A 288,358-nucleotide genomic window follows, 5' to 3' on the forward strand; every position below is an offset into this window, starting at 1 on the left:
GGGTAGTACAGGGGATATGGCAGAAGTAAAAGATGCTGTCCTTGCCCCTTTTTTGCTTGAGAATATAAAATGAAGGATCATAAAACCATTAGAGAGCAATCCAAGAGTAGGATAGATCACCAGTTTTGAAAATGCGTGATTCACCAGGGCTTCAGGAATCCCAGACCAGGCATAACATCTCAAAAGACCTTCTAGGGCAGAAAATATCATTCTGATTTCACCTCAGATCCTTTCTCTGGCCAAGAATGTTCCTAGATTAAGCAAGCTATCTTTTGGAGTTCCAAAAAAATGTTGGCACTTTGAGACTTAATTTAATAACATTCAAAGGGAGAAGAGTAGGATTCATTTTTTCTTTCTTTCTTTCTTTTTTTTTTTTTTGGACAGCAAGTAGACTTAATATTTATATAAAAGTGCTGGAGTGGCACAGATGCTCCAATGCTCTCTTGCGAGCGTGGGCCCAGTTTTGAACAGAGCAGGTGAAGAGAAGAGGAATAGATTGGAATTGCTTTAGGAGGCGTTGCCCCATAGGCTGTTTATTCCCCTCTGTAATATCTTGTTTAGTTTTTTCCTGTGACACTGGAATCTCTCCCACGATAAGCATGGTGGTACCACCATCCCTTAGAAGCCAGTCCCTAGATCAGCACAGATCTTTGCTCAACCAGGCTTTGCTAGTTGATAGATGAGAGAAATCTAGGTCATCAACCCTAAGTAAAGTGTATGGAGCATTTTTGTTTGTTATCTGCATTTGTTAAAAATGACTGGAAGTAGATTGAGGAGGCAACACGATTTCTGAAGATCCCTCTGAAGTTGATGGATCTGAGTGTAAAAGAGTTTATCCTGTATCATCACATACATAGCCTGTGTTAATGCAACAGCTAACTCTCTGGATTCTTTAACAATGGAGTGGACTTGGATGAAGGCCATCACAGTTGTACTGTCATGCCTCAGAACTTCCATGTCATTCTTGCATGTGCTATTGCATTTTTTTCTCCTAGCAAGCCTGTAGCAAGGTTGATCTACCAGTGATAGTCTCATTTTACAGATAAGACTTCTGGGGACTTTGCATGGCTCACAGAGAGTCATCATGAAGCTTGGGTTAGATCCTGACCCCTGGCCTCTTGGTTCCTCGCTTATTCCATGCTAAATATCATGGGAACTATTATATGTACAGTAGTGATTGGTGGGCATCAGCAGCTGACATTTGAAGCATCCACAGCCACTCCTAAGCCTGGCTGCTCTTCTAATATTTGGAATCATAAAAGCATACCATAGCCTTACACTGACAGTCAGTATTATGAACACTTACTGTACTGATAAAAATTTCTATTTACTCTGTGCACTTGGCAGTCTCGGCCATGAACACTTCTGTTACAGAGCAGTGCCAAAACACATAAAGTTTAAGGCTTGACCAAGCACTAAAGCAGAAGCTATCACCCTTGAGAGTACTGAATAGGAGAATTAGCTAAACACTTTCATGCTGTATCAAAAGCATCTCTCACCCTGCTAATTAAGATCAAATTGAAATAGTAAACACTTGCACTAGTGTGTCTTCCATAACCGGTAGGTATATTTCAAATCTGAACTTGGTTAATTTCACAGTTCTTAATGACAAAATCCTGCAAAGAACGGGTGTCATTAAAAATCTAATATAGAATTGATATTCAAAAGAATCACATACGTAAATTAAAAGCAGAGAATAAAGAGTTCCACATGTCTGCAGTTTATACGGTACTACATCCTTTACATGTGGCATCTCCTTTAATCCCGGCGAAGTCGATCTTATTATCAGCATTTTCTAGAGGAGAAAACTAAGGTTTAGGGATGTTAAGTAATTTGTGGAAAGTTGAACAAATATTTCTCCAATTCTGATTTCTCCAATTTTGATTACATAAATGATTTTTAAAGTTGCCTAAGAAAACACACACAGCAAAAGTTTGCTCTAAAATACCAACAGACCTGCCAGTGGTCACAAGGAGGGGCCTTGACCTTCAGGACAAAGACAAGGGAATAGGATCCTTAAAATAATGGGAAATCCAGAATTTGGTGGAATGAAGGTAGCAATAGCAAGCAACCAAAGGCAATAAAGTCACTATTTAACAAAAGTAGAAGCATCGGTGAGCAACCAATGAGGTTGAGGAAATCAACATTGAAACAGAGCAGGAAACTATATACTCAGTTGGAAAATTTCACTTGAGTGTATGCGAATGTTGAAACTCATGTTCTGTATCTGTGGTTCTCAGACCCTCAGATTTAACGTTCCCCCTTTACAACAAATATTTTGTAAAATCCCCCATACCACAAAAAAAAAAAAAAGAAATCAGAGATAATATGAGAACTTTAAAAAAAATCAGTATAATGCCCTAGCTATAATAAGAGAACGAAATAAAGAACAATATAGAATTAAAGAGTCCATTTCAATATATAAATACCAGGGATGCCTAGTCTGGAAGACAAATCCCTACGTTTCCAAACCGCCCCTATGGGCAAGCCCCCTGCATCTTCCAGGTTAGATGGGGCCAGTGCATTTGCATGCACTTTCATTAGAACTTGGTCTGAGCTAAAATGGGGAGGGACAGTGTTTAGGGCTTTCTGCCCTGTCCCTTTATTTCCGGGAAGTTACTAATGCAGACATAGGGTTCAGGTGGAAATCAGTGGGAAGTGTTTTGAGGGTGGATTTCTCCAATGGGAAAAGTTCAGAAGTTAAGGGAGAGTGGCTCATTGACTCAAACTTGCCCTCCCCCCCATCTTCAGGGAAACCTGTGAGGTTTTTCTCAGAAGGCCGGAGGAGGAGCTCTCCATGGGGTCCCTTGGCTTCCTTCCCAGCTGAAAGCCACGTATCTGGATTCAGTGGGGAATTCAGTCTCCAGGTGGTGCAAAGGGACATTTGACAGGATCCCTCCCTGAGCCTCACCATGTACCCCCCTCCAAATTGCGCTATGTTTTCCTTCACTGTAAAAAGCAGTTGTGATTCATCCACCTGGAGCTGAGCAGAGTCGAGAGTAAAGTGAAGTGCCCCCCCAACCATTGCACACTTCTGATAAGACGCTAAAACAGGATTTTGTGACTCTTAAATCACCTTCTCTTTGACGGCTCGGGTATATATCTAAGTGAGGCCTGTCAGATTCCTTCCCAAAGCTGGCACCGTGTCAATGACCTCCTGGCAGTGGTCTCCGAGGGGTGAAGTGTTCAATGGAAGGAGGTATTTCCTTTTATTGGTTCTAAATTTACTAGCCTTTAGCTTCATTGAATTAAGTTATGGCACAGGGCGAACATTATAGTTATAACTGACATTTATAAACTGCATTCCGTCCATTAATCCTGAAATGCTATGCAAACTGATTAACAAAATTAACTGTACAGATGTGTGCTCCTTCAGGCTTCCTGCCGACTCTCTGGATACTCACAGGTCTTCTGCACTTGGAGTGGTGCACACATTGCCGGCGTTGCCTCCATTTCCAATCCCCACCTTCCGGCCAGAACCGGTCTTCAGATGCACAGTGTCCTGTGAGCTTCTAATTCTGTCTGGGGCAGAGGGAAGCATTTGGCCCAGAATGGTGTGGCTGGCCAGAGATCCTGTGGGTTTCTGCAATTTTCCACTTCACCTGCACATCCTCTCTTGTTTTTTCCTTTCTTTTCCTTTCCTTTCCTTTCCTTTCCTTTCCTTTCCTTTCCTTTCCTTTCCTTTCCTTTCCTTTCCTTTCCTTTCCTTTTTCTTTTTCTTTTTCTTTTTCTTTTTCTCTCCCTTTTCCTTCCCTTCTCTTCCCTTCCTTCCTTCCTCCCTTCCTCCCTTCCTTCCTTCCTCCCTTCCTCTCTCTCTGAGAGGCAGTGTGTATACAAGAACAGCCAGAGGGACAGTGGAACGACTAGTGTTTCCATCTAGGCTCTGACACCTACCTGAGCTTTAGTTTTATCAGCTGTAAAAAATTTGAGTAGCATGACTTCTGAAGTTCCTCTGGTGAATTTTCAAAGCTCTACGCTACCTCACTTTTTCTCAGATTGGGTGGATTTTATAAAATACGCCTCTCACAAATTAACCCTGGTTTGGCTTTGCTGAGAATAAAATCCTAAACTTAACAATATATGTGTCCCACAACCGGGAAGAATCGAAAATCTTTCCACTTAGTCATCAATCTGTGCATAAGTAGGCAAGCTGCAAAGTTCTACCTGGACTGCATAAACGAGAATGTGGACCAGCTTAGAGGATCCATAGAGGGGTGTCAACCTCTCTACAATACTAAGTTCAAAAATCATGGTATAAAAAAATTGTAGTAGACTTTTTTTTCCACTTTTAGTGAGATGTAATTGACATATAACATTGTGCAATCTTAAGGGATACAGTGTGATTATTTGATGCCCTTATGTATTGCAAAATATGATTTGATACCCTTATATATTACCTTAGCTGATACTTGCATCAGGCTGTATAATTATCATCTTTTTTTTGTGGTGAGAATATTTAAGATCTATTCTCTTGGGGCGCCTGGGTGGCACAGCGGTTAAGCGTCTGCCTTCGGCTCAGGGCGTGATCCCGGCGTTACGGGATCGAGCCCCACGTCAGGCTCCTCCACTATGAGACTGCTTCTTCCTCTCCCACTCCCCCTGCTCGTGTTCCCTCTCTCGCTGGCTGTCTCTATCTCTGTCAAATAAATAAATAAATAAATAAATAAATAAATAAATAAATAGATCTATTCTCTTATCAACTGTCAATTTTATAATACAATATGCTTAATTTTAATCACTATGCTTTACATCATGTCCCCAAACTTACTCATCTTATAGCTGAAAGTTAGTACTCTGACCGACGTCTTGCCTTCCCTCCCCCCAACCCTAGCCCCCGATAAGCGCCATTTTAGTCTTTGTTCTTATGAGTTAGGCTTTTTTAGATTCCACATGTGATACCATGCAGTATTTGTCTTTTCTCTGTCTGGCTTATTTTACTTAGCATAATGTACTCCAGGTTTATACATGTTGTTGCAAATAACAGGATCTCTTTTCTTATGGTTGAATGACATTCCATTTTTATAGCTTTATATCTGTTACCTCTATACATCTTTATGCATTCATCTACTGATGGACACCTAGGTTGTTTCCATATCTTGGCTTTATAAATAATGCTGCAGTGAACATGGGAGTGCAGATATCTCCCTGAGATCCTGCTTTTGTTTCCTCTGGATATATACCCAAAAGCAGGATTGGTGCATCATATAGTAGTTCTATTTTTATTTTTTTGAAGAACTTCCATACTGTTTTCCACCGAGGCTGCACCAATTAACACTCCCACCAACAGCTCACCAGGGCTCCCTTTCCTCCACATCCTCGCCAGCACTTGTTATCCTTGTCTTTTTGATGATAGGCATCTAACTGGTGAGGTGGTATTTCATTATGGCTTCGATTTCCATTCCCTGGTGACTAGTGATGTTGATCAGCCCTTCATGTACCTGCTGGCCATTTGTAGAGCTTCTTCGGAAAATGCCTATTTAGTTCCTCTGCCCATTTTTAAATTAGATTGTTTGGGTTTTTTCGCTATTGAGCTGTATGAGTTCTTTATATGTTTAGATATTAACCCTTTGTCAGAGAAGACTGTTTTTTTTAGATCGGACTCAGGGCTGTCAGTAAGGTAGCAAGTTATTTGATGACTGTCTTGGCAGACGGTCAATGAAAAATAGCCTTTTAAAAAAATTTATTTTCATTTTTTTATTATGTTCAGTTAGCCAGCATATAGTACAGCATTAGTTTTTGATGTAGTGTTCAATGATTCATTAGTTGCCTGTAACATCCAGTGCTCATCACCACACGTGCCCTCCTTAATACCCATCACCCGGTTAGAAACACGAGGGAGGAGGGTGTTCTGTTTACCAGCCAGAGAACACTGCTGGGCCCTGCCACGGCCAATGAGCTAAATGATGAGTTATGCCACGCATCAGACCCCAGGCCCAAATGTCAGCAAGGCAAACACTAGTGGACACAGGGCATTGCCCTGCTGACCAGTGAGGGCACAGGACATCGTGAGTGAAGTCCTTCGTCTCTGTTGTTATAAAATTGGATAAGCTTTGCATAGACTCAGGCTTTGGGAAGGAAAAAGAAGACAGGGGCTATGTGAGAGTTTGCACATGTTTACATGAAAGACTGATGTCTAAAATGACTATTTAAATAATTGGATCTGATCAGACTTTAAACCATATTTGACTTTTTTTTTTTTTTCTGCTAACCAATGTGTGGGAGTTTGGGATGGGGGTGGTGGTAATTGGCAGAGGACTAGATTAAATTTAGACAGAATTGAAAGTACTCTCCTTTTTCTAACAATCCAAATTGTAGAGTGAGTTAAATTTTGTGACTCCATTAAAAAATAAATGGGGAAAGGAAAGGTAATCCTAGTATACAGATCTCATGAAACATTCTCAGATGTCAGGAAAAGAAGAGAAGGAAGACAGAACTTTGGTGGGTGGAAATGTGCAAATACACCATTAATTTTAGTGTAGGCTGAGTCCTAAAATCTAGAATAACAGCAATTATTATTTAAATTAATTCATTCATTTAGTTAATGTAGTTTTTAATGGCTACCATGTGTCAGGCACTATGTTAGGCCCTGGGGATGCAATAATGAGCAAAAAGGCATGGTCCCTGCCTTCATGGAAATTAGAGTTTTGTGGGAGAGGCAGATATTAGCCAACAGTCACACAAATGAATGTAAGATCACCACAGTGATAAAGTGCTCCAAAGGACAATAGCGAGCTCAGCAATAACGAGCTGAGAACGCACAATGAAGGAACTCCTAGGGAAGGAAATGAACTTGGAGAGATGACAGGGCTAAACTCCGAAGGAGAGCCTTTAAGGCGAGGCTGGGGGTGATGAGTCCAGGGGCGTGGCCAGGGCAGAGGAAGCCTTGTATGCAAGGGGCGTGGCCTTGGCAGAAGGGGGCGTGCATAAGGGGTCTGCAGCAGAAGGAGAGCAGCCAGAGAGGAGAGGTGAGAAGGAGGTGAGGGGGAGGTGGGAGGGAGGTGAAAGGGAAGTGGGGGGAGGTGGGAGGGAGGGGAGTCTGGAGTGGGGCCCTCTGCAGGGAACTGGTCTTTATCCTAAGTGGAATACTAAGCCATGAGATATTTTAAAGGAGTATGTGTGTATCTTGAGAAGACAAATGTATCTCTTATGCTTTTAAAACTGACTCCATCCACACACATTTTGGTTTTAGGTGTTAGACAACATTTTTGCAGATAAATTATGTCTAGCTGAAGTTCTGTGGTCATAACTATTAATTACTCAAAAACTGCCATCCAGCGGCCCTGAGAAAGGAAAGCATTTACCAGTTCTCCGAGAATGTATTTGTATTTTGAATGGTGTGCACCTCACATCATGCGATTATTTCTCTTAAAGTTATAATAGTCATACTGGTTTTATTTCAACCGACAGCTTTTCTGTTTAGTAACGGGCTTGGACGAGAGACTGAATCCCCAGTCTAGGGGATTTTGTAGGTTTCCTGGCTATGTCATCCTTATTTAAATGGTATATATTAAGCACTACTCTGTGTGTGTGTCTGTGTGTGTTGGGGCTGTTAGATTAAGAAGGAAACAAAGATCATTGAGCAATAATATAATCTCTTTTCCATCAATCTGAACCACATAGAAAAGCCTCACTTGCATTTTGAAGAGTTCCATTGGCACTAAGCAATATGCATACATTTTATTATGAAAAATATTACTAAGCCTCTTTTAATTATGATTTTTGGGGGGAGGGGGACAGGAAATTAACCCTTAAAGGCAACTTCAGTTCTACCACACTGTGTGTGTGTGGGGGGGGGGTGTAATGTCTTTATTGCTGTATCTAGTCATAAAAGGAATGCATATTTATTAAGTATTCACACATCACATACATGAATAAGCAAAACCCCAAAAGAATGTCCCCTCTAATGATGAGGCCAGGGAAGAAGTAGCGATGGAGCACAGGCTAGGGATACTTGCTGTTCACAGCAGTTGTTCCCTAACAATGGTACTATATTAAGGTACCTTTTTGACACAGATGCATTAAAGTGATTACACCAGAAGAGCCAAATCTAAGTTGCTTTGTCAAAAGGTCTTCCTTTGAGATAATGTGAAAAATAGAGCCCATGGTAAATTCTTTTCCCACTTTCTTCAAAAAAGTTTTTTCCCTTCTGTTATGTTTCCTTATTTTTTTTTTTATGTTTTCTTCGTCATTTTATACTGTTCTTTCTCAAAATAGAAGACTCATAAACCTAAGGTAATTCTGTCTCTGGACCAATAATCTGAATGCTGGTTACTGTATTATAGGGGATGAAGTTTTCTGATTTCTCTACTACCCAACTCAAGAAGTTTGGAGGGTTTGCTATCCCCAAATTGGTTTTTAGTGGGCAAATTCTACTTGTGGTAGCAGAGGAGACTGTAGTCTCTGTGACGTAGACATCTCTCTGCCACCTACTTTACGTGGGCACTATAACCATCACACACACACTGCTAATTTTCTCCAATCGTGGAAAAAAATTATGAACCATTATACATAGTGAACCAAATTTATCTGCTGTTGGTGCCTGTGTCCCTATCAATTATATTTATTTCTTGGGCAACTCATGTGGCTTTGAATAGGAGAAAAAAAAATCTAAAAAATTTCAACAAATGAAAACTAAGCAGGTGTTTCATTTTATTTTGGTGTGATTTTTAAATCTAGCAGACTACGTATGTGGCTATATTGTGAGATTAATTATAACTCTTTTAAAGATACTTATTTACAAATATCAGCATAAATATAAAAGTCTGGTATTTTTGATAGCAAATTAAAAATGGAACAAAGGATAGTATTGTGATCTATAGTAATATTTAGCTTCTTATTGTCCAAGTTAGGCAGGTACTCATGGAAGGCAGTAATCTTAACTTCTTTCAGTGAAATAAATGTAGTTCTCTAATAATTATTTAAAACACTTGTGGAAGAAAAATAAGAGATTTTAAGATAAAAAAAAGTTTTTTAAATCCTGATTTGTGTCTTTAAAGACTTTTTTGAAGGTCATATATTCTTCCTTTCCAGTCTCTGCCTTCCAGGTAAGTTTTCTGACACATAGTAGTGTCTAAGGCAACATGAATAACAAGGTCCCAGCATATCCAGGGCCAACCTGAGACAAACTAGCTACCCCATTTCATCTCCATTTCAGACAGTTCTGATACTGTCTGCCACATTCTGATACTGTCTGATACTCCTGCCACATTCAGATGCCAGCCCCTAACATAGACTTTACCCTTGTCTTCTTTCAGGTTGTGGTAGGGAGAAATTAACCTGGCTGTATCTTGGAGGGGCCATATCTTTTCTATGCCTCCCCCTTCTGCTGGTAAGAGATACTGCTCCCTGGCCTGGAGAGGGAAGCACATGACTCAGGCTGGCCACACTGTCTGCTTCAGTTATCTACCCCTACATATCAAACCACTCTGGAACTTACTGACTTACAGCACAACTGCAAGTTCTGCAGTTTGGTCCGGGGTCAGCTTGTCTCTGCTGCAAGTGGTGTAGATGGAGTTGACTGGGTCACCCACACAGCAGCAGGAAACTGGGAGCTTAATGAAGGATGAAATGTCACAAAATGGCTTTAGTCACATACCTGGTGCCTCAGCCGGGATGGCTGGAGAGGCCAGTGTGCCTTGGTTTTCCTCTAAATACTAGATTTCTCATTACTCGATACTCTCCCAAGCTTCTTTACATGGTAGTGGGCTTCCAAGAAGGCAAAAGCAGAAAGTGCCAAGCCTCTTCAGACCTAGACAAGCAGCTGGCACAGCCTTGTTTCTGCAAGACACAGTGTCAGTGTAGATCCAGGTGGATGGTAAATAGGTATCTCTCCAGATGAGGGGAGTGCCATGCATGCAGAGATGGAAGAGCATGTTGGCAGCCATGTTTGTAAACAATCTGCCACAGTACCTTACCCTAGACAGTTGGCTGCTCTGGTCCTCCTACCCAGGAGGTACATTGACATGAATTAGGCCAAAGTAGCTCCATAGACTTCCAAACTGAAACTGAGATAGAGGAAAAGAGCAAAAAGCAAAAAACAAGAACAAAACTTTTTTCCTCTCAGGTTATTGATCTGGAAGGATATGAGCCCAGTGCTCTAAGTGACCATCTTCTCTGGTGCATAGGAAGGCTCCTCTGTGATAGGAAAGGAAAGAGCTAACCCTGGAGACAGGGGTAGAGAGACAGAGGGAGAGAAGAGGGAGGGAAAGAGAGGGAGAAAGAGAGAGGGAAAAGGAGGGAGGGAGAGTGGAAGGGAGAGAGAGAGAGGGAGAAGAAGGGAGAGAGGGACAGAGAGAGGGAGAGAGAGAAAAGAAGGGAGGGAAATGGAGGGAGAGAGAGAGGAATGAATGGGAATTGAATTCCTGGATCTGGTGCCCCAGACCAGCTTATTTTACTTAAACTGAAATCGTTTTTGTTATTTTCAGTCCAGAGGTTAAAAAAAAAAAAAAAATTCTCAAGACCTAAAGACATCATCTAGAAAAAATCAGGCACAAAGAAAAGTATATATTTTTAGAGAGGTGGGGAGAGGCAAGCAGGAATTAGGGAAAGTTTGAAAAGTATTAGTTCAAGTCAAGCCCTATAGGAAACTCATTCTGTGGCTTTTTCATACTGATTTGACTTTTGTAAGGCAAAGTCCACCACTTTGAATTATATGTGCTTCTTTGCTCTTTAAAACTAATGTGAAAAGACAGAAATGTTTAATGGTGCTCTCATAGACTAGCTTAGGGTTTGGAACTTTTAACTGCATATACTTTGTTTTCAGATGAAGTTATTCTATAAAGTATGCCCCCAAATGGGGTAGAAAAGAAAATCAATATACCAACATTGTATATTTGTCTGGCATTCTAAAATTAAAAGTGTCTCTAGCATTTTATAGAAATATTTTACTTAATAATAGTCTAGCTCTTTTATAGTGAGGTAAATGATGGATGTGCGGTAATAGAGAAAATGTTTATTGGTCTCTGTCCTCGTTCCTGGCACAGAGCCTCTAAAACTTTTGGAATTTCCTAAGTGATAAGAGTCCTAGGAGCATCTTTTGTAAGATATGGTCTTTGACTTGGGTTCCTGGCACAGAGTTCCTATATCCCATGGAATGTCCTGGGTGATGAGAGCATCTTTTGTTCAAGGTGACTCTGGGCAGGCTCCTGGATGGGGGTTGGTCACCAGAAAGACCAAGTCATGATTAAAAGATTGGAATTTTCAGGGGCGCCTGGGTGGCACAGCGGTTAAGCGTCTGCCTTCAGCTCAGGGCGTGATCCGGGCGTCATGGGATCGAGCCCCACATCAGGCTCCTCTGCTATGAGCCTGCTTCTTCCTCTCCCACTCCTCCTGCTTGTGTTCCCTCTCTTGCTGGCTGTCTCTATAAAAAAAAAAAAAAAGATTGGAATTTTCAGCCCCACCCCCCCATTCTCTGGAGAGTGGATGGGGCTGGAAACGGCATTAAAGATTGATTATACCTACATGATGAAGCCTCTATAGAAATCCCAAAGGTCTAGTGTCCAGGGAGCTTTGAGTTGGTAAACCCCCGGAGGCTCTAGGAGCGTGGTGCTCTGGGAGAGGGTATGCAAGCTTCAGGCCCCTTCCCATATACCTTACCCTATGCGTCTCTTCCATCCGGATGTTCATCCATCTCCTTTATCACATTCTTTTATACTCAGTCAGTAAACAGCAGGAGGAGTTTGCAGCAACCTCTGGTTTATAACTGGTGGGTCAGAAACATAGGTAATAACCTTGGACTTGTGACCAGCATCCAAGGGCAGGCTTGTAGGACTTATCCCTTTGTTCGTGGGATCTGATACTATCTCCAGTGTCAGTGAGTTAAGCTCTAGGACAGCCAGCTGGTATCCCAGAATTGCTTGGTGTGTGAAAAACCCCAACACATCTGGTGACCAGAAATATCAGAAGTGAAGTGTTCTCTGTGAGTGGTAGAGGAGAGACACTGCAGGAGAAATGAGGTTTTCTTTACAGTGGGTTGAATTTTATATAACTATTGATGGATTTTCAAGTTGTATAACTAATACTGTGTAAAATATGTGATAACAACAGCTATAATTTATTCAGTAGATCTTGTGGGCTAGGCGCAAGGAAAATTGCCATATATGTGTGACAGAACATAAGTGAGATTTTTTTCCTCTCGTACCAGAAATGTGAGTTAGAACAAATGGGGTTAAATACCTTCACATCCATATATACTCCTTGAAGGGAGGGACTTTTCTTGCTACCAGACCATTCCAATCTATGCATATGGCAAAACAAACAAACAAAAAAACCTCATCGTAGTGACTTACTAGACATGGGCTTATTTTTAAATAAAAGAAGAAGTCCAATAGTAATAAGTCAAGATTGGTGAAGCTACCCCGGAATGTCATGAAGGAACCAGGTCATCCATAGTATATAGCATTTATCTTCATGCTTGCAGGATGGTTCTTCTCTTCTAATACTGGGTTTGCGCTCCATACAAGAAGAAAGGGAAAGAGGGAAAACATCTAAGATCATTATAATAATGGCCCTCAATGAGCCACACTGTGCTTTTCCCATGCCCTTTCGAGTATGACATCACTCTTCCCATAAAGAGGTGAGAGTCCCTTTCCCCATTCCCTTGAGTCTGGGCTGGACTTGTGATTTGCTTTCACCATGAGAATGTGGAAGAAGTGACAGTATATGAGTTCTAGAGCATAGGGCTTGAGAGACTTTTAGCCTCTTGTTCTAATCCTTTCTCTTAGAAAATCATGCTGTAAAAAATCCAATAAAGCCTACTTAAGGATAACAGGCCTCATGGAGATCTCAGGGCCTCACCCAAAGAAGCCAGACCCAAATACCAGATGTGTAAGTGAAGCCAGCTTGGACCCTCCAGGCTAGCCTTGCTCGCAGATGACTGCAGCCGCATGGTGAACTCAGGAAAGACCAGGAGGAGAACTGCCCAGATTGTCAAGGGACAGAACTATGAAAAATAATAAATAATAAATTGTTGGCTTAGGTCAGTGAGTTTTGGGGTGGCCTGTTATGAAGCAACAGATAAATGATATATTGGATTATGGAACCATTCACTCCTAAGTAAAAAAACAAAAACAAAATCTGGGCCTTAATTAAGGTACATTCCCTGCTTCTGGAGTCGTGGTCACTGAGAACATGTGCATGGCCGAATTTCAGAATCACTGTAGACCATCGACTGGATGAGACACTGAAAGTTGAGGATGGGTGAGTATGCCTGTATAGGGAGGACACGCATCACCAAGGCCAGAGGACAACTTAGGTAGATTGTTATAAATGGCTACAAATGAGTCAAACCTCCCTGAATCCATGGTAGTCCTACCCCCTACTCCTTGCATCTGGGCTGCTTAGACCAAAGAATATGGCGGAAGTGCCAGTTCCAGATCCAGAGCTCGGGAGGCTTTGCATCTGCCACTTTCACCAGAAGGAAGCCCAGACGAGTCAATGTGAGGATGAGAGGCCTGATGGAGAGGGAAGCCCTGGAGAAGGAACAAACTCAAGGACTGAAAGAGAAGCTCAGCCCGGTGTCTGCCACCTGCCATTCCAGCTGAGGACCAGATGTGAGAGTGAGCTCTGTGACCCTCCAGCTCTAGGCAAGCCACCAGCTGACCGCAAACACATGACGTGAGCACAGCCAGCCCTGCCTGGGACAGAGAGAAGCCACTCATCTGAGCCTAGCTGAGACAGCACAATTATGACTACATAAGTGGTTATTCTTGTTTTAAGTCATTAATTTTTAAGGAGATGTATTATACACCAAAGGCAAAGCTAATGAAACTCTACCCAGTAAGTCATCTTATCTCTTAGCTGGAAGTAAATTACACAGGTACCCTTAGGTTCCAGCCTGGAGATAGAAAGTATTTTAATTTCTCATTCTCAGAGAACACAAAGGACGGGGGCTAAGGCTATTTTCTTGGTAATCAGCCCCAAATATCTGCCACACTGCTGTATCAGCTATGACTGGGAAAGTGAGTGCCTGTCACCTAGTAGGTTTTCAACAGATATGAGTAAGATTCAGTTTAAGCAGCTTCCAGAGGCAGCTTGCCTCACAGGAATTTTCCGGAAGGACCTGGTGAGAACACTATCTCCACCCACTATCTACCACCCATGTCTCTTGTAGCAGCGTCTGAAAGATTTGTTGACCTTGTAGGGAGAGTGCTTTTTATATTTATATCACCTTTTCATGGAAGGAGTGGGCCATGTTCCTCCCACCCAGAGCTAAATGAAAGGGGCCACTGTTAAAGACTAGGGGCACCCTCAAGAGGGAGAGCCTGGCACCACATTCTCTGGTGAAATGTTTTCAGACTTTCAGACCTCCTGGGCCCCTCCAGAGCCAAATGCACTGAGGGCAGGAAAGACTTGTGGACCTAGCACCCCCAACATGGAGAAGAAGGACATTTGATACACAGTTCCTGTGCTTTAAAATATAGTGCATTAATAGAAAATTGGAGGCATAGTAAGATCAAGAGATCAGGAGACAATTGCCATTGAAATGACAGTTTGTTACAGTTCGCAAGAGGAGGGGGCATGCTCTGCCTAGAGGGACACATGGGGAAGCACCAGGGTCAATATCAGGGCCAAGGAAGTGGGGGGACAGGAAGGGACGGAAGAGGTGGGGCAATTAGGCCTAGGTGGGCTAGTTTGAATAATTCGACGGGCTCTGGTGCATAGGGGCTCTTCCTAATTGTCTGGTACCTCGCTCAGGGGTAGTAAGGACAGGTGTCTAGTTGCCCAGAGTGTGGGAGCCCAATAAAGGAGGGAATTAGGGGATATGGACTTGGAATCAGTTGGTTGATACTTACACAGCATGCCTCTGGGAAGAGGGGAGGTGATGGCGAGGTGGGAGTGAGGGAGGCAGGAGCCAAGGCGAGGTGACACAGGTGTATTATGTGGTTGTCTGGAACAAGACATGTCTGGCATATGCATGTGGGACAGATATTAAAGCATCGAGTTTACAGAAGCTAGAAACAGGTTCATATATCGTAAGGACTGGAGGTGTCTACTCCTGGTTTAGAGATTTCTGAAGGTGAGACTCCATAGGAGTTGCCAAAGCCAAAGGGGCTTCAAGAGACCAGGGTGCATGGGGGACCTGGGTGGCACAGTCAGTTAAGCATCTGCCTTCCATTCAGGTCATGATCTTGGGGTCCTGGGATCAAGCCCCACGATGGGCTTCCTGCTTCAGTGGGGAGTCTGCTTCTCCCTCTCCCTCTACTCCTCCCCACCCCATCCCCCTGTGCTCATGTAAGCACACTCTCTCTCTCATAAATAAAATCTTAGAGAGAGAGAGATCAGGGTGCAGAGTGCCCCAGAGAAGGCAGGTGAGAAGGCGGGTGATTCCCCACCTCAGTCCTCTACGTCTCTCAGGTGGCCCCGGGAGCTCGAGGGCCCCAGGCTTCACAAGCAGCAGCATGGCTGAAAAGGGGAGCGGGTGAGGTGCTCCAGCATCAGGCAGGGCTCGCAGGAGGCTGCGGGAAGCCTCCACACGCCTGCGCATGGCACATCACCGGAGCAGAACGGGCCCCGTCTCCGTAACGGAGCTGGGAAGAGAAATGCTCTGGAGGTGGAGTGAGTGGGCTCTAGAGTCTGGGTTTGGGACTGGAAAGCAGGAGAAGGAGAAACAAGTATACAAAATGTGTAAAGACACATCGTGCTCTGTTTCTGCTTACACACTGTCCACCCGAGGCCTGAGTCTGAATTGATTATGAGATTAAAGTTTTAAATCACCAGGAATGAGTTTTATTGCTGATATGTATACTCTTCTGATATATCACATTATTTTTACCAGAATTATTTTTATTTTTATTAACTTATTTGAGAGAGAGACAGAAAGAGTGCACAAGTAGGGGAGGGGCAGAGGGAAAGGGAGAAGCAGGCTCCCTGCTGAGCAAGGAGCCTGATGCAGGGCTCATCCCAGGACCCTGGGATCATGACCTGAGCCCAAGGCAGACGCATAACCCACTGAGCCACCCAGGTGCCCCCCAGAATGGTTTTATATACACAACTGTGGTTAGTCTTAACAGCAACCTTATGCAGTAAATATTATTAAAACCCTTTGACAGTTTAGGAAAGTGAGGTGCAGAGAGGTGAACGGAATAAACAGCATGAACTGGGAAAGTTTGTCGCTGCCTGAAGTCTTAAGTCCTGAACCACAGCAGTGCCTTCTGAGTCTTGCTCGTTGGTTTTGTTACTAATATAGTATTTGAACCTACTTGTCCTTTTTCTCATGAAAGTTTTCATTTCACTTTCCACATAATTTTCTAAAGCCTCGTTTAGAAAGTTAAGAGAGGTCTCGTTTCTCTGGCATGGAGGTCGGAAGGGCAGGAGCCACCCGAAGCCGCAGGTGGCAGCTGAAGTCAGATTTGAACCCGAGGTGCCAGACTCCTGAGGCTAGTCTTTGTTCCAGTTTTGTCACATTACCTCTTCAATTTTTGTTATTCTTATCACCTGGTAATTTCCACCAATCTTTGCAAATAGGAGACAGGTTTGTGAGTACAACTTTAGCAGTCACATGACTCTTAAGTTCCCTTCAGTTTTAACTTTTCAAACTCATAGGACAAAGTCCAATCTTCTTTCTGCAAGGCGATTAAGCGAATTTTTTTCTTAAATTATCTATCCACATAAAGAGTCCTGAAGAAGACTAGAAGGTCAGCTCACCAAGTCCCTGACTCCTTTCCGAACCCTTTGAGAGATGAAAAAACTGGAGGCCAGGAAGGAGAAATGATTTTAACTTGACCTGTAGAAATATATTTTTGAAATACTTCTCATAGAGAATGAGAGTGTAGCTTTTGATGGACTTTCCCTGCATCCTGTCATCACCAGAACTCGTGAGCGAAAAAGTATAGAAGCAGGTAGAAAGTACACAAACCGCTAACATCTACTTGTGTTTCAAAGAGCATCTCAATGAAATGATTAAATCACTTTCCTGAAAAAATGACAGGACGCATCATCTGTCGAGAAGGATGTGTGTTTTGGTTGCCACTTCAGAACTTCTGTTCAGATTGTCCAAGGCATGTGTTACGAGAGGAAGATGCACTTCCTAGGTCAGCGAGCAGTTGCCGCCGGCATATGCTACCTCACGATGGCATCCAGCCACAGTTTATTGCAGAGTGATCTGAATATTTTATGGCTATTCCGAACGGTAAGATAATTGATGAGAGAACACTGGGAGGAAGAACCGATAGCTTTTTGTTGGTAGCCTTGGTCAGACTGCCAATGAAATGCTTGTCATGTGGTAAAGGGACAATATTTATTGTTGCAGCAGGATGTCAAGCGTGAGTCCATGGGAGCAGGCACGGGGATCCATGCCTTCTAGAAGGATTCGCTGCTCTTTCTTGTCAGCTGAAAGCCCCATAGCGTTTACATTTAGTAACAAACACCGGGGTTGCTTATCTTGTTTAAAGTTTATTGGGAAAAGAAAGTATTGGTGTTTGTTTTACAGATGCGTGAGACTAATTGGCTCACCGAAATGGTAGCTGTGTCCAATCGTTTTGGGGAGGAGGCAGCGTGTAAAAATTTTACAGCTTTGAAATATTTACGTGTGGTGTACAGGAGAGAACTATTCGCTAATCCCATTAAAAGGGTTTTAAAGTGCTTCTCATCTAAAGTATTATCTGTTTGCCGGAAATGGGTTAATTCCCCCTTTCTGAGCTCCCATAGTGCTCCGGACTCAACTCGGGTAAGATTCCCGGCTCGCTTGTACTCGATTTTGCACATCTTCCTCAAGAGACTATCAACTCGATGGCAGCAGGAGCCAGGCCTGTCTTGTTATGTCTGTAACTGCCGGAGCCACGCATTGGGCTTGACAGAGTAGGAGTCCATAAATATTTGATGATTCACTGATAGTTGCCTAAAAGGGAGTTTTCCAAGATAAACAGGCAGCTAGTTGATATTTACCATGTGCCTTTGGTAAAATCTGCCTCAGCATCTCCGAACAGTCGAAAGTAGTTAAATTCATTTTTAGTGCAGCAATAGTAATACTAAATCAAAGGCCTATTCAGTGGATAAAAAAAAAAATTGTTCTGCTTCTTCAAAGAGGAGAACGCTCTGAGAACTCTAAATTTTTCTGTAATGATGAGCTTGGTGTTAAAAATAATGGGTAGGTAAATGAAATTTCAGGCAGAAAACTATGTTCTATGACACCGAACAATGGACTTTTTCTTATTTTTAAAAATCATCTGGCCAGCTGTTTTGAGAATATTCATGTATCATGATGTATTCATGTATTTGTCCTAAAGCTAATTATAAAGCCTATACATAATCTCCAAATTTCAGGATCTCTCTCTCTAATCTCTGCATGTATTTGTACTTTAATGGGCTACTTTCTGTTAATACTTTTGTAAATGTTGTGCTCTCTCTAGAAAGTTTGACGGTGACTCAAGTTTTTACTGCTTTTCAATGCCAGGCACATAAATAGGCTTAAAATTACAGTTTGCTTAAATAACCTTTTAAAATAATCTATAGATAGAAGGAATCCAGTAATGATATCCTGAGACACAGCAGCGTGGCCATTCACTTTGGCAGCCCTTAGATCACGTTCTGTGGGGCAGGGCTCTCATGAATGCCTAATATGGTCCTGAAGCTGGGGCTGTGGTGGGTTTAATAAGTCCCAGCCTTTTTACAGAAACCAAATTCAAAGACATTGTCACGATTTCTGGAGCAGCAACTGAGAGTCACTTAATATTAGAGAGAACTGGTTCCAGGGGACCAACTTCATTCCCTGAAATCAACTAACAATTTTTAGTTTGCTTATTCTTTCCCAGCCCACTCACCCTAAATTACAGAGCTTTCATTTCTTTGGCAACCGCTAAAAAAATGACATCAAACCAGGCAGCGGTCATTCAGCTCATACCTTCAGTGTGCTCTTACTCACTGTATCTGAAAAGAAGGCTCTGCATCCTCAGTTTTGCAACGCTAAATCCCGAATACCTTGAACGTGACGGTTCACATGATTTTCACTGTCAAAGAAACTCTCAAATATCCAACATCATTTTCCAGATTTTTTTTTAACGTATCAGACATTGTCTTGGCCTCACACCACGTGACCAGTTATTCCACCAGATGAAGAGATGAGGAAGAGGGATAGATATTCTTTATTATTTTAAAACCATTCTAAAAGTGAGGCTAAACAAAGGCAAGCTGGCCTTTTAAATCGCGACGTGTTGCAATTGTTCTGTTCGTTCATCAGCGCGTGTCGGGTGCGCATACGAGCCGCACCGCGCTCACTTACTGTTTGCGGTAACTTCACGGGCTAGTCTTCACTCTAGTCTTCACCTTACAGAAAAGGAAACTGAGGCCTAGAGAGTGTCATGCTTAAACTCCTACAACTGCGGAATGATAGATCAGCAGTCCCACCATAGCCCGCCTGGTGTCAGGAATTAACCTCTCGGCTACAGAGTGCGGGTTATGTAGACGTCCGGGAGGAGAGTTTGCTTGGAACCATGTGAGATACAACTACCCCTTCCAGCTTTAAAATAAGTTACTGAGATCTCAGGAAGATATAAAACTGTGAAGGCACAGGTGGAAAACGGAGGACAGGGTGTTTTAAAATATTCATAGACAATATTTTACAGCTGCCATCACAATCACGAGTTAGAGCCCAACCTTGTCCTAGTTTAACATACAGACACAAAAAGTAAGAAACACGAATGTATGTCATTTCAAAACTGGAGCCATCAGTGTCAGACGAACAGAATAGGCAGCATATGACGCTTGGCGTGCATCGGCACGGAGGGGGCAGACATGCGGCTGTTGATGTCGAGGGATGTGAACCGAGAAGCCTCTCAGCACTGAAGCGAAGGCAGGTGTCTGGCCTAAGCGCTGATACCTTCCAAGAGCCAGGTTTGCGAGACACGGGAGCTGCGCAGGTGCTTCGGATGCTTTGGAAAGGAAGGTAAACGGGCGGTTGGGAGGTTTATCCTTGTTATGCTGAGCACTAGTTTTTGCCTGCTTTCCAGCCTCAGAGCTGTGGGACGAAGGCGGAGGCACTCCGCTGAGGTCTGCACACCGCACTTCCCGCTTACTCACTGGTCAGTTCAGTCTCTGCCTCCTACCCCGCTCAGCCTCCCGCCCATTTCCTGAGGCAGATGTTTCCAGCCGGACCTCCCACTCCAGGGGACAGCCCCACCTCCTGCGTCTGCAGGGCTTCATCCTCCTCTTCTCTGCTCAACCTTACAGTTCTTTTTATAATCAGAACCCCATCCTTTCTGTAGAATACTTGCCTCCTGGTGCCATTGACCCACGCCTGCTTTCCAGTCCCTCGGGACCCTTTTTTTCTGTAGTGGCTCCTCAGTGAATCTTCCATCCCTGCTTCTCCCCTGGGGTGTGTGTGTGTGTGTGTATGCGCACGCACACACTCTCTTGGAAGTCTTTGCTTGACCTTGAGGTCATGGCTGCTCCTCATTGTCACTGGACTTCTCAGATTAATCACATCCAAGGTCTCTGTGTTTCACTTAACCCTCAGGGCCCAGACCTTGCTGTCTGAGCTTTCCGGTGGCTTCTGGTCAGACCACTTGCTGAACCGTAACTCTGAGAGCTCTCATTGACAGCCTTATTGTGAGAGCAAGAGTCTTCCCCCTTTCCATTCCCCATAGCCTGCAACATAGGTGTAAAGATGCTATTAACCATTCTCTCCTTTTCCAGAATCTCTTCTGATATATTTTTATGACTCCTTCTTTGATTAATTTATTTATCCACTAATTTATTTGATTAATTAATTTATTTATTTATTACCTGATTATCCACTAATTTATTTAGCAAACACTCATTAAAGGCCACGTGGTACAATTACAGCGAACAAATGCAGATACAGACGTGAAAGTTAGCCCAGTAGGTAAGTAGGAGACATTAAGCGAAATAATTATTAAAGAGTTTGATAAATGCGTCATAGAGCCATGAAAGGTTCCTGCAAAGAGAGTGAAAAGGGGGGTCTCTGATCCACTTAGAAAAGTAAGGGAAGGCTTCTAAGAGGAGGAGATGTTGGGTCTGCGTTGACGTTCAGGCTTTACCCAGACAGGAGAGAGTAATTTTGAGGTCGTGCAGCAGTGGGAGGAGGTGGCAAGTCCCTCCGTGAGGCTGACCTAGAGCCTGGCTGGGTGATAGTCACAGTAGATGGAACTTTCTGGATATATGATGACAACAAAAAGAGCAGGCTAGTGAGTTTGGAAATCATCCTGAAGCTATAAAGAGTTTTGGCCAGTGGAGGTGACATGATCAATTTGTGGGTTAGAATATTATTCTGGCATCGACGTGAAGAATAAATTGGAGGAGGGCGCGACTTCCCTTATTCAGCTTCCTCCCGCTCCCCTGCTAAGGAAATTCCTCAAGGCCTACGCTGTTATTTCACATTCTTTTCCTGGGAGAATATGTCCACTCCTGTGTTGTCAATTATCCTAATAACTAGATGACTATTAAATATCATTGTCTGTCTCTGACCTCACTCCTTACTAAGGTGCATTCTACTTCTGTGTGCTTTAAGTAATTTCCTCTCCAACGCTGTTGTCGTCTGGGCTTTGCTGCAGGGGCTTCCCAGTGGGGACACATCTTGGATGGTCTCCCTTCTCGCATTCCACTGACCTGAAGCCAACAGGTTTGATTACTCTATATATTCCATTGTCTTCTGCATTTTTTTCTTTCCTCTCCATTCCCACTCTTACCCCTACAGCCCAGATCTAGTTTGTTGTTTATCTAGATCACTGATCAAGACTCTTCTTCCTTGGTTTTTCATTTGGGGGACGTTGATATGAATACTGTACCATGAAAAACAGCATGCACGCAAAACAACATATAAAGCATTTTATAGTGTAGAAACCATAGAACGGGCATTCATATTTCTTCCACCAAGGTTAAGGCTTAGAACATTATTAATAAATTAGAACTTTCTGTGTATCCCTCTTCAATCTCACCTCCTCCCTCCACCACCTAGAAATAACTATTATCCTGAATTTTAGGTCATCAACCCTTCCATTTTTTTATATTTTTAACCACTGATGTTTACTACATTGTTTGTTCATTAAAAAAACCTGTATCTATTTATCAAGGACTTATTTCTTTCACTTAATGTTACATTTTTGAGATTCGTCTAAGTTAATGCATGTGTGTAGCGATAGCTTGTTTATCTTCACTGCTAATAATATTCCATCATTCTCTCTCTGTTCTGCTGGTTCATTATTTTGTATATATATTATATCTTAAATATATTTTATATTTTTATATTTTATATATACATCATCATAAACTGCTTATTCAGTTAATTATATATTCATATTTAGATATCCTTACACAAGTTTTGTGGTATACGTGTACAGGCATTTGTTTGGGAAATAGAAAATGCTAGATTGTGACTTGTGTGTGTTCAACTTGAGTGATTAATGCCAGTTTTTTAATTTGGGTATATCAATTTATACCCCCATCAAAGTTTTTCTTGTTCTATATTTTTGACAATTTATATTGTCCAATTAAAAATGTTTTTTGCCAAGCTAATAAATGTAAAGCTGTCACATGATTGTTCTAATTTGTATTTGTTTAATTACTAATTAAATGAAGCATTTTTCATGTTTATAGGACACTTGAGCTGCTTTTCCTATGAAATTCCTGTTTAATGTTCCAGTCTATTGGTTGTTTGTCTTTCTTTTATTGATTCCTAGAAATTCTTTATATATTGTGGGTTATAACACTTTGTTTGTATTATATGTACAATTATATTCTATTTTGCTTATTTTTATTATGGATTTTTTCCATAAAGAACACATGCTATCTGTAAACTTAAAAAAAAGTTTACAAATGATGGTACAAGTTGGAAATTTTCATATAAGCACATTAGCTGCACACTTTGGTTCTTAGCACTGACATACCCAGGACAAGAAAAGGGACTAACAATCTGAGTGTGTTGCACAGATACCAATAAATAAATACATATCAAGTTATATATTATAAAGGCTAACTCTAGAGATTAATTTCTCTTTTCTCTTTTGAAACCTTGAAAATATGTAAAGACATTTTAATAATAATGCTAGCTAGAAAATATTAATCCCATTTATGGCATCCCTAAGTGGCAAGGTCTTGTAACGAGCCCCAGGGACCATTTTATTACCAGATATTACACACCTTTTCTTATGCCTTGAAATTAATAAGTTATCTTTACATTGTTATATGCATATTTTTAATATAATTCTATTTTTAGTTTTTTTAGACACACCTCAAAGGTGTGCCAAGCTGGTTTTCTCCTGCTAGCAAGAGCCAATTGTGCATATCATTTTCCAATTCCATATTCAGTAATGTCAGGATGACAGCTTGAAACTGGCAATGGTGGGAGTGTTTACACCATGGAAATTGGAAAATGCTTCAATTCAGAGCTTCTTTTGCTCAAATGGTCAGTTCTTTAAATTTATGACCACACTACTGCCCACCTTTCATTCCTGAGAAGTTGCCCTTGGTTACCAGTGATCATAAAGCTGCCAAATCCAATAGGCGTTCCTTGTTTTGGCCTCAGTCATACCTGATATAGCTCATCACTTCTTTCCTCTTGAAATGTTTTCTTCAGTTGGATCCAAGACTCTTTTATCCCTTGGTTCTCCAGTTTCTTTCCTGACCACTCTTTCTTGGTCCTCAGACCCATTTTCTTTTTATCTCTCCAACCTCTAAGTACTGGATACTTCAAAGCTCAATCCTTAGAACTCTTCTCCTTTCCATCTGTACTCACTCCCTATGTCCGCTCACACATTAAACACCTTCCATAGACTGACTACTCTCAAATGAGCATTTCCAGGCTTACCAGTTCCCCCAATTAACAGATGCATATGTCAGCTTCCAGCTTGGCATCATCGCCTCAAGGCCTAATAGGTGATTCGAATTTAACATGTATGAAACCCAACTTTTGGTTGCTCTTTCTAAATCTGTTCCCCAGTTGTCCCCATCTCAGTGTAATACAATTATATTCCATCAGTTACTTGTGCCAAAAACCTTCAAGTCATTCTTGACTCCTCTTTTCTCTCATTCCTCACCTTGGTCCAAGCCACAATCCTATGCCTCTGGATTACTGTCTCCTAGCTTCCACACTTGTCCCTTTATGGTCTGTGCTTCATTCAATTCAGAATACAATACATACAATAGACAGAATAATCTTTTGAAATCACAAGTCGGATTATTTCATATCTCTGCTGAACACTTCAGTTGTTTCCAACTGACCCTGGTACAATCTAAAGTCCTCATCACCGTTTTCAAATCCCTCTATAATCTGACCGACCACTACCTCTTCAATCTGATCTTCTACCTTACCTTTCTACTTGGCACCTCACCCCACGCTGGCCATGTACGCAATTTTTCAAACAATCCAAGTCCATTTATGCTACAGGACCTTTACCTGTAGCTGTTCTCTCTGTCTGAAGTGCTCTTTCTTTCCAGAGCCTCAAGGCTCACTTCCCCAAGGGACATTTCATCAGAGAGGCCATGGTGACCATTATCTCACCAATCTCTACTATCTCCTCCCCCACCTTACTCTTTATTATCTTTCTTCAGGGCACTTCTCACAGCTTAGCTCATTGTTTGTGTGCTTTTGGTTTGGATTATATATCTCCCTAGTAGCACCTAGGCTAGGTAAGAACGGAGGCCTTGGTTTCTGACTGCTATAGCCCAATAACCAAAAAAAAAAAAAAAAAAAAGCTTGCTCTATAGTAGGTACTCTTTTATTTTTTAAAATAGAGTATATGTGTAGTAAGTATAGTAAGTACTTTTATTACTAAACAAAAACTTTTTTTAAATAACATTTTGTTTTATATTAGTTTTCAAATTACAAGAAAAAGATGTTTAATGCCATGCTTTCATCAGGTCTCTTCTGTCCATTTTATAAAGAGGATATCAAGTATAGGAAGGAAGTTCTGTGTAGTGAGAAGTGATCTGCCCACTTGCTAAGGTATTCAACCAGAAAATCAGGTGCAAAAGATAAAATAATAAAACCTACAAGGATACCACAGGTATTTTGTCCACTTAGTTGTATAGCAGATGATCCCAGATAACTGCCATTTTTCTAGTTGGAAAAAAGTGGTTTGATGGGGCACATATTGGCTTTAATCTTGCTATTCACACTGATTACAAAAGTTTGCTCTTCACCGGAGAGAATTCCATATAGACATCCCATCAGTTCTGTGAAGAGTTTCTGAAATCCTCTACTCGATATCTTCCTGCCAAATTCCTGCTGGCTGCAAATGAGCACAAAATGTCAGCTTTTGTTATTTGAAGCACTAATGACGGATTTGAAATATTATTCTAACTTTGATTTCAGGATTCACTATTAAGATTGAACTGATGCAATATCCCAAGTTCTGTTAACAGAAGAATCAGATTTTAATAGGGAGCATGCTCAAACCTAAATAGATCAAATTGGGGAAATTATTTTGAAAGGTTTTTTTTAGATTATCAAATTTTAAAAATCATGTCTGCCTCAAACATGTTGAATTTCTTGAGGAACAAGGGGTGTAATCCCATTGCTAAGGAATATTCTCTTTTTTCTCTTTTGTGAGTTAAATTTATTCAACTGAAGTGATCACAATCAACTATTCAATGATAAATCATTAAAATAAAATTTAAAAGTTACAAGACCAAATCATTATTTGAGATTATTCTTAATTTTCAACAACTAAGAACTATCTTTATGAGAATGTGGTATTTACGAAGAAAATAAAAAAAATGATTATGCCCTATCTTTCTTCAGTTCATCCATTTGTTTGTCTGAACTCTAAATTCATCTGTGTGTTCATTGTGCCTTGTTAAATTATATGTCTTACTCATTTCTAGAACAAAGAAAAACTGAACTGAGAGGTGAAGTGATATCTGTGACTGATCTCAAAACAAAAGCCTATTCTCCAAAACCCCGGCCCAGTTTTGAAAATACAGAGTTGTTCTTGGAAACCTTGCAAAATCTGATATCATTCCCCAAAAAACAATTAAAAAGACTGGTACATTTGTATGTGTTTATGCAAGATAATCTAAAAGTTATGAAATAATACCTCTGTTCTTACATGAATTACTCATTAGGTTGGTTGTAACACATTTCCATCTGTCATGTTGGTAACTTTCCTTTTATTAAGACTTCATTTTTTTAGAGCAGTTTCAGGTTCACAGCAAAATTGAGAGGAAGGTACAGAGATTTGAACACCCGCCACCAGACTGGTACATTTGTTACAATTGATGAACCCACACTGACATGTCATTATCACTCAAGGTCTGTAGCTTACTTTAGAGTTCATTCTTGTACATTCTATGGGTTTTGACACATGTATAATGACAAATGTATAATCCATCATTATGGTATCAAACAGTGTTTTCTCTGCCCTAAAAAATCCCGTGTTCCACTTTTCATCCCTCTCCCCAACCAACCCCTGATCTTTTTACTGTCTCCACAGTCATGCCTTTTCCAGAATGTCATATTGTTGGAATCAGTATGTAGCCCTTTAGATTGGCTTCTTTCACTTAGTACTATACATCTAAGTTTCCTCCATGTCTTTTCATTGCTTGATAACACATTTCTTTTTAGTGCTGAGTAGTATTCCACTACCTCATGTACCAGAGTTTTTATTCATTCACTTGCTGAAGGATATCTTAGTTCCTTCCAAGTTTGGGTGATTATAAACAAAGGTGCTATAAATAGCCATGTGCATGTTTTTATGTGGACCTAAGTCTTCAGCTCCTTTGGGTAAATGCCAAGGAATGCAATTGCTGGCTCATAGAGTAAGAGTATGTTTAGATTTGGTAAGAAACTGAGAAACTGTAATCCAAAGAGGCTGTACCATTTTGCATTCCCACCAGCAGTGAATGCGTTTCTGTTGCTCTACATCCTCATTAGCATTTGTTGTTGTTAGTGTTCCAGGTTTTGGCCATTCTAATAGGTGTCTAATGGTATCCCATTGTTTTAATTTGCATTTCCCTGATGACATCTGATGTAGAGCATTTTCTCATATGCTGATTCTCCATTTGTATATATCCTTTGGTGAAGTGTCTGTTAAGGTCTTTGGCCCATTTTAAAAGTTGGGTTGTTTTCTTATTGTTCAGTTTTAAGAGTTTGTCATATATTTTGGATAAGCATCCTTTATCAGATGTTCCTTTTGCAAATATTTTCTCCCAGTCTGTGGTTTGTCTTCTCATTCTCTTGGCATTGTCTATGACAGAGCAGAAGCTTTTAATTTAAATGAATCCAGCTTATCAATTATTTCCTTCATGGATTATGCCTTTGGTGTCATATCAAAAAAGTGATCGTCATACCCAAGGGCATCTGGGTTTTTTCCTGTTCTAGGGATTTTGCAGTTTTGCATTTTGCACTTAGGTCTGTGATCTATTTTTTTGTGAAGAGTGTAAGGTCTGGGTCAAGTTTCAATTTTTCAAGTTTTGCATTTGACACTTAGGTCTGTGATCTATTTTTTTGTGAAGAGTGTAAGGTCTGGGTCAAGTTTCAATTTTTTACATGTAGGTATTCAGTTGTTCCAGAGCCATTTGTTGGAAAGACTAACTTTGCTCCATTGTATTGTCTTTGGTCCTTTGTCAAAAACCAATTGCCTATATGTGGGTCTATTTCCAGTCTCTTCATTCTGTTCCATTGATCTCTTTGTTTTTTTCTTTATTTTTCCCCACCAATACCACAGTCTTGATTACTGTAGCTTTATGGTAAGTCTTGAGGTCAGGTAGTATCAGTCCTCCAACTTTGTTCTTCTCTTTCAATATTTTGTTGGTTGTTCTCATCTTTTGCCTCTCACTTATGATTTTATTATTCTAATATTGGCTAATTGTTTGGAAGGTAGCTCTTGTGGGTTTTTTAAGACAACTACATGAAATGTTAAAAAAGAAGAGTCCCCAAGTCAGTAACATGCATCAATGGGAGGAAAAGAGTAAGGCATGTAGGTGACTTTTCCCATTACAGAGTAAGGATCCAGATGAAGCCAAATTGATATTTTTTTAAACATTTAACTTAATCATATTAGAAGAATAAAAAGGAAAAATATAGAATTTGTTTTAAAATAAGTACCTTTCAATTGTTACAACAGATATTTTGATATAGGAGCTACAATGGAGACTAATAACTAGAAAAATCTGAATCCTGGCACTAAGTGCTAATAAGTAATTCTTATCAAGTAGATAACTTACCAAAAAACAATATTTTCACATTCTAAATTCCCTTCTCTGAGATAGTAATTATTACACATTATATATTAACATATTTACATAAATATTAATATACATTATATGCTAAATTGCATATTCAGTATATACAAATATGCATAAATATTAATATGCATTATATACTAAACATGCAACTTCTTTATTTGTATATGCATATAATAATACCTACTACATGCCAAACACTACCTGATGGTGGTGATATGAAATGAAAATCACATAGGACCTGCTCTTAAGGGTTCATAGTCTAGTAAGAGGGAGGGTAAGCACAGAGTTATTTCCCAGGCCCCTTTGGGTATTATTATATGGTCTAAAAAAAAAAAACAAAAACCACCAAGAAGTGGTTGCTCTTTGTTGTAGTCCACCAGCTAGATTGCTCTGAGGCCTCCTTGAGGCCCTTTATCTCAAAGGCTCCAAATAAGAGACTGGAGACTTAGAGCTATGAGTCTCTTTCCTATGTGATTATTCCCATGATTCCCAGGCTCCCAGATAGAGTTACCAGATAAAATACAAGATGTCCAGTAAATTGTACATTTCAGATGAATGGATACTTTTTTAGTATAGGTATGTTCCATGCAGTTTATACCTTAAAAGTTGATGTTTATCTGAAATTCAAATTCCATTTTTATTTGATAAATCTGGCGATCTACTACAGATCATTGTGATACGACCCCTCCCAATATATGAAACTGGCTGATAAATATTTATATATCTCCTATGTATCTCCAACTCCATCCCACCCCACTGCTGTGTATCCTCAGTTTTTTTTTTCAAAATATCCAACAATATACTTTTATTTAACTCAATCTCTATTACAGCTTTCCTTTTCCCAGAACTTCGTCATTAATTTAAAAAACTGGGTGAGGTAACAACCTACTTTTTCACCAGTCCACCAACTGGATTCTATCCCATCTAGAGCCACAGGGCAACCAACAGATGCTTTCTCATTTCCAACACAGTTTATCACCAAAGGCAAGTCTGTTCCACCTAATGCTGTTTCCCCTCAAAGTGCCTTCCCTTCTCATTGATAGTGCTCAGGAATTGAGGAGCGATATTTGCCAACCAATTTTCGCCATTTCCTAGATCAGAAGCTACAATTAGGTATAACAGAATGGTGAATATGATGGAAGTATGTGTGCGCATAGAAATACTTGATTGAGCCACTGGTGGGGGTGGTACTAGTGAACTGAGGATAAAGGACAAATAAGGGAGGAAAGAATTTTCTCAGCCAAGAAAGCATCTGTAAAGATACAATGGCATGTAAGAACACAGGATAGCGTAGATTGGCAAGTTGCTGAATGCTGCTAGTTTAGGAAGCATGTGGGACAGCCAGTAGGACATTAAGTATAGGTTAGATCCTGAAGCATTTTCCTTGATTATTTTGAAGAGTTTGGGCTATCCTGGAGGGAGAAAGGAGCCATTAAGAATTTTAAGAGGCAAGCTGCAAAATCAGAGTCTTAGACTAATAGGTTCCTTTGAAAGCAGAGCCCAAGGTAAGGACTTGTGTGTTAGTAGTTTATCTGAGAAGTGATTCAAAGAAGTAGGAGTGAGGAAGCAGAGAGCTAGGTAGGGAAAGAGGAAACACCAATCAAAGAGCAGATTGGGTATATGGCTGCTGTAGACACAGGGGCTTGATTCCGTCAGTATCACTAAGGAGGGTGCAAAATGTATTGGGAAAAATAGAAGCCTAGAGCATGTATCAAATGGTTTCCATCCCCCACTGGTTGCCATTCCCAGGCAAATGGGTGTTGATAACTCTTGTAGACCTCTAGGTCTAGCAGATGCACAAGTCAAATAGGTTCCAGTGGCTTTCCTGACTTGGCAGGCAGAAAACAGAGATGGCGCACTTGTTTAGGTGGGACACTGTGCAGAAATCTAAAATTATGGCTAAAATTAGAAGTAGCCCAAGGGATAAGATGCCAGGCACCAAGAGTGTCTGCTACAATCAGAGATCCGTCTACAATTTACATCGTAAATATAATTTGCTAAATTATAATCTAATCATAGTAATTAAGAGAGAATCATTCACAAGAAACCCAAGAGTAGAAGAAAATAGTAATTGATGTATGAATGTTATGATTTAATATTTAGAATTAGTCTTTCTGTCCTCTAGGAACCTGTTACCTAAAAGCTGTGGTATACTAATGCCTTCCAAAAATATGAAACAAGTCAGAAGATGTAGAGAGGAAATAGAAAAATTTTAAATGTCTATGAAAAACAAGTCTGTTTTTTAAAAATAGGAAGAATAATATGTTTCTTAGTGTGATTTATATGTAGTTTCCAAAATTGCAACTATTCCTTCACCTATAAATTGCCTTAAACTGAACTTGCTGAATTGGTGAAAGAGAGAAGTGATGAGGCATGGGAGATACTATTTATGCAGTATCCAGTATGTGAGGTTTTTCATTTTTGTCAATTCTATATATTTCACAAGCCCCCTGGGAAGTAGATATTATTGTCCCCCTAGAAATGTAAGGAATCTGAGAATCAGGGAGGTTAAAAGGCTTATTCAAAGTTACCTAGCTAGTAAATAGCTAGTACCTAGACCCAAATCTGTATCTTCCTGATTCTCCTTTCTACTTCGCTGTCTTAAAAGTTCATTGCTTTACAAGGTAAAACATTGAAATACTTATAAATGTAAAAAAAAGGAAAATATGGTTATATTACCGCAAGTACTAGAACATATATTACAGCATTGTATGTTCGTAAGATATGAGCTTTGTTACTTTTTTATAACCACAATCATATCTACAATAGAATATACTCAGACCACATGAAAGAAATCTCTGAGTCTGTTAAAATGTGAAGAATGTTCTTTTGGCCATGGGCAAAAGTTTAGCAATAATGAAAGTATATCAGGGTGTTCACTAAAGAGAGAAAAAATGTTTTCTGTGGTCGTGTTTTCCAACTTTAAGTGTATTTGCCTATCATTTTATTATAAACAGGGTATATTTATATAGCCTAAAGAAATAGGAACCAGACTCCTTGTTTTCAAGATGCCAAAAAAAATATAGATCTTCTAGGATAATAAGCAATAACAGAGAAGAGTGAATCAAAAATATCAAGCTTCTATCTGATTCCTGACCGAGATTTTAATTTTATTGCACAGATATGCCATGACAACAGATACATACGGTAGTACCACCCACCCAAACCTGATGCAGGGAAGGGTCTGTCAGCATTCCCATTATAATCCTTCAAAGGAATTCTGATATTTTAATACACATGAAATTGGCATCTAGGTTCTCAGCAAGATGTGTTTTGTTAAATTTAAAAAAAAAAAAAAAGGTTTTTAAAAAGAGACCTAAATAGTGTCAGCTGGCTTTGTTTAGAAGGCACGTAGCATGCAAATTCTGGTAAACCATTCGATTTATGATGTCAGCGGAATGCCTGTACTTGTCCTGGTGACCCTGAAGCAGACCCAGGGGATAATGCCGAAGGAGAGATTTTTATTTACAGGGTAGTGAAAAAGGTGCAATATCCAAATCCTTCAGACAATTACAGAAACTACATACATCATAAATAATCACCACATCTTAATTTAGATCACTCTGCTTTTCATTCTAGAAAGTGAAGAACTGTCATCAACAAGAGGGAGAGTTGCGTAATGGTAGAAGTGGAGGGTCTGGAGACAGAGTGCCTGGTTTTGAATCCCAGGTCCATTTAATTCTTAGCCACGTGACCATGCACAAGTTACCTAACCTCTTACTGCCTCTATTTCCCTCTCTATAAAATGAGAGTAGGAATAGTGCTTATCTTATTGTCTGGGGGATTAATGACTTGATCCAAGCATACCTTGGAGACATGTCGGGCGCAGTTCCAGACTACCACAATGAAGAAAATATCTCAATAAAGCAAGTCAAAGGATTTTCTTTTGATTTTCAGGGCATATAAAAGTTATGTTTACATGATGCCGTCGTCTATTAAGTGTGTTCACAGCATCATATCTAAAAAATGTTCATACCTCCATTAAAAAATGTTGCTAAAAGTTGCTAACTACCGTCTGAGCTCTCAGTGAACCACAGTGTCTTTGCTGTGGAGGGTCTTGCCTCGATGGTCATGGCTGCAGACTGATATGGGCTGTGGTTGCTGAAGGTCGGGGTAGCTGCGGCAATTTCTTAAACTAAGACAATGAAGTTTGCTACATCGATTGACTCGTCCTTTTGTGAACAATTTCTCTGTAGGATATGATGCTGTTTGATAGTATTTTAGACCCAGTACAACTTCTTTCAAAATTGGAGTCAAGCCTCTCAAACCCCGCAGCTGCTTTATCAACTCGGTTTAAGCAGTATGCTACACTGTGTTGTCATTTCAACAGTCATCATAGCATCTTCGCCGGGAATTGATTGTTACCAACCTGGGCCCTTGGAGGGACCCTAATCAATAGAACTCAACAAGAGGCCAAAAGGGAGTTTTCAGACAAGGCTTTCTGGGCCTTATGCTTGAGCATGAAGGACACAGCACAGAGGAAGAATCCTCAGGCTGACTCCCTGGAGAGGTCAGAGTGAGTTTTTAAAATTGGGGTTGGGGGGACGGGTGACATTTAAGCATGGAGAGGTGGGCTGTCCCTTGGCACTTGCCTACTTTCATGCTTTGCCGTACGTTGCATGTCTCATTAGCATGTTAAGCCGCAGCGGCTGGGTGTGATTGTTAGCATGGTAACGAGGGAGATGTCACTTCGGTGTACGCCTGGTAGTCACCGCGCACACTCGAATACCAGCGTTGGGAGTCTGGCCTGGTGCAGACTGGTTTGGTCTGGATTTCACTAGTTCTTTTGGTCGGCTGACTCCCTCCTTTAAGCGGACATAGTGTTTTCTGCGTTCCTGTAGGGTGTATTGCTCAAAAGAGTCAGACTTAAGTGTTTTCTTTTAGGGCATTTTATTTTTATGGAATAGTTACATCAGTTTAGGGTTTAGGGAGGGGCCCTGGCTCCCGTCCCTACTCTGTCTCAATCCCATCTCAAGAAACCACTTTCTTTGCTCATCTATAAGAAGCAACTCATCATCTGTTCAAATTTCGTGAGATCGCAGCAACTCGGTCCCATCTTCAGGCTCTGTTTCTACTTCTAGTTCTCTTGCTATTTCCACCACATCTGCAGGTACTCCTTCAACTAAAGGCTTGAACCCCTCAAAGTCATCCATGAGGGTTGGAATCAACTTCCTCCAAACTCCTCTTAGTGTTGATATTTTGACTCTTTCCCATGGCTCACGAATGCTCTTAATGGCATCTAGAATGGTGAATTCTTTCCAAAATGTTTCCAATTTACTTTGCCCAGATCCATCAGATGAATCACTGTCTATGGCAGCTATAGCCTTATGAAACATATTTCTTAAATAATAAGACTCAGAAGTTGAAATGGCACCTTGATCCATGGGCTGCAGAATGGATGTTGTGTTAGCGGGCATGAAAATAACATTAATCTCATGGTACATCTCCAGCAGAGCTCTTGCGAGACCGTGTACATTATCGATAAGCAGTAATATTTTGAAAAGAATCTTTTTTCTGAACAGTAGGTCTCAACAGTGGGCTTAAAATATTCAGCAAACCATGTTGTAAATAGATGTGCTGTCATCAGGCTTTGTTGTTCCATTTATAGAACACAGGCTTAACATAATTCTTAAGGGCCCTAGGAGTTTCAGAATGGTCAACAAGCATTGGCTTCCACTTAAAATCCACTTAAAGTTAGGGGCATTAGTCCCTAACAAAAGAGTCAACCTGCGCTTCAAAGCTTTGAAACCAGGCATTGACTTCTGTCTAGCTGTGAAAGTCCTAGACGGCACCTTTTTCCAATAGAGGGCTATTTCATATACACTGCAGATCTGTTGCGTAGTGTAGTCACCTTCATTAATGATCTTTGCTGGATCTTCTGGAGAACTTGCTGCTTCCCCTTGCACTTCCACATACTAGAGATGGTTTCTTTCCTCAGACCTCATGAACCAGCTTCCTCACCTCTCAGCCTTCATAGAACTAAGAGAGTTAGGCCCTTGCTCTGCATTAGGCTTTGGTTGAAGGGAATATGGTGGCTGGTTTGATCTTCCATCCAGACCATTGAAACTTCCTCCATATCAGCAATAAGGCTGCTTCACTTTCTTATCATTCATGTGCTCACTGGAGTTGCACTTTTAATTACCTTTGAGAAACCTTCCTTTGCATTCACAACTTGCCTAACCGTTTGGCACAAAAGGCTGGGCTTTTGGCTTTTCTTGGCTTTTAACACGTCTTCCTCACTAAGCTTAATCATGATTAGCTTTGGATTTAAAGTGAGAGATGTGTGACTCTTCCTTTCACTTGAATACTTAGAGGCCATTGTAGCATTCTATCAACGGGTCTAATTTCAATATTGTTGTGTCTCAGGGAATAGGGAGGTCTGAGGAGAGGGGGAGAGACGGCGGACCTCCTGGGCTGTGGACCAGTCAGAAGCCACACATTTATCGGTTACGTTCGTGTCTTGCATGAGCGTGCTTCATGGTGCCCCGAAACAATGACAGTAGCAGCATCAGAGATCACTGATCGCAGATCATGAGAATAGACACAACAATAATGAAAAAATTTGAAATATTGCGAGAATTACTGGAATGTGACACAGAGACGCAAAGTGAGCAAATGCACACAAAGTGGGAAAATGGCCCAGATAGACTTGCTGGACGCATGGTTGCTACAAAGCTTCCATTTGTAAAAAACGCAACATCGGCAAAGCACAATAAAGTGAAGTGCGATAAAACAAGGTATGCTTGTGCAAGTAAGTGCTTGTAACAAACAACAGACACTCAGTAAATGTTGAAAACTAAGTAAAATCCATTATGTTTACATACAGTCTGAATAAATCTACACTCAAACTGTGCAGGAAGGAGTAAGTATGAAATCAGTGTGTGCGGGGTGTGTGTGTGTGTGTGTGTGTGTGAAATATTTGTTTTCTCTCTAAAATATAGATGCTGTGGAAATTCCCAAACTATAAATTAAAACTTCTTATAGAGATAATAAAATACTACATTTATTTCTTAGAGTTTTGAATATTGGTAGTGAGAGAAATCTACTCCATGCCAAAACGTGTGCAGATTCTCAGGCGGAAGGTGAGGTCAGATGTATCAGCAAACTTTCGTGTATAGGGTCAGGACCATTTTAACCGTTAGACATTATGATCCATGAATAGAGCAGTGGTGTCCAGTGGTAGAAATGTAATGCAAGCCACATATGGTATGTTCAAGTTTCTAGTAGACACATCTAAAAAGTTTTTTAAAAGGTGAGAAAATTTTAATAATATATATTATGGCAATATGTCTAAAATATTTCACTAGGTAATAAGTATAAAAATTAATGAGATAGTTTGCATCCTTTTTGTGCTAAGTCATTGAAATCCAGTGTATGTTGCCTACTTGCAGCATACCTCAATTTCACATGAGCCATATTTCAGGTGCTCAACAGGCATATATGGCTAGTGGCTACTATACTGGAAAGTATGGCTCTAAAACCTTAAAAAAATTTGGTTCCACAATATTAAAATAATAGAAAATTTTAACTTAATAAACATTTATTACACATCTCAAAAATACAAAACCTGCCAAAGTTGTTAATATTTAAGTTTAATCTTCATTAAAATATCACATTTGGAATAAATTTGTAGGCTCATGTCTTATGACTCAGGTCACAAGAATCCTGAGTGTATGCATGATGATTTTGGAGAAATCATAGCCTACTATAAATTAAACACGACTCAGAGCCTAAATAATCTCAAAAACAAAAATATCTTTCAAAAGTTTGCTAAGTGTTTCATTTATCATAGAATTAGAAGCATTTTAATATGTTTGATATGGTATAGAATGGGGACCCAAAAATGTCTCTACATGTCTGCAAAATGGCCTGAGTATAATAATATAGTCTTACTATTGGCCATCATGGCCATGATGACTTTAGGCTAAGAACCCCAGGAGAAGACAAAACATCTGTCCTCTTCCTCAGTCCTGTGACTTGGACTGCCTGGCACCCTCTTACTCAAATCCCCCTTGCTCCCCCAAGACTGTAAACTCTGTGCAATCTGCTCCTGTCAGTTGTCCTCTCCACTCGACCTCTTTCTTTCTCCGATTCAGTTTCTAGATAGAAAGACTGGAAGAGCCATCTCTGGAAGTTGACAGAACTAGAATCCCATCCTCACCCTGTCCTTGAGGAGCAATATGGTCTTTGGAAATTCATATACTTCTCTGAGCCTCTGGCTTCTCACTGCAAAGATAATGGTAGCTCTTCACACAGTTGTTACCGTGACTGAATGACAGCGGGTATGTAAAGTGCTTGCCTCCCTCCCTCGTCTGGTGCTTCAATCATAGATGCTCCATCAGTTATTTCTCTCTACGATTCTATATTCAACTTCTAATAAATCGAGCTCATGGTTATCGGGCACCATCAACACGCCAGCGATTCCCTGTTGTAGATGTGAATGTTTGTTACCTCGTTTTTACATTTTCGTGACTGCTCTGTGAGTTAGGAACTATTCACTCCACTGATCAATTCGATGAGGCTCATGGAGGTTAAGTGACCTGTACAAGGTCACACCATTATCACTGAGTGGAACAAGATGGACCATAAGAGTTTTGTAATGGTTTCATCTAACAGATTGAGAAATACAAGAAATGAAGAAGCACATGCTTAGAAATATAATAAGCTCTTATTTATTCAGTGACTGAATATCCCGTTTGTGTTGTTTTCTTTGTTTTATTATGTCATGTCAGTCACCATACAGTACATCAGTTTTTGATGTAGGGTTCCATGTTTGTATTGTCTGCTTGAAGTTTATGCCACAGGCTCACAGTGGCCTTAATTCCTTTGCAGATGGAAAGTGGGTATTGATACATATATTCACACAGACATTACTGTGGAAATAAAACACCACCGACTCCTCCTGTAAAGCTAGAATAACAAATTTATGAATAATTATTTTATAGGTAGGAAGGATGAGTGTTTACCTCCGAGGCTGTCTGACCACCACCATGCTGTTCCTTTAACACATCAACTGTCAGGCTTCCTTTTAAACCATTTCCACTTAAGAATACCCCTCCAGTTCGTGGGACGGCTGGAGGCAGGGGAGTTCATGGAGTCTCAAGTTAGCAAACTGTAAAAAGCCACTTGTAAGGGACAAGTGGATGGAGGCGGAGAGGGGGTAACCTACATACGAAGGCATGCACAGTCCTTGTTCAGTAAAACCTGAGGTTCTTTCCTAAGACTGTAACATTTTTTCTAACTGGCGTTTTTGCAGCACGAGGTTCTGTCTGCTGCAGCAGCTAGGGCTCGGGGGACTGAGAGAGCGGGAGGTGGACGGTGAGGAGTCTGGGGCAGGGCACAGGTCCTGCCTCTCTACGCAGTTCCTCTAGGTTTCCCTGTGCCATTCTCTGTCTACTGTGATGCCATGGGTCTTTTTTTCTTTCTCCTTTAGGCTAAAACTCAGAGAGGAAATTAAAAAAAAAAAATAGGGGCTCTTTCCTATGCTTTTCCTTTTATCTTACAGATTCTGCTAATTCTAATATGTGAATAATTTCCTTTCAGGAAATTTTAAGCAATACTTAGTTGGTCCCATGTACAAACTTAATTTATCATGTATATTAGAATAGTTTAAGTTGTATTTATTAAGCTGATTTCCTTTTTAAGTACTTCAATTACATTTTTAAGTAATTCACATAAGGACTTCCTTAGGAGTAATTATTATAGCTTTAATAAGTTAAGTTTGTAAATAGGGCCGAACTTAAGTTCTTTTAAAAGCTATAATACTGAACGTAAATTAGTAGGATTCTAATTTAAAATCATAAGTCTAAATCAATTATTCAACTTATTTCTCATTAGATTTACCCTAACATGATAACTCATTTTATTTTATAATTATACAAAGTAGAAAATATACACAGATTCTTTTTTTTTTTTTTTAAGATTTTATTTTTATTTTTTCGACAGAGATAGCCAGCGAGAGAGGGAACACAAGCAGGGGGAGTGGGAGAGGAAGAAGCAGGCTCATAGCGGAGGAACCTGATGTGGGGCCCGATCCCATAACGCCGGGATCACGCCCTGAGCCGAAAGCAGACGCTTAACCGCTGTGCCACCCAGGTGCCCCACGCAGATTATTTCTTAATTAATTAAAATGTATTAATGTTAGAGCTTTGAGTTGTTTAAAGTTTTTTTCTTTTTTTAATGTTAAATTCAAATCCTCCAAGAGTTGGGAGCTGATTGACATAAGGAAAACATTTACCATTGCAGGTAACTGAGGTAATTACCTGATATTTGGACTAAAATTTTGAGAAGATCCTTAGTCATGACCCTATGAGCATCCCTGAACTTTGTAACTGTTGTATCAGCGGTTCTATAACTCACATAAGAAGTATATCTTTTGCTCATTTCCCTGGGCTTAATGCTTACTGCTTAAACACATTCCCTCATTCTCTCTGCTCACAGAACCCTATGTGCCTGTCCTGTCCGATCATTTGATTCAATATAGCATTTTGATTCCTAACTCACACAAATGAACTTTCCTTTTAGCTGTAAATAACTTTTAAATTATTTAAACTTAGAACTTAGTGGATTTTCCCATTTTTTATATTCTTAGGACAATATAATTCATATGGATATTTGAAATGACGTGTCATTAAATTTTAATTTAATGGCTTTGCCTTGCCGGTTGTTACAACTTATGGGGTCATTCTAATGACATGTCCCCTCTAGTCAGAAGTGCCTTCTTACAGACTTACTTGACATTCATTAATTTCTGTATTATTCACTGATACAATAACTGAATTAAAAATACCACCATGATCCAGTGACAAGATTTAATAAAAGTATGTTTTATTTTCTTTCTTTAGAACATTTCAGATTAACTTTTCTCTTTTTGTGTAATGTTGTAGAGTGTGGCTTTTCATAAATTTCATAGTTTTCAGTCCACCATAATTAATATTCTCCTGGATGCTCACATTGTAGCAATTTTGGCCTTGGAGCCCCTGAGTTAGCACTTGTGCCCTTTTGATATGGCTCCATGAACCTTTGAAAAATGTTTTGCTTTCTTGTACTAGTTGTTCTAGGCTCACAGTGTCCCTGCTCCAGATTTAAAAGCGTAGGTTTCAGTAGGAAAAAGAAAAAGCATCAGAGATTTTAACTTAACGATCTAGGCACTAAGATAAATAATGGTAAAACGTTGCTTCCGGATCTTATCACTGGACCAAGCTCAGGAAACACACGCACACTGATGCTTTACTACTCAGTAAAAGTACTACTTACTTTTTTAATTCTAAAATTATATCTCCATTTCTTTTTATGTCAAAATCTAAGTTCTGTGAGAAAATACACAAAAGTACTTACCTGGTGATCTTAAAAAAAATTTTTTTTTTAAATAACAATGCCAATAACAGCACTCTTGAATCATGCTCAAGGTTTTTCTACGGAGTCTTTTCTGTGCTTAAAATGCACCCCACTAGAGAGTGGTATACCAAGATAGGGGAGGACAGTGGGAGCCGTCTGCCCCATGGGAGAAACATCTTATCGTTAACATGGTTAGAACTGTGTTCGTACACGGTTACAATAAAAAGCAGCCCAACTGAGGCTCCTGGGTGGCTCAGTTGGTTAAGCATCTGCCTTCAGCTCCGGTTACGATCCCAGCATCCTGGGATCCAGCCCTGCATTGGGCTTCCTGCTCAGCGGGGAGCCTGCTTCTCCCCCTGCTTGTGCTCTCTCTTTCTCTGTCAAATAAATAAATAAAATCTTAAAAAAAAAAACAACAGACCAACTTTTCGTCAGTTGTATTATTGTTTCTAAATTTTTTTCAGGCAATGCATCCTTCTTGCCTAAACGCAGGTTACCCCTTTTCCAAAACCTCCACCCCCAGAGCCCCGCATGTTATTGCTACCAGGTACACATAGTCCTATTTCTCTACTCTTGACTCATTCACAAATTCTCACTCAGTTTTGCCATGAAGGAGCTTCCCTGGATAGTTCTTTCAATAATTTCAGTTCATTTTCAATTTAAAGACATTTTGCATTTGTAAAGCGGACGGCTTAGAGTTCTCACAAGGGGACTGTTTTAAGCCCCTCGTCTTTTCTTGGTGGCAGAGCTCACCTTGTGGAAGAGGGTGAAGTCCACACTCCCATTCTACCTTGAGATGATAGGAAAGCTTGAGCAGCTCAGTATCCAAAATTTTGTACACGAGTTTCATTTCACCACCATCTGGTTCATCTACAATGAGATAATGTATATTTATAAGTGCAAGATTTATATATTTCAGTGCTGGCTGGCACACAAAAAAAGAAAATCTGCTTCCTACTATTTAATTTCTAGTGATATTAGAACCATCATATTTTCATATATTCAAATACATAGCAACTTTTCTAAATCCGGTTCTGATATTAAAGATTTTAAATTTATCTTGCTCCTTTTTCAAAATGACAAACTCTTCTTTTTTACACCATGCGACATTCCTTATCAACACAATATTCGTGCTATGTATTGTAATAACGAAGTTTGTGGCATAAAGAGCCAAATGATTTCGTAGTCAAAGTTAGATTACCAAAGAACTAAGTGTAAATACAGGCTCTTGAGTTTTTATCCAAAATCCTCTTTTGACTCTTATTATGAGAGGATATAATTTTAATTTCTATAACTTATAATATATAATACATAAATATGTGTGTATATATGTATATCTATGAATCTTTATTTTAATTAAAGATAGCCCTACCAAAGAACTCAAAATTTGCAGCAAACTTACCATAATTCATACTTCTAAAATCTAATTAAAAAAAGAGAAAACCTAGTGTCTATTGAGATAGAATATAAATACACAGCTAGCTAGCTATTAGGGGGATGTATCAGTAAAATTTAATAAGGATCATATACTTAGAGATTCCTCCCAGAACTAATTCATAAAAAATCAGTTTTTCTACTTGTAACATACTTTATTGTAATAGATTTCAGTTTTGTCTATATTTTATAAAACATTAGTAGAAAACTTTAGATACTTAAAGTTGAAATCCAATTTCTTCATGCAGTCAAAATGTATCATGCCCAACATTCCCACTTCTTTTTGTAGTAATTGCATTAAATTCTACCGAGAAAAAAACCCACAAAACAATAGCATTTAAATTTAGGGCAAAGTATTAATTTTTGCAGTTTTAGTGTACAATATATTTTAATCAACATGGGATATTTAAAAGGCACAGATAATTTGTTAACCAAGAAGGGAAGAATAGTTGATTTGACTCTGACTTTTCTAGAATCATGGCTTTTGCTAATGATACAAATATAAAGCTGCCACTTTTTTCCTCCCTGCCTCAATCTTCTATATATTCTTTACCTCGGGGATTGTTGTCGTTTTTTTCTTTTTCACCCCAAAGTTAAATTTCTCTTTTTGACTTCAAATCTAGCAGGGCCAGGTGAAAGAATTACTGATTTAAATATACAGACCTTTCTCAACTCACAATGGGGTTATGTCCCAATAAATCCATCATAAGTAGATAATATTATGTCAAAAATGCATTTATACACCTACCTTACCGAAAATCCTACCTTAAACACACTCAGAACACTTACCTTAGCCTGCAGGTGGGCAAAATCATCTAACACGAAGCCTATTTTATAATAACGTGTTGACTACTTTGGGTAATTTATTGACTACAGTACTGAAAGTGAGAAACAGAATGGTTGTATGGGTACAGAACGGTCGTCACTGTAGGGGCTGTTGACCCTTGTGATTGCGGAGTGACAGGGAGCCGTGGCTGCCGCCGCCCAGCATCACAAGAGCATGGCTACCACCTACAGCGCGCCCGGGAAAAGATCAAAATTCCTAATTTGAAGTACAGTTTCTACTGAACCCGTATTGCTTTCGCACCATGGTAAAGTCGAAAAATTGTAAGTCAAGTCGTCGTTAGTCTGGAACCGTCTGTAGTTTTTAGCCTTATACGGATATTTACAATGTCATCCTGTTTTCCTGGCTAGAAACACATTAATACTTGCTAGGAAAAATAGTCAAACACAAGTTCTTTACATTTCGTAATGTTACCAGTTGAAACGTCCATGATTTCAACTGAGTATTTTTTAACAGTTTCATTCTTGAGACCCTGAAATCTAAAGATATCCTTTTTAATTCAATAAATGTATGTTTGTATCAAATTTAGCACTCCAAGCGATTTTCGGAGATGGTTGCTTCCCCTAAGAGGTATTTCAATTTCAATATATATCCAGGCTTTCTTGTGGAATAGGATACTGTTTGATGTCAGCCATTCTTCCGCCTTTGTCCTTTTGTGATCTAGGCTTATTCTGAAGAGTTATTCTAAGTTATTTCTAATTATTTGGAATTTAAGGTTTAGCTGGTGGAGTTATAATTTCAATAAAAATAGACTTCTTCTGGAAAGGTATGGTAGATTTTCTAAGTCTATCATTTGTGGGGTCTGCCCCCTCCAGGATCAAAAACCTGGGTGTTAGTACCTTGAGGATAAAATTCTCTGTGAGAAGGTTTCTGCTCTTATGTCGGCTTTTTACAGGGATCGAGAAAGGCCTCTCCTCGATTTTCCGGTCCTCAGCTTGCCTTGCCTTCCTTCTCTTCCCTTCCTTTCTTTCCCTCCCTCCCTCCTTCCTTCAATCCTTCCTTCCTCATCCTTTCTCCCTGGAGTCCTTAATGCAGCTTTTCGACCTCTGCTGGTCTCTGTTGGAGGAAGTTAAGAATGTGTCTTTTGTAAGTCTCAGCCTCAAACAGACATGAGCAACTACAGGATTGAAATTTTTCTTCTCGGGTGTTTGAAAACATCAAAAGTCCTGAGAGCTAATTATGAGCATCCTTGGTGTTATGGTTCCACACTTTAGAGATCTGGGACCACAAAGGTCCAATACGATTTAAGCATGTACTGGCTTCTTCGTCTGGTCCTTAAATGGAGGAGAGCCTGTGACATGTTGGTCTAGGCCAGGGACAAAAATAGGCTATTTGATTTTTTATGGGATGATAAGAGAAAAATTTTAATTGTTGCTCTGGGAGCTATAGAGGGTAGATGGAGGGACAGGTAGTCTCCATTTATGTCCCTGCCTAAAATGGCAAGGTGTTTCTGAACTAGAATGAGTTCAGGATGAAGCCTACCCACAGCTGAAGGAATACAAGCTAAATTGTATCTTTAGATCCTTCCACATCTAAAAAGATATAAGGAAGAGGGGAGAAAAGCAAGACAGCAACGAACCTGATGTGTGCATTGTACACAAGATGAAGACTTGTCTGAGGCGCTGACATGCACGCGCACACGCACAGAGACCTCTCTGCAAAGAATAAAACTGAAAAGATGAACTAAAGTAAACTCCTTAGAACGTCACCGCATTCAAATCCCCTATGATACTCGCGACTGCCCGTTTCCAGAGAGTTTGAGAGAAGAGGGACTGAGTCCACGAGACCTTTCACTTTGTGGTTCAAGGTTAATAAAACGTCTGATGTATGGCAAAGGCACTGAGTGGAGCCAGGTGGCAGAAAAGTCCCAGACGAGCCTCTGAAAGGAAAAATGACAATGAGGGTGGCCAATGGAGAGTTTCCTCTGATGATTTAGACCCAGACCGAAGCCAAGGACTTTGTCATTCTGGTACACCAGGGAGGAGGGCTGCTCGTACCACAGAGAAAAGGAACTCCAAAATTAGCTTTGCTACAGGGCCTCTGACTGAACATTACCCGTGTGAGGAGTAGCTTCCTTTGTACTTTAGAATCCACCCAAATTTGGCAAATGGCAGAGGCCCGCCCCAAGGGCAAGCGTACAAAGAAGTGGAGCTCAGAGCCCGCCCAGGTCTTTAGCAACAGGGCAACATAATACGATTTCTGCCTTTAGGAAAAGTGATTCAGGCCGTTGCTGTTCCTAAAAGGTCTTCAGAGAGCGGGCACGACTGCCAGCTACGCCAGGTCTCTAGTCATCCGCCTCGGAGGGCGCGGGCACAGAGGAGCCGGGGGTGGTAAGAGCTACAGGTCCCTGGGTCTGCGAGGGGAGGGGCTGATACGCTGCAGCCCTGACCTCTAGGGAAGTCTGTGGGCGGCAGCAGGTGAACCAGGTGAACGGCACGGACGAGCACAGGAGACCTCGCGGGACTGTGTCATACAGCAAGTGGGAACCCAGGAAAGTGACGCGATTACCTATTTGCCACGAGGGGCCCGAAGTGGCACAACTCTGACCGTTTCTTGGCCGTGCCGGTTGGGCAAGTCTGGGGTATTGTACCACATACAAAGCTTTTGCTGAATGAATTCTAACTTAATGTAAATATTTACCATTCTTTACAAGTATTTTATGAAATGATTTTTGGCTGCAGCCTGGTATCTTATACGGACATACAACATAATCCGTTTAACTAATCTTCCAGATTTGGAAATTTAAGATTGTTTCTATTTTCTTTCAAATTTACATGGTGCCACCACAAATATATTTATAGATATATCTTTGTAGATATACCTTCGTGTAAATCTCCAATAACTTACCAGTTAGGAATTTTATAGCTTTTTTTCATTGTAGCAAGTTTCTGGAGTTCACAAACCAGAATCTTAAGGTCAGTTCTTCTTTTTTTATTTGCTGTATTTTAAAAAGTCACCGTTTCTTTAGTGAGAGGAATACTTTTAAAAGCATACATAGTGAGAAGGAGAAAAGGAAGATTTTTACTGATTCAGTGCTCAGTTGCATTATTCCATTCATATCTTACCTATGATACTAAAATTTCACACCAACGTTTGACACTGATAATTAAATCAATTTTAACAAACTTGAGAAAAGTTTTTCTCTAAAGAGCCCCTTCATTTCCCCTTATTAAAAGATGTTACTCCTTCAAGATGGTGAATATCAAATTCAAATCACAAATATTGAAATCTCATTAATAGAGTTCCAAGTGATCTCTTTGTCATAGTGACAATATCCAGATATTTCAATACAGTTACATTCCTACCCACCGCTACAGAGACAAACGTATCTGCTGTATGTATTGGTAGTCATACCACAATGTGAATGTAACTTTTCCACAAAAAGAAGGCATTTTTTTTCTAAAGCATTTTGGAAGTAAATTAAATATTAAAATTCATGCCCAGATTTTTTTTTCCCTAAAGCTGTCAACTTTTCCTTACCTTAAAAGTAAACTATGTGAGGGGGAAAAAAAAGAAAAACTAGACAAAGAAACACCCAGCCAAGAATTCTGAATTGGAAGTATGCTGAGCTTTTCTGTATGGCTACGAGCTGCCTCGCTGATAGGGAGAGAACTCTGCTGTGTACCAGACACTGAATATATATTCATTAGTTCTTCTAACAACGTTGTGAGGGAGCTCATTATTATTTGTGGGCAAACTGAGACTTGGAAATCTTCAGAACTTTGCCCAGTATCATATAACAAGTAAGCTGAGGATGTCTGCGGGTCTCTGGAACCTGTGTACGTTCAGCGTGCCTACAGCTTTCCCCCACAAAGTTGCTACGGATTCAGAATGACCGGCTTGCCTGCATGGACCTGCCTTGATCCCACCCAGCTTATGGCTCAAGCTCTCTCCAGTGAAAGGCCTACGAGCCTGGGAAAGTAAGCGTAGTCATTTATACACAATTCATACAGTCCTAAGATAGTAATGAAACTAATTCAATTAGAAACTATGGGAAATATATACATCTAAGATTCTCTCACTTTGCTTCTTGTGCAGAAAACAAATGTAACCCGAAAGACACTAGGGCTCTTATTCAGGGAGAAAGGATGGTCATGCTGGCACTCCCCACCCCCACTCACACATGTGCCCTCCATGCCTTTACTGTCCACCCTCTGTCCCCAGGTTCTGCTCTTGCCAGACCTACGGTCACTCTCTCCTCATGCGAGTTGTCCAGGTGAGAAATGGGGGATGAAGGAACTGTCTTGGAGGTCTAGTCTCTGGAAGAATCCCTGAAATAAAATCAGATCTTTTGTGATTAATCTTACACTACCTTATCTTCTGTGCCTTATACCCAAAGGCTTTCTCTTTCTCAGCCTTGACTTACATTGCAAAAGGAAATATTCCCTTTTGCTAATTAAGCCACGCCCGGCTCGGGGGCGGTGACTGGCAGGTGGGACAGGGGAGAGAGCCAGAGACTGTGGAGGTGTGGAGGTCAGGGGCTGCTTCACGTTGCATTAACGTCGCACATTCAGCAAGTATTGCCCAGAAAACAACAGGAAATGACTGGGATGTGAATATGTACTTTTTCTTAAATGGTCTGGTGAGCGGACTATAGTTTTCAGTCTCATACTCATTTGTAGACTGACTATTCGTCTGAGAAGAATTAAGAGGATAAGTGCACCAGCCAAACCCGTGGGATGGAAGGCTACAGGCAAGTCAGTATGGTTTTTCATTGCCTTTCCTCTGGACGGCCTGCTCTAAGTAGACAATGATTTTTAAAATCCAGTTCAGATCAAGACACCTTTATAATTTTGATTTCTCATTCTAATAATTCACTAAAAAAAAAAAAAAAAAAAAAACTATACCAGGGTTGAAATTCTAAAGATAAATAAGACCTGACTTGTCCTGGAGGATCTTACCATCTAAAAAGGGAGGCGCAACAGCACATAGGAATGCTAGTAATCCTTTAAAAATCCTGATTAGTGGTCTTTGATTTCCCACACATTCTGACAGGTGATTGTCCCCCTGGCTAGTTGGAAGAATCTATTCCTTTGGATGGCTTTAGGTTTTTGTGACAAAGGGAAACAGTCAGGGGTCAGCTTTTGGATTCCAAAATGGGCTATTTAAGCCTGTGTTAGAAAGCCAAAGCTTTGTCGGCAGGAATTGGGCTTTTTGAGAGCAGAAAATGTTGAGAATCAAAAGGCAGAGTCATAAAGGAAGAGGACAGAAAGAATATCCAGAAACGGTCATACAGAAGCCAATCTTACCCAGGGAGGAGTGGGGAATTCGAAGGGGTGAGGGGAGGGGACTTCGAGGCCTTCAGCGCTGTGCTGACCTGGTAGGGAGGAGCGGACCGAGCAGGAGGGGTTTCCCAAGGTCTCTACACCGGCACCGTCCATTACCAACACGAAGGCTGACGTGGGAGTGGGAGCCAGCCCTGACCCACCCCCAGTACCACTTGGTGCTTGGCGGGACACCACTGCTTGGGCTTACGTTCAGGAGGTCAGCTCGCTGGCCTGACTGACTGCTGTCTGAACAGGGCCTGCCAAAATGCTTATAGACTGTCTTCCACAGTTAGTACTCACCTGTGTCCTAAAATGTAGCCCCTCTGAGTTATCCCACGTGGTCCAACTATTTTGCAAGGCCCAGGGAACTGTCATTTCCCTGGGACAGAGCCTGGACTGGGCCACAGCGAGAGGCCAGGGAGCTTTAGAAGGCCAAGCCCCATAGCATGCCCCAGCACTGTAGTCATGACTGCTACCCGGAGAGTTCTGTGCCGCGCCACCAGCCCCAGTGGCCTCCTTCCCTTCTTTCGTGGTCGCAAAGCCTTCAGATTTTCACCTGGATACCTGGTGCCTCAGTGTGGAGCTTGCCTTTCCCTGCCCCACAGTCTCCATTTCTGTGTTTGACATCTCTTGTCTGCTCTGTTCCCTTCCCAGCACCAGGCTTCCTGGGACTTCTTGATTCCATCAGTTCCATCTTGCTGTCTTAAATATCAGTACACCATGGCCAGACATCTTTCCCAAAGAATCCATTGTTTTTTCCTCTTAGAAATCCGTATTTATGATCTTCCCCAGAAAGTGGCCCAGCCTCATCTTTCTTCTAGATGAAATTGCTTGATGAGATCCTGATTCATTGAACTCTATACAACAAGCAAGGTGCTGGGGATAGACATAGCAGCTGCTTATTAGGAAGAAATGAGAACGTATCAATGATTTACCATATTACTGAATTACTGAAATCAGTAAACGTTGCTATGTTACTTGATATAACAAATTACCTAATTGGTTAAATTAGCTGAAATCTGTGAGGCCTTATACATGCCAAATTCTAACACGTTTCCTTGACACGTTACCTCACTAAAAAGGTCTGTCTCAAGGAAAGAAAATTCTGTTAGAAACTTTACTTATAAAGCACACGCTACTAATAATATAATCTGAACCATATTACTAGATGTGACAGATCTGACATTTGCTGACAGATACAAATTGACTTAATTAAGTATTAATAGTAATAAATCGAGGCAGGATTTAAATATGTGGTCTAATGTGACTTTCCTATCAATAAAAATCTGTGATCTTGCCACCCTCAAAAGAGATATATTTCTATTGCTTCGGACAGTGTGGTAACTACTCCATAATGAGGCTTACCCGTCATCAGAGAGCGGTGGTATCTTCAAACATATGTGATGGCTCATTTACATAGTTGAGTGGTTTGTCCACACATAGTGTAGAACTATTCATTTTTTTTTATTTTTTAATTTTTTAAAATACTTTATTTATTTATTTGACAGAGAGAGACAGCCAGCGAGAGAGGGAACACAAGCAGGGGGAGTGGGAGAGGAAGAAGCAGGCTCCCAGCAGAGGAGCCTGATGTGGGGCTCGATCCCAGAACGCTGGGATCACGCCCTGAGCCGAAGGCAGACGCTTAACGACTGTGCCACCCAGGCGCCCCAGAACTATTCATTTTTAAAATACAGAAAATATTCACAGAGTTCATAGAGAACATGAGAAGGTCTCTTTAACTCTTATGAAACAATATCGAACACATACGTGAGTGTGTGTGCGTGTGTAGGTCCACAGTCCATGGTACAAAGCGGAATATTAATAGTCTAGATCCAGGGACCACAGCTGGTGGTCCTGCAGGCAAATTCGCCTGCAGACATGAAGACATGCTTTGTTTTGAGCAGAGGGACATTTCCCACACAAAAATCTGGATTTCTGATTCATTTTGGGAAATCAGGCAACAGTGGGCATTCCCACACAGTGGCAATTGGTGTGATCTGAGGAGGGGCTGTCCCATTGAGCTGCAGTACTCACGCTCAGGTTTGCCGTGATCTTTCCACGCTTCTCTCTTCTAGCCCACTTCACTCATTTGCATAACCTGCCTGGTCTTAACACGTATTTGAGGTTTTTTTTAACCTCTGTTTTAGACACTCAAAGCCACCCCAAGCATTAGAGTAAAAAGGAATGAAAGGTAATGAAAAATACAGAATTCCAGGATTGCTTCATGAATAAAGGGATTTGATGTGGGAACATACAGGTGAATTTCAAAGAACTTGGTATAGCTGAAAGGAAGGTAGTTAGTGAGGGAAAACAGAACGAGTACGGCATCAAGGTATGAATGATCATGGTAGCCTGGACTTCAAGGATTTGAGTAGACAGATAAAACTAACATTCACATGAAGGGGGTAAAAAGTATTCGTGGGTAGTCTTATTTGGTCAGAAATGAGAATCCAGTAAAGGAATTTTAGGAGGGAGGTAATATGCACTGAAAACAGCATTTTATGGAAAATAGTAGGTAGAGGGCTATGGTAGGAGTCTGGCTGCAGAGGGACCAGGTGGGTAGCAGTGCAGTAATTAGGTGTGAAATAGGAAGGAACTCCCACATGGGGGTTTACAGCAAGGGGAAAGATTATAGATGAGATATTGTGAATGACAAAGCAACTGGCCTTGAACATATAATTTCCCATAGCTGATATGTTCATAGGTAAATGGTTATCCTGACTTTAAAATAGTAGGTATATTTATTTCATAAATTAATTAGTACTCTATCCTGAGAAGAAATCTATTTGTATTTCTTTGCATTTCATTAATCTTCATTTAACTGAAGCTATTTTGAGGGCAATTATTTCTCCATGCCCTTGGTCTCTATCATAGCTCTCTGCAACATCAAAAATTACCTGTGTCTGGGTCCCTGAGTAACTCACTTGTGTTGTAATGGGTGATAATTTTTAAAATGTCACTCTTTTTTAAGGGATAATGGATATTAAGATGGGACTCAGAAAAATAAAATCTTAAGTATTTTGAATTGTAAAAGACTTTAGTGATTAATTTAATCCCCTTATCTTCTGAGCTGTTGGTCAGAAAACTGAGGCGCAGTTAATGCAAGTGATGGAATGAACCAATAAAAATGGCTTCTTTTTAGCAATGCAAAAGCTTCTTCCTTCCAGCGTCAGGAGTCTGGGTGAATTAGCTCCTATGCAAGACCTGGTCTGATTCTCCGCAAGCTCATACAAGTACTGGTCAGTCAGTCGAGAATTGCTGAGATTTAGTACCTCTCATGCTGCTTTGTCTTAGAAGTCAGAGAAAATCCATCTCCAGGATAATAGTGGAGGACATGTTTATGAGACATCTAAAGGGTTGTCTGGTGCCAAGATCATCAAGGCTTTCTTAGGGCTAGATGTCTCTAACACACTGCAGTTTCATTGTGGTGGTATGAAGTCTTAACTTCAGGGATACTGAATTTATTTTACTTTGCTGAGATTACCAGAGGCCTGAAGCAGAAAATTTTGTAGCCCATACCTCTAAGCACGTCTCAGGTTAAGCAGTACGGGTCCCCATACAAGGTCATGTTCAAAGACTTGTTCCATTTGTAGTCTGGCTAAGATGCATCAGCTCGGGGTAGATTTTATCTTCATTAAAATTTATAGGTATTTTAACCTACATATTAATTAAAATGCCTTCTACCTGAATTGAAATATTACACTATCAACACATTATCTAATAAAACAATTTATATACAAAGACGATTTTATTCTCTCATTTTGGAATATCCGCTTCTAAATTTTAATGCCTTGATTGGATGTTGGCCAGTGTGACTCTCACTCCACAGATATCATAAATCCAGATCTTTTAAAGATGATTTCAGTAGATGTTGTAGGTATCTATGCTAACAAGCCCCAGCTAAAATAAAGTACCAGTGCATGATGATTTTTCTAAAAGTAAAACCAAATGTGCATATAATTTATATGACTTAATCTATATATGAGTCTAGACTTTTATGTATATATAATAAATTAGCAAAATTAAACTTAAACTTAATCATGTTTTCTGTCTGCTAGGAAAAATCCTATATTTAACATCTATAGTGGCTTCTCAATCAAAGGAGAAGATATGTAGAGTGAGAATAATACAAATAGCTGTATTTTTCTAAATATATATATTATATAATTATAACATGAAATAGCTTACTATTAGCAATAAAGTTCTAGAAGTTATTAAATAATTGTGTTCAGTGATATGCTTGGTTATGTTTCTGAAATTACCCTCAAAGTAAGTTGTCTAGCTCATTTTTTTTTTTTTGGAGAGTGAGCACACGTTGGAGGGTGGGGGGGGGCAGAGGGAGAGGGAGAGGGAGACTCTCAAGCAGACTCCACACTGAGCATGGAGCCCAACGTGGGGCTTGATCCCAGGACCCTGAGATCACGCCCTGAGCAGAAATCAAGAGTCAGATGCTTAACTGACTGGGCCACCCAGGTGCCCCTGTCCTGCTCATTTTTAAAACCAATTCTCACTTTAAGAAACTGAGGGTTAAATACCATACAAGACTAACATTAAAAGTTGTAAATGTATAGCTCTTCCTTAGTGGACAGGAAAGAGTCAAGAGTCAGAGAGGCCTTTTCCGGATGGCCGTTTTCCTAGTGTAGACATCAGCAGCCCTTTGGTTTCTGAAGGCATGATTGCCACCTGAGATGATTTTTAAAATTATGGAACAAGAAACCCTTTAGGTGGATGGAGCATGTTAGCACTGTCCTTTGAACTGTATTTCTAATGATCTGTTATTTCTTATTCCAAAATATCAGTTACTTAAAGCATTTTTTAAAAAATCTGAAATCTGAATCCTTTCTGCGAACCTGGACAGTTAGAACTTGAATTAAATTTCCATTGTGACAGAAGCATATTTCTTCAGAAAGCATTCTGATTACATTGTTCCCCTTATATTATTTTATTTTCAATTTTTCAAGATATTAATGAGACTGCGTATCTTTTTTTTCATTAGCGGTTTGTTTTCCCGTGGCTCCATCTATTTCAGAAAGCCAACCCATGTGACCAAGACATAAAGTAATATTTGACCCACTGTGTCTCACTCGCTCTGCTCTTTTTCACTTGATTTTTTTTTTTTGTTTTTTTTGAGCACTCACCATCTGGCATTTTACAGATATATCTGTAAAATTTGTTTGTTGGCTTGTCAGTGCCTCCACTCAAAGGTGGGCTTGGTGAGGACAAGGGTTTAATCTGATTTCTTTGTGGCTGGGTCCCCCGTGACCACAGTGCTCAGTACACAGTAGGTGCTACATAAGTCAGCTTTGAATGTACTGGACGAATTAGTGAACTTTTAAAGAAAAGTTTACTTCCGCATAGAGAACACTGATCCTGGCAATTGTTTTCTTCCAGAAAGCAGAGAGGAATGACATGTATGTGGAAATAAAACTTAAGCATCTTATAAAACCACTTCATCACACTATCCCTCCTTGAGATTTATCCTGCTGTTTATAGAGCTTTCATGGCACAAGTTGTGGAGGACGAAGGAAAAGGAGTCAATGCGGCCTATAAAAAGATGTGACGAACTCACTCAGTGTATCAGAGAATCATAATAATGGTAATCAATCACTTATGATAAATTCAAACATTTACTTTTGGCAGGTAACTTTGTGCCAAGAATTTATCCTGCATTCCCTTTATTTACGATAAAAATGACATTACACTTTGTCATGAAAGAATGCTTTTAAAAATATATACACTGCTCTTGAAACAACTCCTTGATTTACAATTATAGATGCCACAACGCGCATGGCTGTTGTACTTGATACAAAAAGGAGTGTGGTCAGCCGCCATGTGAGGAAGGATTAATGCATTTCCCATTAGACTAGAAGTCTTAATACCTTACCCACTCCCCATTTTTTCCTAAGCAGGCATCATTTCTTTTTCATCTTTGATACTAGTACTGACCTGCCTCTGGAATAACTTCAGATGCCTTAAGATCTGTGGCCTTAACATACTTCCATTATATGTGCTATACTAGGAGACCACTCTGTGGGAACCCTCAAGAGATTTTGCTTTCTGTCTACCATTCAACGCTGCATGTTTTCAGACTGATGGTATTTTGACTTTATAGAATATATGGGCCTCACACTATGGATGCACTAGCAATTTTTTATTATAGTGTGTGTGTGTGTGTGTGTGTGTGTGTGTGTAAACGTGTGTCCCCTCCCACCCCATCCTTTGTGCACCCAGTACCCTCCACTTCTTTTGTAAGTCAGAGTCCATGTTCCGTCTGCTGGCAAAAATTGCTCCTCCATACCATTTTGGGTGCTTTCAGAGTGAGGATCCTTTCTTAATTCAGTGCTCTGATTAATACTTGACACACAGCTGGCAGAATTACTGATTTCTTTTATTAACTGTGTGACCTTGGACAAGTCACTAACCACTCTGGAAAGTCTTAAGATATGAGAATTGAGCTAGAAAGCTGCCTGAACTCTGCTGTTCTGGAAAATGGAATAGAATAAGCCGATACAGCTCTGGTTTCCTATTCTCACTAGGGCAGGTCCTCTTTGATTTATTCTGCATATTGAAGATTTAGATAATGAAAGAATCTCAAAACCAATACAAGTTTGGAATCTCTGGGCTACGTGATCATTAAGGCTCTTTCTGGTATTAATTTATTTTTATGATATTACGTTAGAGCAGCTTTTCCATCTTTTAATTATACAAACAGTAAAGAAAAATGAAAGCACTTTGGATGGTGAGATTAGGCAAGGTTTTTAACCTCTTTTTTCCCCTGTATTTTCTACAATGAGCATATATTGTCATTATTATTTAAAAATGAATACTCTTTTTAAAAAGAACTAAAGCAAACATATACAATGTACAGTTAAGAAAAACCCATAGGTTTTAAACTTTTTATTGAAATAGATGTCTGTGTAGTATGCAGAGAATATAGACAGAGGGTGGAGGAGGAAGAGAGACAGAGACAGAGACAAAGGTATACAGTTATGGTTTTTTTTTAAACACAGCATTTTAAAATCATTTTCTATAGATTAGAACATGAATTATGACTTAAATAACCAAAATTGGCCCCAATTTATATTTGTTCCAGGAGCTCTCCATTCTTAGAAATTATTTTAGTAGATAGAATTTATATTTGTTGAATATATACATTAAACATTAAGATTTTTAAGACCAATTTAATTTTTATGGTTGGTTTTTAGAAAACTGAATAACAGAAAATCACCACTGGTATTAGGAAATGAGAAATACTACATATCGTTTAAAAAACAATCTAACTTAAAGTCACGGCAATTCTTTCTATTCTTTCCATAGTCCAGTCCCCTAACTTTTCAAAAAACAATACATTATCCTCAAATTCGACCTTATGTTTTAAAATTGCCTCTAATAAGCCATTTTCTCAAATCATTCTGGCTCTTAAAGTAATCACTATTCAAGCTCCGATGAGCAGTAGAGCCAAAAACCATTGTTTTAGTTTTTGCTGCTTTTAAAACCAGTTTGTTTTCCTGGAACCAGTCTGCCAAAGTCTTTTTGCAGTTCAGTAGTTAAGTGAGAAACAGATTTGCCATTAAAATGCACAGTCGTGCCATCTGCATAAAGATGTATAGAGCAGTAATGACATATCCATGTTAAATCATTAATAAAAAGAGAAAGAGGAACGGGTCCATGACTGACACTGTGGCTTAATAACTGGAAGGAGAAGGCGGGGAAGAGGCAGCCCTGTGAACAGGAACAGATTGATGTCTGTCGGAGCCATTTCTTACTTTTGACAGCGTTTGGGCCAGAGCCCATGCTCCCTACCTTCTGTAGTCAAAGCCCACGGTTCACTAGGCCAAAGCAGTTTGAGAAATTAATAAAAACCATCACTTAATTCAGAATTCCCCTTCGAGACATGTATTCATTAATATTAGGTTGTCATGGAGTGACATATGAAATGTTGGCAAATTCCTTAAAGGCTTTTCATACATGAAATTTGTGTGTTATCCGCATCTCTGAGCCTTCTGAATACTTATTATCAGGATTAACCACTGATGCTCATAGGCTTTCCTGCATGATTTCTTATTTTAGTTTAACTGGGGTGAAAGAGTTTGTGAGAATGCTAACGTGAGTCATCAATTAAATAATTGGTACAAAATATAAATTTCAAATTTATAGATCTCTGAGAAGAAAAGATGGGACAAATGAATGAATTTTACTCTTGGGTAAAGTTACACATTTTGATCCTCATTTTGCTGGTGCCACAGTCAGTGAAGAATATTTATTTTTATATAATGTGTGGTTACAGAAGGAATTGTAGATATGATCCCCTTTGCCCTTAGGAACTAACAATTTAAAAGGAACTCTTAAGTTCCTTTTAAGATAAGATATATAATCCAGGTATCAAAATAAGATATATAATCCAGGCATCAAAAATATGTAAAGAAGTTCATAACTAATTTTGGCTGGTCACAATACATATAAATTTATAAGTGTCCTAGATTGATGGGATTCATATATTTAGGTGGCATTAATCTGGGAAGATTTTTTAAAAAGACATAAATTTGGGAAAATGCTGATGTCTTATTTTGATAATCTAAGCCCATTTATTCTATGGATATTAGTCATATTGTGTAGTTCATGGTTGTATATTTCAACATTCAGTGAGACCTGAAGCTGGATAAAATGTCCTTTCTGCTTACATGTACAAACATTTCCTCTGGGATATACATGTACTCTGGGAATGATCACAGGTTTGTGGGTCAAGGGGTCTAAGTGCCAGGCTCCCTTGGACACTAACTAGTTGAGCTATAGTGAGCAAGTCAGCTACCCTCCATCATATTTTCCTCCTATAAATTTAGATCCCTTTTAGCCCTTTCATTCTAGAATCCTTTTATGTTATTAACCATTTTACAATTGTGCGAATACCAACTGTGTTTAAACCCTTCCCTGGCCATCCTTAGAGCTTTATAAATGCCTGTGTGTAGATTCCATACAGGTGCAAAGCACAAGTAAGTATCAGGCTTTCCTTCCTCAACTGTTTACTCTGATACAACCCAGTTATGTGCCAGGAAGGAACAAAACACACCCAGTTCCTGTATGTATGGAGCTTTTAGTATAATGGGGGACATTACATAATCAAGGGAAGAAATAAATGTATAACTCTAATTATGTTAACTGATGTGGAAAAAGGTACAAGGTGCTAGAAAGAATCTACTGTGGGCTGGGGTCTCAGGGAACCCTTTGGAGAGAATCTGTTTTCTTGAGGTACGGTTGACATACATTATATTACTTTCATGTGCACAACATAATGATGTGATACTTGTACATATTGTGAAATGATCACCACAGTGAGTCTAGTTAACATCCATCATACATAGTTATAAAACTGTTCTTCTTGTGATGAGAACTTTTTTGTGTGTATTTTTATAATTTATTTTTAAATTCCAGTATAATTAATGTACAGTGTTAATTTCAGGTGTACGATATAGTGATTCAACACTTCAATATATTACTCAGTGCTCATCATGATGTGTACTCTTAATCCCCTTTACCTCTTTCACCCATCCTCCCACCCACCTCCCTTCTGGTAACCCTCAGTTTCTTCCTTATATTTAAGAGTCTGTTGTTTTGTTGACTCTTTTTCCTTTATTCATCTTGTTTCATAAATTCTAAATATGAGTGAAATTATACGGCATTTGTTGTTCTCAGATTGACTTATTTCATTTAGCATTAAACCCTCTAGATCCATCTATGTTATACAAGTGGCAAGATTTCATTCTTTTTTATGCCTCGCTAATATTCCATTGTAGATATATACCACTTCTTTATCCATTCATCTATCCATGGACATTTGGGTTGCTTCCTTATCTCAGCTATTGTAAATACTGCTGCAATAAATATAGGGGTGCATGTATCTGTCTGAATTAGTGTTTCTGTATTCTCTAGGCAAATATCCAGTAGGGCAATTACTGGATAATATGGTAATACTGTTTTTAATTTTCTGAGGAACCTCCATACTGTTTTCCACAGTAGTTGCACCAGTTTACATTCCCACCAACAGAGCATAAAGTTTCCTTTTTCTCCAGATTCTCACCAAGTTGTGTTGTTTCTTGTGTTTTTCATTTGAGCAATTCTGACAGGTGTGAGGTCGAATCTCACTGTGGTTTTGGTTTGCGTTTCCCCGATGATTAGTGCTGTTGAGCATCTTTTCATGTGTCTGTTGGCCATCTGTGTGTCGTCTTTGGAGAAATGTCTGTTCATATCTTCTGCCCATTTTTAATTGGATTATTTGGCTTTTTTTGGTGTTGAGTCGTATAAGTTCGTTATATATTTCAGATACTAACCACTTAACACAAATATCATTTGCAAACATCTCCCACTGTCTTTTAGTTTTGTTGGTTGTTTCCTTTTCTGTTCAAAAGTTTGTTATTTTGATGTAGTCCCAATAGTTTAGTTTTGCTTTTGTTTTCCTTGCCTCAGGAGACGTATCTAGAAAAATGTTGCTATGACCAATGTCAGAGAAATTACTGACTGAGCTTTCTTATAGGATTTCTATGGTTTCAGGTCTCACATTTGGGGCTTTAATCCATTTTGAATTTAGTTTTGTGTTTAGTGTAAGACAATGGCTCAGTTTCATTCGTTTGCATGTTGCTGTCCAGTTTTCCCAACACCATTTCTTGAAGAGACTTTTTCCTATTGGATATTCTTTTCTGCTTTGTCAAAGATTAATTGACCCCCCCCCCCATATAGTTCTGGATTTATTTCTGGGCTCTCTCTTCTGTTCCATTGATCTATGGGTCTGTTTTTGTGCCAGTACCATACTGTTTTGATTACTGCAGCTTTGTGATATAACTTGAAGTCTGGGATGGTGATGCCTCCAGGTTTGCTTTTCTTTTTCAAGACTGCTTTGGCTATTTGGAGTCTTTTGTGGTTCCATACAAATGTTAGGTTTGTTCTAGTTCTGAAAAATGCTTTGGTATTTTGATAGGAATTGTATTAATTCTGTAGACTGCTTTGGGTAGTATGGATATTTTAACAATATTTGTCCTCCCAGTCCATGAGCATGGAAGATCTTTCCATTTGTTTGTGTTATCTTCAGTTTCCTCCATCAGTGTTTTATAGTTTTCAGAGTACAAGTCTTTCACCTCCTTGGTTAAGTTTACTCCTAGATATTTTATTATTTTTGGTGCAGTTTTAAGTGGGATTGTTTTCTTAATTTCTTTTTCTGCTAGTTCATTATTAGTGTATAGAAATGCAACAGATTTCTGTATATTGATTTTGTATCCTGTCACTTCACTAAATTGGTCAGTTAAAATTTTCTATTTCTTTCTGACTCAGTTTTGGGAGGTTGTATGTTTCTAGGAATTTATCCGTTTGTTCTATGTTGTCCAATTTATTGGCATATAATTTTTCATAATATTCTTTAATAATCCTTTGTATTTCTGTGATGTTCATTGTTATATCTCATCTTTCATTAGTTATTTTATTTGAGCTCTCTCTCTCTTTGATGAGTCTGACTAAAGGTTTATCAATTTTGTTGATCTTTTCAAAGAACCAACCCCTGGTTTCATTGGTATGTTCTATTGTTTGTTGTTATTGTTATTTTAGTTTCTATTTTGTTTATTTCTGCTGTAATCTTTATTATTTCCTTCCTTCTACTTGTTTTAGGTTTTATCTGTTCTTTTCCTAGCTCCTTTAGGTATCAGGTTAGGTTGTTTGGGACACCTGGGTGGCTCAGTCGGTTAAGTGTCTGCCTTCAGCTCAGGTCAAGATCCCAGGGTCCTGGGATGAAGTCCTTCATTGGGCCCCTTGATCAGTGGGGAGCTGCTTCTCCCTCTGCCTGACACTCCCTCTGCTTGTGCTCTCTCTCTTTCTCTCTCTCTGACAAACAAATAAAATCTAATAAAGTGAAAACATTAAAAAAATAAATAAGGTTAGGTTGTTTGAGATTTTTCTTGCTTTTTCAAGTAGGCCTGTATTGCTATAAACTTCTGTCTTAGAACAGCTTTTGCTGCATCCCAAAGATTTTGGACCAAAGTGTTTTCATTTTCATTTTCTCCATGTGTTTTTTTAATTTCCTCTGATTTCTTGATTGACCCATTCATTGTTTAGTAGCATGTTTTTTTTTTAACCTTAATGTATTTGTGTTCTTTCCAGGTTTTTTTCTTGTGGTTGATTTCTAGTTTCATAGTGTTGTGGTCAAGATGTAGGATATGTCTTCGATCTTTTTGATTTTGTTGAGATTTGTTTTGTGGCCTAATATGTGACCTATTCTGGAGAATATTCCATGTGCACTTGAAAAGAATGTGTATTCTGCTATTTTAGAATGGAATGTTCTGAATATGTCTGTTAGTTCCATCTGGTGCAGTGTGTCATTCAAAACCACTATTTTCTTGTTAATTGTCTGTTTGGATGATCTAACCACCGCTTTAAGTGGGGTGTTAAAGTCCCCTCTTATTATTGTATTACTATTTATTAATCCCTTTATATTTGTTAATAGATGGTGTATATATTTGGCCACTGCCATGTTGAGTTCCTAAATATTTACAATTGTATCTTGATGGATTGTTCCCTTTATGATTATGTAGTATCCTTCATTGTCTCTTGTTATAGTCTTAATTTTAAAGTCTATTTTGTCTGATATAAGTATTGTTACCCCAGCTCTCTTTTCACCTCCATTTGCATGATACATGTTTTTCTATCCCTTCATTTTAAATCTGAATGTGTCTTTAGGTCTGAAGTGAGTCTTCCGTAGGCAGCTTATAGATGGGTGTTGCTTTTTTTATCCATTCTGTCACCCTATGTCTTTTAATTATTTAGTCCATTTTCAAAGTAATTATTGATAGGTGTGTACTCAATGCCATTTTGTTACTTGTTTTATAATTGTTTTTGTAGTTCTTCTCTGTTCCTCTTGTAGTTTGCTGACTTTATTAGTGATATACTTGGATTTCTTTCTCCTTATTTTTGGCGTATCTATTACTGGTTTTTGATTTATAGTTACCATTAGGTTTATATATAGTGTCTTACACATATAGCAGTCTATAATAAGTTGATGGTCATTTAAGTTTGTACCCATTCTTTACTCCTGTTGCCACCATGGTCTTAGGAATACGGTGTCACACATTACATCCTTTTATTTGGTGAACCCCTTCACTGATTTTTATAGATATACTTCCTTTTACTGCTTTTGTGCTTTCTACTTTTCTACTCCTACGTCTGGTCTTTCCACTCAAAGAACCCTGTTTAACATTTCTTTTAGGGCTGGTTTAGTGGTGATGAATTCTTTTAACTTTTGTTTGTCTGGGAAACCTTCTCTTATTCTTTTCTGATAGCCTTGCCAGATACCCTATTTTTGGTTGCAGGTTTTTCCTTTCAGAATTTTGAATATATCCTGCCACTCCCTTCTGGACTGCAAAGTTTCTGCTGAAAAATCAACTGATAGTCTTGTGGGGTTTCTCTTGTATGTTACTGTTTTCTTTTCTCCTGGTGCTTTTAAAATTCTCTTTATCACTACTTTTTGCCATTTTAACTAATGTGTGTCTTGTGGGTCTTCTTGGGTTGATTTTGTTGGGGGCATTCTGTGCCTCCTGGATCTGGATGGCTCTTTCCTTCCCCAGATCTGGGAAATTTTCAGTTATTATTTTTTCAAATCTTCTTCCCCCCTTTCTCTCTGTTCTTCTGGGATTTCTATAATGCAAATATTGTTACGCTCGATGGTGTTGCTGAATTTCCATAATCTATTCTCATCTTTTTATTATTCTTTTTTCTTTCTCCTGTTCAGCTTGATTGCTTTCTATTACTCTGTCCTCCAGGTCACTGATTCACTCTTCTGCTTCCTTTAGTCTACTGTTCATTCCATGTAGGGTATATTTAACTTCAGTTATTGAGTTATTTATCTCTAATTGGCTCTTTTTTGTTGTTTTCTATCTCTTTGTTGGGGTTTCACTGAGATTCTCCACTCTTTTCTCATGTCCAGTAAGTATATTTATGACCATTACTTTAAATTTTCTATCAGGCATATTACTTCTCTCTGTTTTGTTTAGGTTTTTTGCTGTGATTTTGTCCTATTCTTTCATTTGGGACATATTCCTGTGTCTCATTTTGTCTAACTCTATGCATCTGTTTAGGAAGATCAGCTATGTCTCCTGCTCTTGAAAGTAGTGGCCTTTGGAAGAAGAGGTACTGTAGTGTCCTGAAGTGCAGCACCTGTTTAGGAAGATCAGCTATGTCTCCTGCTCTTGAAAGTAGTGGCCTTTGGAAGAAGAGGTACTGTAGTGTCCTGAAGTGCAGCACCTGTTTAGGAAGATCAGCTATGTCTCCTGCTCTTGAAAGTAGTGGCCTTTGGAAGAAGAGGTACTGTAGTGTCCTGAAGTGCTGCATCTGTTTAGGAAGATCAGCTATGTCTCCTGCTCTTGAAAGTAGTGGCCTTTGGAAGAAGAGGTACTGTAGTGTCCTGAAGTGCAGCACCCCCTGTTCACCAGAACCTAGCACTTCAAGAGTGTGTCCTGTGTATGTGTGCACCCTGTTGTGGCTGAGCCATGTTTGCCTTCAATCCAGTCATCTGCAAAGGCTCTCTTTGCCTATTGTGGGCAGGGTTGGTCTCTATGTTAATGAGCCAGTCTGAGGCCATTTGGGGCCTGAGTTGGGTCAGACCAGGTGTCTGCCAGAGCTGCAGTAGCACCGAACTGCAGGGTGCTCTTCCCATGTTATTCCAAGAGGCTTTTGTTGGTGGATGGGGCCCACAGTCAGACCAGATGTCTGCTCTCAGCCCACTACTGGGGCAGCAGTTGAACCAGTGTGTGTGGTTTCTCCCCCTTTTCCCAGGGCAGGAGTCACTTTGGAGCTGTGCTGGCCCCTGTTGGGGCTGCTTGCACAACACCAGGCTTGTGGCACCACTTTGAATGGACTGCTGCTGAAGGCATGTTGTATGGGATGGGTCTGCGGGAGAAGCTGGGGTGGGGGAACAGGGTGTTAAGCAAGGTTTGAGGTCTGTTGTGGGAGGAGCCCTGAGCAGCTTTGGAGAACTGCTGAAGGTGGGCTGGAGGGGGCCAGTGACAGGAGAGCGTATGTGTGTGGGGGGGAAGCAGAGCACGCTGTTAGCAAGCTAGGTAGAGAATATTCATGCTGGTTTACATAGGTGTCTGTGTATCTAGGCTGGGAGATGAGGGAGAAAAATGGTACCTGCCAGGTCTTTTGTTCTTGGAGAAGTCTCCTAAAGATCCCTGCCCCTCCAGCACACATTCTGAGATTAGTAAATAATCTCCCTCTTATATACTCCAGGTAGTTTTCGAACTGCTGCTTCTATGCTGTATCTCAGAGGGGCTGTTTGTTATGCTACCTCTTTAAGCACGGGGACTCCGTTTCCTATCAAACTTAAGCCACTTTGGTTTTCAAATCCAAATATGGGGATTCGTCTTCCCAGTATGGGTGCCCCATGCCTGGGGTGGGATCTGCTCTTCTCCCTTCTCCATGCTGGCACTGTCCTTCCCCTTTGCAGATAGTTTCACTATCCGTTTGGTTCCCAAACACATCTCTGCTCTCCTACCATTTTAAATGTGACTTCTGCTCTATGTTTAGCTGTGGAGAGTCTGTTCTGACAATCTTCAGGTCATTTTCTTGATTATTTACACTGATGTGGGTGTTATCTAGGTGGATCTGTGGGACATGGTGAGCTTAAGATCCTCCTACTCCACCATCTTCCCTGTAAGCCATGATGAGAACTTTTAATATTTATTCACCTAGTAACTTTCAAGTATACAATACAGTATCATTAACTGTAATCACCATGCTGTACATGACACCCCAATGCCTAATTCATTTTGTACTTGCAAATTTGTACATTTTGACCCTCTTTACCTATTTCTTCCACCCTTACCCCCTGACCCTGGCAACTACTAATCTGTTCTCTGTATCTAGGAGCTCAGTTTTTGGTTTTGTTTTAGGTTCAGCATGTGAGATCATAAGCTATTTGTCTTTCTCTGCCTTATTTCACTTAGTATAATGTCCTCAAGGTCAATCCACGTTGTCAAAAAAGGCAAGATTTTATTCCTGTTTATGGCTCAGTAATATTTCATTTACACACACACACATACACACACACACACACACCACTTTATCTGTTCATCTATCAATGGATACTTAGGTTGTTTCTACATCTTGGCTGTTGTAAATAACACTGCAATGAACATGAGGGTACATATATCTTTTCAAGTTAATGTTTTCATTTTCTTTGGATAAATACCCAGGGTGGATCATATGGTAATTCTATTTTTAATTTTTTGAGGAATTTTCACACTGTTTTCTACGGTGGTTGCACCATTTTACATTCCCATCAACAGTGCAAAGGGTTCCCTTTTCTCTACATCCTTGCCAGCATTTATTATCCATTGTCTTTTTGATAACAGCCATTCTAACAGGGGTGAGGTGCTCTTACTGTGGTTTTGACTTGCATTTTCCTGACAATTAAAGATTCTGAACACCTTTCATACACCACCTGGCCATCTATGTCTTCCTTGGAAAAGTGTCTATTCAGATCCTCTGCCCGTTTTTCAGTCAGATTATTTGCTTTTTTATTACTGAGTTGCATGAGTCTTTTGAGCTGAGATGTATAATGTAGTATATGTCAGAAGCGTATGTTTGTATAGTTATGTATGAGTAGTATAAGCAGAAGTTAATTGGGTGTTGGGATTTGGGGTGAAGACAGAGTGCCAAAGTGTGCAAGGCAAAGGAAATAGTAAGTTTACAAAGGCTCCAGGCACCTTGTAGAAACTGAAAGAAGGCTGGTGTCACTCTCCTGGGGGAAGAGGAATGACTGAGATGGAGGATGATGTAGGGCCACATCATGCATGGGCATGCAGGCTAGACTATAAATATCATTTTGATAAGTTGCGGAGAAATTGTCCTAAGAAAAATTCCTAGTGATTCATAGAATGCCTTTCCACTTCCGTGATGGAAAGAAATAACGTGCATTGTCTTAGACATTGTGTTGGATTCATTTCATTTTGCATGCCCTAATGAAGGAGCCACTTTCTTATCAGCATATACAGCTCAAGTTTCTGATTACTATAAATGCAGTAAGTAGTAGTAAAATATGAGAGTTTGAGGCACAATAAAGCTTATCTGAAGTTAGCATTTCCAGAAATAAAGTATTCAAATCAACAAAATTTTCTGATCAGAACAATTCTAAACTATAGAATTGCTTTTCCCTTATTATTTTATTTGGTTGCGGGGTAGACTCAAAAACATTCCCTGAACTATCTGGGGTTTGCACCTTCTGAAAGACACTAGGTCCTTGCTACTCAAAGTGTCGTCTGCAGACCAGCAGCATCACAGGGAAAGTGTTAGAAATGCAGAGTCCCGGGTCCCACCCCAGGCCCACTGAATCTGAATCTGCATTTTCATCAAGATCTTCAAGGGGATTTTTGTGCATATTAAAGTTTAAGAGCTGCTTTAGGTACTAGAAGAAATGAATTCAAAATAATGTATAAATTAGAGCATAGAGAGTAAATTTAAAATTAGCTTCCTTGTAGTTAATTATCATTTTAATGTAAAATGTCCTTAACACTTTCATAAATTCAAATTTAATTATTGTTATGGAAAATGTTTCACTAGGAAACAATTACTCTAGGCATGATGCCAACAGTTTCAAGGTTTAAAATTTACTCAAAACACAGCAAAATATTTTGACTGTATGCATATTTTCTTGTAGGGCAGAAATAGCCATGCTAAATATCAATTATCGATCACTGAAATTTCTTGAAAGCAAACAATGTATGCAGTGGTTAAAGGCAAAGCAACAATTCAATGGTACGTTATTTGTACTAAAATCATTGCTAAATGATTATTTAGCCCTTAATATCCTTACAGTCAAAATCTAGAACTATTTATGGGATTCATGTTTGGAATTTCCAAGAGTATTTGGACTTATTTGGAGCTCAAGTTTATATAATAAAAACACATTCTTAACAATTTATTTAACTAAATTTGGAGCTCCAAGCTCTCAATGGATGTATGAATCATGGGAGCCTTGCCAGATGTTTTGGAGTGTGTAATTCAAAACGCATTAGCAGCACAGCACGTCATGAAGTTTGATGCAAAACATTTCTTCTCTCTTTCCAAAAAGCCTTGTTTAGTTTCTATTGTAAGGCATGAACTATGGTGACAGTTCATAGCTCTAGGGAAACATCTAAAATCCGTAAGTAGTATCTACCCAGACACTGGAAATATGAGGCAATTATCTACACAATCTATGACATAAAAAAAAGCCTGCCTACCCAACCGTATCCAGATAATCAAGTCCAAAATGCATATTTACCTGTTAGGTTTATTTCACTTTTTTATGCCTACATTCTATAGACGATCTCTTGTCCCTTGCTCCATTCCCACCCTCCTCACCCTCAGCAGATGACCTTCTTTATCCTTTACAGAGAAAATACAAGTAATCTAAGTCCCATAATTTTACCAATACAGGGGTCACAATCTGTTTCTCTGGGATACTGCTGTGCCGTTTATACCTTTTTTTTCTTGTTCCTTTCCTCTGAATCTTTTATCTTTCAAATTTGTTCCAGTATTTACTAGCATCATATTTCATATAAGTAGAGGGCTTTCAATGAATGTGTAAGATGAGTTTATTCTTCAACAGGTAAAAATAGGTAAAACACACCCAACTGTCTTCCCCTGACCCTCTTCTCTCCTGAAGATGCCATTTATCTTTGTCTTTCCCTCTTCTTTTAGAGTTAGGCTTCTTGAAAGAGAAATTAACACTATGTAACTCCTCTTTGCTTCTGAACCAATCCCCACAACTCAACTACAGTGGCTGGTGGCAATATGGCCAACGACTGCCTTCCTGCAAAGTTGAAGAATTTTTCATTCCTCATTGTGCTTAACCTCTCTGCAGCACAGTGTGGTCTTCTACCACCTTCTTGAAATTCTCCACTTCCTTCTTCCTTGGATTCCCTGGTACCCTCTTCCCAATGCTTCCTCCCAATTTGTTTTAGCTTCTCTACAGATTTGGGCTTCTCCTCTCTGTCCCACTGATTAACTCAGTTTGTCTTTCTCCCCCTCCTATTGCTTTTCTTGGCACTAGTGTGTTGCCTCTATTGACCATTTTCACTAACTACTAGAATTACTGTCCTTTTAAAGGAAATGAGGTTTCTCTTCTACCTAAGTTTCCTGATGCCCCATTTATTATAAACAAAAGCACCTCCTTTATTTAAAATATGAATTAATTATCACAAATGGTGATTTATATATATTAAAATACTTTTGTCAGTGTTTAGGTCCTGCCTAAGTAACTATGTTGGGAAAATAATAATCTATAATGATAACCCCTGGCATTTATTGAGAGTTTCTAAGTTTTAGGCATTGTGCTAATTGCTTTAAATGCATATTTTTATTTCTCACAATAATCCTACGAGGTGTTATCATTCATTACCTTCATTTACTGACAACAGAAACAAAGGGTAATAACTTGTTAAAGGTCACAGAGAAGGTAAGTGATGGAGCTAAGAGATGAAACTAGACAGGCATAACTTTAGAGTCCATGTTCTTAGCCAGATTCTACATGGCCTTATGATACGGTATGTTCAGAAAATTGCCGGCATCTAGTATTACCAGTACTACCCTTGACCAAAGGAAGAAGAGCCCTCACCTGGCTCTGATAATAGGCTCTGTTCTAACTCTTCCCCACAGGGTAAAAAGTTAGCTTTGCAGAGGGCACAGGCCACCCAAAGCACATGTCCTCTCCTCTGTGCCCACTTCCAGGGTATGCACATGCCTATTTCCTAGGTCTGTTCTCCTGAACAAAGACCATGGTGGTAAAGTCCACATGTCTAGCCATGCCCATGTGTTGCCAAGTTGGAAGCTGGGGTGTCCACAAAAGTATACTTGAGGCCTCAGGGTGTGGGTAGAGCTGGGTCAGGAGAAAGGGAATGGACGCAAACCAGGGGCATGCTGGACTCCCTCTGCTCTACCACATTCTATCACAGAAATCCAAGGAGTCTAAAGATCCTAAAACTTGGCCTTCCAGGTAATAAACGTTTTCTAAGTAGAACAGAGAATATTTTATTTTACAGTTGTTTAAGCTTGATTGAAAACTCTTAAATATTTAGATACATGACATATGGGCCTCAATTGTCTGTTTGTCCCAGCCTTGCAATTGTTAGACGTGAGCCTGGATGTCAAGTTATTTTTTTGCCATTTAAAGCTACAGGAGTCTGACCATCAGAAATTATTTAAAAACACCTACCACAATATTATATATAAGAATCACCCAGAGCAATAATTTTTATAGTTTAATGTGCCTGAAAATCACCTGGGGATTTGTTAAAATGTAGGTACTAATTCAGCAGGTTGCAGATGGGGCCTGAGAGTCTGAATTTCTAACAAGCTCCCAGATGATGCTGATCCTGTTGGTCTTTGGACCACATTCTGAGCATCAAGGACCTGCAGTACTTGTTTAAAATGCAAATTCGTAGGCCTCACCCTCTGAAATTCTGATTAACGAGATCTAAATGGGATCCAGATGGTGAGCAAAACAGGAATTTTTAAGAAGCAACCCAGGTGGTGCTAGTAAGGTGGTCTGTAGCCCACATTTTAAGAACAAATGCCGTAGACCATGCTTCTCAAACTTTACTGTGCATATGGATTCCTGGGGCTCTTGTTAAAATGCAGGTTCTGAGTTAGTGGCTGCATCTTTGATAGGCTCCAGGTGATGCCTACACTACAGACCTGCCGACTACACTTGGAGTAGCGAGACCTCGGGAGGCCATCTCAGGGCCTTCAACCTTTGGCCATTTTGAATACAGTGTATTCAGCTGTGAGGTAAAGAGTGAGAAGGTGACTTGGAGTAAAATGTCTTGGACAACATCCTCAATGCTTTGCATCACAAGTTCCATACAAACAACCTTCAGGCCCTTTGTATGATCCCAGATTCACTGGTAGTCCCTATCTGGGAGCGAGGATTCCTGTTCCCTTCAAGGGTCCTTCTAGCTGGACTAAGAATCAGATTGACATGCTACAGATTAACAGGAGAGAATCAAATTTAATAGCATATGTACAGGGGAGCTACATAGACAAGCAAAATGAGGTATACGTCATCCCGAACGAAGGAGAAGAGGGCAGGGGTCTGGAACTTCAGAGGAAAGGAATGTAATTCATGGGGCGATAAGAGGGGCAGATGTTTGGTAATTCGATGTTTGCCTTGCCATCCAGATGGGTCACTCAGATAAAACTGATCTCTGCTAATAACCTTTATTCTGGGAAAGAACCCCAACTTTAGATTCTTCTGCGTAGGTAAGGAAGGGGCAAAAGTTTTTGTTTTCTTGAGTCCACAGGGTCTCAGACTGCCTTCAGTTCAAAATAATCCACATGCCAAAGTGGCATATTGGAGGTGAGGGTCTGGCTGTCCTGAACCCCTTCAATTCCCCTGTCTGAAACTTCCTTGGGAGTTTCACATGTTCAAAGTTGAGCTGGTAGGTTGTTTAATGTCATTGATCCAGTCTCTTAGAGGATGGTTTAGTCAAGCTCATTTCAGAAGGCAGTAATGCAGGTATATTCTCAAAGTGAGACTTATGGTTCAAGTCATCAGGTATTAAATAAGAAGCATTTCTACAGAAACAGAAGAAAAACAATGGTTAAGAATTGGATCAAAGGTTAAAGCCAGTTTCTGAGTTCTGAGGGTAGTTACTTGAGAAGACTCCTAGGTATCAGCCTCAAAGCATCTTCAGACAGAGTGAGGTAGTGGTGATCTGACAGATATTCCAGGATTGTAGCTCAAATGTCTCTGATGATCTCTAGTCCACTGAGCAACAGGCAGGAAGATGGTCTATGCACGAGCTATTATGGTGATTTCTTTATAGCAAGTCACTTATATTTAGTTTGCAAGGCTTCAGGAAGAAGGGCAGTTTTAGTTCTCAAATGATTCCAAGTCAGAAAGGTAGGAGAATCAAAATGTTAGATGGAGAGTTGTAGATAGATAGGTATTGAAGAACACTAGAAGACATCAGGATCTAGTCCATTTTATAATGAATAGTATTAAAATATATTTTCTATCTATAATCACCCTCATTTTTGCCAAAGATAACCAAATTAACACTAATTTGCTTGCAAAATAAGTCTAGTTTCAAAAAACTTGGCTTATTTACACAGGTGCAATAAGAATAGTGGTTGACCATCTAAACTCTTGTAATAGCCCCTTGAGACCAGAAGTCAGACCAAATACTTGCCATCAGACTTCACCTACAATACCTATAGATTTGGTTGAACTCCTTTCTTCTCACAGTCCCCCAAATATGCTGAGGTTCCTGCACCTGCCAGAAAGTGACCTTCTTTACTGGCCTGGGAAGGCTGCTGAGGACTCTGTAAGCAAGGTACCAGGCTGCTATTTCCAAGGGGGATTTATTAGCTCCATAAAGTCAACTGTAGATCCTTAAAAGCTGGCTGGTCATACCTAAGTCTATGCAGGTTTTCTCAGATGTAACATTCCAGTGAAAGCCTTGGTGATATAACCAATGCTTCCAACTGTGTCCTGTCATACAGAGAACAGATTCTTATTGAATTTATGCAAATAAATATATTGCCATAAAAATATCAGAATACCCACTAAGAGTTTCTGAATACTGGGGGGTTCCAGGAGGGGAAAAAGACAAATGTTTCAATTTGTTCACAAAGGTATATTTTACCAAATTACTGGAAGTCAGTTAGCTTAAGAGAAAGCATTTTCCTAAATCTGGAAAAATTTTTTTAGCATTCTTTCGAACAAAACATCATAAAAAATATAATTATCTTCCTCAATTCATTCAGTCCCATGTTATTAATTTTTGTTCCGCTTAAATCCAATTTTTTCATTAGTTCTGGACATTTTTACCTAGTTCAGTTTTATGATCTTAAAATTATCAGAAACCTGGACTCAAAAGAGTTTTTCCCATGACTCTCATTGAGGATGAAGCACATTTGCAGGAAACTTTTATAAGTCCCTGAGTAAAAGTGTACCTGTAAATGACAGAAGACATAAAAATGACCATGATTAAAGATCTAAATAAGGGCGCCTGGGTGGCACAGCAGTTAAGCGTCTGCCTTCGGCTCAGGGTGTGATCCCGGCGTTATGTGATCGAGCCCCGCATCAGGCTCCTCCGCTATGAGTCTGCTTCTTCCTCTCCCACTCCCCCTGCTTGTGTTCCCTCTCTCGCTGGCTGTCTCTATCTCTGTTGAATAAATAAAATCTTTAAAAAAAAAAATCTAAATAGAATTGATTAATTGATAAAGGAACCTGGGTTATTTTTTGTGACATACAACACTTCAAGATAATAACATACCAGGACATCGGATTTCTAGGAGCTTCATATAATTTTAGAACACTTATCTACATAAATATAATGCAAGAGGGTTTAATATCGCTTTGTTTGACAATATTTCCCATATAATTTAACATACCAAATAAGCCGAATTAGTTTCTCACAACTTCTTTTTCTTGAAATGTTACAGGGGCCTGTTGAAAAATTTCACATAGATTGTGGTCAAAAGACTTCATTTTAGAATTTGATTTGGGGAAGTAAGTCAAAAGGTTTGAACACTTGATTAAACAGGATCACAAATTATTGTGAAACAATATTTAATTATACATTTAAGCAAAGTGACAATTAAAGATTTCAAAGGCAAATAAATACATAGGGGCGGTTGGCTCAGTCGGTTACGTGTCTGCTTTCAGCTCAGGTCATGATCACAGGGTCTGGGATCGAACCCCGCGCTGGGCTCCTGGCTTAGGCGGGAGTCTGCTTCTCCTTCTCCAATAAATAAAATCTTTAAAAAAACAAACCAAGGCAAATGCATACAGTTCCATAGTTGTGAGCAAAATGTAGCTGTTTTACTATTAAGACTCCATTTTCTTAGGTAATCAAAGACCTGATAAACTATGAAATTATGTTGGCAAACAGAATCATTGTTTGGGGGGGGGGCAGGTAACTTGAACTTTTGTTCACTGTTTCTCATGAAGAGCAAATAGTTTAAGAAAATTTTGCACTTTTAACAAAGAAAAAACGTTGGACCAGTGTTAAATGTATCCTAATCATAGCCAATACTGACCGCACATAAAATCTTTTTCCAAAGATTCTTTCTCCATAAACTTTCTATAACTCTTCATTTCACATTAATTTTGTCTTAAATTTTCCCTCTTTAAAAAAAGTCTTATTTTAGGACAAAATTATTTTCTTTTTTCTCAACAAATATATATTTTTATTCCTCATCCTTTTTCTTACCCAAAACACATTACTTTCTTTGCATACAGAGCTGTTTCTCTCCTGGAGTCTTAATTACATTTATTGGAATTCTTAATGCTCAGAAACCTTAATTTCTAGTGAAAACTAAGTAGTAAGCAATTGTGAAATGTTAACAGCAGAACTCTTTAGATTGAGTATTTTAAGATTTATTTATTTTAGAGAGAGTACATGTGGGTGTGGGGTGAAGGGAAGAAAGGAGAGAAGCAGGCTCCCCGCTGAGCACAGAGCCCAGTGCAGGGATTTGATCTCATGACCCTTGAGATTATGAACTGAGGTGAAATCAAGTGTTGGACGTCAACCGACTCAGACACCCAGGTGCCCCATATTACATTATTTTTAGAAACTCCTCTTCTTTTTCATAGTACAATCTTTCAATAAAACATGAAACATGTTTAACGGCAGACCCAAATTTATCTTTAGTTTCTCTATAATATATGACAAAAGTAGATAAACCATGCTCAGTTTCATTATTTTATCTGATTTGAAAATGATCTAGATAATCAATGAACTTTACTCATCATTTAGCTCAGCAAAACTTTAAAATTTTAGGTTACCAAACATTTTGGAAACTATTTAAAAGTTTACCTATAAATCTTTTTATTTTACTTGTTCTTCATTTTGCTTAGACTACGTACAAAAAGTTCATGAGGCATTAGACAAAGTCAACCATTATTCTAAGTTTTTTTTCCTAACAAATTTTGCAACAGAGACACCATAAATTCATTTGCCTTTTAGTGAACACAAGCAGAATAAAAGTTTATATTTAATGCTGGTAACGCTAAAGACATGTCTATTAATTAAAACCAATAACCTTAAATTCGCTTTAATACTGAATATTATCCAGATCATATGAACTTGAAAAACATTTGGGTTAGTTTCTATCTTTCTGAGTTTTAGAATGTGCAATCCTTACAAGTGCTTGCCTTCAAACCAACTAAATAGAGCTCTTTTACAAATTCATTTTAGCAATGCCATCCAGAGGTAGAGAAAATGTTTCACGTTTATAACCTACGTGGACACACACATACGCACATAAAAAACACAGACAAGATGTAAACAAAATCTTAGTTTTGTTTCTACCAGTATTTGTGGGATGGACATTATAGGCCCAATATTTAAATACTTCCCTCTATGTGTGTATGTATGTATTTTTATGAAAAACTTTTCCATTAAGTTTGCATGTCAAGGAATGGCTCTTAGGCCTTAGAGAAGATTGGGGTAGAGAACTTATATCCAAGGCACGGAGAGAGTAAGTTGTTGCCAAGGTGGGTATTTGGAGCATACCTGCCCCTTATCAGAGGTGCTAGTGTCTGGGCATAAAAGCCCCATTGTAGCGGTTTGTATTTTAAAAAGGCCTTTTTCCTTTTTTTTCAGTCTCAGGAGATTATGGGTTGTTTACATATCAGAGACATGATGAAATTTATAATTTCAAGGGAAAAAAATGTAAAGAAAAATTTAAGTACAGAAAAATTACGTTCGAATATCCTGATTTTTTAAATCATATCTACAAACATTTTGAGAAGAATGGTTAAGGTTTGGAGATTGGTAAAGTAAGTGGGCTTTAACTTGTGTCTACAGTTAATGGTACTGGTTTTGCAGAGATTTATCTAAAGAGTTGTTCCTAATTCCCCAAAGAACTAGATTTCAGCTTGAATATCAAGGGACTGGGCAATATCTTTTTACGTGCATTTGCTTCTTTATACCAGGGAGGGTTTTTAACTAGAATGGGAACCAAAAACTTTATGCCCTTGTAAAGTCTGTATAAAACATTTTAACAAAATCCTTTTTTCTGGGTACACAATTTAATGTTGGTTTCTATTAGACCCTGAATGCTGGCCTTTTGCAGATCATCTGTAGGAGGAGAAATGTGTAGACCTGGGAGAGATTTTGGTCATTGATTTCCTCAGAAGGAAAGGTTGTGAATATAGTCAAATAACATCTCAAACGACTCTCGTAGAATCTTTTGAAAGTAGAGGTAGCCTGGAAGCTCTGCTTGGGGCGTCTGGAACACTCCTGCAGAGGACACTGCATATGAACGCCTGAGACTTGGCGGAGCCTGATTACAGAGCCCTGGAAGGTTGCAGCAAAGCGAGCCTTATTGCCAGTCTTGGGTGCTTTGGTTAAATTTATTTTCTGGCTTTCAGCATTGACATGAATAACCTGTATACTCTGAACCTAGAGATTAGGCCAGAGTGATCTCTGTCAATCTTGTAGGGAAAGGGGAGTTAAAACAGGCAGATGTGATCAGATTTTCAGAAGGGGAATTTACATGGGATGGTCTGCGACATCTTTTTGTCTTAAGTCTAACTTCTTTAACCTTGTCCGTAAGGTTCGCTGTTGTACTAATAAGATGACTGAGAGCTCTCTGTAATTTTAGAATACAGACAATTTAAAGGATCCGGCATCTGACATTGATGAGTCAGATCTATTCACAGTGACTCAAACCGATAACCTTCTTTCGTTTGTTTCAGGTTTTTATTTAAATTCTAGTTAGTTAATATGGTGTAATACTGGTTTCAGGAGTAGAATTTAGTGATTCCTCACTCACATACAACACCCAGTGCTAATCACAACAAGCACCCTCCTTAATACCCATCCCATCCCCCTGCCCGACTCCTCTCCAGCAACCCTTAGTTTGTTCTCTATAGTTAAGTCTCTTACGGTTTGCCTCCCTTTTTTTCTTCCTTCCCTTTGTTCATCTGTTTTGTTTCTTAAATTCCATATGAGTGATATCATATGGCATTTGTCTTTCTCTGCTGACTTATTTCGTTTAGCATAATATACTTTAGCTCCACCCACACTGCTGCAAATGGCAAGACTTCATTCTTTTTGATGGCTGAGTAACATTCCATTGTGTATATATACACCACATCTTCTTTATCTTCATCAATCAACGGACACTTGGGCTCTTTCCATAATTTAGCTATTTATAATGGTGCTATAAACATCAGGGTGCATATGCCCCTTCGAATCAGTATTTTTATATCCTTTGGGTACATACCTGGTAGTGCAATTGCTGGGTCATAGGGTAGTTCTACTTTTAACTTTTTGAGGAACCTACATACTGTTTTCCACAATGGCTGCACCAGTTTGCATTCCCACCAATAGTGTAAGATGGTTCGGGTTCCCCTTTCTTCGCATTCTCACCAACATTTGTTGTTTCTTGTGTTAATTTTAGCCATTCTGACAGGTGTGAGGTGGTATCTCACCATGGTTTTGATTTGTATTTCGCTGATGATGAGTGATGTTGAGTATCTTTTCATGTGTCTGTTGGCCATTTGTATGTCTTCTTTGGAAAAGTGTCTATTCATGCCTTCTGCTCATTTCTTAACTGTATTATTTAAACCCATAGCCTTTTAATGACTTAACCAAAGACACAAGAGTTGTCCAGAGAGGGCACAGATGATCCAAAAGTTTACTCCCCAAATTAGTCTATGAAATCAAAGGCCTTCATCACATCAGTGGTAAGGATGATCTCCATTTTCCTACAAAAACATAAGATGCCTCCAGTCATAGACCTACTAATCTGTGACACCAAGTAGGCATTTTTGGAATGGGACTTTCTAGCACTAATCAAGCCATGAAGGTTGAGACGACAAAAGTTCCTTGGACTGGAACCTCTCATGATAAACACTCCTGAGAGCTGGCACAGCCAAAGAGAGAGAGGCTCAGTTCCCCGTCTATTCAACTGTTACCCCGCGAAGTGCCCTCTCTGGATAGTGGAGCCCAAAGAGAATATTTTCATTGGTCACAAAGAAAAGCTCTTAAATTTTTCCTTTTCAATGTCCTCACAGTTTTATCTGAGCCTCGAGTCTCCTGAAGCCACAGCAATACGTAGGTGGAAAGTGCTACAGGATTAGGGACTATGGATTGTTTAATGGCGTACCTCATTGCACAAAAGTTTTCTTGAGGTTGGAGGGTGACCTATTGTCTATCTATCTAACCCATTCTGTGGCCAACTGATCGTATCATGGGAGTCTTTTGAGGTGGTGAGTGCTCTAACAGCCTTTAAGAGCTCCGCCCATGCCCACCAATTTTGCGGTTTCGGCTTCCAAGATGTCCTTCAGCAACAGATGAAAAGCAACATAAAAGACACAGACAAAGGAAAACAAAAACCCTCTCTGGGAGGAATGGATTAGTAACCCAAGAGTTGCTCAGCCTAAGGAACTAGTTCCATGAATATTTTCCCCTGTTAATCTAGATTTAGAAAGACAGGAAAAGGACTCTCACCATTCTTGCTCCGTTGAACTCTGCAGGTAGAGAGGCTGACATGGTAAGAAATCTCACCTTGTGCCGGCAGTATGTAAGATGTCCCAGGATCTCTCAGCTAGAGCAGTGTCTGGGCGAGCAGTGTCAACTATGCCAAGTGTTTGGGAGCGAAGAATTCCTGTCTCCTTCAAGGGTCCTTCTACCTAGACAAAGAATCAAACTGACATGAGACAGATTAACAGGAGAAAATCAAATTCAATAGCATACGTATGGGGGAGCAAATGAGGTATATATGTCATCCCGAATGAAGGAGAAGAGGTTAGGGCTCTGGGACTTCAGAGGAAAGGAATGTAATTCATGGGGCGATAAGAGGAGCAGATGTTTGGTAATTCGATGTTTGCCTTGCCATCCAGATGGGTCACTCAGATAAAACTGATCTCGGCTAATAACCCTTATTCTGGGAAAGAACCCCAACTTTAGATTCTTCTATGTAGGTAAGGGAGGGGCAAAAGTTTTTCGTGAGTCCACAGGGTCCTAATCTGCTTGCCAAAGCGGCCCCTTCATTCCTTTCCTGTGCTTCTGCTAAGGTTCGGCCCGTCTTATATCCCTGAGTAACAACTGAGCCAATACTGTTTGTAGATGTTTCCAAGATGCATCTGTGGGTTATCCAACAGCTTGAATAGACCCTAGACATTTCAGACACTTGGACCGAAAGGGACACTTAACTGAGGACATGGAGCTCCCATTTTAGGAGCCCACAGAGTGATAGTGAATGCCGTGTATATTGTGAAAGGTTATGAATCTCATAAATTGGGGATGTAGAGAGAGATAACCCAGCTGCTGGGATTCTCTTTGGAGAATCCACAGCCTGAATCATGATCTGTGGTCAGAGAGTTTATGCCTATTTACAGGGCTAGGTCTAGTATTTGTGATCAAATTAGTGACAGGCTGTGTCCACAGGGCAGCTCAGGAAGGGGAAATAAGGTAACACAGGGCTTGTTAACAATGCAGAGCCTGACTTGCTGCGAGGCCCAGAGATGCTGTTTCCCAGAGGCCTGCGGTGCCCAGGGACAGCCTGCATTCAACACGCTCCTGTGAAATAACGGACGTAGAGTCCTTCACATAGAGCTAGCTTTTAAAAAATTTGTGAGACCATCCTTATTTTGAGAGACATCTATTGTAAAATCATGTATCACCTTTAATACTGTTGCAAATTTTAACCTCTCCTTATATCTGCTTGCTTTTGAATACTGGCACACACATGAGGTCAACAAATTACATGAGAACTCAATACCATAATTAAGCAAATTCTTTAAGCTGGTGGAACACTTAAAATTTTTATTTTCCTCTTCAATAACCCATAAAGCAGTCAGGTCCACCTCTTCATCAGGGAGAATATTAATTTACTGATACCAGAGAATGCTGACCCAATAAAATGTACTTGATTCCTAAGGATGGATACTCCTTCAAGAAATCTGAAATGTCTTTACCATTCAATGACAAAAGGCAAGACACTCTCTAATATGTACCACAGATATCTTGCCTGTTTCAGCATGTGGAAACAAACTGAGAGCCCTTCAAGGTCATCTATGCCAGAGTTACCAGAGTGTGGTCATCAGACCAGCAGCATCAGCAAAATCGGGGATTTTGTTAGAAATGCAAATGCTTAGTCTACATCCCTAAACAAACAGGTTCACCCCTGAAGTCTGGATTTTAATAAGCCTTCCAGTGATTCTGGCACATGCTCAAATTTGAAAGCCACGAATCTGTACCAGCTCCTTCTAATTAAATCAATTCAAAAGATATTCTTGTACACCTCAAGAGGAGGAAGCAGAACCTCCAGCCCAGAAAAGACTTTAGTGGAGATATTTTTTATCATGAGTATAGAACCTTAAGATGATGCTAGAATTGCTCTAGGTGCCACACAAAAATTAAAATTTTTAATGAATTTATAAACAGAGGTCTCCTTCCCCCTTTTCACTACATACAAACAAGAGGAAACAACTTTAGCCTGAAAGATGGAATAAGAAGCAGAGTTGCATTTGTCCCAGAATGAGGTTCTGGAATAGGATCAGTCATCTGGAAAGCTGGTAAGAAAAGAACAACTTGAGAGTGCAAAGGTAAAAAGAGCACAGAATGTTATGAAAACATTTTCAAGAAGCCCACCCAGACAAGGGAATGGGGGTGTGCGGGTAGTAGTAGAAGGGAAGTCTGCTATTACGTCCTTAACTTGAGGGATTTCTCCTCCTTATCATGTTACCCCGTTCCATGGGCCTCGAGCCACACAGTGTTCTCTTCTTAAATGACAGAAAAAATAATGAAGGTGAGAGAGCTGTTTCACAGCATTAATGATCTCAACTGAACTGTCTGGCATTTATTATTTATAGTATTTCTCACGTTAATTTTTGGCACAATAGCATGTTAGTCGATCGCATATCGTGGGCAGGAAAGGAGATTTTTGAATTTATTTCATGCAAGCTAAAAAGTTCACACTGACTTATAAATGTACAATGGAATAAGAGTCAATGAGCCTTGATGAGACAAAGCTGAAATAATTCAGAATCAGGAGCCTGAAATATTATAGGCAGTTTGTTCATCTCGGAAATCTCATCCTGTTATTTAAATTCCTCTAAGTTCATTAATCCCATTTAATAGCAGCTGATGCAAATCCACTTGGACTTTGGGGAGGAAACAAAATAATGGGCCATAATGCCTTTGTGCCACAGAAAATAATACAATTATTTTTACTTTGCAAGAGGTCACAATTGAAGAGTTTGAGATTTTGAGCTGCCATAACTACAAATTTAGCAAAAAAGTAGGCATTTAATGATAGAGTTCACTTTGGTGGTTTAGGTTTTATTTTGAATGTTTGTTTTGTCTTAAAAACACTAATGCTGAAATGTTGTCTCAAATCTTTATTTTCAAATCACTTATTATATTACCATAAATTATAGGGTGCAGCAAAGGCCAGATTTGAAGGAAAGCACACTTTACTGTCTCATTTTTCTATAAATAACATGACACTTTATGAAATAAGAATTATCATAAAAGTTTCTCTTTTTTCCCTCCTATAACTCCAGTTGCTAGTGCTGAGCTAATGGCCTTCCTCCAAGTAGCTCAGTGGACTATTCCAAATATAGGCGCATAATGGGTAGAGGTTAACTGTAGGAAGTCTGAGAAAAACGGTAATCTATAATTTCACCACAATTACAATGTTTCCCTTAAATAATAGTGAAGTCCATGGGCTGAGTGCTAACAAATACCTTTTCAAGATGCTCTTATTACTTTCATTGTCTCCGTGCTCGTGCACCCTCCCCAGACGCCATGAGGAGCGGCGAAAGACCTGGGGCTTTGACCCACAGAGGCGCAGAGGCTGCGGTTAACGAGCAAACAGAGGACCTCAGCCTGCGGCCCACCCTCCAGGGTGGAGCGCGCTGTTATCTAGCCGACCTGGCCGTGCCACATTTACAGGAAGCAAACCCAGCAAAATAACCAGGCCTCTGCCGAAGCCCCTCAGGGGAGAAAATCGGGTTTGGCTCCATGGGGCTGGCCCACAGAAAACCTTGGTTTGTTTCAACAAAGAGGTAAGATAGCTAAAATCCCGCAAAGTGAGCCCCGTTTGGGTGTAAATCCTATTTTGTCTCTTCTACACCCTGCCTTTGAGAAAAGAACATTTACGAGTAGAACTCTCTCTCGGACAAAGAACCCCATAAATCAGACAGCTGTGTGGGAATATCCTCAATGCAACAGGCTTGGGACACACGTCCCAAGAATCAAAGCAGCATGGGAGCTGCACATTTAAAACGAATGGTCAGCAGAGACAGGAGCATCTCTGAGATACGCTGTTCGCAGGCTTCAGGATCTCGGGTTATCTAATACCTTGGGAACAAAGAAAGGTCTGTCTGGGGGAAGAATTCTCCCAGGGATCAGGGACAGAGGGAACAGTAAAACACAAACTGTCCCGGCTGGATTTATTGGTATATTTCAGGAGAGTCCTCCTTCTGTCCCCACTGTCACACACTGTACTATTATGGATTGTGATTAGGGATGGGATCATGTGTTTTGCCAAGTTTAAAACCCACACAAAATTGTAGGGTTAGAGTCTGGAACAAAACTCCAACTTCTTGGTGTGGAGTTTTTCTACTTATGGCAAAATGTGGCTTCCGGGAGGGTGAGTTAAGATGCCTCAAAGGGAAAAAATTCTTCCAAAGGAACATTTTGATAATTCAAGTGTAAATAAATATAAATCCAAAACACATTTTTAATTAAAGGGAAATTGCTTAGAAAAACATATTTATATCCACTCCCCTTCCGCATACACTCACTTGCAGTCCTCTCCAAATAAAGTTCAAAAGGGGTAGCTCTGGAAAAGGAGGGTTTATAAACCCACACTCGATTGCCTCCTTGAGATAGTGTCTCGGAATCAAGCTTTTGAACACACGTAAGACTTATTAAAGTAATGCTAAAAAGGGTTGTTCTCCGTTCACAATCATGTTTAAAAATAACTGCTTATGAGACTGACGTCGCTATGTCCCCACGTTAAACATCTCTACAGGTTTGCACTTTTACCCTAAGACCCTGATCTCTCCACAATCAGGTTTTCCACTTCCCGACAAGTCCCTGCACTGTGAAAGCCACAGTTGCGCTGCGTTTTCACCTGTTTCTCTTACCATTTCCTCACACCAACGCACTCCAATTACTGCATGTGAAATACGAAGATTTCGTTTTAGCTTTGTTCTTTCTTTTAAGCCCTCTTTCTCTTGTGGCTTTTGTGGTATCTTATAATTATGTTTCATAAAATGTTTCAGGCCTATCTTCTCCATATATAGATATATAAAAATATATATAATAACCATTCAGAAGAAAAGAAGACAGGAACAATGGGAAAGAGAAAATATGAAAAGAAGTATTCATTCAGTTACCCTCAAACAAGTGTACTATCTATGGTGTCGTATTTTTTCTTTAAACCCGGCTTCAAAAGGAAACCTAAAGACACTGATACAGAACCTCTTAAAGTGCTCTCACCAGCTGCCTACAAGGACAAGCAGAATTTAGTATTTGTTTCACTATTAATACAAGAAAGACTAAGGAAGTTTCGCTTGTGGAAAAGTAGTAATTAAAAGAGCACATAAGAAGTTAGCCTTGAATTTTTCTTTCGATTATGTTTTTTTACAATGTCCTTCTCCTAACCCCGTAGAGATACCGGTCTTCTCCACTAGCTGAACTCGAGTGAAAGGGTGTGTCTTACTCATTTTGATATTTTCACTGTCTACCACTGACCTGCAACTTTCAGGAGGTGCCCAATAAATGTTTACAAAATTTTGTGTGCGTGTATGCACGGTCTTTCTCTTTTGTCAAGTGACAGAAGAAATTTATCCTCTCTGAAATCCTCCGTTGTGTCCAGGGCTGTTGTGAGCAAAAGAATGACAGAGCTATGTCTACACCCCACTAATCCATCAGGTGTGCACTTCCACAGAATGTAACCAAAACTTTAACTGAATATCTTGGAATCTAAATTAAGAGGCTGATAGTCACGTTTACCATATCATTCATGATTGTTTTCTTACTGTTAAGAATGTCATCTGTTTAAGACAAGATGTGTTTGAGGTATGATTTTGGTTTTAATTACTAATGGCACTTGCCAGTAATGAGTTTGTGGCATGCATTTCGAAACTAATGAAACAAATGCTTTTTTTCACCCCAGCTTGAAACCATGTGTAGTTGAAAGGTAAAATAAATAAGTTCTTTTTCATTTATCTGGACTATATATTGTGACTATATTACTTTCATTTATATTTGAATCCTAAGATACTCAATAAAAGAACATTTTTCTCAATACGGTCTCAAAACTGTATTACCTGTCATTCAAAGAAACAAAAAATCAAAGGATTGTATAAGAAATCAGCTGAATTTTTATTCTAAATTTCAATCTGCCCTTTATTTGTGGTGGAAAGAGCCTTTTTTATTATTTTAAATAATATTTGGTATTTGGTATCAATTCGCAGAGATCTCAAGCTCCTACTTTTAGGGAAAAAAGAAAGCTATTTTTAGTTTTCTTTGCCATTCAATGCTTACCATCACACTAATCGAGAGATAATTTAGCAGTAACAATGAAGACTTATGATTCCTTTTTTCTTTAACTGAATTTCTTCTTTTCAAGTTAATTATTAAACACATTGAGTAGCATAAATTGGGGGAAAATGAGATTTCCCAGGCACTGAATGGCTTTCTGATAGGTTACAAATTTATTCTGAACAGATAAGCTACTGTATTTTCAACTGGACAATCAAAATATCATTTTACTTCAAAGGAAAGGGAGCAATAATTGAATGCCTTGACTCACTCCATATTTATGGCTATTTTCCCATTACAGAATACAGTTGGATATAGTTTTATATGCCTGTGAACTGAACACGTTTCTTCTGCACATGGAACTTACTGTATGAAGAAGGGTATTGTACGGTAGACAAAACGAGAGGCACGTAAGAATCAGGTCAGTGGCAATAATCCATTCTTGTTAAATATTCAGTTGCCCTCTCAACAGACTAAAGACTATCTTGGGTTATCTTTTCTTAGAATCACTTCCTTTGCCCCTCTATAGTTTAAATAGCCACATATTTGTATTTAAGGGCAGCTTATTTTTCATTAAAGAGTTCGAGGAATATGGCAATATACATACTCGTAACACCAGTTCTAAAGATGTGAATGACAACCCAAAGTTGAACAAAAAATAAATTAAAAAATTAAGAACTTGATAATGCAACGAAATGGCAGCCAAATTGGTTACATCAGTGAACGCAGATGCTTTGGACGAAACCTGAAAGGGGAGTGAACAAACACGGAAACCTGCTGTGAGTCTGTCCCTCCATCATGTGTAGTAAACCTCAAACCAAGAGCAGTGAGGACACACAAACGGATGCCAGTCTAGACACAGGGGGTTAATTTTTCCAGTTAGCACAGATTTACCTAAAACCAGGATTTGGCTAACTGCATTATTAGTTATTTAACATTCATCAAATGCCAGTGATGCACTTTATCATGAATGAAACATCAGCTGGCCTTGATGAATCCTACACGTTTTCATGTAAAGGGCAAACCTCAGACCTCTAACACTGGGGTAAGAACCAAGCTGATACTCTTCTTCAAATGTGAGGCATGAGGTCCTTGTCCAGAGTTCTCCCTGAATCTATGATTAAATAAGCCAAACCGCACTCCTGCCAAACCTTATTGGTGTGTATTGTAGGTACCATAACTTTCTTAGGTTTGTTCTTATGTGTTTTTAAGATAGGGTGGTATTACTCCAAAGGAATTAAAAATCAGAAACTATCAATATTCATTTTGATATACAAAAGGCAGGTCTAGAGGAGTGTCAGAGGAATAGTTCGTCGTTTCATGTGACATTTATTGGGATAATACATACTATAAGTGACAAGACGTAGTTCTTGGCCTCACAATCTAGCGGTGGGGTGGGGGGAGATACTGGGGTACAAATATGTAAAAGAGAGCTGTGCTGCACTTCCACAGGGGGAGGGGAACTGCACATTCCGGTACCCCAATGGGTAGAGTGGAGTGAGATTAAGGAGAGGAAATTCTTGCTCAAGGAGGAATGTGGTTGAGCTGAGTCTTGAAAGACTAATGAAAAGTAGCCTGTCCAAGGACTGGAGGTAGAGTGTTCAAGGTGGGGGAAATGACAGAGAAGTGAAGTAACAGAAACGAAGGAGACATCAGGGCAACTTGCCCAAAGTGTGGTAGGCTGGGCAGGCTGGGAGTGCTCTCAGGTGAGGCTGGAGCAACGAGGGCATTTCCGGAGGGCTGTGTAGGCGGCTTCAGGATTTACACTGATGGTCCCAGGGGCCTTTCGGACACTTCAAAGTAGGTGAGTGCCGTGATCAGTTTTACATTAAAAATTTTTTTTTGCTGGCACCCTGTAGAGGATATTTGGAATAACTGGGCAGGAGGGACTGGTGTTTTAACTGATTCTGAGATACCACTGTGGTTTCTCCCTCCAGGTCAGATTCCTAAACAGAGTTACACTGTTTGAGGTCTTTGACAAAATATGGACCACTGCCATGCCTTACTGGAATGCTTCCTCACTCAGCCAGTGGGCTTATAGGGAAGGCACCAGAAACATAACTGTTCCAGAAAGTCAAAGCAAAGCAGATCATGTTTTCTCCTTCAGAGCATGGCCCCATCAGATGCTATTTGGCAAGTCACTTTGCTTCCCATTTCACCATAAAAATCATTGCCACAGTTCTACTCTTGGGACTTATTAACTCTTTCTTTGATGTTAACAGATCGGCAGTCATCGAGGCCCCTCTTCCGCAAGCTCATTATGCCCAGCAGTTCTTAGTAATACTCATTTTGTTTATCACATGCCACGCACTGTGATACGCATGTACACGCGTTACTCCATCAAACCCTCCAACAACCCTATGAGGTAGATGCCATCATCATCATATCCCCATTTTGCATATGAAGAAATGGAGGCTTAAAGAAGTTATGTGATTTGCTCCGAGGCAACGCCGGAAGTGGCAGGGCCCGGACAGGAACCCAGAGCTGTTTTATACCAAAGCCTGTACCCTTGATAATTTCTATATCCTGCTGTTGACATCAGTTTTCACTAGAATGTTTTTAACTCCTTTTAAAAGTATTTCTCTTTAGCAGCTGATATACTTCCCTTCAAATGAAAATATTTTAGCATCTTCAGTGGCATTTTTTAAATGAACTCTTTATAGTTTTTTGAAGTCTCTCTCTTGTTTTGCTGCAACTTTGGTTTTATTTGTATTTTAAATTCAGATCTTTTTTCCTGTGGAATCCACACAGGCCACTCTTGGGACTTCCTTACGTTGCAGCAGAGGCTAAAAATGGAAAATTCAGGGTCCTTAACTGGACTCTGGCTTTATAATTGCCTCTGTGGTGCTCTCACCACATTCCCAGATGTGCCGGAGAGACAGAGGGTAGTCAGGGAAGTGAAATGTGAAAATAAGGCTAAGCAAACAGTTTGCCCAACAGATGTTAACCCAATTCATAATTTAAAAGTTCCTATTTTTGTTCACCACTTAGACAATGGACATTTTAATTTCTCCTCCAAACACCGCCTGCGACTTAGGTTCAGAAAGCTAGTCATCAATATTTCCATCAAACATTCTTCCTAGTCATAGGTCAAAGAAACAAAAGTATGTTTTCTTCTTATTTGAAGCATAGCATTATTATGAAACCTTGTTAGGACTTAAACAATTTGTTTAAATATGTCTTAGCTAATATGGTTACCAGGACTAGATTTAATCAAAGTTGAATAACTTATTGTTGTAGCACAAATCCTATTGGAAAAGCAATACCCAGGAGGTACATTTACCTAATTTTAAACAGAATAATTGAAATTAACTATAACCAATCAGCACTTTTTTCTCCCAATCATTCTCTCTTCCTTCGTCCTTAGATGGAATTCAGGCATTAAAGAAACCTGGTTGATTCAGTGAAGTAGTAGTGTCCCCCTACTGAGCTATGCTGGCAGAGCATTTCCATCTGCTACAGTCAGCAGAGGAAAAGAATCATCTCTAAAATATATTTGACAAATTACTTATCTGGCAGAATTGGGTTTAAAAATGCGAGTTTCCTAATCTCTTGTGTTACACTCCAACCACAAGAAAGTTGCACCCCCTTGCCTCCCACACGTTGGGTCCCACGACCCCTGGACCACAAGTCCCACAGACAGAACCAGCGCCTGGGCACAGGAAGATCAGACTGACTCGGAGCTGGTAAGAAGGTTGGTGGCAAAAGTCAAATACATATCGGAGCAGCTAAAATAATGGCAAGCCCAGCCCTTGTGGTAGAACCGGCAGTAAACAGAGGACAAAGGCATGGGGACAAGAACAAAGAAAAGAAAACCCCTGAGAAAATCTAGAATCATCAAATGTTAGGTGAAAGCTCGGGATAATGACAGAACATTCTTTCAAAGAGAGAAGTTTCTTTTCTGATCTTGTATTAGTACTTGTAGACTTCCACACTTTCTTTTTTCCCCCTTGGTGATCTTAATCATTTCTCATAGGTCAAAATTCGACACTCATAGGCCTTTCTACCTAGAGAGGACTGACCCAGGAGAACCAAGAGGCTAGAGGGATGAAGAGCCCCATTATCATCATGAGTGGATGTACAAAAAAAGCAGCAGGACGAAGGTGATGAAGATGCTGATTTAGAGGCATTTTATGGAATTACAGGATCAGAGACCTGGACCTGACCATAGAGACTAAATCCTCACAGTCTTCCATCTCACAGGGGAAAGGAAAACAGTAACAACAAGGAGGAATCAGATTATTGTCACTGCACTACCTTAGGTTCAGTACTTCCGTTCTAGAATCCCTATCGTCCTCCTTTTGGGTATGTGAGTCCCCCAGCTACATCACAGGCACTGAGGGGGTCTGAACACTTACAAGAGTTGGGGCAACATATATGTTTGGCAGAATCACATTTGAAACTTCAACTTTAAAATGTTTCTTTCAATCATATTAAATTTATATTTTCCATTATTTTTCCCTGGGAAATTGTCGCTTACTTCCCAATGGAAAGACCTTGGCTTTGGAATAATTTGTATCTTGTCCATTTTTAAATCTTGGTTTCCTTCAAATGAAAACCACACTGAGATACCACCTTAACGCCAGTTAGAATGGCAAAAATGAACAAGGCAAGAAACAACAATTGTTGGAGAGGATGTGGAGAAAGGGGAACACTCTCACACTGCTGGTGGGAATGCAAGTTGGTACAGCCACTCTGGAAAACAGTGTGGAGGTCCCTCAAAAAGTTAAAAATTGAGCTACCCTATGACCCAGCAATTGCATTACTGGGTATTTACCCCAAAGATACAGATGTAGTGAAGGGCCATATGCACCCCAATGTTCATAGCAGCATTGTCCACAATAGCTAAATCGTGGAAGGAGCCAAGTTGCCCTTCAACAGATGACTGGATAAAGAAGATGTGGTCCACATATACAATGGAATATTCCTCAGCCATCAGAAAGAATGATTACCCAACATTTGCAGCAACATGGATGGGACCGGAGGAGATTATGCTAAGTGAAATAAGTCAATCATATGGTTTCACTCATTTATGGAACATAAGAAATAGCAGGGAGGGGCGCCTGGGTGGCACAGCAGTTAAGCGTCTGCCTTCGGCTCAGGGCGTGATCCCAGCGTTGTGGGATCGAGCCCCACATCAGGCTCCTCTGCTATGGGCCTGCTTCTTCCTCTCCCACTCCCCCTGCTTGTGTTCCCTCTCTCACTGGCTGTCTCTATCTCTGTCAAATAAATAAATAAAATCTTTAAAAAAAAAAAAAAGAAATAGCAGGGAGATCGGTAGGAGAAGGAAGGGAAGAATGAAGGGGGGTAAACAGAAGGGGGAATGAACCACGAGAGACTAGGGATAGGCCGGTGATGGGTATTAAGGAGGGCACATATTGCATGGAGCACTGGGTGTTACACACAAACAATGAATCATGGAACACTACATCAAAATTAATGATGTACTGTATGGTGACTACATAATAAAAAATTAAAAAAATAAATCTTGGTTTCCCACAAGTCTGTGAGTATGAATGTAATTTTTTCCCCTCCCGTCTTGAACTTCTGGTGGGACACAAATTACAAAGAGACATATGAGGAAGTTGAGTTTCTAATAAGTTATAGCATAAGTAACTTTTGTTATTAAAGCAGTAAGAACAGAGATTTTACTAAAGTTGCTTTGTAACCACAAAAACTTACAGAGGTAAATATTCTAACATTGACTTCTATTTGCAATATGTATGGACTTAAATGTCTGTGAAAATGAAGCCAAGTAAATAATTTTGTTGTATATACTATGTATCAGTTTTTATATATTTTTATTATGTACTATGAATTATATATTATAAACATATATGGAAACTAGAATAAAAAATATTGTAGATCTTTTTCTGATCATTTTTAAGCTTTAAAACTATCTCTCATTATAACTTTGAATCCTGTATTAAAATGTACTTTGAAAACCCAGTAATTTTTTAATGCCCCCTCAGTAGTTTTTTTTTTTTTTTTTAACTTTATGGCATTTTTCTAATGATACCAATGGGAAGAAAGGTAATACCCTATATAACCGAATAGATGGAAAGATTTTTCATACCAAACCCACTTGCTTGCTCACCAACGTCCTTGGTCTAAGGGAAAAAAAAGTTCTAATTTGGCCCTCCTTCCTACGAGGGAACCTAGGGCAAACTTTCATCCCCACAAAGAGTGACATATTCCAGAAACCAAAAACAAATAAACAAACAAAAAGGTTCAGTAGAAGGAGTGAACATGCTGTTTTCCTGCTGACTTGGGGCCAGGCGGTCACTGAGCTGAGGAGGGAAAAATGGGCAGCTCAGTGCAAGAAAGGGGCGCGCATAGTCAACAAACAAGCCACATGATTAGAGACTTTGTTACTAATTACAATTAAATTGAAAAATAAAGAGTTTCCTTTTGACTGGAGGATCTTGTGTCTGAAGGACAAAGGCTGTCCTGAAGGATGGTCCTTTCATATTGGTATTAATTTAGCAACACAGACTTTTTAAACAATAAGGCCTATGTTCACAATGAAAGTGAAATAACTCAAAATTCTAAAAGCCACTTTAACAACAATTTTACTTTCCAAGGCTGGATTTATGAAACAAATGTGAGGAAGGAGCAGAGATATAAGGAAGAGAGCAAAGAAAGCAACGTTTTAATTCGTCAGACCTATCACGACTGCAAGACCTGACAGGAAGCAGTGGAACAGAGAACCCGGTTCACAGTCACAATTACCTTGTAGCAACTAAATTTCATTCTATACAAATTAGATTTTTAGCTGACTATCTGAATTTCTAAAGAATGCATTTTCTACGTATCTGGGGTCTAAGAGCAAATCACAGGTCGGGTGAGCAAAGAGAAACTAAAATGACTATCATTTTGTTACGTACATGTAAGGTATATATATGAACATATGTACATGGGTCTTTATACATATATTGTATATATGAATATATGTATATATGTCTTTGACTTTCAATTTTAGTATATGTGCTGCCGAAGCGAGCACTATATGTCTTTGACTTTCAATACAGTATTGGTTTTTAAGAATTATTCAGGTAGTACATGAAAAGGTATTGTTGATTCAGTAGATGGCAGTCTTCCCACTAAGCCAATGAAAACCACTGGGAAATCACATTTTAAGAGAAGGGAAAACTGCTTTTGAGTTCAGATACAGCTTTTCCGACACTAATTATTAAAGAGTACATTAGGTGGAGAAATTCAGAATCTTTATGTTGAAGTTAAAGAATTTAATTATTCCTAATATCAAATCAGTGAGACAGGTTGGAGCTATTCCTATAATAAGATTAGGAATGAGAAGAAAGCAAATCCCCCCCCACCGCCCCCCACCATCTCTGAGTACTTACATGCTATGTTTTTAAGAAAGGAAATTGGACATCAAACCCAAAGTATCATCACCTCTCTGATCTTATATCCTCCCATCAAAGAAACAAACAAAAGCAAAACCCTTTCCTTTCATGTTGTGATACCCTACCAGAGTTTCAGTGGTAGATACAATGGAAAAATCTGGAAGACTCTCTAGAGAGGGATTCTTGGTTTTGCCCCATAGTTTACAATCCTGGGCAAGTGGCTTCAGCTGTTAGAGACTGAAGTCCTCCCTCTATAAAAGCAGGGATAATAAACCACCACCACAGGATTGCCATAAGCATAAAAAATATACTGGACGTTGAACAGAAATCTGTGTCCTTCCTTTTACAGTCTCACTCTTCCCAAAAATGATCTTAGGGAGATATATATGTATATATTCAAATATGTGGCTTTTTAATTAAAGTGAACAAACAATTTCATTCTGATAATTTTAAGCTTCCTCTTATGAAAATCGGCACTACTCTTTCAGGAATGTGGCTCAACAATCTAGAAATGAAGATCTCCTCACTACTTTAAATTAGATCTTTTTCTCTTTATTGCATATTCACAGTATACTGACCATTAATTATATTTTGTATTATGTAGGAGCTTGCGCATTGGAGTTAATCTTATATGAAAATGGTATTCCTACTGTAAATATATTATTCAATATTTAGTATTTGAAAAGAAAGTACAATTACATCTATTCGGTGTGGGTACTAAGTGATACCTTGGAAGTTATTACAAGAAGAAAATTCTAAATATATTATCTTCCTTTACTGTCTTTTCCATCTAAATATAGTGCAAGGACTTACTACTGGTACTCTAGCAAATGAGAATCATTAGAAAGCAAGAGAATCCCATTGCTCCTAGGTCTACTAATATTTTGCTAGATAGTGGTAATTTAATTCAATGTCAGACTGACTTCTGATTATATGTGAAGAGGAAAAAAATGTTACATTTAATAGTCTGTTTCTTACAAATGAAAAAATGATTTAAAAAAATTACTTGCCCAATGAAATGTCATAGACTACCCCATCTCATCTGTTTCTTCAGTTGCCTGCCCCTGATGCCTTAATTCTGGAAAACTCAGCAACTTCTTTACTGGAACAACCACCTTAGAAAGCTGATGTTCTCCTGGAGTTCTGATCTGCTATCCACAAGACAGAAGACACTGATTTACACTTCAGAAGAATCCTTCCTCTGCCATCTAAATTATTGAGACAGTTAATGAGAAGACAGACCCAGCTCTGAGACTCAGAAAGTGAAGCAGTTAGGACGGCCCATCTCAGTTTGCAGGGCTGGGGGAGGACTGTTGCTTCCTGCTGAGGTTGCTACAGCAGATTGAGGCTGGTGCTGTCCGGGCGCCTGGCACAGGCCTGCTCTTTACAAGCACAAGCACTTCCCTCTGCTACCAGGGCCTCCACCAATCCCGTGTTGCTGGTAGGAGAATGTTGCTGTGATTTTTTGTTTGGGGGTTTTGTTTTGCTTTGTTTTGTCAAGGTAAAGTAGGTAAGAGTCCTTGCCACCAACACATTATTGAAATTTCATTCCTTAAAAGCTTTTCACGTCGCTTCTCCTAGTCCTTCAGTGCCACTGCTTTCAAAGTAAAAGAGAACATATTTGAAAAGTGATAAAAAGGTGGGACTAGGGGAACCTGGAATGCAGATCTGAGAGAACAGTATTCCCCCGGATGCTTTCCCAAAGCGGTGGGTGTGGGTGCGGGGAAGCTGTTAGACAAAGGGATGGTTATTAAATGAGATGAATGAGGCCCGCTGGGGAAGTGCTTCCCCTCTCAGTGGGCAGCTTTCTAATTCACTGTAGCCAGCGTCTGCCCCCTGGGCCAGTCTTATCAAACAGGCATATCTCAAATGCGTGGTGTTAGTTAATGGTATTCACATCATGGGTCAATGTGAAAAACTGTGCGTTTCTCGAACTGGGAGGATGTCATTTCATTTTTCTCTGAATTCTCCACCCACAGCACAATGCCTTACACACCACAGGTTTCCCAAAAAGTGGCTGCTGAATGAGTGAATATATGAATAAATGCATGATGTTCTCTGATCATAAATTTATGAACTCAGGGTAGAGATGCTGATCTAAAGACTCGAATCCTGGTATGTGTCTGTAGTGTAGGTTGTTTGACAATCTTACAAACATCTTACTATCCCCAGCTATGATATGCAATAATTTTTATTCAGTTGTTTCTAAAAATTTCTGTGGTTTGGGTTAACTAACCTGTATAAACCCTATCTCCATTTAAAGGCTTGGCAGCACCCATTAAAGTAAATTTATCATAGCTCTTAAACTGTTCAAACACTGGGAGTGCCTTTCCAGCATTTAGATCTATTGGCAAATAGACCCAAAATTCCAGTGCTTTTGCCAGAAGTTGCAAAAATATTCGATCTATGCTAGCCTTGGCCTCCAGATAATAAGTAGAATGCGGCTGATGCACTGCTATGCAGCATTTCTAAGCTCAAAAGGAGCTTCACTCACCTGACGGCTAATTAGGGTCAAGGTCTTCTGTTTCATAAGCCGAACTATCATGAGCTGTAACAATGATTGACAACAGGATGTGACTTAAGCTTATATGCTTAAACAAACAGAGGAGCAAAGAAACACACCCCGGTAAGCACAGGGAGCTAATCGGTGCAACAAAGGCACCTGGGAAGCTCTGACCCAATCAGAATGGACTTGTGATGGGTGGTGTGAGCATCTGACTTTCCTGTCTAACCCAGTGGTGTGCACTTTTAATCTCCTCTCCCCCGGTTCTGAATTAGACTACTTCTACACGATGCCTAAAGTCTTTACTCATTCGATCAATACAGTGTGGTTTTCAGTTAATTTTACAATATATGTACATACATTACTCTCAAGACAAAAGCTATTCTCAATAAACATTCTACCTTCATTGCCGTGGCTCCAGAAATAATGCTGTGGACGGAGAGAAGCAGTGAGAGTGTCCAGCATGTCATGAAATGGGAGCTCACTCTTTCCCATACATCTTGTTGAAAACAAGGTTGGAATGGTACTTTTAAGTCCCTTTTAGATTATCAAGAAGATTGTTTTTCAAACTTAAAAATTAAGGATCTTCTCACAAAGGGAAACTATACCTAGTATTTTTTACGCTGCACGTGAAATTTTATGCACATTCATGACCATGAATGGGGGGAAAAGAGCTATTTCATCATACTCTTAGAACTGGGTGGTTCAGAATAACACCAAATATATTACTATTCTGAGATTAGCCAATCATTTAGGAGAAGGGGGATTAAAGAGAGAGAAGAGTGAGAAAACAGTCACTTCAGCTGAGATCATTACTAAGCACTTTTTCTGTGTTTGGATTTTTCTGCTTGGCGTCCTAACAACAGGATATATGTGACCCATGGGTTAAGTCAAGATCCAATATCAATCTCCACCTTTCTGGATAGCAAAGAGAATTCACAGAATGATGGCACCGAGTTCTTTCTGCCTTTGCTTTTCTAGCTATTACTGTGGACTGTGGCACAAAAGCAGGCAAGCTAGCAGCGGAGGCCCTGTCTTCACTTGCTCCTCCACAAAGTAGTATCTCCTCCACAGTCCGCCTAACTCGACCTGTGGTCCGCCCACGCTGCCAAACTGCACAGTAGCCGAAGCTTCACAAGCTGGCTCCGAAGGGCCAGCCTGAATGCTACCAGGGGCGGATTCAGGGTGCCCGTAAATTACTTGGCGTGTCACCATGGAATTTGCAGGGATGAAACAGCCAAAAGGCATGCTTCCTCCAGATCCCTTTAAACAATTCAACTTATACATTAAATGATGTCTACGAGGAATATGAATTATATTACTCTCATGACAACTGTGGTATGCAAATTCATTATGATGATTACTCACAGGTACCTCATAATAGGAATTTGACTACCCTGGTTCTTTCTGCAAATAGCATGTTGACGTACTTCACTCAGCTGGTTTGAAAGTAGATTCTTCCCATCAGCCTCCTCATCAAGAATAATCACTGAACATCTATAAGCCTGATTAAGGACTTTATTGACTACTAACATTTTAATGGTAAGAACTCATACCATGATAACAATATTAAATAAAACATTCTTTAAAATTCTGTCTCAATCCTTTTTCAACATCTGATGAATAATGACCCACTCCAGATGTAACTGTTAAATAAAATTAGCTAAGTAACACTAAGAACTAAGGATATCCAATTATTAGGAATCACAGAAATCTTTATACACATAAGTTGCGAAATAGGGCATTAAAAGAATCTCCTTATCGTCCATGATGCATTATCAGTCTTAGCAAGAGACTGTGTATGGAAAAGGACAGACAAGTAATCAACAATCTTTGTCAAGCTCTTTCTTATTTGTTTTCAGTTTTAAAATATCTTTAACAGAACATGAACTTAAAATTCATTGCTCTCCTGACACTGTTAAAAATACATTTTCACATCACTTCCCTATTTGCTTTGTCACCTTTTTTAAAGGAAAAGTTGAAGATTAAAATTTTATATACCTTTATTACCAAGTTTCCAATATATATGGCATCTTATAAAACCTATTACAGTGCCCCACCCATGGCTTTTTTCTGGTTCCAAATCAGTTCAGCAATTGTTACGGAGGTAAAATCAGCTTTAGGGTGGACTGGCGCTCCCAGAGAGACTGGACAGTCTCTCTCTCTCACATGCTGAATTTGGATGGTGTTTATGGCATAAAGCAAGACAACACAGAAGTGATCTCTAGGGTTTAATAGGCCACAAACCTCCATACTTCATTTTCATGAATAACTCATGAAATTATAACAGACTCTTCCATTGGAAAGCAAAATTTGTTATAATACTTTGTATGTATTGTCTTTTCCCAATTGCTACATACGTCAATATTTTTTCCCTCAAAATCCTTACCTCTTTTATATAAAGAAAACTTTTGTTACTTCAACAAAGGTGTAAATAGTTTGTGGATTGGATTTTTTTATGAGGTTATTTAAAGTCTGAGCTAAATCAGGTAATTAGCTCCCAGCACTTCCAGGAGGATAGGACCAAGTAATATACTACTTGCTGGCAGCACTCATTTATTTTTATGAAATTTTCTTTCCATTTTCTTCTTACCCTATTCCCTTTAATTCACCAGGGTATATCATCTTGTCCTTATTTTAAAGAATATTTGTTAGTAAGATAACAATTGAATCTAACTGGAAGTAAGTGAAACTGTATACTATTATATGCCCCTGCATAAATAAAGTATTTCTATTGTACAGTGTTGAGTAAATAATTGAAAAATTGTTGGTAAAACTGGAAACAAACAAACATGAGTTTCCTGAAGGCAGGAGGCTTACGTCTTCTTTTATTTGCAGCTCCTAGCTCAGAGCGTCACATCCAGGACTCACCTTTACATGCAGCATGCTGAATGAGTGTTCTCCCGCTGGATAGCAGACAGCAAGTAGTATTCTCCTGGTTGAGTCCTTGCTGGTATTGTGTCCTCTTCAGATACAGATTCAGGACAGGAGAATTATCACTGTAGTTAAGTGATTCTTTCCCATCCTATTTGGCAAATTTCTCATCTTTGTACTGACTGAAAACGTAAGCTGATTCAGGATTTCCTTTCTCTTGAATTGTACTTGTTTTTCCTTTCATAGAGAACACTGGTGATAAAGTTAGTGTCAAGAGTTTGAATCCTGGCTCAACCCCCTACTGGATGGGTAAAGTCTGGCATATCGGCAGCACCATGCAGGACACAGAAGGGCCAGGCTGATGTGGTCAGGCCAAGGGAAGGGGAAGTATTTAGCAAAAGAAACCAGCAATGCCCAGGAAAGACACACTAGTAGGTCAGCAGAGGTAAGACACATTCACACAGCCTCCCTGGGGCCAGATTCCTCTGGATAGTACACTAAAGCACTGGTTGTCAATTTGGGCTGCACATAAAAATCACCTGGGGACTCTTAAGAAATATTCATGCCTGTGGCCTTACCCCAGACCGATTAACTCAAAATATCTCCAAGCACAGATACTGTTTTTCAAGTACCCTGTGACTGTAATGGTCCACTGGGGTCAGGAACCAGACACCTAAGGACTGCAGAGCAGAAGAGAAATGGCAGTGGGTCTGTTTCCAATGGGACTTGAGGGGCAGAGGGAGAGGAAAAGAGGCAGGCTTCCTCAGCTGAGGGGGGAGCCCAACATGGGGCTCTATCTCACAACCATGAGATCATGACCTGAGCAGAAATCAAGAGTCGGACACATAACTGACTGAGCCACCTAAGTGCCCCAAAGCATTACTTTTTTTAAACACAGTTTTTCAGAGGGCTTGTAAGTGGCACAGCATCTAACTTTAGTATATGAAATGCTGAGAACATGTAGAACCTCTTTCTAATTTGGAAGAAAACTGGGGTATCTCTGGAGCCCGCATGTGCAGAATTGAAGAAAAAAATGCTACTCTCAAGTTTAATACTTGGGAATTTCCAAACATGTAAATAGTCCCTTAGGTTAGATAAAGAGGTTCAGTCCTTCAGATTGCTTCCTCTGTCTCTTGATGCTTTCCTTAAACTGAAGATCAGGTGGATGGTGGAGTGGCGTCTGTCTGCCCCACTGGCCTCCAGTGCTCACACCTCTGGTGAATGTGATCCATTCTTTAACTCATGGGCCTTCCTCTCTTCACTGAGACAGCTTCTGACCAGCTCACCTGGATGCAGATCTTAAGTTACCCCGTTTCTCCTCTAGAGCCCTGTAGTGGTTCCCTCCCTTAGTCACAACTAGCTCATCTGATCAACCTAGTCTTCCTTTTTCCCAGCGGACCCTTCCTGTGTTGGCCTGGCCCTCCTCCTTGCAGAGTGCCATGTGGGAGAGAGTGTTATGAGTCCTCTTCCCTTCACATGCTAGCTATCCAACACCACACTAGTCCCTTAGAGTGAAAGGAGAGGATAAGCAAATTAGAACAAATATTTGGCTGCTTTCTCCTCTTTTACAAACTTACCCAGTGCTCCCTTCTCTGCTTTATATTGCCCCTCGTTAGAAGAGCAATAATAGATATTTTTTTCTCTGCTAGAGAACATACATCTTCTTCATTGAGTTGCATAAAGATGAGATAAATGAGCTTACAAAATTCTCTCTATGACAGCCTGGTTTCAAAGCTACTGTCTTGCTTTGTGATACCTTAAATGTCAGAAGCTAGGTAGTTTTTCTTTTGCATTATCCGAAACGAATCTATTTTCCTCTCCTCCTCCGACCTTCCTAGGCAGGTGGAGGTCTCAGGCCAATAAAGGTGAAAGTAACGTACTTGGTTGGGAAAAAAGAAAGAGAAAGCACATAAATAAATTCCATTTATTTACTGCTCTTATTGCAAAAGTGGCTATCCTAAAAAAGCACCACTTACCACTTTTATGGGAAGGAGGGAATTTCAGGGGAAGGGAGTGTTTTTTTTTTTACTCTGCCACACATGTTGTTATTCATCAGATGCCTACTGTGTGCTTGGCACTGCTGATGTTTGAGTCTCACCAGTCAGGCTGCAACAATGCCCACTTTAGAAAATGGTGGGAAAGTAGGAAGACCCTAGGCTTGGCTCATCATACAAATACAACTAGGTAACTATCAAATCATCCTAAATACCCCAGAAGTCAACCTGAAGACTGACAGAACAAGCTTCACAACTAAAGGTAGAGAAGAGGCCACATGGAAGAAGGTAGGAAGTGCAGAGATGCAGTTTGGGAAAGAAACAGATCATGGCCACTGCAGTGACTGCAGTGAGGAAGGAGCTATGGTCATAGAGAAGGTCAAGAGACAGACTAGCAGATGGGAACACAGGAGAAAGATGAAAGATGATTCCCCATAGCCACTGGCTTGGAAAGCAAGAGGGGCTGAATTTCCTGAGTTCTGGCTACAAGGAGGGCTTAAAGCCTGGAGTTCTAAAGGTCAGCAGGCTTAGATTGGGGACAGCCCAGAGCACCTTCTCCTAAAGAGAAGGCATGGCAAATAGCCCAAGGACTTACAGTGTAGAAACAGGGATCTGGGGCACACGGAGGGAGGTTATTTGCTCATCTCAGAGTGTATACCAGAGAGATAGCATTCACAGAGACACCCCTCCAGGAGCAAAGTAACTGGCTGGCACTGTTTCTTTCCTCTACCCCACCCAGCATAAACACAGAGCCACTTGCAGGAACCAGCCAGGGCCAACAATCCCTACCTAACTTGCTTATACCAAGCCCCACCACGCTGCACTCCAGTGGAACTGCCCTTCCAAAGTCATGCTCGCCTCAGTCCCGGCGCAGCGGGCCCCCTCTCCCAGAAGACTGGCCCAAATCTCTGCCCACATGGCATCTCCCAAACCAGGAGTTTTGTAGAGCCTCTCAGTTCTGGTAGTGGTGGCAACAGCTCTCATTTCATAAGCAGACCAGAGCACACCCAGTTAAAGTGTATCACTTTCAGGCCAGGGACCAAACACTGCCTATAAGAGGCAAAGAGAGCCTCTGTAGACAACTGCCCTGAAGGATAAAGCAGCAAGGACAAAAGAGCAGAGCATACACAGCACACACTGGGGATACTCTTGGACTCCTCAGGCTGCGGGTAGCAATACTTACATTGGAAAAAATAGACTTTAAAACAAAGACTATAACAAGAGACAAGAAGATCTGACAATTGTAAATATTTATACACTCAACACAGGAGCACCCAAATACATAAAACACTTCATAACAAATATAATGGATCTAATTAATAATGATGAAATAATACTAAGGGACTTTAATATCCCGCTTATATCAATGGTCGGATCATCTAAACAGAAAATCAACAAGGAAAGAGTAGTACTGAATGACACACTGGACCAGATGGATTTAACAGACATATTCAGAACATTCTATCCTCAAACAGAATACACATTCTATTCAAATGCACATGGAACACTCTCCAAAACAGGTCACATATTAGCTCACAAATTCAAGATCAAAGTCATACCACACCTATTTTCTGACCACAATGTTATGAAACTACAAGTGAACCACAAGAAAAAAATCTGGAAGCACCATAAATAGATGGATGCTACTGAACAATGAATGGGTTAACCAGGAAATAAAAAGGTACACGGAAACAAATGAAAATACAATGGTACAAAACATCTGGCATGCAGCAAAGGTGGTTCTAAGAGGGAAGAATATAACAATACAGGCCTACCTCAAAAGCAAGAACAATCTCAAATAAACAACCTAACCTGACACCTACAGGAGCTAGAAAAAGAACAAACAAAACCTAAAACCAGCAAAGGAAAGAAATAATAAAGATTAGAGCAGAAATAAACGATATAGAAACTAAAAAACAATGGAACAGATGATGATGATGAAGATAAAACTTCTGATGAAAAGGACTCTGATGATGAAGCACACTGTGCAGCTTTAGGGACTAGGCCAAAGGCCTCTGTATGCACCAATGAAGATCTTAAAGATCATCCTTCTGCCGCTCACATTGTGGAAGCTTTGGAAATAGATGTCCAGTGATCACCTCATGTTCATGACTACTGAGCTTTACATGCGGCTCATGCATACAACTGTTCCGTTTACTGTAATACATTATATAGTTACCATGATAAGCTGTAATTATTAGGCTTTTGGGAAGTGGCCTGCGTTAGGACCACAGCACTAGTTAACATTTGAACGATTATTTATAATATTTCTTAACATGCTTATGATGATAAGCATTTGAGACTACAGAAGGTTTTCTATAAAGTTTAAGAAACTAGCTACTCAAGTATTTGAATTTGTTTATACAGATTTAAAACACCAGCAGTAACAAAATGCTGTAAACAATATATCTAACATTAATTTGGATTGAGTGACCATCACTTTTATTAATGTTTCTCAAATATTCTTTATTTTAATGGGTCTACTGAAATTAGCACTTTGTGCAGTACAAAGTAAGTCTACATTTGCTTATCTTTTAAACCATTAAATTTTTTGCTGGCCTTTTTGGGTTGATGTGCTTATGAAATATGGTCACTGGAAGCCGAGAGAATATGGCTCAAAAGACGAGCTCCTTGGGTACTTACGGAGGTTTTTAGTGAAGGCTTACCTTGCTCTCTTGGATCTCCTCAGGTCTTTGCCTGTTGTTTTAGTTTATTAAATGTCTTTTCTGTACTGAGATCCCTTTTTTAAAATTTAGTAATCTCTATCTTAGGCATTTCACAGTTCTGGTGTAAAAAATAATAAAATTTTAATAGGATGATATAGAATAAAGGAGGCCTTCAGTTAAAACAAAAACAAAAACAAAACAAAACCCCAATAGAACAGATCAATGAAATAAGGAGCTGGTTCTTTCAAAAAAATCAACAAAATTGATAGACCTCTAGCCATACTTATCAAGGAAAAAAGATAAAGGACTCAAATAAAATCATAAGTGGGAGAGGATGAACAACTAATACCAGAGAAATACAAATAATTATGAGAATATCATGAAAAACTATGCCAGCAAACTGGACAACCTAGAAAAAATGCATAAATTTCTAGAAACATATAAACTACCAAAACAGAAAAAAGAAGAAACAGAAAATTTGAACAGCTCGACAACCAGCAAAGAAATGAATCAATAATCAAAAAACTTCAAACAGAAGTTCAGGACCAGATGGCTTCACAGGCCAATTCTACCAAACATTTAAAGAAGAGTTAATATCTATTCTTCTCAAACTACTCCAAAAAATGAAAAGGAAGGAAAACTTCCAAACTCATTCTATGAGGCCAGCATTACCCTGATACCACAACCAGATAAAGACCCCACTAAAAAAGACAACTACAGGCCAATATCCCTGATGAACACATACACAAAAATCCTCAACAAAATACTAGGAAACCAAATTCAACAATACATTTAAAAAATCATTCACTACAATCAAGTGGGCTGTATTCCTTAGTTGCAAGGGTGGTTCCATATTCACAAATTACTCAATGTAATACATCACATCAACAAGAGAAAGGATAAGAACCATCTGGTCATTTCAATGGATGCAAAAATTTGACAAAGTACAACATCCATTCATGATAAAAACCTTCAGCAAAGTAGGTCTAGAGGGAACATACCTCAACATAATAAAGACCGTATATGAAAAATCCACAGCTAACATCATCCTTAATGGGGAAAAACTGAGAGCTTTTCCTCTATAGTCAGGAACAAGATAGGGATGTCCACTCACTGCTTTTATTCAACATGGTACTGGAAGTGCTAGCCACAGCTATCAGACAATGAAAATAAATACAAGACTTCCAAACTGGTAAGGAAGAAGTAAAGCTTTCACTATTTGTAGATGACATAATATTATATACTGAAAACTCAAAAGACACTACCAAAAACCTGCTAGAACTGATAAATGAATTCAATAAAGTCACAGGATACAAAACCAATGTACAGAAATCCATTGCATTTCTGTACACCAATAATAAATCAGAAGAAAGAAAAAGTAACAGTCCCATTTACAACTGGACCAAAATAATAAGGTACTTAGGAATAAATCTAACCAAAGAGGTGAAAGACCTGTACTCTGAAAACTATAAAAGCCTGATGAGAGAAGTTCAAGACGTTATAAAGAAATAGAAAGACATTCCATGCTCATGGACTGGAAGAATAAATATTGTTAAAATGTCTATACCACCCAAAGCCAACTACCCATTTAATGAAATCGCTATCAAAATACCAACACCATTATTCACAGACCTGAACAAACAATTCTAAAATTTGTATGGAACCACAAAAGACCCAGAATAGCCAAAGCAATGTTGAAAAAGAAAAGCAAACCTGGAAGCATCACAGTTCGACTTCAAGTTCTATTACAAAGCTATAGTGATCAAAACACTATGGTACTGGCACAAAAATAGACACATAAATCAATAGAACAGAATAGAAAGCCCAGAAATAAATCCACAACTATATGGTCAATTAATCTTTGACAAAGCAGGAAAGAATATCCAATGGGAAAAAGAAAGTCTCTTCAACAAATAGTGTTGGGAAAACTGGAGAGCCACATGAAGAAAAATGAAACTGGACCACCTTCTTAACACTGTACACAAAAATAAATTCCAAATGGATTAAAAACTTCTACATGAGACCTGAAACCATAAAAATCCTAGAAGAGAGCACAGGCAGTAATTTCTCTGACATTGGTCATAGCAACTTTTTTCTACATATGTCTCTGGAGGCAAGGGAAACAAAAGCAAAAATAAACTATTGGAAATTCATCAAAATAGTTTCTGCACAGTGAAGGAAACAATCAAGAAACATAAAAGGCAACCTACAGAATGGGGGAAGATATTTGCAAATGACATATCTGATGAAGGGTTACTATCCAAGATATATAAAGAACTTATAAAACTCAACATCCAAAAAGTGAATAATCCAATTAAAACATGGGCAGAAGACATGAATAGACATTTTTCCAAAGAAGACATCCAGATGGCCAACAGACACATGAAAAGATGCTCAACATCACTTACCATCAGGAAATGCAAATCAAAACTACAATGAGATTACCTCACACCTGTCAGAATGGCTAAAATCAACAACAGAAGAAACAACAGGTGTTGGTGAGGATGTGAAGAAAGAAGAACACTTGTGCACTGTTGGTGGGGACGCAAACTGGTGCAGCCACTGTGGGAAACAGTATGGAGGTCCCTCAAAAAGTTAAAAATAGGACTACCTTATGATCCAGCAATTGCACTATTGAGTATTTACGCAAAGAATATAAAAACACAAATTCAAAGGGATACACATACACTCCTTTGCTATTAGCAGCATTACTTACAAGAGCCAAATTATGGAAGCAGCCCAAGTGTCCACTGATTAATGAATGGATAAAGAAGATGTGGGGTGTGTGTGTGTGTGTGGTAATGGAATATTATTTGGCCATATGAAAAGAATAAAATCTTGCCGTTTGCAACGACATGGAAGGAGCTAGAGTGTATAATGCTAAGCGAAAGAAGTCAGTCAGAGAAAGACAAATATCATATGATTTTACTCATATGTGTAGTTCAAGAAACAAAACAAATGAGCAAAGGGGAAAAAAAATAAAACAAAAAGAGAGGGCCAGAGAGGGAGTGCCTTGGGTTGTTCAGTTGGTTAAACATCTGACTCTTGGTATCGGCTCAGGTCACGATCTCAGATTTGTGAGATCAAGCCCCGCATCTGGCTCTGCACTGGGCATGAAGCCTGCTTAGGATTTTTCTCTCCTTCTCCCACTCCCTGGCCCCCCTCTCTATTAAAAAAGAAAAAAGAAACTCTTAATTATGGAGAACTGATGGTTACCAGAGGGAGGTGGATGGGGGGATGGGTGAAATAGATGATGAGCACAGGGTATTGTATGGAAGTGTTGAATCACTATATTAACCTGAGACAAATATAACACTGTATGTTAATACGTTAACTAACTGGAATTAAAATAAAAACTATAAAAAAGCCTACCAATCTGGGAAAAAAAAATAATGCCCACTTTGATGGTTGTCTTAAAGATTAAATGATGGAGCCCCTAGCTCAATACCTGTTATATACTAGGAGCCAGATTTCTGGTAGGAAAAAAATACCCATTTCTTCAACCTAATCTTTTTTGGTTATAACTGTTATTGTTGCTGTTATTTGCTAGTTAGGGCTTTCCACTCCTATGTCAATTCCAAAATTTTGTAAAAGCTAATTATCTTCTGGTGCATCAACTGGATTTTCTTACTGCCTGATCTGTCTGCATATCTACAAGGTAATTCATAGTAATCAGTTTGGTCCTGCAAGATCTTGAGAGGCCTTTGGAATCTAAGAATAACTGAATTCTCTCCAGTCTCTAAAGTGATGTTTTGACTCTATCTTATTTCTCTGAAAATTGGTAATTGTCACAATGATTAGACCAACCAGAAAACTACCTGACCATGTTAGCTAATTAAGAATTTGCTTTATGGAGCACTATATTTTATTCATTTCACAAGATTCCCATGAGACAAGCTCCCTCTATTTAAGAAAATAAAGAAAGATGTGACTCAAAAGCTGACTAAAAGAACTGGTGGGATATAGCCCCCTGAGTCATCAGTTCAAATGTGACCCCAAATTGCTAACATCTGAGTGTCATTTGCTAGCCTCAGTGTGATCACTGAAGGACGAGAAGCCACATCATATGCACACCAAATACCACCACAGTTGCCTGCTGTTCTCAACAGAGAAGCAAGATTAAAATGAACCCCAGAACTATCTTTCCCTCCTCCAACACCTCCCACAGCATTGTCCTAATACAAACCAATGTCTGAGATTTATTTTCCAAAACCATCAGGTACTTCTCAGTATATTTCTTTTTCTAAATGAGTTTCAAATGAACTCAAGACAGATAATTCTGTTTCATCAAAATGTCATTGGCCAGAGACAATGATGGGTATACTAGTTGCCCTAATATCCTAAATAATAATAATAATAATAATAATAATAATAATAATAATAATAATATTTACTGAGCATCTATGATGTGCCCAGGACTGTGCTAGCATCTTACATAGATTCTGTGATTTAAACTTCAAAATGATACTGAAAAGTAGCTACTGTCATTTTCATTTTACAGATGAGAAAACTGACATGGGGTAGCTTACATATGTCATCCAGAAGTATAACTAGAGGCAGACTCAGGATTTTTATCCCTGCTTTTTTGCCTCCAAAGCCACGCTACTCCTCTTATGTCCACGTATTTCCCGCATCTTGCTTCCAGTTGCTGATTTGCCTAAGAAAGAGCTGTAGGTTGAACCTTGGTGTGTATTACCAAGTAGCAAAACTAAGATTATGAAATCTTGTTATGTTTTGGATTAATCTAAAAATGTGAAGACTTAAATCTCCTTAACGGTAATCTTTATCCAACTTTTCCAAGAGGGTTTTCCACTTTTACTAGTCATTTCAAACTAACCAATCATGGATATATTTTTTTAAAAGATTTATTTATTTATTTTGGGATGGGAGAGGGAGAGAGAGCAAGAGAGCACACAGCAGGAAGGGGCAGAGGGAGAAGGAGAGAAAGCCTGAAGCAGACTCCCTACTGAGCTTAGAGCCCAATGTGGGGCTCGATCCCACGACCCTGAGACCAGGATCTGAGTGGAGACCAAGACTTGGAGTCTCAACCAACTGAGCCACCCAGGCACTCATAGAAGTATATATTTTTTTTAATTGAGAAAATAGGGAAAAGAAAACTTGAATTATATATTCAGAATGGCCCATAAAGAAACTAAAATTAGAGGAAAATCTCATAATAAACATTGAATTTTGACTTATCAGAGGATGGCTTAACTTTCTCTTAATCCAAGTGTTCTTATGCTATTCTTTGGAAGGCTATTAAAATAAACCATTCTTTAAAATAGCAACTATAAATCTTCTCATTGAGAAAATATTTTGTTTAAAGCAAAATCCACTGAAACTAACCTTCATGTAACAATTTTAAGAATTTTTGGAAGCTAATGTTCTATAAAGTCAGTTTCTAATTGGCCAAATCAAGAAAATACTTGTTCCTTTGATAATTAGAGACACAAGAAAGAAATAATAGATGGATTTAAGAGTTAAGTGCATTTCGTATTTCTAAGTATTTTTTTCATGGTTGGAGCTATGGAATGCTTGTTTGTGTCAATGGTACATTCTAAAACAGAATGATGAGCATCTCAGCTGCAATCACTGATCCCAAGGTTTTCATTCTAGAAACAGGAGTCTCAGAAGTGACCATAGCAAAAATTTTTATTTAGTGGATCTCACGGGCATAGGAAGATTGTGGGTCTCTGGATTCTGAACAGTCATGCACTTGAGGCCAAAGACAAACCCCCTTACATTAAATACAAGGTTTAGTGACACACTTCCCCATACAATTCAATGTGGCCTAACAATAAAGTTCGGTGGTGCATGGAACATCTTAGCTAGAGAAATCAGCACAAACAGCATGGCAAATATGCATTTTAGACCAAAAGCAAGAACCACCAACAAAAGAATACCACCAGGTTTATGAGGCATGAGATATTAAATTTAATAAGTTATAAACTATGATTAAATTACAAACCCATTTTCATTACCCAGTAATGGTAAAGAGCCACGCTTGTTAGGTTTAGCGGCAGGAGCCACACCTATAAATATGCTGTGCGATCAGCAGGTTCTCCATGTGCATGTAGGGAGAACCGTGGGTACAGGAACCTGAAGCAGCCCTGCTGGCAGTGCTAGGGAAAAACTGCAGGGTCACTCTTGTTTCACCCCTTAGAGCTCTCTGATCAGTTGTGGGGCATAGTTGCTGGCAGCAATCCAATTTCCCCTATTTGACTACATATAGAAAATCACTTTGTTTTACAAATCCCAAAAAGGAAAATATTTGATAGAATCTAAGAGACTAATTTATCTTCTTAAATGTTTGAGCGAAAAATTTGAGTAACATTTTTGGGGGGGGAGTAACATTTTTAGACCGAAATAGTTTAAAAGAACATTCCTGCACACTTTAGCACTTAGAAACGAATTTCCATTTGTTGGATTAAGTCAAAAATCATAATTTGAAAGCTGGTAACATATAATCTGACTAATGTAGTATTTAAAAATAAAATCGTTTCAGGTTCAACAAAAGCTCTAAGTATGCAATTCTAATCTGACAACAATCCATCAGAGCTGAGTACTGGCTAGGCTACCACTATTGACCACATGGGAGCTACCAGTTCACCAAAGTGCCTTCTTGGTTCACTTCTCTCATCTACATTCCCCCTCACTGGAGGCATGTGAGTTTCTAACTTCTGAGTAAAACAGATGGCCCACAGAAGAAAATCTTTCTATTATTTAATAGAACACCCTGCCCCATAGGTTCAAAATTTTACTTGCAACTTCTGCCAACACATCTCCTCTCCTGCTCCCCACCTCTTTAAAAAAACAAACAAACAAACAAACAAACAAACAAAACTCCTTTAAACTAAAAGGGAAGTAGTAGCCTGAAATTATCCTTGGAGAAACGCAAGACATAACGAAAATAGATAAACTATGAAGGTATACTACTTGGATCTCAGAGTTTAGACAGAGTTTTTAATTCACCTGTTCTTGACAACAAACCAGCACAAGAATTATAACAATCATATTTCTGACAGATGGTTAGTCAGCATCTTCCTAGTGACAAAGAGCTTTGACTCACAGAAAAGAATTAGTTCTAGTATTTAAAATCTTTATATTACAATAATGTTTCTTAAACAAAGTATATTATTCAGTTTAAGAAATGAATTTGGTGTGAGCCCAGAATAAAGAGCCTCTCTGGTATTGGGTTGAGTATCATAATACACTGATTGCAGAACTTTTTAATGAAAACAAGTTATGGATGTGAAATGAATTTCTGTGTATTAAGTACCGTCCTGAGTGCTTTTTCTTTTATATGCTATTTTTTTCTTTACATCTGTTCTACAGTTCACTGTTTAACTTATTTTTATGGAAGAAACTGAACTGAGATGCAGACATTAAGGAATTTGCCTCAGGTCACCCAACTAGCACAGAATGTGGCACATTCTCAGAATTGATAATTAATTTTGAATGGTTTAAGTAGCCAAACTGGGGCCTGTCACTGAGCATTCCCACACTATACCATAACCTTTTCATTTTGACAGAAGGAAGGAGTGCTGGAGTGTTGGACATTAAAAGACATAACAGTATGATCCATTCTAAGATCATGATCGATCTTAATTGCCAGCCTATTCCCAGGATTCTGATAGACCCTAGTGAGCCAAATTTGGCAAAAAATAATATTGAGACCTCTTATCTATGACTGTCTATTGTCAATTCAGCATCATTTCTATCCCCAAAGGACACACTTCCCAGAATCCCCTTTCCATATTTTTTTTAGGTCAGAATTTGTCAATGGAAGGAGTGCAAGTAAGTATGGAAGATGGAAGTGTGGAGAGGTCATTATTTTTAGGAGTTTTTAGCATGTTACAACATGGGTGGACATGACATCATACTGTAGGGCTTTTGGAGGTACTCATGTGGCTATATAGACTGAGATGTTTATTGGGAGCTTTTCCAGAGCCTCTTGGGAATTACAGCATTTTTCCCCATGAAACTTTTGACAACTACTCAATTTGTATCTTCAAATGAGGTCTCCAGTGACTGTTTCTCCAATCTTCAGCTACAGCTTACCTGACCTTCACTTATGAAGCTCTTCCCACATTCCTGCAATCCCTAATTCCTATATTAATTCATTCATTCATTCCCATAAGACTTAGAATGGTTCTGTTTTTCCGTGTGAATCCTAACTGACTATCATCCCTGCCCATGAGCTTTGAGCACCCCAGAACATAAGGTCAACTCTGTAAAAAACCTGGTGCCACCAGAGAATGAGCCTACTGGGGTAGCCTACTGGCTGTTCTCCAATGTTAGCTCTACTTTCTTCATTGGTAAGACAAGCTTCTTATAGCTATGAAGTCCCATATGAGTGATTTTTAAGTCAATAGTATATAAGTGGGATCGGTATGTATAATTTCAGAAGATGTCCATAGAGGAAAAGACTATTCCCTTCTTCAAACTTTCTCCTTTCTGCTGGCTGGAAAATAACTGATGTTCCAACAGCCATTCTGGACCATCATAGAATTTGGGTTATTGAACATTCACACAATAGAACAAAAAAGCTAAAAGAAGACTGGACCCCTAATATCGTTAAGTCTCCTAGAACTAGACATTTATATATAAGAGAATGAAACTTCTATTTCATTTAAGTCACTGATATTTTGATATTACTGTCACTTGCAGTCATAACTAGTACTTGCTGGTACATCAACCTTACCAGATATTTTTCAGACAGTGAGGTTGGAGGAAAGGAGAGAAAACTCAGTGGACCTTCTAGAGAATGAGGCTACAACCACTAGGACAGGAGTGAGAGAGGGTATAAGCAAGCCTTTCACCGGCCGAGTCTTATCCACTTAAAGATAAGAAGAATATCTTAATAATTGGCTATTCTTTAATAAGCAAGCTAAAGTGATCTTGAAATGCACAGAGCAGAATGAGAATGGCCATAACTTGATCTTGTAAAACCTATTTTACTCCACCATATATTTATTTGTAATTTTTCTATGTCTCCTATTTCTAGAAAATAATTTTAGCAGCTTAATGACATATGCACAAGACAAAAAATACACAATAAATGAAGACATTAGTAAATAAAGTCAGATTAAAAAATATGCAAAATGCCTAACATGAGCTATGGTCTGTTCTCTTCACCACTGTTACTTCTAAAACCTAAATGATCCTCAATAAATATTTGCTTAAAAAATATGAACATTCTGAGCAGACATTTGTTGGTTTTGCCTGTTCAACTTCTTGACATCCTCTCTTTTCTTAGAACACACACTTTATCTTCTGTAATTTGCATAGTGTGGACAACCACTAGCTCCTGGGAGGCTCTGGTTGTAACCTCTGACAGTGAGGCCCATACCTGGGACTTTTGCTGGAGATATGCAGAATGAGATACTCTGGGGTGCCTGGGTGGCACAGCGGTTAAGCGTCTGCCTTCGGCTCAGGGCGTGATCCTGGCATTATGGGATCGAGCCCCACATCAGGCTCCTCTGCTATGAGCCTGCTTCTTTCTCTCCCACTCCCCCTGCTTGTGTTCCCTCTCTCGCTGGCTGTCTCTATCTCTGTCTAATAAATAAATAAAATCTTAAAAAATAATAATAATAATAAATAAATAAAATCTTTAAAAAAAAAAAAAAGAATGAGATACTCTTCCTATACATACCACAACCCTCACAGTTGTTGAGCTGGTGGAAAATCACCTGCCATGGGTTCCTTCTGTTTGGATACGAGTATGATGCTGTCTGAAGCTATTTTGATACCCGGACTTTTTAGTTATCAGACCCAGTGATTTTCACTGGCGATAATTTTGCTCACTAAAGGACATTTACCAGTGCCTGGAGACACTTCTGGTTGTCACACTGGGGAAGTGGTGCTCCTGGCATCCACTGGGTAGAGTCCAGGGATGCTTTTAAACATCCTAAAATGTATGGGACAGTCCCCCATCAACCGAAACAAAGAATCGTCTGGCCCCAAACACCAACAGTGCTGAGGTTGAGAAGCCACTCTGGGCCAATCAATCTGCCTTTTTCCTCAAGTCGGTTTGAGTTGGATTTCCATCACTCACAATCAAGAGTTCTAACTACTAGAGTGGATCAAAATTTTGATTCTTAACTTCTGAGCAGTTAGAGTAAAGAGCAAACTCTAGCAAGCTAGTTTCTAAGGAGGAACACAGGATCCTAAGGAATAACACTTAAGATGAGCATCAACCATGAATCTCTTGAAAGGACACAGAAAACTAGTTTTTATTATTATTTCTGACCTTCTTAGAATTGACTGTAGATAAACACCATACATTGCCAGTCATCAAGACTGTATTTAATTATGTTTACAGGACCCCTGCACACTATTGTAGAGTTCGCACAACACATAAAGCGCACTGCCAGGCAGCCCCTCTTCCTAATTGGTCTGCCCAGAAGGAGTGCCTTTTCTAATCTGCATAAAGACATCTTACAAACTAGCGGCAGCTCTACATGTTCACACGCATGATTCCAAATGAAGCAGAAAATGGTTCCTATCTGTGCCATAATAAGGCTATCCCCTTAACCTGTTTCAAATGAACCTCTTGGAATAAAGTTTGCTCCATCCAGAATGGTGAGAGCTGCCACTGCAGAGATTAACAAATGAGTGTGTGTCTCAATTGTCATGTGGTAACATGTACAATATGTTGCTCAGAGCAACTGATGACTTTGGGATCTTTTTCCATAGCACTCAAAATGCAAATTTTTCTTCTGTTTTCTGTTAATAAAATAAATAAATAAGAGCTCTGATGTAGGGAAGTATTTTTATGCAAAAAGACTGTCAGTTTCCCAGCAGGAAAGTCTTGAAGTTCTTTCCCTTGATATGTCATAAAATTGACATAACTTTAGAAGATGGAAAGATCACTAGGTCAAACAAAGCATGTTGGATCAGATTAGGTCTGGCAATCTATTTGAGCAATGTATTTTAATGCTTGGAGATAAAATAAATGTCAAAGAATTTTGCCAGTTTCTCCAGAAATTCTATAGATGTTTCACATTTGAAAGTACTTACAGACTTAGTTTGCAGATAGCAAATATCCAATTACAATATTCTGTGGCTTTAACTCTTTGAAAAAAGTAATAAAGTCTAGAATATAAAGTATTACATCCTTATAAATTTAAAAATATTGACTTGATTTTGTCATATTTAAAAAATATTCCCAAACCCCAAAACAACTGCTTAAAAGGATCAGCATATTTTGACAAAGTAATATTTAATGTACTTACGACATTTTTTAAACCCAAAATCTAGACTTCTCATTCATGTCAGCCATTTAGATATTTTGTCCCCAAATCATATGATTGTAATTGAATTAAGGGAAAACTATATTAAACTAGATGTTTTAGTCAGGTTGGACTAGATTAGGTTACAGTTACAAAATAACTCCAGGGTCTCAGTAGCAACAACAATATTTTTGTTGTTGTTGTCATTAGATGCCCAATAAGTGTTGGTGTGAAGTGGAGGAGCCCAGGCTGACTGAAGCTTTGCCATTCTGTAGCTGGACCACCCAGAACACATGAGCTCAGAGGTTGTTGTGACAGAAGAAGAGAGAATCAGAGGGTCCCCAAGTGACTTTTATGGCCAGTTCTCGGAAGTGGCATGCATGAATTCCACCCACAACCCACTGGCCACACTCAGTCATATTCTCAACTTCAGGGGAGCTTAGGAAATGTGGTCTTCCCCTGTGCTCAAGAGAGGAGGTGTATGGCCACCCAGTGTTGTCTCTGCTACACTGGCATAGTAAAAAAAAAAAAAAAAAATACAGATTTTGTAGTTGTATCAACCTGGCTTTATATCCTTTGACATTTACTAACCATGCAATCTCCCAAAGTTTTAGTCTTCTCAAATAAAATGGTAGGTCTTATAATATTTGAATTACTTCTACGGCTTTCATTCTGACCAAAATTTTACCTTTATCTTCAAGTTTAATGTTTAATTCTTTAATATTTTATTATAATACTTTAAATTATTACTTACAATACTTAAGCTCAAAACTTTTTATTCAGTCCCATCTAGGTTTTAAGCATCTGTGCAAAGAAACTAATATGCAGACAATGAGAGCAGAATGAAAAAATTAGTTAAGCCACTAATCTGAATCAACTCAAGAGTTGGTGATCTAGCCAGAGGAGATGAAGCAAAGTTTTCCCTTTACCATGGCTAGTTATATAGGCCAGGTTAGGCATAAATAAAACAGATTGTATTTGAGCAAAGAATTATATCTTTTCTAACATAGGCAGATACTGTATAAAAATAAAAACCATCTTCATCCACAGAACTCAGCAGAACATCTTATATGATGTTTAATATTTATTGAATATGTATATGTATATGTGATGCCAAAGGAATTATTAATACTAATAATACATATGCACATATATGTCCATATCAGATTTTATATGCACACACACACACACAGATAAATGCACCTAAATGTAAATGTATACAACAGCTAAAAGTAAGCTGGACTGAACTGCATAGTGGCTATAATTCCTTCCATTTCTGAGATTCTACAAAATTGTATTTTTCTATGATATTGGTCTTTCAAATTTTTTTCTGCCTCTTACAGAAATGTAAAAACACTTATATCATTTTGTATTATTTATAATGAACCTTAATAGAAGATATGAGTTTCTAGGAGAATATCCAGGAAATGATGGTAGCATATATTTAAAAATACACACTGACCCTGGATTTAGCAGTTATTTTGATGCCCCATGTAAATTCTGAGACACAAATCTATTCAGTATTGCTGTTCACAAAAATTCTCAGTTCTCCACTCTGAGTAGGATGACACTTGTTAGTCCCTATGTGGGGGGATGGGTTACATGAGCAGTGGCCATGGGCTGTAAGAAGGAGCAATGCATTGCACTCTGAGCCAGAACCCTGTCTCTCACTGGATCACGAACCCTTGATCCAACCTTGATCTCAGTCTTAACAAGAATACAAACATAGCAAGGTTTAGTGGGAGAGTGGAAGCCAAAATGAAGTGGGAGTGCAGCTTGAGTAGAAAAGCTTATTTTGTATATTACTTGATATTTCTAAAGGCTAAAAATGTTGGGATTATTACTAAGTGAAAGAAGCCAATCTGAAAAGGCCACATACTGCATGATTCCAAATATTTGACATTCTGGAAATAGCAAAATTATAAAGAAAGTAAAAGAATCAGGGGTTGTCAGGAGTTAGGGGGAAGGAGGAATGAAAAGATAGAGCACAGAGACTTTTAGGGCAGTGAAACTATTCTGTATGATACTGTAATGGGAGATACATATCATTATACATTTGTCAAAAACCCATAGAATGTACAAGAGTGGACCCTAATGCAAACTATAGACTTTGGGTAGTAATGATATGTCGAGGCAGGTTCACCAAGAGTTAACAAATGTACCAACTTGGGAATGGCTGTGCCTATGTAGGGGCAGGAGGTATATGGGAACTCTCTGTACCTTCCACCCAATTTTGTTATGAACCTAAAACTGCTCTAAAAAAATTAAGCCTATTAAAATAAATTAGGATGGAGTTCTCGTTCAAGATGGCAACATAGGAAGACTGAACTCACCTCCTTCACAGAATTCACCAAATTACACCTATTAGAATGATTCCTCCTGAAGAAGAACTGAGGGATAACTGAACAGCTATTGAACAACCAAAGAGAGAGAGACTGGCAAGAGAACAGCAAGAGAGATGCCGACATGGTAACAAAGGGAACTCCCAACCCTGACGCTGCAAATGGCAGTAGAGAGGGATAGTATGGAGGGACCAGGAACAGATTCCTCTGTCCTTGGGCACAGGAAAAAAGAAGTGGTTTAAATGAACAACTGATATATAAAGAGACAACACTAAAACTCTCCCCCATTGTGGGGAAAATGTGGGAATGTGCTCTAGGTCAGAGGGACTGGGGAATGCATGGTTTACATTCCCACCCCACCTTAAAGGCCAGAGACTGAAGCAAGGTTTGGACACCATAATGGGTAGGTCTGGTTATCACAGGGCGTTTGCCACCTTACCAAGCCAAGGATCTGCAAAGCCCACACCAGCTCTGGCTGTGCTGGGGTATAGAAAAAAAAAAAAAAAAAAAAAGTGGAGTTTAAAGGGTTAAGGAGCTGTGGGGATGCTCTCTCTCCCTCCACCTTAAAAGCCCAGATGAGAGCACCATTGGGATGCCATAACTGGCAGGTCCAGCTATCACAGCCTCTATGATACAGGGACACAGAAAATAAGCCACAAGTTTTTTATGGGTTTTGTTTTTTGGTATTTTTGTTTTGTATTTTTTTTAATTAATTTTTTATTTTTTGTTATTTATTTTCTTTCCCTAATTCATCTTGTCTTGTTTTGTTTTAATTTTTGTTCTTTCTGTTTTTGTTTCTGTTTTTTTCTCTTCTTACTTTTTTTTAAAAAAGATTTTATTCATTTATTTGGCACAGAGGATGGGGGAGAGGAAGCACAAGCAGGGGGAGCGGCAGGCAGAGGGAGAAGCAGGCTCCTCGCTGAGCAAAGAGCCCAATGTGAGGCTTGATCCCAGGACCCTGAGATCACAACCAGAGCTGAAGGCAGCCACTTAACTGACTGAGCCACCGAAGTGCCCCTCTTCTGACTTTTTCTTTCTTCTCTTTTTATTCTTTTTTCTTCTTTTATAATTTTTTTCTACTATTATTATCATTATTATTTTATTGTTATTCTTATTTCTTCTATCTGTAAAAAGCCATGGTTTGAGAGAGTAACTAGCATATACAGCCACAGCTCCAGCCAGCCAGCATAAATCACCAAGCACATAATCTACATAGGGGACACCATACACAAGATAGCTCCTTCAATTTAAGGAGAAGAAGCCATTTTACCTAATCCATAGAAGCAAACACAGAAAGTCAAGCAAAATGGGGAAATGAAAGAACATGCTCCAAAAGAAGGAACAAGGAAAAAAAAAAAAACAGAAAAAAAACTAAATTAAATATAATTAAGCAACATGATTGATACAGAATTTAAAGTATGATCATAAAGCTACTCATCAGGCTGGAGAAAACAAAAAACAAACTCAGTGAGACCTTCAATAAAGAGATAGAAAATATTTAAAAATTACCAGAGTTTAGAAATAACTGAAATTAAAAAACAAACAAACAAATAAACCTCACCAGAGGGAATCAAAAGTGAATTAGAGGATGCAGAAGAATACATCAGTGATCTGGAAGACAGGGTAATAGAAAGCACAAAAGCTGAACAGCAAAAAGAGAAAATAAATTTTTAAAATGAGGATAGATTAAGAGATCTGTCAACAACATCAAATGAACAAATATTCACATTATAGAAGTTCTAGAAAAAGAGAGAGAAAGGTGTAGAAAACTTTTTGAAGAAATAATAACTAAAAACTTCCCTAACCTAAGGAAGCAAATTGACATCAAAGTCCAAGAAGAACAGAGAGTTCTAAACAATATGAACTCAAGGAGGTTCACACAAAGGCACATAATAATTAAAATGTCAATGGTTAAAGGTAAAGAGAGACTCTAAAAGCAGCAAGGGAGAAACAAAAAGTTACCTACAAGATAAAAGCCTATAAGGCTATCAGCTGACTTTTCAGCAGAAACTTTGCAAGCCGAAAGAGAGAGGCATGATATATTCAAACTGCTGAAAGGAAAAAACCTACAACTAAGAATACGCCACCTGGCAAAGTCATCATTCAGATTTGAAGGTGAGATAGTTTCCCAAACAAAAAAGAAAAAGGAGTTTGTGACTCCTAAACCAACCTTACAAGAAATGTTAATGGGATTTAAGTGGAAAAGAAATGGTTATAAGTAGACATAAGAAAATTATGAATAAAAAGAGGCAAAATATGATAACATATACGTAAGAACTGGAGAAGGGAGTAAAAGGGGGAAGAAGAGGAAAGGAAAAAGAAATAACATTTTTTTTTAAACAATGTATTTGAACTTAAATGACCATCAAATTAATATGGACTGCTATTTAATTAGCATGTTATATATGAACTTCATGATAATCACAAACCCCTAAACCTATGATAGAGGTACACAAAAAAAGAGAAAGCCAGACATACATAACACTACAGAAACTCATCAATCACAAAGAAAGAGGGAAGAAAGGAACAAAGGAGAACAAAAAAACCTCCAGAAAACAAATTCACATATGGCAAGAAGTATATACTATCAATAATTACTTTAAATGTAAGTGGCCTAAATGCTCCAATCAAAAGACATAGGGTGATGGAATGGGTAAAGAAACAAGACCCATCATATGCTGCCTCAAGAAGTACACTTCAGACCTAAACACACATACAGATTGAAAGGGAAGAGATGGAAAAATATTGACCATGCAAATGGAAGCAAAAAAACCTGGCTGACGTAGAGAAAACAGACTTTAAAACAAAGACCGTAACAAGAGACAAAGAAGGGCATTACATAATGATAAAGGGATCAATCCAATAAGAGGATGTAACAATTATAAATATCTACACATCCAACACTGGAGCACCTAAATACATAAATAAATATTAATGGACATTAAGAGAGAAATTGATGGTAATACAATAATAACAAACTCTAACATTTCACTTATATTAGTGGATAGATCATCCAGACTGAAAATCAGTAAGGAAATACTATTTTTGAATGACACATTGCACCAGATGGACATAACAGATATATATACAGGACAGTCCATCCCAAAACAACAGAATACACATTCTTTTCAAGTGCACGTGGAATATCCTCCAGAATAGGTCAAATAATAGGCCATAAAACAAGCCTCAATAAATGTAAGAGGATTGAAATCATACTATGCATTTTTTCTGACCACAACAGCATGAAACTAGAAATCACAAGAAAAAAACTGGAAAAAACACAAACACATGGAGGCTAAACAATATGATACTAAATAAACAACGGGTCAAAGGAATCAAAAAAAGAAAAAAAAAAACACCTGAGACAAATGAAAATGAAAACACAACAGTCCAAAATCTCTGGCACATAGAAAAGCAGTTTTAAGAGGGAAGTCTATAGCAATACAGAAACCTCAAGAAAGAAGAAAAAGCTCAAATATACAATCTAAACTTATACCCTAAGAAACTAGAAAAAGAACGAATAAAACCCAAGGTGAGTAATAGGAAATAAAATGACAAGCATCAGAGCAGAAATAAATGAAATAGAGACTAAAGAAAACCAATAAAGATAATCAATGAAACCAAGAGCTAGATCTTTGAAAAGATAAACAAAACTGACAAACCAAAACTGAACAGAGAACCCAGCCGCACTCATCAAGAAAAAAAGTGAAAGGAACCAAATAAATAAAATCAAAATGAGAGAGGAAAAGTAACAACTGATATCATAGAAATACAGAAGATTAAGGGAATACTACAATAAAATTTTATGTGAACAAACTGGATAATCTAGAAGAAATGGACAAGTTCCTAGAAACATACAATCTTCCAAAATTGAACCAGGAAGAAATAGAAAATCTAAACAGACCAATTATAAGCAATGAAATTAAACTGATAATAAAAAAACTACCAAAAATTAAAAGTCCAGGACCAGGTGGATTCACAAGTGAATTCTACCACTCATTTAAAGAATAGTTAATACCTATTGTCCTCAAACTATTCCAAAAAATAGCAGAGGAAGGGGAGCTTCCAAATACCTTCTACCAGGCCATCATTACCCTGATACCAAAACCAGAGACACCACAAAAAAAAAAAAAAAAGAAAACTAAAGGCCAACATCCCTGATGAACATAGGTGCAAAAATCCTCAAAAAAATATGAGCAAACCATATTCAACTATACCTTAAGAAGATTATTCACAACAATCAGGTGGGATTTATTCCAGGGATGCAAGGATGGTTCAATATTCGTAAATCAATCAACCATCATATATCCAACAAATGATGGATAAGAATAAAATCATGTGTTCACCTCAGTAGATGCAGAAAAAGCATTTGACAAGATTCAACATCCATTCCTGACGAAAAAAACAAAAAACAAAACACTCTCAACAAAGTGGGGATAGTGGGAGCATAAAGGCCATATATGGAAAACTCACATTAACATCATCCTCAATGGTGAAAAACTGAGAGCTTTCCCTCTAAGGTCAGGAATAAGGATGTCCACTCTCACCACTTTTATTCAACATAGTACCAGGAGTCCTAGCCACAGCAATCTGACAAGAAAAAGAAAAAAAGGGGGCACCCATGGTGGTAAAGAAGAAGTTAAACTGTCACTATTCACAGACAATATGATAATATACATAGAAAATCCTAAAGACTCCACCAAAAAAACTACTAGAAATAATAAGAAAATCCAGTAAAGTGGCAGGATACAAAAATAATACCCAGAAATCTGTAGTGTTACTATATACTAATAATGAAATAGCAGAAAGAGAAATTAAAAAAACAACACCATTACAATACAAAGAATAAAATACCTAGGAATAAACTTGGTCAAAGAGGTGAAAGTCTTGTACTCTGAAAACTATAAAGCACTGATGAAAGAAACTGAAGATGACACAAACAAATGAAAGACATTCCATACTCATGGATTAGAAGAACAAATATTGTTAAAAAGTCTATACTACCCATAGTAATCTACATATTTAATTGCAATCTCTATAAAAATACCAACAGCATTTTTTACAGAGCTAGAACAAACAATCCTAAAATTTGTATGGAACCACAAAAGACACCAAGTAGCCAAAGCAATCTTGAAAAAGAAAAGCAAACCTGGAGGCATCACAATTCCGGACTTCAAGTTATATGAAAAAGATGTAGTAACCAAAACAGTATAGTATTGGCACAAAAACAGACAAACAGATCAGTGTAACAGAACAGGGACCACAGAAATAAGCCCACGATTATATGGTCTATTAATCTATGACCTAAAGGAAGCAAGAATATACAATGGGGAAAAGACAGTCTCTTCAATAAATGATTCTGGGAAAACTGGACAGCTAGGTGTAAGAGAATGAAACTGGACCACTTTCTAACGCTGTTCACAAAAATAAACTCAAAATGGATTTAAGACCTGAATGTGAGACCTAAAACCATAAAAATTCTAGAAGAGAGCAAAGGCAATAGTTTCTCTGACATTGACCAAATCAACATTTTTCTAGATATGTATCCAAAGGCAAGGGAAACAAAAGTAAAATTAAACTATATCAAAATGAAAAGCTTTTATACAGCAACGAAAACCATCAACAAGACAAAAAGAAAACCTACTGAATGGAGAAGATATTTGCAAATGATATTTCTGATAATGGGTTAATATCCAAAATATTTAGAGAACTCATACAACTCAGTAACAAACAAAAAAAATAAAACAAACAAAACCCCAAACAATCCAAATAAGAAATGGGCAGAGGACCTGAATAGACATTTTTCCAAAGAAAACATCCAGATGGCCAACAGACACATGGAAAGATGCTCAGTATCACTCATCGTTATGGAAATGCAAATCAAAACCCCAATGAGATATCACCTCACATCAGTTAAGATGGCTAAAATCAAAATGTCAAGAAATGACAAATGTCAGTAAGGATGTGGAGAAAAACAAACCCTCATACAATGCTGATAGGAATGTAAATTGGTACAACCACTGTGGAAAAAAGTATGGAGTTTCCTCAAAAAATCAAAAATGGAATTACTATATGATCCAGTAATTCCACTACTGGGTATTTACCCAGGGAAAATGAAAACAATAATTCAAAAACATATGCACCACTGTGTTTACTACAGCGTCATTTACAATAGCCAAGATATGGCAGCAACCTAAGTATCCATAAATACACCAATGGATTAGGAAATGATACACACACACACACAGAGAGGAATATTATGCTGTCATAAAAGCCTGATATTATGCCATCTGAGACAACATGGACGGACCTAGCACATATTGTGCTAAGTGAAATAAATCGAACTGAGAAAGAGAATACCATATGATTCCAATCGTAAGTGGAATTAAAAAAAAAAAAGAATAAAGAAACAAAAAGCAGAATCAGACCTATAAATACGGAGAACAAACTGATGGTTGCCAGAAGGCAAGAAGCTTGGAGGATGGGTAAAACAGGTGAAGGGGAGAGGGAGATACAGACTTCTGGTTATGGAGTGAATAAGTCATGGGAATAAAAGGCACAGCATAAGGACTATAGTCAATGGTACTGTCAGAGATATGTAATGGGACATATGATAGCTATACTTGTAAAAATAGCATAATGTATAAATTTGTGAAATCACTAAGCTGCACACCTAAAACTAATGTAACACTGAGTATTACACAAAACTCAAAAGATAAATAAAAATTAGGATTCAGCTTAGGTCATGTATGTATGTATTTTAGCATATAGCCCATCTTTCTATATAGTCTTAAACCCTTAGAGAAAAAATATTTATTTATATTTTTACTTTATATTATATGTATACACACACACACACACACACACACATAAATGTGAAAGAAAAGAATGCTGACAGCCTAGTAAGATTATACATGCAAATACTACCCCTGCATGTATATATACACACAAATGTATATATGTAAATACACACACACACACACACACACACACACACTTTTAAGTGTTGAAAAACAAGAAAAGTACCTTCCTTGAACCAGAAACCATGAACAATTCTGGAATGAGACGGGGTAATTAATGTCAGATTGAAAATCAATCCACAGGCCCGAGTCTGTGTAGTAAGAGGCTTTTGTGACAGGAAATAGCAATGCAAGGGCACCATAGAGGTAGAGGTGACATTCGATGAGCAAAAGTGACTCCACGGATGATATCAGGATGACTTACTGGGGTGCCATAGTAAGAGCAACCCAATGAATCAGCCTGTTTTCTTCCATTTTTACAGAGCAACAAGTAGAAATTTGGAACAGAAATTTCAATTTAGGCTAAAGAAGTGTTGTACTCTGGGCAACTGGAAACACTCCAAAATTATTCAGATCTGTCATATCCTAGAGACAAGTAATTGGTAAACCCTATCATTACTATATCCACCCTTTCCCTAAAAATCATTAAAAGCAATCTTGACATTTACAGCATTCAAACACAGAGCCAGTAGAGAATCTCGATTACAAGTATCTGTATATAACCAATGATTATCGAATATATTTGAAGAGAACACTCTTAAAATTAGTATCTAATCAAAAAAATTAAAGAGCTAATACTTGATGAAACAGTTAATAAAGTAAAAGGGAGAAGGAGTTTAAATTATTATAATAATGTAATTACAAAAATATAAGATGATATAACAACAATGAAAAACTCAGCTAGAAATTTTGGAAATTAAAAATAGTGAAATTACAACAAACAAAAACCTCACTACCTGGCAGCCTGATACAATCAAAAAGTAATTTCTGAAGCTAAAAGACTTATCTGATGAATTCTCCAAGAATATAGCAAAATATGCACAAAGAAATTGCTAGTATGAAAGACAAATTTTAAACTGAGAAGAAAAGCCCAGAAGTGCTGTTGTCCTTTGATTGGGAGCTCCGGAAGTTAAGAATGGAGAAAAAGGGAGTGAAAGGCGTACCAAAAACATTTAGAAAGCTATATGTTTGATCTAAATAAATATACAAATCTTCAGATTATATGAGTCTACCAAGATAAGCTCAATGAATGGAAAAGATTCACTCCTAGCTAAACACATAATGAAATTTCAAAACAGCAAGAATAAAGACAAAGCACTGAAAGCACCTTGGAAGATCTGCAGAAAAAGTGAGAATAAGGTTGGAAACAGAATTCCCAACATTAAAAAAAAATAGTAAAGCATATTAGAATCAAAGTTCTGATGAAAAATGGCTTTGAGCTTGCAATTCAATATAGAGTCAAACAATCATTCCAACATGAGAGAAAAATAGAATTTTTTTACTATTGCAGCAATTCAGGGCATGGGTCACCCAAGAAACTATTCTAAAAGAATTACTTCAGAATATACTACAACACAATAAAAAATGAACCCAGGAGGAAACTTTGGATTATAGAAACAAAGGACACAATTGTATACAATTTAAATTCATTTCAATAAATTCATTTCAATCATAAAACTGAAACAGTTATATATAATTAAAATCTAGACTATATCAATTCAGGAGGTGAACGGCATGGGTGGGGTAGGGTAAGCTGTGACAAGGAAGTAGAGAAGTAAACACATGTTAAGGGTCTTGTTTAGGAAAATGATTTGAAGTCACATTAATTAAGGAAATAAAATTCAACTAAATGTTTTAAAGTGTTAAGGGCAACCACTAGGATATGATTCTCAATCATATAATTGAGAAAACTCAATAAAAGAAAATGCTGAAGGGGCACCTGGGTGGCTTAGTTGGTTAAGTGTCTGCCTTCAGCTCAGGTCATGATCTCAGGGTGCTGGCATTGCACCCTGAGCCATCAGGCTTCCTGCTCAGTGGGGAGTCTACTCCTCCCTCTCCCTCTCCCTCCATCCTGCTTGTGCTCGCTCTCTAATAAATAAAAAATCTTAAAAAAAAAAAAAGGAAAATGCTGAAAATGTTGGGGGAGGGTGGACACCAAATGTTATTTCAACGTTTTATCATTGGTTCTTTATGTACATACCAGGTGCCCAAAGAGTCTATCACTTCTATGAATCCCACTGACAAGTGTTTCTAAAAATTTGGTCATCCTCTTCTCCCTGGTACAGTCAGGAAGACTCTTATAACTGCAGATTTCCCTTATGCATGTAAATGTCTCTTACAAAACTTCCACTCCCATCTCAGAACTTCACCTGTATCTGCTGTTTCTTAAAAATAACCAGCTTAAAATAATCCATATGCCAAAGAGGGGTGGTATATCTTACTCCACCTCAATAGCTCCTCTTAATTATCAATGCAAGGAATGTTTACATCTTTATTTCTCACTTAAAATATTGTTTCATTGGCATTATAATTGTGATTCTTTGTTCTCAATCTGAAGCCTGATTTAAGAATTTAATTTATACATGAACAACAACACAGGGCTTCTTCACCAGTATTGAGTAATTTTCAGAACCATGTGGCTTTTCCTGAATGGCTTGTGAAGATAATCTTTGCTTCAGTTGGGGGCGTGTGAATAGGAGAAAGGCAATATCCTGGTTTCGTGGGAGTTGTTCATATGGCCTCTATTACTAATATATGCTAAACTCCAGCTTGAAACTAACAAACTGCATGCAGCTGTCACTATTAACAAATAATGAGACAAAAATTATAGCATTTACTACCTAAATAGCATTGACTCTAAATAAAAATAAATGCATTTTGAAATTTTTAATATGAAGAAATTATGCTAGATATTTGCAAAGGGTCTATAGTTATACAAAATAGATTATACAGTATTATATTTAAACTTAGTTGATGAGAAGGCAATACTCATAAAAACCTAGGTTATTAGCTATGAACTCCTGTTGCCCGTAACTATAACAACCTACACCAAAAGGACCAACACAAGCAATTTTCATAGGTGAATCTACCCAAACATATTAAGAAAGGAAAAACTTCAATACTAGAGTTGCTCTGGAGTCTAGGAAAAAAAAAAAAAACCCACACAGAAGGTTGCACATTTTAATATAAAGGTATGAATATTGAACAATTCAAAGCAAAAAGTTACTGATTTCACTTACGAATTTTGATATACAAAAATACTAAGTATTGCTAGTATGTTACTAGCAAAGCAAACCCAACTGAATATTAAAATAATACATCACTATCAAATGGATGTTTATATGTTAAGAAAATTATTAATATAATTCACCATGTTAAGAGCTCAAAGAGAATATCCATAATCATCTACATAAATACTAAAAAAGCAAGTTATAAAACTCAGCGGCCAAATCTTCAACAAATACCAACAAAATGAATCAGGCAACATGTAAAAAAGAATTATACATCTTAACCAAGTATTTATTCCAAGAATTCAAGGTTGGCTTAATATCTGAAAGCAATTAATATAATCTACCATGCCAACAGAATGACAGAAAGGAAAAACAACAGCATGAAATCATCTTAAGAAGTAGAGCAAGAGCATGTGACAAAATCCAACACCATGTGGTTAAAACACTCCATAAGCTAGGAATAGAAGGGAGCATCCCGAATCTGATTTTCATATTATATATATATATATATATATATATATATATATATATATATATATATATATATATATTATATATTTTTATATTTTATTATATATATATATTTATATATTTATATATAAAAGCATCTAAGAAAGACCCATAGCTAACAGCTTACTTAATAGTAAAAGACTGGACACTTTCCCCTAAGATCAGGCATAAGACAAGGATGTCTACTCCTACCACTTCTATAATATGTTTCTGCAGGTTCTATTAGGATAATTGGGCAAGAAAATAAAAGGCATCCAGATTGAATTGAAACTTTTTCATTATCCTCAACAAATTAATAATAACAATTCCTCATTCTCAGCCCCTAGTATCTATTCTTTTTGTTTATGAATTTATCTATTCTAAGGACCTAATAAGAGTGGAACCATATAATATTTGGCCTTCTGTGTCTGGATTATTTCACTGAGCATAGTGTTTTTAAAGTGCATTCATGTTGTAGCATGTATGAAAATTTCATTCTTTTTTGTGGCTGAATAATAGTCCATTGCAATATATTTACTACATTTTATTTATCCATTCCTCCATTGATGGACATTTGGGTTGTTCACACCTTTAGGCTATTGCAAATAGTGCTGCTATGAATACTGGTGTCCAAATATCTGTTGGAGTCCTTACTTTCAATTCTTTTGTATATGTACCCAGAAGTAGAATAAGCAGGGTCATATGGAAATTCCATGATTAATTTTTTGAGAAATCACTAAAATGACTTCCACAGTGGCTACACCATTTTACATTCCCATCAGCAGTGCACAAGGTTCCATTTTTCTCCACTTTCTTGCCAAGGCCTCTTATTTTCTATTTTGGTTTTATTATCATTAGTTTTTGTAACTGTAGCCATCCTAGTAGGTGTGAGGCAGTACCTCACTGTAGTTTTGATTTGCATTTGCCCATGACTACTGATGTTGAGCACCTTTTTATGTGCTTATTGGTCTGTTTTGGGTTGCTATCAGCCTATTGATAGTAATGCTATCAGCTAGGAGTGCCTCAGGCACTCATCAGGGCCTTTGGTGAGGGCCCCCCAAAGACATTTCCCTAACCAGTGCAATGTTGTGGTTGGACTGGCCCTTGCAGGTCTTATTAAGATTTCAAGAAGGGACTTCAACAACAATCATCAGAGAATTGGGCAGGGGTGGGGGGGGAGGAGATTACTCACAAACCCTGGAGGGTACATGGTATACCCAAGGCCACACAATGAGGTCATGGAGAGAGAGGGACAGAGAGAGACAGAGAGAGAGGGATAGGAAAAGACAGAGGAACAGAAAGAAAGAGAGAGAGAAAAAGAACAATGCTGGGGCTTTGCTCTTATTGGAGTCTGAGGGAAGTGTGCTTAGGATTTTGCAGATTCACTCTTTATTGGTATATTTAAAATATAAGGCATGGGTAGGGGGGCCTGGGTGGCACAGTCGGTTAATCGTCCAACTCTTGGTTTTGGCTCAGGTCATGATCTCAGGGTCATGAGATTAGCCTCCAAGTTGGGCTCTGCATTCCCAGGGAATCTGCTTGAGAGTCTCACTCCTTCTCCCTCTGCCCCTCCCACTCGCCTCGCTCCCTAAAATAAATAAATAAATCTTAAAAAAAAATAAAGTATAAGACATGGAATTAGGGTGTGGGAAGGGAAATGTGGGGTCAATCACAAAGTAAGTTATCTAGGTTACCCACTGCTTTCTAAAAAAGGAATTTCATGGGTGGGGTGGCCTGGTTTCTTATCTAGTTGTTTTACTAGCAGCTGAGTCACACACCTGGGAAGTTTATTTGAGATGGTTGTCTTTGAAATGGATCCACTGGCAATCAAAAGCTTAATGTAAGGCACTTACACTACATGGTTCTTTGTCTTCTTTGGAGAATGTCTATTTGAGAACTTGGCTTTTTAAAACTGGGTTGTTTGGGGTTTTTTGCTGTTGAGTTGATGGTTTCTTAGGCACGACACTAAAAGCACTTAGTAACAAAACAAGTAAATTGGACGACAGCAAAATTTAAAATCTCGTGTTTCAAAACACAGCACTGAGAAAGTGAAATCTCAAGCCACAGAATGGCTGAAAATATATCTTTTAAAATGTAACTTATACTATTATATATGCAAATAATGTCTTTGATAAGAGATTTGCATCTAGAGTAAAGAACTCCCACAACTCAATAATATAAGGACAAACTTCTCAATTACAAAACGGGGAAAGCATCTAAATAGGCTTTTCTCCAAATGATATACAAATGACCAGTAAGCACATGGAAAGATGTTCACCATCGTCAGCCATCATGGAATGAAAATCAAAACCAGAGTGAGATACCACGTCTATTAGGATGGCAAGAAAAAAAAAGTTCAGATAACAATTGCTGGTAAGGATGTGGAGAAATCAGAACTCTTGTGTTCTTGTGGGAATGAGAATGGGTGTAGTCACTGTGGAAAGCAGTCTGGTAGTTCCTCAGTTGGTTAAGACACAGAGTGATCTTATGACTTAGCAATTCCATTCCCACATATATGCTCCATACAAAAACTTGGACATCAATGTTTATAGCAACATTAGTCATAACAGCCAAAAGATGGAAACTCTTGTGTCCATCAACTAATGACTGGATAAGCAAAATGTACTATATCCCTACAATGGAGTATATCAGTCACAAAAAGGAATGAAATGCTGAGAGATGCTATAACACATAAACCTTGAAAACTTTATGCTACAAGAAATAAGCCAATCACAAAGGGCCACATATTGTATGGTTCCATTTATATGAAATTCCAGAATAGACATCTATGGACAGAGTAGATTAGTGGCTGCTTAACGCTGGGGGGTGGGGGTGGGGGGGAGTCAGTGACTGCTAAAGGGTATGGACTTGCTTTCTGGGGTCATGTCCTGAAACTGATTGGGGTAGATGCCCAACTCCATGAATATATACTAAAAATCACTGAATTGTACACTTTAAATACAGGTACAGTTGACCCTTGAACAATGTGGAGGTTAGGGATGTTGAGAACAGTCAAAAGTCCATTATAGCTTTTAACTTCCCAAAACTTTACTAATAGCATACTGTGACCAGAAGCCTTACCGATAACATAGTCTATTAACATATATTTTGTATGTTACATGTATTATACAGTGTATTCTTACAATAAAATAAGCTAGAGAAAAGAAAACATTATTTTAAAAAATCAAAAGGAAGAGAAAACACACTTATAGTCTTATAGTTTTGTACTATAAAAAAATCCACATTTGGAGCACCTGGGTGGCTCAGTCGGTTAAGCAGCTGCTTTTGGCTAAGGTCATGATCCCAGGGTTCTGGGATTGAGCCCTAAGTCGGGCTCCCTGCTCAGTGGAGAGCCTGTTTCTCCCTCTCCCTCTGCCTGCCATTCTGCCTACTTGTGCTATCTATCTGTCAAATAAATAAATAAAATCTTTAAAAAAAAAATCCACATGTAAGTGGACCTGCACAGTTCAAACCCATGTTGTTCCAGGGTCAGCTATCATTTATAGTACATTAAATACAGCTCAATAAAGCTTTGGAAAGATAGGACAGTAGAAAAAATAATTAAGTATGAATATATATTACTCCTACCAGCATTAAGACGATCATTAGTTGAAAATATTAGAAGCATTTCCATTAATGTCAAGAAAAAAAAAACAGATTTTTTTTAAAACTTGCCATACACCATTATTACTTAACCACATTCTAGAAGTACAAGCCAAAAAATAAGGTAAAAAAAAAAAAAAGAAAGAAAGAAAGAAAGAAAAAACCTGTAGATGATAGAATTTTTTGCCAAACTAATATAAAAAAATTAGAAATAAGAACTCACTAAGTCACTGGGCCTAAAATCAATACATGAAAATCAGTAACTTTAATCTATATAAACATCAATCGGTTAGAAAATAAAGTGGAAGGAAAAATCACACAACTGCAACAAAAACAAGGATATATGTAGGAATATGCAAGGTTTATAAGAAAAAGAATATGTAGATTTAAACAAATGGAGAACACATAATTTTTACTTAGAACAAGGTAACATCATACATATATCAATTATCCTTAAATTAATCCATAATTTAATGGAGCCTAATAAAATGGAAATGGGGTTGTTTTGAAACTAAGGAAGCTGATTCTGCAGTTCATGCAAATTCAAAGTGCATATGAATATTTCACATTTAGGAATTTATCCTGCAGATATATTTCATATGTGTGAAATGGCATATATGCTGGGTTATTTATTGTCACATCATAATTGCAAAGAAGTGAATATAGTCTAAATAACTATCAAAAGCATTGGTTAACTGGTTTTTTTTGTATATTTATATAATTAAATGCTATGCAACCATAAAAAAGGAAGCGTACTGATATAGAACAATCTCCCAAATATACTGCTAAATCTAAAAATCAAAGTGCAAGAAGAATGAGTGAAGTATGTTACACCTATACGCTGAAAATAGAGAAATATGTATATTCTTTTAGAGGCACAGAATATCTCTGGAAAAATATGTAAAATCCTGGGTGCTAGGGAACAAGGGTTTGTGGGTGCCATAATTTTACTTATATACCTACTTACTCCACACTCATTCGTACTTCTGCAATTTTCACCATTACATACTTTCACAAAATAAAATTGTTTTCAACAGGAGATTATATATACAAAGTGAGGAACCCTTTCAACTTCTGTCCCAACGGGTTAAGAGGAGACCTGTTTTCTACTTTTGAGTAAAAAGGGAGGAAATAATGTAGCTAAACTTGAACAAATGGTATTTAAAACGTACAAATACATTTCTATGGAAATACAACAAAGAATACAATTAATTCTGCTCTGGATCTGGGCATAGCTCCTTGACTGGGCCTCAAAATTTGGAAGGATGTTGGTAGGGGAGTCTGGGTGACAGGAAGAATGAAATCAGGGTGACAAAGTCACCTTGTGACTGGAAGAGGTAAATTGTTTAGCCGAACTGCAGCACATGGAAAACAAGGTGAAATGGCTGGCGGAGAAAAGCAAAGGTGATTTAAATCGGGTCATGTAGAACCTTGCATGCTATTGTTGGAAGAGTCTGGACTCATTTTCTTGGTTTCAAGTGAGTCTTTGAAAGTCTGTGAGCAGATTTTCTCGATGAAAGTCATGCTTTAGGAGGATTATCAGGGTTACTTTAGGACACAGAATTAACTAGCTCTCATTCATTCATGTATCCACTCATTGTACAAATATTTGTTCAGTGCCTACTATGAGTCAGGTAGGCCTTGTATAAAATCAACTATATTTTGAAACTTTTATACATTAATTTGGTTTTTTGATGCTAAAAGTAATATACATTTCTTATCGACAATTTTAGAAATATGCAGAATTACAAAGAAGAATGACTCATAATTCTACTGCCTAAAATAAACACTGTTAAGATTCTGATGTGTGCATATGCGCATGCATGTGTGAGGTTATTTTATACACACACACACACACACCGACACATCAGTGTACTCTATTTTATTTAATTTTATATCATGAATATTTCTTACATTTTCAAAGATAATAATACTTTTAAAATTTACAGAGGCCTTAATCTGTGTCAGATGCTGAAAGAAGCACTTTTTACATATCGTATCACTTAGTTCCTAAAAAAACGCTATGACATCATTTGCCTTTCATCTCTATTTCAGAGATGAGGACAGTGTACTAAGGATACCCGCTTTGGTGAGTAATGGGGAAAGGATTCAATCCCAGGGATAACTGCAGCAACGGGGCTCCTAAATAGTCAAATGCAACTATCTCACTAGCAATATGACACCAATAGCCATGTAATGCTCCGTCAGGTGGAGGCACCATAGGTCCCTTCACTGGTTTCAGATTTTTGGCCAATTTTACTGTTTCTAATTATATGCCAATATAGCCCATGACTCATCCAGGAGGCAGAGAGCAGAAGAAGGAAAACGTGTTTTCCTTCCATTTTTCAAGCTAGATGGGGCTGCTCCATAATAAAGAACTTGTAAATCCCTGGCTCACCCCCAGCGCAGCGTCATTGGCTTTAGGTTGATGAAAATCTCTTCAAAATTATTTCCCTAGCCTAGCTATAAGTCTTCATTTTTGGTGCTGATGTCACTTTTTCTGTGTCTTTAGAAGTATTTAAGTAGGATTTGAAGAGAAATCGATGAAGGAGCTGCTAGCTACCAGATGACTGGGCACTGATATTAAGCTACAATTTGGATAATCATTCCAAATTCTTCCTCCTTTAAATTGAAATGTGCTTGTGTTTATTTTGCCACTCTTAATATGATTTTCTATTAAATTACCATATTCCACCAGTTTCCATTACTTGAATTATTTCAGTTAATGGGAAGAAAATTAATTTTGCATGGGGATTATAATGCTCAAACATTTTATTTAATTATAAAAAAACTAAGAGGAGAAGGTAAATGAAAGCATTTACTTAGTATCTGCTATGGGCTGTCTACTGTTATTTAACTTGCACCATTAACCACATTTTATAATATATAAACCAAATAATTAGTATTTTTTTTTTTTTAGGTAAGTAATGGTAAATAATGTAGCCAGAGCTTGAACCCAGATTTTACTGATTTCAAAATCCCAATTTTTTTCAACACATCATGGAGTTGTCTCAAAAATCTAAGGAAAAAAAGAGGAGGGGGGGAGGGGAGAGAGAGAGAGAGAGAGAGAGGGAGAGAGAGAGAGGCTTGCCTAATCACATAATAAAAGCTTTAAAAGAAGAATTTTACAGAATAACTCTGGGTGTTCCACTATATTCAATGAAGTGATTGCTAAAGGCTCTGTGTGTTGTTTTGTTTTTTAGTTTCATAAGGTAAATTCTGCCTTCTAGAAGGTTCTGGGTTTTATCATTTGATAATGTCACTATAGGCAGTTGAAACAGCTTGCAGGATTTACTAAAAGTGGGATTTTGTTTGTTTTATTAAAAAAAAAAAATACTGAAAGTTCTCCTTACCAAATCAATGGCAATGTCAAGGATAAAACAAAACTGTGAGTTTAATGCATAAAATAAAGACTTGAAAGCCATACATTCAAAGACAGGATCATTATTTAAGCGCCAATGAGATTACACACCAGGGTTGAAATAAATAAGCCATCAGCAGTGACTTGAGTAGCAAAGTTTGTTTTCTCTGGGGAGAAAGCCTGCTTGCTGCTGCAGTCTTCCAAACAGAGTTTAAAAGAGAATTTGAAGGGAAAAAAGGTAACACGTTAAGCTTCCCATCATAAAAACATAAAGACTTCAGGGAAATAACTTTGGACATCATTTAAAAATCAAGTCTATATATTGTCTTAAGCTAGTATATGTGAAAATATGCTTTCAATTTACTTTTGAGCATCCACAAGAATTGTAGAGACATATAACTCATTGTATAGATTGCAATGGGCGCAGGAAAGTAGACTTATACATTTGATAACAATTCAACTTGTAAAGTTTTAGAATAATCTGCCGGCCAAAACAAATCAAATCTTTTGGTGAACTTTCTTCTAACAACAAGGTCTTGTTTGTGTATTTCTTACTAACTTATGATTTTTATCTGAACGCTCTGGTATGGTCTCAGTGAAAATATATTCTCAGTGAAAATATTGATAGGCTCTCAGTGGAAATAGTGTCTATGTTGACCTGCTAGACAAAAGTTAAATTTTCCTTTGGGGAATATCTACACCATGGAGTAATTCTGAAGTTTGAGGAACTATGGGCTCTTGCTTTGCATTTTTTGCCTGAAGGAATGATAAGATAGTGTACTGAAATATTAATTTATCTTTATTTTTTCAGTTCTTTAGAATAGGCTTAGAGAAGGAAAAGATTTTTTTCCTTCCTCCATCAGATCAGAGAATTCTCACCCAAGATGGTAGGAGAAGCACAGACTAAAACCTCCCCTTTGGGAATGCTAAACCACATGATACCCTCCCCCCCTTCTAGCCTCTGCCCAAAACCTTTTGTTTCTAGGAATTAGAAGACCATTCCACCATCATGTGCAATTTCTCTGTAGCCACTGAACACCAATTCAGCAGGTTTTGATTCTGGTGCTTTTGCTATTCATGCATCAGCAGGCAATGACATCCATTGCACTGTTGCCCCCCTGGCCAGTAGTGACTGTCAGACATCAATTCTAAGACGCATCCTACTTTCAGATACATTCAAATGGGAACATGTGCACATTCTGGAATCAATGAAACACAACACATTGTTGCTCCCTGACTAAAAGTGTCTGGTTTTGGAGGGTAAGAACTTTTACCTACCATAACCAGGGCAAGTATAGACGACACATGGTAGCATTCTGGTAAACAGCTATTACAGCAATGAACTAATGAAAACTGTCCTAGTGCAAACAACCCTTAAGACCGAAAAATGACAACAGAAATGTAGTCATTTAAGAACACAAAATATTTTGCAACTCACAGTACAGGAAAATAAAACTGAATGTCAGTCAAATTGACTATTGATGTGATCCTCTTACTATTGGTTCATAGTGATAGAATAAAAAAAATCAGAATCCAAATTAAAAAGCAACATAGAATACTTTTATAATACTGGGAAATATCTTATTTGAATGAACACATATATTTCAGCATGTAGACATATTTGCCAATTAAAATAATAGTATATATATCTTATTCTTTAAATGCCCTATTTATTCTTTGTTCTTTTGACATGAATGAAAAAGGCCTTTAAATTCTTAACACATGTGATTAGGGAGAATTTGTACATATCCTAAAGACTAATTTAAATATGGGATGTGGGGCTACTAATTGAGAGATCTGAGTGGTTATACTTGATTTATAAATAGGCTGTCCTAGATAAAAAGGAGCCAGGAACCAATGTGCCAGATAAAAGAGACCAGATGCTAAGAAAAGTAGACCTATTTTCTAGAAAGGTCCTTCAATGGAGAGATGTTGTGGGAGAAAATGTAGTTGTGCCCTGTGGGTCATATTTTCAATCACTTCCTCACAAACTGGAAAAAATCAAATGCACCACATACTTGTTCCGGTATTGGTGAATATTTAAATCTATCCGTGAATAGATGAGAAAGCCCCTCTATTTCCTTCATACATCTGCAACTTTTTTTTTTTTTTTTACAAGAAGGAAAAGTAGTTCAACAGAGGTGTAGGATCACATACTAGCTGGAAGAAAACATTTTCAAAAATAAATCTCTGTGAACAGACAGAAAATTCCTTTTAAAATCTAGTTCAAGTTACATATACAAATCGCATCAGAAAACTTATTCTTTTCCCTATGGTAGTCAGTCTCTTGATTATTAGGGACCATGAGCCCTAGCTTGGAAGTAGAAACTTAAATCAGTGACTTTATTTTTATTGCCAAACACAGATCTGAATTCATATAATAAGAGAGCAGTAGAGATGAGATATGACAGAATTCATTAATGTGCCAAGGACGTGGCCAACTTGTCTACAACTAGTTAAAAGGCAAATACACAGATTGATCATTTTTCTTTCCAGGACTGTACGTCACAATACACATGGCCTGTTTCCTAAAACCTTCTGTCTAATGTTTAATAGATTGATGGAACTTCAAAAACAACACTCTGTACAATCCTGCTAGACAAGAGGGGACATGAAGATACTCTAGGTTAGAAGAGAGACTATTTGCAGTCTGAGCTGGGAAGAATTAGACTTTTTACTTCCTATTTTCCCCCTTTGAAAGATTTTAATTTTAAGTAATCTCTACACCCAACATGGAGCTCAAACTCACAACCCCGAGACCAAGAGTCAGCTGCTTCACTGAGTCAGCCAGGCACCCCCAGTTCCCCCCTTTAAAAATTTCCTTTGGCTTCAAAGGGGGTTGTGGCTTGAATCTGAGATAAAAATAACTGGTAAACCACTTTGATTTGGTTTTTACTTTAAAAAATATTTTATCTTCAGCTTGCAACCCACAAAGTAGTTACTAGATTTATCAATATGATTTCCACATCGAAGATGTAAAGGCCAGTTTCAAATTCTCCTTTTCTTAAAGTGGCATGAAATAGTTGTTAGGAGTCAAAATTACCAAGCCTTGACACCTGCTACCTCTCCAATATTAGGGAGAACACATGGCCTCTGTGAATCCCAATATCTCAGTGTTAGAGTGGTGTCACCTGCCTGGCCTGTTTCCCAAGGTTTACCCCAAAAGGAAACAATGAGATTAATACATGGTAAACCTTTGAAATAAGAGTTATTCTAAGGCAGGATGTTATCTTCAGAGCTCAAGTTTAGTGTTCTGGGGACTTCATAAAACGTCATCTTCCTAGACCTGTATGTTCTTTTAAAGAAACAGTGCGTTATTCATTAAACTGAAAGGGAATAAATTCTTCTTTGGTCCTTAATTGTCCAATCTTCTCTAGATGTTAGTCTTTAATTGTCCCATGTTCCATCCTTGGTCAAATCACTTAACTTTCTCTCCTTCACATTTGTTGCTCCATTGTCTCCTGTTTCTAGAATTGTAAAGATTCTATCTGACAAAAGCAAATAAATTAGCTAAATTAACTGCTCTTTGAAGATCCACATTAAGAACAAGTAGATGCACTGATGAGATTTTTTATCCTTCATTTGCACAAATGCACCAAAACTGGTACAGGAGAACCCAGATTACTCCCCTCAAACTAGAATTTCAGCCTCATGATATTAGCCAAAAATGGAAGTTGTCCCACAGGGGCTGGTATCTTAACTCCTGGAGATGCTCTGAACCACCAGAGACAGTACCTTCTTCACCTTCTGTTGTCTGGTAACCAAACTGGACTTGACTTGGGCAGCAGCCAGCCAGTTTTTTGGTCCAGTGAAGACTAATTGGTATGTCACATATCATTTCCCTGAACGGCTTACACTGTAAAGTTTGCTGTGTTTTACGTGTGTTTGGAACCATGTACTCTTAAATGCACACTACTGGGCATCTTAAACGGTTTACATTATAAAATATTCCATAATTTGCAGAGTAATTTTCAAATATGTTACCTCATTTGAGTTTTGTGACAGCTCTCTAAGGCAGGAAGCTCACTATGACTCCCATTATAGAAATGGAGAATCAGAGCCACAAAGAAGTTACACAACACGCTTAAGGTCACATGGGTCATAAAAGAACAGGCAGAGAGCCTCATTTCCTGGCTCCTGGTTTAGTGCTCTATTGACTGTATGCTTCCCATCATCATACTCTGCCCATCCGTTCATTCAGTCACTCAGTCCCTGCAGTTTGTTCCAAGTTATTCAGTGGCAGCAAAGTAGAAAATGCTCTCAGAGCCCCAGCTTCTGGATAAGTCATGATGACAATCTGTACCTCAGTTTCTTCATATGAACATGAAAGGTTTGAACTAGATGATTTTCAGATCAAATCCATGCATAGCATGATACAATGGAAGAGCACAGCACAGAGTATGTATATTCAAGATTTCAATTTTGGTCCTGCCTCCTCCTTCCCGGCTATATGATTTGGAAAAAATTATATAACCTTTCTGGTTATTAGTTTCCTCCTATGTAAAGCCACAAATGCTAACATTAACTTTGAAACAATCTTATGAAAAATAAGTACAATAATATATGTAAAAGAATTTGCCAAATGGCAAGCATTCAATAAATATCAATTATTCCATTTAGTGTTAACACTTGTCATATTCTGAAGGCATTTTATTATTTTTAATAGCAGTTTTATCATTATCTAGAAAGGCACTGCTTTACTGACTTCAAAGAGAAATGATTCAGTATACTAAACATCAATATGATCAAAAATAGCTTTATGAAACAATGCTTTTATTAAGCAGTTAATCTGTAGGACCATAGCATTGATTATTTTCTGAGGATCAACTCAGAAGACGACCTGAGATTCAATGATAAGAAATGTGAGCCAATTTTAGTGTGATTCTCATCTTTTGTTTCTAATAGGAATATGAAAAATAAGCAGATGAATTCTACATAAGAGAGCAGATAAAATCTTATTGCATAGGCTTATCCTTTAAACCAGCAAATAAAAGGAAGCAGGTCCATGTAAAAAAAAAAATTATGATCTTCAAAAAATGGAGCACAGATAGTGGGTTTGAATAATTCTGCTTGCCCAAATGTTTCATTAAAACTGCAAAGTAAAAATATATAATTTATTTTTAGAAATCATTTAGGCTTACTATTAAATAGTAACATCTTTGGAAAAATTAAATCACAATTGTTATCCGAGAAAGGGTAAGAAACCATACAGCTGCATCACCAAAAAGAGCAACTCACCAGTTACAATGAATATGAGGGTTTTAATGTAGTTTTGGCAGGGCTGAGTTAGATTAGAGAGAAAAATCATACAGACATATAAGGATCTTTCTCTTTTTGTCTCTCTTATTACAAAGTAAGAAGCATTTGGGTAACTTTTTTAAATTTAAAATTTTTATTTTTAACATGTATTAATTTGAAGCACCATTTCAGGTCCAGGTGCCGTGTGGAAAGTGATTGATGTTCCAGGGATGGAAAAAGGGTGAATACTGGGAGACATCCAAGTTATAAACATTTAAAAATCCTGGAAAAATACACATTTTCTCTAAGAATAGATCTGCACAAAGAATCTAATTTTATTTTTGTTTGTTTGTTGCTTCATACATCCAAAGTAATATTATAAGCAGTTTTCAAATAAACATAATTAATCTTTGACCCTATCAAAATAACTACCCATTTAGCTTATCTATATTTTTGTTCACTAAAAATATCAACACCATATTTTAATGTATGTAGTTCAATACCATTTATATTCTAAACATGTCTTACTTCAATATAAAAGGAATTTTTTAAATTTAATTTTTGTTTTATTTTATAAACAGTTAAGTAAAAAAATGTTTTAGGAAATATTAGAAAATGAGCTTTAGAAGGGAATGAAATTCAGTTTATAAAATTCACCTTTAATTTCAAAAGTTAGTGTATATTATCTTGGTATACAGACTTAAAAACAGTATCTGAGCTCTGTAATATGCAACCTAATAAAATACAACTGGCACATATGACTGAAGATATCAAGTTAATCATTGGAATTCACATTCAGAAAAACATTTTTTAAAGCCTTCATTGTAACACCAAGTTTTGAATGCTCTGATACAGTACAAGTTCACTGAGAAAAGTCACTCTCAAGATACTGCATTTCTGCTCTCTACCCTGTATGTATATATTTCTTCACATAAGGTTTGTATGAGAAAAAAGTAGTTAACCTTGCCAAAATTGATTACAAATCCTCAAATGTAAGACGCTGTAATTTTTAAAGGTAATACATGCTTACTTTATGGTAAAAAATGTACCTGTTTGAACAGACTCCATTTTATTTAGACCAAGCTTGTGATGGCCCCTACTCTGGACCTAAAGTTGCTAAATTTTATGATAATAGCAATAATAAAACCTCACAGAGCTTCAAAAAAGAAAAAAAAAGATCATAATAAAAGTACCATAAATATTCAACTTCTAAGAGCAGTCGTGTTTAGTGTTTTCTTCTTAATATAATTTCTCAAGAGATAAAGCAGGAACTCATCAGGCTTTATGGTCAGGGTCCTGATAGCAGTGAAGAATAATAAAAGCCTAGCTATTTGAAACACCAACTTAAAGAATCTAAATAAGCCTAATGAACTTCACTTATAATGACTAAAGTCAGAAATAAGAATAAAGGTGTGAGGGGTGCCTGGGTGTCTCAGCTGGTTAACTGTTGGCCTTCGGCTCACCTCATGATCTCAAGGTCCTGGGGTATAGCCCTGTGCTGGGCTCCCTACTCAGCGGGGAGTCCGTTTCTCCCTCTCCCTCTGACCCTCCCCCGCCTCACTTGTGCACCCCACTTCCCCCTCTCAAATAAATAAACCTTAAAAAAAAAAAAGAATAAAGGTATGAGTAAACTGTGATGACCTAACTCCTTAAAACTTCCAGTAACAGCCTTGACCTTCAATTACCTCTATCAAGATAAGCAATATTATGATCATGTCACTATTTAAAGTAGGAAAAAGTTACATAAGTCATAAACATACAGATCTCATGATTCTTTCATTGTCCATTTACTATTGGTTCGGGTTTATTCAACTTATAGAAGATTAGCTCAATTGATTAGGGAGCGGTGCCAATGAGGCCAGAGGATCATTTTGGTCTTTGGAGATAAAAGTTAGCTGTATTCTGTGTTTTGGTATAGCATGGAGTAAAGCTAATTCTATTAAGGCATCTACAAAAGGTATGCCATTGGCCCCAAAGGGAAGAAGGTGAAAGCAACATATATGGACTATCACTATTTATCACTACTTATAGAAAAAATAATTCCCTTCATGGGAGTGGGTCAATGGTATCATCTTTGGCACTAATTCAATACATATTTAGATAATTTATAGTTGGGCAACTACTAATCTGAATTTAAAATACAGCATTGTATTGTTTACTTTAGCTCTATTATTTCAGTTTGCTATAATTTGTTTTTAAAATAACCTCCTTTATATCAATTGTTTTAGTAAATGATATCCAGAAAATATAGCACTAAATGCAAATTACTTTGTCTTACATATTATCTTGTAGATACATTTCCCATTCCCAGTACCGAATTCAGCACTCTTACCATTCAATGATAACCAAAGCTTATAGTATGAAATGATTCAAAAGAGCTTTAGTTTTTATTATGAAATTCTGTTAAATAAAATTATTTTTATTTTTTGTTCATACATTATTTATTGAATACCTATTCTGTGCCAGGTTTTGTCTTATACCGTAGTAAAAAGACAGAGGAAGTCCTGATACAGAGCAGACTCATAAACACATTTACTTCCTACCCACCTTAAACAAACACAATGCTATTATATTGCAAATCACAAATAAAAGAAAACTTTTCTTGAGCCTAATCATGCCTCTAGCAAGTTATATGATGTTATTTTGGGAAAAGGCTTGAACCTTACACGTTACACCCCAGAGCTAACAATAGCTGTTAAAAAGAAAAAGTCTCTAGTTACACAGCTCTGGCTTCTGTTCATTTTGTGATTATTATTATAAGTCAAAAGTCTATAGCAATAAAAATGACATCAACAGGAACAACAATAACCATAATATGCACCAAATATTGTCTACAGCTAGATTAACAATGCATATTCAGTGCATGAGGGTGGGTGGAAAGTCTTGGGGACTAGCTGACTCAATAAAAGGCCAATAAGGAACAAATCATGGTAGCCTTTCCACTTCGATCAGGTCACAAGGCTTTCAGAGTAGAAATTAAAATCTGGTTTACAACTTGAAAAATGAACTTCAAGTCATAGTAAAAAGATCAGTCAACATCATGTTGAAAGAAAGACCTTAAAAAAACTGCTTAGACCATCAAGAGTTCATGACACTTTATTATTTTTTTTTATTTGCAAACAAAGGAAAAAAATCCAACTTTTGCTAAAGTAGGCTGTGTATTAGGGTAGCAAAGAAAAGGCAAAAGACACGTCTGAATGCCTGACAAGCAAACATCTTACTGTCTTTTAGGGAAGGAAATAACATTAAAAAAGACAGAAATGAAAAAATGTGGAAATTTGAATGCAACATCTGAAAACTCTGAGATCGGTCATCCTTAAACCTCTTTACATAAAATAAATATGTAAGCAGTTACCCTCAATGGACTTCAACTTACATATTTATAAATAATAAACATACAGGACTATGCAAACACATTATACACATTAAACCTACATACAAAAGAGAAAAGTTTAAAGGACTATATAAAACTGTATACAAGTAGCATATCTCATTTCTTTTCTTTTCCTTTTTTTTATGTTTCTTTTTTTTTTGAAAAAGATTGTATTGCTCATAGCCTGGCTTCTGGCCATTCCACTTTGGTGACCACTTCGTAGAAATAAAAACTGGCTGAAGACAAAGTCAGAGGAAATAGCAATTTAGCATATATTACTCATGAGAACATTCTGTAAAAGGGTATGTTTTAAGGTAATATAGAATAGCATTGTAAATCTATGAATAGAAAGATTCTGGTGTATTACTAAAACTATATTAACTTCCTAGTTGAATTCCTAAGAATCACTGACCATCAAACAAGCCTAGCCTTGAGCAAGAAGAAGAGCAGGGCGTGTATGTTCTCAAGCAACAATACCAATAATGCAGAAAATCTGAAGTTAGAATTCTCAATGCTCTAAACACCTGGTGTGTCACTTGAACCTCAGCGTAAACTCTTAAACTCTGAACTAGGGGCCATTCAGCACTGAGGCTTACATTTACCTTCCTTACTCTTTCTTCTTAGGTGGTATAAACAGAGATTATACAGATGATATAGATTATGCAAAGGATTAAGTGAACACATTACCTCTCAGCACTTGAGAAGCCCTCATTTGCATAATGAAACATATTTACTAATTAAAGACTTGTCCATTGACAAGTCTGAAACTCTTTCTAGCCTAATGCATACGAAATAAATAAAATCGCATTTGTTTAAAATATTCTTTAATTGATTTTTGCCCACCAATTGTGCTCAGCATTTTCCATTTTATAAAAATTAGTGAGGTTTCTCTTAATCAAAGTGTGATGAATGCATGGACTGTGATATTACTCTGGCTATTTCAGCCACTAATAACTTATTTATTTATAAGCTATGTGGCTATAGGAGGAATAGTAAAGGCCCTAGAAGACACACTTTACATACTGACTCAATTATTGGCAATCAAGCATTACTTAGAGCCACTGTTTAAATGAATGCCTTTGTTTTATCAGATTCTACAAGTGCATGAAATAGAAGTGATATTGTTATATTTCTCATATTTCTCCTTGAGGCTTTTATGAAACCTTAAGAAGAAAGTATATAGGAAAGAGATTGTACATTTTACAATTATAAGTACTTGATCTAAAAAAAAAGTCGTATGGCCTAAGATTAATGCAAAAATATTATGGACTGAGATTTAAACCAAATTGGTTGTGTATGCATTTACTTATCACCCAGTAGGCATGGCAGAACTCCATCTTATTATGTTTAAAAGTATAAATCTCAAATTTGTACGTCATATGGATGGAATGTATCCAGCAATAAATATGCAGTTTAGAGGAACCTTTGCAATGCTGTAGAATAATTTGGACAGCTGGTGTTATTGGTTGATCTACAAGGTTTTTGGTGTTCTTATCAATCTGCTCTTTTACACTTAATTTAAATTTAGTATAAATATTCACTGTCAAAAAAATTAAATTGGGGGAGAATGATCTCACATTTTAACTCAGGATATAAAACCAAAATATTAGCAGATGAAGTACATGGGTAGGTGAGTTTTTGTGGTTCAAATGGTATGGAGACAAAGGAAGTGGTAATTTGTTTTTGTTTATGCAGACTTAGATGCAGTTCTAAATGAAAAAGAAAAATCCTTCTACTTGCCAGTTCTGTGGTATACACGCTCTTTTTATTAGAAAAACTTGTTAAATTACTAATGACATGTAACATTTGTTGAGTCCTCCCTCAAAGCATTCCCACATATTATCTCACAACACTTTAGGAGATTAGAAGTCATTATATGTAGCACAAGGCAGATATGGTAGGTAATTTGGAGTGTTTTAACCAATCTTGGATTTATACAGGTAGAGGAAGAAAGATTTTATTCTGTTACCTTTCATGTTGGAGAACATGGCCTCTTTGCAGCATATTAGTACCTGCAGTTTAAGAATTACTTATGCAATGAATACTAAGTAGTTCTGTCCCTTCTGCATTCCCTGGGTATGTATTATTATTATTTGGGCTAGAGTTACGCTGGTGTGATTTCTGCAGCCCTGATGGACTGTCTTCATAAAACCTGAATCTTATTGTTTACTTTTTCCACCCAACACAAGAATGTCCACCTATGTGGCCAAGGTCATATTAGACTTAGCCCTACATGAGACTCTAACTTAATTATATTTAATTCCTTCCTTAAAAAAGGCATTTCTCAAGTGTTTTTAAAGGGACAAAATCTACACAGCAAGACAACAAAAGAACAAGGCCTGAGCATATTTTGCATGCATTCTGTCAAGCTCAAAGAAAGAATGGCCACTTGGAACACAGAGAAAGCTAATAGAGGATTGTATCCAATGCATAAAAGGGAAATCCAAGAGAAAACTTCTCGATATTATCCATCAAAGAACAAATGAAAAGCAAGGTATCTGCAAACTTGAGAGCAAGTGGAAATATGGGAGGCCACCTCAGGAACTCAGGAAAGCCAGGCAGCACACAAAGCCAAAGAGCATGCGAAGCTTTAATTTGCTAAAAGAGAGGTTTCAAATGATCAGATTACCAATTATTAAAACCAAGAAGGGTAAAAACTCTTCAAGCAGAGAGAGAAGAGACTGGAATAGAATGTCAGTTCTACTCATACACTAACACAAAAATATCTGTAGTTTTCCCCTACACTTTACTAAATATATCACTGAGACATCACTCAGTTCTAAATTGAGTTGATATGTCACAATAGTATAAATACTGAATATTTATCTAATTGAAATTACAATATAACTCTACTGGGAGAATGGGTGGGGAAATGACGGGGGTGCATGAGTAGTAGGCGTAAGGAGAGTAGGGATACTAAATCCTGAACAGTATACTTTTCCCTAGTGAGGGATCAATAGATAATGTCTACAATAGAAAAATCAAGAATTTGAATCATTTAGAGAAAAGAATCAGCACAGTAATGATTTACTTTGATAACTCGGTGGTTGTTCAAGCAGAGAGAATATATTTTTAATCTATTGTCATTAAGGATTCAGAATTTTAAGAGTAGTTTTAAGCAAAAATGAGTTGTACTTGTTTTTAATTCTGACAAAATAAACTCATATTGATCCATACACTAAATAATGAAAATTTGAGAAGTAACTGAAAACAGGCCAATGCCTATAAGGTACCACCTTGGCCAGCTAACCATAAAGCCACCATGATCATTACGGAAGGGTAGAAGATACTGGGAAAGAAAAACGATGTGACTCAGCCTTTTTGGAAAATATTATTTACCACATTATGAACAAACAAAACAAAGGACTTTTTAGTATATCCCCACAACCCCCAGAAAAAATTGGTGTCACTCTTTGGAGCCTATTTCTAATTCATATATCTTATTTTATATAATATTCTTATTCCACCTAATTTTTTTTGATTTTTTGCTTTGTATAATGGTATCTCTTGCTTGACCAGATGGCAGTGAATCAGCCAATAATCACGGAAGGCACATCGTAATATATTAACATCCTAATGAATTATCGCAGATCTGTTTCCAAAAGTCACAACCAATAATAAAAATACAGAGTTGACCTGGAAACAAGATTGCAAGATCTGAAAACATCCTGGTATGGCATTCTTATTTTCCATCTGTAATAGACACTTCCCTTGCTTATCCAGTTTCCATTACCAAAGTCTCCCTAAGTAAAACTTACAATTTGTTTAGGTCATCACCTCTTCTTCGCATAGCCCAAGTGGCTCATGGGGGGCTGCTCCACCCTCCATTCCAGAGCTAGGACCAGTTGTTTCCATGGCAATCACTTTGCCAGTAATTAGTTTATAAATGGGTACATGGTTCATTTTTAATCAATGAAACATAAGGAAAGATTTGCTGGAAACTTCAGAGGAAGTTTTTCATTGTTCTTCTGGCGGAGTAATAGGATCTCTCTTTCTTCTCTTGTGTCAAAGGTGAACAAAACATCAAGTGGCTCTGACTGCTCCTGGCAGCCATCTAATCTCCAGGAAGTTAACCAGCCTTAGGATGAAGCCAAAGCAGAATAAACAGATGGAAATGTGCGTTGATGGTAACACTGGACCACTGAATGCATCAATCTATAGCCAACTCACGGTCTGTACTTTCTATTAACCTGTGCGGATGGTTTCTTACACGACACTCTTAACTGGGCTTTCTAGTTTACATATATAACAGAATCCTAACTAAATTCAAACCGATAATTCTTAGAATCATTAAACATTCTAAACTCAAAAGCAACTCAATTTTGATCTTTTTTTCTCATTTTATATAGTTTCAGTTTCAGGCTCAGATAAGCCATGAAAAATGCCACTCCTGTGTGTGTGCATGCACACACACATACACACACCGTGTGACAAATGTGTACACGTGTGTGTTGTATGTGTATGGTTGTGCAATGTAAGGCAGTAGAGCATCCAGAACCGAGTGGGAGTATTTTGGAGCCAATATGGCAACCTGGGAAGGTACAGTAAGTGACAGAAGACTGTTAGGGAGGCAACAGGGATAGTGGGGAGAGAAGAGCTGGCTTGAGGAAAGGCCTGTAAACAGAACCTCACGCACATTATAAGGCACACCACTACTACTTTGATACGTTAGTATGTTTGTTCAGTGTGAGGTTTCAAGCATTTTATAAATAATATATAAAAATTCATCATTTATTTACTTTTTCATTTTCAGCTTTTAAATTTATTTTATAAGATAGAAATTTCAAGAGTTTGAAGAATAGTTTAAAGAATCAGATAATTCTATAAAGTTTGTTAAGAAAATTTACAGTTCTCCAAGTTTCCTTCCCATTTACTATTCCCCAGAGGTAGCCACTTTTGTTTCTTTTAGCTGGTTCTTTTCCCTAAATAATTCAAAATCTCTAGTTTTGCATTTTAGACATTATCTGTTGAATCCCATTCCTGTGAAAAGTTAAAGGTTTAGTCTCCTTTACTCCTTTGCTCCCACACATGTACTCATCATTCCCCTGCCCTACCCTCCCAATAAAGTTATATTATAATTTTAATTAGATTAACATTCAGTATCTACAACGTGGTAGTGACTGTATAAATTCAACTCAGATTTGAATCATATCCTACCGGGATGCGGTAAACTGATTCTCGGAAAAGAAAAAAGTCCTGCTTTGTTCAGTTTGCTGATTTCAATGGTATAAATACTCCCGCCTCGGCTAATTTCAAATTACTGACTTAAGGTCTTAAAATTTGAAACAGATGGGCATATTCAGTTCTCAACAAGCTCTTTCCCTTTGGGTTAATAACTGCCATGTTTGTGTTTGCTACATTTTCTATGTATTTATAAATTACAGAACAGCAAACTCCCCAGGTAACTCCCTCCTGAAAATGTATAGATATATCAGATCCTATATTAATTCTTTGTTTTTGAAAAAGTGTTCTGGCACCTTCTGTTCTGGTTGCCTTAAATGTCTGGTACACCATTACCCTGGGATCTCCCTTCACTAGTGTCCTGAGCATTCTCTTTCCCATCTTGGATCCCTTGTTCCTGGATCCCACGTGTTATGGGCTGAATGTGTCTCCCCAAAATCCATGTGTTGAAATCCCAACTCAAGCTTATGATATGAGGAGGTAAGCCTTTGGGGGGTGATTAAATCACAAGGCAGAGCTGTTATAGATGAGATTAGTGACCTTATAAAGGAGACCACACAGAACTCCCTCACCCCTTCCACCATGTGAGGGGTTACAGTGAAAAGACGGCTATCTGCAAACAAGAACGTGGGCCCTCAACCAGAACCAAATCTGCCAGCACTTTGATCTTGGACTTGCTGGCCTCTAGAACTGTGAGAAATGCTTGTTTAAGTCACCTAGTCAATGGTACTTTGTTATAGTAGCCTGAACTAAGACACCACGTCTTCTTTCTTGGTTTACGGCCTCATTTTGGTGGACCACTTCTCCAGCAGCTTCTGTGCATATCTAGTAATGTCTTTACTCTACCTTCACACTTGACTGATAATAGGAGTGACTATATGACTCCAGATGGAAAGTAATTTTTTCCAGAATGTTGAAGGCTCTGATTCATATTGTTTTAGCTTTCAATGTGGGCATTGAGAAGCCCAATGGCATTCTGATTCCTGATCCTTTACACATAATTTGCTTTTCCTGTATTGAAAACTCTAAGCACTTTGTCCAAAGTACATATGTCTTTAGGACTAGAATGCATTCAGGTATCACTCTAGTAGCTTTAGTTCCACTTGTATTCCAATATGGTTTTATGAGTAGGAGAAAACGCATGGAATACTGAATACCCTGGAAGCAATATGACAGCCTATCATCTGAATGTGCCCACAAGGCTGTAACATATATAAATATGTATGCTAATCTGGAAAAAAAAAACATCTCCATAAGGAATTGATGAAGAGCTTTCATTAATTCTATATTGTGCGTATGGTGGGGCTGGGGGGGGGAACTAAAGGAGGGAAAGAGAAAAATAGTTTGGACTGGAAAAGGGAAAAAAATGACTTTTCTCCTTGACCTTGAAGAATTGGCAGTTTAAAAGTACTAGTAATGGATTCGTACTACAGAAACGGATAAAGAGCAAAACAAACAAAATGATTCATAACTCTATGGAGAAGTTCTCTTAATGTTTTAAATACTGCTAATAACAAAAAATAATACATGAGCAAGGACAGAAAATCCAAGTGGTCATAAAGGGACACTATGAAAGTAAAATTCTTCCTCCCCATTCTGCTGTCTCACATGTCATAGGTTTTTATTCTCCTAGAATAAAGTTAAAAGCATATGGAAAGTACAAATCAATTGCCAAAGTTATCATGTTAGAATAGTATTCTGTCCTTGCTTTAATAAATAAAAATGTCCTCCATATTACTTTATATAGACCCACTCCATCCTCTTTAATGACTACCTGGTATCCCATGTATTGACAAAGGTTCGGGAAACTATGGCCTGCAAGCCACATCTGACCCCCACTTGGTTTTGTATAGTCCATGAACTAAACATGTTTTGGTTTTGTTTTTTTACATTTTTAAATAATTAAAGAAAGTAAAAAGAATACCATTTCTGTGACATAGGAAAATTACATGCCATGCAAATTCCAGCGTGTGTAAACAAGTCCCACCGGAGCCCAGCCAGGCTCGTTCATCTTACATGCTTCTGTGGCTGCCTTTGCATTACAGCAGAGCGAAACAGTTGTGACAGAGACTACAGAGCCTGCAAACCCTAAAATACTGACTCTCTGGGCCTTTACGGGAAAAGTCTGCTGATCTCTACTATGGACTATTTACTTTATTTCACTCGACATTATGAACTAACAGAACTTCTAATTCTACGAGTGAAAGGGGTAAAAGTGGCAGCATGAGCAGAGATAAAAAAGATGCAAATATGGCAAATCACTGACTGGCTGTTCAGTGATCTGGGTAGGAAAGTGATGAGAAACAGAGCAAGAAAGAGATAGGCTGCAGCCACATCATGCCACCATTAGATGGCCAGGTAGAGGAAATCTGCCATTCTTCTGGCACTTAAGTCAGGGACTACTGAGGATTTTGAGCAGGGGTGGGGAGTAGTAGCATAAACAGGATCTATTTAGGAGATTAATTCGGCCGTGCATTATGGAATTTATGTAGAGGGTATTGCTAACAGGTAAGGAAACCCTTTTTAGGATTATTTCAGAAACCCATAAAAAAAAGCCATGAATTCATGTGAAGATGTAAATTCCAAGATATAAATGTACCCTTGAAATAATTTCTACAGTTCTGAAAATCAAGGAAAGGTGTCTGTATGTTTCTGTATGTGAAGCCGTTTAAAAACCACTTAGAATTATTTCTTTCTATAAAAAAACATTAAAGTGTATCTTGCCACGGAAGTTTTGGCCCACTCTTTTTCAGTACATCCAGCTATAATTTTTAAATGTGTTTTCCATGCAACCAACAACCCAAGAATCTAATTGAGTCATACACTAGTTGCTGAATTAAGCTGGAGGATGGTATCTGATTATCTGATTATTTCTTAATGTATTACTTATAATCTTAAGGCTCAAATATGGCAATGTAAGACATACAAGATTGCCTGTTATTTCAAAGGCAAATGTGAAGTACTCATCATAATCTGGTTAAAAATCCTAAATAGCAAGAATGCTGGTCTTCTAGACGGAGTAATTCTAATTAACCTTATAAAAATAAGATTTGTACAGTATGTGGAAAATTAAGGATATAAACAACCATTAAAAGAAAAGCCTAATTACATTATAATAATTATGTTCAACGGACACAATAGGCAATAGTCACATAGCAGTACCATATTTTAAATGCCATCATAAATAATATAAAATGGTAATGTTATATTGTATTATTCAAAATAATATTTTAAACTACTCTTTTAAACATCCAAATAAGTTGTTCTATTAACAAAGGGATTTGCATGTGTACTCTGTAGTTATTTTTTAAAAAAAGAGTAGGCTGGACATCAAGCTAAATTATATTAGGAAATGAACAAATAAAATAAAAAGTTAATATTTATAGTAGGATTTTATATGTATGATTATGTCTAAGGTTGGAGGAATAACAAGAAGAGAAAAAAGAATATTTAGTTGAGTTCTGCTTAGAAGGGTTTTATTTTTCTAAATAAAATAATTGGCCATTAAGTAATTAGACATTAATAATTGGCCATTCTAGTGATAAAAGTAAGCACAGTAGTTTAGAACTTGAACTCCAGAGACAAGAAGAACTGAATTCCAAATCGTGTGATTTGGACAAGCTCCTTAACCACTTCAAGCTTCAGATCCCTCATCTACTATAATGATACCACCTACGCTGAATTCAAAGGGTTGTTGGTAGGTTTATATGTGTTATATGTACTTGCCATTGTAAGAATACTAAGTACTAAATAAGTGACAACTACTGTTTCTAATGTAATTATTACTTTCCATCTTAAGTTTTATTCTTTGATGACTGCATCTTAGGGTATAAGGAAGATGGAAGAGAGAAATGAAAATCGAGAACAACAACATAATAATTACTTCCCATCCCCTTCCCACCAATCTACTCAAGCATTGGCTTAGGAGAAATGTTAACATTAAGTCCATTATTACTGTGGTTCATGGCCTTTGATGGGCACTTAAAGAGCATGTTATAGAAACTATTATTAGGATACAAAACTAGAAGGTCCTCAGTGGGTCCTTATCTAAGTAGTGCCTCTGAACTCACCAGAATCACTAGACTTGGAATCTCCCATCTTCATCCTTTCTAGAAAGCCTTGCAAATGTGACACTGTCAGAAATATCTGACTTACATATTTCTCTGAGGCAACGTTCCCAATGTGCTGCTATATTCAGTGGTCTATTTACAAGCTTAAGGAGCCATGTTTCCTAAAACACAATATCTCCATAAATATATAATACATGGAGAAAGAACCGTGCACACCTGAAAGGAAACTTTGCCAACACTAACCCTACCTTGCTTGTTCTGGATAATTGCCTTACATAAATGGTGTTTCCTAAAAAAAAAAAAAACTTCATTAATTAGTATATTACTATTCCCTACCTCAAAGGTGGTATTTTTATTTTATATTATTATATCGTGGTAATTGTCCTCATATATATATATATATATATTTTTTTTTTTTTTTTTTTTAATTTCAGATGAATTGGGTGGTTGCTAGAAAAAATTCTTGGTCATATAAAAGATGTGCAGGGAAATGAATACATGACCAGTTAAAATGAACACCTTAGTTAAAATATTTGTTTAGCAGTCATAGAACCACTCCACCTCTCGGGTGATCATTTGTTTTGCCTTAAATAATTGAAGCTTCGTTGATTCGTATGAAAGACTGATTTGACTGAGTAAACCTAGCCAGCTGTATATCCTTCATATATTCATGGCCTTGTCTCTCTGTTCTGGCATCAGGTATGGCAGAAACTGTCATGAACTGATAAAAATAAGTTGTGGTTTTTTTTTTTTTAAGTTTATGTTTCTCTCTTTTTTTTTTAAGATTTTATTTATTTATTTGACAGAGATAGAGACAGCCAGCGAGAGAAGGAACACAAGCAGGGGGAGTGGGAGAGGAAGAAGCAGGCTCATAGCAGAAGAGCCTGATGTGGGGCTCGATCCCATAACGCCGGGATCACGCCCTGAGCCGAAAGCAGACGCTTAACCGCTGTGCCACCCAGGCGCCCCAAGTTGTGTTTTTTTTTTAAAGTTACTTGATTCCCCAAGTCAAGTTTTAGTGCTACAGTCAGAAGTATAGAGAAAACAAAATGGGGAGGGGGAGTTGTTTGAGCAGGGGTGAGGAATGAACGCTGAACTCATAAACTAATTATAAACGACAGAATGTTGAACTCCATGACAGCTTTCCAAGTTATGTTCAAAACACATACACAAGAAGAAAGATTAAATCAGGAATCTCCTTTAATCCATACAAATGCCTTATCAAAAAGGGATAACAACTTGGTCAAGGAGAAACTTCAGTCGATTGTGGCTTGAGTACATCTGCACAGAACGACGAATTCTATATGGTTTTGTGATTAAGAAAAGAAGTCAAGCAGCTGTAAAGCGAAGCAGTAAGAGATGAAGTCAATGTTCTACAAAATTAATCTTTACCACAAGTAAAAACTGGTTGATGAATTTTGAGGAGTTTGTTTGGTTGTTTTTCATAAAAGTGAACTTACAGGAGAAGCAGCATCAGCTGACCACATCGCTACTGAGGGATTTTTTCAAGACCTGAAAACTCACAGAGGAGAAAGATTAGAATCAGGAAAATGTCTTGAAAGCAGATGAAACTGGCCTATAATGTAAGAAAATGCCTTCAAGAAGATTCAAATCCAAGAATGAGAAGGATAAGATATCAGGCAGCCGTGGGGAGACCGTGTATTTGATGGCAGCCCAGCTAGCTTTAAGATTAAGGGTGCTATACGCAAACAATGAATCGTGGAACACTACATCAAAAACTAAGGATGTACTATGGTGACTAACATAACAAAAAATTATTTAAAAAATAGGAAAAAAATATTAAGTTATATATATTCTACCATAAAAGCTCCAGGACACTGAAGTACAAGAAAGCATTGTTTTGTGCAATATATATTTAATCAAATAAAAATCCAGGAGCAGGGCAAGATCAGCTGCATTGCTTCTAATAATCTTGGTGCTCTAGTGGTATTCATACATTGCAATGTTTCAAAGTCTCAGCTGATAGACTTTGCAAATGTAAAGGGTCTACTCTATTGACCTTGAATTATATTTGTCATACAGTAAAAGAAAAACCTAGGGTTGTTTTCAGATGGTACACTGCTTACATTTAATTGATTTCATTCTTAAGGTATAAATAATATTTAGGTAAGTCTATTGTTACACCAATTTGAACCAGATATATTAAGCAAAGTTCTCTGAAGTAGTTACTCATTAACTTCAGGTCAAATTGAAATCTCATTTATACTGTACAATGCTCTCAGATTCCATGATCTAAGTCCGTGGCAACAGGTAAACATGTATTTTCAGTAATATGTTTTACAAGTTATCCAATCTTTATTTCCTAAGGAGTGCACGGAGTTATTCAAGGTGGCCACAATTTCCTCCCTGATCTCTACCCGAATTGTTATTAATTACTAGAATTTAATGTCATAAGAGAGTCAGGTTGAAATGAAGTCTTAGGATATGAGATCTACAGATTCAGTTGTGTAATGAACATTTACTCCATAAAGTGTGTTGCTAGTGTTTCATATTAATAAAAAGGAATCATATGGAGTGGGATATATATCTTGAGAACCCTGATTAAATGTTTTTCATACATATTTTCAAAAAGTTGCATCTTCTTTGTTAGTTAACAATGATTTATTTCACTGCCTTAGTGTGATTTACCATAAAGTGTCTACGTAGTGGTGACTTAATTGACGTAATTTTTAAAAAAATTCTTCTCAAACATCACAAGTGACCCAGCAATATATTTTTGACGAAAAATGTGTTTCCATAGTAGCATGTTAAGATGTCATTCTTTGTGATGATGTAAAATACACAAGTGAAGCGTTGAAGGCTACTGGAACAATCATAAATGAACAGGGATAACTGAAACATGGTAAGGGCAGAGAAAATGACTTATATTGTCAAAAGGTGATCTCTGGAAGATGACTTTTGTGCCATGTTCTTCATAGCTCTATTACTTGACGAGACACTGCTCAGAAACTTAATGGGCATTACACTGGTTGTAGGACCCTGCAATGGTTACGCAGTTGCACTACCTTGGCAATTATCACCGGATTTTATTTTTGTTGCTTTTTCCTCTATGGTTTTGTTTGTTGGGATAGCTGGGATAGAAAGTAAGAAGGACTTCAAATGCCAGCTAACAGATTTGTTTTGTGCATGAGTCCATCATTAGAAAATTACTGATTGCACCTGATGACTAAGTAAGATAGTCAAGGTATATCTCATTTTCCAAAATGAGTATTTACCTCTGGAAAATCACCCAAATGATTGTTTTAGTGTATGTATGAACGTGCTTTGACAATTTTTAAAATACTGCTGCTTTATATTCTATGCATTTAGGAATAAATACTTCTCTTTTCAGTATTTCAAAATGATGTCATTTAGGTTAATCTTCATCTTTCAATCTATGACTAAGAAGAGAGCACAGGGACTTTGTTCCATTACTTGCTGCGATCCCTGGGCCTAAACAGTGCCTGGAACATAGAAGGCATTTGACTGGATTGATAGTTGATTTGGGGCTATACGATCAGTATGGATATAGAGCCTTTAATGTGCTTGTTCCTGGCCATACGGCAAGATCCTTTATAAATGCCCATGATAACTGTGGATTAGAGTTTGCACATGCTTTTAAAGTCATATCAGGAGTTAGACTCCATGTTCTATTTTCATCATTCTTCTGAAATAGCTCTTGACATTAATGCTAAATACTCACGTATAGATTTGGCTTTCTTTCTTTCTTTCTTTCTTTCTTTCTTTCTTTCTTTCTTTCTTTCTTTCTCTTTCTTTCCTTTCTCTTTCCCTTCCTTCCTCCCTCCCTCCCTCTCTTTCTTTCTTTCTTTCTTTCTTTGACAGAGGGAGAGAGGGGGAAGAGGAGAGAGAAAGAGCACAAGCAGGGGGAGCGGGAGAAACAGGATTCCTGGTTAGCAGGGAGCCCAATGTGGGGCTTGATCCCAGGCCTGGGATCATGACCTGAGCTGAAGGCATATGCTTAACCCACTGAGCTACCCAGGCGTCCCTTTGGTCCTCATTCTAATCAAACTAATTTCACCTACTGATAGTCCACATCATCTCCTTCATCTTAAAACTCTCTCCACCATTTTTTGTTTTTTAATCTCTTCGGTTCTCCTCCTGCTTTTGCAAATTCTTGGCTGACTCCTTCTCTGTAGGTCCTTGCAGGGGGTAATTTCTAGGTATTTACTCTTTTATTTATTCTTCCCTCTTGTTATAAGCTTTGTCTAAAGCATCTTATTAAGTCTCATATTTTCAAGTACCATCTCTATATTGTTGTTCTGCATGCACCTCAAACTTGCAGTTCAAAAGAACTCATTCTCTTCCTCTCCAAACATGTGCCCACTCCTTCATTCCTTAACTTTTTGTAAATGAGTATTGAGTGAAAACTTTTTTGGTGTGTTGGGATGGATGACAGAAAGGGGTGCATCTGATGTCCACTGTGGTGTCAAGGGGAAAAAAAAAATCTTTTCCAGTGAAAAAGGTCGGCTTTTTCTTTAATTATTAAAATTGAAAATTTTGGATTATTTTATGTGCTAATATTGGGATATCTGGGGTAAGTGGCAGAGTGACTCACAGGATCTCACTTCCAAAGACAAACATAGTGAAAAGAAGTAAATGTAATAGCAAATAATCTACTGGCAGCACCCAAACAACAGAAATGGCACATGTGAGAAACATATCTTTAAAAATTGGCACCTCAGTCCAAGAGAGGAGGATTGTGTCAGAGTTTTGTCAGAGTAGCCCCTAAATTTAAAAAATGATCATTACTCACTCACATAGTCTGTTCCAAATTAGCTGATTTCCCAAGGCAGCTCTTCTCTACAGGTCGGGTTAGCATTCCCACTGCTTCCATCCTGTAAACCTATATATCAACATGTGCTCTCTTATTTGTTGAGGCAGGGGAGGGAGGAACTGGATAATTAAGAACCAGCAATTAAAAACACTTCCACCCAGAAGAGGCACACATTATTTCTGCTAATATTTTACTGGTCAAATTAAGGCATTTGGCCCTATCTGCCTACAGAGAAATGGGAAACACAATGTATCCATGTGCTCAGAAGTAGAGAAGAGCTGGATACAGTGAACAGCAATGATATGTGCCACAATAAATTTCCAGGGGAAAAAAAAGCACAGTTCTACTTCTGCTTCTCCAACGTTCAGGAAGGGGAAGGAAGCATTTAGGGGAGAGAAAGGAGAAGGGAAAATACTGAGCTCAGCAAATGCTCAATAACATTCCCACAATATTAGTTCTGGAAGGCATGTGTCAACTTCCACCATGCTGAGGGAATAAATGAGGAAAAATGATAAGATTTCACCCTGTGTCTTCCCCAGCTGAAAGGCAGATGAGGAAATGAGAAATAATCCTGATCCAGAACCATCAGAAAGACAAATAAGAAAATAAATATGATTATAAGAATTGCTAAAGATGGTGGCCTAGAGGGAAAAAGCAGATAAAGTACCATAGATGACGTAATACCCACAGAGCAGCAAGTTCCCAAGTTCCCTGGTTAAATTCTATAAGATTTGTCTACCATTTCTGCCCTTTATCTGGAAGAGGAGTGGGAGAGCGTTCTGGGCAGAAACTAGTATTACAGGATGGAAAAATGGCCTATGAGAATTTGTTCCAGCAAGATACTAAGTAGCAATAAGGTCAGGCACATGGAACTGGCCATGGGGGGCTGGAGGAGAACCATTTTGTCTACTTCTACCACTGCCTCTTCCCAAACCCTCCAGATCTGATTACTAGAAGGCAATAGATCCACCCAGAATTAGAACAATTTTACGGCAATAAATTTCATAACTCACACAAAAGGGGGAAAAAATCCTTGAAAAATACTAACCCAATGACAAATAAGAAATTAGCCTATATCTTTTGAAGAAACTGAATGCGCTATATATATTTTTTGAATCTTACAAAGAAAACTCTAAAATTAGCTGATGTCAACAATAAATTCCATCAGGTATTTAAGGAAGAAATACCAGTCTTATCCAAATTCTTTCAGAAAATAGAGGTGAAGAAAATACATCCTAAATTGTTCTACGAGGCAAGCATAACATAAAAATTTGATGACGGCATGGCAAAAAAAAAAATGAATTTACAGGTCAATATCCCTCATAAACATAGATCCAAAAAGTACTTAACAAAATATTAGCAAATTAAATCCAGCAATTTACAAAAAGGATAATATAGCATGATTGAGTAGGGTTTATCCTACAAATGTCAGGTAGGTTTAACACATGAAAATCATATTAAGGGAATAAAGGAGAAAAGCCCTATGATCATGTCAGCAGAAAGAGAAGAGCATTTGCCAAATTCAACAACTGTCCATTAAAAACAAATAAACAAGCAAAACTAAGTATTAACTAGGGATAAAAAATAAATTTCCTCAACCTGGTAAGGGTCATCTTCAATGAAACCTATAGCTGGCATCACACTTAATGGTGAAATATTATACACTTTCTTCTAAAATTGGCAATAAGCCAAGAATGGGAAAGAAATGGGTAGAACTGTTTTTATTCTAAGATGGTATTATTGTTTATGAAGAAAATCAATTGTATTTCTATAAACCAGCAGCAAATAATTAAAATATGAAATAAAATCCATTTGTAATAATGTCAAAAATAAAAAATAAGAATGTATTTAACAAAAGATAGTCAAGACCTTCTACACTAAAAACTGTTAAAATATCACTGATGGAATTTAACGACAACTCAAAAAAAATGAAGATATGTACCATGTTCCTGGATTGGCAGATCAATATTGTTCAGATGTAGATCAGTGAATAGCATTGTGCCAATGTTAATTTCCTGGTTTTAATCGTTGGTACTACAGTGAAATAAGATGTTAGCATTAGGAGAAGCTGGGTTGAAAGATGTATGAGAACTCTCCCATGTTTCTGTGAATTGCCTGTAATGTTAAAAGTATTTAAAAGTTAAAAAAAAAGTCTATTTTCTCAAAATTGATCTATAGATTCGCTATTTTCTAATTATAATCCTATTAGAGATTTTTGTAGGAATTAACAAACTCATTTGAAAATTTACGTGAAGTGTAAAAGGACGTATAATGTCCAAGCAATCCTGAAAAAAGGAACAGAGTTGAAAATTTACACCACCTGATTTCAAGGCTTGCTGTAAAACTACAGGAATCAATACAGAGTGGCACTGCCATAAGGATGGACAAACAGATGAATGGAGAAGAGAGCCCAGAAATAAATCCACATTTATACAGTTATTTGCTTTTTGATGAGGTAACAAAGCAATCCAAAAGAGAAAAACATACTTTTAGCAAATAGTGCTAAAATAACTGGCTATTAATACAGAAAAAAAAGAACCTCAAACGCCTAACTTACATCATACACAAACATAAATTTGAGATAGACAAAGATTGAAACATAAAAGCTAAAACCATAAAATTTTCAAGGAAAACGTAAGAAGAAAGCTTCGTGACTTGGAGGTAGGCAAAGATTTCTTAGATAGCAAGAAGCAATAACCGTAAAAAGAAATAATTGCTAATTAAGACTTAACCAATCTTAAAAAACCTTCTCATTATATGAAATAATCAGTGTACAGATTGTGAGAAAAAATTCACAAAATATGTATCTGACAAAAAATAGTATCGAGGAAACAGAAAGAAGTTCTATAAAAGAGACAACCCAATGATAAATGGGCAGAACATTTGAACAATTATACAAATTAGCCAATCAGCACTTGAAAAAAATGCTGTACTTTGTTACCAGGGAGTTTCTTTCTAAACTACAATAAAATACCAATACACACCACTCCCAGGATGGCTAAAATTGAGGAGAGTGCAAACTCCAAATATAGTAAGGATGTAGAGAAATTGAAACTCATGTATTATAGATGACAATGCCAACAACCATTTTGGAGAAAAAAATGTCAGTTTCTTATAAAATCAAGCCTACCCATGGCTGATGACCAGCAGTTCAACTCCCAGACATTTACTCTAGAGAAATGAAAACATTAGCAAAAAACTTGTATAAGAATATTTATAGCAGCTTTATTCATAATTGTCAAAAACCGGAGAGTGCCCAGGTGACCACCAATAGGAGGAGTAAACTACTATGGTATATTCCTACAGAATATTACTCAGCAGGGGAGGGAAAAAAAGGAAAACCAGTGCTACATACAAAACATGCATCAATCTCAAAAATACTATGCTGCATTAAGGAAAATGTATATCAATGAGCATTATGTCACATAAGTCCAACTATATGAAATTCTAAAACTAAAAGCTATGAAATTCTAAAAGCTATTGACGGGAAAAATTCAAACAGTGGCTCCCACTGGGAGTTTAACAGCAGGAATTGGGAAGACACATGAGAGACCTTTCTAGGGAGATGGCAATATTATGCTTTTGTTTGTTTTTTAGTAATCTCTACAGCCAACGTGGGGCTTGAACTCACAATCCCAAGATGAAGAGTCACATGCTTGTCTGACTGAGCCAGACAAAGTTTCCCCAGTATTATGTTTTGCTAATGGTTTAGGTTACAGATATATTCATTTATCAAAATTTATAGTCTATTTACATAAGATTTATGTATTTTGTGGTATGTAAATTTTACATCACGAGAAAAACTGTAACTATTGAACCCTTGTTAATGAAATGCACAATGAAATATTTAGCAAAAACTGATCTGATGTCTGTAATTTAACTTGAAATGCATAATTTGAAATAAGATAAGATTACTGAATGGGTAATGAATAGAAAGATGAGTATGCGATAAAGCAAATATAACAATCTGTCATTAATTGCATCTGGGAGGTGAGTATATGGGTGTTGACTGTAAAGTTCTTTTCAACACTGCTACATCTTTAAAATTATTCTTTAAAAATCTGGGAATTTAGAAGAATCAACTGACCTATAGTTGGGTAGTTTCAGTAACTGGGGACTCAAAAGTACACTCCAATATTGTAAAAGTCAGTGTACTTTACAAAAACACTCTGACCAAGGGGGAGCACATTCAGCAGAGGTTCCGAAGAGAGGCTACTGAAAGGTCTCATCAATGAACAGCAATGATCATTATCCACATAAGGAATATCAAGGCACAGCTCAAAGTGAGGTGCTGGCAAATGCCTCTCCCTTCCCCCTCTTCCTCCTTTTCCTTCACTTTCTATTTATACTTGCAAGTAGACACCCCCCCTCCCCCATTCAGGCCAAAGAGACAAGTCAGGATGCGAATGTTAATTTATTTGCTAGGACCAGAGTATTTGGGAGAGGGGGGGAGAATGGATCCTGATGCCAGCACCTTTTGTCAGCATGTGCAATCATTAAAAGTATGTTTAAAAAGTACTTTATGATGGTTCCCCAGAATTAAATGATCCAGAGTGACAGGGAAGGGAGAATTTCTCTCTGACAGCCAGTTTACCCTTGCCTCCTGACATTTGCTCACTGTCCACCCTACTAATAAAACCTACTTTCCTGATTAAGTTAAAAGTTTATTCCCAGGACTTTGTAAATTACTGTTGCTAGTGCTAATGTATCTACCTTGCCTGAACGATTTCACACAATTCAAAGGCTACAGGTAAAAAAAAAAGAGAGAGAGAGAGAGAGACTTAGATCTGAATAGACAAGAGTTTGTTTGTTTGTGGTTTTACAATTAAATTATATACATCTATACATCTGGTGACCTATGCAGTTTGTGGATCAGGCTAGGGTTCAGAGAGATGTGAAGAAATTTCAAATTTGCCATTGTTGCACATATCCCAAATTTAAAAAGAAAAAAAATATATATATATATATACACACACACACACACACCCCATATATATACATATGGCAAGATTTCCCCATGATTGAGCAATAAACACAGGGGAGATTGTAATGGAAGCTCATAAAAAGTTGCCCTGGGAATGAAGAGAATGAAGTTCTAGAACCAATCAGCCATAGATCTTCTGCAAATCACCGAATTCCTTGGAGTCTCTGATTTTCTGAGGCCTTGAACACTTTTGGCGCACACGGAATCTAGGGTTAATGCCCAGGAAGGTGGGAACCAAAGGTCAGAGTTTATTATAGAGAAGACGCTCCTACTAGAAGCTTGAATTGTTGCACAGAAGAAGTAAATAACTAAACCAACCAACGGTCTCTTTAGAATGACGACAATGCTATAATGTACTGTGGTATATTTACAGTATGACCAATCCAGCAATGAAACAAATAGGAGCGATATGAAAGCGGAGAGTATGAGGACAATTTTTTTTTCACTGTCCACACTCCTTCACCCCAAATAAAGTGGAGTTGTTTAATCCACTGGATACTAGACACCTAACTTAATAATGTCCTGTTGAACAGTCAGGTTTGATTTTTAGCTTAGAGACCCTCTTAACCTCTTACTTCAAAAGCTCACCTCAAATTCATCTAAACTGCATAAACATTTCATTAAGAATCACTGCCTTACCCCTTGAGGACAGAGTCGATAAGAGTTCCACAAAGGCAACCATCTCAAGCCCGAGTCTCTAAAGAGCGATCATTTATTTGAGTCATGTCTGCTGGAATTTGTGATTCAGCTATGGTTAAGGGAAGCTGAGTGGTCAACCAACATGCTTACCCTCATTAAGTCTTTGAACCAGCATCTTGATTTATTATATAAATTTACTTGAGAAGTTAGACAAATCATAAATAACTTGAATGCTTTCATTTAAAATACTTCGTAGCCTAATTCAGCAATAATTTATGATACATATTTAACTAACCATAATATAAACATGAAGGGAAGTAATTCTCTCATACCTTTGGCTTGTTAGAAAGTCATTCTATTTTCTACTCTGTCCCAAACTTGCTGTATTCGATTGATTTATGGAACCTAATCTTTAGGGTGGAAAAAAAAAAAAAAAAGAAATGTAACACCAAAGGACGATATACTAGTGGGATTATGGAACTTCCTTTTGCTTCAAAAAAGAATTCTTGCTGAAGCCTGGTCTAATGTGATGATTAATTTTACAGAGCTGTCCCTGACCGATGTCACTATAGCAATGAAAATAAACTATGAGACTAGGATTCAGCCAGAGGGGAAAAGTTCATTAAGAAATAAAAGTAGGGACAAAATTGCTCATTAAAGTGGCTAACCAGGGTTGTTTTATGAGAAGATGGGTTAAAAAAAAATAATAGAGGGTTGCAATGTATTTTAAAGTGATGAATTCAAATGTGAGTCATAAATTCCAGTTTCAATAAAATTCTGTGGAACATAACAGTTTAGTTCCATGGAAAAAAAGGATAGTTAGTAGACCCTATTATAATATTTGAAGTATTCTAACATGAAACCTGACTTGCCCACAACTGCAAGAAGTATACCATTAACTTTAGAATTGTCAGAAAGAAAGAGAAAGAGAGAGAGAGAAATAAGAAAGAAAGAAAGAAAAGGAGCATAATTATTTTCTTAGCCTTGGGTCTGGTCCAAGGAGAAGAAATTCCCACTTAAGATGCTTCTATCTAAATCTGAATGCAACGAATATACATATATTTTTTTAGAAAACTGGAAATCATTTTTAGCAGCTTCTAGCACTTCAATGAGCTTCAAAGGAGCTACTTTAAGAATGATTTGGTCCATTAGAAACTAGTCAACACACGTAAGAGCTGGATGCTTCCCTTAGCTACAGATCTCTAAAAAGAGTGCTACAGCTCCTGTGGTTTTCCCTCATGCAAAATGAGGTAGGTAGGTAGATTGATTCAGATATCCAGGATGAAGAAGGCTAACGAGATACATAGAGCGTGTATGATATGTAAGATACTGTTTTTCAACACTTCCATTATTTTTTCTTATAGAAAATTGACTAGCACATTTCAAAATGGGAGTTAAATCTTTGTATCTCATTGTGTCTTTTAACAAGGACAATAATACAGCTAAGTACAGCTACTTTCTGCCAAAGTGCCAACTAACATTTAGAAGAGTTTTGTATGGAGAAGCCAGGGGTCTAAGAAATCAGGTATATACAATTATGGTCCAGATTAGCCAGTTTAGCCAGTTTGGAAATAAATTAATTATTCAGTCAAGTATTGATGTTTTCCCATCCTGCGCCCACCACTGTGCTGGGTGATAGGAAACTTTCTGTCCCAGAAGTTTATGATATGGCATAGATGCGGGAGGGAAAAACTTACCATTAAAGAATTGGTAAATAAATATATAAAAAAAGAATTGGTAAATAAAGCAATAAATTTTACTTTTACAATATAGACACTGAGTTTGGAAAGAAATTTTGGTGTTCCTTAGGACATCTGGGAAAACCACATATAAAGTAAAACTGAAATGGGCTTTTAATGTTAGCTGGGCTACAGTAGGGAAGCTTTCGGTTTGAGGCCAGTCCTGGTCCATAGCAAGAGTTTTATTTGTTGAACAAATGTTCAACGTTAGTGAGCAACTTGGACAAACACAAAAGCAGATCAGAGACTGTTTTGTCTAAGAAAAGTGAATTCAATATATGCAATTTAATGGGATAAAAGTTAAGCAGCTAACGACAAATTCGCAGGAGCTGCCACGTATTAAATACTTACTATGTGCAAGACTAGTATATTATAAATATCATAAGTTGCACTGCATCATTTACTTTTTATAAAAACTCTGTGAAGTAGATATTACTACCCACTTTAGAGATGAGAATATAAAAGCTTAAGGAGACTAAGCAACGTGCCCAAGAACACAACTAAAAGGTGACTGAGCCTCAGTGCAAGAGCAGGATGATCTGGGTCCTCTAGCAATAGTGGGGCTATAACACGGAATGTAAGAGAGAAGTCAGGCTAGAATAGAGACTGACAGAAGAAAGACCAAGACCGTTCTGGGGCCAAAGTAAGGAGGTTCAACATGATTTGCTTTTTTGAGGTTTGGGGAGAGGTGGTTAAAGACCAGATCTAATCCCATTAATAACAGAGCTGAGCCTAGGAAAAAATTTATTTTGTCAATTAGCCCATTTTATTTCACGTACTTCTACTTTTGAGCTATTTCCATTGTTTATTATAAGTTTCATTGTTTTCTTTGAGTTATCTTGCAAATTAATTATATTTACTTTCTCTCAGTTGAGCAGCGCGGTGAAAATGACACTGGATTTAAAGCAGAAACCCTGGCTGGAAGCTTAGTTGGTCACTGGTTGCTTGTCTGGGTTTATCTTGGGCACGACTCCCTTCCTAAGGCCCCTTCCAGCTTACTGCATTATTACTACATTCCATGCCAACCACAGTTGCCTAATATTAACTGATTGTGCCACTTTTGAATTACTGCCTGGGAAACAGGACCTACTGATTTTATTTCTTTTATTACCCATGACCCCACAGAAAGGCAGATTGGCCAGGAAAAATAAATAAATAATGTGGGCCAGTAAATGCTTTTGGTGCTTATTTACCCTCAATCTTTTGCTCACCCCTCTTTATACTCGCAGTCTCAATCCCAATTCCCATCTATTTTGGTTTCAGCTGATTATATTGTTCTTTTATTTAATTTTTCCCTTGCATTTTCCATTCACTCAGAATAGGATCCCACATTAAATGAGGCTCCAGGCTCACTTAAGGATGCATTTTGCAAACTAAATAAAGTAAAATCATCACTAAATTCCAAATGCTTTATTATGCTCCTGTACATACGTACAAATTCCAGTAAGGCTTTAGTTATGAAAACAATTCTAAGACAAGCATTCCAGATGCAATTAATACTTTTTTTCTAACCATGCCATTTATTTTAAATGTATTAGAAGGCTCTAATATATTCAACTTTGGGGAAAAAAATATTTAGAGAGAACTTGGGCAGATGGAAGCCAAACCAGAACTTGTTATAAATTTCTTAGCATATAAGAAAATGCTGAAATAAGGATAAACCTTATTCTACCAGAGAAAATAGAGTGGTGAGATAAACGGTTTTGTAACTTTCAAGTCACCTGATTTGATGTTCTGTCATCAAAAATTATGCTATAAGAAAGAGATTTTAATACTTACACTGTCAAATCTCTTTATTTTAGAAGGAAATCCAGGCTCAGGAACATTAGCTGGTTAATAGCAGAACAGAGACTATAACTCAGACTTTGAGACTTTAGTTTAGTGTCATCTCTAAGATTTCACAGATTCGCCTTTTGAGTTCAAGAACAAAACAGTCCAGTCATGTTTCTTGTTCTTTTCCTTGTTTTACTTATTGGACTTCTATGTGTCCCTGTTGCCTTCTAGGTTTTTCAAACTAATATTAGTTCTTATTTAAAGCACTAACTGTATTTTCTACACACTCTGAGAGAGCTGAGAAGGACAGGATTCTCAAAGGTCAGGGAAGTGTCCATTGTAAGTATCTCCACTCCCTTGGAGCAGCTTCTCTGGGACTTTCAGGAAGATGTTCCTTGTCCTGACACAGTGGTCAGGACAGCAAGAACTTGAGGCACTGGAATACTCAGCCCCTACTACTCTTTGCTAAGGAGACTGCTTCTAAAACACCATCTACAGAGATATGATTCTTTCTCTAGACTGCCAACATCTGTCTTTAGGCCAAGGGAGTATTTCTGAATTCTCACATGTATATATAATGTGCATATGTGTATATATGTGTGCCTGCATGAAATAAATTTTTTAAATACTAGATTTTTTTTCTTCCCTATATTTTCATGCCCCAAACTAAATTTCCACCATACCTGCTCTGAGTGCTTTTAAAGAACAGAGGGAGTGGAATAAAAGTTTAAAAATGTATTATCCAGGGGCACCTGGGTGGCTCAGTCATTAAGCGTCTGCCTTCAGCTCAGGGCATGATCCCAGGGTCCTGGGATCAAGCCCTGCATTGGGCTCCCTACTCTGCTGGGAGCCTGCTTCTTCCTCTCCCACTCCCCCTGCTGTGTTTCCTCTCTGGCTGGCTGTCTCTGTCAAATAAATAAATAAAATCTTTAAAAAAAATGTATTATCCATTCATTCTACAGACAGCAGGGCCTAGAAGAACAGAACACAGGACAAGACAGTTTTAATAAGTCTTAGAGATGGAGCACTGGTAGAAAGGGCAAAGACAACTGAGAAGCTAGGCTGTAAGTTGACACTGGGCTCAGGTGAATCTGGGAGAAGGAGAAATTTCTAAAAGTGGAAAAGTGGCAGAAGTTTGTCCCATCAGATTCATTCACTACATAATTTTTTCTCAAGGAGTTGGCAGATGTATGTCCAATCAAAACTCAATCATATAATCATTTTTCTTGATTTAGGCTTAAATGTAATTTCTAAAAGATGCGTCCTTAATAGCTTTAGGGGACAGGTTAAGTAACTCACTACAAAATGTACACTAACAACAGCATTCATTGAACCTAGACAGTTAATAGCCCTGACTTCCCCAAGTTAAACAAAGTTTGAGTAGATCTAAGCCATCCCTACTGAATCTAAAGATCTTTGTATTGCTACTTCAGCTTTCTTTTGACATCTGTTTATGTGACAAATGTTTCTCCACCCCCTCACCTTCAATCTGCAGGTGTCTCTAGGTCTAAAATGAGTCTCTTGTAGGCGGTATATAGATGGATCTTGTTTATTTATCCATACCAACACTCTATGTCTTTTGATTGGAGCATTTAGTCCATTTACATTCAAAATAATTATTAATAGATATGTATCTATTGCCATTTTATTACTTGTTTTATCATTGTTTCTGGAGATTTTCTGTGATCCTTTCTTGTCTTTGTCACTTTTGGTCTCTCCTTTGCTCTAAAAGAGTCCCCTTTAATATTTCTTGCAGGGCTGGTTTAGTGGTCACAAACTCCTCTATTTTAAGCATTTCATTTTCTCCTTGGAAGAAGTCTAAAACATCAAGTTATATTACAAAGCTGTAATCAGTATGGTGCCGGTACAAAAAACAGACACACAGATCAATGTAAGAGAATAAAAAGACAAGAAATAAATCTACAACTAGATGATCAATTAATCTTCAAGAAAGCAGGAAAGAATGTCCAATGAGAAAAAGACAGTCTCTTCAACAAACGGTGTTGGGAAAACTGGACAGCCACATGTAGAAGAATGAAACTGGACCATTTTCTTACACCAAACACAAAACTAAATTCAAAATGGATTAAAGACCTAAATGTGAGACAGGAAACCATTAAAATCCTAGAGGAGAACATAGGCATTAATCTCTTTGACCTCAGCTATAGTAACTTCCCTCTGGATATGTCTCCAGAGGCAAGAGGAATAAAAGCAAAAGTAAACTATTGGGAATTCATCTAAATAAAAAACTTCTGCACAGTGAAGGAAACCATCAACAAATCTAAAAGGCAACCTACTAAATGGGAGAAGATATTTGCAAGTGACATATCTGATAGAGGATTAGTATCCAAAATATAGAAAGAACTTCTAAAACTCAACACCAGAAAAACAAATAATCCAATTAAAAATGGGCAGAAGACATGAATAGACATTTTTCCAAAGAAGACATACAGATGGCCAAAAGACACATGAAAAGATGCTCAACATCACTCATGATAAGGGAAATAAAAATAAAAACTGCAATGAGATATCACCTCAGTCCTGTCAGAATGGCTAAAATCAACAGCACAAGAAACAAGTACTGACAAGGATATGGAGAAAGGGGAACCCTCTTGCACTGTTGGTAGGAATAGAAACTGGTACAGCCACTGTGCAAAACAGTATGGAGGTCCCTCAAAAACTACCCTATGACCCACCAATTATATTACTAGGTATGTATCCAAAGAATACAAAAATAGTAATTCAACAGGATACATGCACCCCTATGTTTATAGCAGCACCATCTACAATAGCCAAATTAGGGAAATAGCTTAAGTGTCCATCGACTAATGAATGGATAAAGAAGTGGTATATATATGTGTGTCTATATATATATATATATATGAAATGAAATATTACTCGGCCATAAAAGAGAATTAAATCTTGCCATCTCCAACAATATGGATGGAGCTAGACAGTATAAGGCTAAGTAAAAGAAGTCAGAAAAAGACAAATACCATATGATTTCATTCATACATGGAATTTAAGAAACAAAACAAATGAGCAAAGAGAAAAAAGAGAGAGAGGGGCAAATCAAGAAATATACTCTTAATTATAGAAAACAAACGGATGGTTACCAGAGGGAGGTGGGAGGTGGGATGGGTAAAATAGGTGATGGGGATTAAGGAGTGCACTTGTTGTGATGAGCACCGGGTACTGTAAGGAAGTACTGAATCCCTGTATTGTACACCTGAAACTAATATCACACTGTATGTTAACTAAGTGGAATTTAAATAAAATCTTAACAAATAGTAAAGATCTTTGTAAATCAATGTTGGCTTTCTGCAGGTATGTACTCCACCATGGTTACAGATTTCTCTGTCAAAATGGTGTTCATGATCTTAACCTCAGTAGGCTCTTTAAGAATGAAGACATGATTTCAAAATATTAAATAATATTGGTGTTGTATATGTATTTTCTACCTCATCAAACATATAGTTTTATTTTCTTAGTTGAGTTATATATTTCTAGAAGTTTAAAATATTCTCTCAAGCATCAACTAGATATCATTGACCAAATGATGTTAGGTACTAAGTAATATTCCTTCAAATTTATCAATTCTTCACGTTAATTTCTCCCAGATTTCAAATTCCCTTGATGTGTTTGGAGTATTTGTCAATTTCACTGCATGACACAAGTCAGAGAATCTTCTACTATGCTATTCATCTAGATGCCACAAAAAAGTATTATTGTCTTTTAAAAAACTTTTAAGTCATTTCCGGGAATTCAAATTTAATTCAGCTTCATGTGGAGCTAGCAAGGGAAATAATTAATAGGACAATTGAAGAGACGGATAATTTCTACAAATAGCTAAATTTCCATATAACAGAAAAATAGCAACAGTATGCAAGCTAACTTTTCCTCTTCAGGATTAGCAAAATTTCTTTTAACATTGATTATAAACTATCTTCCAATTTCAGAAACATTAAGATGTGAACACTGTGCATGTTAGTTTCAATGAAATATAAAACAGGTAACCTCCTCTCCTTCACTTTTACATAGTTAAATTACTCCTGTAGTTTTGACACTTTTATTATCCTTTAGTCTGGCATGTCCTCAGTCTCAACTGCTCCCAATTGCTCCCACACTCCAATACACCCAATGTATCTCTACAAGTTTGCTCACCTGCCCTTCAGGAGCCCTCCATGTCCAACCACTTTTGTTTTAATACTTTTTCTCCCCTTAAAAATGTTCAGACATTTACGCTATTCACCATACGTATCTCTCCATCTTTTCAGCTCTTCACCGTCCTTTAAACTATTCACAATAGCTTTCTATCTTTTCACTGATAAACTTTTCAAAAGGGTACTCCATACTCCTACTTGCTTACTATCCATAAGCTAGTCATATTCTTGCAACCTGGCTTTATGCCTCATCATGTTAATGAAATCACTCTTGTTTAGGTCCTATTGAATTCCTAATTGTCAAAACCTACTGATGGCTTTTTCACCCTTATTCTAGTGCACCTTAAGCAGTTGGTCTCTTCGTTCATTACTGATAACCTGATTCCTTTTCCTTCTTGGCTCCCAGGTCTATATTCTCCTGGTTTTCCTTTTCTCTTCTAACACCTCTTCCCTTCATCTTTTACTTATTCCTCTTCCGCCCAACAACCCTTCCCCCCCCCATAAAAGTAGACATTTCTATGTACATTCTTTATCTAAATCTCATACCTGACTCATAGCTTCAACAATCACTTTAGGTCAATGATTCTCAAGTTATGATGGTCACGTCATAGTTTTTCTACATTTCCAGGGCTTCTGTTTATTTCCCTTTGAATGTCACGGTTCCATTTCAAATTGGAAATGTTCAATACCCAAACCCATCATACCTCTCCCCAACCTATGTTTCCTGATTTTTTTTTTTTTGAAGGTGAGTGCTATTCCTCCAATCATCTAGACATGAAACCTTGAATTCACCATCAACTTCTTCTTTTCTCTTACTCACACTAAGTCAGTGATCAAAGCTTCGCTACTTAAAAATGGCTTGATTCTGTTCCTGCTCTTTTATCATCCCCACTGTTCTTATACTGGTGAAATTATTTCTTGCCTCAATTATATAAATGTCCCTTACAATTTGTCCCTTCTTTGCCCTAAGCCACCACATGCCCAATATACCTCCCAAAAGCTGCATGACTCTAATCATACCCTTTCCTAATGAAAAGCTTTATCAAACACTCATTAACAACCATCTAACAATTTAGCCCTAGCCCAGCATTTAGAATATCCCATAAGTGAGCCTAACCCACCTACTTTTCAAAGTTAATCTCCCATTAGTGTTATTCAATTTAAGGCCCAGTCAAAACAGTCTCAAACATCCTCTGGACTTTCAACTCTGCCCTGAAATCCTACATGACCCCAGTCTCTACTACCCTTTATTCTCTACTGCTATTATTTTAACTCATTCTCCATTCTTCTTATCCATCCCTTATAATCCCTGCCTTACTCATAGCAGAAGATTGTCCTGCATCATAAAGAAAATGGAGGCATTGAACAGGGATTCTCAAATAGTCCCTACTCCCAACATAAATTTATCCTCATCTCTACCTGTTATCTACTCTTCCCTTATAGCTTCAATAAGAGGAGTGACTTCTTCCTGTGTGGCATCTATCCCTCCATCTTCTTCTGCATCTTGTATCTTCCAATCTCAACTGTCCTTTCTATGCCACCTGTACCCTGTATCTTCAACTTCTGTTTATTCTTCATCTGATCCTCTAATCAACTGCATCTCTCTTCTAAAAAGTGAACCCTCTCTTGACCGTAAGCTCTCTTTAGCAGTCATTTTAGCTTCTCCTTCCTAGCCAAGTTGATATTCTGGGAAAAGTAGATTACATTCATTGTCTCTACCTCCATGTCTTGGATTCACTTTCCAACTCATTGCAATATGGTTGGTACTCCCATCACTATATTAAAGTGTTATTAATGCATGGTTTTTGATAATCTTATGGTTGCTAAATCCCTGGAGATTTCAGTCCTTATTTCAATTGACATCTTTGCAGCATTTGAAACTGTTCTTATTAAAGTACTTATTAAAACTCTCATCTTCCTTGTTTTAGGTGACACAGCTCTATCAGGGTCTTTCTTCCACCCCTCAGATCATTTCTACTTAGTCTCCCTTTAAGGCTACCATTTTTCCAGCTCTCCTCTGAATGGTTATTAAGTTCTCTGTCCTCTCCTCTTCATGATCTCTCCACGTGATTTCATCCACGTCCACAGCTTCAACTTCCATCCTTTTGCCAATGACTCCCAAATCGATCCTTAAGTCTACAATTCTGCCTGCACACCAGAACTATAAATCCACCTGCCCCATGGTAATTACCATTTGGCATCTTCAACACAACCTCATTAAAGAACTAATTTTATTTGTTCATTCCCTTGCTCCCCAACCACTGAACCAAACATGTTCATCCTTAGTCCCTACGTGGCTACAGGGCACAATCATCCACACAGTCATCCAAGCCAGAGGCATCCAATTATTCTTCTCATTCTGTTCATTCCATCACCTTAACAACCTGTTAACTCAAACTTGCCTGGATTACTACTGCAACTTCCTAACTACTCTTTGCTTCCAGTCTTGTCTCAAACATTTATACTTCAATCTACATGATGCTTCCAGAACAATGTTTCTAAAATACAGATCTGACTATGTATCTTAGAATTATTTACATGAATCCTCATTGGCTTCAAGATAAAACCCAACCTGTTTGACTCCACATCCCACATTCATGGAAATTCTCAGTGAGGTAACTGAGTATCTAGAATCAGAGACCCCAAAACAGAACAAGAAAAATAGTGAAAAGACATCAACACATGTGTTTTACCAGCTATGCCTACCTTCCCTCAGTCCTTTGCTTACTCTTCTCCTGCAAATATAGAATTTTTTAAAAAGCATTTTCATACTCACTGCTTAATCTTTCCTATACTCTGGGAAGTACACTTACAAATAGGTTTTGTAATAAAATTGCAGCTACATGATTTCAAGTAAACCACCCAGGATCACTAAGCTAGTGAGGGCTAGAACTGGATCTTGAAGAACTGGATATTGTGGTTTTGGACTCTATGCTCTTTCTACACTTTCCATATGGCACTTCCTAATCTACCTCCACATATTACAACCACAGTAAGATATCAGAATCACCTGGGAAGCTCCACCCACAGAAATTCACATTTAACTGGTTTGAGAGGATCTGGATCCTCTGTTTTGTAAGAGTTTCTCAGGCGATTTTAATGTCCAAAGACAATGGTTTTCAATAGGCACATATGCATCTTCTTTGAGTGTTCTTTGACGTCAGGTTCATCTTCAAATCCCCAACTATATTTCTTCGTACTGGGACATAGCATGTAAAAACTTCTGAATTAAAAGATATAAAATGGTTCCACTCCATGTTATGTGCAGAATGATAACCAAGCCAAATCCAAAACATGTTCATGAGAAACAAGGTTAATATCAAAATTCAGATGACTGAGCTTTTAAAAACAACAACTAACTAAGAAAAATGTTTGTTCACAGTCTGAGGTTTGAAATGTGGCCCTAGAAAAATAAACAGTTTTTAAGTTCTGGTAGAAACAGTTTGCGGGATGCTGTCCCATTCAATTCTCCAGTGAACTAGTTCCACTAACCTTCTAATCTTGGCACTGCCTAAATTGTGTGTTTGTAACAACTTGCATAATCTCCCTTTTTTTGCATCTTTCATTTCTCTGATGTAACTGATCTTGGAGAGTACTGACAGTGATGAACTAAATGATGAAACAATCTCTCTTCCCCTTTTGGCCCAGTCATTTTTTCTTTAAAGTCCATGAATGTACATGTTTTAAAAAAAGAACAAGGAGAGGGGAAATTGGTTAATAAAATAGAACTTTAGTAAGTTCTGCCACATGGTACTTGAGAAATAGTAGGACAATGATATTTATGAGCCATGCTCAAAAAGGGGGGAAAAAGATTTGCCATCTAAATCAGTTAAAGAACTCATCCTCTGTCCCTCCTCGCCCTTGAGCGTTTTTCCAGAAAAAAGAAATATCTGTTGATGTTCTGGATGCCTCTGAGCAAGACAGACCTCTCCATCAATAATATGTGCAGAAATCCTGCAAATTTTGCAAAAGGAAGATCTGCCTCCAGGCTATAGATGGGCTTGGGACCTGACTGAGATGGTTTGTAATACAGCGTACCAGATGTTTCCAAGCCACAAGCGGGAAAGAGAATTCAGCATTGATTTAGAACAGCACCTTTCAAAGTTCTATTTGCCTGGGATGGTAAGACATATATTTTACATACTGACTCAGTATATGCAGAAATGTGTAGGTATGGGTGTGGGTGTATATTTGAAAATAAATTCACAAGGAAAAATTTTGCAATCCATTAGTGATACATGAAATCAATTTTGCATGTGTCAATGAGCATTTTAAAAAATAGAAAATATCAGTGTGCATTTTACACATTACAAGTTAAGTATTGTTTTATGACTTTAGTTGCATGTACTAATTTCTAAAAGACATAAACTCACAAGAGTTTACTAAATCTAAAGAAACTGAATTAAGGAAAAATGCCCACGAAGAAGATGGAATAAGCCTTTGACAACCAGTGAATCTCAGGAAGTTTCAACAACTCAGTTGATGAATGTACACTGAACACACAATGCTCTAGGCACCTTGCTAATCAAAAGGAAAGAAGACAGTTCCCTATACTTGAACAATTCCAAGTATGCAATCTTCAAATTTCTCCTCTGCCCACTGGTTATACCAACCTTAGCTTTACCTACACCAAGAGCCATACCTAGAGACACTGTTGAGGGAGAAGGATAAGCAAAGTTTTTGGGGAAGGGAGACATAGCTGGAAAAACATACGTGTTGCTGTATTATCTCTACTTTTCTTATTTGTTTTGGGGTCTCTGACCCTGGATTCCCAGTACTTTCATTATGAATCTCCATCTCCATTGTTTGGGTTCCCCTGATACGGTGACCAAACAACGTCAGCACACTTGAGCAGTTACTTCCTCTTCTGCTTCATCAAAATTTACCTGCCCCGTAATGCCATTTTTCTTGGTCTCAAAAATGAGATAAAAGGCTGATGAGGCATTAATGGTCACGGTATCTGAATATGGTATCTTCCCAGAGAGCATCATCCTTTTGACAGGAACATCCTAACAGCATAAGTACAGTAAATAACTGAGACTAAGTCAGTTCATCATTTCAATCAAAGGGATACTGAAATGGGCAAGAAAGGTACCATCCCTACCTTAAGAGAGCTTTGAGTCTGGCAGTAAAGACAGACATTAAACAGGGAGTACAATATAAGATTTGCATTGAAAAGGTTAAGTAAGGGAGATACAGGAATTTATAACAAGATAATTTAACCAAGTCTAGTGAGTCAGGCAAGTCTTCTGAAGCAATGACATTTACATTGAGGCTTGTGATTAAGTAGGCATTAGCTAGGTGAGGGTGGAGGGCCAGGACATGAGTCTTTGTAGACAGACTACTACTTTTTTTTTTTTTTTAAAGATTTTATTTATTTATTTGACAGAGATAGAGACAGCCAGCGAGAGAGGGAACACAAGCAGGGGGAGTGGAAGAGGAAGAAGCAGGCTTCCAGCGGAGGAGCCTGATGTGGGCCCGTTCCCATAAAGCCGGGATCACGCCCTGAGCCGAAGGCAGACGCTTAACCGCTGTGCCACCCAGGCTCCCCTAGACAGACTACTTCTTTACTAGCTGTGTACCTCTGGGAGAAACTGTTAACTCTTTTACGTCTCAGTTTTCATGTGTAGAAAACCAAGGAAATAAACAAACCTTAGTCGATTGCATATAAAGCATTTAGCACAGGTCCAGTACTTAGTACTCAATATGTAACCACCAGCAATGGTAGTGGTGGCAATAATATTCAGCCAATGGAATACTGATTTATGTGAATCTTACAGGCTGGAATTTATGGGAGAGCTGCATATTCATAAGCCTTTCTCATCCGAAGTAGAAGCCATTTGATGGGCATCCAATGGCTCTCTGAAGCCCCCAGAGGCAGGCAAACAACCTCAGAATACAAGCACCCTTAGGGTGTTGGCAACTGAGACTAGGCAGGAGAAGCCAAGGAAATCCTGTAGTTGTTCCACAGTCTTTCTTTGTATCAAGAATGTGGAATTCCTGCTTTCACCAACTCATTATCTTCTGTATTATGGTTTACATTGAGGCTTCCTTTATTCTTTCCAAGAGAATCTAAACATGTTTTAATAGTTCAAACTGGAGTTCAAGCAGACTAAATAGAACCCTTGATTGGTGCTCCTTTTTCAGTTATCAGGTCAAAGCCCTTATATTGACCAAACAGTATGAACAGAAATTATTTTGAGAAATACTAGTAACTGTTCCATTCTATTGATCCAATGATAAGCAGGATATGTCTACGCAAATGAAGGTTTCTCAAGCATCAGTGGGAACTCATACTCTAAAAACTGTTCATTCATCTGTTTTTTTTTTTTTTAATTTGAGAGCACACATGAGAGAGAGAGAGAGAGAGAGAGAGAGAGAGCGCATGCACGCACAAGGGGAGGGCAGAGGGAGAGGAAGAAGCAGACTCCCCGCTGAGTGGGGAGCCAGAAGCAGGGCTCCAATCCAGGACCCTGGGATCATGACCTGAGCAGAAAGCAGATACTTAACCAACTGAGCCACCCAGGTGATCCTGTTCATTCTTTTTTTTTTTTTTTTACCAGAGAAAGGAAATTGATCTTTTGATCATTCCTTCTTAACAATGATAATAAACAGTCCTTCATAAACTCTTAATTTGAAGTGTTCTGGCATTAAATAAATGCTGCTCAGTGAATAACAATGTTCCAAGAATGCGCCAAAGCAAAAGAGCTCAATTATATCCAAACTCTACTCAAAAATCTTTCAAAGCCTCTGTGGAACCCTGAGTCTTCTATAATTCTCTAGCTTGGCATATGGCCCTCTGATTCCAACACAGTTTACTAAGTTCATTTGTATAGGATTCCCAGACACTCCAGATGACCTAGATTACTCATGGTTTCCCCCACACAACCCTCAGTTTCTTGGCTTCCTGCCTTTGTTTATGCCATTATTTCCATCTGTAACAAGCTCCTCTACTCTGTAAAACCCAACCATCTATCAGATCCATCTCAAATACTATCTTCCTTTCAAGATCACCAAGTCTTTCTTGGTCTCTGAAATTTCATGGGACTTCCCCAAATACTCTAGGTAAATGTTACCTACCATTATTATGTTATTTGTGTTTTAAATTTATTTGTCTCATCTTCCTTTCTGAATTGCAGAATTCTAGGGATACTTGAAGCATTTGCCATTCTTGTATTCCTGTACCATTTTTCATAATGCCTTATGCTAAGCCTTGGGACAGAGGTTGAGAATATGGACCTTAGGGTCAGACAGAAATGGAATGGTACCATGAATCTGCTATGTACAAGCGGTGAGACTTTGATCAAATATATTAACTTTTTAAAGCTGTATTTCTTTATTTGAAAAAATAGCTAGGTACGAAGATTACTGCTTGGTTACACTTAAACATACTGGGTGTTCCCAGACATCCAATGTTTCTTAACCTGTTTTGGGCCATATGACATTCTCTAACAATCTGATGAAGGCTCTAGACATCACCCTAAGAGAAATAAGCAAACCTATATGCACCTGCAGCGTTATAAACCTTGCATCTATCTACTGGTGTTCCAGAGCAGAGGATATGAAACTGTGGTCTGTGCATGCTTGGGCATCCCCAAGGCTTTTTATGATCTATAAGAGGTCAACCTATTTTCATAATTTGCATACTCATATATTATTTACTATTTATTCCATGTTGACATTTGCACTGATGATACAAAAATAACGATGAAGGAAACCACTGACCCTTAGCATGAATCAAGGTGGTGGCACCAAACTGTTATTGTACTCATTATTTTCTTTACTAGTCATTGTATTCTTCACTGCTATGTACTTACAGTTTAGGGGAAAAGTGAGTTTCACTTAATAAAGTCCTTGTTGAGGGGTGCCTGGGTGGTGCAGTTGGTTAAGTGTCCAACTTTTGAGTTTCTGCTCAGATTGTGATCTCAGGATTGTGAGACTGACCCCTGTGTGGGGCTCTGTGCTGAGCACAGAGTCTGCTAAAGTTTCTCTCTCCCTCTCCCTTCCCCTCCCCTCTGCCTCACTCTCTCTGTCAAAAAAATAAATAAATCTTAAAAAAAAGTCCTTGATGAAGCAATAAAAATTATTAATTTATTAGAGCTCAAATCTGAGTCACATTCTGTGTATGAAACAGCAAGTACGTACGTAACACTTCCGCTGCATACTGAAGTAGAATGGTAGTCTTGAGGAAAGGCATGTGTGTTTGAGCTGTGAGCTGAACTAATCACTTTTCTTTTACCAGAACACTAGTTTTACTTGAAACAATCGCTAACCAACAAACTAATGTTATTCAGAACATAGTTTAGTTACTTGGCAGACATTTTCTCACAAATGAACAAAGTGAGCCTATTGCCTCAAGGAATAAAAACTAAAAATATTTGTTGCCAGAGGTAAAATTTGAACTTTTGAGCAAAAAACAAAAATTTTAGAAAACATATATGCCACTGTGAACTTATTAAATTCCCATATACCTAAAGACTTTTCTGATGAGATCAAAGGTGATACTAATGAATATTATTTTTAAAAAGATTATATAATGAAATGTGTCAACATCTGGAAGATCTACATAACTCAGTATCTTTCAAATGACCAATTCGTAAGGACATAAAATTCTGCATGGGTAAAAGATGCATTCAAAGTAAGATAATCTATTCTAATGTAACAGAATTCTAAAAGTTCATCAGTAATGGATTAAATCACACAGTGCAGCTACCTTTACTAAACTACCACTTGTTCAGTTTTGCTATTGTATCAGAGCAGAATATTCACAATTATCTGAAAAAGCTATACAACTATATGTCAGCATAAGTCCATTTTTCTCCAACCACAACCATGCATTGGAATAGTCTGAATGCAGAAGCAGATATAAAAATCCAGTTCACTTCTATTAAACTGAACAATAAAGAGACAAAAATGTGAAACAATACCATTCTTCTATTTTTATGTTTGAAAAACAGTTATTTCTCATGAAAATGTTATTTATATGAATATATAATGGATTTATTACTTTATTTTAAATGAATTAATAAACAGTTTTAGAATGTTCTGAGTTTAAAAAATTAATACAGTAAATATCCATGGCTCTAACCCAGATAAACTAAAGCTCATTGAGTCTTAAACATTTTTGAGCATGGTTAGGGGTCAGGTCTTTAACTTGAGAACCATGAAGATCATAAAGGAATGGTTCTCAACTTGAGAATCCTTATTCTCATAAAAAAGCCCACAACTGCATGAAGTGAAATATAGGCTTCTGCTATGCCAGTCCCAGGTTCCTAGAATCAGGTCTCTGCGTGGGAGGAAACTTCTCTCTTGAAAGCAGGTGACCAAAAGGAAAAAAAAAAAAAAAAGTATAAAATTGCATGCCTCCTTATCTTATGTCCCTGCAGCAAAATTCTGAAAATATAGATGAAAATTAGATTTTTAAGGAATTGAATTGTATTTTTGATGCTCTGAGATAAAATAGCTTTATACAGAAAATATGTGCCCATCTTTTCAGTGAACATTTTCATATATGAGTCATTTTCAAATTCCCTTCCCTTACACACATCTTTTTGTAATTGTTCCACTGTTTTATACAAATTTTGATTATTTATTAATTAGAATAAGAATTGAGGGGCATGTAGACAAATAGCCATTTTAAAGAGACTTTCATAAGTTACAGACATGGTATCTGTAGAAATATTCAGCTTGGTGAATCTAAGATTCAGTGACCACTTTCCAGAACCATATTAAAACATTTGGCTACAAAATAAACTTTTCTCCTGTTTTACTGTTTAGATGGGCTTCCTTTTGAGAGAAAGTAAAGATAAAATGGAAGAAGAAAAGAGAAAAAAATATTGCCTGATAGGAAAAGGAGGCTTTTAGTCACCACATGAGCCGTAGGGATGTACTGATGTACTGAGAACCAATCAGAAGTCCTTTAGGATTCTCCCATCTTGCTCTCCCCTGCTAATCTGGGCCTACTGCTGCTCAGGACATAATTATCACAAGGCAAAAACGGAGAGGGAGCAAACCCCTTCCTTACTACTTAACTGGACTTACAGCTTGTTTCTCTGACTATAACCCTAAAATCAAGTGAACTGGAAAAGGATCTGGAGTGCTAAGAATCTTTGACTCATTGCATTATCCACTGGTTTCCATGAGATTCTAAGAACAAGGATGTATTAGAGTCCCAGAAAAACACAATTATCTAAGTAGGAAATTTTAGCAGAAGTTAAAGTATCTGAAAATAATAAGGCAGGGAAAACTGAGATTCCTAATAAAATGTCAGAACATCCATGAGGCACAAAGGATATTCATTTTTCTAGAAAGAAATTTTAGAGGAGAAAAGAATTCTTCAGCTTCTAAGACCTCTCTCTCATAATTTGTTCTCTGCCAAATAACCCTAACCAAATGTCATGTTGCGTATCGACGAAGTGAAAATTCTTGAGGCTTCTAATTGTTGACTTTGCATGATCTTGCATACTCCAACCTTAGAGATCTTAAAGGAAATTCCTTTTTATACCACAAACATGAAAATAAGCTATGAGTGGTCACCTGCTTCTCTCCTGATGCAGTAAAAGTAAGTAACAGAAATAAGGTTATAGCTTTGGGGGGGGGGGAACTTCCCTTCAATATATTCTTGATGGTGCTTCTCAGGGAAGCTTCTCACTTTTGGGTCTTTCTAAGTGTCATTTCTGATTCTTAAAATGCTACTCCATCACTTTTCCACTTCCTCATTTCTACCTCATTGTTATTTTTACCTATATGCATCAAAATCTGACTCCAACTTCTCTCCTAACCTCTCTCATTCTTCCAAGGAATCTTTTATGAATTACTCATCTGACCTTGTCCAACATCTTACATATCTGACTTACTTAATTTTCTGATCATATCATAATAATTTCATTTATTCATTAAGTATGTATTGAGCAACTGCTATATATCAGGCAGCAACACACTAGAGATCCAGAGAGGAACAGAAGATGTATACCCATTCTTAAAAAAGTTAAAGATATCCCAATCAAAATCCCAGCAAGTTATTTTGTGGATATGGACAAACTGATTCTAAAGTTTATAAGGAGAGACCAAAGATTAGGAATAGCCAACACAATACTGAAGGAAAAGAATAAAGTTAGAGGACTAACACTACTCAACATCATATCTTATCACAGGCTACACTAATCAAGAAAGTGCAGTAAAAGTGAAAGAACAAATAGATCGATAGAATAGAGAATCCAAAAATAGACCCACATAAATATAATCAACTGATCTTTGACAAAGGAACAATGGCAATACAATGAAGCAAAGTGTTTCCAAAAAATAGTGCTAGAATAACTGGACATCCACATGCAAAAATGAATCTAGACACAGACCTTACATCCATAAAAATTAACTCAAAATGGGTTACAGACGTAAATATAAAATATAAAACTCCTAAAAGATAACATAGGGAAAACCCTAGATGACTGGATAGGGCAATGACTTTTTAGATACAATAACAAAGGCACACTCCATTAAAGAAATAATTGATAAGGTGAACTTCATTACAATTAAAAACTTGTGAGAAACAATGTCAAGAGAATGAGAAGACAAGCCATAGAAAAGGTGAAAATATTTTCAAAAGACACATCTGATAAAGGACCATTATCAAAATATGTAAAGAATTCTTAAAATTCAACAGTAAGAAAACAAACAACTAGATTTAAAAAATGGCCAAAGATCCTAAAAGATACTCACCAAAGATACACAGACAGCAAATAAGCATTCGAAAGGATGCTCCACATCATATGCCATCAATAAAAACACGAATTAAAACAACGAGATACCAGGACACACCTATTAGAATGACCCCAAACTGGGAGACTGACAACACCAAATGCTGGTGAGGATGCAGAGCATGGAAATTCTCATTCATTGCTGGTGGAAACGCAAAATGATACAGCCACTATGGAAGACAGGCTGGCAGTTTCTTCCAAAACCAAGCATACTCTTAATATACAATCCAACAATTGTACTCCTTGGTATTTACCCAAAGGAGTTAAAAACTCATGTCCACACAAAAACCAGCACATAGATGTTTATAACAGCTTTATTCATAATTGCCAAAATTTGGAAGTAACCAAGATGTCCTTCAGTAGGTGAATGGATAAGTAAACTGTGGTATATCCAAACAATGAAATATTTCAGAGCCAAATATTACCAAGCCATGAAAAGACATGGAAGAAACCTAAATATGTATTACTAGGTGAAAGAAGTCTATCTGAGAAGGCTACATACTTCTATATAATTCTAACTATAGGACATTCTGGAGAAAGCAAAATTATGGAGACAATACAAAGAGCTGTTGTGCCAGGAGTTGGGGTTGGGGGACGAAGAGGCACAAAAAAGAGGATTTTTAGGGCAGTGAAAATAGTATGATACTATATGATACTATAATGATGGAGGTATTATTATACATGCCATTACATATTTGTCCAAACCCAGACTATCCAACACCAAGAGTGAATTCTAATGTAAACTGTGGGCTTTGGGTGATAATGATGTGTTAATGTGGGTACATGGGATTGTAATAAATGTACCACTCTGGTGGGAATTGCTGATAATGGGGAGGGCTATGCATGTGTCAGGGCAAAAGGTATATGGGAATCTCTGTACTTTCCTACTAATTTTGCTGTGAACCTAAAACTGATCAAAAAAATAGTCTTAAAAAACAAACAAACAAACAAGCTTACTGATACTTAGGGGAGACAAGGACACAATTATAACACAGTATAATAAATGTTATAAAAACAATTTTATATTTGTAGATTTTGTCTCCTAATCTTGATTTTGAACTCCTTAAATGGATGGTTATATGTCTATGCTCTTATAAATCCATCAAAAGTCAGGCCAGTGACAACACTCAATAAATACCATAAACTAAAGAAGAGAGATACTGAGTCCTCACCTAAATGCTGTAAGCCCACAACCACATCAGAGGTTTAAGCCAATCATATTCCATGTGTGATAGCATCTGGACCACACGAGATACAAGAAGTTTATTTACTGATGGGGTGTTAAGAATTCCAAATTGAGCGTTCCCAGCATCTGTGGAACTGGGTGTGACCCCATTCAAAATCATGGCCTGTGCCAGTAAAACTCATTGAAGAGTTGGCAGAGTAAATAAAACCTCAGGAACCTGGGATTTACAAAGCATGGATTTCAATCTCTACAAGGTCAACTCAGTCCCTACAAGACAATAATAAATTGAATAATATGATGTTTGAGAAGTGTCTCCTCACAGGCTCAGAGTACCCTCTAAAACAAGTTGGGCTACTGCTTGGATGCTTTGCCTTTTGATGCATATTGTGGTTAACCAGGCAGGGAAGAATGGTAAGTGGAATCAGTGGGCCTTCTGCTCCTTCACCAAAAAGTCCTCATGGTGACCAGCACGGGGGCCTAGGATTCACAGCAAGGTTCCTCATGCATCTTTGAGCTTTATTTAGTTCAGCATCTAATACTAAGAGTATGGAATACAGATTACAAAGTGTTGTTATTCCCCCCAAAAACTTCATGTAAGGCATGAATTGGATCCTTCCCATGAAGTAGGATTTGATTAGGCGGCCCAGAAATTTTATCCCGATTTCATTTGTGTAAAAATTGAAGTACAGAGAAGTTAGGTAACAATGCTTATGGTCACACAGCTGGTAGGCTCTACCACCAGTATCTCTCTGAGACTAAGAGAAGTCTATACCACTCCATATTTTTAAAAGAAGTATAAGAAGAAATGTCAAACCATGTTGAAAGATATGTAATATTTTTAAATGGTTTTGTTTAACAGAGAAGCATTATTAACACAAGACATACAATGTAAAATAATTGTGTTATAAGTGAAGGAGTGTGTGTTGGGGGGAGGAAGGGAGAGAGAGAGAGAGAAAGAGAGAGAGAATATGTGCACATATATAGAGTACACTCCAGATAGTATGCTTACATGTGTAAAGGTGTATGACAGACTTTGGTGGCAAGCAAACTCTTGTTTACTATGCAGTAGCAAATTCCCCATTGACAGCAATGTTCCCGGTATGAGAAAATAATGGGAATGAACTGTTATTGGGCTAGTAGCTTCATAATATTATTCTCCTTTATTATTGGTTTAGAGGTGGTCATGGGACCCAATTCTAGCCAAAGAGACCTTAAGGAAAATTAACTGAGGGTTTATAAGAAACATTTCCTTCTTAAAAATGGAAATCCTCATAGGAGGTGAAGGTTTTTCTCCCCTTTAGTCTCCTTCCACTCTGGATCATGTTATGTAGGGATATGTTATGTGGATCTGTGATAGCCATTTTGAAAAAACAAGGTGATAATTCTAAGAACAAAACCAAGTGTTAATGATGGAAGTTTTAGAAGACAGGAAAGTCTGTATCTGTCCTCAATGACTTTATTGACCCACTAGAAATTCCAGCTTGTGACTATTTTATTAATCCGAAAACAACTTTTTCTAAAACCTTACTAAATATAACTTAGTTGGGCTTTTTCTTATCTGTATTTGAAAGCATTTTAACGACTACTTTCTTCTTTCAATCTTGTTCATTATTATATGTAAAACTTCTTTTGGAAGAAACTCAACATAGAAATCATAGGCCCTGGGTGGCTCAGTGGGTTGGGTGGCCGGCTCTTGATTTTAGCTCAGGTCATGATCTTAGGCTCTTGGGATCAAGCCCTGTGGCAGGCTCCACACTGAGCAGGAATCTGCTTCAAGATTCTCTCTCTCTTCCTCTCCCTCTGCCCCTCCCCACACACTTGTGCACCCATGCATGTGCACTCTAGATAAATGAATAAATTTTTTAAAAAAATAACAGGCGCTTTGTGAATGTGAAGCTGGAGTCAGCCACCATTGCTGAACTCCTACTGATAAACTTACTCTGCTTAAAGAATGTGAGAGATCAGACTAGGAGTCCTCAGCATCTAGAGTCCAGGCCAGTGTGTTCTTGTCACACAGTACTCCGTGGAACCACCATAAGGGTTATCTGGTCTTTCTATCATTCAAAGAACCAATAACCTTGGACAGTATCTGCCTCTCCCCAATAACAACTTGAATTCAATGATAAAAGTCAACCTCATTAGGACAAGAACTTCTAGGTGCAAATAGTTGGTGTTGAGAATTATTTGAAGATCAGCAGAGGAAGTTCAATAAAGCAGAATGACTTTTCCTTAGTGACTGAATATGCAATAAACGTAAACAACAAAGCACTTCAGAGGTGCATAGAAATTATGCTGACTTTGTGACTCCTTTCTTCTCAGGATCTCAGAATGATTATGTAAAGAACGTTATCTTTGCATTGGACTCAGGTATTACACACGTCTGAGCAAGAGGAAGAGAAGCTCATTCGCTCTCCTGCTCTCTATTCACTTTGTGTGTGGTATGTGGATGTACTTGAACAGCATGCCTATTTATATTCAATACATATGGAGGCTATACATGAATTAGGTATCTATAATGCAGATATTCTAAATATTTGTTTACCACCAACTGCTTAACTGAGATTTTCATGAATAGAATAAAAGATATATGCACTAAATATATATGTAGATGCAGGAGTATCTGGTACAACTTAATAGATTTTTTTTTTATGGACCAAAAGGGAAAAAAAAGAAAACAAGTATCTTAAATAAATTTTGCCTATTTCTATTTCTCCCACCATGAAACAAATGCTTAATGCACAATAAATTTCACTTTTAAGGAAAAAGGAAGGGAAATTAGGCAAGGAAAGGAGATACCCCAAGTTTTTAAAAAATTGTCAGTGAGAAATTTTTGTTCATTCTTTTTGTAGAAAATATATGCATGTTTATTTTAAGTCCAATATAAATGTAAATATTTTAAACAAACAAAAACATGCCAGGGATAACAATAGACTATTTCTGAGTTGGGAAGAAAAAAAGCTTGCCAGGAGTAGGATGTATATTTTCAAGCATACTGCTTCAAAAAGCAGGATGTTGGGATGTTGCATCTTTAATTTTTCTGTTAATTATGGATTGAGCATTGTTGTGAATCTTGTCCTCAAAACCGAGCTCAGAAAATAAGAGCAGATGCTCATCCCCAGGTCTGGCTCATATGGGAATTGAACGGAACATATTGGTTTATAATTAATGTAATTTGTTGGATTATCTTTTGTGAAGGAGCGAAGGTAAACAACCTTGCAGCATTGTGGTAATATCTTTGGAGCTTGGAGCTTCTATAGTTATGGAAGAAAAAAAAAGAATGAAAAAGAAAAAAGCTTTTCCTGTTAGATTACAGGGAATTTTGAAATGTCTGTCACATTCAAACATACTTTAATTAATTCAAAGGAAAGAATTAGGTGAGAGACCCTAAAGCTAATTACAAATAGTGTGTAAAATGGGAGCCATTGGTTTCCCAATGGGGAATTTTGATAAGCTGAATTCTCTTTTCTATTTGCTTTAATTTTATTGTGCAGTAGGGAAATGGAAGGGAAACATTTTCCCTTCTCTCTAAACAGGAATTGGGCACAACACAAAATTCATTGATTTGAATATTTACCCTTTTGGGGGCACTGTGTTATTCATAAGAAATATACAATGACTTTTTTCCAAGAAGGTCAGGGCACTTTGCATATCTCATCTTTGGGTTTTTTTTCTCTATACCCCTCGGAGGTATAGATGCTATCTTCACTTTGAATAAACTCATTCATGAAGAAAAGAAAGTAACCATAAGCCTTTTCCACACACAATCAAGCCAGCCAGGATAAATGCCCTTCGGTGTGACGTTTTCCACTCATAAAACATTTCCTTTGCTTCACGCAGGTCATAGGAGCACATGTCTAACTTTCAGTCTTTGACAATCTTTGACTATCCAGTTTTGATATTGCACCATCTGAATTTTCATTTTGGTATTTTCCTCTTCATTGTATGCTATTTTAAAAATTGGGTTTCTTAGCTTCTAATATAGAGTAGTAAGTCTGAAACTTTCTGTCACCTTTCTATGATTAAAAGGGTAAAACTCTATTCTAAATAAATTGGTCATTCACTTTTTTCAGATTTTCTTTTATTTGATGGTTAAAATTAAATTATTCTTTTTAACATCTCTTAACTAGAAACCTAATTTAGGGTATCACAGGTCCAGAATCTGGCAGTAATCTGGGGGGGGGGGGGGAAAGGAGGGGGAGGGAGTGAAGACATTTAAAAGGAAATGTGCATTATTTTTTAAAGCAATTACGTAAATAACGTTAATACTATTTTTATTGTCTGAAATGAATTCTTAGATTTTACTTTAGAAATTATTTTCTTTGGAAGCCTTTTTAGACTACACTCCCCCCAAAGAATGACTTAACTGCATGTTCATAGTTTTCTGGACTACTTGCTTTAAGCCCAGAGCAGGGGCAAGGGGAAAGTCTTCAGTTAATTAATTCACAACATCTATTACCTATTGAAAACTGATCCACGTATGAGTGCTGAGAGGTGTATAGTGGGATTGTTGGGGAGGATCTCTAGTTGTAATTTGAAAGACAAATTTCATGAAAAAACATTTACTGATAAAAGATAATGTATAACTAAATATTACATCGTGTAGCATATGCTTTCCTAAACTATAGGTGGCCAGAAAGGAAGAAAAGTTTTAGGGCTGGAATTATCAAAGAAGACTAAACATGAGTGACTTGCCTAGATAAGCATTAACCCTGGCCAGGTACTGTGCTAGATGCCTTTACATAGAGTCTCATTTAATCTGGTCTCTTCAAGGAGGGCATTTTATCTTCATGCTACAAAAAAGAAAACAATAGACAAATAAATCCAGCAATCTTCCCAAAGCAATACCACCAATCAATGGTATACCTGGTTTTGAGCCCTGATTCTTTTACACTTCTACATGGTGATGGAGAGAATAGTACAGAAATGAAAAGAGAAATGAATTAAAAATCATCCAATAAAAGGGCAGAAGTAAATGAGAAAGGACTAGTAGAGTGCCGTTTCACTAAAGACAAAGAAGTAGTGCGTTTCGAGAAGCAAATACAGAATAGTGCCAAAAACTGCAAACAGGTCAAGGAGACTGCATTTTTCATTGTGTTTGACAACAAAGATGGTGGTTTTGAAAGTTTCTTCAGTGAGTGGGATGAAAACTGTGTTTCAGAGGTAAAGACCGACGTAATAATGGGGAAGCAGCATAGGTAGATGTCTGTGACAAAAATAAAGCAGACAGAAATTACTGGAAGAAAGAGTGGCAGTAAGGTCAAGTAAAGGCTTTCCTTAAGATGGAGAGATGTGATTACGAAACTAGAGGAAGGAGAAGTGGAATGGAGAAGAAAGGGACAAGTGTGGGGCAAGATACCTCAATCAAGTTTTACCAGGGGAGGGGTTAGCACTTTGAAGACTCTTCTTCAGAGACTGGGGAAATCTGAAGAGATATCTGTAGTGATAGAAGAAAACAGAATGAGATGAAGATGACAAGCAATGAAAGATAGCCTTGATCTTTTTATTTTAAGAACAAGGTAAGCTCACTAGCTGAGAAAAGGAGCAGTGAGGGAAGTGTCGAAGGCTAGAGGAGAAACAAAGTCTGTTGCAGCTGAAATGGGAATGATGAAAATCCTCCTTCAATAGGATCATCTACATAGACATAACTGCTTATACGGTATCTTCCTTCCTGATCAAATAAAAATGATGATTTGGCTCTTATAAATTCCCAAAGGACTTCAGGACAATCTGGATGGCATGAAATGGCATGGTCTCCGGGGGGGGGGGGGGGGCAGTGGGGGGGGAAGATAGAAAAAAAAAAGTGGACAGATTGACCAATATAGAAATTCTGGCCCTTCTCCAAAATTACAGCATGTCATTGGCAAAAATTGGAAGTATGAGCCAGATCTCAATTCAATTCTATTTCTGCTACACTCCAATGTTTCTCATATAACATAGGTATTTATATATATGATTTTTTAAAAAGTACTGGTTTGAGAAACTACACTGTAAAAAACTATATGGTGAGAAGCACACCTGGTTTACAGAAGCTTGACTAGATCCTTTATTTTGTTTTAGGAAGTACATAATTTTTTTCTACTTATCAAAAATTTTACCAGGTTACTTGCAAATATAAATAAAGGAAGAGCCACTGACCTCTTATCCCTTCAGACTTGGGATTCAAATTTTAAACCATTGAATGCTATTCAATCTGAACCTTTTTGGCTGAGAAGTATTCATAGATGATAAAAACCAAACAGTAAACAGCGACCAGCCAAACATGTAAAGAGAGCCAAGTTTATTTTTGGAGATTCTCTTCTGCTCTTGTGCATCTCAAATGGCCAGGAACTCAATTCAGTTCTCAAATTCTCAAATTATTGTCCATCTACATATCACCACCTTGTTCCCAAGGAGTCTAGACTTCAAGGAGGCTGCTCCAAGGAAATCACACTTCATTATCATTTTGGTTTTGGGCACCAAATCCTATTCATAACCAATTATTCGCATGGAATGTCCTAGACTTGGCTTTTTGTTTTTTATCCAAATCAATAATAATAATAATACTAAAACACAACAAAAAATTCATACCATAAACAGTGTTGAAAGAAACAAAAGTCTTGGGGGAATATCTCTGCAATAGATTTATCAGAAACTAATAACTACAGTGACTCTTTAAAAATCACTATGAGTAAAGATAAAAATCCCAACAGAAAAAAAAATTAATTTAACACATGAAAAGGCAATTAAAAATGAGAAATATAAGAGATCAAAAAAACATGATGCGGTCATCTTCACCAATAATAAATAAAATGCAAGTAAAAAAGCAATGAATTATCACTTTGGGAAATTCTCAATTCTCAGTAAAATACTAATGATTTATTCAATGTTGCTAAAGATGAGGAAAATCACAGTTTCATACATTGCTAGAAGGAATGTTACTCAACCCCATGGTAGGCAACTTGGTAACATACATCAAAAGTGTGCATAACTTTTACCCAATGATTTCTCTTTTAAGTATCCCATGGGAAGAAATCAGCCATGCACAAACATGCGGAAAAGCATAGGCACAAGAAAATTTATCATGGTAGGGCTCATGATATGAAAACCTCAGAAGAACCTAATTATCAATCAAGAGAAATTAAGTAATTTTAGTGCATCCATACAATGGAACTATTTTTGTCCTTTTAAAAGGATTATGTATATGCATATTCATTGATATGGAAAGTTCTTTTGACTTATTTTTAAGTGTAAAAAGTTATGAGAACAACATATTCTATAGCATACTCATATGTGTATGAAGTTCCTTGTTTGCTCTTAAAGAGAAATCTGGAAGGGCGTTTATAGAATGTTGACTGCTTTCTTAAAGATGGTGGAATTTAAAGTGTATCTTTTAATATTTTCTATATGCTTTCCCTATTACTTAAATTTTTGAGTATTTATCATCTTTATAATAAAAAAGTTAAACAAACATTCAGACAGAATCTTAATGTTTAGAACTGGAAGGAAACAGATGTATCTTCAAATCATTTTCAATTATAGCTGATAAAACAGTTCCAGAGACATGAAATATTTTAGCCAGTATCTACAGTAGTTTCCTAACTTTCTCGTATTCTTTGACTTCTCTACCACATCAACTGAAAAGGAGTATCATACGCACAGCAAACTAACTCACTGAGACATTTGGAGGTTGGTGAAGGAGAGTCTTCATTTATATTGTACTTCTAATGCAGTTTAACATACTGACTTCTATTTGAAAAAGAAAGAAAAGAAAGTTAACTTTCTTCAAAGTTAACTCAAGAAAGATGTGTTTGAATACTGAAATGACAGGTGCTATCAAAGATTCTGAAAACTCTTCAAAATTTGTATTTGTTGTCTTTAGGAAAGCTTCTTTTTAGGCCACGTAAACATATACATATTTCACAGAATCTCAAATTATGCTATAACAGCAGCCATGGGTTTTGTGACCTGAATGCTAGTCTTAACGTCATAAATGGACTACATTTTTCAGCTCAGTGATGTGTTTTTCTAATGAATCACAAACAAAACTGCTATAATAATAGTCTCATGCCATAGTCAAAAGAAAACTATTCGGTCAAAGAGAATGAGAAGCTTATCACAGATGGACGACTTTCTGATATGAGATGTTAAAATTTTCATATCCTTATAAATTAAGAAATACTAGACTGAAGTGACCAGATGTTCACCTTCCTTTCCGGAATTTCAAATGTATATGTGTGTGCATGCACACAACAGAAACCATTCCTCTGAAGAGCGGAGATTTCTCATCAGAAAATGCGTATCTTCTCACACTGTCATCGGCCTTCATTTATTATCCATAGTGCTTACATTTCAACACCTTGCATTTTATGTCTTCTTTTTTATACAGACTGCCCAGATTTCAGAAGGCATTCTGAAAGAAAGAGAACTATCTTTCTCCCCCTGGAGCTTAGAATGAGTGCCTAGGAAAGACTAAGTAAAATTTTAAGGAAACCATCCGTGAAACCTCAAACAGTTTTAAGAGAGCTAATTTTTCTACATTTGTAGTCTCCATGTCCAAGAATTCTGCCAGGTGGAAGAAAGTATGAAACTGGTGGCAAAGTCAATCCCTGTCTTTTCCTTTCATGACCTTCAGATTTCTGTCCTCTACAACCACTTTAGTCTACTTGATACTACAGTATCAGGACAGGGAGAACATTTCTCAGAAATAAAACCACAACGTATTTCAAATAAGAATTCTAAGACTCAGTGTTATAGCACTTTGTGAGGCCCCTGTAAGTCTACATGACTGTATTAGGAAATGTATGTAACGACTGCTTTAATAATAAGCTTGTAACCTTTTTTAAGTTCAGAAATAGGCTTTTTTTAATTAAAAAAATAGCCTATATTATTAAGTAATACGGCAAACATCCCCCCCAACAAAAAATCTTATTTTTTCTCTCATTGTTATTTTATTTCTAGCCCTCTTCTGATCCACCACCAAACTTTTATTTTTCAAATTTTGTCAGAAAGTAAATGAAAAACAAACTTCTTGTCTGAGACCACGAATTCTTGGCAATTAGCATAACAAAAATAAATTCACCTTACTCTGATTTACACTCTACCGTAATAAGTCTACAGACTATTTTTCTTATACTGTTATTCTCTTTTGAAATGTATCTCTGGTAAGATGCAAAAGCACGTTATTTTATCTTTATTTATATAGCTATAGGATGTTTAAACTTTCTGACCCATAAAGCTGCATTCCAGAAGTAGAAGTCTGGTCAAGCCTGGCTTCCCTCTTAGGTTGATTGATTTGAGGATGAAGAAATATCTTCTCTGAAAACTATACCAAACCAATCCTTGTTTTATGGTCCCAGTTCACCTCTTACAATTTCTTAACATTCACATTACAACACGAGGCTCTGGGCTTCCCCTTTTCAAATACAAATATCCTTGGAAAAGTTAATATATATAAAACTGTTGACACCTTAGAACAGATTAGAAAAAGCAAACGACTCCTATGTGAAAGCTAGCTGAGAATAAAACCCTTAGGAGTTGGGATATAAAAGAAAAATTCTCATTTTGAGGTGGTGGAAAGGAATGGGCACCGAGACACTCATTAAGCAGTAAAAAGGCTCTATAGGAACCAAGAAGCTAAGATCAGTGTGCTTCTGGCAGTGTGGCGAGCAAATGTGGGTCTATCTGTGAGACTGATATATATTAGGGGCTCACCTAGCCACAGTTTCTTCCAGTTCTTCAGGAGGATATATTGCCCTCTTCTATCTGCCACCAAAGGTAGGACAAACTAGAAAGGGGGCATATACTTAGGTGCAAACTAACCAGATGGTCAGAACACAGTGTCACTGAAATGTATGTCAAAGCACCCTCACAAAAATAATACCTTCTCTCTCCACTGTTGGGAGATTGATGTTGAATTTCCCACTTTTCTCTTGTTGCAACACATAGGGACTATGTTCTCTCTCTGTTTCCCATGGGGTAAAGGGTCTAACACATAGGGACTATGTTCTCTGTTTCCCATGAGGCAAAGGGTCTAACATGTGTCTGATTTGTTTAGGAGGAAGAACGGAGCTCACTGTCTTTTAATAGTAGAAGAAAAGATGATGAGGTACTGGGTTATTGAAAGTAAGGTAAGAGAGCATTTTCAAGATGAGAAGGTGAAAGACAGGGAAACAACACCCAGAGGGAAGGGCATAAAAGGAGAAGGAGGGGAAAGGAAGAAAGAGATAAGATGAAACAAGAATCAAGGGCCAGGGAAGATGGTAGAAGTATGCAGGACATTTACTGATTTTAGAATTTTGCTTACATCAAATCTCTTGATACTTTTTAAATTGACTCTTTGTTTGCATTTAATCAAGTAGCATATACAAAATAAAGAAACCAAGGAGAGAGATTTAGTAAAATCAACTTCTCAGGGGTCAGTTAGGAGACAGGAATGGCACCAGTTATTTGGACAGAGAGATTTTAATATAAATACATGTTAACTAGTTATAAAGCTATTAACTAAATAAGTAAAAGAGTAAAAAGGGAACAGGAAGGTGTTGGAGGTAATAGCTGCAGGAGGAAGCTACCCTGCCTCGGGCTGAAAGAATACTAAAGACAAGAGGTGAGAACAATTAAAATTTAGAAGACTGGAAGAGGCCCTTGGAGCTGAAATTCAGACTTCTGAGGAAGGGGACTGCAAGGGTGATGCTGGTGCCTGTAAATGTCCAAATGTCTAAAGGTTGGTGCTACAGGTGTTGGATAAACTGCAAATTATATTCACATGCTGCTATGGGAACACACTGCCACTGCTGAGATGCAGAAGGTTTACTGGGTGATACTCACAAAAGCAAGGAGCAGAAAAGAAGTGGGCATGCCCTGGCATACTAGGATGTGAGTAAGGGAGCAGCTTCCCTTCCCTGTCTAGCACCCCTATCAGCTGAGCCTAACAGAGACCCAGCCAGTGAAGCTCAAATGTGGGCTTGGTGAGTCCCAGGCCCTGTATTACAAAGCACAGTACAGAAGGGTAGACTTAAAGATAAGAGGCAGTAGCTTAAGAACTGGCACACAACCTTTAAAAGAATTACCTTCCCAAATGCTTTTCATTCCTTAATTTTGAAGACATTTGATCAAAATCAGAAGATAAGAAAGGCCGAAACTTAACAATATCCTTCACTCTGGTTATAACCTCTTTTAAATAAATCAGATTATGGAAAGCCTAGATATATATTTTTTAATAATAACAATTATTTAATTTATAGAAAATTATTATGGGACCCTGCTCATTCTAAATGCCTTAGTAAATATTTATTGAATATTGAATGTGTATCAGAAATTGTTCTAGGTACTTGAAATACACCAGGAAATAAGAAAGACAGTATCCTTGGCCTCAGAGAATACAATTCTTTTTACAGAAGATTTATATCGACAGAAAAAATCAATTGCAAATGTTTTATGAAGAAAAGACCTGGTGTACAATATGATATACTTGTATTGACAATTATGGCAGTATATGCATTTAAAGATGTAGTGAGATTCTGGAACCATATCTACAGGTATATCCATTTTTCCTGCCCACTCTCAGATGTATTTCCCTCAACTTCTTCCTGCATCTCTAAGTAGAAGTAGAGAAGTATTATATGTGATCCAAAGTTTTATGAATTCTGCTACTGAAATAATTCACACCCAACAGCCACATCATAAAACCCATAGAACTTTCCTCTTTTAGCATCTATTGCTCCATAAAATGTAAGGATAATTTAGTGTGAATAAAAGAAGGAGGGAAATACAGGCTTGATTCTTGAATAATGTTTGACTAATATGTTTCCTATAAATAAATAGTAATATGTGTATCTTTCTACACAGAGTAGTAGTTTATAAACTCAACTTCAGCTTAAGCCATTTAAAAACCATCTCTGTAACTTTATGCCAATTAAAAGAATTGCTCTGATTTATGCAGAGATCATGTAGTGTTTTTTTGGAACCACCATGGTCTTATTAAATGTATCTTATTTCCATATTTATTCAAATATTCAGAGAACTCTCTAAAGGCTCTATACAGCAAACTTGAATTATAACACCTCTCAAAAAAGAAGGAAGGAAGGAAGGAAGGAAGGAAGGAAGGAAGGAAGGAAGGAAGGAAAGAAGGAAAGAAGGAAAGAAAGAAAGAAAGAAAGAAAAGAAAGAAAAGAAAAAGAAAGAAAAGAAAAGAAAAAAGAAAAAATCCCAAACTCCTTTCTCACCGACCATATAGAATCTAAGACACAAGTGTTACTTAACATTTTAAGAAAAGGTACCATCTTTAAGATCTTAGAAATAGTGGATTCACTGCCATCAGAAATACTCAAACTTCAACACAAACCTTTAACAGTGACTAGCCCAGAGCTTTGTTTACATAGTAGGTGCTCTTACTACGGTTTGCTGGTCATAGGTTTTATTTTTAATAATAAATGAACATGGAAATTCAGTATCCCTGAGCACTTCTTCTGTTTAAATGCCCTTATATTCAAAATGTTCTTACAGTTATCCAAAGTTAATCTCTCACTTTTCTAGGTCTCTCTCAACATAGGTCAGGATTATTTTCTTAATTCTTCTCCTGTTCTTAGATTACTAAAACAGAAGATCTGAAATGTTGCCGATGGTAGGAGATAAGAAGTTACCCATCCTCTTACACCCTTGTTTTCTAACCATGTTTCCCAAGAAGGCTCATCACAGCTTTTCATGATAAGACATACAGCTTAACATGCCATCCAACTATCTATATGATGAGATAAATACTAGTCTGTATACAAAGACTTCATAAACTAGCTCAAGCCAATTGCTCAGATCACACCTCAACCCCTTCTCCATACAACTTCTGCATGTCCCTCCCAACCAGAGCCACCAAATTCTAACCTTCCCCCATTTCCCTTTGGCAATGACATCTCAATACTAGCTACCAATTGGAAACTGTTGATTAAGACAGAAAATGTTAAAAATGGGTACACTTCTGCATGATGTGTAGTGCCACTGGAGTGATGAAGGTCATAGCTTTTCTTGTTGTAGAAAATTCTATTTCAAGACCATCAGTGCTGACTGAGAATTTCACAAGTCCTGCCAAATCCTTTTCCTTTTGGCTATCACTGACTTTGCTTCCTCCAGCTGCCAGCCATAGCCTATTAAATGCAAATAACTTTAAAGTAATATTTTTCCCCTGACACAAAACAACACAAGCTGGGTTTCTGAGAGAAGCATACAGCCTTAGTTTGGGCTCTGCCTTTGAACCATTTTAGGCTTTCATGAAAAAAAAAAAAGAGAGAGAGAGAGAGAGAGAAAAAATTCCTTTCCTTAGCCATTGTCTTTTTAAAGCATTTGATCTAATGTTGGTTAATCGCTCAACCTAAAATTGGGTGGAAAAGTCTTCACATTATAATACTAATACGAAAAAAGAATGCTTCCTGAAAATGAAATCCTGTTAAATTTTATGTTTTATTTTCTAGTCACAAGGGTGGACTGCCTATTCTAGGAGTAGCTGGAAAGTGGGAAGCAGAGGAACTTGAAAGAAAAACAGATTTAAAATCCTGTTCACTAGGCAATATTATTAAAAATAAAATCCTTTTGTAGCCTGTCATCTTGATGTTATGAAACCCAGTAGCATGTTTTTTCTCCCTTTCAAATGAATTTTGTTTTTAATAAGTTTGGCTAAAAGTATAAATGCTTTTGGCGAGGTCAACTTGAACTTGTGGCTTTTCTTAGCCATTGGGGTCTACACCTCAGAGAGTTTTCTGTTTTTACTGGAAGTTTAAATTTTGTTGACTGAACTGGCAGTTTCTTTGTGAGAGCACTTGAGTCCTTTAATGTTTTCTTTTTTGGTCTCTTTTGCTGTTTAAAAGAATGACTTGAGGATAAATTTGGTGCCTTGGATAGATAAATAAATCTGACAAAATTATAAATGACTCAGTTAACTAGAGCAGGAAGGGGAAAATAATAGTGAATTAATTTTAAAAAGAAAACACACCCTCAGTAAAATGCATGAAACACTAACAAAGACAAATGCCACTAAAAAAAAAGCTCAATATTTTAAGGAAAGGAAATAGTCAATTCTTCCTAGTGTGGAAAAACAACCCAAAAAAAAAAACCAAAAAAAAAAAAAAAAAAAAACCCCAAGAAACCAAACCCTAACAAATTAATATGATATCTTCACATGTAGTACATAAATATTACCTTTGTACCTTATATATTTGTTAATTTTGTACCTTATTTCAAGTTTTATTTATGTAATGAGTCTATTTTAGTATGTTAATATAATAAATTGTAGAATTTTAATATTTTTATTAGAAATTCGTTATGAACTAATTAGCAAACTTATTTGTAATTCTAAAAAGGATGAGTCAGAGAGACCATAACTTGACTGTGAACAAAACAGTTGAATCTACAGTGTCATAATGGCTGAGAAAATCAGGCACTGACTTTGTGAAAATAAGAACGTTTATCTGATGCACAAAACACACCAGAGCTCATCAAAGAGATGAGTACTCTTAGGGATGGTTACACCTACTGTCTGAGAAAAAGTGATGTTGGATGCATAACCGGTTGGCCTTCTGTGCCTTCCACAATGAGTAGAGGAGAATCTTTCAAAAAATAGACAAAAGTCCCTTACTTTTGTTTAACTCATAATTTTGCCTCAGGATGATTCATTTTTTGCAAATATTATGAAGCTTGGGTGTTCACGTTATTCGGCATTTCCCACAGGCCAGCCATAGTAACCACACTAGCTTTTTCCATTTCTACACTCTGCATAACAAGGAGTCACCATATACAGTATTCATGTATTATCCATTTGAAAAGAATATCTGAGTACTATTTAAAGAAAAAGCATTTTCTTAATGGCTCAAAAGACATTTAAGTACTTTAGGGTACGGGGTAATGTTGATAGTTTTTAACGCATGTACTATATATTTGGGAATGTATATAAAAGGGGGTTAGATTACTAAAATTTTGAGTTAACTCTAAACTTTTAGATATACATAAGTAAGATCTAAATTGATTTAATTTTCTGACCTTTAACATGAGAATAACAATATTTACCCCATGAGGACTTTTGGAGATGTGTTAACATACATGAAGAACTTAGAATACCTGGTATATGGTAGGTGTTCAGAAAATATTGATCCAGAAAGTACTGATTCCTTTCTGCTTTCTGAGGAGACAGCATATTACACAGGAAACAGCATAAGCTTCGTGGGTGTGGAGGTTGGGGCTTTAGGAGGATTAATGATACTTTGTTTGGACTGCATGTCCATTCCAACACCTAAAAACTCATAAATTTGGCCAAGTTTTTAACTTCTTAATGGTTCAGATGACTCATGTGTAAAATACGTTTCCTCATCCTTACAGGATATGTTTCTTCATCCTCATAGGATATATGTGAGCATTAAACAAGATAGAGCCTAACACAGTGCCTGAGACAGCAGGTGATCATTAATCTCCTCTCATAGCTTAGTTCTGAAAGAACTATAAGATTAATTAAAATAAGTATTACATACACACAAAAAGTTGTTTGAGGTCCTTTATAACTCTTCATTTACTTATTCTATCCACTGTCCTAAGGGATCTTTAATACAATTATTATGTTGGTTTTGGGCTTTCTGTACATAGCTCTAAGATAAGGAATAAGCTCTGGTGTCAAATAGACCTGAGTTCAAATCCCCACACTGCCACCCAGTATCTCTCTTCCAGTTTTGAAGTTCTATATTATATTTCAAGTCTTTTACAGGTTACCCCTAAAATTTTAACAAGTCTTCTAAAGTTAAAATGTAAATTTAAAATATCAACACAGCAAAAGACCCAGTACTATATTCCAGAGAACCCCAAGAGCTTCGTTCAGGAAGGTGAATGAAATCAGGTTTAGAGCATCAAGAATTTACCACCTGAAGGGGCACCTTGATGGCTCAGTCAGTTGGGCATCTGCCTTCAGCTCAGGTCATGATCCCAGGGTCCTGGTATCAAGCCCTGCATCGGGCTCCCTGCTCAGGAGGGAGCCTGCTTCTCCCTCTCCCTCTGCCCCTCCCCACGCTCATGTTCTCCCTCTCATATAAAAAAATAAAATAAAATAAAATAAAATAAAATAAAATAAAATAAAATAAAATAAATGGTTTATCACCTAGTGTAATTAATTGTTTGGATTGTGAGCCTTCTACAATGGCACCCCCAAATCCCTGCCTCCAGGTATTCCTGTTTTATTTGAACTACCCCTGAAGCATGTTGATTAAACTACTAACTCACTTCTGATGAAATATGGCAAAAGTGATGGATATCACTTCTGAGATTTGTTTATAAAAGATGGGGACTTCTATCCCCCACCACTCCTCCCACCCCCATCTCATTCTCCACAGCCTTGTGAGCCAGAGGGTCCAGCCTAAGTTGCCTGGATTCCTGACTCATAGAAATTGTGAAATAATAAATGAGCTTGCTTTAATAAACCACTAAACTGGGGGATAATTTGCTATGTAGCAATCTATAATGCTGATGAGTAGGGCAAGATGACTAAAATTATGATGAAATTCATAGATTAAAACTGAAAAAGAGAACTATTTGTTTTGTTTTCAAATATCAACCAAACATAAATCATTTTCACTGCCATGAAATTATTTAGACCATCACAGCTATTTTAGTGCCTTTGTCTGATTTTTTTTTTTTTTTTGAGCCTTCACTTTAACAGTATTTGCTCCCAAAAGGCTTACTTGATTTGGTAATTCCTAAATACCTCTCTAAATTGAAAATGGGGGGCCAATAAAGACAAGTCATCCATTGAAAAGCATTCAAACCACATATAGTACCTGTATCATCAGCAAGCGCTGTGCTACAATCAAGTCCAGAAGCATAAGAAGCCATCAAGACAGGCAGCTAAACTTTAATTAGGGAAAAGTTCACCTTCTTTATATAGTTCAAATAGCTCATAAAAGACAAACAGAAGTAAATCTAATGCTGAAATCACCATCCTATAAATTGTCAAAAACTGTTTTATGAGATTTGACATAATCCATTTTCCCCAGTATAGAGAGTTTTACTAATTTATAGTGTAAAAAACTAAAGCCAATCAGGTTGCTGAATGTTGTATATTACAACAAAATTGCCAGGCCCTTCTCTTTGACTTGATTGGCACTGGCAGCACTCTCTGCTCCCAATGATGCAAAAAGCTTCCTGCCTTGCAAACCACAAAGTCTGAGTAGATGCCATCTTCCCTAGAAGAGCTTTAGAGTCAACATCTCAGAGGAGATTCGTCACCCTGTGGGGGCGCCCAGTCTGCCTTGGCCAGTCCCTGGCTTAGAGCAGAACAGCCCTCACTTATATCATCAGGCTTTAGAAGAGCTTTGAAACTTCTTTAAGCTTCCACTATAGTTTGGTACTCTTGCTATATATGTTTAAATAAATACACATTCTTAATTATGCATCTAAATTTGTATCTCTATATACAAAATCTAAGAATTTTTTCACCATGATATCTTTTCAGAGAACTAACTGCTACTTAACAAGAGCAAGAATACTTCAGAGTCAGAATCAAGTCATGAGGAATTATTTTCCTCTAGCAAATATATCAACAGAGAAACTTCAAAGGAATATATCTAGCAAGACTTATAATGCTACTCTGTTACACCAAAGCTTCTGTCTGAAAAATGTAAAAGTCTGTTGTTCGTTTTTTTTTTTTTTTTTTAGATATTCTAAGTTAGAGCACTGCACTGAATGACAGCAAAATGCTGGATTTAATACCTCTAAAGGTTCATGATTCCCTCTGCTCTATGGCCAAAGACAGAATCCCTAACTCCAGATGTTTTATCAATAAGCAGGACTACAAATCTATCAATAATACTACAAAACAATCCTAGTGTCTAATATACTAATGTTAGTTCATAAATATCAGTCTTCAAGTGTAAAAAGAAAATTTCTCTATAGATCTTTGATGGGCTTGGTATTATTATTCATGGTACTGACTGGTTTACAAATTGAAATTATTACTTACTTTGGCTTCATCTTGACAAACCTCCTTTCTCTAACAGCTCAGAGACTGTAGCTCACATAAATGAAAAATAATACTCTAGTTTTATATAAATTATATAGTTATATATGAAACAACATACAGCAAAAATATAACTTCCAGCTGGAAAAAGCTAATTTCATTTTTATCTATAACATTTTATAGATATTTCCATTTCTCCCATTTATATATTAAAAATATTGAAAATGATATTAACTACATTTCCAGTTAGACTTTATCACAACTCTATGTTTTACTCAGAATATGCCAAGGAAGCAAATAAATATCTCTAGGGAATTCATGTAATAACGTTTGAAAATTATCTTCTTTTAGCCAAGAATAAAGTGTCATTTATCTAATTTCAAAGAGTAGAACCAAATTTTGATTACTATAATGGAAGAGTAAAAGGAGTTTATGTAAATTGAAAAGTTTTAAAACCTAGCTTTATAATTCATCTTAACATCTGATATAACTAGAAGTATCTGACAATATGATAATCAAAAACATTTACCCAAAAAAATCACAATGACTGATCATGAAGAAAAAAACTGAGGGGAAAAAAACTTTACTGGTGCCAAATTAAATATTTTCAATATATTTTTTTATCAAGATGTTTTGTACCATTTCATAAACATTTACACTTCTGAGAATTTATACCAAGGAATATAATAAAAATTCAGAAGGAAACTCCTTTAGTCAGATTAGTTCAGTGGAAAATTATTAATAGAAAAAAATGAAATGACCTAAAGGTCCAAAAATTGGTAAATGGCTGAATGAATTAAGGAACACTGTGCAATTAATTTTCCCCAACAAATATTTATTCCCTCTTATCAAGTATCATGCTTGACCCTGGGGATACAGCTTTGAACATGGCAGGAAAGTTAACTAATCTTTCCACCTTACTAGCTTACTCTTAACTTACTTTATTCAAAATGACGTTTATAAATCATTGTACCAAAGTGAAACATATACAGAACACTTAGGGGAAAAAATTATGTAAGAAATTCTTCCTCCCTCCCTCCATTTGTTTTTGTTTGTTTGTTTGTTTTTTGAAGAGAGAGAGAGAGAATCTTAAGCAGGCTCCATACCCAGCATGGAACCCAACTTGGGGCTCAATCTCACAATCCTGAGAACATGACCTGACTGGAAATCAAGAGTCAGATGCATAACCAAGCCACCCAGGCACCCCTACAAGAAATTTCTACAATATGATCATTGCTATGAACAAATTAGGTACAGAAAAACATTAAAGAATATAAATAAAATGTTCACTACACTATACTATACTCTTCTTTGTGTGGCTAGATTTTGAGGGTCTTTTTTTTTTTTTTGGTTAATACTAATTAGTACTAACATTCTAACAGCCTTGTAATAATCTATCATGGTTATGGGGGAGAAAACGCTGTGTAAATCATAACAAAGTTTCTTGGAAAGCTTCAAAACTGAAGTCAAAACTGAATTAAACAGATCTCCAAAATACACAAGGTAGAAAACAGGCTTTTCTTTAATTTTTTAATTTTCTTTTTTGTTAGTTTAAATTTGTTAAAGTATATTTAATATTTAAAAATTGCACATATTCAATGTATACATTTTGATGACTTTGCACATATGCATGTACCTATGATACAATCAGCACACTCAAGGTAATAAACATATCCATCACCTCTGAAATATTTCATGTGCCTCCTTGCTTTTGTATGTGTGTGTGTGGTAAGAAAAATTAACATGAGATCTACCTGCACTTTACATATTTTTAAGTACACAACACCATATTAACCAAAAGCACTTCTCATCACTCTACTTTTCTGTATCATCCAAATGCTATATAATGAAAATATATTACTTCTGTATTTAGAAAATAATCTTATTTTAAAACAAAAACTAATAATTGAACTTGAGGAATAACTGCTCTATTTCACCCACCCTCATCTTCCCACTGAAATACTGTTGAAAGGCTGAGAGGGTAGAAGTGTTTCATAGTACAGTAAGTTCTAAGCAGTGATCAGTCATTGGCATTGCACTCCCACCACAGCCTGACTTCCACTAACTGAAAGGCTATGAGGCAGAACTGAGGGTTTCTACCTACTGTGAATTGCCTCCATGTACATCAGAAACATAAGGTCTCCATGGGGCCAAAAGAGAGAGAACATTTTTCTGAAGTTACAGAGCCATCTAAGCCTCAGCCTCTATTTTTGTTTTTGCATATTCACTTTTGAGAACAAAAGTTGATGTATGACAGAGGACTGCATCCTGGGAGAGACATTCAATCCTTTGGGGGGGCACACTGAAGACTGTAAGAGTGGCACTGTGGACTTCTAGTGTCCCTCATACACGAGACAGAGGGGAGTAGAGCATATAGTAAAGTGCTTGCGAATAGATCATCCTGAGAACCTGCTCAGCCCAGAAGAGCCATGCCACATAAATAAGGCCTAAGCATTAGAAACAAGGCTTGAGATACGCACAGTAAGCACCTCTTCTAAGTTTAAATTAGAAAGAAAGAGACTATTACCAACCAGGAAGACTGTGAAGTATACCAAAGAGAGCCATCTTCCTCTCATTTAAGTTGAAGAACCAACAAAAGAACAACAGAAATAACTACCACCAAGAAAAGAAGAAAGAAAAAATTCTAAAACACAGAGTAAGAAAAAAAGTAGTGATTATTCAAAAGAGAAGCACGTCTGGCAAAGTTTAGCTACAGAAACAAAGCTAGATTTTAGAAATCATCTTTTTTGTCTTTATAATAACATTGAAGAAAACAGGATCTCTACTCAGGAAGAGATGAAAAATCTGATCAAATGATAATGACTGGCCTGGGAAGGCACTTAAATTTAACAGAGTTTAAGACAATTAAAAGTGTAAAGCTTAAGATAATTAAAATCTGCATTTTAAGAAATAAAGGGTAAACTGACACTGCAGAAAACTGAATCAAGATTTGGAAGTTAAAGGTAAACAGTTCCTCAAAAATGAAAGACACAATAGCTAAGAAATATACCAGAGAGATGGTAACAGATAGACAACAAAGAGTTAACATGAGCAAATTAGTACCATGACGAGATCAGAGCAAATGGAATGGAAGTCTTATTTGAATAAGCAGAAAAACTTTTCTGAGACTACAGATGATAATACAGACTGTGTGTGTGTGTGTGTGTGTGTGTGTGTGTGTGTGTGTGTGTGTATGGAAATATATATACGGCATATATAAGTACATGTTAATAGACACTATTGATTACAGTATTATTTATCAGAGAATTAATAAGTAATATGTAATACAGTTGACATTTGTCTACCAAATATCAGGCAAAATTGTTAGTTTCTTTATAATCATGTTCAAACATTATGTGGAAAATAGTGTGCATAGATTTTAGGGGTTAAGCACCTTTTTCCCCCAAAATAAGTAACCAATACCACTTCTACTATTGCTTGAATAATGCTTTCTTTCTCCAATAATAGTAATAACAACAATATGAGGACTTTTCCAAGCCTGACCGATACTAAGTAATAAATATTTATTGAATGAATGAATAATAATAGCTAAAGTTTATCAAACATCTTTTTCATCCAGGTATGTGCTACACAATATTTTTACAAAAATTAACTTCTTCAAAAAAAAATTAACTTCTACAGATTCAGTTCAAAATGGTAATATAGGAAGACTGTGAACTCACCTCCTCTAGGAAGCACATCAAATTATATCTATTAATAGAACAATACCTCCTGAAGAACTGAGGACTGAATAGTTACTGAACAAACAAAGACAGAGAAAAGCAAGATAGATGGAGACATGCCATCATTTATAAGACTAACTAGCGGCAGCAGAGTTAAGATGGCGGAGGAGTAGGAGACACTTTTTTCAGCCGGTCCCCCGAGTGGAGCTGGATAGGTACCAGACCAGCCTAAACAACCAGGAACCGGCCTGAGACGCAGGAAGATGCATCTGGATCTCTACAAATGAACATCTCCAGCGCTGAGTATTGAGGTACGAAGCAGGGAGCCATGAAACTGTGCACAGATATCGGAAGATAAACGGAAGGGGGAGGGAGCCGCCGCGTTCGGGCGCCGGGAAGCGGCAGCCACTTGCACGGAGAGCGGGCGGGGCTCGCGGACGGCACCCGCAAAACAGCAGACTGAGACCGTGAGCTGGGTGCGCGTGCCACCAGGCATCTCGCGGAACACCGGAATCCCGGTGCGCTCACTGGATCCAGACTGAGACCGGGAGATCCGGGAGCGTGCGCAGGGAGGCTGGCGGCTGGCGGCGTTAGAAACACAAAGGACAGAGATGCGCCGGCCCTGGAAGTGAGGGCAGGGACGCCGGGTGTGGGGCGCACATCCCGGGACGCTGCAGGGTTGAGCAGCACCAACAGAAACAGAGTTAAAGTGGCCAGAACATTAGTAGAGAACGGGCCGCAATCCCTCTGTTCTGTGACAGAGGCTGAAATTTGGCCGCTGCTGCTCTGACTCTCAGAAGAGGCACAGCAAACCGCCAGGGAAAGCCGCCAGAGAACAAAAGCCTGGAAATACCGGCTCAGAGAGTGCCCATCCCCATCCCCCCTCGCAGGGGACGTGGAGACTCTACCCAAACAGGGTTGCCTGAGTATTGGCGTGGCAGGCCCCTCCCCCAGAACACAGAAGGCAGGCTGAAAGATCAAGAAGCCCACAACCCGGGTGCCTGGGTGGCGCAGTCACTGAGCGCCTGTCTTCGGCTTAGGGCGTGATCCCGGCGTTCCGGAAAGGAGTCCCTCATCGGGCTCCTCCGCTGGGGGCCTCCTTCTTCCTCTCCCACTCCCCTGCTTCTGTTCCCTCTCTCGCTGGTTGGCTGCCACATAAATAAATAAATAAAATCTTTAAAGAAGAAGCCCACATCCCTAAGATCCCTATAAAACAAGGGGCACGGCCTGGGACCCAGTCAATAATTTGGGCTCTGGACAACTCCGCAACCTCTTCTCATCAGAATGACAAGAAGGAGAAGCCCCCGCCCCCCGCCCCAGCAAAAAAAAGACAGTGAGTCTGTGGCTTCTGCCACAGAAATAATGGATATAGATGTAACCAAAGTATCAGAAATGGAATTCAGAGTAACGATGGTCAAAATGATGAGTAGAATTGAAAAAACTATTAACGAAAAGGTTACTGAGAATATAGAATCCCTAAGGACAGAAATGAGAGCGAATCTGACAGAAATTAATGAGTCAAATGCAGGCAAAACTAGAGGCTATGACGGCCAGGGTCACCGAAGCAGAGGAACGAATTAGTGAATTGGAGGATGGGTTAATAGAGGAAAAACTAAAATAGAAGCTGGACTTAAAAAAATCCACGCCCACGAATGTAGGTTACGGAAGATTACTGACTCAATGAAACGATCCAATGTCAGAATCATCGGCATCCCCGAGGGGGTGGAGAAAAACGGAGGTCTAGAAGAGATATTTGAACAAATTGTAGCTGAAAACTTCCCTAATCTAGCGAGGGAAACAAACATTCGTGTCCAAGAGGCAGAGAGGACCCCTCCCAAGCTCAACCACGACAAACCTACGCCACATCACGTCATAGTGCATTTCGCAAATATTAGATCCAAGGATACAGTATTGAAAGCAGCCAGGGCAAAGAAATTTCTCGTGTACCAAGACAAATGCATCAGAATTATGTCAGAACTGTCTACACAGACCTGGAATGAGGGAAAGGGTTGGGGGAGCATTTTTAAAGCTCTTTCAGAGAAAAACATGCAGCCAAGGATCCTTTATCCAGCAAGGCTGTCATTCAGAATTGATGGAGAAATAAAGACATTCCAGAATTGCCAGTCATTAACCAATTTCGTAACCACGAAACCAGCCCTACAGGAGATATTAAGGGGGGTTCTATAAAGGTAAAAAGGCCCCAAGAGTGACACAGAAAGTCACAACCGATACAAACAAAGACTTTACTGGCAACATGGCATCATTAAAATTCTATCTCTCAGTTCTTAGTGTCAATGTAAATGGTTTGAACCATCCCATAAAAGGCCACAGGGTTGCAGATTGGATAAAAAGAAATGACCCATCCATTTGCTGCCTACAAGAGACTCATTTCGAACCCAAAGATGCATTCAGACTGAGAGTAAGGGGATGGAGTACCATCTTTCACGCAAATGGACCTCAAAAGAAAGCTGCGGTAGCAATTCTCATATCAGATAGATTGGATTTTAAATTAGAGACTATAGTTAGAGATGCAGAAGGACACTATATTATTTTTAAGGGAAGTATTCAACAAGTGGATATGACAATTATAAATATATATGCCCCCAACAGGGGAGCAGCAAGATACAAAAGCCAACTCTTAACCAGAATAAAGAGACATATAGATAAAAATACATTAATAGTAGGGGACCTCAAACTCCACTATCAGAAACAGACAGAACACCCTGGCAAAGACTAAGCAAAGAATCAAAGGCTTTGAATGCCACACTCGACGAGTTGGACCTCATAGATATATATAGAACACTACACCCCAGAACCAAAGAATACTCATTCTATTCTAATGCCCATGGAACATTCTCAAGAATAGACCATGTTCTGGGACACAAAACAGGTCTCAACCGATACCAAAAGATTGAAATTATCCCCTGCATATTCTCAGACCACAACGCTCTGAAATTGGAACTCAACCACAAGGAAAAATATGGAAGAAACTCAAACACTTGGAGACTAGGAACCATCCTGCTCAGGAATGACTCGATAAACCAGGAAATCAAAAATTACCTTAAACAATTTATGGAGACCAACGAGACTGAAAACACAACGGTCCAAAACCTATGGGATACTGCAAAGGCAGTCCTAAGGGGGAAATACATAGTCATCCAAGCCTCACTCAAAGGAATAGAAAAATCTAAAATGCAGCTTTTATATTCTCACCTCAAGAAGCTGGAACAGCAACAGAGGGACAGGCCTAATCCACTCATGAGGAAGCAGTTGACCAAGATGAGAGCAGAAATCAATGAATTAGAAACCAGAAGCACAGTAGAGCAAATCAACAGGACTAGAAGCTGGTTCTTTGAGAGAATCAATAAAATTGACAGACCACTGGCAAGACTTATCCAAGAGAAAAGAGAAAGGACCCAAATTATTAAAATTATGAATGAAAAAGGAGAGGTCATGACCAACACCAATGAAATTGGAAGGATTATTAGAAACTATTATCAACAGCTATATGCCAAAAAACTAAGCAATCTGGAAGAGATGGAGGCCTTCCTGGAAACTATAAACTACCAAGACTGAAACAGTAAGAAATTGATTTCTTAAACAGGCCAATTAATTATGAAGAGATTGAGTCAGTGATAAACAACCTTCCAAATAACAAAATTCCAGGCCCGGATGGTTTTCCTGGGGAATTCTACCAAACATTCAAAGAAGAAATAATACCTATTCTCCTAAAGCTATTTCAAAAAATAGAAACAGAAGGAAAGCTACCAAACTCATTCAATGAGGCCAATATTATCTTGATCCCCAAACCAGGCAAAGACCCCCTCAAAAAGGAGAATTACAGACCGATTTCCCTAATGAATATGGACGCCAAAATCCTCAACAAGATACTTGCTAATAGAATCCAACAGTACATTAAAAGGATTATCCATCACGATCAAGTGGGATTCATACCTGGGATGCAAGCGTGGTTCAACATTCGCAAATCGATCAGCGTGATACATCATATCAACAAGAAAAGACAAAGGAACCATATGATCCTCTCAATTGATGCAGAAAAAGCATTTGACAAAATACAGCATCCTTTCCTGATTAAAACCCTCAGAGTGTAGGAATAGAGGGTACATTTCTCAATCTCATAAAAGCCATCTATGAAAAGCCTACAGCAAATATTATTCTCAATGGGGAAAAGCTGGAAGCCTTTCCCTTAAGATCAGGAACACGACAAGGATGCCCACTCTCGCCACTATTATTCAACATAGTACTAGAAGTCCTTGTAACAGCAATCAGACAACAAAAAGGGATCAAAGGTATCCAAATCGGCAGAGAAGAAGTCAAAATGTCTCTCTTCGCAGATGACATGATACTCTATATGGAAAACCCAAAAGAAGCCACTCCCAAACTATTAGAAGTTATAGAGCAATTCAGTAACGTGGCGGGATACAAAATCAATGCTCAGAAATCAGTTGCATTTCTATACACGAATAACGAGACCGAAGAAAGAGAAATTAGGGAATCCATCCCATTTACAATAGCACCAAAAACCATACGTTACCTTGGAATTAACTTAACCAGAGATGTAAAGGACCTATATTCTAGAAACTATAAATCACTCTTGAAAGACATTGAGGAAGACATAAAAAGATGGAAAGATATTCCATGCTCATGGATCGGAAGAATTAACATAGTTAAAATGTCCATGCTACCCAGACCAATCTACACTTTCAATGCTATCCCGATCAAAATACCGAGGACATTTTTCAAAGAACTGGAACAAACAGTCCTTAAATTTGTATGGAAACAGAAAAGGCCCCGAATCTCCAAGGAACTGTTGAAAAGGAAAAACAAAGCTGGGGGCATCACAATGCCGGATTTCGAGCTGTACTACAAAGCTGTGATCACAAAGACAGCATGGTACTGGCACAAAAACAGACACATAGACCAATGGAACAGAATAGAGAACCCAGAAATGGACCCTCGGCTCTTTGGGCAACTAATATTTGATAAAGCAGGAAAAAACATCCAGTGGGAAAAAGACAGTATCTTCAATAAATGGTGCTGGGAAAATTGGACAGCTACATGCAGAAGAATGAAACTTGACCACTCTCTCACACCATACACAAAAATAAACTCCAAATGGATGAAAGACCTTGATGTGAGACAGGAATCCATTAAAATTCTAGAGGAGAACACAGGCAGCAACCTCTATGACATCGGCCAAGCAACCTTTTTCATGACACATCCCCAAAGGCAAGAGAAACAAAAGATAAAATGAATTTATGGGACTTCATCAAGATAAAAAGCTTCTGCACAGCCAAGGAAACAGTCAAAAAAACTAAGAGGAAGCCCACAGAATGGGAGAATATATTTGCAAATGACACTACAGATAAAGGACTGGTATCCAAGATCTACAAAGAACTTCTCAAACTCAATACACGAGAAACAAATAAACAAATCAAAAATGGGCAGAAGATATGAACAGACACTTTTCCAATGAAGACATACAAATGGCTAACAGACACATGAAAAAATGTTCAAAATCATTAGCCATCAGGGAAATTCAAATCAAAACCACAGAGATACCACCTTACGCTAGTTAGAATGGCAAAAATAGACAAGGCAAGAAACAACAATTGTTGGAGAGGATGTGGAGAAAGGGGATCCCTCCTACATTGTTGGTGGGAATGCAAGTGGGTACAGCCACTCTAGAAAACAGTGTGGAGGTCCCTTAAAAAGTTAAAAATTGAGCTACCCTATGACCCAGCCATTGCACTACTGGGTGTTTACCCCAAAGATACAGACGTAGTGAAGAGAAGGGCCATATGCACCCCAATGTTCATAGCAGCAATGTCCACAATAGCTAAATCGTGGAAGGAGCCGAGATGCCCTTCAACAGATGACTGGATTAAGAAGTTGTGGTCCATATATACAATGGAATATTACTCAGCTATCAGAAAGAACGAATTCTCAACATTTGCTGCAACATGGATGGCACTGGAGGAGATAATGCTAAGTGAAATAAGTCAAGCAGAGAAAGACAACTATCATATGATTTCTCTCATCTATGAAACATAAGAACTAGGATGATCGGTAGGGGAAGAAAGGGATAAAGAAAGGGGGGGTAATCAGAAGGGGGAATGAACCATGAGAGACTAGGGACTCTGAGAAACAAACTGAGGGCCTCAGAGGGGAGGGGGGTGGGGGAATGGGATAGACCGGTGATGGGTAGTAAGGAGGGCACGTATTGCATGGTGCACTGGGTGTTATACGCAACTAATGAATCATCGAGCTTTACATCGGAAACCGGGGACGTACTGTATGGTGACTAACATAATATAATAAAAAATCATTAATTAAAAATAAATAAATAAATAAAATAAATTTAAAAAAAATAAGACTAACTAGCATATATAGCTACAGCTACAGCCAGCCAGCAAAAGTCACCAAGCACACAGGCTACACAAAAGACACCGTATACAAGACCACTCCAATTTTAGTGGAAGTAGGCATTTTGCCTAATCCACAGGAACAAATACAGAAAGTCAACCAAAATGGAAAGACAGAGGAATATGCTCCAAAAGAAAAAACAAGAATAAAAATCAGTAAAAGAATCAAATGAAATGGAAATAAGCAATACGCCTGAAAAAAGAGTTTTAAATAATGACCATAATGATACTCACTGGGCTGGAGAAAAAAAATGGAAGAACTTAGTGAGATGTTCAATAACGAGATAGAAAATATTAAAAGGGACAATAAGAGTTGAGGAACACAATAACTGAAATAAAAAACATACTAGAGGGAGTCAACAATGAATTAGAAGATGCAAAAGAACACACTGGCAATCTGGAAGGCAGGGTAATGGAAAGCACACAAGCTGAAAAGCAAAAAGAGAAAAAAATTAAAAGAAATGAGGACTGATTAAGAGATCTCTTGGATCACAACAAGTGAACATTCACATTATAGAGGTCCCAAAGAAGAAAGGTATAGAAAACTTATTTGAAGAAATAATAACTGCAAACTTCCCTAACTTAAGGAGGGAAATAGACATCCAAGATTGAGAAGCACAGAGACTTCCTAACAATATGAACCCAAGGGGGTCCACACCAGGGCACATAATAATTAAAATGTCAAAGAGAATATAAAAGTAGCAAGAGTGAAACAAAAAATTACCTAGAAGAAAAAAACTATGACTATCAGCTGATTTCTCAGCAGAAACTTTGCAAGCCAGAGCGGAGTGGCATGACATAGTCAATTTGCTAAAAGGAAAAAAACCTATAACCAAGGATACTCTACCTGGAAAAGTTATCATTCAGATTAAAAGGTGAGATGAAGGGGTGCCTGCGTGGCACAGTGGTTAAGCGTCTGCCTTCAGCTCAGGGCGTGATCCCGGCGATCTGGGATCAAGCCCCACGTCAGGCTCTTCCACTATGAGCCTGCTTCTTCCCCTCCCACTCCCCCTGCTTGTGTTCCCTCTCTCGCTGGCTGTCTCTATCTCTGTCGAATAAATAAATAGAATCTTAAAAAAAAGAAAAAAAAAAGGTGAGATGAAGAATTTCCCAGACAAACAAAAGATAAAGGAGCTTACCACCACTAAACCAGCCTTACAAAAAATGTTAAAGGGACTCCTTTAAGAGGAAAAGAAATGGGCACAATTAGGCATATGAAAAGCATGAAAAAGATGTAAAATATGACAGAATACACATAAAATGTGGGTAAGGGAGTGAGGAGAAGAAGAAAAAGAGAAAAAATATTTTCCTTTTTCTGTTCTTTTGCTTTTGTTTGGTTTTTTAGAATGTGCTTGAACTTAAATGAGCAACAAATTAATATGGACTGCTATTTATTTAGGATGTTATATATGAAGCTCCTAGTAACTAAACTCAAAAACTACAAAAAATACACAAAAAAATAAAGGGAGAGAAGGCAAAACAAAACACCATAGATATTCATCAATCGCAAAGACAGAAAGAGAAAAAGAAAGAACTATAAAAGCAACCAGAAAACAGATTTTAAAAATGGCAATCAGTACATACCTATCAATAATTACTTTAAATGTAAATGGCCTAAATGCTCCAATCAAAAGATATAAAGTGGCAGAATGGATTAAAAAAAAAAAAAGACCCATCTATATGCTGCCTATGAGAGACTTACCTTGGACCAAAAGATGTATAAAGATTGAAAGTAAAGGGATGAAAACATACTCACCATGCAAATGGAAGGGGGAAAAAAGCCAGGGTAGCAATACTTATTCGGACAAAATAGACCTTAAAACGAAGACTGCAACAAGAGATAAAGACGGGCATTACATAATGATAATCAATCCAGCAAAATGATATAACAATTGTGAATAACTACACATCAAACACTGTAGCACCTAAGTACATAAAGCAAACATTAATGGACAGTAAGAGAGAAACTGATGGTAATACAATAATAGTAGGGGACTTTAACACTCCACTTACATCAGTGGACCAAAAATCAATAAGGAAACAATATCTTTGAATGACAAATTGCACCAGATGGACATAACAGATATATACAGAACAGTCCAACCCAAAGCAATAGAATACATACTCTTTTCAAGTGCACATGGAATCTTTTCTAGAACAGATCACATACTAGGCCATGAAACAAGCCTTAATAAATTTAAGAAGACTGAAATCATACCATGAGTCTTTTCCAATCATAACAGTATAAAACTAGAAATAAATCACAAGTAAAAAAAAAAAAAAAAACACCTGGAAAAGAACACAAACATGTGAAGACTAAATAACAGGATACTAAACAACCAATGGGTCAATGAAGCAATCAAAGAAGAAATTTAAAAAACACATGAGACAAATAAAAATGAAAACACAACAGGCCAAAATCTCTGGGACACAGCAAAAGCAGTTTTAAGAGGGAAGACTATAGCAATACAGACCTACCGCAAGAAACAAGGAAAAAACCCTCAAACAGTCAAAACTCACACCTGAAGTAGCTGGGGAGGGGTGCCTCGGTGGCTCAGTCGTTAAGCATCTGCCTTCGGCTCAGGTCATGATCCCAGGGTCCTGGGATCGAGCCCCACATTGGGCTCCCTGCTCAGCAGGAAGCCTGCTTCTCTCTCTCCCGCTCCCCCTGCTGGTGTTCCCTCTCTCGCTGTGTCTCTCTCTGTCCAATAAATAAATAAAATCTTTTAAAAAAATAAAGTAGCTGGGGAAAAAAAGAACAAACAAAGACGAGGGTGAGGAGAAGAGAGGAAATAATAAAGATCAGAGCAGAAATAAATGACATAGAGACCAAAAAAACAAACAAACAATGAAACCAAGAGTTGGTTCTTTGAAAGATAAACAAAATCAACAAACCCTCAATACAAAAGATTATAATAAGTAATATGAAAAATTATATGACAACAAACTGGACAACCCAGGAGAAATGGGTAAGTTCCCAGAAACCCACAATCTTTCAAAACTGAACCAGGAAGAAATAGAAAATCTGAATAGATCAATTACAAGAAACAAAATTGAATCAGTAATCAAAAAACACCCAAGAAATAAAAGTCCAGGACCAGTTGGATTCACAAGTGAATTCTACCAGACATTTGAAGAAGGGTTAATACCTATTCTCCTCAAACTATTTCAAGAAACAGAAAGAAAGAAAAGCTTCTCAGTACATACAATGAGGACAGCATTACCCTGATACCAAAACCAGACAAAAACACCACAAAAAAAAGAAAACTACAGGCCAGTATTCTAGATGAACACAGATGCAAAATTCTCAACAAAATATTAGTAAACTGCATACAACAATACATTAAAAACATTACTCACCACAATCAGGTGGGATTTATTCCCGGGATGAAAGGATGGTTCAATATTCACAAATCAATCCCATCATACACCACATAAACAAAACCAATGATAAAAATCATATGATAATCTCAATGGATGCAGAAAAAGCATTTGACAAGATTCAACATTCATTCATGATAAAAACTTTAAACAAAAATGGGGTTAGAGGGAACACACCTCAACATTACAAAGACCACATATGAAAAAACAACAGCTAACATCATCCTCAATGATGAAAAACTGAGTTTCCCCCTAAGATCAGGAACAAGACAGGATGTCCACTCTCACCACTTTTATTCCACACAGTACTGGAACTCCTAGCGACAGCAATCAAACAAGAAATAAGGGGCATCCAAAGTGTTAAAGAAGAAGTTTAACTGTCACTATTGCTACAAACAAGAAAACAAGATACAAGTGTTGGCAAGGATGTGAAGAAAAAAGAACCCTCTTACACTATTGATGGGAATACAAACTGGTGCAGCCACTCTGGAAAACAGTATGGAGGTTCCTCAATAAATTAAAAACAGAAATACCATATGATCCAATAATTCCCTCACTGGGTATTTACCCAGAGAAAATGAAAACACTAACTTGAAAAGACACATGTACCCCTATGTTTATTGCAGCATTATTTACAATAATCAAGACATGGAAAGAACCAAAGGTTCCACCAAAGATGAATGGATAAAGAAGATGAGGTTATAAAGACAATGGAATATTACACAGCCATAAAAAAAGGATGAGAGCATGACATCTGAGCTAGAGGGTATTATGCTAAGGGAAATAAGTCAGAATGAGAAAAACGAATGCCATATTATTACACTCATAAATGGAACCTAAAAAATGAATAAACAAAAAGTGAAATCAGAACTACAAATACAGACAACAAACTGTGGTTGCCAAGGGCAAGAGGGGTGAGGGGTTGAGCAAAATGGGTGAAGGGGAAAGGGATCCAAACTTCCAGTTATGGAACGAGTAAGTTACTGGAATAAAAATCAGAGCATAAGGAATCCACTCAATGATACTGTAATAGTGATGTAATGGGAGAGAGTGTAGCTATACTTTTGAACATAGCATAATGTATAAACTTGTCAAATCACTAAGTTGTACACATGAAAGTAATGTAACATTGTGTGTCAATTATAGTTAAATAAGGAAAATTACTGCAAAAAAAAGAAAGAACTTATACAAAAATATTTAATCCTGCTAACAATACTGTGAAGATTTTCATTCCTATTTTATAAATGAAGACAAATTATTTGCCAGAAGTTATTATCAATCTAACCAATGAGGTCAGACTCCAGAGAAAGCTCTTAAAACCGCAATACAGCACCCCACTATATGAAATCCCACATGTATTAATTCATTTTGTTCATACATGTATGTGACCATAAAGTCCATTTCTATGCCTATACCACTGTAGCTCTATGGTTAGGCCTGCTAGGCCAAGTGTCCCTTCATTATTTTCATGTCAAAGTCCACTTGGCTATTTTCATAAATTTCCTTTTGGAGGTAAATTTTAAGATAAGCTTGTAAAATTCCATTTTTTAAAAATCGATTGGGATTTCAATAGGAGTTACATGAGATCCAAATTGATTTGATAGAGTAATTTAGCAAGAAATGGTATATTTTCATTACTGAGAATTCCCTTGCCATGTCATGATATGTCCTGCCCTTTCTTTTTTCATGTCTGCTTCTGTCATTCAGTTAAGTGTTACAACTTTCAACATGTCTGTCTGCACAATTCTTTTTACATTTATCCCTAGATGTTTTAAGTTTCATAGTTTTCATGACTATTTTAAATGGATCTTTTTTCCCATTACTTTTTTCTAGTTGGTTATTTCAGAAATGTAAAAAAATTCCGATTTTGGAATCATGATCATGTTACTGAACCCTCTTTTTAAATATTGTTCAATAGACTCTTGAATGATCCAATTGTATGTTCCTTTTTTTCTGCAAAAAAATAAAGTTTGAGATTTTACATATCTCCAAATTATTCTTCCTATCTTATTGCACAGCCTAAGGTATCAGCACAGTGTTAAAAATTAAACCAAAAGGCCCTCCCTAGCTTTAATTTCCTTACTTGTAATATTGTTGTTTCAATAATTACAACATCTACCACAGAACAATATTGATAAGAGTAAATTAAACAATAAGTGAGAAAATCCTTAGAGCTGTAACATACCTGAACAAGGTTTACCCTCTGCACTGCAATTATAACTTTCACTGCAATTATTATTATTTTTGTTTAATAGAACCCTTCTAATTTTCACCATATTACTAAGAACTTTCTAATAGATATACTTTATCAAGTTAAGAGAATTTTCTTCTATTCTTAGCTTGATCCCAGGAATAACCTGTCCAGAACTTTCAAGTTGATCATGTGCTTCTTCTCTAATCAGTGACAGTGACCAGTTACATTTTAGATTTCTTATGCTTAAACCATCCTGTTTTATACATATATCATTATGTGTACACTGCTGGGTTTATGTTGCTCAGTTTTATTCTTTTAGGACTTTTCACTCTATTCATAAGTGAGATAGATCTATTTTGTTCTATAGTCCTTGCCTAATTTTAGTACCATGGTAGTTGTCTCTTACAGAAAAAAATTGAGAAATATTTAGCCTGATTCTAAGAGCTGGATGGTTGAGAGGATAGGAAAGACTGCAAGTCTTTCTTGTAGACTGTGGCTGTTGCTCATTCAATAATTACTAAAATAGCTTTTTAATTTCTTATGATTATTAATCTAATCAGGATTTCTGTTGTGTTTTAGGAGTCTCTTGGTAATGTATATTTTTCTGGAAAATAGATTTCCTTTTAAAAATCCACTCTATATCTCTATTTCTTTATTACAATGTGCTTCTAAAGTCAATTTTTCTCAAGCTTGTACAAAATTGGTCTCTTGTATTGTTCTTTTCAAAGAACCAGCTTCTAGTCTTATTGATGGATTCTACTACCCTTACATCTGGCAGTCTGTGTTCTATTTCATTAATTTCTGCTTTTATCTTTATTAACTTCCTCCTCTTATATTTTGTTTACTTTTTATTCCTTTTCCAACTCACTGAGTTGAATACTTGATTAATTCAGTTTTCATCTTTCTTGTTTCCTAATACATGAATTTAAGGTCATTATTTTCTTCTCTTAGCAACCATTTGGCCAAATCACAGAGTTTTTAAATTTATAATGCTCTCATCATGCTTCAATTTTGAAATAGTTTATTTGAATTTTTATTTTCTCTTTAACCCAAGAATTATTTATTGGGTGTTTTAAATTTAAGTGGATTGGTATTTTTCATTTCTCTTTGTTCCTAATTCCTAATTTTACTGCACTGTGGCCAGACTTCATGCTCAGTATGATTTTCGTTTTGAAGAATTTATTTAACATTGTTTTGTGGCCCAGCATAATGATTAAGAGTGTAGGCTGGAGCTTAGAATCGTGCTTGGTACATAATAAAGTCAAGGTCAATTTTTATGTATTTTGCATACACATTTGAATAAAGTGTGTACATGATTTATGTATGTATTTATGTATTATGTATGTATATTTATTTGTAATGATTAAGTTAAATTCTAAATCCCTATTTATATTTGTAAACTCAATCTTTTGAATACTCAGAGGACCATGTTAATGCCATTCAGTGTTTGAAATTTCTAAAATTTTTTCTATATATATATTGAATGTTATATTATTTGCAGCTATATTATTTCACCCCATATTTGGTGGACTTTATCATTTAATGTTCTATTGTTTACATAATTATATATACTTTTTTCTTTTTATTCTATTTATTTTCAAAATATCTATGTCATTTTAATATTTTCTGTAGTTTTTAAGCAAACTTTTTATTGAAATATAATGTAATTTTCCTGTTACAGCTCTTTCAATTGTATACATATATGTGTATGTATGCATGTATATGTGTATTCTTTTATTACCCAAACTATAAACATATAAAAAGCTGAATTTTATCCATTTACAATTACTGTAATCATTGATATGTTAAATTCATTAATTTAAAATTTTTTCATGCCTTTTTGCTACTCTTTTATTATTTTATTACCAGATTTTTATCTAATTCAAGAAAATCTGTTGAATTCATATTCATTCCTTTAGTGGCTTGGATATTTTATACACTGTCAACATTCATTAGGTCTCTCTGCCTATCCTTTCTAATGAAACCTTGCTTCCATTTAAGTATTCATTCTCTTCTGGACATCCATGTGTATCAGGGAAGGCAGGTACCACAGGGAATGACTTATTATATGTCAAAGTCAGTTATGAAAATCTTTGAACTATCATTAGTTTAATCATGGTCATGGAATATAATTTCTATCTAATAATACTAAATCTACTTGTGAGTTATTGCAAAACATCTTCTGGTTTGATTAAAAATAACACACATAAGGAGACACAGATTCTCTTCCTTCACTGCATGTTGTCCAAAACAGAAATAATTCAGAAAAGCTGTTGCTATCTTCTAACCTGAAGATAAGTCCACCTGTGAGGATGGCAGGATGGAAAACAGGAGGAAGATAGAGTGACCCTATTGGTAGTTTTTTTTGGGGGGGGGGGTTAGTTATAATTCCTATTATTGCAGCTGAATCATCCTAGCTCTTGCAATATTTAAAGTTGCCTTTTTCTAGCAGTATCTATTTGATAATCTAATCAGTCTCTGTATCTTTGGACTAAACAAGTGGGCTATATATCCCTTGGACTAAAGACAATAAAATTTCACTTCCCATAAACTTTGTCTCATATTCCAACTTTATCCACTCATATATAAATTTAGTTACATATTATTTAAAATCATTATTCTGCTTTCAATTCTTCATAATTAAGCATTTTACTCTTATTTTCTATTATTTATACTAGATATATATTTTATGTTCCTTTTAAGTCTCCCTATTTTTCTTTCTTTTTTTTTTTAGGGTTTTATTTTTGTTTAGGGTATGAACATCATTGAATAATTCTTTCAGATCCATACTGACTTCTACTTTGATTGGGAATGCAACTCTAGTTTTATTAACATGTTCCCTCATAGTTCTAAAAATATGCTTTTTATCATCCTCTACAAAGAAAAATATGTTAATAGTTTTTCTTTAGTATTTATAAATTGCCTTTTTCCCCTCTGAAAAATGTTATATGCTTTCTCTTTATCATTAAGTAAATTTGCTTAGGATACTGATTGATGTGGCTTTTGTTTTGTTTTGATTTTCAGTTTTTGTTGTTAGCTTAGTTTTTATTTTAATCCTACTGTGTACTTTGATAACAAAGATGTCTTTCTTCAGTTCAGAAGATCTCTTCCATTATTTCCTTGATCATTCCTTTCTTTCTATTCCCTTGGGTTTCTACTATTACAAAGCTGTTGGAACCAGTGGCCCCATTCCTGCTTTCTCCTCATTTTCCACATATTTGTATTATTGCACTCCATCCTATCTCACTCTGTCTATATCTTAGCTCAGTGTTGCACATTGCCAGTCTTTAACCATATTCAGCCCCCAAACAGGATATTCTGGCAACCATATTTCAAATTTATAAGCAATTTTCACTGGAGTCCTTTTCATTGCAGTCTTCTTGTAATGGATGCAATAGCCTATTAAATTTCTAGCTAATATTAATTATAACTATTTCAAAATTTGATATTATTCGCTCTTCCAACTTTCACTGAGAGTTCATTTTATTTGTTAAGTTAGGTAGGTTTCTCATATGAAGCATGTTTCTTCAATCATTTAATGTTTTTTGTTGTTTGTTCGTTATCTGTATATGTAAATTCAAATTCACATCAACAGTTGTAGTTTATTTATTCAGCCCAAATGGGAATTCCTGATTGGCTGAAAATAAATGGAGGATGTGATTACCAGTGTCCACATCCAGAAAGTAGGGGGGCAGTATGTTGTAGATGAATTTATTTTTTGGTTTGTAGAAATATACACCCTTGAGAAATTTTTTTCGCAGATTTAACTCCTGGTACTTGCTGGTCAGTCAGACATTGCCTCACTTCTGTGGATCAGTTTAAGAGTACCTCTTGTCAGAAATACCATTTCAGAAACACGAATCTTAGGACACTGCAATTTTGAAAAACTTGAATATTTAACCCATAGGTCAGAAAGTATGAAATTTATATACAATAAAAAACATAGGGAACAAGTCTAATAGGTAAACAAAACGAAGCTATTTTTCTTGATGATGTTGAGGTGATTCTTGGGTTTCTCTGGGACTACATTACTTTTGTCATATTTCAGGGTGGAGACTTCTGAAGCTCTGTGGACACCTTCATGGGTTTCCAATGCTGCAATGAATTTTCATTTTTATATTGCTTATTGGAATTAGAAAGGAAGGAGAGGCACATGAACATATTTAATCTATTTTGAAAAGCAGCAGGCTAAACCAGCATTAATCTAAAGAGTCAAAGAATTCAGTAAATAGTAGTGTTAATAACAAAACATAGGCATATGTTGCTATATTTTAAAATTTCAAGCACGAAGTAAAAAAAAAATTACAGAAAGAATAAAAAAGTCACCTATAAAGTTACCAAAATCAGATTGATCTCAGACTTTTCTACCACATAAAGTTCCAGAAAAATAAAAAAAGAACATTTCAAAACAAAAACAGCCTGATGACTACAGATCCTAGAATGCAATTTTGTGATGCATGTCTAATTTAACATGGCCAAGGTCTAAAATAAGTAAACTTCCCCATACCATTTAGGAATGAGTTATTTGGAAAAATGTCTTTTAAGTGAAGTATCAAAATGATTAACTCACAAATTAGGAAACTGTACTGTGAACTGCTTATCATTAAATCCATAATATAGAAAGTTTAAGAGGAAAGTAGGACAAAGATTATTGATGAAAGATAAAATTAGTAATAATAATTTAGACCTAAAACTTCTATATCATCAAAATAAAACTCAGGAAGGGATTCAGTGAATTAGGTCAAAGATTAGGGTAAACCATTCTAATATCATATTAGGCTAGAAGTCATTACATATTGGTTGATATCTAGCACTGATAATCATAGGTTTGAATGTTTGAATGTGTATGTGTGTTTTAGAGGAAAAAGTATAGAATTAAAAATAGAAATTCCAAATGATGACCAAAAAGTAAAACAATAGGAAGTTTTCCTAATATAGAGGTCATAGAATTGAGTAAACCATCAAAGATTTCATATTGGAACACATATCTAGGTGTCTGATAATTCTAACTGAGCTGCTACTTTTGGGCTGAGCTCCTTCTGCAAGTCCATTGATATTCATGCAACCTCAGACATTAGGCATAAGTACTCTTAATCGCTTTACTTTTACTCTTTTTTTCTTTTTACAACTTTTATTATAACATATTTTGTGTTTAAGGACCTAATTAGGTTTGATAGGATTCAGCACGCCTGTATGGACTGCAACTAAACTTAAAAAAAAAAAAAAAATTTTTTTTCAGCTTTAGATATAACTGACACAAATCATATGTATTTAAGCCAAACAATATTATAATATGATATGCATTTACATTGTGAAATGATTACTGCAATCAAGCTAATTAACATTTTTTACCTCACAAGTTACCTTCTGTGTGTGTGTGTGTGTGTGTGTGTGTGTGTGTGTGTGTGTGATGGGAACACTTAAAAACTATTCTTAGAAAATTTAAAGTATACAGCTCAGTGTTACTAACTATAGCCACCATTCTATATATTTAATTCCCCAGAACTTACTTATCTCATATCTGAAAGTTTGTGCTAATGACTAACTTCTCACCATTTCTAACTGTCTGCAAGTCCTGGTAACCTCCATTCTCCTCTCAACTTTTCTGAGTTATAATTTTCATGATTGAATAATATTCCCTTATAGATAAATATATGGTAGATAGATCACATTTTCTTTACCCATTCATCTGTTGATGAGCATGTAGCTTGTTACCATATCTTGGCCGTTGTGAATAATTTTGCAATGAACACAGGAGTACAAATATTTCTTATGTCCTGATTTCATTTCCTTTGGATATATACCCAGAATTAGCATTGCTGGAGCATATGGCAGATATATTTTAAATTCTCAACTAAACTTATTTCTGTCTGGTTTTCATTAACCAGAATTAGGTATAGTGTTAATGTAGTTTATCAATAAAAATAAAACATAATCTCTATATGCATAAATCACATTATCTACATCACTTGAGTAACACTACTAGATTCATGGATTTTCAAAGAATTTTTAAAGCTCAAGTTATCCCAACTTGGCTGGGAGCAAAGAAATTAAGCTCGTTCATTTGTACTTCTATATTTTTAAAGCATTTCTGCTTTCTGATAATATTAAGATACTACAAACCTGTCTGAACTCCTCTAATACAAAAAACAGAGTCAAGTATTTTCTCCAGAGCCACAAAACAGCATCAGAAATCAAACTATGGGGGCGCCTGGGTGGCACAGCGGTTAAGCGTCTGCCTTCGGCTCAGGGCGTGATCCCGGCGTTATGGGATCGAGCCCCACATCAGGCTCCTCCGCTATGAGCCTGCTTCTTCCTCTCCCACTCCCCCTGCTTGTGTTCCCTCTCTCACTGGCTGTCTCTATCTCTGTCGAATAAATAAATGAAAAATCTTTAAAAAAAAAAAAAGAAATCAAACTATGGACACAAGATGTGCATGTTAGATTTTATATATGAGAGTTAAGAGTGGATAGTACTGCTAATCAAACACCTAAATAACAGTTTTAAAAATAGGAAGTGAAATGATTATAACAACACATGAGTGTTTCCAATTCCTATAGGTTTGCTTTTTCCAGAACGCTGTATAAGTAGTATTACACAATTGGATAAATTACACAAAATAAATTGTAATCTACCAGAAGTTATTTTATTTCAAGATTGCTTCCTTTCATTGTTTAGGTTCAAGATACTGGCACTTTTCATACTCCTACCTCCTCTTTTCATACTCTAACCTTTCTTTTTTTTTTTTTTTTTAACTTTTTTAAGTTTTTATTTAAACTTGCTAACATACAGTGTGACATTAGTTTCAGGTGTACAATTTAGTGATTTAACACTTAATACAACACCTGGTGCTCATCACAACACATGTACTCCTTAATCCCCATCACCTGTTTAACCTATCCCCCCACCCACTTTCCCTCTGGTAACCATCCGTTTGTTCACTATAGTCTGTTTCTTGCTGCCTCTTTTTTTCCCTTACGGTAATTTGTTTCTTAAAGTCCACATATTAATTAAATCATATGGTATTTGTCTTTCTCTGGCTGACTTATTTCACTTAGCATAATACTCTCTAGTTCCACCCAAATCATTGCAAATGGCAGGATTTTGTTCTTTTTTATGGCTGAGTAATATTCCATTATACATATATATCTTCTTCATCCATTGGATATACAATGGGCTCTTGGGCTGTTTCCATAATTTGGCTATTGTAGATAAAGCTGCTGTAAACACAGGGGTGCATGTACCCCTTTGAATTATTATTTTTGTATTCTTTGGGTAAATACCTGGTAGTGCAATTGCTGGGTCATAGGTTAGTCCTATTGTTAGCTTTTTGACAAACCTACATACTGTTTTCCAGAGTGGCTGCACCAATTTGCATTCCCAGTAACAGAGTAAGACCATTCCCCTTTCTCCACATCCTCACCAACACTTATTTCTTGTATTATTGTTTTTAGCTGTTCTAACAGGTGTGAGGTGATATCTCACTGTAGTTTTGATTTGTATTTCCCTTATGATGAGTGATGTTGAGCATCTTTTCACATGTGTACTGGCCATCTGTATGTGTTCTTAGGAAAATGTCTATTCATGTCTTCCACCCATTTTTTGACTATTTGGGTTTAGGGTGTTGAGTTTTAGAAGTTCTTTATATAGTTTGGATACTAACCCTTTATCAGATATATCATTCGCAAATATTTTCTCCCATTCCATAGGATGCCTTTAGTTTTATTGACTGTTTCCTTCACTGTGCAGAAGATTTTCATTTTGTTGAAGTCCCAATAGTTTATTTTTGCTTTTGTTTCTCTTGCGTCAGGAGGCACATCTAGCAGGAAGTTGTTATGGCCAACGTCAAAGATGTTACTGCCTGTGTTCTCTTCTTGATTTTAATGGTTTCTTGTCTCACATTTAGGTCTTTCACCCATTTTGAATTTATTTTTGTGTATGGTGTAAGAAAGCAGTCCAGTTTCATTCTTCTGCATATTGCTGTCCAGTTTTCCCAATGCCATTTGTTGAAGAGACTTCCTTTTTCCCCTTGAATATTCTTTCCTGCTTTGTCAAGGACCATGCAGTTGTGGGTTCATTTCTGTGTTTTCTATGCTGTTCCATTGATCAATATGTCTATTTTTGTGGCAATGCCATACTGTCTTCATCACTACAGCTTTGTAATATAACTTGAAGTCTGGAATTGTGATACCGCCAGCCGTGCTTTTCTTTTCAAGGTTGCTTTGGCTACTCAGGGTCTTTTGTGGTTTCATACAAATTTTGGGACTGCTTGCTCTAGCTCTGTGAAAAATGTTGTTGGTATTTTGATAGGGATTGCCTTAAATGTTTAAATCACTTTGGGTAGTATAGATATTTTAACAATATTTGTTCTTCTAGTCCATGAGCATGGAATGTTTTTCCATTTCTTTATGTCACTTTCAATTTCTTTCATCAGTGTTTTATGGTTTTCAGAGTACAGATCTTTTACCTCTTTGGTTTGGTTTATTCCTAGGTATCTTATGGTTTTAGGTATTAATTCTTAATATTACACTCTCACACAGCTGGGAATGGAAACAGAGTCCCTTTCTGGAACATAAAACAGTAACTATTTGGCCTCTTTCAAAGGTGATATATATATTTGACTTGGTAATCCCACAACTAGAAATCTAGCATAAGGAAATTAGAAAGATGCCAATTAATCATATACAGAGATATTTATTGCAGCAATGTATAAAATCTTGTGCCACACAAAAATGCTCAAAAATAGAGGAATTTTTGATTATACTATATCCATGCTATAGAAACATATGATAGTGTTCTAAATTATTTATCTAGTAATTCTTAATGATATGGAAAAGCACTTATGATATGATTTTAAGTGTTAAAGAAGATACCAAACTAGATCTGCAATATGATTCATTTTTATAGATTTAAGGAGAGAAAGAAGGAAGATAGGAAGAAAGAGAGCAAAGGCACAGGACAGGAGTGAGGGAGAAAGTGAGAGAAAAAGTAAAAACCCTAGAAAAATACATTAAAGCATTTCTTAAACTATATAAACTCTAGGTGATTCGAGATGATTTTGAATCATCACCTATATATTTTTCTCTTATTTCTACAATCATCAGCTATCTTGTCTGATAAGCAGAGAAAACAATATTATTTTTTTTGTTAAATCTATACTTTAGATTCTAAATTGGGATTATTAAGGTTTTGTAGAAACTCAAAAGTTAATAAGACAATAACTATCATTGGCTTTTCATGAAAGCCAGCTTATCTATACTTCAAGAATGGTTTCTTTGTGTTTTTAGAAGTCTAAAGGAAAATTAAACCAAGGAAGAAAGAAGATGCCTAGATTAACTGGGACTTTTCCCCTTATAAACTATTAACAACTACCAAAAACTTATTCTGCCTGAAAAACTAAGCTTTCTTTAAGGGTTTTTGAAATGAAAATCGTCTGAAGTCCTAATGGCTAGACATCTGAAATAAAGCTACCCTAAAATCACAAAAGACTATAGCTAACATTATTTCTCTACTTTGAAGGGACATTTATTACTCCATCCTACACTCCAAGTATTCATTCTTCTATTTATTCATTTATAGGCCATTTAGCCTCTTCTATCTACTATAGGCAAAAGCCTACTGTAGACTAGTTTGCCCAAGATACAAAGGCAAAGAAGAAATGGTTCTTGGGGGGCACCTACATGGCTCAGTTGGTTAAGCATCTGCCTTCAGCTCAGGTCATGATCCCAGGGTCCTGGAATCGAGCCCCATGTCAGACTCTCTGCTCAGCAGGGGGCCTGCTTCTCTCTCTCCCTCTGCCTGCTGCTTCCCCTGCTTATGCTCTCTCTCTCTGTGTCAAATAAATAAACAAAATCTTTAAAAAAATGGTTCTTGGGTTACAGTAGAGCAAGTTTGTAATTTACTCAAGCCTCAGTACAAGTTTAGACTAATATATAAAGAAGAGTTACATCTTACTAGAGGAAGTGCTCATTATTCTTAGACATTTCATTTCCTTAAATAGTCCTTAATATGTATATTTTTAAACGTAAAACTATCATTAAAATTGAGCTGTTTTGATAACATTTTATTAATAAAAAATTATAATTTGTAGAAGATTCTATATATTCCTTTGAATGACTTATGTCTATAGCTGAAAACCCAAATGTTGCAGCTATGAAACTAAGACCCCTCCTTAATAAAAAGTTTCTTAATCAAATTGAAAGCATAGGAACCAGTAGAAAAGAAACAGCTTCATTCAAACCAGTTTTGCAAACATACCCACACACACAAAACAGATAAATGGTGTGGCAGAGACTTTTGGTTGTCCTCCAATATCCATCCTCCTCTTTATATCAGTCACAGAACTCCCAGGTTAGCTCATGGCTTCTTGAAGCTCATGTGGTCATATGACCACATTCTGGCCAACAGAATGTAAGTAGAAGTGATGAATACAACTTTCTGGAAGGGTCCTAAAGGGGTGAGGGCTTGCCTTCTCCTGCCTCTTCCCCTACTTTCTGCTCTTTAAAATGTAGACAGGCTGGCTAACCAGAAAGCAGCCACTTTGAATCACAAGATGGAAGCTGGGTGTTCATAAGTAGCAGAGCATGAAACTAAGTAAGCCTAAATGAACCCTTCTGGTGTCAACACATCAACTCTAGACTGCCTACATTTCTGTGAGGGAGAAGCATACATCTCTCTTTTTAAATCCAGTGTGGCTTTGGGTCTTCTTCCACTCATGAGCAAATCTCATCTTAACTAATACAAATGGCAAGCATCCCAGACTAGCTTCTCCATTCTACTGCTACTCAGATATCATGACTGCTCCTTGCTCAGTGTTGAGAATACCTCTCAGCACAATCATATCCAAAGCCCAAGTTAACTATACACTTTCTAATGCTGTTCAGCATTTAAATTTTCACAGGACTTGGAACAGAAAACATGCCAGGCACTTGCAACGTGACCTTGGGTAAATCATGTAACAGTACTGTCTTCAGTTTCTTCATTTAACATATGAGCACAGTAACTCTTACTTTGATGACAATAACATCCATTTACAATTCTTATAATGACTCTGTAAGACATGTATTATAATTAGTAAACAGAATTTCAGAAAAGTTAAGTAAAATTTGCAGGATTACACTGCTTAGTAAAACAGGAATTCAAACTCACATAAGTCCACTCTAAATACTATGATTGTTCAGTAGATTGTTATTATCCTCTACTTCTTACCTTGTGAATAGTCACTGAGATAACCTATCTAAAACAGACTAACCTATCACACAGTAGATGCACATTAAATGTGAATTATCCCCCCTTCTGTTCTTACATGTTGATAAAATGAAAACATTTTGCTTTCATTCTCCTTCATATATAATCTTACATTAGGACAGCTCTGTGAAAGAATCAATCTGGACGAATTCCATGTTTAAGTAAAAATATTATAGAATACAATTTTACCCTTGAAGAATCCCAGGCCCAGTAATTTTTCAACAGATTGAATGCATTAAGCTTTTGTATATACATAGACCCATGCTGGAAGATATACAAAGTTAATCTGAGAGTAACAATTCCTGTCCTCTAAGAATTTATAACCTAAAATAAACCACAGAGATGCCAGCTCTAATACACAGATTCAAACAAACATCAACACATGAATAAAGAAGAACAGTACAACCTTTCAGTCCTTTGTTGAACAGACTGTTTTTAACATACACACACGAATTAGAATAATACTAAAACACAAATCAGTACCCTTCTGAGTGCGAAGGATCAAGAGCTTGTCTGAAGGAGGAAGGTATCCCTCCAAATTAACTTCACACACCAGGGTTTCTCTAACAGGGCCAAAAAGAAAAAAGAGAAAAGAAAAAAGAGAAAAGAAAAAAGGGGGGGAAAAACCCCTCTCACACAGGGGTGCAAAGGTATGTTTGCACAAACTAATTATTCAGCAGAATGGCCCTGGTAATGTAAAGGTCTTTTTTTAAGACAGAAAAAAAAAATTTCAAATATTTTTTTTTCCAGCAAACAAGTATAATATAGAAGCATAAGGGCAAGGATTTTCTTTCAGGTTTTGACATTTAGAAGCCCTCTATCCATAGGTACTTACAGATTGGAAAATAGATTTAGAAAAGAAAATCAACTATAAATTTCACAGCATAAGAAAATAAACTAAATATTTCAGTAACTTTCACTGTATGATAGTAAATGGTACAGACAGTGCTTCTTCATGATGTTTTTCCTTTTTTAATGAAATACTTTCTTGGCTCATTTCTGGAAGGTTAAGCTCTACCTCCCTTAAGCATTATACCTCTGCACCGGTTAAATCAAACACCCTCCACCCCTTCCCACTTCTCTATCACTCAAATTCCCTTTCCCTAAGCCAGAATTTCATTTAAGAAAAACTTCTCACAATAAATTTAAGTAAGTCAGGTCAACTCTGCTCCTCCTCAAAACTTAAAAGAAAAAAGTTTGAATTGCAGCCCCTGGCCAAATCTACCACTTGTGTATTGACAGGACCAAAAAAAAAAAAAAAAAAAAAAAATCAACATTAAAAATAAACAAAACTCTACCTCTATTCCTACTTATGGACTGTGTCTGTCAGATTAACGTGAAAATCAGAGTAGGAAAGTTTCTGCAGTGATTCTATGGCTGAATATAAAGAGCCCCAAGCTGAGGGTTTTCATCTTCACCTGATTTATTCCTTCTTTTTCTCCATTTATTTCATTCCCAAGGCAGTGACTCAATCTTTTCTCCTATTGAAGTCACTGAAACAGTGAAATCTATCTTATCTAAGAAAAACAATTTCATTCATCACACTGCAGTCACATCGATTAGGAGTTAACAGATAAAATAAAACATCAAGAACCTCCCTTTTGACCCACAAGATCCTTCCTGACTATTCCTGGTACCCTAGGACAGCTCAGTACAACCTCTTCACTATTTATTTGTTTGTCTATCTATTTAACAAATGTTTTACTCAGTGCCCATTGAGGGACCATGCACTATCTAGATAGTGGTTCTTGTATGGTATTGAGCAGATACAGACATATATTCATTGGCCTTCATACCTCTTACCTCCCAATTAAAATATAATCTCCTTGATTGGGGTGGGAAAGCTTACTATTCTCTTCATTGCCTAGCAGAGACTCCCAACAGTATTTTCTCAATACACGTTTTTTATATAGAAAGACAAGGTTTAAGCTAATGTTATATCTGATGTGAAGCCCTATATGACTCAAGCCATTATGTCTCTTTCTCAATCAAAATTTTTGAAGATTTTTTTCTAGTCTTTGGACTGTAGCGGGTATGGTTTACCTCTCTATGAGTTACAAGAAATTGAATTTCCAACTTTGGGAATTCACCTACATTTCAGACAATGCCAGATGTGCTGGTTACACATGCCTGCTCTGTGAATACAATGAGTTCAACTTATTTTATTGACTGCACTGAAACAATGACTAATTTTATTCCAGACTCCACACAGTGCCACAAAACCATAGCTACCATAATGATGTAAGAACTCGAATACCACAGTGCAAGACTTGCCAATTAGAAATATACCTTCAGTGATGTGAGTTGGCTTGAGGCTGTTGTTGAAAAGGGGAATTTCTTTAGTCCATTAGTTATTCATTTGACTAGGTATATAATTGCTCTGTATGCCACCAAAATATGTGGCCTTAAGATCAAGGAATTTATACTTACTTAAAATGTGCCTGTTACAGGATGTGGAAGTGAGACGCTGCTCTATCAGTTGTAACTAAGTGTCCAACACTGAGAACAAAAACTGTAAGCTGTTAAATGTTCATATATTCTACGTAGTACCAGAATATATATGTAGGATTTATTAGCATAGAGACAAAAACTTGTTCTGCCACTTTCAGCCTATTACCTATCTCTAGACTATATAAAACAAAGAAAGGTGATGATGATAGGTAAAAATGGTTCATTAACAGAATCCCTGAGGAGCAAGCTGTTGGGGTATTTTGTGTTTCTCCCTCTCCTCCTAAAGAGAACTTCTTGCCAACAACTTTAGACCCATTTGGGGGGAAGGAAGAGCTTTATGAACCTCCCAAAAAGTTTGAGATGAATCTGTGTTGATCTGGATACTGGAAGCTGAGTCCTACTTATAAAAGATTACATGAACTGAAGCTGTCTCTAATGACAAAAAAAAAAAAAAAAAAAAGCAGCTACAATGTGAGAAAATTTCATTTCTATCTGTGATGGACAGAAGGAAACCACTTGAAAGGAGTTGGGATTAAGTCGGCTTAAGTCATTAATTCCGAATACCAGAGCTAGGTCACCCCCAAAAAAGAGTTTAAGTGGTTTGTACCAGCAGAAAATGATCTAAACAAAGAACTTATAAGGGGCCAGTTGAAGCGGTATCATTTGCTTCAGGGAACCAGTGAAAGGAGTCCCTCGCGAGGGCGAATGCTCTAAAAGGCCACAAAATTTCCCAAGAAGAGAAAAAGAAAGCTTTTGACCATTTTTCTAACCCAGAGAACACTAATGCCAGATTACTACCTGACCAATCAAATAATACCTTCTCATTTCTCCTTCCCGTACTCCCTCCCCTCCCCTGATCCCAAAGGGCCCAGAGCAGCATAATGAAGGCAATGTACTCTCATCTGTGTTCTCTTGGTATACTACTTTTGGAACTGAGTCACCATATTGTGAGGAAGTCTAAGCAGGTTAAGAAGAATCCTATGTGAAGAGAAACCGATCTCTGGCTGAGTTCCCAGACAACAGCCGGAACCTACCTGCAGGTCATGTGAAATAGCTACCTTGAGAGCCGACGTTCTAGCCACCATTGACTCACCCCAGCGGACATACGTGGGGTAGAAATTAGCTATCCCCACCCAGCCTTGTCCAAATTGCAGGCTGACGAGAAAAACAAATTACTGTTGTGGTTCAAAGCCACTAAGTTTTGGGGCGGTTTGTTACTTAGCAATAGTAACCGGAACAGATTACCAAGCCCAGTGGGTATGGGAAAAGCTTTAAATCGGAATAAATATTAAAGCTTCGATAATAGTTAAACAATATTTTATCACACAAGAAACTCTTACTTGAGAAAAAGCACTAAAGAAACTCTGGAATCCGTTTAAGATGTCCCAAGACGAAGAGGGAACCTCTGCTCCCCCGGACCTCACTAGTTTGAAAGTCAGTGGTGAGAAACAATAAAGTCAACCCTTTAAAACATTTTTCTGCCTGTACCATGCACGTTAATTCTTTAGTAAACCAGTTATTAATTAAACAAAACTGAGGACAATCATAACTAAAATGTTTGGAGGGGGTTGAAAGGCAACTTGAGGTGACAATTCAGACTCAAAAGCAGCACTGTATATGAATACTAGCTGAATATGATTTGTAAATGAGAATGGCCTTTTGGAGAAAAAACCCAGAAGCCACTAGTTTAGCTTAAATCAAATTTGAAAACTGTCAGGAAGAATATTCAAAGTGAGCCTGAGACTGAACATCTTCAGGGTACTCATCTCTAGCTCCAGCGTTAGCACAATGACCAGTCATTACCTGAGAAATGCTGGTGAAGGAACAAATAAATGAATGGCTCTTTGTCAGAAAATTAACCTGTACCCATGACTGGAAATTGCAATACCAAAATTAAAGAATTATTACCATTACTGAATTCATTTTGGCTTTCAACCCCTTGGCTTACAATGCAATGGATTTACCTCTACCTGATAGGCTTCTCCTAGTATCATCACTAGCTAGATTGATAGAACATGCCTACAGCAGACAGAAGAGACAGAATTTTACTATCTACCTACCAGGCAGGAAAGAATTAGACTAAGGCAACTAGTAAGTTTTTTAATAAATGACTAGTAATAATAATATGATGATGAATTAAAAATAGGAGAGTAGTACTTATTAGAAATGTTATTACTGTTCCTTCCTATTAAAAAATAAAATATCTAGGAATATATTTGGTTTGCTCTTTGAGAATGACTTATAAAGAAATGCATTATCCAGTCATTTCTAACGTTTTAAGAGTTCAGTGTATTATAATTTAAGATAATACACATAGAGTCATGAAATGCATCTTAATCACATATCTTAAGAGAGCTGAAAAAGGTAAAACATAAAGATTTCTTTATTCCTACTCTAGGACTCTTTCCTTTATATCACCTTGTATCTGATATTCATAAAATATAGAACTTCAATAAATATAAAATTGTCTAGACACATTACATAGACTAATACATATTTATATGCAATGCTAAAAATATAAACATGTTTAACTATGTTCAAATCTACAGTAATCAATACAGCATGATATTGACAAAAAAACAGACACATACATCAATGGAACATAATAGAGAGCCCAGAAACAAACTCATGCATATACAGGTGATTAATTTTTGACAAAAGAGCCAAGAACATACAAAGAGGGAAAAAAACAGTCTCTTCAATAAACGGTTTCTGGAAAACTGGACAGCCACATGTCAAAGAATGAAACTGGACTCCTATCTTATGACATCACAAAAATCAACTCAAAATTTATTAAAGATTTTAACATAAGTGATAAAACTCCTGGAAGAAAACAATAGAGGGTTAGATCTTTCACACGGGTCTTGGCAATGATTTTTTTGGATTTGACACCAAAAGCTAAGACAACAAAAGTAAAAATAAACAAGAGGGACTACATCAAACTAAAAACTTCTCCACAGCAAAGGAAACAATTAACAAGATGAAAAAGCAATCTACTGCATGGGACAAAATATCTGCAAATCATATATCTGATAAAGAGTTAATACTCAAAATATATAAAGAATTCATACAACTCAATAGCAAAACAACCAAATGATCTAATTTAAAAATGAGCAGAGGATCTGAATAGACTTTGTTTCCAAAGAAGAAATATAGAATGCCAACAGCTACATGAAATGGTGCTGAACATCATTAATCATTAGGGAAATACAAATCAAACCACAATGAGATAATAACCTCACATCTATTATAATGGCTATTATCAAAAAGAGAAGAAATAACAAGTACTGGCAAGGATGTGGAGAAAAGGGAACCTTTGTGCACTGCTGGTGGGAATGTAAATTGGTGCAGCCACCATGGAAATCTGTATGGAAGTTCCTCAAAAAGTAAAAATAGAATTACCATATGACAAAGCAATTCCACTTCTGGATATTTATTTAAAGGAAATGAAAATATTAACTTGAAAAGATATCTGCACTCCCATGTTCACTGTAGCATTATTTACAATAACCAAGACATGGAGACAACCTAAGTGTCTATCCATGGATGAACGGATAAAGAAAATGTGACATGTATACACACACACACACGCACATATATGTAGAAATCTTGCCATTGGAGACAACACCGATGGACCTCTAGGGCATTATGCTAAGTGAAACAAGTCAGAGAAAGACAAATACTGTATGATCCTCACTTATATGTGGAATCTAAAAGAAAAAAAATAACCAAAACTCAAAGATACAGAGGACAGACTGGTGGTGGCCAGAAGTGGGCAGTGGGGGATGGACAAAATGGGTGAAGGGAGTCAAAAGGTACAAACTTCTATTATAAAATAAACAAGTCAGGGGGATGTGATTTATAGCATGGTGATTATAGTTAAGAATATTGTATCGTATATTCAAATGTTTTTAAGAGAGCAGATCTTAAAAGTTCTCATCACAAGAAAAAACTTTGTAACTATATATGATGATGGATACTAACTAGACTTACTGTGGTGATCATTTTGCAATATGTACAAATACCAAGTCATTGTGCTATACATCTGAAACTAGTATACTGTTATGTGTCAATTATATCTCAATAAAAACCTGAAATATTTCCTTAACAAATCACCTATTTTTACAAAGCAAATTAAACTATTTTCATCCCAAACACCTACTTAAACGGGTTGATTGGTGTCTTCACAGCACACTTTTACTATGTTTCCATTGTGAAAAAGCTGATGTAGTGAGGATTACGTTGAAGTTTAATGCACTGCAATTCTGTGACTTGCTCAAAATAACAGTAGCTAATCAAAGTTCAAACTAGAATCCAAATCTCCTGCCTTTTGTCCAAGAGTCCATGACAAAATATAACCACAGTATCTACTTTTGCTTATTTGCAGAAAATTTTTATACAAAATACTGGTATTACTATCTACAGACTTCATTTAAGAGAAGTCCTGATGTCATCAAAATGGTGAAAGTACATTTTTGAAAGGAAATTTTTTTTTTTCAAATTTACCATCTACAGAAAGCCTATAACTTCACCTCTGTATTTTCCTATCCAAGGAAAGTTAGAGACACTTCTACATGGAAAATCAAGTAACCTTGAGAAGAGTAAATTGTTGGTAAAGAGTGGCATTGAAAACTCTGTGGAAGAACCGTGTACAAAACCCAACTAACACTCACATTGTCCTTGTACGATGGGCATCACTACAGCTTTTAAAATTATGATGTAGTCTTGTATTAATGAACTTTGCAATATTAAAAAAAATTGCTGCTATTCTGTCAGCAATGTGCATTCCTTGCATTATTAATCTCTCTAACCCCTTCATGTCCTTACTATCTAGCTATAAAAACACTTGAACAAATAATAGAGCCCAATAAAATCTTTCATTGCAGAGTCTAAGAAAAATGTTACATGAGGTCCAAGACAAGAATAAAAACATTTCCTATATTCCAAGGAAAACCGCATTCAGATTAAAGCCAATTTACAGTGAGGTAGTTTTATAGGGCTTTGTTTTTTACTTCAACTTGGCCTTCTCAAGAGCTTGTGAAGGTTACGATGCTTATTCACAAAAGACTCTTCATTATAAATGGAGGGGTATGTCAGGACCAACAAAGCAATCTGCAAATTATTAGGCATTATATTCAGCCACGTAGTTATAATGTACAGCCCTCAGAAATGTTGAGGATGGATGGTGTATTCAAATGAATTGATTAAATAAATCATTTACTAGCTGAACTTTGATTTCACAGTATCCGTATTTTTTTCAACTTAAAGTTTCTTAACTCTGAAAACCTCGAAAGTATAACACCTGGCCATAAGCAATCACCAAATTCATTTAATTACAATCTAAAGTATTTAAATTTATTTATTCAACTTTTACCAGATCTCTTATTTCTCAATCCAGTATATTCATTGTTCTTTACCACTAGTCACAGACATCTATTCCAGGAATTCTAAATAAGGCTGATTGATTAAAAGAAGGCCAAGAAACAGACTAAGTCAAAACGTTTGCATTGTGTTCAGCAGAAAATTTCACATCATCATGAATTCTCCACAAAATGAGTCCCTCTTAAAAATTATGCATCCATGAAAACAGCCTAGAACATTAGCACACAGGAAGAGCTTTCTGGCAGCTGACAATGGGTAAATCAAGTCACCAATAATAGCGGAGTAATTCCACATTCCAAAACCCTGAAAATTTACACTTGAAATTTGATTGCCTTAACTTTTCAGTTAAAAGAAGGAATAGTTTTGAAAATTCACATTCAAAAATTGTGTCTATGCTAATTGTATCTTACAGATTCATAAAGTAAAATCAGGGAATCCTTAGTTCACAAACTAATAAACAAAGCAAGTGTATCATTATTATCCAGAGGGTGTTGAGGGTTAAGTAGCAATTGCCTGTCCATGAGCATCACTGCAAAAAATCTAATCTCTATACATTTTTATTATCATAGTGCAGTGGTTTGTTTCTGAAAGTCACAAAGACTCCATGGAGTTATGCCCAGAAAAAAGGGTTTTATTCATTCATTTAAAAATGTTATTCATTGGGTGTCTGTCATGTCATGGACTATCTGGACTCCAAGGAGATAGGGAGAACAAAAAAGACAAGATCTCTGCTCTCATTAGCCTAGGGTGAGTAACAAAAAGCAGTATGGCTTCAAAAGGATTTTGCATTTGATCCTCCACCCTGTGCAGTAGGCAGGTAGTTATTTCTAATCCTGACTTACCCACAGGAATCCCAAACCCTGGGAAGATAAACCACTTGTTCTCCAACTCCATTATTATGTGGAGCAACTTTTACTTGAACAAAACTCATCCATCTCTGAGTTCAAGATTATTGTCTATGCCCCTGTAGCTTACCAAGATTAAAACTAGATGATCTATAAATGTAAGAACCCATAAAATTTAAGAACTAGATAGGAATTGCCTTATAGAATACACCTGTTATTTTACAGAGGAGCAAACTGAGGAGCAAGGATCTAATCAAACCACAAAGCTATCTGGAAGTAAAATTAATATGGGGAGCAAGGTCTCCAGAAAGTATCAGTGATCTTTTCAGAATACTACTTTGTACGCTGAAGTTTCATGCGTTCATAGATACCAGAATGCTTTCTAAGACCACAAGAAATTATCCATGTCCTCTCTGGAGAAGAATATTGTTTTTCATCAAGCCTAAAATAGCCTAGAACCTCCTTTGAAAAGCAGGTGAAAATAAAATCGAGCCTGAATATAAACTGAGGTAATGTGTTTCCTTAGTTAAGGAAAAAAAATAACCAATGGCAAAATCATTTCGCATGAATTGAGAGGAATAAAATATTACTCAAGTTGCAATTATCTATAAACAACAGCCATTCCCTAACACAGCAACTTTGAGGAAACGGTTTCTTTAGGTCCTTTGTTTATACATTTTTCTTAGACTTAATGTCTGAAAAGTGACCATTTCATTATTGTAAGATGCCTCTTCTCCTTTCCAGAGTTGATTCCTCTTTTCTTTGTGCTTAACAGTAGCAATAATGTTCTTAAGATTTATTTCAAGTACTTACATGTACCTCTGTTTTCAAGCCCAAAGTGGCTTTGTGGTTGGATTTCCCGACTGCATCCCAGTCTCCCAAACATTTTGCTCTTGGTAAGAGACCATGTACATATGCTGAAATGCTCATCACATCTGTCTGTCTTGTTTTTTTCCTGCTGGTAAGTAAAGAATTTGTATGTCTTTCCAAACCAAGGGGAGAGGAGATTCATGGTTATGTACACACAGGTTTATGGTCCAAGGAACTTTCACCTACATAGTTATATTTTGGTTTGGGGCAGTTCTCTGTTCATACCTCTTGCTTCTGCCTGGACCTATGGCAACCTGTACAGATATCAATCTACTTACCTGCAAGGAATGGAAGCTGCTCAGGATTTTATTTAAATGTCACAGTGGTTCAGAGCATAGATGTGAAAACAAGACAACCTGAGTTTGAATCCCAGCCTATGTAACTTTGTACAAAGAACTTTATCTTTTGTATCTCAGTTATCCCATCTTTAAAAATCTAGGTATTAATTGTTCCTGCTTGTTGCAATAATGAAATAATTCATGTAAAGATTAAATTATATTTAATTTGAGGCTTAGAAACAGTGTATACCACACAGTAATATAGCAAAGCAAGTTAGCCATTAGATTCAGTTCTTATCTTTTTATCTGAAAAGCACTGATATTCACAGGCTTTCTTTCACACACCCATGGTTATATGCCTTGTTCTCCACTTGCCCTAATAGTTTTACAACCTCCAGGATCATCTATGCTCTTTAAACTACACATAAAGGGAATAATATCTGGGAAATAAAAAGAGCTATCTGTTATTACTTGGTAGGGAAGAACAGGATTTCCTTCTACTGCTGCCTGTCCCCAGTTAGAAAGAAGCATGGCATTCTTCGCTATCAAACAAGTATGATCAAACTTAGGCAGGAGAGCTTAAAAGCAACAGTAAACTATACCTAATCCTTACTGCATGCTAGATGCCAGTCCAAGCACTTAACTCACTATCACATTATGGGGCCAATGGTTGTAGCATCCCCATTTTATAGACAAAGAGTCAGAAGCAAAGCATCTTAACTAGAGTCACAAGGTTGAAAATCAGGAGAGCCAGGATTTGAACCTAGGTATCTCATATTCATAGTCCGGCTGTTCATTGCTCTATTAATCAACCTCTCACTGTAAAAGGTCTCAGTAAGGCAAGTCTCTTAAAAGTTCCATACTCCAACTGCTCAAGTCTTTTCAGCATCCACCTCTAGATATAGAGTGCCTAGCCTTTAGATGACCCCAGAGCCCATCCTTCGAGCCACCCTCACTAGCAGAGAAACTACCCCTACCAATCCATGGCCAACTTGCAGATTCATGAGCAAAATAAATGCTGCCATTGTTTTAAGACACTAAGGTTTGGAGTTATTTGTCATATAGCCAAAGTAACCACAACAAACCCTCATCTGGGAACAGTGGATTTATCTTAGGAAAAGATGTAGTCTACAGTAATTACAACAGGTAGCGAACAGATATCTACTTCTTCCAGGATTATCCTTACTGAAGACCACTGGGACAGGGAAGAACTTTAGCTCAGAGACAACTACATAAATGAAGAAACAATAAAGTCTACTCCCCACCTTTCTCATCTCCAGGAGATCACTGGAAACATACCATGCAAAATAAGTAAGAGACACCAAAATTGGGTTACAGAGTAATAAAGATTATTTAGTGGAAGAAAAGGAGAAAGGTAACTATTAGAAATAATAATTTTAAAGACTCTCTTTAATAGGCATTATTTCAGTTATACATATAATACTTTATATGTTGTATTAATTACATCATTAGTATGTATTTTGTATATAATATTAATAGCCAAACCTATTAGGAAGGTATTATTATTTTACATATAAGAAAACAGATGATGTTCAGAGCTGTTTAGCAATTTGCTTAAAGTCACATGACTACAGATCAAAGTCAGGTCCATCAGATTCTAATAGAAAACCGTTTTCTTCCATCTGGAACTCTGGATTTTGCTGCCACATTATGATAAATGCCACTCTCCCCCCTCCCCAGTACAATAAAGCTGCTGGAACTCTTCATGCTCTAACCTGAGATACAGGAAGAGAATACACAGCAAACTTTAAAGGTAATATTTCTATTTTTCTGGAGAGAGAGAACAGTCTTTACAGCACCATGCAAAGCACTGGCTAATGGCAGGTGGCATTAGGGACAAGGTGGAATGAAGAGAACATTAACAATTTACTATAAATGGTTTTTCAATTAAAGAAAAAAAGGAAATGTGCCAGAAGGCTGTGGATCAGAGGTCAACAGCTGCTCTTCCCTCTGTGTGTCCACAGACTTTGACATCTCATCTGCTGGGAAATAATATGCACTCAGATGCCAGCCAAGCCAGTGAGCACCAGGGCCTTTCTACCAGCGACTGCCAGGTCTGAGCCTCCCAAATGACACTCAGTGGCATCGTGTTCCTCAAAAGGACTCATACAATCCCTTACACTGTGGCAAAATAAAGGCTGAATATGACTTTACTTGGGCAGCAAAGGGCTTGATACCTCATTGGTGCATATCAAAAGTGACATGTGTTGCTTCATTGCTAACATACATTCACAGAAGTCTAAGGCAATGTAGGAGGGAAGGTCCTTTTGTAAAATGCTTAAATATTCAGCAAATATTGAGTACTTACCATGTCTAGGAGCTTTTGGTTATCGATGAAAACTGGCTTGGAGTTCCAATTTGTACTGGATCACTTCCTTTTATCCAAAGTCCTAGATGAACAACAACAAACTTTCTTATTGCCTCCACAAGACTGCAATAGAGAATTTTCTAGTCTTTAGTTCATTGGTAGGAAATACCTTCTAATACAAGCCTTATCTTAGTAGCGCAAGCTTATGGCCTATACTGCTCTTCCTGAACAGAAATTAAAACTGGAGGTCATAAACTTTAAGACTTGTATCTGGTTCCTATACTCCTGTGACTATTTTGGCATCAATCCCTCACTTACTTTGGGTTAAGTCTTATTTCACACTACTGTGAATTGTCCCATCTTGATTTTGAGCTCAATGAATTTATTTTAAATTTTATTTAATTGTTTAATAACTTACTATTAAAATAATTTTAATAAGCATTTTGAAAGAAATTTTGTACATTAGCTTAGGCTGCCTCAAGAGGGAGGATTAAGGGAGCTCTCTGTACTTTTCTTTTTTTGCAACTATTATATAAATCTAAAATTATTTCAAAATTAAAAACATTTACATTTCCGTTCTTCTGGATTTCATGTTATAAAAAAGATCATACATTTTGGGATCAAGCATTCTCAAGCTTGGTTTCACCCTTTTTAGTTATGTGACTGGGCAAGTTACTTAACTTCAATTTTCTCTGTTGAATAGACAACGTATTTCATGGGCCTATTACAAATATAAAATTAGGCAAGATGTATAAGAGTTCAACATATGTCATTTCTTCTACCTCTACCTCTTATTCAAGAAGATTCACAAACTGAAAATCACAGCTATCATGTGATGCTTAACCAATTTTCTTATTATCAACAGTTGTTTGCTTAGCTTAGACATACTGAAAATCTGAAGCTAATTCTCATAACTTAAGATGTATATGGTCAGTTTTAGATCAGCAGATAAATAATTCAGAATACATACTAAAAATATATTTAAAAATCAAAATGCCATATTAGAAAATATACAAAAGGAAGCAGCAAAGGAGGAAAAAAAGATATGAAACATACAGAAAACAAAAAGTAAAATGGCAAACATAAATCCACCTCTACTGATACTAACATAAATATAAATAAACAATCTAATCAAAAGGCAAAGTTTGTCAGACAGGATTTTTAAAAAATCAAACTATATGTTGTCTGTAGGAAATACAATTTAAATTCAAAGATACAAATAGAATGAAAGTAAGGTGATGGAAAAGATATATCATGCAATCACAAGAAAGATGGAGTGACTGTACGATATCAGACACAACAGACTTTCAAAGAAAATATGTTAGAGATTAAAAGAAACATTTTATAAGGAATCAGTCTGATTATAAACATACATTCACCTAATAACAGAGCACCAAAATACGTGCAGCAAAAAATAATCAAAATTAAGGAAGAATTAGACAATACAAAAATAAAAGGTGGAGACTTCAAATCACTTCTTTCAATATAATGGGTAGAATAACTAGGCAGAAGATCAACAAGAAAATATATGACATGGACAACCCTGTAAGACAACAAGGCCTAACAGTCATCTAAAAAACAACCTACCCAATAGCAACAGAATATACATTCTTCTCAAGGGTCATGGCACATTCTCCAGGATAGATAATTAAGTAGGACATAAAAAAAATTTAATGAATTTTAAACTTTAATAATGTCTACAAAGTAGTTCCCCAATCACGATGGAATGGAATTTAAAAATCAATAACAAAAAGAAATTTGGGAAGCTCACAATTATGTAGAAATTAAACAACATACTTTTAAATAATGAATGGATCAAAGAAATAAAAGAGGAAATCATAAAATGCTTTGAAATGAATAGGAATAAAGACTCTACATACCAAAACTTACATAATGCAGCTAAAAAGTGCTTAGAGTAAAATATGTAGCTTTAAATGCCTATATTAATAAAGAAGAAATATATCAAATCAATAACCTAACCTTCCATCTAAGACAATGGAAAAGAACAACAAATTAAACCTAAAGCAGATAGAAGAAAGGAAGTAATAAAAATCACAGTGAATATTAATGAAATAGAAAATGGGAAAACAGTAGAGAAAATTATTGAAACTAAAACCTGGCTCTCTGAAAGGTCAACAAAATTGACAAATACTTAGCTAGATTGACCAAGATAAAAAGGGAGATGACTCTATTTACTGTTATCAAAAATAAAAGACATTGCTGGAGAGGAGTTAAGATGGTGGAGAAGTAGGAGAACCTGGGGCTTTCCTTGTCCTTTGTAAATAGCTGTACTGAGGTAAGATCACTTGCAATACCCAGGAAACTGATCTGAGGATTTGAACAGGATTTCTACAGTTGGAGGGATACAATGTGGCAGGTACAAGGCTTTCAATTTTTAAACATTTATTTATTTGAGAGAGAGTGTGTGAGCAGAGGTAGGGGCAAAGGGAGATGGAGAGAGTCGTTAAGCAGACTCCCCACTGAGCTTGGAGCTGGAAGTGGGAACCCTGAGATCATCACCTGGGCCAAAACCAAGAGTTGGCCACTTAACCAATCGAGCCACCCAGGGGCCCAAGGTGCAAGACTTTTCGTTTTTTTTTTTTAAACAAACAAATCAAAGCAGCCTAGATAACGGTCCAAACACTCCCCACTGCAAGCAAGGAAGAACTCTGCAGAGGATAAGCCACTGGGAAAGAGCAGGCAAAAAGCAATAACAGAGTGCATGCAGCATACACACAAAGACTTCCTGATGTGCCAGGCCGTGGACAGTCTATAATCTCTTTTTAATATAGCATTACTCTGAGGTGCAGGAAACATAATATGCTTTCATAAGGCACTAAAGGTAGAAAGTTAGCCCAAATGACAAGATGGAGGAATTCTCCCAAAAAGAAATGTCATGAACGTATCACTGCCAGAGATTTGTTCAAAGCAAATATAAGCAATATATCTGAACAAGAATATAGATCAACAATTATAAGACTACTAGCTGAACTTGAAAAAAGCATAGAAGACACAAGAGAAACGTTTGCTGCAGATATAAAGGACCTAAAAACCAGTGAGGCTGAAATAAAAAATACTATAATTGAGATGCAAAACAGATTGCATATAATCACTATGAAAATAAAGAAGCACCCGATTCTGGGAGTTAAGATGGCGGAGGAGTAGGGGACCCCTTTTTCAGCCGGTCCCCTGAGTCGAGCTGGATAGGTACCAGACCAGCCTAAATAACCACGGAATCAGCCTGAGACGCAGGATGATGCATCTGGAACTCTACAAATGAACATCTCCAGCGCTGAGTATTGAGGTACCAAGAGGGGAGCCCTAAAACCGCGCACAGATATCGGAAGATAAACGGAAGGGGAAGGGAGCCGCCGCGTTTGGGCGCCGGGAAGCGGCAGCCACCTGCACGGGGGAGCGGGCGGACTCACAGAGGGCACCCGCGAGAGAGCGGACTGAGACCAGTGAGCCGTGAACGCGCGCCACCAGGCATCTCCCGGAACACCGGAATCCCGGTGTGCTCACGGGATCCAGACTGAGACCGGGAACTCCCGGAGCGCGGGCGGGGCGGCTGGCGGCTGGCGGGCCACCTGCACGGGGGAGCGGGCGGACTCGCGGTCGGCACCCGCGAAACAGCAGACTGAGACCCTGAACCGGGTGCGCGCGCCACCAGGCTTCTCACGAAACTCCGGAATCGAGGTGTGCTCACCGGGCATAGACTGAGACCGGGAGACCCGGGAGCGTGCGGGGCAGCCGGTGGCTGGCGGCATTAGAAACACAAAGGACAGAGACGCGCCGGCCCTGGAAGTGAGGGCTGGGACGCCGGGTTGGTGCGCACATCCCCGGACGCTGCAGGGTTGAGCAGCACCAACAGTAATAGAGTTAAAGTGGCCAGAACATCAGTGGAGAACGGGCCGCAATCCCTCTGTTCTGTGACAATGCAGCCTCTGCTGCTCTGACCCTCAGAAGAGGCATAGCCGGCCGCCAGTGAAAGCCACCAGAGAACAAAAGCCTGGAAATACCGGCTCACAGCGTGTCCATCCCCATCCCCCCTCGCAGGGGACATGGAGACTCTACCCAAACAGGGTTGCCTGAGTATGGGTGCGGCAGGCCCCTCCCCCAGAAGGCAGGCTGAAAAATTAAGAAGCCCACAACCCGGGCGCCTGGGTGGCACAGTCATTGAGCGCCTGTCTCCGGCTTAGGGCGTGATCCCAGCGTTCCGGAAAGGAGTCCCTCATCGGGCTCCTCCGCTGGGAGCCTGCTTCTTCCTCTCCCACTCCCCTGCTTCTGTTCCGTTCTTGCTGGCTGTCTGTCTCTCTCTCTCAGATAAGTAAATAAATAAAATCTTTAAGAAGAAGCCCACATCTCTAAGATCCCTATAAAACAAGGGGCACGGCCTGGGACCCAGTCAATAATTTGGGCTCTGGACAACCCCGCAACCTCCCCTCATTAGAATGACAAGAAGGAGAAGCCCCCCCCAGCAAAGAAAAGACAGTGAGTCAGTGGCCTCTGCCACAGAAGTAACGGATATGGATGTAACCAAATTATCAGAAATGGAATTCAGAGTAACAATGGTCAAGATAATGAGTAGACTTGAAAAAAGTATTCAGGAAAATGTTACTGAGAATATAGAATCCCTAAGGGCGGAAATGAGAGCGAATTTGACAGAAATTAAAAATTCTATGAGCCAAATGCAGGCAAAACTAGAGGCTCTGACGGCCAGGGTCACGGAAGCGGAGGAAAGGGTTAGTGAATTGGAGGATGGGTTAATAGAGGAAAAAATAAAAATAGAAGATGGTCTTAAAAAAATCCACGCCCACGAATGTTGGCTACGGGCGTTTACTGACTCAACGAAACGATCCAATGTTAGAATCATTGGCATCCCCGAGGGGGTGGAGAAAAACAGAGGTCTAGAAGAGATATTTGAACAAATTGTAGCTGAAAACTTCCCTAATCTAGCAAGGGAAACAAAAATTCGTGTCCAAGAGGCAGAGAGGACCCCTCCCAAGCTCAACCATGACAGACCTACACCACGTCACGTCATAGTGCAACTCGCAAATATGAGATCCAAGGATACAGTATTGAAAGCGGCCAGGGCAAAGAAATTTCTCACGTACCAAGGCAAAAGCATCAGAATTACGTCAGACCTGTCTACACAGACCTGGAATGACAGAAAGGGTTGGGGGAGCATTTTTAAAGCTCTTTCAGAGAAAAACATGCAGCCAAGGATCCTTTATCCAGCAAGGCTGTCATTCAGAATTGATGGAGAAATAAAGACATTTCAGAATCGACAGTCACTAGCCAATTTCGTAACCACGAAACCAGCCCTACAGGAGGTATTACGGGGGGTTCTATAAAAGTAAAAAGGCCCCAAGAGTGATACAAAACAGAAAGTCACAGCCAATACAAACAAAGACTTTACCGACAACATGGCAGAATTAAAAGCATATCTCTCAGTACTCAGCCTTAACATTAATGGTTTAAATTCTTGCTTTAAACGCCACAGGGTTGCAGATTGGATAAAAAGAAATGACCCATCCATTTGCTGTCTACAAGAGACTCATTTCGAACCCAAAGATGCATTCAGACTACAGTAAGGGGATGGAGTACCATCTTTCACGCAAATGGACCTCAAAAGAAAGCTGGGGTAGCAATTCTCATATCAGATAAACTGGATTTTAAACTACAGACTACAGTTAGAGATGCAGAAGGGCACTATATTATTCTTAAAGGAAGTATTCAACAAGTGGATATGACAATTATAAATATATATGCCCCCAACAAGGGAGCAGCAAGATACACAAGCCAACTCTTAACCAGAATAAAGAAACATATAGATAAAAATACATTAATAGTAGGGGACCTCAACACTCCACTCTCAGAAATAGACAGAACACCCTGGCAAAAACTAAGCAAAGAATCAAAGGCTTTGAATGCCATACTCGACGAGTTGGACCTCTTAGATATATATAGAACACTACACCCCAGAACCAAAGAATACTCATTCTATTCTAATGCCCATGGAACATTCTCAAGAATAGACCATGTTCTGGGACACAAAACAGGTCTCAGCCGATACCAAAAGACTGAAATTATCCCCTGCATATCCTCAGACCACAACGCTCTGAAATTGGAACTCAACCACAAGGAAAAATTTGGAAGAAACTCAAACACTTGGAGACTAAGAACCATCCTGCTCAGGAATGACTCGATAAACCAGGAAATCAAAAATCAAATTAAACAATTTATGGAGACCAATGAGAATGAAAATACAACAGTCCAAAACCTATGGGATACTGCAAAGGCAGTCCTAAGGGGGAAATACATAGCCATCCAAGCCTCACTCAAAAGAATAGAAAAATCTAAAATGCAGTTTTTATATTCTCACCTCAAGAAGCTGGAACAGCAACAGAGGGACAGGCCTAATCCACGCACAAGGAAGCAGTTGACCAAAATTAAAGCTGAAATCAATCAAGCAGAAACCAGAAGTACAGTAGAGCAGATCAACAGGACTAGAAGCTGGTTCTTTGAGAGAATCAATAAAATTGACAGACCACTGGCAAGACTTATCCAAAAGAAAAGAGAAAGGACCCAGATTATTAAAATTATGAATGAAAAAGGAGAGGTCACGACGAACATCATTGAAATTGGAAGGATTATTAGAAATTTTTATCAACAGCTATATGCCAACAAACTAAGCAATCTGGAAGAGATGGAATCCTTCCTGGAAACCTATAAACTACCAAGATTGAAACAGGAAGAAATTGATTTCTTAAACAGGCCAATTAATTATGAAGAAATTGAGTCAGTGATAAACAACCTTCCAAATAACAAAACTCCAGGCCCGGACGGTTTTCCTGGGGAATTCTACCAAACATTCAAAGAAGAAATAATACCTATTCTCCTAAAGCTATTTCAAAAAATAGAAACAGAAGGAAAGCTACCAAACTCATTCTATGAGGCCAATATTATCTTGATCCCCAAACCAGGCAAAGACCCCCTCAAAAAGGAGAATTACAGACCGATTTCCCTAATGAATATGGACGCCAAAATCCTCAACAAGATACTTGCTAATAGAATCCAACAGTTCATTAAAAGGATTATCCACCACGATCAAGTGGGATTCATACCTGGGATGCAAGCGTGGTTCAATATTCGCAAATCAATCAGCGTGATACATCATATCAACAAGAAAAGACTCAAGAACCATATGATCCTCTCAATCGATGCCGAAAAAGCATTTGACAAAATACAGCATCCTTTCCTGATTAAAACCCTTCAGAGTGTAGGAATAGAAGGTACATTTCTCAATCTCATAAAAGCCATCTATGAAAAGCCTACTGCAAATATTATTCTCAATGGGGAAAAGCTGGAAGCCTTTCCCTTAAGATCAGGAACTCGACAAGGATGCCCACTCTCGCCACTATTATTCAACATAGTACTAGAAGTCCTTGCAACAGCAATCAGATGACAAAAAGGGATCAAAGGTATTCAAATCGGCAAAGAAGAAGTCAAAATGTCTCTCTTTGCAGATGACATGATACAATCTATAGAAATAAAGACTTCACAGGCAGCATGATATCATTAAAATCATATCTCTCAAAAATCACTTTCAATGTGAATGGCCTAAATGCTTCCATACAAACACCACAGGGTCGCAGATTGGATAAAAAGACATGACCCATCCATATGCTGTCTACAAGAGACTCATTTTGAACTTAAAGATACATCCAGACTGAAAGTGAAGGGATGAAGAACCATTTTTCATGCCAACGGACCTCAAAAGAAAGCTGGGGTAGCAGTTCTCATATAGGACAGATTAGATTTAAAGCTAAAGACTGCAGTTAGAGATACAGAAAGACACTATATTATTCTCAAAGGGTGTATCCAACAAGAGGATATGACAATTATAAGTAATTATGCCTCCCAACAGGGGAGCAGCTACATACACAGCCCAACTCTTAACCAGAATACAGAGACATGTAGATACGAATACGTTAATAGTAAGGGACCTCAACACCCCACTTTCAGCAACAGACAGATCACCTAAGCAGAAAATCAACAAAGAAACAAGAGTTTTGAATGACATACTGGACCAGATGGACCTCATACATATATACAGAACGCTACACTCCAGAACAACAGAATACTCTTTCTTTCCAAATGCACATGGAACTTTCTCCAGATTAGACCATATACTGGGTCACAAAACAGGTCTCAACCGATACCAAAAGACTGAGATTATTCCCTGCATATTATCAGACCACAGTGCTTTGAAATTGGAACTCAATCACAAGGAAAATTTTAAAAGAAACTCAAACACTTGGAAACTAAGAACCATCCTTCTTAAAAATGATTGGGTAAACCAGGGAATTAAAGAAGAACGTAAGCAATTTATGGCAACCAATGACAATGAAAACACATCGGTCCAAAACCTATGGAACACCACAAAGGCGGTCCTAAAAGGAAAATACATAGCCATCCAAGCTTCACTCAAAGGAATAGAATAATCTAAAATGCAGTCTTTATATTCTCACCTTAGCTGGAGCTGGAAGAGAAGAACAGGCCTAACCCACGCACGAGAAGGCAGTTGATCAAGATTAGAACAGAGGTCAAGGGATTAGAAACCAGGAGCACAGTAGAGCAGATCAACAAAACCAGAAGCTGGTTCTTTGAAAGAATAAATAAGATCGATAAGCCACTGGCCAGACTTACTCAAAAGAATAAAGGACCCAAATTAATAAAATTATGAATGAAAGGGGAGAGACCACCACCAACACCAAGCAAATAGAAACAATCATTAGAAACTATTATCAACAACTATACGCCAATAAATTAAACAACCTGGAAGAAATGGATGCCTTCCTGGAAACCTATAAACTAACAAAACTGAAACAGGAAGAAATTAATTATCTAAACAGACTGATTAATCATGCGGACATTGAAGCAGTGATCAAAAACCTTCCAAAAAACAAGAGTCCGGGGCCTGACGGATTACCCAGGGAATTCTACCAAACATTCAAAGAAGAAATAATAGCTATTCTCCTGAAGCTGTTTCAAAAGATAGAAACAGAAGGAAAATTACCAATCTCATTCTTTGAGGCCAGTATTACCTTGATCCCCAAACCAGGCAAAGACCCCATCAAAAAGGAGAATTACAGACCAATATCCCTGATGAATATGAATGCCAAAATTCTCAACAAGATCCTAGCTAATGGGATCCAACAGTACATTAAAAGGATTATCCATCAGGACCAAGCAGGATTCATCCCTTGGATGCAAGGGTGGTTCTACATTCACAAATCCATCAGTGTGACAGATCACATTAATAAGAGAGGAGACAAGAACCATATGATCCTTTCAATAGATGCAGAAAAAGCATTTGACAAAATACAGCATCGTTTCCTCTTAAAACCCTTCAGAGTGTAGGGATAGAAGGTACATCCCTCAATTTCATAAAAACCATCTATGAAAAGCCTACAGCGAATAGCATTTTCAATGGGGAAAAGCTGAAAGCCTTTCCCTTAAGATCAGGAACACGACAAGATTGTCCACTCTCACCATTATTGTTCAACATAGTACTAGAAGTCCTAGCAACAGCAATCAGACAACAAAAAAGAATAAAAGGTATTCAAATTGGCAAAGAAGTCAAACTCTCTTCGCAGATGACATGATACTTTATATGGAAAACACAAAGGACTCCACCCCCAAATTACTAGAACTCATAGAACAATTCGGTAATGTGGCAGGATACAAAATCAATGCTCAGAAATCAGCTGCATTTTTATATATGAACAATGAGACTGAAGAAAGAGAAATTAGGAAATCGATTCCATTTACAATAGCACCAAAAACCATAAGACACCTAGGACAAACCTAACCAGACATGTAAAAGATCTGTACTCTGAAAACTATAGAATACTTATGAAAGAAATCGAGGATAATACAAAGAAATGGAAAAACATTCCATGCCCGAGGACTGGAAGAACAAATATGGGTTAAAGTGGGTATACTACTCAAAGTGATCTGCATATTCAATGCAATTCCTTTCAAAATAGCACCAGCATTTTTCACAGAGCTGGAACAAACAATCCTAAAATTTGTATGGAACCAGAAAAGACCCCGAAAAGTCAAAGTAATGTTGAAAAAGAAAAGCAAAGCTGGTGGCATCAGAATTCCAGACCTCAAACTGTCATCACAAAGCTGGAATCATCATGACAGTCTGGTACCGGCACAAAAACAGACACATTGATCAATGGAACAGAATAAAGAACCCAGAAATGGACCCTCAACTTTATGGTCAACTAATCTTTGACAAAGCAGGATAAAACATCCAGTGGAATAAAGACAGTCTTTTCAACAAATGGTACTCATAAAACTGGATAGCCACATGCAGAAGAAAGAAACTGGACCACTTTCTTACACCATACCTAAAAATATACTCAAAATGGATGAAAGACCTAAAGATGAGACAGGAATCCTGAACGACCTAAACATGAGACAGGAATCCATCAAAATCCTAGAGGAGAACATAGGCAGCAACCTCTTTATCTCAGCTGCAGAAACTTCTAGACACGTCTCCAAAGGCAAGAGAAACAAAAGCAACAGTGAACTACTGGGATTTCATCAGAATAAAAAGCTTTTGCACAGCAAAGGAAACAATCAGCAAAACTAAAAAGCAACCTAAAGTATGGGAGAAGATATCTGCAAGTGACATATCAGATAAAGAGCTAGCATTCAAAATCTATAAAGAACTTATCAAATGCAACACCCAAAAAACGAAAACCTACTAAAGGAAAGAGCAGAAGACATGAATAGACATTTCTCCAAATAAGACATATAAATGGCCAAAAGACACATGAAAAAATACTCAACGCTGCTCATCATCAGGGAAAGACAAATCAAAGCCACAATGAGATACCACCTCACTCCAGTCAGAATGGCTAAAATTAACAAAGCAGGAAACAACAGTTGTTGGAGAAGATGTGGAGAAAGAGGAACCCTCTTATACTGTTGATGGGAATGCAAACTGGTGCAAGCACTCTGGAAAACAGTATGGATGTTCCTCAAAAAGTTAAAAATAGAACTACCCTAAAACCCAGCAATTGCACTATTAGGTATTTATCCAAAGGACGCAAAAATAGTGATCTGAAGGGGCACATGTGCCCTAATGTTTATAGCAGCAATATCCACAATTACCAAACTATGGAAAGAGCCCATATGTCCATTGACAGATCAATGGATAAAGAAGATGCAGTATATAAATATATACAATGGAAAATAACCATCAAAAAGAATGAAATCTTGCCATTTGCAACAAGATGGATGGAACTAGAGGTTATTATGCTAAGCGAAGTAAGTCAGAGAAGACAAATACCATATGATTTCACTCATATGTGGGATTTAAGAAACAAAATAGAGATCATAGGGGAAGGGAAAGAAATATAAAATAAGATAAAAACAGGGAGAAGCAAACCATAAGAGACACTTAACTCTAGGGAACAAAATGATGGTTGCTGGAGGAGTGGTAGGTGGGGGATTGGGGTAATTGTGTGATAGGCATTAAGGTGGGCATTTGATTTAATGAGCACTTGGTGTTATATGTAACTAATGAATCACTAAACTCTACCCTGAAACTAATAATACAAAATATGTTAACTTACTTGAATTTAAATTAAAAAAAAGACATTGCTAATCACCTTACAGAAATAAAAGATTACTGACCAACTGTTTGAAATTAAATTCAATAATAGATTTAATGAACAAATTTCTAGAAAGAAACAAACCACTAAAACTGACTCAAGAAACAAATGCACCATCTGAATGACCTACAACAAGTAATTAAATTACTAATAAAACAATGTCCAACAAACAACAACTCACGGCCATATGCTTCATTGCTGATTTGTACCATTTAAAGAAAAATACCAATTGTTCACAAAGTCGTCCAAAAACAGAAGAAACATTTTTTATAACTCATTCTATAAGCCAATATTACAATGCTATTAAAACAATACAAAGATATTGCAAGAGAGAAAAACTACAGACCAATATCTCTTATGAATATGGACATGAAAATCCTTAACCAAATATTAGCAAACTGAGTCTGGCAAAAAAAGAATTATAAATTGTGGATAAGTGGGCATCTATCCCACCTATACAAGATTAGTTCAATATCCATAATGTAATACCCCATATCAATAGAATAAAGAGCAAACAAACAAAAACAAAAATCACAAATGCAGAAAAGCATTTGATAATATCCAATACTTTTTCATGATATAAACACTCACCAAAATAGGAATACAAAGGAACTTTCTTATTCTGATCAAAGACATCTATAACAAACCTAAAGTAAACATATTTTAAAGATAAAAGACTTACTGATTTCTCCCTTACATCAAAAACAAGAGAAGGATATTCATTCTCACCACTTCTACTCAAAATTGTAATAATGGATCTAGGTAGGGCAATTAGGCAAGGAAAAAAAAAAAAAGAAGCAGCATCCAGAATGTGATAGAAGTACAGCTATCTCCATTTGTAGATCAGAGTCTTTTACATAGGAAAGCTTAAGAAATCCACTTTCAAAAAACCTTTTAGAATAAACCTTTTAGATCGATGTTGTATCAATTTACAAAAATAAATTGTATTGTTATACACTCTCAAATAATCCAAAAATTGAGAAAACAATTCCACATATAAGAGCATCAAAAAGAATACAATACCTAGGAATAAACTAGGAAAGGAATGCACAACTCAGACTTTGAAAACTACAAAATATTGCTGAAAGAAATTAAAGAACAGCTAAATGAATGGAAAAACATCCAGGTTCATGGATCAGAAGACTTAATATTGTTAAGACAGCAACACTCTCCAAATAGATCTACTTATTCAGTGTAAGCCCTATCAGAATCCAGCAGACTTCTATGGAGAAACTAACAAGCTTATTTTAAAATTTATATAAAATGACAAAAGACCAAGAATAGCCAAAAGTTTATTTTTTAAAAAATTTTATTTCTTTATTTGAGAAAGAGAGAGAGCATGTGCATGAGGGGGGAGGGGCAGAGGGAGAAGAAGACTCCCTGCTGAGCAGGGAGAAGAACACTCCCTGCTGAGCAGGGAGCCAGGAATTCGATCCCAGGACCTTGAGATCAGGACCTGGGCTTAAGGCACATGCTTAACTGACTGAGCCACCCAGGAGCCCCTCCAAAAGATTCTTTAAAAAGAAGAAAATATGAAAGACACACTTCTCAATCCCAAATTTATTACAAAGCAATGATAACCACTATAGTGTAGTATTGTCACAAGGACAGACATACAGATCAATAGAAAAGAATTCAGAGTAAGAAATAAACCCCATATGTATATGGTCAACTAGTTTTTAACAAGAGCACCAAGTCAATTGTTGAAATGTCTTTTCAACAACTAGTGCTGGGAAAACTGTATAACCAAAAGCAAAAGAATGAAGTTGGACCCTTACCTCGCATGATTTTAAAAACTAATTCAAAATGGAGGGAGAGGGAAGATAGCAAAGAGTAGAAGACCTTGTTTCATCTGGTCCCTTGAATTTAACTGGATATCCATCAAACCATTCTGAATTCCCATGAATTTAGCCTGAGATGTAAGAATTTATCTGGAACACTACAAGTACAAAAGCAACTGGTTTTTGCAAGGTGGGAGGTGCAGAGTAGTGAATCTGCAGGGGAGATATTGGAAGATAAATGGAGGGGGGTGGGAGCCTCCATAAGCTGGCTACTGGAAAGTGATATAACACCAGAGCACACAATCAGAACCCTTAGAAATCTGCTCCAGTGAGAGACATCCCTTTCTGGAAGGGGCTCAGGGGATGAAAAGGGCAGAATTCTAGGTGGGTCAATGTGGTCTGAGGATCCCAGAAGACACAGAACTAATGTAGATGCCTGAATGGATAGAGTGCCTAAGGAGTAGAGCAGGGAAAGTGATTACGGTCAGCAGCCCAGGAGAGGACTCTCAGCAATGGTTGCCATAAACCTCGAGCCAGGTCAGTCGGGTGACCTCTCTTTGCCTGAGCACCCTGAAAAGGACTGGAATGTGTGGGCCATTTACCATCTCCTGGGAGGGGTGAAACACCTGCACCCATGACACAGCAACAGCTCTGAGGGCAGCAGTGGCCCTGGAAATGACACAGGGCGACAGCCAGCTGCGGCCTGGGAGCAGAGGAGCAGGGTAGGTGCATGAGTCCGTAACCTCTCACAGTTCCAAGGACACAAAGGGCAGTAATGCATGCCGGTCCCTGGACTCCCCGCAGGAGGATTACAGTAGCACACACCACAAGAGTCTGAGTAGTCTGGCATATACAAAAGTGAAAACTGTTTGTCCCAGAGGGTTTACTGAAGAGAGGGGACCACAATCTTTTAGCTCTCGGCTGGAGATCCGGGTATGGCTATTTTTACTCTCATCCTCTAAAAAGGTGCAGAAAGCCTCCAGGGAAAAAAAGCCACGCAGAGGAACAGCTTACACAGAGGAACAGCTTACACTGAGTCCAGCTCCCTGACAAGGAGTGGGGCAACTCCACACAGGCAAAGACACCTGAAAAGCAGCACAGCAGGACCCTCCCTCAGAAGACAGACTGGAAGAACAAGTGGACAACAACTTTATGGATCTCACAAAACTAAAACTCCGGTGCCAGGGGAAAAGAGTATATTGAGCTCCAGGTGTTTTCTCATGACTCGTTTAATTTTCAGTAAAAAATTTTCCATTTCTTAAGTTTTTCCCATTTCAAATAGATTCTTATCTTACCAACTTATGTTTTTAAGTTGCTTTTTAACTTTTATTTTTTACATCTACATTTTATAGATACATGCTTCATTTTAGTCCTTTTTTCACTCTATTCAAAGTTTTACTTTCTTAGCAATTTTGGGATGTAATATCTTCTAACACACAGACCAAAATTCAGTGAGGAACAGGTGGATAACCCTGCTTTGTCCATCATGCAAGATTATAGTCTCTCCCCTTGCCTTTTTTTGTTGTTTTTTGTTTTGTTTAAATTTGGTTTTGTTTGCTTTTCTGTTGTCATTTCCAACCACTTTGGATTTGTCTAGGATGTATTTTGCTTGGGTTGTGGTTGATATTTTGGACTCTGCTCACTCACTCACCTATCCTTCTCTGGGCAAAATGACTAGAAGGAGAAATTCACAACAAAAGAAAGAAAGAGAAGCAATGTTCTCTGCCACAAGAGCTAATCAATATGGATATAAGTAAGATGTCAGACATAGAATTCAGGATAGTAATCATGAAGTTAACAGCTGAGCTTGAAAAAACCAAAAATGTCAGTATAGAATCATTAAGGGCAGAAATAAGATCTAATCAGGCCGAACTTAAAAATGTTATGAATGAGATGCAGTCTAAATTGGATGTTCTAACACCTAGGGCAAATGAGGCAGAAGAGAGAATTAGTGATCTAGAGGACAGGCTGATCAAAGGAAGGAAGTTCAGGAATAGAGAGAAAGACAACTCGGTGCCCATGAATAAAGGGTTTGATAATTTAATGATGCCCTGAAAAGAAAAATTGTCAGAATTATTGAGGTGTCTGAGGGGGTGCAGAGAAAGAGGGCTAGAAGGTATATTTGAGCAAACCATAGCAGAGAACTTCCCCAGTCTGGGGAAGTAAACAAGCATTCATGTCCAACAGACAGAGAGGGCTCATCCCAAAATCAATAAAAATAGATCAACACTCTGACATATAATAGTGAAGCATGCAAATATGAACCTATCCTGAGAGCAGCTCATGAAAGGAGGTTCCTTAGGTATGGAGGGAGGAACATCAGAATAACGTCAGACCTATCCACAGAAAACTTGCAGGCCAGAAAGGGCCGGTATGATATATTCAGGGTACTAAATGAGAAGAACATGCAATCAAGAATACTTTATACAGCGAGGCTGTCATTCAGAATGGAAGGAAAGATAAAGAGCTTCCAAGACAGACAGAAACTGAAAGAATATGTGAATACCAAGCCAGCCCTGTAAGAAATACTAAAGTTGACTCTGTAAGTGAAGAGAGACCCCCAAGATAACATAGACCTGAAAGAAACAGAAAATCTACAGAAACAGGGACTTTTCAGGCAATACAATGGCACAAAATTCATACTTTTCAATATTTACTCTTGTATGTACTCTTGAATGTAAATGGGCTAAATGCTTCAATCAAAAGACACAGGGTATCAGATTGGATAAAAAAGACCCATCCATATACTATCTATAAGAGACTCATTTTAGACCTAAAGACACCTCCAGACTGAAAGTGAAGAGGTAGAGAACCATTTACCATGCTAATGGACCTCAAAAGCAAGCTGGGGTAGCAATCCTCGTATCAGACAAAATAGATTTTAACCCAAAAACTGTAGAGTAAGAGATGTAGAGGAACACTATATCATATTTAAATGGTCAATCCAACATGAAGATCAAACAATTGTAAATATTTATGCCCCCAACATGGGAGCAGCCACTTATATAAACCAATTAATAGCCAAAGTAAAAAATCACATTGATAATAATACATTAATAGTAGGGGACTTCAACACCCCACTCACAGCAATGGATAGATCATCTAAGCATATAATCAACAAAGAAACAGGGCTTTGAATGACACACTGCACCAGATAGATTTCAGGGATATATAGAGAAATTCCATCCTAAAACATCAGAATACTCATTCTTCTCAAGTGCACATGGCCCTTTCTCCAGAATAGATCACATACTGGGTCACAAACCAGGTCTCAACTGGTGACAAAAGACTGAGATTACTCCCTGCACATTTTCAAACCACAATGCTTTGAAACTTGAACTCAATCGCAAAAGGAAATTTAGAAGGAACTCAAACAATGGGAGGTAAAAGAGCACCCTGCTAAAGAATGAACGGGTCAACCAGGAAATTATAGAACTTAAAAAATTCATGGAAACTAATGAGAATGAACACATCGGTTCAAAACCTCTGTGATACAGCAAAAGCGGTCCTAAGAGGGAAGTACATAGCAACACAAGCCACCCTCAAAAAATTAGAAAAGTCCCAAATACACAAGCTAAGCTTACATCTAAAGGACCTGGAAAAATAGCAGCAAATAAAGCCTAAACCCAGCAGGAGAAGAGAAATAATAAAGATTAGAACAGAAATCAATGAAATAGAAACCAAAAGAACAGTAGAACAGATCAACGAAACTAGAAGCCATTCTTTGAAAGAACTAATAAGATCAATAAATCTCTGGCCAGACTTATCAAAAAGCAAAGAGAAAAGACCCAAATTAATAAAATCATGAATGAAAGGGGAGGGTCCCAACCAAACCAAGGAAATACAGACAATTTTAAGAACATATTATGAGCAATTATATGCCAACAAATTAGGCAATTGTGAGAAATGGATGCATTCCTAGAGATATATAAACTATAAAAACTGAAATAGGAAGAAACAGAAAACCTGAACAGACCCATAATGAGCAAGGAAATTGAAGACTTAATCAAAAATCTCCCAATAAATAAGAATTCAGGGCCAGATGGCTTCCCAGGGGAATTCTACCAAACATTAAAGGAAGAACTAATACCTATTCTGAAGTTCTTTCAAAAAAATAGAAATGCAAGGAAAACTTCCAAACTCTTTCTATGACACCAGCATGACCTTGATCCCAAAACCAGACTAAGACAAAACCAAAAAGGAGAATTACAGACCAATATCGCTGATGAACACGGATGCAAAATCTCTCACCAAGATACTAGCCAATAGGATCCAAAGTATGTTAAAAGGATTATATACCACAACCAAGTGGGATTTATTCCTGGAATGAAAGCGTGGTTCAACATCTGCAAATTAATCAATGTGATACACTACATAAATAAAAGAAGGGACAAGAACCATATGATCCTCTCAATTGATGCAGGAAAAGCATCCGACAAAGTACAGCATCCTTTCTTGATTAAACCTCTTCACAGTGTAGGGATAGTAGGAACATACCTCAGTATCAAAAAGTCATATTCGAAAAGCCCACAGCAAATATTATTCTCAAAGCAGAATATCTGAGAGCTTTTCCATAAGGTAAGAAACACAGCAGGGATGTCCTCTACCACCACTGCTGCTCAACATAGTACTAGAAGGCCTAGCCTCAGCAATCAGACAACAAAAAGAAATAAAAGGCATCTGAATCAGCAAAAAAGTCAAACTATCACTCTTTGCAGATGACATGATACCTTATATGGAAAACCCAAAAGACTCCACCCCAAAATTTCTAAAACTCATACAGCAATACAGCAACATGGCAGGATAGAAAATCAATGCACAGAAATCAGTTGCATTTCCATACATAAACAATGAGACAGAAGAAAGAGAAATTAAAGGAGTCACTGGCATTTATAATTGCACCCAAAACCATAAGATACCTAGGAATAAACCTAACCAAAAAAGGCAGAGGATCTGTACTCAGAAAACTATAGGAGTTAAGATGGCAGAGTAGTAGGTGTCCCCTTTTTCAGCTGGTCCCCTAAGTCGAGCTGGGTATCTACCAGATCATCCTAAACACCCATGAAATCAGTCTGAGACATAGGAAGATACATCTGGATCTCTACAAATTAACATCTCCAGCTCTGAGTATTGAGGTACAAAGCGGGGAGCCGTGAATCCGCACACAGATATCGGAAGATAAACGGAAGGGGGAGGAAGCCTCCGTGTTCGGGAGCTGGGAAGCGGTAGTCACCTGCACTAGGGAGCAGGCCGGACTCGCGGACCGGCACCCATGAGAGAGCAGACTGAGACCATGAGCAGGAGAACGCGTGCGACCAGTCTGAAAACCAGAGCTCCGGAGCGCACGCAAACCACACTGAAACGGAGCTCTGGAGCACACGGGGGAGGCTGGTGGTGTTAGAAACACAAAGGACAGAGACGTGCTAGCCCTGGAAGTGAGGGCTGGGACACAGGCTGTGGGGCGCAAATCCCGGGATAATGCAGGATTTTTAGCAGCACTGACACAAAGAGAGTTAAAGAGGCCAGGAGAGCTCAGGGGAGAGTGGACTGCGATCTCTCTGTTCTGAGACAGAGGCTAGGATTCAGCCACTGCTGCTCTGACTCTCAGAAGAGGCAAAGAAAACCAATAGGGAAAGCCGCCAGAAAACAAAAGTCCAGAAATACTGGCTCACATTGTGCTCAACCCCAGCCCCCCTCGCAGGGCACAGGGCGACTCTACCCAAACAGGGTTGCCTGAGTATCAGTGCAGCAAGCCCCTCCCCAAGAAGGCAGGCTGAAAAGTAAAGGAGCCCACATCCCTAAGGTCATATAAAAAAAGAGCACACTGCCTGGGTCCTGGTCAATAATTTGGGCTCTGGACAACCCCACAAACTCTCCTCATCAAAATGACGAGAAGGAGAAATCCCCCCCAGCAAAGAAAAGATGATGAGTCTGTGGCCTCTGCCACAGAACTGATGGATATGGATATAACCAAATTATCAGAAATGGAGTTCAGAGTAACAATGGTCAAGATGATGTGTAGACTTGAAAAAAATATTAATGAAAATATTAAGGAGAATATAGAATCTCTAAGAGCAGAAATGAGAGCGAATCTGGCAGAAATTAAAAATGCTATGAATTAAATGCAGTCAAAATAAGATGCTCTGACGGCCAGGGTAAATGAGGCAGAAGAACGAATTAGCAAATTGGAAGATGGGATGGTAGAAGAGAAAGTTAAAACGGAAACTTAGCTCAAAAAAATCCAATCTCAAGAATGTAGGTTACGGGCGTTTACTGACTCAACTAAACGTTCCAAAGTCAGAATCATCGGCATCCCCGAGGGGGTGGAGAAAAACAGAGGTCTAGAAGAGATATTTGAACAAACTGTAGCTGAAAACGTCCCTAATCTAGCAAAGGAAACAAGCATTCATGTCCAAGAAGCAGAGAGAACCCCTCCAAATTCAACCATGACAAACCTACGCCACGTCACGTCATAGTGCATTTCGCAAATATTAGCTCCAAGGATACAGTATTGAAAGCGGCCAGGCCAAAGAAATTTCTCACATACCAAGGCAAAAGTATCAGGATTATGTCAGACCTGTCTACACAGACCTGGAATGAGAGAAAGGGATGGGGGGCATTTTTAAAGCTCTTTCAGAGAAAAACATGCAGCCAAGGATCCTTTATCCAGCAAGGCTGTCATTCAGAACTGGTGGAGAGATAAGGACCTTCCAGAATTGCCAGTCACTGACCAATTTTGTAACCACAAAACCAGCCCTACAGGAGATATTAAGGGGGGGTTCTATAAAAGTAAAAAGGACCAAAGAATGATACAGAACAGAAAGTTACAATCTATAGAAACAAAGACTTTACAGGCAACATGACATCATTAAAATCATATCTCTCAATAATCACTCTCAATGTGAATGGCCTAAACGCTCCCATAAAGCGCCACAGGGTTGCAGATTGGATAAAAAGACATGACGCATCCATTTGCTGTCTACAAGAGACTCATTTTGAACCTAAGGATACATCCAGACTGTAAAGTTAAGGGATGGAAAACCATTTTTCATGCCAATGGACCTCAAAAGAAAGCTGGGGTAGCAATTCTCATTCAGACAGATTGGATTTTAAACTAAAGACTGTAGTTAGAGATACAGAAGGACACTATATTATTCTTAAAGGATGTATCGAACAAGTGGATATGACAATTATAAATATCTATGCCCCCAAAAAGGGAGCAGCAAGATACACAAGCCAACTCTTAACCAGAATAAAGAGACATATAGATAAAAATACGTTAATAATAGGGGACTCCACTATCAGCGATAGATCACCTAAGCAGAAAATCAACAAAGAAATGAGCTTTGAATGCCATACTAGACCAGATGAACCTCATAGATATATATAGAACACTACATCCCAGAAAAACAGAATATTCATTCTATTCGAATACACATGGAACACTCTCCAGAATAGATCATGTGCTGGGTCATAAAACAGGTTTCAACCGATACCAAAAGACTGAGATTATTCCCTGCGTATTCTCAGACCACAATGCTTTGAAATTGGAACTCAATCACAAGGAGAAATTTGGAAGAAACTCAAACAGTTGGAAACTAAGAACCATCCTGCTCAAGAATGATTTGATAAACCAGGAAATCAAAAATCAATTTAAACAATTTATGGAGACCAACGAGAATGAAAACACAATGGTCCAAAACCTATGGGACATTGCAAAGGCAGTCCTAAGGGGAAAATACATAGACATCCAAGCCTCACTCAAAAGAATAGAAAAATCTCAAATGCAGTTTTTATATTCTCACCTCAAGAGCTGGAACAGCAACAAAAGAACAGGCCTAATCCATGCACGAGAAAGCAGCTGACCAAGATTAGAGCAGAGATCAATGAATTAGAAACCAGGACAGCAGAGCAGATCAACAGAACTAGAAGCTGGTTCTTTGAAAGAATAAATAAAATAGATAAGCCGCTGGCAAGACTTACCCAAAAGAATAGAGAAAGGACCCAAATTAATGAAATTATGAATGAAAGGGAGAGGTCAAAACCAACACCAAGGAAATAGGAAGGATCATTAGAAACTTTTATCAACAGCTTTATGACAACAAATTAAACAACCTGGAAGAGACGGATGCCTTCCTGGAAACCTATGAACTACCAAGACTGAAACAGGAAGAAATTGATTTTTTAAACAGATCAATGAATGATGAAGAGATTGAAGCAGTGATAAAAACCTTCCGAAAAATAAAACCCCAGGGCCTGATGGATTCCCCGGGAATTCTACCAAACATTCAAAGAAGAAATAATACCTATTCTCCTGAAGCTGTTTCAAAAAATAGAAACAGAAGGAAAACTACCAAATTCATTCTATGAGGCCAATACTACCTTGATCCCCAAACCAGGCAAAGACCCCATCAAAAAGGAGAATTACAGATCGATTTCCCTAATGAATATGGACGCCAAAATTCTCAACAAGATCCTGGCTAATAGAATCCAACAGTACATTAAAAGGATTATCCATCATGACCAAGTGGGATTCATCCCTGGGATGTAAGGGTGGTTCAACATTCGCAAATCTACCAGTGCGATAGATTATATCAACAAGAAAAGAGTCAAGAACCATATGATCCTATCAATAGATACAGAAAAGGCATTTGACAAAATACAGCATCCTTTCCTGATTAAAACACTTCAGAGTGTAGGGATAGAGGGTACATTCCTCAATCTCATAAAAACCATCTATGAAAAGCCTACAGCAAATATCATTCTCAATGGGGAAAAGCTGAAAGCCTTTCCCTTAAGATCAGGAACACGAAAAGGATGCCCACTCTCGCCATTATTATTCAACATAGTACTAGAAATCCTTGCAACAGCAATCAGACAACAAAAAGGGATAAAAGGTATCCAAATCGGCAAAGAAGTCAAACTGTCTCTCTTCGCAGATGACATGATACTCTATATGGAAAACCCAAGGAATCCACCCCCAAACTACAAGAAGTTATAGAGCAATTCAGTAATGTGGCGGGATACAAAATCAATGCTCAGAAATCAATTGCATTTCTATACACGAACAATGAGACTGAAAAAAGAGAAATTAGGGAATCCATTCCATTTACTATAGCACCAAAAATCATACATTATCTCAGCATTAACTTAACCAGAGACGTAAAGGATCTATATTCTAGAAACTACAAATCACTCCTTAAAGACATTGAAGAAGACACAAAAAGATGGAAAAATATTCCATGCTCATGGACTGGAAGAATTAACATAGTTAAAATGTCCATGCTACCCAGAGCAATCTGCACTTTCAGTGCTACTCCAATCAAAATACCAATGACATTTTTCAAAGAACTGGAACAAACAGCTCTTAATTTGTGTGGAACCAGAAAAGGCCCTGAATCGCCAAGGAACTGTTGAAAAGGAAAAACAAAGCTAGGGGCATCACATTGCCAGATTTCAAGCTGCACTACAAAGCTGTGATCACAAGGACAGCATGGTACTGGCACAAAAACAGACCCATAGACCAATGGAACAGAAGAGAGAACCCAGAAATGGACCCTCGGCTCTTTGGGCAACTAATCTTTGATAAAGCAGGAAAAAACACCCGGTGGAAAAAAGACAGTCTCTTCAATAAATGGTGCTGGCAAATTTGGACAGCTATATGCAAAAGAATGAAACTTGACCACTCTCTCACACCATACACAAAGATAAACTCCAAATGGATGAAAGACCTTGATGTGAGACAGGAATCCATCAAAATCCTAGAGGAGAACATAGGCTGTAACCTCTACGACATCGGCCACAGCCACTTTGTTCATGACACATCTCCAAAGGCAAGAGAAACAAAAGAAAAAAATGAACTTGTGGGACTTCATCAAGATACAAAGCTTCTGCACAGCCATGGAAACAGTCAAAAAAACTAAGAGGCAGCCCACGGAATGGGACAAGATATTTGCAAATGATACTACAGATAAAAGACTGGTATCCAAGATCTACAAAGAACTCAAACTCAATACACAAGAAACAAATAAATCATAAAATGGGCAGATATATGAACAGACACTTTTCCAATGAAGACATACAAATGGCTAACAGACACATGAACAAATGTTCAAAATCATTAGCCATCAGGGAAATTCAAATCAAAACCACACTGAGATACCACCTTACGCCAGTTAGAATGGCAAAAATAGACAAGGCAAGAAACAACAATTGTTGGAGAGGATGTGGAGAAAGGGGATCCCTCCTACATTGTTGGTGGGAATGCAAGTTGGTACAGCCACTCTGGAAAACAGTGTGGAGGTCCCTTAAAAAGTTAAAAATTGAGAAAGGGAGTTAAGATGGCGGAGGAGTAGGAGACACCGTTTTCAGCCGGTCCTCCGAGTCGAGCTGGATAGGTACCAGACCAGCCTAAACAACCACGGAACCAGCCTGAGACGCGGGAAGACGCATCTGGATCTCTACAAATGAACATCTCCAGCGCTGAGTATTGAGGTACGAAGCGGGGAGCCATGAAACTGTGCACAGATATCGGAAGATAAACGGAAGGGGGAGGGAGCCGCCGCGTTCGGGCGCCGGGAAGCGGCAGCCACTTGCACGGGAGAGCGGGCGGGGCTCGCGGACGGCACCCGCAAAACAGCAGACTGAGACCGTGAGCTGGGTGCGCGTGCCACCAGGCATCTCGCGGAACACCGGAATCCCGGTGCGCTCACTGGATCCAGACTGAGACCGGGAGATCCGGGAGCGTGCGCAGGGAGGCTGGCGGCGTTAGAAACACAAAGGACAGAGATGCGCCGGCCCTGGAAGTGAGGGCAGGGACGCCGGGTGTGGGGCGCACATCCCGGGACGCTGCAGGGTTGAGCAGCACCAACAGAAACAGAGTTAAAGTGGCCAGAACATTAGTAGAGAACGGGCCGCAATCCCTCTGTTCTGTGACAGAGGCTGAAATTTGGCCGCTGCTGCTCTGACTCTCAGAAGAGGCACAGCAAACCGCCAGGGAAAGCCGCCAGAGAACAAAAGCCTGGAAATACCGGCTCAGGGAGTGCCCATCCCCATCCCCCCTCGCAGGGGACGTGGAGACTCTACCCAAACAGGGTTGCCTGAGTATCAGCGCGGCAGGCCCCTCCCCCAGAACACAGAAGGCAGGCTGAAAGATCAAGAAGCCCACAACCCGGGTGCCTGGGTGGCGCAGTCATTGAGCGCCTGCCTTCGGCTTAGGGCGTGATCCCAGCGTTCCGGAAAGGAGTCCCTCATCGGGCTCCTCCGCTGGGGGCCTCCTTCTTCCTCTCCCACTCCCCTGCTTCTGTTCCCTCTCTCGCTGGTTGGCTGCCACATAAATAAATAAATAAAATCTTTAAAGAAGAAGCCCACATCCCTAAGATCCCTATAAAACAAGGGGCACGGCCTGGGACCCAGTCAATAATTTGGGCTCTGGAAACCCCGCAACCTCTCTTCATCAGAATGACAAGAAGGAGAAGCCCCCCCCAGCAAAGAAAAGACAGTGATTCTGTGGCCTCTGCCACAGAAATAATGGATATGGATGTAACCAAATTATCAGAAATGGAATTCAGAGTAACGATGGTCAAAATGATGAGTAGAATTGAAAAAACTATTAACGAAAAGGTTACTGAGAATATAGAATCCCTAAGGACAGAAATGAGAGCGAATCTGACAGAAATTAAAAATTCTATGAGCCAAATGCAGGCAAAACTAGAGGCTCTGACGGCCAGGGTCGCAGAAGCAGAGGAACGGGTTAGTGAATTGGAGGATGGGTTAATAGAGGAAAAAATGAAAATAGAAGATGGTCTTAAAAAAATCCACGCCCACGAATGTAGGTTACGGGAGATTACTGACTCAATGAAACGATCCAATGTCAGAATCATCGGCATCCCCGAGGGGGTGGAGAAAAACAGAGGTCTAGAAGAGATATTTGAACAAATTGTAGCTGAAAACTTCCCTAATCTAGCAAGGGAAACAAATATTCGTGTCCAAGAGGCAGAGAGGACCCCTCCCAAGCTCAACCATGACAAACCTACGCCACGTCACGACATAGTGCAATTCGCAAATATTAGATGCAAGGATACAGTATTGAAAGCGGCCAGGGCAAAGAAATTTCTCACGTACCAAGGCAAAAGCATCAGAATTACGTCAGACCTGTCTACACAGACCTGGAATGACAGAAAGGGTTGGGGGAGCATTTTTAAAGCTCTTTCAGAGAAAAACATGCAGCCAAGGATCCTTTATCCAGCAAGGCTGTCATTCAGAATTGATGGAGAAATAAAGACATTTCAGAATCGCCAGTCACTAACCAATTTTGTAACCACGAAACCAGCCCTACAGGAGATATTACGGGGGGTTCTATAAAAGTAAAAAGGCCCCAAGAGTGATACAGAACAGAAAGTCACAGCCAATACAAACAAAGACTTTACTGGCAACATGGCAACATTAAAATCATATCTCTCAGTAATCAGTCTTAATGTAAATGGTTTGAACCATCCCATAAAAGGCCACAGGGTTGCAGATTGGATAAAAAGAAATGACCCATCCATTTGCTGTCTACAAGAGACTCATTTCAAACCCAAAGATGCATTCAGACTGAGAGTAAGGGGATGGAGTACCATCTTTCACGCAAATGGACCTCAAAAGAAAGCTGGGGTAGCAATTCTCATATCAGATAAATTGGATTTTAAACTACAGACTATAATTAGAGATGCAGAAGGGCACTATATTATTCTTAAGGGAAGTATTCAACAAGTGGATATGACAATTATAAATATATATGCCCCCAACAGGGGAGCAGCAAGATACACAAGCCAACTCTTAACCAGAATAAAGAGACATATAAATAAAAATACATTAATACTAGGGGACCTCAACACTCCACTCTCAGAAATAGACAGAACACCCTGGCAAAAACTTAGCAAAGAATCAAAGGCTTTGAATGCCATACTCGACAAGTTGGACCTCATAGATATATATAGAACACTACACCCCAGAACCAAAGAATACTCATTCTATTCTAATGCCCATGGAACATTCTCAAGAATAGACCATGTTCTGGGACACAAAACAGGTCTCAACCGATACCAAAAGATTGAAATTATCCCCTGCATATTCTCAGACCACAACGCTCTGAAATTGGAACTCAACCACAAGGAAAAATTTGGAAGAAACTCAAACACTTGGAGACTAAGAACCATCCTGCTCAGGAATGATTCGATAAACCAGGAAATCAAAAATCAAATTAAACAATTTATGGAGACCAATGAGAATGAAAATACAACAGTCCAAAACCTATGGGATACTGCAAAGGCAGTCCTAAGGGGGAAATACATAGCCATCCAAGCCTCACTCAAAAGAATAGAAAAATCTAAAATGCAGTTTTTATATTCTCACCTCAAGAAGCTGGAACAGCAACAGAGGGACAGGCCTAATCCACGCACGAGGAAGCAGCTGACCAAAATTAGAGCTGAAATCAATCAAGCAGAAACCAGAAGTACAGTAGAGCAGATCAACAGGACTAGAAGCTGGTTCTTTGAGAGAATCAATAAAATTGACAGACCCCTGGCAAGACTTATCCAAAAGAAAAGAGAAAGGACCCAGATTATTAAAATTATGAATGAAAAAGGAGAGGTCACGACGAGCACCATTGAAATTGGAAGGATTATTAGAAATTTTTATCAACAGCTATATGCCAATAAACTAAGCAATCTGGAAGAGATGGAATCCTTCCTGGAAACCTATAAACTACCAAGATTGAAACCGGAAGAAACTGATTCCTTAAACAGGCCAATTAATTATGAAGAAATTGAGTCAGTGATAAACAACCTTCCAAATAACAAAACTCCAGGCCCAGATGGTTTTCCTGGTGAATTCTACCAAACATTCAAAGAAGAAATAATACCTATTCTCCTAAAGCTATTTCAAAAAATAGAAACAGAAGGAAAGCTACCACACTCATTTTATGGGGCCAATATTACCTTGATCCCCAAACCAGGCAAAGACCCCCTCAAAAAGGAGAATTACAGACCGATTTCCCTAATGAATATGGACGCCAAAATCCTCGACAAGATACTTGCTAATAGAATCCAACAGTACATTAAAAGGATTATCCATCACGATCAAGTGGGATTCATACCTGGGATGCAAGCATGGTTCAATATTCGCAAATCAATCAGCGTGATACATCATATCAACAAGAAAAGACTCAGGAACCATATGATCCTCTCAATCGATGCCGAAAAAGCATTTGACAAAATACAGCATCCTTTCCTGATTAAAACCCTTCAGAGTGTAGGAATAGAAGGTACATTTCTCAATCTCATAAAAGCCATCTATGAAAAGCCTACTGCAAATATTATTCTCAATGGGGAAAAGCTGGAAGCCTTTCCCTTAAGATCAGGAACTCGACAAGGATGCCCACTCTCGCCACTATTATTCAACATAGTACTAGAAGTCCTTGCAACAGCAATCAGACGACAAAAAGGGATCAAAGGTATTCAAATTGGCAAAGAAGAAGTCAAAATGTCTCTCTTTGCAGATGACATGATACTCTATATGGAAAACCCAAAAGAAGCCACTCCCAAACTATTAGAAGTTATAGAGCAATTCAGTAACGTGGCAGGATACAAAATAAATGCTCAGAAATCAGTTGCATTTCTATACACGAATAACGAGACCGAAGAAAGAGAAATTAGGGAATCCATCCCATTTACAATAGCACCAAAAACCATACGTTACCTTGGAATTAACTTAACCAGAGACGTAAAGGACCTATATTCTAGAAACTATAAATCACTCTTAAAAGACATTGAGGAAGACATAAAAAGATGGAAAGATATTCCATGCTCATGGATCGGAAGAATTAACATAGTTAAAATGTCCATGCTACCCAGAGCAATCTACACTTTCAATGCTATCCCGATCAAAATACCAAGGACATTTTTCAAAGAACTGGAACAAACAGTCCTTAAATTTGTATGGAAACAGAAAAGGCCCCGAATCTCCAAGGAACTGTTGAAAAGGAAAAACAAAGCTGGGGGCATCACAATGCCAGATTTCGAGCTGTACTACAAAGCTGTGATCACAAAGACAGCATGGTACTGGCACAAAAACAGACACATAGACCAATGGAACAGAATAGAGAGCCCAGAAATGGACCCTCGGCTCTTTGGGCAACTAATATTTGATAAAGCAGGAAAAAACATCCGGTGGGAAAAAGACAGTCTCTTCAATAAATGGTGCTGGGAAAATTGGACAGCTATATGCAAGAGAATGAAACTTGACCACTATCTCACACCATACACAAAAATAAACTCCAAATGGATGAAAGACCTTGATGTGAGACAGGAATCCATCAAAATTCTAGAGGAGAACATAGGCAACAACCTCTACGACATCGGCCAAAGCAACCTTTTTCATGACACATCCCCAAAGGCAAGAGAAACAAAAGATAAAATGAATTTATGGGACTTCATCAAGATTAAAAGTTTCTGCACAGCCAAGGAAACAGTCAGAAAAACTAAGAGGCAGCCCACGGAATGGGAGAAGATATTTGCAAATGACACTACAGATAAAGGACTGGTATCCAAGATCTACAAAGAACTTCTCAAACTCAATACACGAGAAACAAATAAACAAATCAAAAAATGGGCAGAAGATATGAACAGACACTTTTCCAATGAAGACATACAAATGGCTAACAGACACATGAAAAAATGTTCAAAATCATTAGCCATCAAGGAAATTCAAATCAAAACCACACTGAGATACCACCTTACGCCAGTTAGAATGGCAAAAATAGACAAGGCAAGAAACAACAATTGTTGGAGAGGATGTGGAGAAAGGGGATCCCTCCTACATTGTTGGTGGGAATGCAAGTTGGTACAGCCACTCTGGAAAACAGTGTGGAGGTCCCTTAAAAAGTTAAAAATTGAGCTACCCTATGATCCAGCCATTGCACTACTGGGTATTTACCCCAAAGATACAGACGTAGTGAAGAGAAGGGCCATATGCACCCCAATGTTCATAGCAGCAATGTCCACAATAGCTAAATTGTGGAAGGAGCCGAGATGCCCTTCAACAGATGACTGGATTAAGAAGTTGTGGTCCATATATACAATGGAATATTACTCAGCTATCAGAAAGAACGAGTTCTCAACATTTGCTACAACATGGACAGCACTGGAGGAGATAGGCTAAGTGAAATAAGTCAAGCAGAGAAAGACAACTATCATATGATTTCTCTCATCTATGGAACGTAAGAACTAGGATGATCGGTAGGGGAAGAAAGGGATAAAGAAAGGGGGGGGTAATCAGAAGGGGGAATGAAACATGAGAGACTATGGACTATGAGAAACAAACTGAGGACTTCAGAGGGGAGGGGGGTGGGGGAATGGGATAGACCGGTGATGGGTAGTAAGGAGGGCACGTATTGCATGGTGCACTGGGTGTTATACACAACTAATGAATCATCAAGCCTTACATCGGAAACCGGGGATGTACTGTATGGTGACTAACATAATATAATAAAAAATCATTTAAAAAAAAAAAAAGTTAAAAATTGAGCTACCCTATGATCCAGCAATTGCACTACTGGGTATTTACCCCAAAGATACAGACGTAGTGAAGAGAAGGGCGATATGTACCCCAATGTTCATAGCAGCTCTGTCCACAATAGCTAAATCGTGGAAGGAGCAGAGATGTCCTTCAACAGATGACTAGATTAAGAAGATGTGGTCCATATATACAACGGATATATTATATACAATGGAATATTATGCAGCCATCAAAAAAATCTTGCATTTGCAACAATGTGGATGGAACTAGAGGGTACAATATATATTATATCTAGAGGGTACAATACTAAGCGAAATAAATCAATCAGAGAAAGACAATTATTATATCATCTCACTAATATGTGGAATTTAAAACACAAAACAGAGGATCATTGGGGAAGAGAGGAAAAAATAAAACAAGATGAAACCAGAGAGGGAGGCAAACCATAAAAGACTCTTCATCATAGGAAACAAACTGAGGGTTGCCAGAGGAGGGAGAAGGGATGGGGTAACTGGGCGATGGACATTAAGGAGGGCATGTGATATAATGAGCACTGGGTATTATGTAAGACTGATGAATCACAGACCTGTACCTCTGAAACCAGTAACACATTATATGTTCACTAACTGAATTAAAATAAAAATTTTTAAAAATACATATGCATTTAATCCAAAAGAAGGCATAGAAAAAGAGAAACAAGTAGTAATATGATAAAAATCTAAGCACATCAATAATTATATGTAATATTAAGCATTCTAATTAAAAGGTCATGATCATTAAGAGTGTTTTTTGAAAAGCAATTCCTAAAATATGTACTGTGTACAAAAAAAAAACTACCTTATATAAAATCTCTGATAGAATAAAGTCAAAGGAAGGATTAAATTGCACCACGTAAATACAAATAGTAATTTTTTAAAAATAATACCTGACAAAGTAGACTTCAGAACAAAGAATGTTACCAGGGATATTAAAGGATATTCTATCAAGGAGAAAGGATCAATTCATCACGAATACACAGAAATCCCAAATGTGTATAAATTCAATAACAACTTCAAAATTTATAAATAAAAAAACCTAATTACTAGAAGAAATAGGCAAATGTACAATTACAGTTGGAAAGTGTAACACTATTCTCTCTGGAATTGGGACAACAAAAATATGATAACCCAGTAAGGATAAATAAGAAAACTAACAACCAACTTTGCTAATAGAACACTCCTCCATCGTCTACAAGTATACGCATTACTCTTCAGGATGCACTGATATTTACCAAAAAAGACTACTTTCTGGTCAATATCATAAATCCAGTGTTGTACCTCTGTTCAGCTTATATGACCTTATTTACAGATCTCTTCCCAACTCCATATTCCTAATTTCATATTCCATCATAATATCTTAAATTGGGCCTCCGAATACCTACTAAGGATAGATGAAGTCAACATGGTCTCATGAGCAAAAACAATTGTGTGTGTGTGTATATACACACACACATACACAAATGGATATGGAAATAATCACAGAGGTGCATATGTGGTTTATTATGTGTATATAGATGCATTATATCTATATATTTCATATATAGATATATAGTTATAGATATATATCTTTCTTAACTCTAATCACTGAGGAACTAAGATCAATCCTAACAGCAGCAAGCATGAATAGCACGTAGATCTTGCTTCCTTCACAAAGTAAACCAGAGATCCTTGAAAAACTGGGTGATTCCAAGGCTTGAGAAAGCAAATTTAAAAATATGCCTAGAATATCTAGTAGTAACAAAAGTAAAGAAATGCTTTAAAAAATGATGGAGCATATTGAAGTGCAGAGGCCAACATGAGTTTCCCATAGCTACAACAGAACAACCTGAGCAAACATAAATACTATAATAATTTAAATAAATAATTCAGTAAACAAATGAGGGAGAATGGACAACTTTTCCTCACAGAAATATTCCAATTAATGAAAGTAAAAGACTGATTGAAATAGAAAATCACCATTAGTAAACCATAGTTATAATTTACGTAGGAAATATATACAAAGCAACATCCACCTATTTTTCTAAAGATTTAATTTTGTAGACAAGATTTAGGTTCATAGCAAAATTGAGAGCAAGTACAAAGACTTTCCATATACCTACTATCCTTACATATGGACATCTGTCCTCATTATCAACATCCCCCACCAAAGTGGTACGTTCATTACAAGTGACGAACCTACACATCACATCATAATCACTGAAAGTCCATAATATACATTAGGGTTCGTTCTTGGTGTTGTACATTCTATGGGTCTGGACAAATATATAATGAATGACATGTATCCATCATTACATAATATAGAGTATTTTAGTGCCCTAAAATTTGCATGGTCTCAGAGTATCTGTCCACAATATTTAGTAATTACAAAGGGAAAATGGTAATTTTAGAGTGGAGAATCTTGGAAGATGGTATCTTAACCAAGTAACTGAAGTTAACATCATACTAGAATGTTGACATACTACTAACATTAAGTATATTCTGATATCATACACCAAGAAAGACATAGCACCTCTGTAATATCTTTTTTAATAATCGTAACCTCAATCTTACTGTAAGAATACAACAGATGGGGTGCCTGGGTGGTTCAGTCAGTTAAGCATTTGCCTTTCGCTCAGGTCATATTCCCAGGGTCCTGGGATAGAGCCCCACATCCGGCTCCTTGCTCAGGGGGGAGCCTGCTTCCCCCTCTCCCTCTGCTGCTCCCCCTGCTTGTGCTCTGTCTCTCAAATAAATAAATAAAATCTTTAAAAAAAAAACAGAAAGAAAAGAAAACAATGGACAAATCCAGTCAGTCAACAAAATAACTGACTGTACACTTCAACAACATCAAGGTTGTGAAAGACAGGAAAGATTGAGAACTGTCAGGATCAAAAAACCTAAAGAGACTTAACAACTAAATACAACATTGGATTCAGGATTGCATCCTGAAATAAAAAATGCATATCAGTAGAAACACTGGTGAAATCCAAATGTGCTCTATAATCTAGTTGATACTATTGTATCCAGGTTAGAATTTTTAGTTTTAACAGTTGTTCTATGTTTATGTAAGATGTTAACATAATGGGATGGGAATCTGGGTGAAAAGTACATGGGAACCTCTATACTATTTTTATAATGTCTCTACAACTGTAAAAGTATCTCACAATTAAAACTGAAATAAAATATCACCAGGCTTTTTGGCAGAAATTGACAGACTAATTTAAAATTTACAGAAGAATGCAAAAACAAAATACACAAAATAATTTTGTAGGGGCGCCTGGGTGGCTCAGTCATTAGGTGTCTGCCTTCGGCTCAGGGCGTGATCCCGGCATTCTGGGATCGAGCCCCGCATCAGGCTCCTCCACTGTGAGCCTGCTTCTTCCTCTCCTACTACCCCTGCTTGTGTTCCCTCTCTCACTGGCTGTCTCTCTGTGTCAAATAAATAAATAAAATCTTTTAAAAATAAAAAAAATTTAAAAAAATAATTTTGCAAAGGATCAAAGTTCGACAACTTGCACTAACTCATTTGAAGACATTATAAATCTACATAATCAATTCAGAGCAGAATTTGCATAAAGACAGACATACAGATTAACAGAACAGAACAATCCTGAAATAGACCCACCATTCTATTGGCAACTGATTTTTAAGAAAGGTGCTTAGGTAATTCACGGGGGAAACAGTATATTTTCTAAGACTGTTTCTGGAACAACCTGACATTAATATGCAGAAAAAACACATTCTTGCCTCACATCATTTGCAAAAATTATTTCAAAATATATCATAGACCTATTTTTAATTTTTGAGGAATCTCTATATTGTCTTCCATACCAACTGTACCAATTTACATTTCCACTACTAGTGTACAAGGGTTCCCTTTTCTCTGCATCTTCATCAATACTTGTTATCACTTATCTTTTCAGTAACAGACATCCTAATAAGTATGAGGTGATGGTTCACTGTGGTTTTGATTTGAATTTCCCTGATGATTACTGATGTTGAACACCTTTTCATGTACTTATATAAGTATAATTTGAAATCTGGACTTGTGATACCTCCAGCTTTGGGTAGTATGGACATTCTAACAATATTTGTTCTTCCAATCTATGATCATGATATATCTTTCGGCCTGTTTGTGTCATCCTCAATTGCTTTCATCAGTATTCTATCATTTTCAGAGTACAGATATCTTTCACCTCCTTGGTTAGGTTTATTCGCCGGTATTTTATTATCTTTTCTATAGCCATAAATGACATTGCTTTTTTAAATTTCTCTTTCTCATTCACCAAAATTTTATTATCTTTTCAATTTCTCTTTTGGTTACCTCAATATTAGTATATAAAAATGCCATGGATTGCTATACATTGATTTTCTACTCTGCAACCTTACTGAATTCACTTATCAGTTACAATAGTTTTTTAGTGCACTCTTCAGGGTTTTCTACATACAATGTGTCTTCTGCAAATAGTGGACGTTTTACTCCTTCCTTACCAATTTGGATGTCTTTTTTCTCCTTCCTCTTGTCTGATTGTGGTGGCTAGAAATTCCAGTACTATATTAAATCATAGTGGTGAGAGTAAACAACCCTGTCCTGTTCCTGACCTTAGCAGACACACTCTCAGTTGTTCACCATTATGTATGATGATAGCTGTGGGTTTTTCATGACCTTTATTAGGTTGAGATATAGTCCATCTAATCCTACTTTGTTGAGGGTTTTTATCATGGGTGGGTGTTGTACTTTCTCAAATGCTTTCTCTGCATCTAATGAAATGATCATATGGTTTTTATCCCTTCCTTTACTGATGTGATGTATCACATTGATTGACCTGAAAATACTGAACCACCCTTGCATCCCAGGGATTAACCTCACTTGATTGTGATGAATGATTAAATATATTATTGAATTTGGTTTCCTAATATTTTGTTGAGGATTTTTGCATCTATGTTCATCAGAGATATTGGCCTGTATTCTCTCTCTCTCTATTTTTTTTTTTTTTTTGGTAGTCTCTTTATCTGGTTTTGGTATCAAGGTAATGCTGGCTTCATAGAATGAATTAAGATGTTTTCTTTCCTCTTCTATTTTTTTGAATAGTCTGAGAAGAATATGTATTAACTCTTCTTAAAATATTTGGTAGAATTCACCTGTGAAGCCATCTGGCCCTAGACTTTTGTTTGCTGAAAGTTTTTTGATTACTGATTAAATTTCATTGCTGGTAATTGGTATGTTAAATTTTCTATTTCTTCCTGATTCAATTTTGGGAGGTTACGTTTCTAGGAATTTATCCATTTCTTCTGGGTTGTCCAATTTGTGGCATATATTTTTCATAATATTCTCTTATAAACTTTTTGTCTTTTTATGGTGTCAGTTACTATTTCTCCCTTTTCATTTTTGATTTTATTTATTTGTGTCCTCTCTCTCGTCCTCTCTCTTTTGATGAGTCTGGCTAAAGTTTAATCAACTTTGTTGATCTTTTCAAAGAACCAGCTCCTTGTTTATTTCTGCTCTAATCTTTATTACTTTCTTCCTTCTGCTGATTTTAGCTTTTGTTTGTTGTTCTTTTTCTAGTTCCTTTAGATGTAAGGTCAGGTTATTTAGGATTTTTCTTGCTTCTTGACACAGGCCAGTATTGCTATAAACTTCCCTCTCAGAATATCTTTTGCTATATCCCAAAGATATTGAACCATTGTGTTTTCATTTTCATTTGACTCCAGGTATTTTTGGATTTTGTCTTGATTTCTTGGTTGACTTATCCATTGTTTAGTAGCATGTTATTTAGCCTCCATGTGTTTGTGTGATTTCCAGGTGTTTTCTTACGGTTGATTTCTAGTTCTATAGCATCATACTATGACTTCGATCTTTCTAAATATGTTGAGACTTGTTTTGCAGCCTAATATGTGATCTGTTCTGGAGAACGGTCCATTTGCACTTGAAAAGAATGTGTATTCTGCTGTTTTAGGGTGGAATATTCTGAATTTTTTGTTAAAAACATCTGGTCCAATGTGTCATTCAAAGCCAGTTTCTTGTTCATTTTCTGTTTGATCTATTCATTGATGTAAGTGGAGTTTTAAGTCCACTTACTACTATTATTATATTTTATTATTATTTTATCTTATTACTATCGATTATTTTATTACTATCGATTATTTCCTTTATGTTTGTTATTAACTGCTTTATGTATTTGGGTGCTCCCATGTTGGGTGCATAAATATTTACAACTGTTGTATCTTCTTGTTGGATTGTACCATTTATTTGTGTCTTGTTACAGTCTTTACTTTAAAATCTATTTTGTCCAACATAAGTATTGCTATTCTGGCTTTCTTTTCACTCCCATTTGCATAAATCTCTCTTTATTCCCTCACTTTCAGTCTACAAGTGTCAGTAGGTCTGAAATGAGTCTCTTGAAGGTGGCATATACATGGGTCTTGGGGTTTTTTTGGTTTTGTTTTTAATCTATTCTGTCACCCTACATCTTTTGACTGGATCATTTAGTCCTTTTATAAAGTAATTATTGATATGTATTAATTGCCATTTTCCCCTTGTTTTATGGGGTTTTTTTGTAGTTCCTCCCTATTCCTTTCTTTTCTTGCTCTCCTCATGATTAGTGAGTTTCTTTTGTGAAATACTTGGATTTCTTATTCTTTTTTTTCCATATCTATTACTGTATTTTGATTTGTGGTTACCATTAGGTTTATACATAACATCTGAATCTAACAGCTTATATTAAACTGATGTTCACTTAATTCTGAATTCGTTCTTTACTCCTCTCCCTTCCATGTTTCAGATATTTGGTATCATATTTTACATCCTTTTATTTTGTGCTTCTCTTGATAGATTTTTACAAAGTAACTTTTTTTTTGCTTTCTGTATCTTATTGTTCTTATTCTTATTTATGGTTGTTTTCCACTCAGAGTCTCCCTTAACATTTCTGGTAAGGTTGGTTTAGTAGTAATGAATTCTTTTAATTTTTGTATGAGAAACTCTTTATCTCTCCTTCTATGCTGAATGATAGCCTTGCTGGATAGAGTATTCTTGGATACAGATTTTTCCCTTATCAGCACTTTGAATCTATTGTGCCACTCTCTTCTGGCCTGCTAAGTTTCTACTGAAAAATCACCTGATAGTCTTATGGAGATTCTTTTGCATGTAACTGTCTTTTCTCTTTCAACTTCTAAAATTCTTTATCACTATTTTTTGCCATTTTAATTACTGTGTGTCTTAGTGTGGACCTCCTTGAGTTGAATTTGTGAGATCTCTGTGCCTCCTGAATCTGGTTCTCTGTTTCCTTCCCCAGATTCATGAAGTTTTCAGCTATTGCTTCAAATATGTTTTCTGCCCCTCCCCTCTTCTCTTTCTGGGATCCCTATAATGGGGATGTTATTACACTTGATGGTGTTGCCGAGTTCTCTAAAGTCTATTCTCATTATGCAGTATTTGTTTGTCTCTCATTTGTTAAGCTTCATTCCCTTCCATTACTCTATCCTCCAGGGCACTTTCATATTCCTGTACTTCCTGTAGCGGACTATTTATTCCATATATTATATTTTTAATTTCACTTATTGATCTCTTTATCTCTGACATCTTATTTCTTATCTCTTTGTCAAGAAACTTACTGATGTCCTCTACCCTTTTCTGAGGTCCAGTGAGTATCTTTATATTCCTTAAATTCTCTATCAGGCATATTACTCATTTCTATTTCACTTAGATCTCCTGCTGTGATTTTGTCCTGTTCTTTCATTTGGGACATATTCCTCTATCTCCCCATTTTGTCTAACTCTCCGTGTTAGGAAAGTCAGCTATGTCTTCTGCTCTTGAAAGTAATGGTTTTATGAAAAAAAGGTCCTATAGTGTCCTCCAGTGCATTGTCCCCTGCTCACCAGAGCATGGCACTTCAGGGGAGTCTAATATGTGTGTTGCTTGCATCCTGCTGTTGTCTGAGTTGCTTTCTCCTTCAGTCCAGACATCTTCACTCTCTGCCTGTTGTGGGCTATGCTTGCTCTCTGTGGTGTTAGTGAGACCCAGGCAGGCCAGCTCTGAGAAGGTGTGACCCTAGGGTGGCTCAGCAGTGTTAACAAAATTTTCACTGAGCTGCTAGTCCTAAGCCAGATCCCTGAAGCATGGCAGCTAGAGGCATGCAGCATCTCTGAATGTGGCAGTTGGGCAGGGTGCACATGTGGCATAAATGGAATTAACAGTACTCATGCTGAGCCCAGGGCCAAGGCCAGCAGGCTTGGAGTGGGCAAGTCCTTAGGACAATGCATGGCCAGGGCACACTATTAGCAGGTTAGGTATCAAGTCTCTGTATAGGGCTGCCTCTTGCAGGTGGCCCTGTGTTTATGCTGAGGCACAGGGGAGGAAAATGGCACCTGCCAGCTTTTTTGTTTCCAGAGAAGTCCCCAACATGCTCCAAAATGTATATACAGATCTTCCTCCTATTTGCCACAGGAGTTGTACGAACTATGGCTTCTATATTGCCTCTCTGCAGGCTACCTTCTCTTTAAAGGTAGGGACCCAGCTATCACTCATCCTCCCTGCTCACCCAGTACTGAGCCAGCTGACTTTTAAAGTTCCAAGCTCCAAGTCCCACTGGTTATACAAACTCACAGAATTCATCCCGTCTGGTTCTTAAAGCCAGATATTATGAGGATTCACCTTCCTCATATGGGCTCCTTGGTGTGAGGGACTATTTCTTTCCCTCTGCTCACCAACATCTCCCTCCTCTCCTGAACACAGCTCCCAAACACATTTCTGGCCTTTCTAACTCTCTCAGATGCAGCTGCTTCTCTACATTTAGTTGTGGAGTTTGTTCTGTCAGTCTTTAGATCACTCTCTAGAAAATTTACGCAGATGTGAGTGATATCTAGTTGTAAATATGGGATGGGGTGAGGTTAGTATCCTCCTACTCCACCATCTTCCTGAGCTCCCTCTATTCATTTATTACTTCTACGAGATTTTTGGTGGAGTCTTTAGGATTTTTGATAAATGAGATGTCATTTGTAAACAGAGACAATGATCCAGCTACCTACTTCTGGGTATATCCAAGAAAAACAAAACCACTATCCTGAAGAAATATCTGCACTCCCATGTTCATCAAAGCATTATTCACAATAGTCAATATATGAAACAACCCAAGTGTCCATCAACAGATTAATGGATAAAGAAAATATCATGTATATATACAATGGAATATCATTCATCCATTAAAAAAAAAATCTTGCCATTCACAATAACATAGATGAACCTGGGGGATACAATGCTAAGTGAAATAAGCCAGACAGAAAAAGGCAAATATTATATTATATCACTTACATGTTGAATATGTATTAAGAAATAAACTCATAGAAACAAAGAGCAGAATGGTGGTTTTCAGAGGGTGAGGAGTGGGGAAAATGGGCATATATTGGTCAAAGGGTACAAAATTTTTATTACAAAATGGATTAAGTTCTGAGGATTCATACAACATGGGGATTATAGTTAAAAATACTATACTGTATATTTGAAATTTGTTAAGTGAGTAGATCTTAAGCATTCTCACCAGACTTACAAAAAAAGATAACTATGTGAAGTGATGGTGGTAAATATTTCATAACAGTACAGAGATTCCTTAAGAAATTAAAAATAGAAATACCATATGATCCAGTAATTCTGCACTGGTATTTACCCAGGGAAAATGAAAACACTGACTCAAAAAAATACATGCACCCCTATGTTTAGTGCAGCATTATTTCCAATAGCCAAGACATGGACACAACCTAAGTATCTATCAATAAATGAATGCATTTAAAAAAGTGGTATATATACACAACGGAATATTACAGAGCTGTAAAAATGTATGAGATCATGACATTTGAGACAAGAGGGATGGACCTACAAAGTAGAATGCTTAGTAAAATAGGCAGACTGAGAAAGATAAATACCACATGATTGCAGTCATAAATAGAATCTTAAAAAAAAAAGAATAAACAAACAAAAAGCAGAATCAGACCTATAAATACAGAGAACAAACTGATGGTTGCCAGTGGGGAGGGACTGGGCAAAACCAGTGAAAGGGAGTGGAAGATACAGGACTCTGGTTATGGAATAATTAAGTCATGGGGATAAAGGCACAGCATAAGGAACATAGTCAAGGATATAGAAGTGTATTGAAGCAGATGGTAGCTATACTTGTGACATACAATGTATTAATTTGTCAAATCTAAGTTATATACCTGAAATTAATGTAACACTGTGTCAACTCTACTTAAAAATAATTTTAAAAAATGGATTAAGAATATCAATAAAGAATCCATAACTTATTTATAAGAAAATAAATGCAAATCAATTAGTTATCACTTCATATCCATTAGCGTGGGTACTATCAAAAGAACAGAAAATAACAAATGTTGGCAAGAATGTGGGGAAATCAGAATCCTTGTGCACCATTGGTGGGATTGTAAAATGGTGGAGCCATTGTGGAAAACAGTCAGAGGTTTCTTGAAAATTAAAAATAAAATTATCATATGATCCAGCAATCCCATTTCTGATTATATATCCAAAAGAATTCAAAGCAGGATCTTGAAGAGATATTTGCACATCCAAGCTCTTTGCAATATTATTCACAATAGCCAAGAGGTAGAAGCAACACATATGTCCATGAAATGATGAATGGATAAAGAAAATATGATATATACATATATTGGAATATCATTAAGCCTTAAAAAAGAAGGAAATCCTGTCACATGCTATAATATGAATGAACCTCAAGGATATTGTGCTAAGCAAAATAAGCTAATCACAAATGGGCAAATACTGTATGATTCCACTCTGACGAAGTATTTGAAGTAGTCAAAATCATAGAAACAGAAAAAAAAGAAAGGTGTTTGCTAAGGGGAGAGATAATTAGTGTTTAATGTGTAGAATTTCAGTTCTGAAAGATGACAAATTCTAGAGCTCTACTGCACAACAATGTAAATATACTTAACATCGTTGAACTGTACACTTTGGAATGGTTACAATGGTAAATGTAAGACTGTTTTTTATCACAATAAAACAATATCAAGAAAAAGTAATTTAAAGAGGGTAAACATTTTTTCTTGTTACGTTTACCTTTGTTCATACAGGATCTAAATAAGGTCCCTATACCACATTTGGTTGCTATTTCTCTTAAGTCTCTCTGAATCCAGAGTAATCTATTTTAAATTCTTTCCTCATATCATTGATTTGTCCTATAGAATATTTCTTATTGTGGATTTGTCTATTTTCTTCACTGTGCCATCACTTCATTTGTTTCTTTCTCCCATATTTTCTGTAACTACAAGCGAGCCCCTGAGTCTTAATTAGATTCAGGTTAACTTTTGGCAGGAACAGTGCGTGGTGTTTTTTTGTGTTGCATCACATCAGGCACCACAATGTCTGTTTCTCTTTATTTAAACTAAGATTCATCAGTGGATTTGTGTAGTAATCTCCTAATTCCTTCATTATAAGGATCCCCATCAGCCTTTCACTTATTAGGTTCAACCATTCATGATTGTTGCTTAAATTGATTATTGCATTAGGGGTTACAAAATGATGACTTTCTATCATTCTTTCCATTTTTACTACCTGTAATTCTTTTGTAGAGGACTTTCTCACACTTATTGAGGCTACTGCTTAACTTAACACAATGTTTCTATAAGGAGAGCTTACTTCTTTCCTTTTAAGTGTAAAATTTAGAATAAAAAAACTGATGTCTTATTAACTGGCAAGAGTGTTCGCTGAAATGGAAGGTTGGTGGGAATACAGAAGGAGCTTCTCTATTTCTCTCTAGTTAATTTCATTATGAATTTATCTTTCTGTATTAATAAATATACATCTACTTTATCAAAAAAAGACTAAATCAGATGGGTACCTACAATGCCAATTTAATTACTAATAAGGCAGATACTGAGAATGTGGTTTGTATCTTTGGTCTAAAGGGTTCCAAATACTGGAGAAGTCCAGTCTCAAGTAGTACTGTCCCAAGGTACACTTCCTTACATAGGGATAGCACTTACCAGAATACCTACAACATGGCCAAATTCAGCATGGTCTTTGAAGCAGCTGGCTCCCAGGCAAAAAGGGAAATAATCATTTCCCCTGACAGATATATTTCCAGTTCTTCTCCCCAACTTACCAATCAGGTAACTCACCTATTTCTCATATAGTATAACTAAGGATCTGGAAAGATGCCAGCATCATTACATTCACAGAGCACATTCTACATGGAAGGAAACATTGGGAGGGGGGAGAATTTGCCCCCCAAACAATGTATATAGGTCTTACGTTGTTAGCAAATGGTCTTATATGTCTGTCAGTTTTATTGCATTTTTCCATTAGTTTGGCTGTTGGCTTAGAAATGGGGTTAATATGAGATTATTATGTCAGGGGTAGGCCAATTTCTGTAAAGGGACAGAGTAAATAATTTGTTTTGTGGGCTATGTGAGCTTTCTTGCAACTATTCAAGTCTGCCATTAATAGCATGAGAGTAGTCATAGGTAATTAATACAAATAAATGATTATGGCCATATTCCAGTAAGACTTCATTTACAAAAAGAGATAGTTAACTGGATATGTCCTATGGGCCATAATTTGACCACCAGTGTATTATATTTTTAAATTTATATTTAAATTCATATCTGTATTTAATTTAAATATTAATTTATATCATATAATTTATATTTAAATTTAAATATGACTTTTTATTAGCAACTAAATATTTTGACAGATTAAGATTTGCTAATTTAATGACATTTTTAAACATTTTTCTAAGCAATACTGTATAAAATTTCAGCAAATATTATTAGAGAAATGTTTCAAGACACCATTTATGAAAATCTACACTCGTGAATGTGAGTTTTAGGGGTAAGAATATAAACTAATACTGAAAATAAAAAATACCTATGGCATCTTAATATTCCAAATCTACAAAAAATATACTAAAATGATAAGTTCTTTTCATAGTATAGAATTCTCTCCATATCAAGACTTCTGTTAGAAATACAAGTAAACGGTTTAAAATCCTCTTGTCACATGACCTATAAAGGCATGTCATAGTACCAATATTTAAAAAAAAACCCACATATGCTGAATTTTCTTAATTTAAATTTTGCAAATGGAGGTACACAGATAATACATTATGCCACAGATGATTTTTGTTATACACCATTAGTATTAGACTATTAACAATATATGAGTAACAATATATGAGGTTCAATAATATGAACCAATCAGCATTACTAGCAGAACTTTAACTTTCATTTTTCTGTCATTCAATTCCTGATCAAAATGTTACTTAAACATAGCTTTCTGTAACTAATGTGCTAAAATATATATTGGAGGTAAAACGCACATCAACCTTGATTTTTCTCGCTTGGTGACATGGTCTGAATCTTAAAACCTCACAAAATGCAACTAAATATACTTGTTTAAAAGGCCCACCCATGACGCCAATGGCACCATTTCCATGGTAACTTTAATGCTTGAAAAGGAAAAAGCAGAAGGAGTCAAGAAAATCACATAAAGTGAACAAAATAAATTATTAGATTGAACATATGTGACATAAACAAAATATGGGGTGCAGTTATTAAAAATGAATTGCCTCTTAAAAATGAAAACAAGCATAAATCAGGCATGGAATTTCAACTTATGAGAAGTGTGGTCATCCCAAACTCATAATACTAAAATTATCCTCGTACTTCTGATATCCAAGTACTTCTGACACCTAATTGAGAGCTCACATACACATCAACATATTCAATCATCCTTCCATTGTGGAGGCTTAAACTTCCAGATGATTTTTACATTATTAATGAATTACAAGAATAAAAATTGATATGCAGTCATCAGATCTATGCCAATATTAGTAAATATCTACTATTTGTATTATACTAGCACAAAATATGTATTTCAACATTAAGTTCTTTTTTGTCCTCAAAACAGAAACACAGTGTCAATTTTATAGCAAGAGGTACATTTTAAGAAATATTTTCATTGCAGCAAATCCTAAGTCTCATTTAAGTTTGTTATTTTTAAGATAAGTCATTGACACTGGAACCAATCACAATGAATTAAGCAAGCTAGTGACAGCTATAGAATGAAGAACACAGTTCACTTTACTGTTAAGTGGATTATTTCATTCTTATACTATTCTGCTTGAATCATCTAAACAAAAATCAAGCCATGTTTACTTTTCATAGTCATTTATTTGCTTACAGAAGAGTATCTTAGATCTCATTAAATGTATTTTATTAACTCAACTTTATTAAATCCTTACTATCCAGTTCTGCCTTTTTCAATGTCTATCTTTCTATTTCTATGGATTCTGAACATTTTGGTGAATGAATTATATACTCACCACCAAATGGAAAAGAGGAGTTAATGTAGAATCACTGAAGACTCACTTGGCCTACTTCATCATTTTGCCTTAGGTTGACTCTAATAATATTAATGCTCTAAACTGAAAACTAAAATTTGATTTTCAATTGTTCAAGGCCTCTAATTCAATATAACCATGAATAATAAGATGTGATGTCTTCAGAATTATGAACTAAAATTTGATTTCCAATTGTTGCTTCATTCTGATGAATGTATTGAATGCCTACTATGTGAAAGGTGCCATCCTTGGCACTAAGAGCACAAATACATATCTGGACTGGCACAGCCTTCAGGAGGCCTTTCTAGTGAAAGAGAGAAATATACTAATTATGGCTTAAAGTATGATAAAAGTAGACTTTCCAAGGATGCTATGGTGCCTAAGTTTTAAAAATCTGAATGTAAGAAATAAAAGAGATGTTAGAAATCATCTAGCCCAACCCCTTTCTTTCACATCTAAAGAAACTATCACAGATTCTGTGTGTGTGGGTGGGTGTGTGCATGTGTGTATGTATTTCCAGAGTCCTGTAAAAACAAAATGAAATTGTACAAAGCAGGATCTCATTGATATAATCTGTATGTACATATATAAACATACATGATATGGTATGATATAAAGGATACTGCACTTGAATGGTAATCTAGAAAAGGATTCTATTTGCACATTGCTAATTTTTAGGTATATGACACAGACAAAATGTTCAGCAGTTTCTTCATTTACATTAAGAGTTTAGTTCAATCTCTGTCACACCTAAATCTAGTTATTGTGAGGACTTAATGTTGTAATGGGTACAAAACTGCTTTCTAAAATTTAAAGCATAATAAAACATTTGATAGTATTTCATATAACAAATCTACATATAAAGATGATTAATTTAATTGTGGGGAATTAATTGGATTAACAAAATAAAGTGCTTAATTATAAATTAAAAGAGAATGAAAGTTATTTAACTCTTATCCATTCATTATTTGTTGCCATATTTGAGATACACAAATAAATCAACAGAAGAAAAAACAATAAGCAGACTTAGAAAATGTTTTTCTGTGTCTCCTTCCATTCACGAGACAGACCATGGGGTTTCCATCTTGATTAAAACAGTTCGATTATGAAAGTTTACATGTTAATAGACCACTGCTAGCAGCTACTGCACTCACAGCCTCTTCCAGGGAAAGATGCTTCACCCATTGCTCTCATTGAGAAGGAAGCTATACTTAGGCAGGTTTAATACTACACATCTTCTTTCCCCACCATCCCCAGCTTATTGAAAAACTGGTAAATCCCAAAGCCAGATGCAGACAATTGACCTATGACTACTGAGATAGGAATAACATGACCTAGAATAAAGTCACTTTAAAAAATCTGAACTGGGAGATACTGGGAGATTGAGACAGTTAACAGCGAGGAACTGAAGGTGGATGATCCACAGACAGAAACTATGACACAGAGTCAGGGCAAGCTAAAGTTACAAGGAAACAAAATCCATAGATGAGCAAATCCCGTAATGCAGAAAAGGCCACAGATTTGTGTAGTGAGGGGGTTGGGAGGAATAATCAGAAACAGAGAGCAGTCAGTCTCTAAAGTTGCCTTTGCTCATGAAGGATGGCCCTATTTGTATATAATAAATTCCCTAGTTTGGGCTAAGTTCCTAAAATAGCCTGAATATCTAAGGAAAATTTAAGATTTATTATATGTGACACCCCAGCAACAGTGATTAGAGATGATGATAGCAGTAGTATCTGGTGGTGGAGTCCAGTGAAGTAAGTTAGACAAGGAGCTGACATCCAGGGATTTCACTGATTTTACTATCCAAATCATCACGAAAAGGAAGCTGGCCTTATGGAACAGTCAAATGGCCCACAGGAGACTCAGTTAAAGCATTTTTGGGAGACAGAGCTTTACGAAATTAGGGGGCTTATCCTACAATATGTGAGAACTGTGATGTATCAGACATTTCTTATACATCCTCTCAGTCACACTATTTACTTCAGCTGACTTTTGCTGAACCAACAGACTTTTCCATCAATTGGAGTCAGAGTTTGACCAACTTTTGTTAACTGCTTTGGAAGCCTTAAGGAAATGTAAGAATCAGAGCCTCCCTTATCTCCTGAAGTTGCAGGAAAAAATGTGATGAGAATTAGGGATAGAGGTACAAGGATGTCAGAGGTACAAGTATAACTACATGTGTAACATCGACAGGTGTCTTATGCCAAAGAAGTGCCCTGCTAGGGAAAAAGAGGGCTCTAGGACCTGCAATAGGGACATCTGGGCATGTATGCTTATATCTTGAACTAAATTCCATTGAATTTTCAATGCTGACAAAAGCAGTCTCCTTTCCTTTGCTTGAGGAGAGCAGTCTTCCACTGACTGAAGACCCCATAATGAGTACACCTGAGCCAACAACCTCACAAGATAATGCTAGGTTACCTTAAGATTTGCTCCTAGCTCTCCTGATTGCCACCAAGACAGTGACCAGGATTGAATATCAACACAGCTTCAGCAAGAAAATACACTATTAACTCTTCGGAGAGGGAACAGTTTACAAACGAAAGGAAATCATGTCTAAATGTTTTTGGTAAGAATCATGGGACTATGTGTGAAAGAGTACCTTAAAAGGGTTAGACTAAGAAACTAAAATGTAAGACTGGATAAGAAAGAATTTATTAATATAGGATCATTCATCCAGGGCAACAGCTTACAAAGATACCTTAGCCAGACCTAATATGGAATCTTGGCCCAAGTCCACCTCATGGTAGGTTCACTGCGTCTATGTAACTATGATGGGGTTGTTTTACAGCACTAACTGTATAACTGTTAAAGACATACCTAGTAACTAGCAGAATCTTCACCTTGGTTCCCTGATCAGTGGAGTAAGTTATACTATGAAAAGAGGTTAAACGAAGCCCCTAAAATTGCTCTTATTTAATCAAGATAATAAATCATGAGCAATATTGTGTTCTGGGAGAATGTGCAGAGACTAGCACCACAAGGACAAAGGATAATATTCTTCATCATAATCCCATTTGGTTCACCTGTTTGGTCACTACAAACACCAGATGGATCATTAAAAATGAGAGTGGGCCACAACAAAATTTAACTAAGTGGTAGCTCCCTAAACAGCTACTGTGAATATGACATTTTTACTGATATAGATGAACACCACCTCTGGTAGTTGTTATACAGCTCCTGAAATGAAGACTACATTCTTCTGAATTCACTTCATTAAAGAGGATCAAAACTATTCACCTGCATAATAGGAAGGACCCAATGCACAGTCATTGTCTTGCCTCAGAGCCATATTAACTCTATTGCTCTCTGTCAGAATATAATCTGTGGGGGATTTTGAACATCCTGACCTTCTGGAGAACATCATGCTGCAGAAATACCCACAAAAAATTAGAAGTCTGCCATGTTAAGCAAATATTTCAAGGATCCAAAGACTTGGACAAAGCTAGGGCATCTCCTCTGAGGTAAAAATATATGTTGCTGCAAACTATTACTAGTTTGTTCCCTAAAACTTAATAATAAGATACAACCCTTTTGGGGGACTTTTTGGATTTTGAAAGTGACATACTCAACATCTGAGAATGTACTATTTATAAAATAACTCTGAAGTGATAGTTTTATGTGGACCCAGAGCAAGAGAAGGATCTATAGCAATTTTAGACCATAGTATAAATTGCCCTGACACTCATACCATATTACTTGGCAAAGTAAGCCAATGGTGACAGACATAGCCATGGTAGATAAGAACACTATGTGGAGTCTCTGGCAAGTCATAGGAGATTCAGCACATATCCTTGCATTCTGTAGCAAAGCCATGCTTTCTGCTACAGAGAACCATTTAAAGTTTACAAAATTAATCCTGGCTTGTTATTAACCCTTAGTAACGTCTGAGCATCTGACCATGAGAAACCAGACGACTACACAACCAAAGCTGCCTACAATGAATTAGGCATTATCAATCCATAGAGCCATAAGGTCAGACAGACAAAGCAACAATACATCATCTGATGGAAATGGTATGTTTGAAGTCCAGAAGGCACAAATAAATCACATAAAAAGGCAGTGAAAATTCCCGAGGCATCTACTATTGTTGCATTGAGCATCTCTTCTTTAATTGACAATCATGGGCTCAGGAGGATTTTACCAACACTAATTGATGGAGAGAGAAAAAACTAGGCATAGTTCACAGTGTGATGTGTTGGTGCTAGCTATAAAGGGGGTGTGGAGAAGTCCTATGGACAGAACACTTACCTATTCAATTACATGGAGACAGGAGTGGCATAAAGGACAATTATACATAGATTCCCAGAGCTGGACAGCTGGTTAGGAATATGGAAGAAGCATAACTGAAAAATCAAGAGACAATGCAGAAGGAAGGAGAAGCATGTGAATAACCTACGTGAGAAGGTATAAAGTATGTGAATCTTTGGGTCTCAGATTAATACTCATAAGACAGCATCTATCACAGAGGCACTCAACAACTAAGGGGATAGAATAAACCTAAGGATGTCATTCAGCCTCTGCTCTTCGCTACTTCAGTGCTGGAACCATGGGTCCATAATGGAGTAACAATGATGGCAGGAATGGAGGTTATGCAGGGAAACAACATGGGCTCCCTCTGTCATCAAGCCTGATATAGCTACTGTCACTGAAGAAAGCCCAACCAGCCACTGGCAAAAACTAACGATGAGCCTTTGATATGATACCGCCCCTCAAGTATACCAGCTAACCACTCAATGCCAGGTGGACTACATCTGATCCCTTACATTCTGAAGGGAAGAACAGTTTGTGCTTACTAGAATTAAACCTGTATCTTCCTTGCTCACTGTGTCTCTTCCAGAATCATCACTCAGAGGATTACAGAGTATTTGATCCATCGGCATGATATCATGAACAACACTGTCTTTGATCAAGAGATCCATTTTATAACAAAGTATGCCAGTGAGCATACGACCACAGTCAACTGGTCTTACACACCTCATTACTTATAAGCAGCTCACCTAAAAGAATAGCATATTAAAGAAATATTACAACCTCAGTTAAGTATCTGCTCAGGAAAAATACCTTTCATGTTTGGCACACTATCTTCTGTGTGATATAATGTATGAACTAACTTAATGGAAATATTTGGTGCTGTGTTTCCCAAACTAGAATTTATAAGCCCCAAAACCAAGGGGTGAAATGGAATTGTCACCTCTCACCATCACTTCTTACGACTTACTTGCAGAATTTGTGCTCTTCTTCCCAGAAGCTTAGTTTCTGCTTCATTAAAAGTCCTGATTCCAAAAGGCAGTGCTTCTACATGGAGACACTTGAAAGAGCACCACTATATTTGGAGAAACTACTGCCATATAGTCATTTAGGGTTTATTACAATGCATGAAAGTAAATAAAGGTGTTTACAGGAAGTAACCAACCTTTATTACAATGGGCAACTAGAGCAGGTACTAAACACTGTGGTCCAGAAAGAAAATGTCTTGGATTTACTGGAATGTCCGTTGGCACTTCAATGACCCATGTTAATGATAAATGTGAAGTTCTTGCAACCAAAGCCTAACAAGGTCTAAGTGCTCAGCCAGACAATAATGATCTGGATCAATCTAAGGCAACTTGATTAACCAGTGTTCTAGCCAAGGGTGAGAAAAAATTAGAACTACACATGGAAGAGTGAGATAACACATACAAATTATAGCCTCAGAACCAGCTTCAACAGTAGTGAATATAAACTGTTTCACTAACTCTCTCATTTAAACTTTTACAGAGATGGTATCTGGTCTCCACTTTGAAGAGGAAGGTATGACAGATCGAATTTAAGGAGAACATAAGTAGCTCTGAGTGGTGTAAGGAGTATACTGCATTGGACACTTTTGGTGCACCACTCAAAATGTTTTCAGTACCACTCCTTACAACAGCTTCTGTCAGAACAAGTTCCACGTGGCCTTTGACTAATTTTTCACAGGTGCAAGCTGAGAGTACTTTATCTCAGACCAATGCTGCACACATATCACTTTCTGTCACAAAGCTCAATGATATGTGGTATGAAACACCCACAGAGATCTGCTTAGAGTCATGCACATGAAACACAGAATTGTAGTAAAACTAATGCCCTTGGGGTCATCCTGAGCCGAAAGATAAATAAATGCTTCTTTTTTTCCCCTCTTTGAAATGCATTTCTTAAAAGTTCATAGAAGATCTCTCAGAAGCAAGCACCAGTTATACATATCAGTGGCCAAAACATGTTTTCTTGAATTTGCTTTCCTTTCTTCTCTCTTTTACTCCTCAATCTGTAATTCTCTTCCCTGTGATTTCTTCCAAATAAACTGCCTGTGGTCCTTTGTCTCTGGCCTGGCTTCTAGGAGCACCTAGGCTAAAACAGGGAGAACACTGAATTGACTAAGATTAAAACCTGGCAATGAAAAGTGTTATCATTCTTTTTATTATCTAATAGGATACGACTTAAAATATCCAGAAACTACTCTTCTAGGGTTCTTAAGCTTCCAATAAATGGTAAGAAAGCATGCTTGGACAATAAAAAAAGGTATCGGAGACCTCACAGAAATGTCATCATGTGAAAAAAATCAATATTCTAATTGGTTGGTAATGTGAATAGTAAATTAACCATTTTTCAAGAGAGTTGAGGGTAGAGAAGAAGCACAAGACACAAAAAATCAGGGAGAGGAAAGATAAGATTTCAACAGCATTAGGAATTAGAGCAACTAGGGGCGCCTGGGTGGCACAGCGGTTAAGCATCTGCCTTCGGCTCAGGGCGTGATCCCGGCGTTATGGGATCGAGCCCCACATCAGGCTCCTCCGCTTTGAGCCTGCTTCTTCCTCTCCCACTCCCCCTGCTTGTGTTCCCTCTCTCGCTGGCTGTCTCTATCTCTGTCAAATAAATAAATAAAATCTTTAAAAAAAAAAAAAAAAAGGAATTAGAGCAACTAGAATGGACCAACCTGAGAGGGACCAAATAATATAATGGGGAACAGTCAAAGAAAGAAAAAAGATAAAAATCAGAGAAGAGGTTGCTGTAGGAACATTTCTAATAAGCCAGTATTATATGCCAGGCACTATATAAGTGTTTACATTTGCTACTGATTAAATATTTGCAACAACCCTATGAGGTAGCCCCATTTTATAGACAGTAGAACTGAAGTGTGTGGAATTGAGGTAACGTGCCTAAGATGACTCAGCTAGCATATACAACTTACCTGAGATTTGAGTGCTAAAAGTCTGCCTCTGGAGTTCAAATCCCTAAAACTGCCTCCAATATCTTTTTCTTTTAACATTTTTTTAAATTTAAGTATAGCTGACACAAAATGTTACATTAGTTTCAGGTGTACAAATACATTCCACCAGGCCACCATTACTGGATACCAAAACCAGACAAAAACACCACACAAAAAAGTAAAATTACAGGCTAATTTCCCTGATGAATATAGATGTAAAAATCCTCAACAAAATATTAGGAAAATGCGTACAACAATACATTAAAAACATCATCCACCACAATCAGGTGGGATTTATTCCTGGGGTACAAAGATGGTTCAATATTAGCAAATCAATCAATGTCACACACCACATCAAAAAAACGAAGGATAAAAGTCACACGATCATCTCAATAGATGTGAAACAAGCATTTGGTAAGATTCAACATTCATTCATAATAAAAATGCTCAACGAAGTGGGGCTGGAGGAAACATACCTAAACAAAATAAAGGCCAGATATGAAAACCCATAGCTAACATCATCCTCAATGGCAAAAAAAAAAAAAAGAGTTTCTCCCTCAAGGTCAGGAGCAAGACAAGGACGACCACTCTTAACACTTTTGTTCAACATAGTACTAGAAGTCCTAGCCACAGCAATCAGACAAGAAAAAAAAATTAGAGGTATCCAAATTGGTAAAGAAGTTAAACTGTCACTATTTGCAGACAATATGATACTATACATAGAAAATCCTAAAGAC

At 37.6% G+C, this 288,358-nt stretch overlaps 1 long non-coding RNA gene across 1 annotated transcript; it reads right to left on the reverse strand.

Moving 5' to 3' along the window:
* Positions 1 to 69,962: 69,962 nt before the first annotated feature.
* LOC148110791 (uncharacterized) lies at positions 69,963 to 236,057 on the reverse strand. Its single transcript, XR_015726142.1, has 3 exons — positions 235,974 to 236,057; positions 75,561 to 75,685; positions 69,963 to 70,486 (listed from the first exon to the last, which is right to left on the reverse strand). It is a non-coding gene; the product is annotated as an uncharacterized LOC148110791 (long non-coding RNA).
* Positions 236,058 to 288,358: the final 52,301 nt, after the last annotated feature.

The sequence above is a fragment of the Ursus americanus genome, chromosome 1 (assembly GCF_024610735.1).
Source record: "Ursus americanus isolate L20-20 chromosome 1, mUrsAme1.1.p, whole genome shotgun sequence".
Lineage (NCBI taxonomy): Eukaryota > Metazoa > Chordata > Mammalia > Carnivora > Ursidae > Ursus > Ursus americanus.